The sequence below is a fragment of the Xiphophorus couchianus genome, chromosome 13 (genome assembly GCF_001444195.1).
Source record: "Xiphophorus couchianus chromosome 13, X_couchianus-1.0, whole genome shotgun sequence".
Taxonomy (NCBI): domain Eukaryota; kingdom Metazoa; phylum Chordata; class Actinopteri; order Cyprinodontiformes; family Poeciliidae; genus Xiphophorus; species Xiphophorus couchianus.
Window position 1 is genome coordinate 15,729,511 of NC_040240.1, and position 285,269 is coordinate 16,014,779.

The following is a 285,269-nucleotide window of genomic DNA, read 5'->3' on the forward strand; positions in this document are numbered from 1 at the left end:
TGCTAGTTAGCACTGGCAGAAGGCAAAGGAGCTCAGATTATCTATTTATCTCATACCAAACTGTCACAAGATAATGACAGTTTCAACAAATATGTAAGAATATATTTTATTAAAGTTACATACTGCAGCTTTAAGCTGCTATTGCAAAGTTGCTTTGTCACAAACTGTGCTGCTGTCAGTATTTGCCTAAAAACTACTTGCATGTAGCTAAGTAAAAAAATGTTATCTTTCTCAGTGGAAACACTAATGTATACACTTTAAAAAGGCAAATTGTTTTAGTCAATGCCAGGAGGGATGATTTATGGCCTTTTTGACAGACTGTGAGTGTGGGAGCAGTTGTATTTTTCCAGGGTTTTTCCTCTGCTATTTTTATAGCCCATCAATGTAAAGCCAGACTAAGGTGAGGTTTCTGTACAACTGATAAGACTCCACTACGATAAGGGACACAGTTGAAAATGAAACCTGCCAAGTACAGTACCTCTAGTATGTTAGCTCCACGGCTACATGCAAATGTGTGCTCATGCTAAAGATTTGAAAGTGCCAAATAACAAGAAAGTTCTCTGCATTTAGAGACATCATGTTAGGTAAAAGAAATACAGTGCAGAACCTTTGTTCAACTTTTAGTTTAAATAATAGGGTGTTCTAGTGGTTTTGCTCTTTTGAGTTTCTCTACTTTCTCAGATTAGTGTGGTACATGATATGGTTTGGTACTCTGTTTTATGGTCCGCATATTCCGAGTGTTGAAGGTGGCCTTGGAATGGTACGGTTTTTTAGTGTGTGTATGAGCCACTTCCACAAAGGAAACAGACAAAATAGCATACTGAACTGCACTGCCCCATACCACACCGCTCATTAGAAATGAGGCATAAGTGACTTTAAATGTGGCATGGATGTTGGTGCCAAACAGACTGGTCTGAATAGCACAAAATCTTTTGATCTACTGGGTTTGCTAGCGCAAACATCTCTAAGTTTCCAGAGAATGGTCAGAAAAAGAGAAAATACCCAGTGAGCAGTGCTTGTTTGATTTGCTGGTGTCAGAGGAGATTGAACAAACTAGTTCCAGATGAGAGAAAGGTGATTGTAGCTCAAATAATTACTCGATATCTACATATACGAAGGTATAAAACACAAAACATCAAAGCAAATGGGTAACAGCTGTGGAAGACCATAGTGTCTGCCAACCATCTTAACTAAGAACAGGAAAATTAGTTTATTATTAGTCTATTAAAATGGCTTAACAAACTAGACAATCTAGTCTGATGAGTTACAATTATAAACAGCATCAAAGCAAGGATCCATTCTCTTTTATCACCATAATTCACCCAACCTCTGACGGCTGCTACTTACAAAACAAAACGCCATGTTAATAAAGTTTAAATAATCTCAAACTGGGTTCTTGAACATGAGAATGAGCTCACTGCAGTCCAGTGACCTCAAGTCAATTTACCAATAGGGTAACACTTTATTTGACAGGGTGTGGATAAGACTGACATGACACTGTCATAAAGTCTATTAAAAGTGCCAACTTTGCATTATCTTGCAAATAATGACACTTTAATGCAAAGTTGGCACTTTTACTGGACTTTCAATGCAACTTTTAAAGCAACTTTGCATTAAAAGTGTCATTATTTACCGAATGACACTTCATGACAACAATTATGGACATTCATAAAGACTCCTTCATGTTCATGACAGGTGTTATGTCATCCTTATACACACCCCATCAAATAAAGATAAAGTGTTACCACCACTAGCAATGTGCACCTAATAAAGTGACCAGTGTGTCTGCATTATGTTTCTTCTTAGTGTTTGAATTTTGAAGTTTTTGCTGCACTGTTTTTCATACTAGCAGGCTTTTTTCTACCCTCAGCTGGAGGCTTTTCAGACTGTCCTTGAAAACATCAGCAAAAGCATCTCCTCGTTAGACTGACATTTGTTTTATCATCACTTCCCGGCAACATGTTGCCCATCCTGCATCCCTCCCGCACCATACAGAAACCACATTTCTTCAACCACTCCACTCCCACTTAAACCTTTCAGACACTTCTTTCTGCACATACATTCTTCTCCAGTATGAATATAAATTGGTCAGTGATCCCATCACAGACCTAATTCTAGAGGAACCTACTCTAACAGACTCAGCATCGCACCGCAACATCGCACAACCATGACTTCAACTGGAGGCCCCATTTGCTTTTTGATGATTGCCCTGACAGCTCTTCTGTGTTCTGATCAGGGAGGTAACATATTTCAGACTTCTCAATTATTTGAACTTATCGCAATCTTACATCTTCACTGCTTTTAGTCTTTTTGTTGCTTGGTCTTCTGTTTCTCAGAGACAAAGACAATTACCCTATCAAACATCCAGTCCCACCTGCTGCTCCTACTTCTCTGAATCTCGGTGCCATCATCCAGAAAGGTCATTGCCGTCCCAGATACCTTCCAAGCTAATTTCCTCGGTCCAGTGCCAGCCATTTTGTCCGCCGTGGAAAGTCCATCAATCGCCTAGAGTCATGGAACAGTTTGTGCTGTTGAAAGCCAGAAGAAGAAAAACTGTGCCAGGGTTCACCTTCAACCAGAATGCATGTTAAATATGATAGATAATATAATCATTCCCATCAATAGAGAACAAAGGAAACCCAATAAAGCAAATTACTATCTTTACTGCTTATCCATATCGTCTGTCTCGCCTAGGCAGTCAGAATAAGAGTGTAGATGGGTTTCTGACTGAGTTACTTTTTTTCTATTCTGATATATTAAACTTTTCAAGAAATAATGAACACCACATTTCAAAATGTGTAGTATAGTTTGCATGCTTATAGTTACCACTTTTACTGTTTTTTTTAAATTAATTTCACACTCCTATATTTATTAAACGCACTCTGAAAATTATGAAATGGATTTTGTTTCAACTGGAGCTTCTGTAAAGCCAACGTCAGACTGCAGGCTGGACTTTGAGTGTTAAAAGCAAATGTAATACAGCTACAAGAAAATGTAAAGGTCTGTCTGACCCTATGCAGAAATATGCTACACACATAACAAATAAACAATTTTTCTTTTTACTTTGACTGTTTTCAATTTATTATGCATAGAAGAGAACCAGAGCAACTCAAACCACTTTAACCAATGTATAGGAAGCAACTCCACTTCCCGTTTCATGTATTTTCAATATAAAAGCATAAACAAGCTGCTACTTGTGAAACTTGTCGAGTCAACATATTTCTCTAATTACTACTACTTATAGTACTTTACTTTACCGTTGCTTTTCAACATATCTTATATGTAAAATAATGTTCAATTCGATTCAAAATACTTCATTAATTCCAGAGGGAAATTAAATGTTGTAACTCATACTGTCCAGGTATGTTGTTGTAGCTGCTGACAGCTGTGGTCAGGAAGGATCTCCTGTAACAGTCTGTGTTACGGTGGTTCTGAAAAAGCCTCTTACGGAAGAAGAGCTCTGCTCATGAAGAGGATGCTCAGAAATGTCCTCATTGTTCTTAATTTATAAAGAATCCTTTACACAATAATGTCCGGAGATTCCAGAACACAACCTGTGTCCTTTATCAAATTGTTAAGACTTTGTATAGTTAGAATTTTATTATCTTTAAAAGTAAAAGCATCTTTTACTTTCTTAGTGGTTCAAAGTAACAGCAGAAGTTTATTAAAACACTATAATTGGGGCGTGCCGTGGTGGCGTAGGGGTTGGCGCGACCCATATTTGGAGGCCTTCAGTCCTCGGCGCGGCCGTCGCGGGTTCGACTCCTGGACCTGACGACATTTGCCGCATGTCTTCCCTCCTCTCCTCCCCCATTTCCTGTCAGCCTACTATCATATAAGGGACACTAGAGCCCACAAAAGAACCCCTGGAGGGGTACAAAAAAAACCCACTATAATTGGGCTAGTTCTTAGGCACAATCTGCATTAAAATACTAGTGTGTGGTGAGTGGTCGAGAACATAGAGAATGAATAACAATGAGATCAATTTTTCTGGTTCCAAACTCATATTATTAGAAGGACAAAGACTACTGATCCCAACATTTTCTTCCATTTTTTGGTTGAAAGAGCTAAAAAACAATGAGATTGTTTAGAACTTTGACAGTGATCATGAGTTCACCAATGATGCTACAAAAAAGAGATTGATTTTTCATCCAGTTCGACCAGTTCAGCTAAAATATGAATTTATTTATGCTTCTAAATGTAAAATTCAAACAGGACAATAGAGTCCAAGCAAAGTTGGTGATCATTGTCAATAGCCCATAATTGCTTCAGCTTCACTTTCTCACATTGTTTCCATGATGCCAAGTCTAGTGCAAACGTGTAAGGTGGAGCCTATTTCAAGTGCAGTGCAAACTGAAGACATAAATGTCGACATCAAAATCTCTTGAAACTTGCTTGCCTGACGTCATGTTTGCTAATGCCAGCTGATTAGCTCATATCTTCTTATGATGTAATTTGCCCAGAATAAGTGTTTGTTTTTTTCCATTAATGTGCTTTTAAAATAACAAATGTTCTTTATAGATAAATAATTTTGTGAAATCCGGCATTTGCAAATTCATGTTTTTATTTTACTTTTTAATGTACATAATGCCAAAATACATCACACTGTATTTAACATTCAATAACTATATTTCACAATCAAACAACTGTTTTTGTTCATCGGCAATGAGAAAAAAAACATAAAATTAAAAAAAATACTTTCAGCTAATTTAACATCTAGTTACTGAAGAACTTGGCAAGACTGTACAGGATGAATGGGTATTTTATTGTGAAAGTACCAGGAATCACCGGAAGCGCGGTGTGCGCTCGATTTGAGCCACTCACAGAAACTGCCGCATCCGCATTGTTTCCTTGTTTACGTGTTTGTGGGAATCCTAACTTTTAGAGGACGTTTTATTCTTTTTGTGGAAAGTCGTAGAACGCCATCACCAGATTCTCGGGTAAGTTGACCATTAAGACTTTACTTCCTTTTGTTATTCATAGGTTTGGCGCTGTTGGTTAAAGTGGTGTTAGCGGTTAGCCTCGTCTGTAGACGTCGCCACCCAGTGATCCAGTTAGCAGTCACAGTAACCTACAATATGTTCTGCTTTTATCGTTCACGCTCTTTTGTTGTTTGCATTTGTAGGCAAATTTTAAACGAAAATTCAGTGTTATTGTAGTTACAGAAAGTTTTGCCCATCCTATGCTAAGATTCCACATAACCAGAGTTGGTCAACGTGGCTGGTTTTAGTCCAGTTTCAACAGGAGTATCTGTTATTGACGAGGTTCTGCTTGTCTGCCCAGATCCAGACCCGAGTTTCATCTGAACCCAGTCTGGTTTCCTGTCTGAATGGCCACAGCATCTGAGGAGCCTCCAGGTCTTCAGGGCCACTCTTCCAGTAAGTTCAGGGCTGATTTTCTTTTTTTTATTTATATTATTAAGCCAAAAGTTACAAATCCACGTTTTGATTGTACGTAACTCTGCTTAAAGTTTGTCTAGGGTAAATATTTTCATCATCTGAAAAGTCAGTGCACCCTCCCCCTTATCTTACTCCCTTTGGCTGAAATAACTTCAGAGAGATGCTTCTTTTAGCCATCAACATATCTCTGACCTCAATCTGAATCTTAGGAAGGCTTGTCCCACTCCTTTCTTTCAGATATTCCAGGGGTTTCTTGCATATACAACCTATTTCAAGTTTCTCAGATTATCTCAAAAACATAAAGATTTGGTCTCTGATTCTGCCTAGGTCTCCTCATTTTTTGATTTTTCTGCAGCAAAGCATTTCTACATTCTGACTCGTCCAGCTCTGTGCCTCAAAGCTGGGGTAAAGTTCTTTTCCTGGAATGCTGCATTGTGTTTACACCAAACATCCTCCGTTCTGGTGTAGACATACCTAGTTTTACACTCATCTGTTCAAAGAGTAACCCTGGCCTATGTTAAAATTACCTCTGTCAAATCTTTGGTCTTTGCTTTTTTAATATTTGAGGTTTGATCTTTTATTGTGTGCTGTTAGTAAAAAAAACTGCCTTTCCATCCTAAAAAGACTGCATTGAGTTTTAGATACTTGTCATCATCACTTCTACCGTTTTCAAATTACATAAAACAAAATATCAGGATAAACTTTTAGGTCCTTATTGTGCAGCCGGTACAACGTCCCTTTGGACACAAAAATACATGCCACGAAAGTATTAATTGCACATTTTCTAATTTATTTCATTTTTTTTCTCATAAGTTGTCAGTTTGCATATCAAATATTCATGTTCTTCTATTCTTTAATTCTGTAAGTGAAAATGAAGTTATTTATGTTTATTAAAAATACATTTTCCAGTCTGATATATGTATAGTGGAACTTTAGAGGGAAAAATCCATTGTTTTTAAATAAAGTACTAAAATAACAAAAATGCCCTAGAGTTTGTTTTTAATTTATTTTTGATTGAAAATATTAAACTTTTTTCTGAATTTTTAATCTCTTAACTGCCAGTAACACAACACAAACACAAAGGGTTGATACTTTCCCCCCCCAAACCAAATTGCAGATTGGAATTTTGTAGGGATAGTACTACCCAAGCCGAGAACTGTGGAAAAATTACCAACAGCACTTATTTTGATCGTCTATTTTTATGTCAAGTGGTTTTGAAACTTGCCAAAAAGTAAATTTTTGGTAAATGGAGAGTTTCATTGTTTCCTGCAAGGGAAACAATGCAACAGGATATTTAACATAAAACATAAAACAATGAAAACAACTTAAAAACAGAAATCAAACTGAAATGTTATTATGTAAAACAAATTATTCTGAATTGGAGTCAATGATATAAAAATGTTGAAAGGAAACACATGAATCTAATGTATGGAAATTAAACACTGGAGGAAAAACAAGAAGAAAATTCCCTTGTAAATCATAACTAGTCAAACAGCCTTTCCAATGTATCTACTGACCAATACTGAGTAAGTAAAACTTTATTTATATAGCACCTTTCAAGGTTTCAAAAGTAACAAAGGCAGATTTAAAAAGAGTCGCTGAGCCAGAAACTTGTCAGATCCAATCTAAATGGGTCACACCTAATCACTTGGAAAACTTGTTGCTTCCAACTTCAGAGCTCAAAAAGCACAAAACACAACAAATGATTTTTAAAATTGCAGATTTCAGAACTAATAATAATATAAGTGTTATTTACATTAAAAAAACATTTGAAAAGAGAACTACATGTGCTGGAGACACCTGTATGTGTTTCACTTTCTAGAAAATGTTTCTTTGTTCCTTATCAGCACAGTTTGAATTGATTTTTTTTTTTAAAATACTGGTTTAATTCCTTCCACTGCACTCAAAGACCTGCCGGGTCAGTTTTGGAGGGCACTGTCTTCTCTCAAAGGTAACAAATGAGGTTGGTCTGCATGTTTGTGTTGGAGCCCAGCTGTAATGTCTGCTTTTTATTGTAAGGAATGACAGTTGAAGCTGTGTTGCACAAAATAATTACGTCCAGTGAAGAAACTGCCTTTGCTTGGTTACCTAATTGTTGTTTTTTTTTTTTACGATTTTTACGTAACGCGTGTTTCTTCCCTCTTCTGCCTGCAGACTCGACTGGGAACCGAAAAAATGTTGCTTCAGAGGTGAGCCACAACACATTTGCTGGAAACTCAGTTGGGACACATAGACACAAATCACCTCGACAGTATGGAGTTTAGCAACATTTTGCTGACGTCCTATCTTCTCCTTCCTGTTTGAAACATAAAAATGGTGCTTATTGCTTCAGACTCAAGATTTCTTTTCCCTGCCTGACTTTCTGCTGTCTTGTGTTTGGACTGACAGAGTCCGAGCATCGGCACGTCTCAGGCCCTGAAAAAAACCATCGGCCATCGGGGAGTTGATCCCACGGGGGAGACGGTCTACAAAAAGGTGCCATCATAGATAGTAGCTCTTTATGAGCCAGCAGAACTTCATAGTGTCTGGATTTCTGCTAGTGTTTGTGACATATAATCATATAATCCTTTGCAAAAGCATCCACACGTTCAGACCAAAAATAAAGCAGTACATAATTGTGAAGTGGAGGGATTCAAAAAGGTTTTACTAATGAAAATGTAAAAAAGGTAAAGTTTTTCTTGCCACTCTTTCATTTAGGTCAGGTTTGTGAGGAGGATAGCAGTTTGTAGATCCATCCACATGAACGGGGGATCCAGTTCCTCCAATCTTATCTTAGCATGCTTATTTCTAAATCATGTCCTATCTGACAGTTTAACAAGCAGAATTGATGTCTGAGTGCCAAAAAGAGGCCAAACACTTTTACTTTCACAAATGGAGCAATGCGACTTTTGCTCTAATGCTTTGCTTGATATACATTTAGAAAAAACTCTCACTTTCTTTAGAACTTGCTTTCTGATTGTTTCAATTGCAACGAACAAGAAAAACAAAAGAAAATAGAACATGTGGTGGAGAAAGTTAACCGGGAGACAGAGAGCTAAAAATGGAAGCGAGGAAGAAGGATGTAGAGAATACAAGAAAACACATTTGGAATCTGTTTCTACGCCGGAGGAAAGAGAGAAAAAAAAAGAGAGCCTACATAACACAACAATGACATATACATATCTAACAACAGCAATGCCACTGAAGACTGCATGGTGCTAATTAATGGAAGCTGTATTTAGCCCAGCATAGTGTATCTGTAAACACCTGAGTTTGTACCTCAGGTGTGTTGCTGCTTCTAATTAATGCTCTTAACGCCAGCCTCGTCAGTTCAGGTGCGTTGCCTTTGGCAGTATTGTGGTTTTGCTGCACTCTTTAAATTTTTGGTTGTGGTTTAAACAGTATTTCTTGAGAATTACGATGCCTTAGATATTGTTTTATAACCAGTTCTGCTTTACACTACTTCCTGGTCTGTCTGCTGTGTTCACTTATGTTCTTTAACAAACCTATGAGGCCTTCATAAATAAGATTAATAACTATTTACCAATATGGTGACTTCTGCAGCCACTTGGCTGCTGTGGACTTTACTGTAGGGGTATCTGAGTAAAGGAGGCTGAGTATAAATGCCTGTTATGCTTTTTAAAAATCTAACTTGGTGATATTTTGAAAACCATCCTCCCACTTCACATTTATGCACTACTTGTATAAATGTATAGCTTATGTTCATAAACCATCAGTAACATCTAGTCTTTAATCCTACATTTAAACATGCAAGTATTCCCTTCTATCCAGACAACATCTTCCACTCTTAAAGCGGCCATACAGTTGGGCATCACACACACTGTGGGCAGCTTGAACCAGAAACCTGAGAGAGATGTGCTGCTGCAAGACTTTGAAGTCGTGGAAAGCATCTTCTTTCCCTGGTGAGTTCGGAGAATTATTTAGCAAGGAGATTTCTTTTTATTTGTCTCGTCTGTGTTCAGAAAATAAATGTCTCAGTTTGTCATTTTTCTGGCAGCGAAGGCAGTAACCTGACACCGGGTCATCACTACGGAGACTTCAGGTTCAAAACATACGCTCCAATCGCCTTTCGTTACTTCAGAGAGATGTTTGGCATCCGGCCTGATGACTACATGGTACTTCTGTACACACTATTCAGAACAACTGAATAATGAAAAGAATGAGGAGAATGGGTAACCAGAGAGCAATGGAGTTTTGGCACAAGAGAGGCGGGGCTTTTTCCACCTATTAGTTGTTACTAATTTTAGAGTTGGTGTTACTATTTTTAGAGTTGGTGCTCTTTTTCAGTTCTTATCTCATGTCTTCATACTTTACTATGATTTATTTGCAGTATTCTCTGTGTAACGAGCCTCTGATTGAGCTGTCGAGTTCCGGGGCCAGCGGATCTCTGTTCTACCTCTCGAGTGACGATGAATTCATTGTTAAGACAGTGCAGCACAAAGAGGCAGAGTTTCTCCAAAAACTGCTTCCAGGATACTTTATGGTAAGATCTGATTCAATGCACACTTTTCTCAAGCTGGGCCTCAGGGCAAACGGTCTTGCATGTGTTGAATTTTTCCCAGCTCATAAACACCTAATTTGCATCAGAAGGTAATTACCAGGATTCTGCCGAATTGAGGCTGAAGTACTTCATTCCTTTGAATCGGCTAAGTCATGAATACAGAGGATAGCATTGAGAAATACCGTAGTTTAAGACACGAGATGTGTTGCAGTATACTTCTCTTTGTAGTGATCATTTCCTCCTGACATGTTAACTATAATAGGAAACATGACATGATTAAAAAATACAGTTGATTTTCCTTTCAGTTATCTGATAAGAGCAAAGTCTATGCTTATATGGTTGGCTTCAAGGAATAGAACCACAATACGTTCCCATAAGTTGAATGCAAATAATGTGTCATTGCAATATTTAGCGATAACACTGACTGACCATTTATCATTTAATACTAGCTTCACATGAGTTTTCTAATAATAAATACCTCATCAGACCAAATCAACACCTCTGTCTGTTGTAAACATTCCCATATTCTACAATTATTTTAATCTAAAGATATTGACAAGAGGAAGAGCTTTGTGTAGAAAAACTAAGTACACCCTTCTTGGTTTCATATAGTTTGAGAGAGCAATAATTAGCTTATTTGATGATCTTCATCTGTGTCTGCTTCTATGGAGGCAGGATTTTGGTCAGTTTGCTATTCCGGAGCAATTAGGTGTTTAACACAATGCCAAGATGGAAAGACTACAGCAATGATCTTAGAGAAGTCACCAAGAGATTCTATACAGGTGGAAAAATTTTATATCTATACATTGTTATCAGAAGGATGTTTCAACATATTTCTGATTTTCTACAATCAAGGATGATTTAAAATAATCTAATAATCCGGTAATCCGGATTGTGTCCTGACACACAAAACAAAGGAGAGTATTTTTCTTTATGAAGGGTGTCTTTAGGTTGTATAATTGTTCAGATGGCCATGAAGAGAACTCAGACTAACTTACAATTAGGGCTGAAACAATTAATCGGGTTATTTGTGATTAATCGATTATTGAAATAATTGTCAACTAATTTAGTAACTGAAAAATTGTTAACTGGGGTGTGCATTTGCAGTTAAGAATTTATCTTTGTCTGTGAATATGTTCTATGCAAAACTCCTTAATCTAAAGATTGTGGCATAGGGTTAGCTTTTTTCTGTACAAACAAACAAAAACAAACACCTTTTGCTATCCAATTATTAATCTGTAATCCAAAAAATATAGATCAGCCATACATTATTGATGCTAAGTCAAGGACAAGAGGTTGTCACAAGTATTCTTATCTGCAGATTCATCCTTTGCTATAAATGATCAGGCGTTTACCAAAGGAATGCCTATGTTGTTGCCTCTTAGCAATAAAATGTATATTTTCCCATGTTAAAAAATTATTTGAATTATTTTCATTTTTTAAATGTATTTCTAATATTGTATAAAAATTAATTGCCTTCTTCTGTGATTTCTTTTCTTCTGTAGAACTTGAACCAGAACAAGAGAACCTTATTACCAAAGTTTTATGGACTGTACTGCGTTCAAGCAGCCGGTAAAAACATCCGCATTGTAGTTATGAACAATCTGCTGCCCAGTTCGGTACGGATGCACCTCAAATTCGATCTGAAAGGCTCCACTCACAAACGACGAGCCAATCCCAAAGAGAGGGAAAAGGCTGTTCCCACGTTCAAGGACCTGGATTTCATTCAGGACATGAATGACGGTTTATTTCTGGAGGCAGACACGTACAATGCTGTATGTAAAACTATTCAGAGAGACTGTCTGGTAAGAATTAAGTTAAAACTTAAATGCATAGTTTACTATTAATTTAATGTGGGGTTTTTTCATGACTTGGTTTGTTCAACTTGGTTTCAGCTGTTGCAAAGTTTCAAGATAATGGACTACAGTCTACTAGTGGGAATTCATAATTTAGATCAGGCCTGTCGAGAGCAAAATACAGAAGCAGCAGCAGAAGGAGCCGTGAGGCCGCAAGTCCAGAAGTCCCTCTACAGCACAGCTATCGAGGCCATCCAGGCTGAAACAGGACGAGTGGAGCCAGTGGACCAGTGAGTGAAAATGAGAAGGTCTTGAATTCTGGTCAGAAGGTTATATAAACGTATGGACATAAATGTGGTATTAATTTGGGGCTTTAAATGCTTTATTTCAACTTTTACCAGGTTTCAATTATTATAAACCACACAATTTAATATTAAAAACAATAACTTCAAGGAAATATATACATTTAATATAGATTTCATCTAATCCATATCACAAATTACATATTACACGCTCTGCTAAATTCATACATCCTTATTGGTAGTTACAAAATACTTAAGTTAATTTAAATGGTATAGTTTCTCAGCATGAATCTGGCTATTAAATCTATAAGAGTGGGAGATATGGACCTGCAACTTTATGACAATATTTTGTGGTACTAGTGTACTATTTTAAACTGTTTACTTATTTTTAGGTCACCGTAAAGCTATGGCATAGCAATAATAGGCTCATAAACTCATTCATTAGAATTTATCGTGGCAATGATAAATTAAAATTCTTATGTGAAGAAAGATTTTACAATAACTGATACAATAAATGCCCACCCCTTTTCCAAAAGTTCACTGTAACCTTGCTTTAATCATTCCAAGATTATTTTTGATATGTGTTTAGGTTCATCGTCCTGTTAGAATACCTAACTATGTCTTAGATTTCAACCATCTCACCCTATAATGAAATAAAACTGGTCTATGGTGTTCAGGAGACCTTGGAACCACCAAGGAGCAAATTGGAAACTTCTGGAACACCAGTGTCACCGTTTCCTGTTAAGCTAGTTTCACGTCTCCATAAACTAACAGAAGGTCCTGCTCCAAAACTGACGCCTTTTAGGTTTGACTTAAATTTTCAGCTGCACACATACACAAGCCAAATGGCATCAAGGAAAAAGCTTTATGACAAAGATTGACCTATGTGACCTTAATAATAAGAAGTGTATGGAGGTCAGCGTTTCAAACCTGAGAACACTATTGTAGCAGCATTATATGTGGCTGCGTTGTTGCCAGTGGCACTGGTATGTTGCATAAGATCTAATAATAAAGAAAAATTACTTACTTAAAATAAAATCAGCAGTTACATTCTTCAGACTGAGACATAATTAGGTATTATAAAAGGATAATATTGTTGTGGTAGGAATAAAGTCAGTCTAACATGTTTTTGGAAACCTTCCATAGACCTCCTCTCTATAGAAAATGTATTAACTATATACATAAGAGTGCCAGGAATCCTATAGAGCAAAATTAAATTTACCATTGTTTCCAAGTAGAATAATCACATGTCCCGACAGAGACAGAAAGTCTGTCTCTGTCTCTTGCAGACTGACAGAGACAGAAAGTCTGTCTCTGTCAGTCTGCAAGTCTATCTGGCTGCTAACCAAACAGCCAGATAGAAATCTACCGCACTAAGTGTGTTTAATTTTTCAGGACCGGAGGGATCCCTGCACGAAACTCAAAGGGCGAGAGGCTGCTGGTGTACATTGGTATTATTGACATTCTGCAGTCCTATAGGTGAGTACATGTTTGTGCCTTTGTTTATTAAATAAAAACCAAAACCCAGCCCTCATGGAAAAAAGCAATACATACACAGATCCGTTCAACAAAACGCTCGTAGATCATTTGTTTTTTTAGCAGCAAGACTCAAAACTCACACACACTAATATTATAAGTTTACAGAAACTTAAAACAAACAAAAAACTTTTGTGCAGTCTTTGTGAACAGCTTAAGTGAAACAGAAACCTGTGTGTTGTGTTAAACTGGGTTCACTTAGCATGAATGAAGCTGTGCATAAAAGCTTTCAGACATTCCTGAGCTTCATTTAGTAAATAAAATGTTTTGTTTGGTTCTGTTCATTTCACCCCGTCGCCATTTATTTTCACAATTTTGACTGTTCTCTTGTCATTTTCAATTTTTTTTAGTACAAAAGAGAGCCAATACTTAAGAGCATTAACATGAAATGGTTTAGGTATATGTGCAACGTTTATGGTGAGCTGGGTGAAAGGGCAGTGTGTTGGTATGAAATTGAAAATCTATGAAACTGATCTGATTGATTTTTGCTGTATATTTTGTGTGAATTGTTTTGGCTGAATCTACACGATTCTAGAATTGTGCTGCTCGTGGTGGCAGCATGTTGGTGTAGCTCTGATTTGTTATTTTTGTAAACTTGGTTTGTAATTTTTTGGTTGAGGCTTTGGATGTTTGGGCATTTGTTCCCTCTGGTTCTGGACGCTGTGCAGCTGGAATTACTTTTTTACTCTCGGACTGCTGCTATGATGCGTAACTATTGCCACGGTTTTACAACTGGGAGCACCCGATAAGCATCTGAAAAGCTCTGATAATACCTGAACTATGATGCCAAGGCAAGGCAGAGGAGTTCAAAAGGAGAATTCATGGATGACCATAATAGACAAGGATCATATCCTCAAATCCTGTGTCTCTGCCAGGCTTCCTAACCAAACGGCCAGAGAGCGATCAAATAGGCAAAAGCAAATGATGTGGATTAGCAGTGGTTGCCTACTGGTGGTGTCAATGTGGAACATTTTCTCTGCTGCCCAGATTTGAACTGTTTGCATTGTAATGACTATCATGAGACTGTCATAGATGACCAGTCTCTTCAGTCAGAGGCCTCTTCATATTAATTGCAAGACTGACTGCTATTGGAGGTGATTCCTGTCCATGGCATCACTGTCTACAATGACTGAAAATACATGGATGATATGAGTTATCACATTTAATTCCACTTTGGGGTAAAGTGTTTTTAAATTGAATTGAATGTTGAATTTAATTAAATGTGTTTTGTCTGGTAGCTTATGTAACATACCTTGGATCTGTGTTTGTTTTGTTTATTGCAGATTAGTAAAGAAACTAGAACATTCCTGGAAATCCTTGGTTCATGATGGGGTGAGTAGTTTCTAGTTTGTCGGTTTGTTGTGAATGAAAGCAGAGGTTTGAACATAAACCTTTTTTCCCCACTCAGGACACTGTGTCGGTACACAGACCAAGTTTTTATGCGGACAGATTTCAAAGGTTCATGAGCAGTGCGGTTTTCAAGAAGGTGCCAGGTAAGGTTTATGTTAAATCGCTGCTAAAAAAGAAAAAAAAAAAGAAACATCCCAATTTTACAACTTGAACCCCTAATTTGCTCTTTACTATCTTGCATGTAGTGAAAGCCTCTCCAGTTAAGAAGCGTCGTGCTAACGGTCCTGTGAAGAAACTTGCTGGCTCTGGGCTCTATCTATTGACTCAAACCAGCTACCAGCAACCTTCACTCCAACAACAAGTCAGCACTGACACTAAGGAGGACACAGAGGGAGTCATTGGTAATAGAAATAAGAGCGCAGCTGCTTCAGTTGTAGTGTGGGAAACAAAGTTTTACTGATAGCTGAAAACATGTATTGGCATGTGCAGTGACGCTTTCATAATCCAGTAATACAAGTTTATCCTCTTCTCCCACCCAGGCATTCAGTCTGGTCGACCTGACCTCCTCCTGCAGAGCTTACCACACAGCGGCAGTGCTGTCAACACTCCTACAACTCCAACTTTTCTATCTCTCACTCCCACAATACTCACTCTGTCTCACTCTCAGGAAACCTCAATGAGTGAAGGAGAAGGTGGAAGTGAAACACCCAGCAGACACCAGGACAGCAGCAGCCCCCAGAGGTTAGATGGAGCATTTCAACTCGGTTTAATTATAAGGAGCAAGTAATTCTCAACAAATGTCACGTCAGTGGACTTCACAAACTGGTCCAATTCAAATCCAGTTACACTAGCTCTCACGTGTACAAGCGCCCTGTAAAAATGCCAGGTATTTCTGATGTAATAAAATATACTTTAATTATTTTAAAAGTTTTTTCATCTATAGTGTGATATGTATAGTGTGATATATGTTCTACACAATTCAAGAGAGACATAATTTAGAAATCTAAAAAATAAAAAGCTACATTACCTTGGTTGCGTACATATAAATAAATAGCCTTTGGTTCTTAAGTCTTGAGTCCACAACATCCATCAATAATAGAGAATCTGATTAGTGTCCAGAGAATGATCCTTTCTCCAGCTTGATTCTTGATGTATGAGGTTGAAGAGTCAATGAGCTGAATTCATAAATTCCATTTATTAATACCAAAATACAGCTGGTCCAGCCATCCAGGTCCTCATAGTAAGGTTTTTTGTTAATAAAATTCCTAAATACCACACCTGTGATTGATGCCAATTGAATCAACAACTAGTCTTTAATTGTTTTGAGGGGTCAAAAAAGAAGGTCAGAATTTTTGTTGTTATGGCTGAGTGTATAACTGGAGACTCTATCATCGGTTTCCAGGGTGTTCATAAGCAGTGGAATACCAGATTCAGGAAATTACCAATCAGAGCCTGGAGAAGGGTTTTAGCGCTGTCAATCAGGCTCATGTACACGCTACTCAATGTGCTAATGGTGGAGAAAGAACTTACAGTTATAGGAAAACTGTTTATTAAGATCCAACAGTGCAAAATGTAAATTATTTCCATTTGTCAACTGGTCTTAAATTTTTGATTAGGAGTGTATAATTTCTTTATCCCCTACAGTACACGTCTGCTTTGAGACCTTCAATTAACTCTTGATCTTTCCTTCTACTTTGTGCTTGTTTCCAGTGGTGTCAGGCAGGTCACGATTCAGTGAGGAATGGATATTCTAAAGTTTTTCAAGAAAGTGTTAAGCATCACTGCTGGTAATAAGAAAAGTTAGCTTCAACCCACAGCTATCAACATAAAGTCATTACATAAATATAATTAATGAACCAACCAACTGCTCCTTGTTTGACAAATAAAACCCTGGCTACACACTTCATATGAGAGAAAGTTACATTCCAGCCATAAAAGAATGCTGCTACTTAGCCAACTACTTAGTCAGAAATGCACCATGAAGGTCCTGTTGTTTATAGAGTGAAGCGTGCATTCTTTTACCATATATTATCTTTGGATGGACTTTTTTATGGAGCATCTGATATTTTCCCCCACTTCACAAATGGATGCTTGCACACAGTGGAACAGGAGTGAGCTCATTCAAGTGTGATTGTCATGAGTGGATAATAATAATAATAATTAATAATAATAATTCACTCATAAGAATAACTTCACCAACCCTATATACCTGTAGGAGTCAGGACAGAGGAGCACAGAGGGTGAGAGAGGAGGGATCTTTTCAGGAAAGGTGAGTCTAGTAAGTAAGGTTGGCCACCATCCAGCAGAGGTCGCCACTGGTCATCTTTAAGGGAGCCAGTTGATACAGGAATAAAGATGGCGGGCCATTTCTGAATATGAATGGTCCATACAGAGTCTGATGTGGAATGAAAAATGCACTTTATGCAGTTCTGTTTTGAAATAAAAAACATTTGAAAAGCTTAAGGTTCAACTTAAAGTGACCATTCAGCCTAGCTGCATGATGAAGCATCAACTGCTCCGTCAAGCATCAGTAATTCAAAAATTACTATTGTACTATGAAGGCGAAGATGTGATACCAGAAGAGTAGAGGGTATTATGCAAAAAAAATTGTAACATGATGGAAAAATCCATGACGCCAATATGCACGGTTGATTTTTGAGGGTTGTTGATTTAATGAACTTAATGGAGCAAAGTTTTAACATTCATTCTATAGCAACCACAGACTTTACTCTTGTATGAGAACTTCATACAGGAGTATTGGGTATTGAGTTTCACATATCTTATTCTTTTCATTTTTTACTTTTCTATTCTGCAACTTCAGATGTTCCTGTTTTGTTAGATTTTATAAATATGTCTAAGTTTAATTATGTAAGAAAACAATAATTGTCTGTATGTCTTACTAAAAGGCATGCAGTTCTAAATCTGACAAACGTCTTGAGTGAATCACACTTGCAAAAACATTACTGAAAACAAAGGAGGTACTGGTGGCCAGAAACTTTTTTGCTTATAAAACAGAGACTGGTAATAAGTATTTGCAAAATACAGCAATGTAATTTTGTGGGGGGTTTAATTGTCAGTGCTGTAAATATACATCTTGTGTTCTATATTTAAAATCCAATGGCTTCCTAAAACTTCTACACACCAAGCTACCTCTGTTAAATCTGTCACAAAAAAAAAAGGAAATTAACTTCTCAGTTCTTACTAGCTGCTTGATAAATTTTGTACTCACCTACTATGTTTGCCTACATTCTATGGATATCCTAAGGATTTAGACCCCTTGTCCTTAAAACCTAGTGATGCAGGAACAAATCTGGGCTGAACTGCTCCCCTTCGTCTTCTTCCTCAGACCTGCAGAGCAGTTTTTCTTTTCATTCTATTAGTCTGGACAGAAAGGCTTGAGCAGACTCCTTTGGGTTTGGGAGATGTCCATTGGTATGTACTGCAGGTCCGATGAGTCAACTTTGTAGTGACGAGCAGATCTCTGAGATGAAGGACAGGGCTGACAGCTTTGATGACGGTTTCAATTATTTCATTCTCTGAATGTCCCATCTCGAGTCCTGACTCAATCTGGTTATTGAGACTGGTGATAGAAAGCTTGTCTTTAAATTCTCCATTAAAATTATAATCTTGCTCTATACTTTTAAGTCCTTCTTTAGGTACTCTGTAGGTTCCAGGGAGATTTGCCTTTGTCGTCAATTACTGCCATTGTCCTCATCTTTACCCCCGAAGCTCCAATTTTCTTTTCCAGGATGCAACGTTCTTCTTGCACCTGCTAAAGTTGCTTGTGTTCTTGCTTGGGTTTTTCTATGGGAGCATTTTTGAGATTCAGGTTCAACTGTTTCATGCCCCTTGAACCAGCCACCTTGAACCCGTTTCACTGCGTTTTAGATAAATGGCACACTTTGACGAGTTCTGGCTTCTCAAAAGTTCATAGTGTTGTGATGATTTCATCCAGTACTTGCTCCATGTAGACTTGCCTGTCACGTCTAGGTTCGGCTCTCAGGTAGGATGTTTATTTTATCTCCTGGCAAGATTATGTTACACACGTGATGGCAGACGCACTGATTAGTGTGCAATAAAGTGTCTTCATTCTGTGAAAACAGAAATCAGCTTCTTGAGTAATGGCTTCGCTGTGATGCTGACTTAACTGTTCAGCTTATGCTTACACTGAGTTTCCAATGCGTTTATGCTATGCAGACTAAGGCTAGTTCACACAGCAGATGTCGATACTCAAATCCGATTTTTCTTGTTTTGTTTTGCGTGGTTGTTCATACTACTGATTAAATATAATTGCGATGAGACTTAATGGGGGAAGTCAGACTTATTTCATAATTATAATTTTCAGCTATTGTTTATGTCAGCTTCTTCTGGTGCTGAATTGTGATGTCTCACCTTAATAACATAATAGTCCGGATAAAACGCGACTACAGAGGCTTTGAAAACAATCGGACATGTATCAGCATTTAAATGTGGCACATATCGGATATTTTGGGGGGAAAGAAAAGATCGGAATTGGGCCTTTCAGACTGCCGGGAATCGGAATATAGGTCTAACATAGAATTTGGACTTCATATGCCTGCTGTGTCAACGTAGCCTACTATTTTAGTAATTACACAGTTTGTACATTTTCTGTTACGTATTACGCACAAAATAAAACATGTGAAATGTTTACATTTCGTGGTGCTTTCGTTCGTGCACAGCAATAACAAAATGAATTCTGATTCGCGAGCTCCATATACAATCATGAACTTAGCTTAGTAGTTTTTACTCACTACGGACCAGTGCTCGAATAAATCTATGATATTGTATACCTTGTAACTCCGCTATCACCTGTAATCAAGGGGGAAGCAATCGTAAACCTGCCTACCTTTTTCAAGGAAGCTAACTGTTGATAATATTTAGTGCAACGGCAATTAACGGTCACACCAACGACAGTTAGCATTTCGGCTAGCAGTCAACTGTAGTACACAGAAATATCTCAAAATAGAATCAATGGCAATAAAACACTGTCCTGAATTTACAGACACTTCTAATATTGGTACTTATCTATTACTTCTGCACTCAACCCACCTGTGAAAACAGAAATTGAGATATCATCTTCTTGAGTCAAGGCTTCGCTGTGATACTGACTGGTTTGTACAGTTTACGCTTGCACTGAACTACTTCTGCATAATTCTGGATAGTCAGTCTCGTCGTTGTGCGCCATCTTCTGGTGGTAATTGGTACCGCATCAGAAATCACTTTGTCTTTGTTTCCAGATTTCAGTCTTCTGATCAAGAACATATTACTACAGAGGATCCAATCCCACTCAATGACGTGGCTTCCACTGAAAGAAAAGGCTCTGTAAGTAAAATTAAAGTTTTCTCTGTCAGCTTTAGCTTACCTTATGTAACCTAACTTTCCCTCCCTCCCCCACAGGCGTTAGATGTGGAACAGAAACCAGGATTCAACGAAAATAAAGTTGGAAGTGTTCATGAGCAACACTGAATTATTTACAAGCCCTCCATTCCCACCTCTCTCTTTGTCTTCTTTGAGGTACCAGGACTAACAAATCCTTGTAGTGAATCACTGGGACCAAGCCGGACCTTTGTTTATTTTTGTTTACTTACCTGTTCGTTTGCACATTGATTTCTGAACAGATGTGTTCTGACACTAGTAAATGTGGGAACATTAATGTGATGGTTAGTGAACACTATCTTTCTCTCCCAGGAGTACCTGTATTTACATCTAGTCATAATATTTCATTGTTATCCTAATTTAAACCAGCATTCAGAGTGACTTCAGGATTTTTTTCTATTATTCATTTATTTGTCTTCTTGGATGCCATTCCTTATTTTACATTTGTCAAATCACTCTTGCAAGTCCTAATACAAGCGCTGGTATCTATCCTGTTGTATATTGTACAGAAAATATGGATGTATCCAAAGTGACATCATGGATTGTTGCAATTTTCATATATTTAGATGTGACCATATTTTGAAAATAACTGAAGAATATTATGTATTTAAGAGCTAGCATATGAAATTATCATCAAACATCAAAAGTGTGAATTGAACTAAAGATGTCAATGACTTAAGTTTATTTTTAATAGGTTTTTTGTTGTTTTTTTGGAATCTGGGACGTTTTACGCCTCCTAATGGCCAAGAAGTGGTATTGCAAGTAACATCATTGTCTATTGGCTTTACTTTCAATACTCAATAACTGGACACATTTTCTACAAACAGTTTATAGACCTCAGCCTTAAGTGGCTGAAGTTGAATTATTATGATTTTTTTTTTTAAATAATTGATTTAGTTGCTTCAAAGCAAATCCATACAATGTATATGTGGAACACTTTTTTGAAGCAGATATTTATGTTGAAAGGAATTACTGTATTCATTTGTAATAAGATGCTGTTTTTTTCCTTTTTAATCCTTGCTTTAAATGTACATAATGCTGGGGAAAGTCAGGACTCTCAGCTTTTTATTTAACCAAATTTCCTAATGGATCTATATGACTTCAAAGACTGTGAATCCTAACAACTTCTAATGCTAAGGTCAAAACGATATTTTAAAAGAAGGTGATTGTTGTTGTTTTTTATACTTTGAGTAGATGTGATCAAATGTAAGTGATGGATGGTGAAGAAGCACTTCAACAAACGCTGATCTGGGGTCTGTCTCATAAAAGACCTCTGATCGGAATCTTGTACTTTATCTGTCTTGAGTTTGTGCAAACGAAAGCCACCCATCAAAAAGCAGTTTCTCTTGAATCATGTGACTGGAACCAAAAAGTAGGAAATTACATCATTCTAAGCTGGTACAATCATTTTGCTTTCTCGTGGATGTGGTTGGTACAGTGTGTACAACATTACTCTGACAGCTGTCAAGTGATGTGCATGAAAATAAAAATATTTTTTACAGAGGTGCAGATGCCAATGTTTGAGATTTTTGGATGTTCACCTGACCTTGGTGCAGGGTTGTCCATCCCTGTGAGACACATGCACAGACACTCTTTCTTCATAATATTGTTGTAGCTGTAAATGTTTGCAGTCTAATCAGAAACTTACACTGTCCTTGTATAATGTCAATTTTAATAAAAAAGAAAATACTGCCACAGGACTATTTTCTCTTATTTTTCAAGTGTATTTCTGTTTATGAAATATAACTCGATGAGCTTAAATACTAAATTCATTCATCCACAATTTTCCACTTATCTGGGTTCAGGTTGTTGGGCAGCAGCTTAAGCAGTGAGGCCCTGAATTGTCTCTTTCCAGTCACTTGTGTCCTACCTAAATCATTTAGCACAGATATTGGTGACACTGCAGTGTCTCTACTGTTAATTTAGGAAGTGGGTGAAATATGTCACTAAGAATAGGGACACTTTTTCAAGAAACATTACTACATGGTATTTTCAGATTGGATATAAAGTCAAATTTTGCCAAAGCATCATCTGGATAACCTATTACAATTCTTATTTATCAAGATAAATGAACAGATGACCTCATAATCACCCCAAGTGATTTCTGGGGTAAGTGTTTTCCTTTGGGGGCTGCACAGTGGCGCAGTTGGTAGCACTGTTGCCTTGCAGCAAGAAGGTCCTGGGTTCGATTCCCGGCCGGGGTCTTTCTGCATGGAGTTTGCATGTTCTCCCTGTGCATGTGTGGGTTCTCTCCGGGTACTCCGGCTTCCTCCCATAGTCCAAAAACATGACTGTCAGGTCAATTGGTTTCTCTAAATTCTCCCTAGGTGTGAGTGTGTGTGTGCATGGTTGTTTGTCCTGTGTTGCCCTGCGACAGACTGGCGACCTGCCCAGGGTGAACCCCGCCTCTCGCCCGGAACGTAGCTGGAGACAGGCACCAGCAACCCTCCCGACCCCATTAGGGACAAGGGTGAACAGAAAATGGATGGATGGATGGATGGTGTTTTCCTTTGGCTTACCAGAGACTCCGCCTACTCGGCGTCGTTCGGCTTTCCGGGTGACAAAGCTTGAAAGTCGAACGTAACATTACGTGACCAATCCAATGGGTTGTTACTCAGTTTTTGTCCAATAGGATTGGGTTTTTTTTAGACTCTTCCAGAAAGCAACAAGAAGTTTCCAAAATGGTGCTCGAAAGTACTATGGTTTGGTAAGAACTCTAGAAACGAATTTTAAGTAGTTTGTAAACTATTTCTTGTTTATAATAAAAAATGATAGGGTAGTACTCGACAATTGAAATTGTTAAACTGAACACAGGACGAATGTCGCGGCTTTCTGACCTGATAAATAACGGTTAAGAGCTAGGCGGCTAAAACAGAGTTGAGTGGCTGAGTCATTGTAGCTAAAATTAGCCAATAATTCCCGTCCTAGTAAAGGATTTATTTAGCTAAAATATGTGGGTATAATTCTAGCACTTACGAGTGAAAGCTTTTTGCTCTGTTATGGTTAAAGCGAACCCTTTATTGTTAAGACCAGTCGCAACAGTGGTGTTATCCATAGCCAGTTGCGTTAGTTGTTTTTTAAATATGTAAAGTCCTTCTTTGTAACATTACTGCTTCATAAATCTTGTTTTTGGATGCTTGATATATGGAACTGACTTAAGATGTGATACTAATTCAACCAGTCTGTTAGACTTAACATTACATTTAGGTTAAAGTTATGAACCAGTTGTCTGACTTACGAGGTCAGCCTCATTTTAACGTCTTTACCTTTAGTGTGGACAACAGCGAATATATGAGAAATGGGGACTTTCTACCCACAAGACTACAGGCTCAGCAGGATGCTGTCAACATCGTTTGCCACTCCAAAACACGCAGCAACCCGGAGAACAACGTTGGACTCATCACCATGGCAAAGTAAGCTTTTTTCCCTACGTCACATTAATTCATAATTTACATATCAAGAGACTATCTGCTGATGGAGATACGCAGTTAATTGCAGTTGCCACTACAGTATCAACATCTCACAAGACTGAGATGTTGATGCAATATGTGATAACTATATTGCAATAAGAAAAATAGTTCTTATTTTGCAACAAGTGCAGTACTGTACATAAACAGATTAATAATTCTTATTTGTAGAGGTCTTTCCATCGTGACTGCTTCACACAGCTCTTTCCTGTTGGCTGCTCTTGGTGGTAATTATTTAAGGGACATCAATGCTACAATACAATTGGTTTGGATGAGTTTGGGGAAAATCAATCAAGACTACTTCCTAGCCCAGTACAAAAATCACACACACGCACTCCCTGTAAAAATGTTTGTCAGACATTCAAAGAAATATTTGTTTGGTAGTCGATGTGTATAGATCAGTGATGCCCAAAGTCGGTCCTTGAGGGCCGGCATCCTGCATGTTTAAGTTCTCTCCCTGGTTTAACACAGCTGGACCCAATGATGGTCTCAGAAGAACATTGACATACTGAAAAGGTTATTGCTATCACGAGGGAGAGAACTAAAACATGCAGTATGCCGGCCTTTGAGTACCGACTTTGAGCACCACTGGCATAGAACAACATGTTGTTTTTTTAATTCCATGGCTAAATATATAACATTTCAGGCAGATCATCTTCAATCTAGTAGATGAAGATGAATCTGAAGATGAAGATCCATTAGAATTATTAACTCAGTTAATTGTTTTGAGTGAGGGACCAGACTCAAACGAGGACGAAAAAAGTGTTCAAAGTAGAAAAAGTTTCAATTTAATTCTTCCAAAAATAGTTAACAAAGCATAAAGATTTAATGCAAGAATAAGTAACAAATTTGGGTCCAATTTAACTGAGGTCTACTGAACTCTAACTGAACACAAACAAAACTGACCTGCAAACAAAGAACAAAAGGCTGCTTAAATAGGGGTGGAGTAATCTAAATTTACCACATGAGGGAGGCACAACATAACAAAAGAACAAACAAATACAGAATTAACTAAAGCATCCTATGAAACAAATAAAGCAAAACCAACTTTAACTTAGCACAAACAATAATAAGTGAATATTTAAGTGACAAAATTAACTAATTAAAATCAACTTGAAACAACAAAGTCTCCCCCCTTCAGTCTTTCAGAAAAACAAATGGTTTGTTCCAGGTTCCCTCCTCCAGCTGGTATGTAATTGCAGCATCTCAAACAAAAGAACAAGTGTGAGTAAACCATTCAGACAATTTGTTCAGATTCACGTTCTGCATTATTAAGTTTAAAATATAATCAATCAGATAGTAGGATGGACATTTTATTAGAAATATTTAATACTTTATTCAGAATACAAAATATGGGTTTGATGGTTATATTTGTGTGGGTTCCAGCACATATTGAAGTAGAAGGAAATGAGAGGGCAGATAAAATGGCAAAGAGGGCAATTTAAAATCCTATTAGTTTTACAGTTAAAACAAGTAAATCTGAGGGAAAGAGTATTGTTAAAGCAAAACTGATGGAAAAATGGCAAAAAAAGGTGGGATGAAGAAAAAACAGAAAGATGGTTTTATAAAATTCAGAAGATAGTAGGAGAAAGAAGAAATGGAAGAGGAAATAGAAAGGAGGAAAGAGTGATAACAAGGTTAAGATTTGGACATACAGGACTTAATTATACACTTTTTAACATACAAAAGCATACTACTGGCAAATGTGATTACTGTGGAAAATATGAAACAATAGAACATGTTATATTAGAATGTCATAAATATGAAAGAGAGAGAAGACGTATGAGGAGAGAGTTTGAATGTATTAAGGAAAAGGTTAATTTATTAGATATTCTGAGGAAGAATTTGGGGAGTAAACATACAAATAGTTATTCAATTTTTAAAGAATATAAAATTATTTCATAGAATTTGATTATAGTAGGTGTGTTTGTGAATGTATGCATGATATATGTAAATGGGTAGAATACAAAGTTATGTATAAGTACGTATATTTGTGTGTATGTGTGTGTGTATTTATATGTATAGGTAGGATTTATTTATTTGATTTGATTTTTTTGTAGAATTTATTTATAGCTATATATACAGTATATATATGGCTTATATATAACTATAAGCTATAGCTAATATAAAAACAAAATAAATACTAACACGATGTGGTAGGAGCATCCACCACATTTTGAAAAAGCTGTATTTTCTCCATTTTACCTTTGGCTAATTGTCCAATGAGATTGCATGGGGTTCTATGCCACTCTCTGAATACCAAGTATGGCTAACAGTGTGTTTGTGTTTCTTCTGTGATGTAGTAACTGCGAGGTCCTTACCACACTGACATCAGATTCTGGCCGCATCCTGTCCAAACTACATGCAGTCCAACCCATAGGAAGAATCTCTTTCTGTACAGGCATCAGAGTGGCTCATGTAAGCAGTTCACAGATTCAAACTTTGATTTAACAAATTTGTGAGTATAGAAAAGATCTGTTCTTGAAAGTATTTTCTGCTCCTGTGTGTACCCTTGTAAGTTTTTCTTTGTACTATTTAAACCAAATCATAGAGATGTTACATTTCAATCACACAATAAGCAAAAACATCACAGCAAATTCTCTAAACATACCTAAAAATTGCTGCTTTAATAAATGGTCTTTGCAAGTAAGGTGTTTATAATTCAGAAATTAAAGCACATAATAATCTAGTTCATCCAGTAGAGTGATTTCTCTACCTGCTACAGAACTCAAAGTTTTCAGATTTTTACCATTCAAACACTGAAAACTGTAAAACAAAAATCTAGATCAGACACAACACAACTGAACCAAAGCAGCATGAAAAATAAATAAATTTAGAAAAAATAAATTGAACAGACTCACAAGTTACAGCCAAACTGGCTGTAGTGTAATGGAAAAATTAACAAAATCAAAAAATGGAGGCCTACAAATCAAAATATTTTACCTAGTTATAAAAAAATAACAAATTGAGACTTCTAACATCACAAAATACGAAATATCTAAACTAATAAGCCAGACAAATCTTAGTACGTATAAATCCACGGGAGTTTTAAATCCTTTTCTTTTTATGTCATCTGAAAAATCCTGAACGAAGGGTATGGGAAGTGTCGCAGATGTATACTAAATCTATTATTCTTCGCACAAATATTAAGTATTTTTACATGTGCATTTTAAAGCAGAGCAGCACTTTTTAAGCAGCCATGTTTATATCTGTCTTTTTCAGCTGGCTCTAAAACACAGACAAGGCAAAAACCACAAAATGAGGATCATTGCCTTTGTTGGGAGTCCTGTGGAGGACAGTGAAAAAGATGTGAGTTTAAGTGTTTCATGACATTTTGCTGTAAATCTTTTCTGAGGAATGTCTTTGCACTACTCTTTCCACTTCAACCTGTTTTCTTACTGCCTCAAACCTCCCTGTCTCTGTCCCACCATGCTGGTCTGGCAGCTTGTTAAGATGGCTAAGCGCTTGAAAAAGGAGAAGGTGAACGTGGATATCATCAACTTTGGAGAAGAGGTGAAGACTTGATTTTCACGATCACTAATGCAATCTGACAGCTAAATGTAGTTTTTGGTTTCCTATAGACTTGAAAATTGCAAAATTTCCTTTTTAACATATTTCATTTACTCGGTTGGTATGAGGAAAAAATAAAGTATTGGTTTACCAATATTCTAAAGCTCAAAAATGAAACAAGACTCAATAAAAGTTGTGGATTTTATATTGATTTATGTTTAAATTACATGCTTCCTGCTGACTTGCAGTCTCCAAAATCAAAAAGGGCCTTTTCATATCTTTTCTGGACTTTAGCCTTTAGAATTAGGTTTACCTGGATTGTGGTTATTAAAATTGGTCTGATTTTAGATATTTGTTTTGTTTCTTACCTAAATAAAGGTGTCAGTGTTCCCAAATGGCGCTTTAAACAGGCTGCATTGGGGGGAGGGCGATACTTCAGTACTTTTATCAAAGTTCAAAAGTCATAGATTTGGGAGAAGAGATGATTTAGTCCAAATACAAAAAAAACTGTGAAATGGCTCTATTCCACTCTCCAGGAACCGAAAGCCAGATCCAGCACTGTTTTGTTTCATGATTTTGTCAAACAATATTTTGTACTCAAAAGTTCAGGATGCTACAAAAATACCAGAAAACAATGTAGACAGTTAAAGTACAAAAGTTTGAAATTAAAGGTGTTTTCTGTTGCTTGTCCAGGAGGTGAACACAGAAAAGCTGACAGCATTTATTAACACTCTAAATGGAAAGGAGGGAACAGGCTCCCACTTGGTCACGGTTCCTCCTGGACCCAGCCTGGCAGATGCACTGCTGTCCTCTCCCATCCTGGCCGGCGAGGGAGGCTCTATGATGGGGCTGGGCGCCAGCGACTTTGAGTTTGGTGTTGACCCCAGCGCTGATCCAGAGCTGGCCTTGGTAAGCAGTAAAAACATCCGCCCTGGACGCTAGTTAGCTTAGCATTTAATAACAACTTTTAAATTAGCCCAAAGGAACACAGGATCAAAATGCCACAACTTCATAGCAACGTCTTAATATCTGCAACTGTTTATATTCTTGAAAAAGAACAAAAATGCACAGCCTGTTTATTAATCTGAACTGAGATAAAGACTTAATTCAAGGTGTCCCATTTTGAAAAATGTTGATAAGTTGTCAAATAACTAGAGAATGGATTTGAAATTTGTGTGAAAAGCTTTCAAATGAATTGATCTATTATTGCAGTTTCAAAATGGAAAGTAAAGAAAGATCCAAAGACTTTTAGTGGAAAAAATTACTGTGGAAAGAAATAAAAAAAAATTATTTTTTTTTAACCAAAATTAGTTGTGGAATAAATTTTGGCCCCTTGTTATTAATATCTAGTCTTCTCCTATTACATTTCATTGGGTTGGAGCAACTGGTACTTTTTGCCATTCCTCTTTACACAGTCTTGCGTAATTGATTAGTCTGATTCTCTCTGGCTCATCCTTCAGTTATTTATTTTTTTTTGCATTCCAAAATAGTTGAAAGTAAATAAGGGGTATTTTTTTACCATAGTGACCATAGTTGAAAGCAAACAAGGGGTATTTTTGTCTCTATTCATCCATTAACATCAAATGTGCCTCAAATGTTCCCAGAAAACGCAACTTTAGTTGTACCAAGACACACAGTTCCAGGTAAATCCCTAATAGAGTTTAAATACTCCATGTTTATGTTTATGATGGTAGGACAGAAAGGGCTTTTTTTTCCTCCTGCCATCCCTTCAAGTAACCAGTTGTCATGTAAAGGGCATCTATTTATTGTGATTTTTACTTATCTTAGCATAACAGCAAATGTACTCAAATTAAAAGTAGGAATTTTGGAAAAAATGGTTCAAGAATATGCTCTAAACCACAGGTGTCAAACTCCTGGAGTACCACTGCCCTGTAACTTTTATATGTGCCTCTGATGCACCACACCTGAATAGAATAATTAGATCATTAGCAAGGCTCTGGAGAACTTATCTACACAAGGAGGAGGTAATTAAGCCGTTTCATTCCAGTGTTTTGTACCTGTACCAAACACAGAAAAGCTGACAGCATCTAAACTAAAAACTGTAGGACAGTGGCTCTTGAGGACTGGAGTTTGACACCCCTGCTCTAAACCAGTGGTCCCCAACCCGGGTCCTCAGGGCCTACTGACCTGTATATTTTAGGTGTTTCCCTGCTGCTGCACACCTGGGTTAAATGAACAGGTGATTAAGCAGCTTCTGCAGCAATTGCAGAAATGCAAAAGAGGTAATGCCATCATATGAATCAGCTGTGCTGGAGTCCAGACTCCTCAAAACATGCAAGACAGCGGTCCCTGAGGACCAAGGTTCGGGACCACTGCTCTAAACAATGGAATAAACTTGTATAGGGGCTAAATTCTTTTGACACCTGTAATGTATTTTCTTAATTTCTTTTTCAACCTTGACATTTTTTTTAAGGACTGCACCTACATTGCTCTAGTTGTGTTTCCTGTTTGTCAGGAAACAGGATTTGTGATATTAATCGCAAATAATAATTTGTGATTATTCCTCATTGTGCCATTTCTGTGATTGGCTTTAGGCCCTGCGTGTTTCAATGGAGGAGCAGCGACAGCGGCAGGAGGAAGAGGCCCGCAGAGTTGCTGCTGCTTCTGCTGCCGAGGCTGGCGTCTCCACACCCACTGCAGATGGTAGCTTCAAGATTTGTTGAATGTTTGCTAGAATTGACCCGATTGTAATAAAACTGCAGAAAATGATAGATTTTCTTTGTCATTGTTTTGACAGAGTCGGAGGATGCCTTGTTAAAGATGTCAGTTTCTCAGCCTGAGAGTGGAACTGCAGTGCTTCCTGATTTCAGCAGCATGACAGAAGAAGAACAGATAGCCTACGCCATGCAGATGTCTCTAGCTGGAGGAGGTGGGTTTCATTCCTTATCCCAGTTTATACTTCATTCAATTATGTTGGATAATTGTTTTCTTGTGAACAGAGTATGATGAGATGGAAACGGGAGCGCCAATGGACGCTGCAGAATCAGCCAAGGTCAGTCTTTCTCAGACTCTGTGCAGTTTGTTTTAGTAAAAGAGAAGTTGGAATATGAAAACAACTTAAGGCTCCAGCTAAATGTGTTTTCAGACAACAGCTTTATTAACAGAGCAATGCATTTTCGACTTGTGGCCTTCAGGGAATGACTCTGATGGAGGCCACAAGCTGAAAGTCCTTGGAACTGGGTAAAGCTGTGCCAATGACTTCATAATTATGCCATGGAAGCCACCATCTTGGAAAAAGACAGTTAGCTGCTGAGTATTCCTGTTTCTGCATCTGATATCTTTGGTTGCCTAGCAACAACTTCTCATGTATCGTGCACAGTAGCAGTTTCACGTTTTGCCACAAAGTCTTGTAACTGCTTGTAAATAAAAAGAACGGCGTGGAGTAAAGAGAGAAACGGCTTAAGAGGTAGTATTTCAGATATTTAAACCAAAAAAATTTATCAATTATTATGAATATTGACTGATATGAAACACTGATATCATGGTATGTTTTTCAGCCATGCCATCTTCTGCTGGAAGATTTAGTTTGAGTATTTTTCAGGTCTAAATAATTATGAACAAATAATTGTATTTCCAGAATGTATTCCCCATCCTATTATCTAAATTTGTACCTATTCATGTATTGTTCATCATAGATTCATCTCTGTTAACCCATTCATCAAGCCATCCTCTTGCTTTCTTCCTCTTTGTGGCTTTTTGAAAGTCCATATTTAAAACTAAACCCCTCTAATAATGCCTGCTATAATTTTAGAGTAACCCATTAAATTCATCCTTGTAAAATTATTTCCCTTCATGGTCAAAGTATTTTTGAATTGAAAAGAGACAACACTGTATACATGTGGAATTTGAACCATCACAAATTAATTTTAAAATGTATTCTGTTAATAAGAAATTATTTTTCCAATATGACCCAAGAGGTAAATAAGGTTGTGATAATTGGAGGTAATATTTTAAATTCAGTTTAAAAAAAAAAAAACAACCCACAGCTAAACTTTCTGTTTATTTATTTTTTTAAAGGAGGAGGATGACTATGATGTAATGCAAGATCCAGAGTTCCTTCAGAGCGTCTTGGAGAACCTGCCTGGAGTCGATCCCAACAACGAGGCCATCCGCAACGCAATGGGCTCCCTGGCCTCCCAGACTGGAAACAAGCAAGACGGCAAAAAAGATGAAGAGAAGAAGAAATGAGACGACCAAACAAAAAGAAAAATGAACAGCTGCAGGATTTCTTTACATATGTGACTGCTGATGCACTCTGTCATTTAAAACTCTCCTTCAAAACACCAAATAATAAAAGATCTGTATTAATTTGACAGCATAAATTTCCTTGAAATACAATTTGATGAAGTTACAAAATACTAGGATCACTTGTTACTTTGAACACTTTACTTTTTCCTTGTGATTAATAACCAATTCATTATTAATCATAGCTGCAGGCTATACAGTTATTCTCCTGGCCTGTCTGTGTGTTTTTTGCAATAAAAGCAGGTTTAAATGCCTCATGTTCATGCCTTCTAGGACTCGTTTCTGGCATCAGTGACAAACTAGAGACAAAAATAGATTAAATCACAGCAAATTATCAGTAGTTCTAAGAATGGGGCCTCGTAATTTAACAGTGTGTTTTAATAATCTGTAAAATAAACGTGTCGTTTGCGGCAGCATCCTCGCAATCTTCCCAACGCTGGCTTGATGGGATGCGTGTGGTCACGTGATGGGAAGCGCACGGTGGCGGAAATTGCAGCGCTTTTCCTTGATTCGAATCTTTTGGCTCCACGTTGGCGGGCATCCGGTTCGGATTTTGAACTGCTCTTCATTACAATATCAAGGGAAAATTATGAACGTCACTACATTTTCAAAGTAAGTTTAACTAATATTGTGTATTACAAAACTGCAATTTAAAATGAGTAGTAATAGTGGAAAACTTAGAATTCTTAAATTGTTCGTGTATTGTCTAAATCTGTTTATAGATCCCTGCAAAAAAATATATTTTATCCCTTTAGTCAAAAGATAAACATTACCACTATAATTTGAGAAACGGTTAGAACACATTGCCCCCTTATAGCTGATCTTAGCCTTTCTAATCAAAATAAACTCATGATTCTCATTTAGCCATAATAGTCCCTGGTACTACTCAGTGGAAAGTTTTCCCTTCTCTTGTCAACTTTGAGATGTGTGAGGAGTTTCTTGCATGTGCTTCATGTTTGAAGTCACCCCACTGCATCTTCATTTTCCATTCCCACAACTTTCCATTTCATAACTCATAACCAGTAATTGATGGACATACAGGCATGTTTTGGCTCACTTTCATACTGCTGAGTCCAGTTCTGAATGGGGCTTAACTCAGTTGCGCATTATTTAATGTTTTACTCAATCAGAGACCTGACAGAGATGCAAACAAAGATCCTCCACCAATTCTGTACTTTAGAGTATATGGTTCTTTTTTTTCAATGGAATTAAATGCAAAAAGAGAAATCAACCAAATGTATATTTATCTTACTTTTGAGTCGTGGTTTGATATCTTACAACAAAATAGGAGACAAATAACTAAAAATTCTGTCTTGTATGAAGCGAGCATCTAATTTAAGCTTGAATTAAATAAGTGAGAACAGTATAGCATTTACTCTGACGGCTCCTATCGTCCATCAAAAAGTCTCGGCAAACAGAGACGGCTCCGTCACCAACAGCACACCGTCAGAAGCGCAGCATATTCTGCTGAAAACGAGCTAGGATAGTCGGGAATCGCACATCCAGGTAAACAATCCATAATACATCAAATATTAAAGAAAAATCCCCATCCCTGCCATAATTTTCTCCGTCATCGTCGACCCTTCTAACAGCGGATTCTGGTCGCTGTCAGACCTGCCGCCAGCAGACCGCTCCTGTTGCTTTTAACGGCGCTGGCTAGCTCGTTAGCTCGATGACCCCTCTCCGTCTTGGCTGGAGCTCAGCGGCCAGCAGCCACAGACGGAAGGCAACATCGTTAGCTTAAAATAACGGAGCCCGCTGCTACAGAAACGCTGTTTCAAAACGAACCGCCGCAAATATGGTCACTGCTTGTAAACCCTAGCGTGGTAGTGAAAGCGTGACTAAATCGGCGTTACCCCATTCATGGTTTAAAAGAGCCGAGCCTGTCACCGGAGGAAGGTTTGGTTGCACAAACGCCGCCGCTAGCACTCGCCTAGCCGGCTAGTCAGTGCTAGTGCAGGACACTGAAACACCCATCCAACCTGCTCCAGCTTCCTGGAGCTCGGCAGGTCATGTTTAACAAATATGCATGTGTGACATATCTAGCAAATAACCGACACGTTTAAATGTATTATTATGTCTAAATATCACAGTACACATGTATTAAGCCGTTTGCAGCCAGACAGCTCAGGTTCATTGTCAATATCCCAGCTTTTGCTCCCAGATCTGTTTACTATTATATTTAGTTTATGCGGACGGGAGGATGAATATTTATTTAAATGTTGGTCATAATGGTGAATCTTTCGGCAGGAACACACAAAAAATGTAATTATATTGAACAGAGGGGATCAGATTTATACCCCAATCACCTTTCAGATAGAAAACAAATAAAATGCATTGAAGTTTGTGCTTGTAAGGGGACAGAAAATGTTAAAGGGGTGTGAATACTTTTGCGAGGCAACAAAAATTAAGCAATTACCACAATATTATGGCAGGTTCTTTTGTTTCACAGTTGAATAGATTTGTATGACGTTTATTTGCAAGTATGAAAGTATTAAACAGTAGCTAAGCAGTTTTTTTAAAATTCTGTATTGGGGCCTCACAATATATCATCATTATATCTCACGAAGAACTGTTTGAAATGCAATATTTGTGTGTTATATTCCAAGCTTTGCATGCAGATGATATTTTGAGCATGTTTGATTTAGACTCAATGCAACAGTTGCCTGTATCTGACACAGATAAATGTGCCCAAGATGCTGAAAGACACAAACTGAATCAGAAACGTTGAACTGACCGATGTGTTTATCACTATTGATAACCTCACTGTGATATTTAACAATAATATAGTAACTTTTAACATCGAGCAGGCCTGTTCTTTATTTACTAAATGTTGCTGCTAGCCTGCTGGTGAACACAATTTTGCAAAATATTCTGCTACAAAGACGCAGGTTTAAGCTTTTATTTAATACTTCTAAAGCATGATTATTAGCGCCATTCACTTAAATACAGAAGCATCTCTTTTATCTATTTTAATTAAATAGATAAAAACTGAAATGTTGCCTGTTTTTCTGTCAGCTCATAGAGACCCAGCATGTTTTTTTTGCTGCACTTTGATTTGAGGTTAGTAAAAACCAGTTAGAGGAGACAGGCTTATGCTTTGATGCACAGATGGAGAGATTTTTGTACTTCCTAATTTTCAGTTGAATTCAGAGCTATCAAACGTGCTGCTAATGATCAAATTAGATCAAAGTTTACAGGAATTTGCTTTTATATATTGTAGGGCTGAAGCTATCGATTACGTTAGTGATGGAATATTCTGACGATTAGTTAAGTAAAGGACAAAAAAATCTTCACATCCTGCAGAGTTTTATTTTAATTAAGATAATTTTGTACAATATTAAAAATGCAACAATGAATAATTCAAGCATTTTATTAATCAAAATGCAATAATAGTATTCATTAGTGCATGATTAATCATTTGTGGTAAAAGATGCATCTGCAGCTAAAAAAAATACTTCTAACATTGACATGTGAAAAACTCAGGCCTTTCTGCTTGACTTAACGTTAATAAAGTGTTGAGCTAATGTGTTTATTAATCTGTTTATTATTATTGTATAGGAGATTTAATTATTTTTTTTTGCTGAATTTGAACCAGGTGAAGCTAAATTTGCCACTTGGGGAGTTCTGGGTATAACATACTTACGGAAAAAAAGTTATTTTTTTTATCTTAAATGCAAAAAAATTTGTTCACCTTTGGCTAAATTACTGCCCTGAGTAAATTTGTTGTTTAAGAAAATGGCCTTTGGTTTTGAATCTGTATATTCTAATGATTATTTGATTACTAAATTAGTTGATGATTATTTCAGTAAGTAGTTAATCACAATTAATTGTTTCAGTCCTACCATATTGTATTCCTTTTGAAAAAGATGTAATGAAGAAGGAAACTAAGCAGAAAATTAAAATCGGCCAGTAAAAGCCTGATCACTGAATTTTCAGTTTTTCCAGATGAATACTTATGTTTCTGTATTTTCTAATATTCCAGGAGTGGATCCCGGTATGGGGGACATGAAGACCCCAGATTTTGATGACCTATTGGCAGCGTTTGATATCCCTGACATAGATGCCAAAGAGGCCATACAGTCTGCGCCGGATGAGGCCGAGGGCCCCCACGGACCGGCCGGTGCGCCCCTGGGAAAGCAGGAAGGCGTGGTGGGCGTTGGGTCCTCCCTGAGGCCGCCCAGTCCCTCGGACTCCCAGGTGGACACCTCCATCGTGAGCGTGATCGTGAAGAACAAAGTCCGGCATGAAGCCGTAGACGGCGGGGACGGAGATGCGGAGCAGCATCCCATCGATATGATCGCGGGGGCGGATGCCGGTCCCCGACTCGGCGCCTGTGGCGAATCCGAAGCGCTCAATCACAACGGTTTTGGAGCTTCCAGTGGTCCCATGCCTCTTTCCCTCGGCCAGAACCAGTCCAACGGAGGGCCGTGGTCAGTGAACACTCCCAAAGCGTCCGCAGAAGCGGCCAGCGCCAGTACAGCCAAGCATCACAAGCAGGGCGGGAACATTTTCAACAGACTCAAACCTCTGGTGGCGCAGGGGTCTGGAGATCCGGTGGGTCGGGCCAGGAAGATGCAGCTCCTCCAGCAGCAGCACCAGCAGCAGCAGGACACGGGCCAAGAGAGGGCGGATGCCGTCAAAGCCTCGCTTCCTTCATCTTCCTCCGTGTCGGCCGGGTCGTCCTCTCCCGCCGGACTCACCTTGCCGTTCTTTCCACCGTCCAAGCCTCTGCTTTCAGCTCCTCCTTCTGCACCTTCATCGCAGCCACTGCTCTCGTCTCAGCCTTTCAACGGCTCCCCAAAAGGAGGAGCTGGCGGATTCCAGCACCAGGAGGAGGAGGATTCCGACCCAGATCTGGGGAGTCCTCTGGTGATCCAGGAGAACCCCGACTCGCCGACTAGTGCGCAGATGAGCAGGCGATACAAGTCTGATTCTGTTTTGTCGCAGCCCGTGTCCTCCGCTGCGTCCCAACCAAAACCTGGGGACACTCCTTCTGCGTCCACTCCACAGTCTGGCTCAGTGGAGACTCAACAGGTGGAGGAGAGACATCCAGAACATGTAATAGAGGAGAGAGATTCACCTGAGAGCCCCGAGCCGGAGACGCCAAATTCAGCTGCTCAGGTCCCGGCAAAAAGGTGCTCCAGCCCCGCCGTGGCGTCCACTCCGCCTCCCCCTGAGCTGCGGGTGCCTAAAGAGGAGGAGGAAGAGATGGAGGTGGGAAACGGCATCGATAGGGTCGCAGATGGCAAAGTGGACAAGGGAGAAAATATGGAGGCGGAGGATGGAAAGGCTAAACCATCTTCCACTGATGGAGGAGAAACAGGAAGTGCTGCTCCTGCTCCCCCCGGAGCTCCATCCCGGCCCCTCAAAGTCAGGATAAAAACCATTAAAACCTCCACAGGCGGGATTACCAGGACTGTGACCAGGGTGGCGTCCAAAGGCGGTGGAAAAGGCTTGGATCCTAAAGGTCAAACTGGGGAACACAGGCTTTTATCAAACAAAACGCAAAAGACTGATGTTTCCCCTGGCCTCATGACAACATCTTCCCAAAAAGTAAGCGCTCTGAACGTTCTGCCTGTTTCTACACTCGCAGCCAGCAGCGTCATGCTCGCCGCCGCCACAAAGGTTCAAAACAAGATGGCTTCTTCGGACAAGGCGAAGGTTTCGGCCACGGCTGTCAGCATCACCAAGTCCGCCGCCCTGCCGGCGACGCCTGCGGTGGCTTCCTCCCCCAAGTTCTCTGTCGCTGCCAGTGGGATAAGCGTTCGCACGGCCGCCAACAAAACAGCCAATGGAGGCAGTGGCACCATCTTGGGCAACGCCGTCCAGCCAAACAAGCCCGCCTCAATAGTCAACAGCACTGGTGCTGTCATCTCTCGCAGCCAGTCGAGTCTGGTGGAGGCTTTCAACAAAATCCTGAACAGCAAAAACCTCCTGCCAAGCTACAAGCCCGACCTCTCGGCCCCTCCGCCGCCCGAGTGGGGGCTCCCCGTGCCCGCCACAGGTTACCGCTGCCTAGAGTGCGGAGACGCATTCGCTCTGGAGCGCAGCCTAGCACGGCACTACGACCGGCGGTCGCTCCGCATAGAGGTCACCTGCAACCACTGTGCCAAGAGGCTGGCCTTCTTCAACAAATGCAGCCTGCTGCTGCATGCCAGGGAGCACAAGGAGCGTGGCCTGGTGATGCAATGCTCGCATCTGGTCATGAGGCCCGTCACCGTGGAGCAGATGATTGGCCAGCAGGATATAACACCGATTGGTGGTAAGTTGAGGTGAAGAAGGACTCACACTGCATTACAGCTACAAATGTTGATACAACCTCCATTAAATGCATTTAATTTTTTCCATTTAATGGAGGTTAAATGCAAGAGTTTTTACTTTTAATGTAAAAGGTGTACAATTAGTTGACTTACGATCAATTGTCAATTAATGGTATCAGATTAAAATAAGAGCTGGGTAGAGTTCCCCAAAATTTTACTTAAGAGTATCACTACTTCAACTTATTTTTACTCAAGTAAAAGGGAAAATTAGGCTCCAAAGAAATTACACAAGACTTAAAAAGCATTTAGTAAAAAGTCTAGTCAAGTACTGAGAAGACATCGATCATTTCTTATTTAAAACTTACAACATTACATGGACTGCTTTTTTTGCTGAAGTACAAGTAAAAAAGGATATGGTAAAAAGTCTACTGAAGTATTGAGTAACTGATCAAATTATCAATCATTTAATATTTAAAAATTACATAATCAGACTCACCAAAATATAAAGTAAAGTGAAATATTTTGGTATTTCAAGGACCAAAATGACAATTATTAGTAAAAGTAACAAAAAATAACAAATCTGTCAAGAAGAATATTCCAAATCAATTTCTTTCACTAAAAACTTATAAAACTTTAACAAAAATTGCATTTGTTTGTCTTTTTCTGGTGAATATTTGGTTAAAACGTGTTAGTTTTTCATTCAGTGGGTTGAGAATCACATTTTACTCAAATAAGAATAGCGATACTTCATAATAAAGTTACTCAAATACAAGTAAAAAGTACTGCATAGTAAAAAATACTCCTAAGAATAAATTGTTTCCGAAAAGTTACTCAAGTAAATGTAACTGAGTAAATGTAGCTAGTTACAACACAACTCTGATTAAAATAACTTCCACTGATTAGCTAATAACGTCCGCTAGCTAGATCGGTTTTTTATTGTTGTAGTTTGGCCGCCATTCAGCAGAGGGCGCTGTTGGTCATCCTTAAGCGGAGCCGTTGATACAGAATCAAAGGCAGCGGCCATACTAGAACAGGAAAGATATACGGTCCAAACAGAGCCCGGAGTGGGAAGCAAAATGCTCTTCATGTGGTTCTTTTGTCAAATTTAAACACTCGACAAATTCCTTAAGTTCACGCGGCGAAGCGTCAACTTTTCAACCAAAAATTACTACGATGTGCTACGAAGGTGACGACATATGTAACAAGCTGAAAAACGGTTGATGGAGCGAAGTTTTAACATTCCTTCAAGAGCAGACAGTACTTCTGTATTGATATCTATGTTTATAGGGAATTAAGTGTTTAGCATATTTTATTCATTTTGTCTTTTATTCTTCTATTCAGCAACAAAATGTTCCTGTTTTGCTATATTTTAGAGATATGTCTAGGTTTCATAATGTGAGAAAACCACAATTTTCTGTTTATCCAATCAGAATTTAATACAGAATACTAATTTTAAGAAAATGGCCGTTTATCAGTCAGTCAGCTCAGTTAGTTGATGGATAAAATCAATCAACTTTAGATTGATTAATTTGCATCCAGGCTTGGAACTTGACACAGCTTGTAACGGTTGTGAATCACAACTATGCATGCATCTCTTTTCTTTTTATCCATCTTTGCTGACCTCCACCTGTTTGTCCTGCTCGGTGTCCGCCGTCTGGCCATCCAGGCCTGCTCACTACTTTGTCCTCTCCTCCAGTCTCCTCTCCCTCTGCCACATCAGGGGGTGCTGCTGTCCCCGCCGGCTCCAGTCCCATGAAGGACGCCTCGTCTCCAGCGGCAGCAGGTCCGACTCGACCCGTCCGCCGTGCTCCTCAGGGGCCGCAGGCATTGATGCCGCTCCCCTGCAAGAAGGCCGAGGGCCTGCAGTACAACAACTTCAAGTGTCCAGAGTGCCAAACGCAATTCTCCAGCAAGGCGGAGCTGGTCACTCACTTCCAGCAGATCAGAGGTGCTCCCAGCTCGGTGAGGGTCAAATCCGTATTCTGCTGAGTTTGTTCATATAAAACCTCAACGGACGCTGAATGTTTTCCCAAATGTTTGTTTTTGCAGACCTGCAGCCAGTGCTCGCCTCCCATGATGCTCCCCAACTCATGTGCCGTGTCTGCCCACCAAAGGATCCACAAACACAAAGCGCCACACGTTTGTCCCGAGTGTGGTGGGACGGCGCGGCAGGCCAGCTTCCAGACCCACCTGGAGGAGGCGTGTCTGCACTTCGCCAGGCGCATCGGCTACAGGTGGGCAGACATCTGTGTGAAGATGAAACCTCAGCTTTACTACTATAGCGATTAATTGATTACAGAAATAATTCTCAACTAATTTAGTAATCAATTAATCGCTATTGAGTATACAAACTCTAAAGTTTGTATACTTGACCAATACTTAACCAAATATTGATACTTGACTTGATACTTGTTTGTATACTTGACCAAAAATTGACCAAAAGGTCAATTTCTAAATGGATGACACACTTAATATAAGCACTTTAGGCTTATATTAAGCCTAAACTTTGTATATATTTATTTGCATAAAAAAATTATAAGATTAACATTAAGATGCAAAACTTTTTTCCGTCTGTACTTATATTTTACCTAAAACTCCTCAAGTGGCATAATTTTAACTTCACTTGGTTCAAATTCTGTAAAAAAAATCTACTAAGCAGCCTTTGCATCCAATTATTAATCAATTAATCCAAAAAAGTATTCTGATGTCAATCAGTTATTTGAATAGCAAATTGGCACAGTTTGCAGATTTCTTATTTAACTAGTTAACACTTTATACAATATTTGAAATACATGAATAGATACAAATAAATAAATGATTCAGTTCTGTGTTTAAATAGGGTAAGGGTAATTGTAATGTAATGACGTCAACACCGGAGATGTAGTCCCGCCAAACAGGGTTTATTAGAAATAGGTAGAAGCTGCTATTCCTGAGGCTGCAGCTCACGCCTCTAACAAACGGGCACAATCAACCATTAGCTTCATTGCTAACTCCCCTCTGAACTCTCTCCCACTTCCGGTCCTGGTACTCCCGCTCCACCGATCCCCCGCCCACATGACAGGCCTATCACATGTGAGTGGGAGCCAGCAGAGTCAGACAGGGGAAGCCCATAACTCTCTAACAGAAAGGATCACAATGCAACTTATAACAAATACAAATAACCATATGAACCCCAGCAGAACTAAAACACAGAATCGTTACACTACCCCCCCCCACTACAGAGTTCCTCGCCCACGAGGGAACAAACAAAGTCATCAAACCGTCTTGGGGCCCTCCTCGTCCGCTGTGGGCGAGCTCCCTGCGGCGCTTCAGACGGCACCGCTGGGACATCATTCGGCAACAGCGGTATGGCTTCTGGAGAAGCTGGTAGCGATACCGGCGACCCCGACTGATGGCCTTCTGGGGCCTGTGGGGGCCCTACCTTGGTAGGGGGCCAACCTGTCCCTGTGCAGTGCTAGTTTTCTCCTGTTCTGGAGCATCTGCACTCTGTAAACAACCTCCCCCATGCGCTCCAACACTCTGCAGGGGCCCACCCACTGACTGTCCAGCTTCGGGCAACAAATTTAAGGTTTTGGTTACTCACATTTGGTGTGTACCTTAGTATTTAATTTGTATTTTGTATTCTTTTGCACTTTTGCTTACTGTGTGTTATCTTTGTTTTTTGCCTGGGAGCTGCTGGTAACTTCAATTTCCTGAGGGAGTCTTCCCAAAGGATCAATAAAGTACAAGTCTAAGTCTAAATACAAAAATTAATGTTTTATTGCCTAAAATGCAGCATTCCTGTAGTGAAAGTTTGATCATTTATAGCAAAAGGATGCATCCGAAACTAAAATAATACTCTTCATATCAACATGTGAAAAGCTCAGGCATTTCTTCTTGACTTAACATCAATACAGTGTAGAGCTGATCTGTTGGATATTGTTTTTATTGATAACTGAATAGCAAACGTTGGTTAAGAGATTTACTTTACAGGATTTGAACCAGATGAAGCTAAAACTATGCCATTTGAAGAGTTCTGGGTAGAATATACAGTGTTTACACACAAAAATGGTTTTTCATCTTAAATGTAAATGTATGTATATTTTGTACATTTTTGGCTTAATTTTTGCTTTCAGGGTGATGTTTTCTCAGTTTTAAATTTGTAAACTCCAGTTAATGATTATTTGATTCCTAAATTAGTTAACGATTATTTCAACAATCGCTAAATCGTGATTAATTGTTGCTAATTGTGATTAATTGCGATTAATTGTGATTAATTGCTACTAATTGTGATTAATGCTGTCAGTAGATTCACCCAATACAGCAGGGGTAGTCAAGATGGTGTCTTTCTGCTCTTCCAGGTGCTCAAGCTGCCAGGTTGTGTTTGGAGGTCTGAACTCCATCAAGTCCCACATTCAGACAGCTCACTGCGAGGTCTTCCACAAGTGCCCCAGCTGCCCCATGGCCTTCAAGTCCTCCCCCAGTGCCCAGAACCACATCAGCACCCAGCACCCAACACTAACTGGAGGACAGGCCAAGTACGTCCCCCTCCTCTACCCATCCAAAGGTCTTCTTTATTTGAATTTTAAGAGGACCAAATGGTTTTCCTCTCTTTACATCTTTACAGGATGATCTACAAGTGTGTGATGTGTGATACGGTTTTTACCCAGAAGCCCCTGCTGTACATGCACTTTGACACTCATTTAGCCAAGCAGAAAGTGCATGTGTTCAAGTGTCCCGACTGCACCAAGCTCTACGCCCAGAAGGGGTCCATGATGGAGCACATCAAGGTGTGTATTTGGGCCAGAACGTTTGCTGTCGTCGCCTTCATGTGTTGCCCATCCATTGCTCTCTACAATGAATGTGGTGTCAGAGAAGGCGAACATTAAACCTTGGGTCGGCCTTAGCAGGGTTCCTTCATGGTGACCCTGTCCTAAGTTCTACCCCAAGAACATCACTGCAGTGTTTGTTCAGCTTCAGTTCATTACCAGGGTTCTGCAGAACCCGATGACTGGCTGAGGAGTCCATTCAGTCGTTTGGTTCAGGCTGCTGGAGCAGGGCTGCAACTAGAATTTAAAGTGTGTCTGTGTGTAAAGAGTTAGATTAGAGCGCTGCTATAGATGTCTCTATTAGTTCAAATCTGTCCATTAGTCTGTCCATCCATCTAGACATCCGTCCATTCATCCATCCATTAGTTTGCCCATCTATCCAACATTCATTCATCCATCAATCTGTCCATTTATCTATCCATCCATCCATCCTTCCTTCCTCCTTTTCTCCCTTCCTTCCTTCTTTTGTCCTTCCTTCCTTCCATCCATTCGTCTGTCCATCATCTGTCTGTCTATCCATCATTCATTCTTCCATCCATCCACCCATCCATCCATCTTTTTGTCCATCTGTTCTTCCATCCATCCATCCTTTCTTTCTTTCCTTTTTTCCAGGTTCTGTATTGTGAATCCTGTCTGCTGTAGAAGTATCCACCATTACAGAGTCAACTCTTCTCTAATGACGCATTAAAGTTCTGTGAACTTCTGGTCTGTAAAGTTTTCCTGTCGTTCTGCTCAGACGGCTCACAGAGGCCCATCAGCCAAACCCGAGTCTCAGCCTGACGCCTCCAACTCCTCCTCAGCTCCCACCAACTCCTCCAGTCCTTCCGGCCTCAAGTCGAAATCCTCTGCGAAGCCCGACACCTCGGACGGCGAGGACTGGGGGCGGGAACAGGAGGAGGAAGATGAGGAGGAGGATGACGACGACGATGAAGGGGATGAGGACTACGAAGCCCCGGGAGGCCAGTCTTCCGGCAGCGCGGGGGTCGGCGCTCATTCCAGCGCCGTGAGCGAGTGGACCTGCCCTCAGTGTCAGACCACCTTCACCGACAACGAAGACTACCTGAGTCATGTGAAGATGGAGCACGGCAAGGTGACGTTCCAGACGCTCAAACAAACGGGACCATCTGAAGAACAACGTTGTTTATTTTATTTCTTTGTTTCTGCTCCACAGTTTCCCTGCCGTATCTGCGGCGGGACGTTCAGCACTTCTTCCAGCCTGCGGCGTCACGAACGAGTCATTCATGAGGGCAACAAAAGGATCTTCCATTGCCAGTGAGTCACTTTCATCAATGACGAAAAACATTTCAGAGTAACCCAGTAAAACATAAATTAGCAATTAATGCATCTCAATGAATTATATTAACTTTAAAAGTTTATTTAATACATCATTTTAATTCAAAAAGTGAAACTCTGAGTTATAATTTAAGCTTTAGATTTTATTTAGATCAACTTTAGATTACCTTGCAAATTATTAAATAGACTTTGCTTTGTAATTGTGTGCCTTTTTCTACCAGTTCACCCTTCCACTGAACTTTTATTCAGCGCTCTTTAATAGATGGCTTGACATGTATTAATCAAGGTGTAATAAATCTATTTGATCACTTTTTGAGTTGAATTATCTTTCTAAGAATCTTCTGATTTACCAGTAGATTGTCTTTTTGTAGACACACAGTTCTCGTCTTAAATTATCACCCTCAATTTGTAATTAATTGTTTAAACTCTAAATTAGAGTTCAGTTGTTTGATATTCAGATGACATATTCTGGCCCCCAGAGGGCACTAAGAGCGCTTTCTACCTGTGTGTGACATTTTAATAAAATTTTACATCTGTTCTTATGTGTTTATCCAGGTTTTGCACAGAGGGCAAAAGAACATTTGGCAGCCGGTTCTTGTTGGACAAACATATCCGACTCCATCACAGAACAACAGATGGACAAGTGAGTAAAAAATGTAATTTAAGGTTCAGGTCAGAGTTCTGCAGCATTGGCTGTGTCTGGGTTTTCTTTTGCATATTATATTAATTCAAAATGCTTCTTCAGCTCCATAGGTGACTTGTGGCTAGAAATCAATTAATTTAAATGAACTGAATTTCTGATAAAAGTGGTCTCTGTAGAATGTGCTTGTCAATATATATATATTTTAATTTAAAATAAACATTAAGATAAAAAGTATCCCATTGTCTGTAAATATGTTCTACACAGAGCTCCTCGAGTGGTCTAGTTTTAGCTTCACCTGGTTCAAGTTCTGTAATAAAATAAAATGATCAAGCATCCAATTATTAATCAGTTAATCCAAAATATTATTTTGATGCTAAAAATATATTGGCGCAGATTTTTTATTTAACCACGTAAGCCTTTGTTGTAGAATATTTGTTATAAACTAGTGGAAGCAAATTAAAAATGATTCAGTTCTTAAGAAAATAAGCATCATGCAGAAAAACAGAAACATAAGGAGTTGAATTGGTGAAAAAAATCTTTGAAAAACAAAATTTAGATTAAATTGACTTGCTTCCCATCCGTGGGGATAAATGTGTCTATCTGAGCCCTCATGTTGTTGTTTTGAGCACCAAGTTCTTGCTTTGTTTGCGCTCAGGGTCCTCCTCTGACCAGGAAGCGAGCTGCCACAGGAGGCGACGGACCGGGCAGCTCCTCGGAGCTCGACGGCGAAGTCGGACCTCCTGCAGGCCGGCCAGCAGACGAGGAGGAGAGCGCCACAGAGGACGGCGGCGGCGTTGGCCCTGCAAAGAGAACCAGGGCCTCGGTGGCGTCCACGTCATCAGCGCCTGGCGAGCTGGAGGACGAGGACAGCGTCTTTCGCTGCGTCCCCTGCGGCTTCTCCACGGAGGACGGCGCCGAGTTCCAGCGCCACATCCCGCAGCACCGCGGCGACACCGCCGCCTTCCAGTGCCTGCAGTGCGGTGTCTGCTTCGCGTCGGCCGGCTCCCTCAGCAGGCACCGCTTCATCACCCACCGGGTGCGAGACACGCAGAGCGACACGGAACGCGGTGCCCCGCGCGCCCCCAGCTCGCCCAGCGCCTCCCCCGGCGGCGCCTCCCCACTGGCACACCTGGAGGACGGCGACGGAAACCTGGGCTGCAAGGTGTGCGGGCGGCGCTTCGACAAGGCGAAGGACCTCAACACGCACTTCAGGACCCACGGCATGGCCTTCCTCACCGCACACAAGACAGACAAGCCCCAGTAGGGGGCGCAGTGCGGAGACGGAGGCGGCTGCAGAACATGAATGTTGATGAAACACTTTTTTTTAGCTCACCCAGAAACATTTTACTCTCTACGGCGCCTCCTCTGTGCGACTGTAGCTGCATGTTTGATCTTGTTACACCTGTGCTAGTCTCGTGAGAAGCTCTTCCTGGGTCAAAAGCCTTTGTATTGGGGCCCGAGTGAAGCTGGAACTCCACCTTCATAAAGTTGAATGAAATTGGTGTCAAAAGTTTGTGCTGCTAAGATTTTTAAGATGACGTTTCCAGAGGTCATCAAGGGTCAACCTGCCCCCCCATATTTACAAAATATGGTATCAATCAACATATTTGTGTAGCAAAGAATTTCATTTGTGCTATTATAATAAAAAAAAAAATGTTTAAGTTTCCGGAGATCAAAGGTCAATCAGCTCCCCCAACATTTACAAAACCAAACAAAATGTGGTGTTAAACTCTACTCCTGTGCAGCATAAAATATTGATTGTGCCGCCATTTCCAGATGTTATCAGAGGTCACCTAATTCCCCCACATTTTGTTTTTGCCGTTATAATTTTTAAGGTTCAAAACAAAAAGTGGCCAGAGGTCAAAAAGGTCAACCAGCCCTGACCCCAATAGTTACAAAAAATAAATAAATCTGGCATCAATCAATTGTGCTGTTTGTGCAGCAAAAAATTCAGTTTGAGCTGTCATCATTTCAAATATATTGTTTCCAGAGGTCAAAGGTCAACCAGCTCCCCCAACATTTACAAAATCAAACAAAATATGGCATCAAATTTTGCTGCGGTTGTGCAGCAACAATTTTTGAAATAAAATAATTAAAAAAAAAAGTAGTTTCCAGAGGTCAAAGGTCAACCTGATTCCTCTCGCCCACATTAAGGAAAAACAGGTAAAAACAGTTGATTGACAATTTGCTTGATTAGATTTAAATGTGGAGTAGCTGGTTGACCTTTGATAACCTTTGGAACAAGTTAATGTCTCTGAAATAATAGCAGCACAAGCGAAAACATTTTTGCTGCACAAACCAAAATTTCGTTTAGTTTGACGAATGTGGGAGGCCAACTTCACTCAGGTTTTGTTTTTAATCAGCCATTTTTACCTGTTCTCCCATTTCTTCCACTCTTCACCGAATACATCCACGCATTTCGTCTGCACGCCATGCAGCCTGCCTCAAACTCCTCTCTCGTTTTTCCTCCCGTGGCGCACGAGAGATATCCGAAGCATGAAGAGGAGCGTCCGGAGAAACTGACACTGTTTTTTTTAATGTTTTTTTTTTATGTTGCAATATTTATTTATACTAAATACGTCACTGCTGTTTGTATCTTAGAGAGTCATGAGATGAAGAGGTTGCAGGAAGTCTGTGACCCGGTCGCTGTGAATAATTTGTGATGTTGTTGATCGTCAAAGCTAGAAAAAGAAAGATCAGACTTCCTGTCAGTAGTATCGGTGTACAAGTTTTTGCCATGTAAATACATACAAGTACACTAAGAAAGCTTTCTGGTTTTAGTAACTTACTATGATAATGTGAATATGTGTAGTATTTGTACTTGTACTGTTCCACTCCCCCTCCTCAAACTGAAAAACCCTCCCAGAGTTAGTTACATTTTGAGAGAAGGTGTGTCGTCTTAACGTGTATGAAAACAAAAGGTTTCGATTTCAGGCGGTTCTTTTGTAACTACAGGATCAGTGCTTGCTGTACCCACTTTTCTTTTCTATGTTCAAGCCCTCAGTGACATGATGGAGGTCTATGAGTGGACTTTGTATCTTTTTTATATGTCATATCATATTTATATAGCTCTATAGTGGCAATTTCATGTCATTTTATTTCCCATGCTTGTGGTCTGCTTGCTGAAATGCCATACACTTCTGTGCTGTTTGGAAATAAATGTGGAAACTATCTAAAATGTGCAAAAGTTTCATTGAGGTCTTATTTAAAGTGGGTTTTAAGCACAGGAATATTTTCTGCGCTCATTTTGTGCCAGCAAATACACATTTTTGGTTGCATGGAAATTAAGAAACTAAATATACAGTTCTGCATTTTCTTTGGAAATCAGATCTGTGAATTACTTCACATCCAAGTTTAAAGAGCTCTTGTTCCAAGGTAGAAAACTGATAACTACATTTTTATGGTCCACAAGAATATATCTCGATTAGTTCACATCTTTCTTGGCTGACCAGAGCTACGCTGCGTCAGTCAGTAATAAATCTGAACGAACAAAAATCATGTGGGGTTCCTCAAGGCTCAATTCTTGGCCCACTTTCTCCATTATCTCAATGCTCAAATTAGAAAGTAATATCAGACTGAACTACTTCAGATATGCTCAACACTGTCTGTGTTCAAATCCCACTGGTTTCCCAGACCCCATCTAGAATGTGACATAGATCTCATATCCTTGTTCTGATTCAGTTTTTGGATTTCATTAAAGTTCAGAACTAAACTGTTTCAGACTCTTAGGCTACTCAGAAATGACAAATTAGGTTTATGATCATCATTAAATAGCTGTAAAGGTTCTTCCAAGGTATTCTAGCGTGTTTGCCTGATAACAGACTTCCTCAGTCAGATCCTTCAGTAGATCAGCTTTAGTCTTTGGTGAAGCACAATTTGACAGCTATGCAGACTTTCCGTCGCTTGGTCCCACTCCCTCCAGCTCCAGAGACTTTCCCTCGGTGGTTTCTTGACATGAAGGCTGATCCTCCGGAGAGAGGGATGCATGATGGACTTCAACCAGCAGCTCATAGATCAAAGTTCCTACCAAACCGCCGATGCAGGGAGCGACTAACGGGACCCACCACCAACCACGTCCAGCCCTGTAACACAAATATTAGGTAAGGATGAGGGTTAACATGTGGGAGGACGTTTTGGAAATAATGGGGGGGAGAAAAACTAACTTGAAAACGTCATCCCCCCAGCCAGCAATGTAAGTGAAGAAGCGAGGTCCAAAATCTCTGGCCGGGTTCAGGGCGTATCCGCTGTTTGAGCCCATGGAGACGCCGATAACCAGGACCGAGGCTCCAGCCAGGAGGGGCTGAAGATAATCGGGTATGGATGTGTTCCTCTGGTCCCCTGTAGCCAGGACACACAACAGCAGAGCCGCGGTGCCGATCACCTGCGAAGCATCCAGGGGGTTAAACTTAAATAATGCTTCCATGCGTTTGCCCGGGTCTGTTCAAGGCTGTTTGTCCATTAATTCTTTATTAGATTACAACTAGTTCCGATCAACAGACTTATAATAATAACGTCTGCTTAAACCTTCTTTAGGTGTTGTAATTCGCCCGCCATCCAACAGTGGTGGTCATACTTTAAGCGGAGCCGTTGCTACAGAAACAAACATGGCGGCTTCTCCAGAAAAGAAACGGAGTCTGGTATTGAATATAAAATGTTCTTCATGCCTCTCTTTTGAAGTATTAATACCTGATACGGTCGTTAAGTTATGACTTTAATAATGCTCATTTAACCTAGCTATGTGAAAAATAGCGTTAACTTAACCAAAAATTACTGATGTGGTCCAAAGATGAGGACATGATGACAGAAAAGCGGAGGGCAGCCATTATTTGCATAGAATTTTCACAAGGAAAGACTCTTAATAAGCCAGCAATATGCTTTTACATCTGATTTTATCATTAGTTTGGAATCTATGTGATTGCTTTTATTTTACATCATTTTCCATCCTACAAAAAAGACAAAAAATATCCTTCCTTTTATTGCAATATTTTATGTTTATCTTTACTTTGAATTCAAAAAACAGTAATAAAATGGTGGTTCTTTAAAAATTACAACAAATTTCTTAAGAGTAAATATGACATTTGAGGCTGTAAATTAGTTTTTTTATTTGTATTTTTTATAGTGCTAAATAGCTCTTTAGGTTATAATGCTTATTCTATTTGTTGGAGGTGTGGACTTTATTGAAGTTTAAATTTTACTTAGTGTTATCTAAAAGGTTGCAGATCTCTAACCTAATCTTATTTCAGGCCCATTTCCTACCCTGTGCCACCCTGGTTGGATTTTATCTGTTCACCTAATCTGTTCCTTCCTAAGTTGTGAAATACAAAATCCTTTAACTACAGGGTGGGCCATAAGTTTCAATACATATAAAAAATAAACATTTGATATTGGACAACCATTTTTATTTATATAATGTTATGTCTTCATCGGTGGTCTTACGTCGTGGACCGCTTTGCGGTTGGTCTGCAACATTTCCAGTTTTCTGAAACTTGCAAGTACGTTTTGCCACAGTGTCGTGTGTGAGGCTCGTTCCATGTTTTCTGTTAAAGTTTCGTGCAACCATGCAACTGGTTTCCAATCCAGCCATCAGTATAATTTCAATTCTTTGCTCTTTTGTCAAATGCATCTTCTTGGGTATCTGGAATATTTTAAAAAATATACATTTTACATTCTCCTATGTATGGAAACTTATGGCCCACCCTGTATTTTAGCTTAAGTTAGGGAACGTTACAGGTCATTGCGTTGGCAGTTCTTGGCTGTGTTGCTGCAGTTAAATATGAATTTCTTATGTCTTCCTGATAAAACAGTAACTATATCTGACCTGGTCCAAGAAGCCTCCCCCCAAACTGAGGTATTCAGCTGGATAAGTGCTGAATATTCCTGCTGTAGCTGTTTGACCCGTCACCGTCAGTTGACCCCCGCTGTAACTCTGGATGGCGTCTGCGAACATTTTATTCAGACTCAGTCTTTATACATAGTCGTGAGCAACATGGACTTGAAATTTGTAAGGTTTTTATGGCATCAGTAGGGTTGGGCGAAAAAACGTCAACTTTATATTTTATATATCAAATTCAATCTCCAATTTTAATAACATTTTCTCACTTTTTTAAAGAAATTAGAAGTGACAGAAAATATTTTCAAAAACTGGCTTTTATTTCAATCATCTCTAATGTGAATTTACCTGAAATTAAATTTCAAAAATAATTAGAAGCTGTAAAACACACTTGTCAAACAAGATGGTAATTCTTGGGCGCGCTGACATCACATATGGGAACCAAAGAAGTCAATTGTTGGAAAAAAAAAAAACGAAAAAAGAAAATCCAGATTTTTGTAAAAGTAAATGTTCAAAAGCAAAACAACTTATTAATTGATTTAGCACCAGCCTTAAACAACACTGGGCTTTATTTGAAGTATTCAGCCAGTAAATAAATGGAAGAAATGTTTTCACATCTTAATGATGTGAAGATTTATTTAAAATGATTTCCATGAATGAATGTAGAAATTCAGAGCAGCAGGATCTGCTTTAAATAATAACTAAAAGTTTATGAATTACTTTCATAAAGTCTGAAATAGTATGGAGGACTAATAGTGCTTGTACATGGTGCGCCCAACCCAGCGATTTAATGTTTTGCATGTGGACTCACCGTAGTACTGCAGACTAACTGTGGCTGCACCCAGAAAGGCTCCAAGCACTTGGAAGAAGGTATATAAAGGAAGTTTCACCCATGGATGTCTGCCCAAAACGCACAAACTCAGCGTAACTGCAGGATTCAGGTGAGCCCCTTTGAAAATAAAGAAATAATCTGATTTACTAAAGCACATTCTGCATCTGTCAGACCAAACAGGTTTCAGCTAATTAAATGTCAGAGTGTTTCAAAGTTAAAATAAATGGTGTTTTAATGTATATTCTTTATTATATAAATCCTGTAGGCAGGAAAACTTGAGTATTCATATTGTATTTTGATTTATAAGCAGTAACTAGTTACGTTTACTCAGTTACATTTACTTGAGTAACTTTTTGACAAAAATGTAAGAGTACTCTTTACTCTTAAATTAAAGTATCGCTACTCTTACTTATATTTCTGGATGCTCTACTCACTGTGAGTAACTTCACTGAATGATGAACAAAAATGTTTTACAAACTCCTGCAGCTTTTGGTAAAGTTTTATATTGAAAGAAATGGATTTGGAAAAATATTTCTATTTAGTAATTATGTTATATGTATAAATTAGTTACAGTTTGACCTATAAAATACCTAAATTTCCACATAGCTTCATGTTTTGTTCTGTTTGATGACAATTAAATTACTGATGTTCTGATCTGTTACTCAGTGCTAGAGTAAACTTTATACCAAATACTTTTTTATGACTAGTTTTCACTCTTACTTGAGTAAATGTTTTGGGTACTCTGCCCTCATCTGCATCTTCTGTTATTTGCGCATTCTTCCAGTCAAATAAATTAAATGAAAGTAAACTATTATCTCAAAGAATCTTACCTGAGACTCCACGGGACACGAAGACCCCGAATGTTACCCCCAAAGCAAAGCCAAGGTTGATCGAAAGATACTGGCCATTTTTTTCTTGAGACGTCGTCACCTGTGCAACGGTGCCACAACCAAACAACTGCAAACACACAGAGACTTTTCTCAGCACTGCAGTAGAGTTTCTACTCTACTGTGCAGAGTAGAAACGAGTTTCTATTTTAAGCAGATGGGTAGAAATATTAAGATCGAACACAAGCTCTCGGTTTTTATGGACTTCACTTCTGATAAACCTGCTTTATGGTCTGTGCTGTAAATGTTTATTGCTCTGGAAGGAGAGACACTAATTAGGGGTAAAACAACACTAACATTGACACATCTCGTCTCTCAAACTGTCCCTGCTTTTGTTTGTTTCTAAAAAAAAAAAAAAAAGGGGGCAAAGTTAAACTTTTCTGCAACACGAAGCAGTTTAGCGTTTCATTCATGAGTTTTACTCACAATCAGGACGTAAACTCCGAGGCATTCGGCCAGGCTTTCCCTGACCAGAGGGTTTCTGATCTGGCACCTCCTCAGCAGCCTCTCCATCCTGCAGACGCCCTCTGACCCCAGGTGAGCTCTCTGAGACGCTGCGGGCAGGTGTGTGTGATCTGCACAGCTCTGCTCCTTCTGCCTCACTGAGCACAGTTTGCCCTCTGATGCTGGACTTCAGGGCTTACGTCACAGGGTTTATTGCAAGGCTGAGGTGGGGCTTTTTTCAGCAGAAGATTATTTTATATGACATTCTGAGAGCAGAATCAAAGCAGCAGGGAGGATTTACTGGATCTCTGAGCTAAAGCTGATAGAAATTAGTTGATTTCAGCTCCTTTCTGATTGGTTATTTCCACACTGATTCAATTTCTTCCCTTTTTTAAATAAAAAAACCCCCATTAAACTGTTGGTATTACTGTTAAAATATTTTATAACGTGTTGGACAGTAACTTTGAAATACTGTAATTCCACCTAAATACATTGCGGTCAAAAATATTTATTCATTTAGCTTTGCGATTTTTAACCTTCCCGTATACAGAAAACAAAAACGTAACGCTGAAAAAAAAAGAAAAAAAAAGTAGTTTTTAGACATAGCTAATACAGAAATAGATGTAATTCCACCTAAATACATAAATTTAAAAATATTCATTCATTTGTGGTTGGTCATTTTTAACCATAAAATGACTGTATCTTTTATATATATCTTTTATAGACATCATATACATGTACAGTATATATATAAGATATTTAGGTATCTAAAATATTTATCTAAGGAATTCCAGATGTAGACAAACTCGTAAAAAAATAAACAATCATAATCAAACATTTTTTTAATTTAAAGACTGAAAAATTGTTTTAACTCAAATAGTTATTCCACATTTGAATCTAACTGAAGTGCAATTATTTTTAATCTTCATCCTGACCTTTAGTTTTTTAAATAAATGATTCTCTCTTGATTTAATTGTTTTAATTTCAAACCACTTTTGTATTTAAGGAAGGTTTGAAGGAGTTTATTATAAGGTTTGTACATAATTCATTTTTTCACATTATTTCCATGGTATACATTTATTTAAAATGTTTTATTTTATTAAAATGTCAACTGCTTAGAATGAGTCACATATACCCAACTTCACTTTTTGGCTTATTCTACAAAAAAGAGCATTTTTTTTGTCCCACTTTCCCAGATTTGAAAGTTTAAGAACAAAGAATAAAGTTCAACACAGTAAATAATATCCGTTATTGGAAAACCCGTCTCCGAACTTCCAAATGCTTAAATATCAAACGATTAAAATACAAACTGAAGTTTAAATTCTTCCTTAAGATTTTGTATTTCAAATGTCTTTTATCCCAGACTGCATCATTTTATGAAAGAAGAGGAAGAGTTTAATGCTGGTGAAATAAAAGCACAAATAATATCAAAGTCGTGTAAATATATTAAGTCTTTATTTGATTCTTTTTCACATTTCTTCCATTCACTCTGCCTTTTTTTTTTTTTTTTACAAAAATAAAACATTTAACTGGACTGTTTGTTCTTGATGCGACTAGTTTTAATTTCCTATTTAAACCAAAGACTTTGTGTCAAACACATGTTCTCCCTTTAAAAACCAAAAACCAAACAGAGGACGATACTTTAGTTTATTTCTTATTTAAATCCTCTGAAGAACCGAGAGAATAACGAGTCGTCATCCCGCAGATCTGAGAAACGATTCGAATCTCCTGGAAAAAACAAAACAGAGATGCTGTTTATTCATTCATTTAGTCCAATGAACCCAGCCTGGAGCACAGCTGACCTGGGAGTACCGGTCCGGTCTGGCGGTCCGGTCCATCCAGCCTGTCCGGACCTCCTGAACGGGTCACGGTGGTCTTCTGGTTGCCGTGTCCGTCTCTGACCGTTCGCCGCTCCTCTACAGTCTGACACACAGCGAGAGGAAAGCAGGAGAACATTTACACCCATCCTCTGGTTTTATTCCATTTTTAAAACTATATTTTATATTTTATGAAATATAAAACAGAGAAGTATTTTCTTTCCAACCGTCGTGTTGGAAATAAAATGTTACTTGAACATAAAACATAAAGTCCACTTTTAAACAAGTATAAGAATTAATTTTAACAGTCTAGTGTCGTTTCACTCCATATGAAAACAATTAAGCTTATTGTTATTTATTACAGCTGTAAAATTTAATTTCACGTAAATTTTTAAATGGCTTTGTAACTTCTTTTTTTTTTAGCTGATTTGTTGCTTTTTGAAGTTTTTCAGCTGTCAGAGGATTTATTTAAATTATTTATTATTTCTGCAGGTCAGGTAGCCATCAGGTCTGTGGGATTGAGTTCAGCTTTCTAAAAACAAACGGCGTAAACCCAGTTAATTCATGATTTAACAGATGCTTTGTCATAGAGCCAGGTCGGTTTGGATGGATTTTTTTTCTCTAATGAATGAATTCATCATTTTAAAAAGCTGCTTTTTGTATTTACCTTGTTAATCTTTGTCTAATATCAAAATGTGTTTGATGTTCTGAAACATTTACGACTCATAGAAAAAACAAAAATAGATAAAGTCCGCGGAAAGCAGAAATGCTTTGTTGCAACATAGATAATCCCAAATCCCATTCTTCTCTCCAAACTCAAAGTAGCACAGTGGACTTTTAGGTGATTTTTAAGCAGAAATATAAAAGTTTACAATGAATTTCATGCAATTCTTCAAATTTGTGGAGCTTTAAAGATGCAAGTTGCGAAAAACTTTGGAAAAAAACAATTGAAAACGCAAAAATAAATAAAGTCTATAGAAACATTTTTCCATATATATTCTCACCTGGACAATGTTCAATTTAATTTATTCGTTTCTAAAATTATGTTAGAATCATTAGAAAAGAACATTATTACAATTAAATAACTGAACAAATAAGTGCAAAAAAATTTATATTAATAGAAAATGTGAATAAGTACACACCTTTTTTTTTTTTTTTAAAGTATGTATATTTTGATGGAAGAACGTTTAGAAAGAGCTCACCCCGTCGGGTTTCACCACCTTGGTGACGACGACGGACTGGAAGAAAGACCGGCTCTGGGGTTCGCTCGGGTTCTGACTGACAGGCGGAGTCAGGATCTGATCCAAGCCGCCTGACGACACGGCAGAGTCCAGATCTGGACGAAAAAATTAGCAAAAAGATAAAAATAAAACAAATAAAAAACAACACAATCCAAGTCAAAGACATCCCCTACCTCTGTCTTCTTTAGCCTCTTGACCTGGAGTTCTCTGTGACGCCTCACCGCAGAAATCATTGAACTATTTGGAGACAATAAGAAAATCTCAGAGACTTGGTTGAATGTGAGCTAAAAAAGCAGTGAAGTCTGTCATGTACCTTAGAAAAAGGGCTCCTGCCACCAAAAGGCGGCGACTCAAACGAAGGTCGGTGCTCCGGGTGCGGCCGGCGGACGTCGCCGTCGGGTGATTTGAGCATAAAGTCTCTGAGAGGATTCCCGCTGCTCTCTGATCTGCCCTGAGGTGGAGACGGAGGCAGGATTCTGGGAACGCCTGAAATATAAAACAGAGAAGAAGAAAAAAGTTTATTTGTATTTCTTAAAGGTTGTAAAAGGTAATATGGTGAACAAGATGGACCTGCAGAGGACAGTGAGATGAGAAATAAATGGAATAAATAATAAATAAATAAAATAAATAATGGAAATAAAACGCAGGATTTACCCTGTAAAACTAGCTAAGCCTGGCGGCAGGGCAGTCATCCAGTGGCTTTCCGTGTTTTCAGGTTAAAAATGTTTAAAGTTGAGAGGAAATATGAAAATATCACTAGGTAATTATGTGCTATTGGAAGACATTATCAACAATACCTAAACACCAACTATAAAGTCTTAAACCCCCCTAAAATAAATAAAACAAGCAAAGCTAAGCCTGGTGGAGGTCCTAGTAAAACCTGGTGGCCCGCCAGGTTTATAATACACTGAGGGGAAAACCCTGAAAACGTCTTAAAGCGTCACTGACTCGATAAAACCACTTAGATGATTTTAAAAAGATTAACTATTCTGCTTTTATTCTGTGTACACAAAACATTTATTAATAAATATTCCTCTGGGTTCAAGCGCCGGCACCTTCCTGTGATGTAATCAGGGTAACTCAAACCGTAAACAACTAAGACTCAATACACAGAAGTGGAGAAGTTGTGAGAGATTTCAGCAAAGATTTGAGTGATTTATCTTAAGTTTTGGAGGAAGAAACCAGATGGAGTGATGAAGAGGGAGCTGGATCTACTGAAGGACTGCAACTCTTATTTATGGACCTTACCAGAGGGGCCGCTTTTCATTGGCTGATGCCCATTCTACGTGGTCACGTGCGTGGCCGTCTCACAAACACACTTAGCTTCCCGTTAGCTAAGTACAGCATAATGGCAGAACTGATACAACTTCTACACCTTGAAGCCTGTCTGCTACACAGTCTGACGTTAGCTAAACAGATCAATGTGTCTGTATCTGACATACACTAAAGATTTTATTTTAGCAGAAAAGGCTTTGGACTAAACTGTTACTGGTGTTAGCCATTCTAGCACCAAGTACAGTGCATCAGGCCTAGGAACACTCAAACATTTGCCAACAAACCACAGGAATCACCCACTGATTTCAAAAGTGACCTACAAAACGATGAATGCCCGACTTACCCAGCCTTGCAAGAACAATATTCATCAGTGATCTTGTCCACAGCTATATTTATGTAGAGGGTTAGTGGATCTGCCGTTTTCCTCATCGAGCGAAAGCGTTTTGCTGTGACGTGCACAATGTTGGAGGCATCGCGTGGCTCAAACACCTTGATCTCACCCAAAAAAGATGACATGAACTTCTTAGTTCCTCTGTCCATTATAGTAGCTGATATATTGTGAAAATCCGGCAGAAATGATGCACTAATCGAGTCAGAAATACACTGCAGAGAATCAGTCGAAGTGGAAGACGCCATGTTTACATAGAAACAACGCGCCGCGAGGCTTTGTTTGTGAGACTTGCGACCACGTGGGATTTTCTAGGTCGGTTGTGGACGGAGCTTGGTAAGGTCCATTGAGCCGTGATGTTCAGGAAGCAACGATGACTCCAACATTTCTGTGATTTGGACATCTGTCGCCTCCAAATCACAGATCTATGAATATCATAGTTATTTCTAGTTTAATTAAAATAAGCCAGTTAGTTTAAAGTGACATGGTCCAAGTTCTGCATATGAATTTTCTAATCATCCTGTTCCTCCTATTTCCACATCTTCAGTTTGATTTTTCTACTTCTGATAACTGCACAGTATTTCATGTTATATTATTGTTTAGAGGGATTATCAGTCAATGGCACCAAATTTTGCTTGATTTTGTAAGTTTGGGGGAAACGCTGGTTGACCTTTGATTACCTCTGCCAACAGTTTTTAATATCTTTAAAATGATAACAGCGACACAAATTAAAATTTTTGCTGTACAAACTTTTCTGCAGGGAAAGAAGAACGAGGATACAGTCTGAAATACAGCTGTGGAAAAAATTAAGAGACCACTGCAAAATGATCAGTTTCTCTGATTTTACTCTTTATATTAATATGTTTGAGTGAAATGAACATTTTCCTTTTATTCTCTGAACTACTGACATGTCTCTGAAATTTCAAGAACATTTTTTTTATTTATTTGCAGAAAATGAGAAATGGTCAAAATAACAAAAAAGATGCAGAGCTTTCAGACCTCAAATAATGCAAAGAAAACAAGTTTATATTCATTTAGAAACAAAAATACAAATGTTTTAACTCAGGAAGAGTTCAGAAATCAATATTTCTGATTTCTGATTTGGTGGAATAACCAGGAGGTTTTCAATGGGGTTCAGTGCAGTGGGCTCTTCATTGTTTCCAGAGCTGTATGTTTCAGACATTTCTCATTGGGAGACTCTGAGACAGAGCAGGAATCCGTCGTCTGAAGACGTTTCCCAGAAAGACCTCACAACCCAGAGCCCAGGTAACAGACATGTTGGCTCTGTTTCCGTACCAAAGTGTCCCGACTCCGGATGTCCCTCCCAGCGGCCCAGCTGGGAGAAGATCTCCTCCATCTCCCTGAGGACGTGGCCGAACACGGCCGGCTCCTGGAACCTCATCCCGTCTGGACCTAAGCTGAATCCAAACCTCCAGGCTCTGTCCAACGGGTCCTGCTGGTCCCTTCTGAATCCATCATAGTAAAATCCTTCTTCCTCATCGTCCTCGTCGTCATCATCATGAGTCATTGCATCAAAGAAGGGGTCCCTAAAAAAAAACAAAGATTAATGTTCCTGCAGCTGCTACTGAGCAACAAGTTCATGCTATTTGTTAGGGTGGAGATCAAGCACTTTTTAATTTGAACTGAATACCCATAAATAAATAGTAACCTAAAGTTAACTTACAAATATACCACTACAACATTTTACAAGAGCAAAAAGTCCATAAAACAGACATGTTTGTTTATTGTGACTTGACCTTCTCAGCTTATATCATTTATTTTGTTTCTATTAGTGGTTTTTACATCGCAACTGTCCTGCAGAATGACTCTTGCTATTAAAAGAAAGCAATTAGAAAACTACTTAAGTGTTGATCTTTGCATGATTTTTCTTTTGAATGGATTTGGCCTCTCCAAGCAGTAGTCACTTGTGCATCAGTTTTTTCTTCCCCTAAATTTTCCAGCATTATCTTGGCATATAGGCAAGGCTCTTTTTTTTCTGTTAAGAGCCCGCACAGAGCTTTTGTGTCTCACCCTGCCTATCATTAGTACAGTAACGGAACTAATTAATTAATATAATAAAATCAATTTATTAAAATTTTATTTTGTTTTGTACTGATTCAAGAAATTTTCTGAAAGTATATAGATTTATTGAAATATACTGCAGAATACAGACAATTACTTTTTTTTTTCTGGCTCAGATGAGGCTTACATTTCTGATTTAAAATATTTAAGTCCTTTTCCGATCAGAAACCACTGCCAGCTGCTCACTGGGGGCTGTGAACCTCTAAAGCTCAGGACCTAGAACCGCCCCTGGCACCGGCCGATTAGGAGTGACCTCAACAGATCATGAATCTTGAGCTAAAATGAGCAGCAGCCCAGTTAGATGAGGGACCCCTGTTGTTTTCCTGGCAGAAATAAAACCACTAATCTTGTCCTGGACGGAGCTGGCTCGTTACCTAACAGCGGCTAACTTCTACTTTCTGATTTAGTTTTTAAAAAACAAAAAAAACAAACTGACCTTCTTCCTCGGAAGTGTCCTCCCGGGACCCCGAAGAATCCGCGGAATAAATCAAAAACACTCATTTGCTCACAGCTCAAGCAGGAAGTTGTTAAATCATAACTAGAAATGTGAACTACGACCGAAAAGAAGCGCTTAGTGCTTCTACAAATGTCAACAGAGACGTAAAGCGCTCTGGAATGTTCCGCACGCATGACGCAATATGTCGCAAAGAGAGCGTTACCGTAAAGACGGTAAAACACGTGCACTTTACTACAAAGAGTCCACATAATTTAATAATCAGGATAATTACTCCAGCAGTAACCATGTGACTGAAATGTATACTGACTTAGCCACTAATTGTTCCAATACAACACTCTTTAGTTATGAGTTGGAATTTGTAGATAAAAATGCATTCAGATTAATTTACGGCGTCAATATTTCCCTGAAAAGAAATGTACTAAAATAGCTAACATATTTATAAAGTATTTGTATATTTCCAGGCTGACATCGAAACAATAAATCTTTTCGTTGTGAAAGAAGCCCCTTTAGGAAAATATTTTCCAGAACCGTATTTCCCACAGCAAAACTCTTCCAAAAAACCCCAAGACGTTTATCAAAAGGGAAACAAAAATAATTATTCAGATTTTTTGACCAAACCATTCTCAAATACATGCAGATAACTTACAATTTGAAAAGCACTCAGTTTACATGATTATGAAGAAGCTTTCGTCCAGTAGGAAAGACATTAGAAAATATGAACATTTTGAAAATGATAAATATTGTACATTTTTTGGTAGTAAAGCAAAAAATACTTTAAAATCAGCTTTAAAGAAACTTACTTCTGCATAGGCTGGTCCAATTAGCAATAAATTGTATGATAATATAGAATTAAAGGGCTATTTTGTTGACCGATGTCAAATAATCCATTTTATTTAAGGTTTTGGTTGTGTGTGTTTTTTATTTCCACATTATTTATTGTTCAGTGGTCGTTTTTTAAAAATATTTTCCAGTTCCAGTGTCAAATGTTGGTTGCAAAATTAAAGTTTATTAGATAACTTACAATTATTCCTACTTTTGGCGTCTTTGGTTAAAGTTTCAAAAGCGTAGCTGTCAATACAAGAGCCAATTAATGTTTACCTGTTGCATTTACTGCTCGTTAGTTTTATCAAATGCTATTTCCTGCTTAACTGCGTATAAATCATAAATATTCTTATGCGTCATTTGATTAAGAAATTTAAATAAAATGTCTTTAAATCCAGCAGTATTGAAAAAAAAAAAACACATTAAACCTTGACTATTGGAAGTGATCGATTTCCTTGTCACATCAAAATAAGTTTATCAAATTAGAAAAGAGGAAAAACTTCAGTTCGAAAGCTGTTTTTAGCAGATCTTGTCATCTTCATACCAAGATGTGAATTTGGTCAAATTCTCCATGGTTGACAGATGCTGTCTACGCTGACGTCACTGGGTCACGTGATCGCGCATGTCAGCGCCGCAAGTAAACAAGGCTGACCGAGCGTGGTAGTTACTCCTGCAATAACATGTATTCTTTCAAAGGTGAAAAACGTAAACAGACAAAGTAAATGAACAGATTAATTATTTTCTAAAGACTAATTGAATGTTTCCAGTCCTTTTAGGTAGGCATAGAGGAAACAGATTGATCAGTTTTGGTCAATTAGACCAATCAATAAAGTCTGAAAATACAGATGTTCGACCATTTTAGCTAGATTTGAAAAGTACTTAAATGTTGTACTTCTCCAGAGTGAGAAAGATCCGTGACTTTCTAAATTCAATGACACCGACTTGGATCAAAGCTTTAAAAGGTCCAGCTGCTAGAAGAAAAGTTAACATTCACACACCACAAAAAATCTGTTTATTAAAAGACATTAACATCCAAAATGATGAAAATGTCTTTGTTTATTTACTTAATATTTATATATTTTTACAAAATAAAAAAATGGAACAAAAGAAGCTAACAAGTCCGCGAGAATTTGAGAAAAACAAAAAAGAAAGCCATCGACAAACAAGGACTACAGTACTTGTGTTTTTTCTTTATATATGTACAAGACAATTTTATCCATTTAAATCTTTTGTTTTAAAACGCACAGTACAAAAAGAAGAAGAAAAAAAAATAAAATAAACCACTGACAAAAAGAAAAGCCATAGCACAACTCTGTCCATCAGTACTCAATGGTGCAGGTTTCCTTACAACGTCAGGAGGGGGCAGGTGGTGAAGCGGAGAGGAGGCTGTGGAGGGCGGGGGCCTCGGGAAAACTAAATAAAACACTTAAAAAAACAAAAACAAAGCGGCTCTGGTGCGATTCTTGGGAAAAATCCTTAAAACATTTTTCAGAAGAAGAGGGACCTCACGCAGCGTCGTTTTAAACTCATGGGAACGGTAACTGTACAAGCGTCGGATAATGAAAAACTCCTGTGCTAGGCGAAAAAACGAAGCACAGTACACAAACGCAGCCCCCCCCCCCGTGTGTACAAACATGCACGCAGTCACATGACAAACACACCTTCCTCACAGTCCAAGCCAGTGAGCTCACTTATATGTCTTTATATATAATAATATATCTATATTTGGTAAAAAATAAACTTCACAACTCTACCAATTAAGAGAATTGTTTCTTCAAACTTAAAAAGAAAAAAGGAGGAAAAAACAAAAACATTCAACAGCAATTTTTTTTTTCCCTTTTTTTTTTTTTTTTTTAGATATTTTGTGTTGGAAGATTAAAATAGGAGGTGAGTTGAGGGTGAGAAATAGAAAACCAGCCTGCCTCCCCCTCCCAACCGCCTTCAGATTTTACTTCGTTCAGCTAAGAAAAGAGGTGGGGGAAAAAAAAGTTAAATACAGGAAAAGTTCATTCTTTTAGAAAACAGTTCTATGTTACATGTAAGTTAAAGAAAAAGGGGTGGAGAGCAGAAAGGGGGGAGGGGGTTATCATGATACAAATTCCCAACACTCAACGTTTCACCTAATTTTTATAACCATTTTCAGCTCCAACTTTTAGGCCCCTCCTGGCACAGCGCCTCCTCTGGCTGCAGTCGGGACTGCAGGGAGCGGCTGGGCCAAGAGATGGGAGGGAAACCTCTGCAGGAGGAAGAGGGAGCTTCACATGTGGACACGGTTTCGCATGAGTGATGAGCCGTAACCCCGCCTTAGGAGGAGGCGGAGGAGGAGGTCCCGTCGGCAGATGTTAGTTCCCACCCCAGTTGTAGCTGTTGTACACCGACTTGTTTATCTGAGATTTCTGCTGAATGGAGGCGTTCTGGCTGCGCTGTCCGGTGCCGCTCTGCCAAGAGAAAACTGATCGTCAACAGGGTTCAGATAGGCAACAAGGATTCAAATGGTTCTCATTTTATTGGGATTTTGTAACTGATGCACTGTTGCCAGATTGGGCTGCTTTTGAACACGTTTAGTTGAAAAACCAGAACAGCTTTAGTGCGTTTTTAGAAAGAGGAAAATCTTTGAAAAGAGTTTTATTTGTATTTCAATTAAATGCAGTGTTATTGCACTTATCTTTTTAGTTAATTTATTTCAAAATCTCTAGAATCTGTCGAATGATCAGTCATTGGATAAGTGTCACGATACAGAAGTTTATTGTAAAACAGAAATCCCATGGAAAAAACTCAAGTCTGTTTGTGTTCAAATAGTCAAGTCCTAATGGGTTCTGGTTCTGGCTGTCAGAATACAATAAACAACAACCAAAAATGTTGTCTGAATACAGTGGAGGACGTATGGGACACAAAATATTTTAATTTTTTTTCATTAGAGGTTGAGATTTCAGCTGGATTTTTGGAGTTTCATGAGTTTTACGCTGGAATCAGTCAAACCTGGCAACCCTTTAAGGGATACAGCGTCTTAATGCTTTTTCCACAGTAAAATTCAAGCACTTTCAAGGGAAGTTTTCAAACTTTTCCAGCACCAAACTTTGGAGTTAAAAACAATACAACTGAACTAAAGAAGAAGTGATATAATTTATTACCATGATTAGTGTATTTTACATTCTACAGCAGGGGGAAGTTAAACTAAAATATGACAAAAATTTTGTGTTTTGAAAAGTCTGTTATAGACACCTGACTGGTCTGAGAAAGTTACAAAAAAATCTCACATTTTCTTGCTAAGTTTTTTGCAACTTAAATAATTTTGGTGATTCTAACTGACCCAAAAACAAGAAAAGTTTGGTCTGATTTAACTTCAGATATTGAGGAAAAAATGTGTTTGTGCCTTTTCATTAGCTGATTCAATTAAAAACCAGGCTTTAAAAAATTTAGGCTTTTAATCAAATGTTAGATTGCACTTTATTCAAACTGTGCAGCTTGAATATCCAGCATTTTCCAAACCTTTAAAACACCAAAATGAAAAGTAAGAATTTCAAGCCCCAGTATGAACTCTAAGCGTTTTCCAAATTGTTTTGAACTACAGTATTAGAGTATAAATCCTAATGGACACAAAACAGCAAAAATATGGTCTAATAGTGCATCTTTTAAACCGTGTATGTAAACATCTGATTTTTTCTGCCTGGTCATCTTTAACGCTGCTGTGTCCTTGAATATGTTGAGTGTCTACCTGGCCGTCTTGCTGCAGGTGGTGGTGCAGAATCTGAGAGTGGGGCTGTTGGTGCGGGGTCAGGATGTGCATGTAGGGGGCTGGAGCGTAGCCAGCGGCCGCCGGGGGGTTGATGGGCCCGCCGGTCCCTAGCGCCGAGGGGAGGCTGAAAGAAGCTGCTGGCGTCCCGGCGTGGAAACCCTGCTTCTCAAACGACTGCGGGAAGAAACCAAAAATCAGGAAAAAATAATATTAGGCATTGCTGCTCGACTGCAAAGATATTGGTCATAACCTGCAGCTACCTGTGTCTTCGTGTAAACAGATCCTGAAATATCCGGCACTCCTGTGTTGCTTGATGTCACAGAAACTCCTGCAGAAAAAAAGAGAGACATTACAAACTTTATCCAGAACTGAGTGAGATCGTCTCCCATCAAAATAAACAATATGGTCCTTTACACATTTCAACAACAAGAAGGCAGTGACGGGGAATTAAAACAAAAATCATCTTAAGTGGTGACAAATCCTCAGCATCTACATCTATGTTCTTGTTCATAGATGATTTCAGCAGATTTGCCTTTTCTGAGACAAAATGAGGAACAGAAGTAAAGAAATTATGTTATAGTGAATAATCCTGTTATGTTTTTGCAGCCATGTTTGGTCCAACTACACATTAAAAAAACGCTCACGGGGCGCGCCGTGGTGGCGTAGCGGTTTGCGCGACCCGTATTTGGAGGCCTTGAGTCCTCGACGCGGCCGTCGCGGGTTCGACTCCCGGACCCGACGACATTTGCCTCATGTCTTCCCCCCTCTCCTTCCCCGTTTCCTGTCAGCCTACTGTCATATAAGGGACACTAGAGCCCACAAAAGACCCCCTGGAGGGGTAAAAAAAAAAAACAAACAAAAATGACCCACTCACATCAACACTAAACGGTGTCAAAAAAACAAAAAAAAAAAACACACGAAAAGGAGTGAACCATCTTCAGGCCAGGAGCTCATTGACGTTAAAACATTTCTGCCTTCAGTTCCACATGTTAGATAAAGAATATATGAAAAAAAAAAACAACTTAGTTGTTCCTGTGAATGCAACCTCTGGAGATCAATAAGTGTCTAAAAACGGCAACTAAAGGCTTTAATTTTATTTGAAAATTCCAGTTCAAGACAAAAAAAAAAAAATTTTGGTGAAAAAGGGATAGTTGTTATTTTATTTATTGTGTAAGGCTTAGTTATCAGAGAGTAGTTCTCAGCAGTCACCATCTTACCTGCAGTAGATTTGAAAAGCACTCAGTTTACATGATTATGAAGAAGCTTTTGTCCAGTAGGAAAGACATTATTAGAAAATATGAACATTTTGAAAATGATAAATATTGTACATTTTTTGGTAGTAAAGCAAAAAATACTTTAAAATCAGCTTTAAAGAAACTTACTTCTGCATAGGCTGGTCCAATTAGCAATAAATTGTATGATAATCTAGAATTAAAGGGCTATTTTGTTGACCGATGTCAAATAATCCATTTTATTTAAGGTTTTGGTTGTGTGTGTTTTTTATTTCCACATTATTTATTGTTTAGTGATCGTTTTTTAAAATATCTTCCAGTTCCAGTGTCAAATGTTGGTTGCAAAATTAAAGTTTATTAGTTTTTGAGAAGAAGAACTTGAATTATTAAGCCATTATCAATATACCACTTAAATGATTTCAAAACAATAATATTAACATTTATCAAAATCATTTCTGGGACATTTTACCATCCAGCAAAGTTTGGCTTTAATGCAATTTTGCATGACAATTGTTGAGAGTTTTAAAATGCAACGATTGCACATTTACAAACATCCAGTGACTTTTTAGTAATAAAAAAAACTTGCACGTCTCAGTGCTCAATTTAAATTTTTGTTTGCGTGGTTGTTCATATTACTGATTAATTGCGACTGGAGTCAGATTTCTGTGTGAGCAGTTTACAGACGAATGTTTACGTCAGTCGATTACAAAAGTTGCAACACATTGAGCCGTTTATGGATCGATTTTAAAGTTTATTCAGCAACTGGAGCCGACAGCATCGACGTAAGATCATAACAAGGAGGAGGAGAATTGACTTTTGTGGAGCATCGACTGAAACGTTAGTAGGGAAACCTGCTTAGATGTGAAGTCAGAGACAGAAGTGGTGGGATTGTGATGAGCTTCAATGACAAAGACTTCTTTAAAAAAAGTACATAATTATAATTTTCAGACATTGTTTACATCCAGATTCACTGCATCTGGATTTTACTGGTGCAGAATTATGCTGCATGTCTCAGCATAATGACTTAAATGTTGGGTCAAATGCAAATTGACCGTTCCGACTGCAGACGCTTTCAAAACAATCGGATGTGTATCCAAATTAGAACTGTATGTAAAGTTGGCACAGATCAGAATTGGGCGACATTTTCCTGTTGATTCACTGATCCTGACTAAACAGAACACAGATGTTTGAGTAAAGTTTTTTATTGTTGTTGCCGGTAATAGAATAAATTTAGAAACCAACAACATAGTAAACATTTGACCCACAAAGTTAAAAAACTGTACACATTTCTTTAAGGGCAAATGTTTGAGCCTGTTTTCTACAATTTATCAACATTATTTTAGCATTTTTTTAAGTTGAAAAAAAAACAAAAAACTACTTTCAACTTTGCCTGCAGTGGAAAACGTTTGGACACAACTGGATTAGACTGTAATAATAAAGGCAAACAACGAGTCGTAGCAGTTCAAGTTCAGTTCGATCACACCAGGCTTTCTGCATGCACAGTAGATGTTCAGGAAAAAAACAATAGCAATGAGAAAAACCTCCTTAAAACGCTGCGATTGGTCAAAATGGCTACAAAGACGAAACATTCTCACATCCATCAGACTCGGCCCAACAAATCCAAGAACCAGCGAGTTTTAAATCCAACCAGCAGAAGCCCAAGAGCTCAGACATAAAGTCACTCTTCATCATTGACAGGAACAGGAAGCATCGAGTTGTTCTGATGCCCTTTGAGCAGCGATGATGAGGATGAAGAGCAAGCGAGACGGCAAACAGGACGGCAACAAGCAGAGAAACTCATAATCAGCTGGGATTGTTTCAGCTCGTCATATTTTAACTTCCTACGATGGGGCTGATGATGAGTTTCCCTGTGCAGAATTCAAGAAACGGGAAAAAAAAAGAAGGTAAAAGAGGCACAACTGAAGGCAAATGTGGTGTGATGTTTGTCCGACGGGCAAAGCTCTCCAGCAATGAGGCAAAAAATGAACAAGAGCGAAAGAAAACAGACGAGGGGGGAGAGGGATGGCTGGTGACACGAGGAGGAAGACTGAAGGAACAGTTTTTGTTTTGTTGTTCTTTGCTTTAATTCGGCGTATGGCGTCACTCACCGACTCCAGGCCCGGTGACAGAGCTGGCTGGCTTGTTTTGTGCAGAAGCGGCAGCGGCCACGACAGTGCCGTATCCGCCCTTACAGAAATCCCCACTCCCTGAAGCCTGGCCCACATCCTCATAGCCTGCAACAGTCAGACACACAGCCGCAGCCCACAGCGTTAGACACACCAGGCAGGGGGACGGGGCGGACCTGCTTCACACAGCATTTGCAAATAATTTCCTGGTCTGGAATCGTAACAAGATGACAGGCTTCGCCAAAACGTTGTAATGTAGACGGTGCTCTAAAGAGTCTGGAGACCAACTCCAAAAACAACGCTTTACCAAGTATTTTTACTTTAGTTTCTTAAAAACAAGCTCCCATATTGTGCTGAAAAGTTTCTTATAAGTTAATTTTGACTTATTTCAAGTGTACTAAGAGATTTGCACTAAAAACTAGACAAAAATACTTGGTAAGATTTTGTGTTTTTGCACCGGAGAGCCTGTCTAAACGGTCCAAATCAACGTCAACATCATTTGCAAATACTGTTTGACTCAAGTCTTGGGGAAGGAGGTGAGGGAAGTGAGGGGCAGGCAGGGTGTGTGTGGGAAGGGGGTTGAGAGTGAGTTTGAGTGGGGTGATGGCAGAAAGCAGCAGATGGTCCAGCTTAGAACGAATGGGTGATGTGCATGTTGTGGATGCAGAGTGTGGAAGAAGATAAAACTACAAAATACGTCAGTGCTGGGGAGGAGAATGGATACAAATGTGTAACAAACTTCTGAAAACCACGAGGAAAACAAACAGGAGAGAAACAAAAGAGCTAAAAAGGAAATATGGAAAAAAAAATGGTAGTTTCAATCGTAATTGTGTGCAAGAGATGTGATCAATGGCAAAGCCCGAAGAAAGACTTCGTAAAATGAGCAGAGCAAGCCACGGAAACAGCAGGAAACCAATAACCTAACCCCTCTATCTGCTGCTGGTGCATTCACTTCCACTTCCAACATGGTGGAAATTAGACCTTCATATCATAACAGAAGTTTAAATCCTCAAGCAAACATGAGTGGCTCAATTTTTTAAAAAAAACTTTTAAAAAAAAGAAAAGAACGTCTCCAGCAACGACGACCATCTTCACAAACATAAAGAAATAAAACTCCTGCACACACACAGAATGTTCACACTTGCAGATGCAGCCGAGTTCGGATGAAATGTGGATCCCACACCAACGGGGAAAACGATAAAAATCAATGAGCGGACTGTGAGAACCGTCGTGGAGGTTTACAGAGCGGGATCCTCACCAGTGCTGTATCCATGGGAACTGTAGCCACTCGCTTGCTGGAAGGGCGTGGCAGAAGCATTAACGCCAACATTCACACCGTGTTGCTTCGAAGAGGTAGGAGCCACCTGAGCAAAAACCGAAGCAAGTTAGGATGAAATATATAAAATAACCCGACAGAGCTGGGATTTTAGTCTTCATTTAGACTAAATATCAAGAAATTATTTGGATAAATATGAAAACTTTTCATGTTTGCAAGAACCATTTTGCTCTTAGTCCAGCTAAATAAAACTTTAGGACTGCAAATATCACATAATCTTCAGAAATTTTTTTTTTTATGCAAATCTACTACAGATAGATTTTCTCATGCTTAAAGAACAATTATTTTATTTTTAGAATTGCAACTGGATGAATACAATTTCTTCTATGTTAACATTTCTGGAAAATGTTATAAAAAAATAAAAAAAATTGCTTAAAGTTTATGTATTTGTACCAAATGTCTGTATGCTGTGAACACTTGAAATCAAAGTCAAAATCCTTGTTTGGAAACGGAGTTTTAGCTCATACAGCTAATTCTGAAAAAAGCTAAGATTTTCCAACCTAATGACAAAAAAAAAAGACTGCAATTATTTCATCAAAAAAATCTGAAAAATTGCTCAACCTGCATGTCATCATGTCTTTATTTAAATACATAACATTAGACCCTTATTACTTTTTGCCAAAGTGAATGTAAACGCACATCATAACTGGATTAATTAATTTTGTGCCCATATACAAACAATACCGTCGGATTATTTAATCCAACTACTGTACATTTCAATCCAATCAAGGAATTTTGCATGTTTTAACATAGCCAGTCAGAAAAAAGCAATAACATCAAAAACCTAAAAACGCAGGATTGCAATTTGTAAATGCACACAGGTACACAGATCTTCACTTCTGGAAACATGATCTGTGAACCGCTGTAAGAAACACTTGTAAGTCTGGGAACAAAATCCCAAATATCAAGAATGGGGGTGGCAGCATCGTGCTGCAGGAGGAACTGGTGCTCTTCATAAAAAAGAAGTTATCACGAGGAAAGAGAACATCAAGTAGGAATATTGAAGCAACGTCAGTCAGGAAGTAAAAGCTTGGGCGCAGGTTGGTCTTACAAACAAACTGTAGCTGCGTTTCAATTACAAATGTGAGCAAAACTTTATCAATATTCCGCTAACATAAAAAAAAAAAAGCATAATTTCGCATTAAAAATAAGAAATGCCGTTTGAAACAAAACAAAACAAAAACCACACATGAATAAGTTTTGTTTACATGACAAAAAACATGATCTTCCTACCACTTCCTGTTGTCTTTGTCATTTTAGCCAGTAGCAACATTCGGTTGTTGAATTTATGACTAGTGTGATGCAAAAAAAGTGTTTCCATTGCAATTTTGTGAAATACGCTAATTTCAATACAGCCCCAAAAAATAAAATAAAATATCACACATGCGCAAAAACTAGTTTTTTTCTAAATTTATGCGTTTCCATTAAATAAGTTTAATTTCTTAATTCCAATTTGTACAATTTAATGGCCAATGGAAACGTAGCTAATGGCTCCAAGCTTACAGCCAAAGTGGTTACGAAGCGGCTTAAGGACAACAAAGTCAAAGTTTTGCAGAATTTGAAAAGGCTTACAACATTTTCTAATTACAAAGAACCAAAATATCTTGTTTTATCCAGAAGTTTCTCTTTCAGCCTTATTCTAAAAGATCAAAAACGGTCATATTTGGACTTTCTCCTGCATCACATCCTCAGCTGTCCTCGTTATGAATGTCTGTCAGTTTCTCATTTCTGCGATCTGATAGGCCGGCCAGCAGCCCTGTGATGATGTGAAGTTTCTCACCGGAAACATAGCAGGTCCGTATTGGAAGGTGTTGGGCAGGCCCGGCATGCCAGTGTAATACGGGAGGCTTGTGTAGCTGTAGCCAGGCGGCAGCGCCGGGTTGAGGAAGGGCTGCTGCGTGGTGTGGTGCGTCTGGGTCTGATTCTGTTGCGTCTGAGCTAATGTGGTGGCCGGAGCCGGGGACGATGCATCACCTCGACCGAACTTCGACAAGTCGCCTGAAAACAGGACAAGAAAAAAAAAATGAGCGCTGCGGAAAACAATCGATATCCAGGATTAGATAAAGATGGGGGGGAAAAAAAGCTCCTTCTGCAAATTATTATCCCAAAAATAAAACTGAAAAAACATTACAGATGTTCAAACTGTTTATCATTAATCATGATGAATTTCTTATAATTCGAATTTGTCATGACAACAATAATTCAAAGCTAATGATGCTTAAAACCATCAGGATTTTTATTTTTTACTATTTTCTCCACTGTTTGTTCAATGAAAGCATAAATAAATGTCAAAATATGATTAAAACTAGTTACTATGTGCAGCTTAATAATATAAATCAGATTTCTCTATGTGACTTGGGTCTTAAAGAAGCATCTTACGAACAAAAATGTTTCAAGAGCAGTATTTGTGTTTCTGGGGATATAATTGCTGCCATACAGAAGCAGCCATAAAGTTGCCTTAAAAATAAGTGATAAATATTTTTTATCGCCACCTTTGTCATTATCACAATATTACAACAAAATATAGTGATCAAATTTCAAGTAAATATCACCTACCCCCAGTTCAGACTCGTTTCTCAGGCACAGCAGAGTAAATCAGGAACTTAATTTGTCTGAAGATAAAAACATCTCCACCAGCTCAGTTTCTTTTTTTAAAAACTATTCTTAATGTGAAGAAGGTGATGGTTTTATTAATGGCTACAAAATAAAAGTACTTGTGCAACAGTCAAACACAGTTTGGAGGCAGATTATATGAATTGAAGTGCAAAAAAAAAAAAAAAAAGGAACATGATGAGAATAAAATGTTGGTTTAGCATCAGAATATCAGAAGCTAGAAGTGGAGCCTCCTGCACAATGAACAAGAGGTTTCTGAAGGGCAAATCAACAAAACATTTGTGTTTTCCAGCAGCCGTTGTACATTGAGGTAAAACCGGCTGAGTAAACGTTCTGGCGTTCTGCTGGGGTTGCTAGGCAACAGCAGGGTGCCCGTTGATCCCGATTTAATCTGGAGGTTTTTGATACAGCTCATTTTCCAGACACCAAAAAACATTATCTTATTGTCAAAAAATGGCTGGATAATTTTTTTTTAGCACACGGGTGGGTTTTTTTCTTCTTAGAAACAATATAAACCCAAATAAAGTACAAAAACATGCAAAAATGTGAATTTTGCATCATAACTTCTCGACTCGGTTCTTCAAAGTGGACTCACCAGAGTACGGGTTGCTTGTCAGACTGCCCTCTCTGCCTGTCAGCGCCGTTGTTGGAGTGGCAAATGGAATGCTATAATAATCCTAGAAAAAAAAAAAGAAAAAGAAATGTTAACAACCCAAAAGATAAGCCATCAGTATGGCAGTGTGTGGGTTTGAGTTGATTTTTCAGAATTAAGTGCTGCTCTGGAGAGGAAACTCACCAATGGTATTCTTGTTTGCAGCATTTGTAGGTCATCGTAGCCATACACCTGAGGCTGAGATGAAGTGGGAAAATGTCAGAAAACCTTTGCAGGAATGTGAAGAGCAAACATAAAAGTTCAGATAAAATTATTTTGAGGCTTACAGGGTAGGCATGCAGTAGTCCTGGAGCCATAATGTATGGGTTGGGCAGTAGAGGGGGCACACCAGGTGGCAGGTTTGGAGGTGCTTTCCCTGTACGCACAAACAATTTAAATAAGGAAGTAAATAAAACTGAACTAACACCGTTATTAAAAAGAAAAACAATTTCCAGATTGCCTCAAAGTTTACACTGTATGGCTGCAACTAATGATCACATTAGTAAATCTTTTTTTTTTTTTAAATGGTACATTTTGCATATTTTTCATGTAACCATTTTAGATTTTTCACACATTAGAAATTCATTAAAAAAATGCAAATATACCATCTAATTCCTTTTTTAAAATGACAAAATATTTAACTGCCTAAAATTGGAGTAGTATTAGTATTCTTTTACTGAAAATGGCTGCAAACAGATGCAAAATTATACAGCTACACATCTCTGAAAAGCAGAAGTGGGGCCTCATGCACAACCAACAAAAAACAGCAAGTGGTTTCTGAATGGTAAGTCAACAACGAAACACTATTTTCCAGCAGCCATTGTTCAGCGCATGCAATGTAAAACCAGCTGACTAAATGTGCTGGAACTCCGCTTTTGGTTGCTACGTAACGGCGCAGTGACTTATCAGCAGGTTTTTGAAACAGCTAATTTTCCATACACTAAAAAAAAATCTGATCTTATTGGGTATCATCTTTTGTATTTACCACTTGGGTTGTTTTTAGAAGCGGTCAAAACCCAAATGGACATAGAAAAACGTGCAAAATGTGAATTTTGCATAATCAGTTGAAAGAGTTGGATGATAAATACAGTGTGTATTTCTGACTTGCCGCCCAACCTGAGGAAGCTGCAGAGTTGCGTGTGGAAGAAGTGGCAGAAGAGGGAACTGTCGAGGATGTCGTAGAGACTATGATGGAGGCGGGGGCCACCGTCTGTGCACCCATGGAGGCAGCGCTGACGCCCATGGCCAGACTGCTGACAGGACCTTGGCCCGAGGGAGTCGAGACGGTGGCAGGGCCCAACGAGGAGCCCTGAGGGGCTCCGAGTGACGCCTGCACTGCAGCCATGGAGGAGGAGGAGGGGAGGACCGATGAAGACGGCACAGCTGAGACAGAGGAGGAGAAGGACGAGTGCAGGCTCAAGTCGCCGTCTACGTTGGGGTGCTGCTGAGACAGAAGGAGGATGTACTTAAGACTGATGGGATTATATGTCCATTAGCGCAAATCTGCATCTAGTCCATCCATCTGCAGCCACAGGAAGCACTGAAAAAGCTGTTAGCAACTTTGAACTGCAGCACAAAATGGAGCAAGAAATGCAAATCGACATTGATTTTCCTGCTCTTACTGCAGGAAAATCAAGCCGAGTCGAGCGTTTAAAGAGCTCACCAGTAAGCTTGAGTTTGACGTTCGGACTGAAGACGGAGCCAGACTGTTCTGTTGCAATGGATGAGAGCTGTGAAAATAAAACCGGCTGGTTCAGACAATCCGTCAGCTCTCACAACGGCCTGGATGCACATTTTAACTTCAGCTCACTTGTTGTGCTGAGGAGGGGGAATGGAGCTTGGAGGGAGTTCTTCGTTGTGCCCGAGAGCGCCGAGGTTCGACTGAATGGCGGGGCCGCTGTCTGCCAGAGCGGCCATGTTGGAGACGGATGAAGGCGTGACTGAATCAGAACCCGGCTTTACTGATACCGCAGAGCCTGGAGTAGGACAGAAATGAAACGATTTGCTGTAAGATGCTCACACTGCGAAGATAATTTTACTTGATCAGGGTTTCATCTTATAACCATGAAGTGATTCTAAAAACTAACTTAATATATGACTTATTTAGAATCTAAGAAAAATATAACTTTCCACTAATGTGTTTTTTTTCTCTGACCTATGTGAACTGAGTTAACTACTGAAATTCCTGATTTGAAGCCAAACCTAAACATAAACATTTTTGATTGAAAAACAACAAACTAAACAAATGAACATATTCGACTTGATTTCCCTAAAGAACGTATAATAAGCTTGTAAAAGTAAATTGAATAAGCAACTAATCAACAAATGTACATATTTAAGACGTAGAATAGAAACCAATCAGAAATCCTGCTGTTACTGTTCAGACTAAGACAGAAAAACAGACACTTACCTTCAACAGACTGACTAGTTTGTATTGAACTGAAGCCATTCTGAAATAATAAAAATTATGAAAATGAGAATTGGTTTGATCAGAAATTATGCATTAATAAAATTTGAAAAGATATTCTAATCTAAAATGTTACGTTTTAATGAGCTGCAAGTAGAAAATCATCATAATTTACTGCAATGTTTGAAAATATCAGTCTGTGCAGGTAATCTAAGCTTCACTAACTGAATTTATTTAATAAAATAAGCATATTTTTATACAATATTCTAATCTTATCAATACTAAAAATGAAAATGTAAGCATTTTTACAAAACAGTACTAATTTAAAATAAAAGTTGCACACAATCAATAGAAATAAAAATAAGTAAAATGAGAACGAAATCAAACTGGATAAAAATATTGAAAATTTAAGGTAACAATTAAGAGGCAGCTGCAGCAGCTTTACCTTGGGCTGCAAGTCCTTTTGAGGAGAGGATGAGACCGAGGGGGGATAGCGGCGCGTTTGAGGCGCTCTCTGATCGTACATTTCCATCTGGCCGGAGTTCGACAGAGCGGGAGTTGATTCGCTGCAAATCAGAATGAAATTATCCACAAATAAAAAAAATTAAAAAAAATCACAATATTACTTTTTTTGGTTTGATGTTGATTAGATCAATTAAAGTTGGACTAGAGCATTTGCAGAAAAAATAAACATATGTTTGGTGATGCCTTAATAGAAGTTCAATAGAAAGACTCAATAAAAATACTTTTTCCAACTCAGTCCTAAAAAACACATTTTAAGACATTTTTATTCCTATGTTGTGCACACAAGACGGCATCAGATACCATAAATATAAAAAGCAGAACTTAAGATTTTTTTTCCAGCATCAACCTGTCGATGTGTTGAGACAGGAAACCTTTTCCAGCATTGGGCTTCAGAGGTTACCGACCTGCTGGGACTCGTGTAGAGGCTGTTCTGAACTTGGCTGCCTGGCGTCGTGGTGGCAGGGGTGGACTCGTACTCTTGTAGAACTGGTTCTGATCCAAACTGCAGCGCTCCGAATTGAAGATTGAGGCCTGAAATGTCTGTGGAGCCGGGCATTTCAACAGCCATTGCTGGAATCTGAGAGAGAGCAGAGGAAGAGGAACATCAGGGAGGAACTGGAATAAAACAAGCTTAACGATGCTCAACATGACACTTAAAAGTGAGAAGAAAACAAAAATTGGTATGATGCAATTGTTGCATCAAACCAATGCCATGTGTGAAACTCACCATATCTTTTTATGTGGCCCTTTAAGTTCTGGACTACATACTAAATGTGCTTAAATATTATTTTATCAATCATTTTAATGCAGTTTTTCTAAATTATATCAATCAGTCCCTCCAGTTTCTTTCAAATTATCATGAAAATTCATGCAAAAATCAACAAATCCCCACACTTTTATGTATTAATACATAATTGGGAGTTTATTGCGGATTTTTCTCAAAAATAAAAAAAACTTTCTTACTGTACTAAACAGCTGCCTCAGCTTTAATTGATGTCAGATTATAGGTCATGATCTATACAGCGAGTAATAAAAAGTTGCCTTTATTGTCATAAATAAGCGTAAATATTGCAAATATTTCCAAATTAGTACCACAAACACTTATTTTAATTGCAATAAACAATCAAAACAATTGTGAAATCCCAGAAAGACTGAGATGATGTTAAATATTGTTAAATTTTAAGAATTCATTCATATTTTAAACAGTCTGTGAAGGGGTTTTTATCAATTTATTCTGGCACAATCGGCCCTTTAAGAGCATTCATGATCTAGATTTAATTGAACTGCCAGGGAACATACGATTTTTACACAGTAAAATTCAAGAGCTTCAAATATTTTCAAGGTAAATTTCCAAACTTTTCCAGCACCACACTTTTGAGATAAAAACAACACAAATGAACAAAAAAAAAGTTTGAATTCACTACTATAGGACTTCATTTATTAGTGTTGGCATTTAAATAATAATAAAATATATATTACCTTTGTGGAAATAGAAGTTCTCTTCTTCTGCTGTTTGAGTTTGTGTTGATGTAAAGGCAGTGGACTGGAGCCCTGGGCATCTGAAGAACTCTGGGAGACCTGCTGACCCAGAGAGGGGACGGCGGCCATTTTGGGAAGAGAGGACGCAGGTGGCGGCACCGCATGCGATGAAGATGTGGTTCGTTGAGGTAAGGAGGAAGAGGAGGAGACAGAGGAAGGAGGAGGCAGCCCTTTGTCCTGCAGGAAAACATCCAACATGGACGAGGTTGAAGTGGCAGTTTGGTAGGGCTGCCGCTTCGTAAAGGGTGAGTGGATCCCAGATTCTGACTGAGTTTTCATCTCTGCACAACAACGAGGGTGAAAAATGAAAAAGTTAAAATCAGAAAATACCTTAAATGTGAACTTTTAAAAAAATTAAGCAATAGTAAAGTTTAGCTTAATTCTCACCATATTGCCCCAGAGTGGAGGCATTGTTGTCCCAGGATGGAGGTGCCGTGTTGGGAGGTCCAGCCTGGGAATGCTGTGCTGCCAGCTGGGCCAGCGCCTGGGCGGTCTTGTACTGCTCCAGGAACTGGGAACCAGTAGTTCCTGTGCTGCCTCCTTTGGGGTCTCCCACCTCCCCAAATCCCTTACTCAGCATGCTGGTCTGCAATGCATAAAGGTAATTAAATCAAGTTGTTACATTACTGTTAACATGTTACACCTAGTGATGCAACAACAAAGCATAGACCAGGGGAGTCCAAAGTGTGGCCCGGGGGCCATTTGTGGCCCTTGATATGATTTTGAACGGTCCTCCAACCACAAGTCAAGAATTGTGAAAATTTGGCCGACCATTTCGAAAACAACTGATGACATCAAGAAAAATTGTTTTTCTGTTAATAAGTTAACAGCCTGAAGCCTTTTTTATGTTTTAGATCTTTAAGGATTTACAGTTTTTATAAAACTTTTTGCAACAAACTCATTTTTGCATTTTTAGTTTAATGAATGTTGTGGCGCCTGGGTAGTTTAAATTTGGTCCCAGGGACAAAAAGGTTGGACTCCACTGATTTAGACACAATGCAAGCATCCTCATTGTTTTTGTATGTGGCAAGGAAATAATTAAGATATAAACATTAACCAGCAGTCTAATGCTGCATAATTCACACCAGCCCTGCTTAGTCCTCTTCTTTAATCAAACTCAGATGTGGACCAAAGAAAAGCTTTTTATTCATTTGTTAAGAAAAAAAAAAAGAAACTTTGGTCTGCCTAAGAACCAAGTTTCAAATTATTTTGTGGTTTAAGTGCATTTGTGGATGCACCGGAGACTGATCCAAATGCAGGCCGTGGATTATAATGCAGGGCATTCTGGGTGAAAACAATCAAATGAATGTGCCATTCTAACGTTAGCAGGAGAAAAATCTTGTGGTCTTTTTCTAAAGACAAAAGAGAAATCCTACAACTGCTAAAATCTCACACCACTCCATTTTTGTTTACATTTTCTGTCTTAGAAAGTTGCAATCAAGTCTTCAGACTTGATTGTGTCATTTCCATCAGTGATTTTTCCCAATTAGTTTCTATGGTTTGACAGCGTAGTGTGAAAGCGAGCCACACCTGCTGAAAATTTAATAAATATTGTAATTTTCTTCTCCAATCAAGCCGAGACTACCGGACTATCAGGTGTGAAAACAGCCTGAGACAGCGGGGGTCCTACGGTCGCCTAATGTTGATCACTGCAGGGTTTTCTTCAGCGCCTCACCATGCTGTGCTGGGAGTACGGGGCGCTGGAGGATGTCTGGGAAAGTGGCCCCCCTTGCTTGGAGTTGCTAAAAACCAGAGACTGGGGCAGAGAGGAGGGCTGGGCGGCCTGCATGGGGGTGTTTTCTGTCTCTGAGGATGAAGATGGGGGAGTCTTCCCCAGCAGCACCGCAAGGTCAATCCTGCAGCAGGTGAAAAACACATTTAAAACTTGAATGTTGATATTCGTCAGATTTACGTTATGCAGAGAACCTCTCACTTAAAGAGCGGAATGATGGGTTAATGTGTTAGTTGATGCAGAAAATAAAGGATAAAACTACTATTTACACATCTGAAAAAATTTAAAATAAAATGTAATCATCCAAAATCAACTAAAATAAAACCCAACCTCTGTCCTTTGGTGATTGTGACATTCTCTTGAGGCGCAGGAACCGATGCAACGTTGGAAGCTGTAAAAATCTTGGTCTCTGACAGCTGAGGAAGAGAAGAGGAGGAGGATTGGACAGTTTGCATTTGGAAGTAAACAAAAAAATTACATTTTTTCAGATCCAACTTTCCAGAGTTATCAGGGGGTTTGTGTTCATTTTGAAATAAATAAAATGTGAAGTCTAAAAAACTGAAACTGGAAGGAAGAAGAGAGGAAAAAAGGGGAAGGTGAGGCAAAAGTACAAGATAAGAAATGAGGACAAGGATGGAAAAGACAAGAAAAAAAAAGGATGCAAGGAGCAAAGACAGAAAGGAAGAGACAAAGAAAGAACCACAAGGAGAGAAGGACAAGGAAAAGAATGAAGGGATGATGCAGCAAAAGACAGAAGGAAAGAAAAAAAAAGAAATTTGGAAGAATAAAAAGAGAAGGGCAACAAAGGTGAAAGGAGGGACAAAAACAGAGGTAGGATATAAAGGTAAGGCAGAAGAAAGCATCAAAAGGCGAGGAGGAAAAGAAGAGTACAGGGAAGACAGAAAGCACTACAGGGAGAAAGGCCTTAAAAAGAGAAAAAAGAACATGAAGAAGAACAAAAAAAAGGAAAGGAAAGGATAATACATTTTTAGAGAGTGGGAATCAACTCTAGAAAACATTTTCACACACTCTTTTTTTTCTAGAACCTGACAACACTGAAATTAACTTTCCCTGATTGTATAGAAACCATCAGTGGATCTCAATATTTTCCACGCCCTTGTTAAAATATCAGGTTTTCATGAGGTTCAAACCATAAAACCAAGGCATTTCTTTGTAAAACTGTAAAATGTGAACAGCTATGTCCTGAAACACTCACATCCTCATTCCAGTCCTCGGTTCCCCATTCCTCTGTGGCAGGTCTCCATGGAGCTGTCAGCCAAAGACAATTTAACCAATGCCTCTAAAACAATAAAAGCACATTTAAAAAAAGAGAACAGACGGCCTTACCGGGTGCAGATTCAAACATAGGTGGGTAATTTGTTCCCTCTCCTGCAGAATATTCCAAAGATTTTAAAAAAAGTCAAAAAGAGAATATTTTTCATTTGTAGCCTTTCTTACTGAATGTACTTACTTGCTCCCTCCTCTAACTCCACGCTTCCTGTGTTGTTCCAGGTACTGCCTCCTCCATAGTTTTCCTCTGTCTGGGCTGACTCAGCATAGTCTGCAGGGTTGAAAGTTCTGGGAAATGCGGAGAAAAGTTGAGAACCGAGAACATGTGCAGACAAAAAACTGCAGAGGCTGCACAAAAAGGAAACAGCTCGGTCTTCAAAGGTGACCTATGCTTCTTTGAACAGGTTAGGATAGGTCTATGGACGATACAAAACATGTCCTTCTCAGTTTTTTTATTTGCACAAAATCCATTCTTAGAAAATGAGATTTTAGTCTTGTCAAGTCTACCTATTTTTAACTCCTTTCAAATGAGATATTTTAGGGACTCCTGTCACTTTAAATCCAGATAATCTGCTTATAATTCAACGTTTACACTCGCACGTGAAAATGGCTGCAAACAGATGCGCAATTATATAATTGTTCATCTTTGAAAAGCATTAATAGAACCCCTTGCACAACCAACAAGAATGCAGCAAATGGTTTCTGAAAGGTAAATCAACAGCAAAACACTAGACTTTTCCAGCAGCCATTGAACAGCGAATGCAGCGGTAAAACCAGCTGACCAAACGCACTGGAGTTCCACTGAGGTTGCTAGGTAACAGTAGCAACTCTGCTGGGGTTGCTAAGTAACAGGCGGAACCTCGCTGGGGTTGCTAGGTGACGGGCAGTGCCTGTTAACTAGTAGCGTTACATTTGGAAGGTTTTTGAAACGGCCCACTTTCCAGATAACAAAAAATAACTTATTGCTAAAACACATCTGTGTGGTTCTTTTCAGCACTTGGGTTGTTTTTAGAAGCAGTAGAAACTCAAATGTAAGTAAAAAACATACAAGATTTGAATTTTGCACAACAGGTCACCTTTACAGCTCATTAAAATAATATCAATTTGTGATTTTACACCTAGGTAAAATTACAGACACAATGAAGTTGAAGCAGAAAATCAGACGTTTTTTTCTGACTGTGCATAAATAAAAAGTCAGAAGTAAATATCAAAAACATCAGCTATGTTGTGTTCTTGTAGCTTCTACTGATTGATGCAAGTCTTATTTGTGCAAAGTGAGAAAAATCCCACCATGGGCAAACTGGAGTTATGACCAACAGCAACAAGTCAAACCAGTCAAAACACTTTCATTATCTGCATAAGATCCTTCCAAACAAAGACACAGTCTCGTCTTAAGGAAACAAACCCACGGTCGAACTTCAAGTGTTTTCTACATAAAGAAACAGAGAAAATAATTTCTGATTCTGGCATTCAGGTTTCTCTTATTAAACAGGACAGCAGTTAAGGATGTCATATTTCTTTTCCACTGGAGATCAGATTATTTTTCATCATGATGCGTTTAAAGCTACTGGGGAACAGATGCAGTCATCCAAAGCAACTGAAAGTTAAACTAAATACAGAAGCACAGTGGAGGTTTGGTGATGAACCAGCTGTACAGCTTTTACTTCAGTCACTAGAGCAGTGTAGCGCCCAAACGTTTTGAGACCAAGATCTACTTTTTCTCTCAGCCTCACCTCATGACACGACATAAAAATTGTAAATTAAACCCTATTGACTTATTTTATATACGAATATACATCAGTTATCGCAGAAATAATGAAGTGATAGAAAACCTAATGCAGTATCTTTCTTCCTCCGTGAGATTCTGAGACTGGGAGGAGGTTACTGGTTTCTCAGTCAGAAGCTGGTTGCAAACCTGAAGCCAGCAGGTGTCAGTCAGTTATGGTAGATCTGAAATTTGGTTTGATGACGTCAATATGAGAAGCTACAGACTGATAGGAGGAACCAAAGAGCTCTGGAAAGGTAAAGGCAAATCTTCTGAAGTTGGGATATAATTCATTTAATTTCACATAATTACCACGGTAGAAGCCATTTGTTTGGTAAAACTTAATTGAATATATTTGTCCTATTTAATGTTTGTTGTGAGTGACTTATGCTTACAAACAAACAAGGTAATTAATTAGTCCAAATTTGTCGTTTATTGAACGTTCAGAAACTACAGCCGCTGTAATGCGCCACAGCACAGGTAAACAAAGGTGAAATAACCCGAACAGGTGATCAATTCAAAACCACTCCTACATTCTTGCTCTCCTCTCTGTCGTTTTAGCACACCGATTGCCGTGGCAACCGCCTGCGCCCCGCAAGCCGAGCAGAGATTACATTTAAAAACATAACATTCAGTCCGTTACAATATCAGGTTTCCAGGCTTGATATTTATTTCTCGATTATTAATAAGCCTCTCATGAACACAGCGACGGTTGATTAGCTAATTTAAACTCCTGCTCTGCTAGTCAGTCGGTCTTTGAGTCCCTTTTTTTTTTGTTAATGGAACTGAAATGCACTGAATTCCGCAACACCTTGTTGAAACAATAATTACTGAGATTATTAATTTTAACACATTTTATTGATTTTTTAAAAAATTATTATTCTTTAATGAAACGTTTAGGATCTTAGTGAATATTCTGATAAGTCTGTCAGAAGAGAAAGTGCTGGTTTTAGCTTCCTGGCGGTTCAGTTTGTCACCTACTGCCGAGATCGACTCAAAACCTTCCCGCGATCGACAAGTCGATCGACGTATTATGCACCCCTGCACTAGAGTCATTTTGCAATAAGAAAAAAAAAAGATTTCTGTGCAATTTTGAAAGTAGTTTTAGTTAAGGTTCATTTGAAGCTCGTTTTTCCACTCCTGATGGAACGTAGGAAGGTTTTACATAAAGACGGATCGTTTGAGGTCAGGTCACCCTAATTAAAAAATAAAATCAGAGCCAGAATGTTGGTTTCCAGGCTCCTTGTGTGAAACCTCAAGTAGAAAAAGTAAATTTGATAACCAAAAGTGATAGTTAATTAGGGGAAACTACTTTTTTCTTTTATAATTACAACCAAAACTTTCCCCAGAAAACCTGTGTTTTCATACCCAAAAATTTTAAAAGTTGACAAGACATTTGAAAATATGACTCTACCGGAAAACAATATTGATGACACTTAAACACCGACAACAGAGTATTTAAAAAGAGAAACAAAACAATTAAAATACATATACATTTTTGCACTTTGTTTAAATCCTAATTACGTAATCAGTTGATGGATCTGAAAACAAGCTATGTAACACTGGGAACATTTAAAGGTAAAGTAACTTAGAAGAAATATTACCTAAAATGCACAATAATGAATAAGTATATCTGAATGCATAATTAAATATTTTTAGGGTAGAAACTGAAAGTATTTATTGTATGAAGTTTTCATGTTTTTTCCTACATAAAAATGTTTGCTTAGTAATATCTGCTGGTTGATGCAGTATTTTGATTTGCTGGTTGTGATTGGTTAATTATTCATGAGGTTTTCTAATTAAATAGAGCGTGCACATAGATACATGCAGTGCAGATCTACTCAACTAAACCCACACTGATTATGTGTTGAAATGAGACTTTCAGCTGCTTCCATTCATTGCTATGTTTTACAAAAACACTGCTCAACTCATTAACGCAAGTATTCCGACATGGTTGTTGCACTGATGCAATCCGCAGCTGATCAGATATCAGATTATCTACCTGAATGTAGCCAGAATTTAAGTATTTTTCAATTACGTCGTTTGCCACAATTAAGTAAATGAAGAAGACTTAAAATTTCCCAGTAGGGTGCCAGTTTGTTAGGTATCCAAGCCTCTCTCTGACAACATTTCTCCTCGATTTTATGAACTGGCGTAAAAACATTTGCTTTGTGAAATTACTACTTTACTACTTGGTACCAGATGTATTTTTTCCCACATTTTATGGAGTTTAATTTTGCTATCATGAGTTACAAGCCCAAATACAAATCGAAAACTTAAAAAAATTATGATTTATATACACTCATACTGAATACAAAAGTGAAATATGCCTAAAACTGTTGAGCATTTTCCAAATGTCTTGGAATACAGACTCCGAAGATCTAGTGAAACATTATGTAATTGTTTGTTGTACCACTTAAACCTCTTACAGCAAATCCCTAAATTACTGAAAAGCTTTCGGTTACGTTATTCTGGTTTCTCTCTGGCAGCACACCGTACATGAACATACACTCGTTGTAATGCTACCCAGGCTTTCATGTCCTAATTCAATGCTTGGTTTCAGTGAGAGAGAAAATTTGATTTAGGCTTCTGAGGAGGAAACCGCACAGCTCCTGACCTCAATCACGAAAGCCACAGTCTAGATTTGAGGCAGACTCTGAAAGGATTTACAACATAAGATCTGTAAGTGTGTAAAAAAAAAAAAAAAAAAAAAGAAGAAACATTGCCATCCACTTTATTCATACCTGTTTAATCCAAATTCAGTGCAACATTACCCATTAGGAATCCCATCACAAATACTTTTGTCAATCCTGTGACACAGATCAGCCAGTTGCTGAAACTAAAACGCTAAGATGCCGATAAATGCAGATTTTTTTTCTGAATGAGATTTTTAGACGCTACGCTCTCCGTAGAAATGCTCATCCCACGCTGCTCTCTCTCATTGGATAAAGTTTTTCTCCCACCTTCCGATTAAGGCCCAACAATAGACTGGGGTCATGCTTTCTGGTGACTATGGCAACAGGTAAAAGTGAAACAAAAGGCAGTTGTCCCTTACCCCATGGCTTGTGCCGAAAATCTGCCTCCTCTCCGTCCGGATACCGCTGGAGAAAACAAAACAAGTGCATATTTAACTTTTGTTATTAGAAAGAAAAGCATCAGAGGCGTCATTTGAACAAAAATGACTTTTTCTAGAAAATTGCTTACCAACAGTTGCCCTTCCTCTGCCCCTGCCTCTTCTGCCTCGTTCTGCTCCTCGTCCAGCCACTCCAGCTTTGCCTCCATCCAAGCCATTCTCCTGGCCACGGACTGCAATTATACAGAGAAAGGCCGGTATTGGATTACAACACCGCAGTGCACACATTCCCCAGGAAAGGTAACTTCAAAATGAGTCACATATTACTGGGACGCTAGCAGAAAGAGGAGATTTTATGATTTATAGAAATCAGAAAATCAAATCAAAATGAAAAACAAGTTTGTAGTTCAGGGATTATGCGTCGATTTCGCCAACTTTAGTCTCTCATATAATATCAGGAACATCCAAACAAGAGGGGCAAATATTTAACTACACACCTTACTGATTTAAAGACTAAAAAATATGGAAATATGAATAAAAGATTGGACAGAAACGTGTCAGATGGTCAATAGAAAGCTCAGAGGGAAATATTTTTGCTTCTAACAACTACTGGAAGGAAAAACTCATTTATATCTTTATTTTTAATGTTAACACAAATTGAACAGAGCCTTGCAAAAGCACTCAATAGACCTTGAACATTTAGCAAGTTTCGTCTCAAAGCTACAAATCTTTGTATTATTGGGACCTTGTGAGGTAGACCAACACAAAGCAAAATGTGGGGGGGAAAATGATGCAAGGTTTCCAAAATGTTGCCATTTTCGCCAGCTGATTTCACCATGTTGAAGCAGGTTTGCAGTTGTGTCATACACATATACACCACACAGGTGGGATATTTACCAATTAGTAAACAATTAGGTGAACCATGATTTTATTTTGGTGTGTCATAGAAAATGGGTCTCAATAAAAACGTGTGCCATGGCTTAACATTTTTACTTGCAATAAATTTTTTAAACCCATATATTCTCCTTCTTCATGTCATCAAAATGTGGAAATGTTCAGTGTGACTGTCTGCTACCTGCCCTAACCTTCATGTTTGATTGTACGTACTTGTATGGTTAAAAACGAATAAAAATAAAGTCTAAAATAAAATGTGAAAATGTTAAGTAAAGTAAGAATATTTTTACAAGGAACTACAACTTTGATAATTCCTTGTGCATGAACTTTCAGCTGGAATTATTTAATACCTGGTTTCACAAATTTAAGAATCTAAAGGTGTTCAGTTTATGTTTAGATTTGTGAAAATCATAAATGCATAAAAAACAGTTTATTATAACTATCACAAAGCAAACCAGAAGCATGGGAATAAAATGTGATTAAACATAAAGAGGAGAGGTTTAAATTTGCAAAGTATAAACATACACTCTCGTCCTCTGCTCAATCCGCGGCCTTTCCGTGGAGCGCCACCTCGACGACGTGCAGCATCTTTCTCTCCACCTTTCTCTCTGTTCTCTTTTCCTTCCTCACCGGTTTCCGGCTGGCTGATTTCCTTCTGCCCAGACATTCCTTTCTTCTTCCCTACCATTTCCCAGGAGTCCTGGAGAAATGAAAACAGGGTTAAAATGTTTCTCCTTCCAGCCATTGTTGGGGGTCGTGAAGTTATCTGTGGTTTATCTGTGCTTGGCATTTACTGCAGGACAACTGGTCGGATGGTCACACAGCTGGTGGATAAATGTTGATTTTAGTAGAAGAATAAATCTAAATGAAAGATGCAGGGCTGAATAACACTTCTGTTTCTGTTGCCAATGGCAGATCTTCAATTATGTGGGCCAACACTGGCTGCAGATCCTTTCACTTAAGCAAGACGAAATTGCTCCTTAATGACTCTGCAATTAAACTGAGATTATTCTGATGCATTTCCACTACTTTACGGTTTCAGTTTCTGTTAATATTCAGCTACAATTGTCTGTGCAGTTATTTGGGATCATCTTTATATCGCATTTCAAGCCCAATTTCAACGTTTTGAGATTCCAGAGCGCTTACGCTTTCAAAAACAGAAATAAAAAACTGGAAAAATTGATGAATGGAAAATGGAAAAGCTGGAAAAGGGATAAAATAATGGAAAAGGATGAATAGATGGATATTGATCAACAGACTGAAAGAAACAAGCACAGATGAAAAAAATGGACAGACAGAAAGATCAAACCAAATAAGATGGATAGCAGGCAAACAGATGGACAGCAAGATGGAAAAATTGACAAAAACTGATGAAAAAGTGAGTGGGTGGATGGATACAATTGCTAGAACAAGAGTGGCCAAGACCAGAACTCAAGAGCTATGACATTTTTTTCTAAAGTTTGTAATTTTCTTAGCAGACAAAACATTTTTTTAGAAACTGGTTCTAGATGTTCTTGCAAATTTGTGAAATATGTTTAGAACTGTAGAATGAAACTCTAATCTGACTGACGACACCAATCGCGTCATAGGTGACAAAAACAATGGTTGATTTCATGTAAATGTTCTGCAAAAACTTCTACAAAATGTGGAGTCTTTATGTGCATATCCCATACGTCATGTTATGGGCCCTTCAGGCCTTCACCTACAGGCCTGAAGGAGTGAAAACATCATTTTTGGTTGTTCTTTTTGTCTCTATGTGGATGAAAACATTTCTGGAAACAGTCTTATTTGGACGCAGGTGATACAGACGATCCCTTTTAGGAAACAACTTTCCATTTTGGACTAATCCAGTCGAAACTGCATGAAGCAGCAGATATTCAGCTGTGCAGAAACCTGTTAGCAATGATTTAAGTGTTTTGGAGATCAGATGCAGGACAATAGCTCTCGAGTGAATTGGACTTGGCCACCCATTTTTTAGATAACTGGAAAGGAATTAAGTCAAAGGCTGAAACAATCAGATTAATTTTGATGAATCGATTATTGAAATAATCGTTAACTGGACTATAAAAGCCAATTGCGGGGAAAAAAAACTACACAGAGCAGTAATTGAGTCAAAACTGTACAAAATATATACATTTTGCATATAAGGGAAATAAAAAACTAAATAGGTTCTACCCCAAAAATTCACTAAAGGAATGCTGTTATTGCATTTTAGGCAATTATATATTTAAGGGGGTTTATATGCATTTTTTATATTATTTCTAATACTCTATAAAAAGGCTAATGTGGTTAAATGAAAAACTTTTATCCGATTGATGGTCTGAATAATCGATTGTTAGTTGCTGCCCTAGTGGAAGTACAATTATTTCACACAATTTTCTTTTTCAGATATTATCTGGAAAACATTTACTGTCTATTAACTCTGGCATTCAGCTCTTTATTATACTAAATTATACCAAAAGATATGAAAACTTAAAAAAAAAAATCAACAACAAACTAGAAAGAGAAAAAAAATGTCTTTAGATAACTTTTCTATGCATCCTTTTCTATCAACAATTCTTCATAAAAAGTGGAATATCGCCCTAACAAATGCCAAGCTGCGCTGCAAAAGAGAAATGATAAGTAAATTTTCCGCACCAAGTGCGATTTAAGCCTGGGTGGCACTGATTTCTCCAGAGGCTGCGTCTTAAACAGAGAGAGTACTCACAGTGTCCGGGCTGCCCTCCAGCAACACGTTAATAGCTCTGTTGACGTCCCCGTTGCTGTCGTGCAGCGCGATCATGGATTCATCCTGGTCCTTGCCTGTGATGTCAACCAGCTGAGAGAGAAGCGGTGCAACAATGAGAACAGAGATGAACCCACGCCTAGATTTATGTGGTTCTTGTTATGATTATGCCAAAAAAATTGTAGGTACTTGTACAAGTACAGCAATGAAAGTTTAACAGAGAATATGCTACTGCTGATTTAAAGTTGAATATCAGGTGTTGGTGAGGATATCTCCTCTCACGAAGATCCATTTGTAGCTCCATTAATAGATACCATCAGGCTAAATATCTCCAGGCAATGTTAACTTTTCCTAAAAACCGTGTGATGCAGCCAGTCTAAAATCTATATTTAATAAAGTCAACTGCACAGTTAGGATTTGTTCTTGAGGTTTCTGTTTTGGAGCAAAACTGCTCTGGCAGCTTCTCCATGTGGAATGCATAAAATGCTGAGAAAAGACACGTGACCAAAAGAAATAAAAGCTGAAAGAAACACAGCTGCTGCTGCCTGCAGCCCCAACAGTAAATATGGATTTATAGTCAGCAGTGCAGCTCAGATAAATAATATGGTTTAAAATCACCTTTATAAAAAAAATGGTCAAATTAAGATATGAAATTTTCAAGAAAAGCAAAAATAGCAATAAAGTGCCTCCTCACACTGTGATCCTCTAAAAAGGAAAACATTTTTTGGGAACTGAGCTGTATTTTTACTTCTCATAGAACCAATTTCTAGAAGCTGTCTTATGGTGCGTTCACACCAAACAGGTCAGGCGCGTCTGATTTAGACTCAAAGTCTATGTGGAAGCGCATAAAGGGAGCTTCAAGGGCACGTCAGGGGCGCGTCAAGGGTTGCGTTACTTGAAAACTTTTGGGCCTTTCACTGGAGTTGAAAAATCTGATCTTTCACCACTCTACACAACGTGCCAACCAACACATGATGCATTTTCCGACAGGACTTCAGAAAAAAAAAACCCAAAAACTGGAAGATTGTTGCTGTTTGCTCTTGTCCTATAATCTGCGACTAATCAAGTTATGACTGCAGAGACAGGAATAGAAAGGACCTTGCTTGGAAAACAATCAGCGAGGAAGTTGGAATGTCGAGTAAGTTATAACTTTTACTATTTGAAAATATCTCCCTGCACTTGAGCTATCCAAATGCATCCAGCAAAAACATTATTTAACATTTATTTAAATAAACGTTAAATAAACGTATTTATTTAGACGAAATATGCAGGAGATGGTGGAAAGGTTTGTGGGACACATGTCATGTCTTGACGCATTAGCTGCTAGTCTAGAGCAACATGTTAAGCGTCTGACCTCAAAGCTCACACGAGTCAAACTTGACGCATCAGGTGCTTTTTTTGAATCGCGAAACGAAAATTGATTTGGTGGAAGAAAAAAAACTACTTCTGACTTTTAAAAAAATTTCAGACCTCTTTTTTAAATGATTCTAACAATGACACTAATAGACTAAAGTTTTGGATTTTGTAAAATGGGAAAGGGAAAAAATAAATGCTTATATTGCTACTAGGAACAACAAAGTAAAAACAGAGCAGATCACTGGATTGTCAACACTTAACGTATCAATAAGACGCAAACTGCAAATATAGTGCAAGTCAATAAAACAAGGCAGAAAAAAAAAACAATGCAACTATAAAAAGGGATTACCTGTTTAACCTTCTCCTCAAAGTCTGCGTCGTTGTGGTCTGAAATCATCTGCGCGAGTCGGATCTGCTCTGCGGTGGCCTGTAATAAAAAACAAAGAAAGGTGTCCACCATTTGCATCCAACCGGCATAGGAGATTTGCATTCTCGTTGAAACAGAACGTAATTTATATACAATTGCTTATAAAGCCTCCAGGTACAAATACAAACAGATGAAGCTAAAAGTTACTTAAATTTTGTTGTAATCTGCTGCAGTTTGTCTTTAAGGGCCAAACAAAAGACACTAACAGGAAAAATCTATTTTAACCTCATCAAGTTAAAAACTGGAAAGTTCTCAAAAAGTACTGTCTCTTATTTAACTAATTAGTATCACAGCTTGCATGTTCCTTTCACATAATCATCAATAAGTTAATTTTAAATGCAGAGAATAATCTCAGCACTTAGACCTCTGAGAAGATATTTACCTAAATAACAAAATTTACGAGAAAAACTCTCAGATTTTCTAATTATGTCCCTGTGAACACCATAAAACGTAAGGTAAAACTCCTTAGTAGACTTTAATTGACTTTTTTCCTTCCACTCAACTTTCAAATAAAAGTTTATTGATTTATTGAAACAAATAAAAAGCAGTGATTATCTTTGCATATTGGTAACTAGTTCTACCTCCAACTTAACGTTTTGTTTTCAATAATCAGGTTTAACTCATCAAGCAGATTCTTTTAACAAAGCTTGATATCTAAATAATCCCAGTCCAATAGTTTGTCGGTGTGTGTATAAACTCTGCAGGTCTCTGAATGCGTACCTGAGGCCTCTGCTTGTGCTGTGTCTGGCTCTGTGTTTGGCCCTGTGTCGGCTCCCAGCTGCCCCGGGCTCGGTTCCCGCCCATGGACGTCATCATTTACAGTATATACAAATAACAGTATTTACAAAAGAATAACACCTGAGGAGATAAGGAAAGGAAAAAGGTGTTACAGAACTTTACGAAGCTTATATATACACACAAGAAGTGCTTCCTCCACTGGTGTCATCATTTAGAGTTGGGAAGCAAAGCAGTGATTCAGCGATGTTCCAGTAAACGTCTTTAAATTAAGAGTATTTTTGTTTCCTTTAAGCAGAAAAATAAATAAACCTTAACCTTGTCAGTGAGTTGACCTGAACGAGAAGTTGCACTAGTTGCAGCGCCACACAGAGCCTTCTACATATAAACGTTCAGATCTGCAACCTTCTGTAATCAAAAATAAAACAACAAAACATTTGTCTTTTCTTTCTTACACTGACTACAATCACTGTGAACTACCATCATTGTTTTATTAAACAATGATGGTTTCATGTGCTGGGACTGGAAACCAAAGTCTTACGACGTAAATGAAAAATTTGCCTTTTTGCTCAGATGCACTTATCAGATTTTTTGTGGTCAATACATATTTAAAACCGTTTGAGGTCTGAGTTGCTTGTTCAGATTTTGAATGACTCAGACTCCTTTTCAAAGGACTACAACACATGAAAGAAAATGTGCTTACGTTTTTTTTTGTAGATAGAGATTGTAGTTTAGACTCAAACAGAAAAAGAAGAATATCTATTTTACGCATCCACCATGTACAGTACAGACCAAAGGTTTGGACACACCTTTTAATTCAATGAGTTTCCTTTATTTTCATGACTATTGACATTGTAGATTCACACTGAAAGCATCAAAACTATGAATAACACATGTGGAAATATGCACTAAACAAAAAAGTGTAAAACAACTGAAAATACCCCTTATATTCTAGTTTCTTCAAAGTAGCAACCTTTTGCTGTGATTACTGCTTTGCACACACTCTGCATTTTCTTGATGAGCTTCAAGAGGTCGTCACCTGAAATGGTTTTCACTTCATAGGTGTTGCCCTGTCAGGTTAATAAGTGGGATTTCTTGCCTTATAAATAGTCATGAAAATAAAGAAAACCCATTGAATTAGAAGGTGTGTCCAAACTTTTGGTCTGTACTGTATATTCAAGTTTTTATTCAACTCAAACAGAGCAACAAAGTAGAAGCTGCTAGATATGCATTTGTAGACTGAAGTGGGATATCTGAATTTTTAATTTATTGAGCAGAAACATAAAGAGTATTTTCAGTATCTGATCTACCAACCACAGATCAGATGTGAAATTAGCCAATTCTAGTCACTGATTCGTTACATTCACTTTTTCATGTAATCCTTACAAGTATTTCAAAGATCTATGCAGGCGTATGTCAGCTTTTGAATTTTGCTGGGTGATAAATTGTCCCAGAAATTATAGCGACAAAAACAATAATATCATTTTGAGGCCATTGTTAATAGAATTAAAACATGTCATAATAATGCCAGTACACACTCTGAAAGATAAGTAAACACTGGAACTTAAAGACGTTTAAATGTCCAAAAAACAAACCAAAAACAAATTAAATGGATTATGAAGTCTCTCTAAACAAAATATATTAAACACTAGACATTTTAAAGCAGGGATAAATTTAAAAGTGCTTTATGTGCCAAAATATAAAGCAGCACTGGAAAAACATCAAACTAAATTTATTAAAATAATGAAGTCACTTTTTCTTGATTCAGAGGTCAAATCACAAAGCAATATTGTTTAGAAATCGAGGTTCTTGTCGTCCTCCAGGAACACTGCGCTGCTCGTTTTACGTTTCTTCCTGAACACACCTGATTCAGGTGACGGCACTTCAACAAAAGCTTGTTAATCAGCCATCAATTGAATAAATTTTGCTGAAGCGGAGACAGATCTGAAGCACAACATGCAGGGTAACGTGCTTTGAGGATGGGGGGGGGGGAAGACATGCGGCAAATGTCGTCGGGTCCGGGAGTCGAACCCGCGACGGCCGCGTCGAGGACTCAAGGCCTCCAAATACGGGTCGCGCTAACCGCTACGCCACCACGGCGCGCCCATCACTGCATTTTTTTTGTTGCTTTTCTGTATTAAATAAAATCATTTAGCTCTTCTTGGATCCATGTCGTAATTGGGCAACTTTTTATTACTCACACAAATATCTTTCCTCATCAAAAACTTCTCAGAAGAGGAGCGCAGTGAAGAAAACTGTAAAAAGAAATCCTGGTGGCTTCATATAACATGATCAGTTTAACTAACTTTGAAACTTTGATCTGGGAATGACATCATGTCAAGTTTAAAATCCTTTTAATTTTCTAATTTAAATACTTAGTGTCCAGACCAACCAGCAAATTTCAACTTCTGAGTGAAAGTTGAACATTTAAGTCAGTTATCTCCTTCAACCATGCTACATTGCAATGTTTTATTTTCTCTTTATTTTTATGACAAAGTTATAAAGTCCTGATATATTACTGTTGTAAAAGGTTTGTCAATATGGTAATACTAGAAAAAACTTACTGGAATATTTACCCTGGAGAGACTTTTGTGTAAAAACACTTGGAAATTTAAGAAATTCATTTAAAATCAACATCATCATAACTAAGCCCATGGTAGTCAGAGATATTTGAAAAATGCCAAATATTGGCACAAGTTGTTGGTCAATAAGTATATTGCCTGACCTTTAAAATAATTAAAGGTAAAAATACATTTTTTAAAAGCCTGATAAGTCCATGTCTAGAACATATAGAAAAAAAGTTTGATATTTTTGCTGCTTTTCAGACAAACTCATGCTAATAGAAGAATATGCAACAATTTTCTTTTTCTCTTTGTTGAGAATAATAACAAAATAAAGTCTAATAATTATTAAAGATTTCAAGCAAACCATAAATGTGCATTGGCCCAGAAACACCTGTGCATCTCCAATAATAACTTAATCTAATGTGTTCTTTCAAAGGGTCAGGGTTAAGCTTCAACACCCAGTGGGGAGTCTGCAGGATCACTGACTGGGAGAATTGGGAAAAAAGCCAACAAATAAAGGCACTGTTTCCAAATCTGGCTCTGAAAAATCTTGTGAAAAATATCAACCTCGATTTGGTTTTTGGAGGACAATAAGATACATCAAACAGGATGGAGATGTTAGTTTTATACTAGAGGAATGATTGAAACATGACAATATTTCTCGTTGAGGTGACTGGTATCTCATGAGCACCTGCTAGTTGCAGTCATCATGGCAGAGCTGCAATAGAAGATGCTCCAAATACTCTTAAGTCTGTTGTTTGGCAGTATTTTGGGAGTTTCCAGTAGAAAAGATAAATGGCAGAGTAACAAGAAACGAGCAATTGAGTTGTTCAGTTGCTGGAGGAGACAAAGAGTTGCTGGAAGTCACAATCACAGCAAACCAAAAGCAACTGGGAAAAGTACTGCAGAACATGCACAGTTTAAGCCAGGGGTGGGCAATCCTGGTCCTCGAGGGCCGGTGTCCTGCAAATCTTAGATGTCTCCCTGGTCCAACACACTTGAATCCAATAACTGAATCACCTCCTAAGTGCAGTCAAGTTCTCCAGAGTCCTGCTAATGACCTCATTATTTGACTCAGGTGTGTTGAAGTAGAGATGCATCTAAAAGTTGCAGGAGACCGGCCCTCGAGGCCTGGAGTTGCCCACCCCTGGTTTAAGCACTAACCTAAGGCCTAAAGAGATAAAATGAAATCAGAAAAAGACGTCGTTTGTTGAGTTTGTGGCAAAAATCAATGAAGAGGCAGAACAAAGGCCTTTTTGCAGCATAAATTTGATCTTTGAAGTTTCTCTTAAAGTAATATTAAAATCTGATCCCGTCTCGTTCTCGTGAACTCAATGTCGTGTCTCGTCTTGAGCGTTTTATGTGTCGTTTCAATCCTCTCCCAGGTTTTGCTTATAAGCATCCAGGGAGGGGAAGCAATCCCAAGAGCAATATGATCTTTTAAAAGTCCTTTGAATATAGATCTAGGCTTAATTAGTCATGCAGCAAAAGAAAAAAAAATGATGCAAACACCAACTAAAACACAGCCAAGCAAATATTCGTCATAAGGAAATGGTTATCCAAGCTATGTTAGGTTAGGTGACTACTTAATCTTGCTCAGATTACGTAAAAGCCGTGTTTTGACAAGCCCATAATAGCAAACCACTAGCCAGGGCCCGTCGCATATACAATTATATGTCACTTCAATAAGCCAGCCACATGGTCAACTAGTTAGCCCAGCAGCTAATCGTTGTAAGAAAACATCTAGCTGAAGTCTCGGTGGGCTTCCACTTCTCACGGCTTCACCTCATGGCGACAACAAGGCTAACTTTACCAGCTAACGAGCTAACACAGCTTCAAAAAGCTACCAGGAGAAAGCAGCATTACCGGGTATGGCTTTACTTCACTGCATAGCCAACAAGTTAATTAGCTCACCACCTGTTTTAACGAGCAGCGAAGCTTTCACAGTTGAAGAAAGAAACAAACAAAAAAAAAACGCCCTGTTGCTATAAGAGTATTGCTAATAACTTGAAGCTATGCTAAGTAACGTCGTTCGTTTCGGCTAACTGTAACTTTAGCTAGGTTAGCAGTTTGTGCACTACAACGTTTACAACCAGTGTCCCTCCAGGGTATCCTCAAACCCGGACTGTCTACTAGGAAAACACCGGGGCTGAAGGCAGGCCTGCAGGCCTCTAAGGTGGAAATAAATAACAGGCGATACTGACCAGAAACCCGGCTCAATATATTACACACAGCTACAGCCGACAAGATGTCTCGCTGTCGAACTACTGTTCGGATTCAGGGCTGTGTGTAATTCTTGATCTTTAGTAGAACAAATTAAAGGATATATATATATATATATATATATATATACACAAAAACCCGAGCCAACAAGCCCACAGACAATAAACGAGAGGGTGAATTTACCTGTTTCTTTTCCACTCTGACACTACGGAGAACTGCGTCACGTGGTTTTTCACAGAGCCGCTTCGAGGAAACAGGCGCCACACCACGTGATCACTTTCGGATATGTTTAGTTAAATATCATCAACCGATTTGTGACACGCTGAAGATGTTGATGCGCAACACAGGAGGCGACAGGGTGGAAGAAGCAAACTGCAGCTGGTATGTGTCCTCCTCACTGAGGAAATCAAAAACAATTCCCAGATTACTGCTCCACAGATGAAAAACAATTAAAGAAACAATTAAAAAAGAAACTAACTCATCTTTTTGGAGAATACTTATGTCTCATTGTTATTATGTATTGGTAAAGTATGCAGTATATGTTTAAAAATGGAGGACTTATTAGATAGATACAAACTGTATTTCAAACTCAAGGTCCAAGTTAAACAAAAGCAACAAAATAACAACCAAACAGATGCACAAATCTACGATCAGTTATTATAATAGCTATTATTGACTAAATGAAAGTTGCCCCAAATAATAACAGGGTACATCTAATCTGGAAAAGTACAACGGTCAGGAATTGTAAGCATTGCCAGGTGTGAATAAGTAGGAGAAAAGGAAAATCCTGCAATGTGGGGTTCCCAATATGCCTAACATATTTGTACATTTATAATTTAAATATTTTTATTTCCAAACTTGTTATTGTCAAGGTGTTGTATCAATTCATCCTTCAATGTTTTTATAATAATTATTATTATTAGCCGTGGCATTATTATGTAACAGTTTACATGATGCAGCAGTTGCAGTGTTACCGTTGTAAATTGTTACATATATAATACCACCACTATTATTATTATTATTGTTAATAATAATAATGACAACTCAATATGCATTTTAAAAAATGCTTTAAGTGTATGCTAAAGTAAAATTTGATTACTATAATATCTCTATTGTTTTTTGAGAAACCTTTGAAGGTCTACATGGAAGATTGTCAAATAAATAGATAATAATACCAGAGGTTTTGGAAAATCTGAAAGTCTGATGTGAAGAATTTATTTGAACTTTGTCCAAAGCTTTGTACTCAGAGATGAATCAAATAGTTTCCTTGATGTTTTATTTGTGTGCTGCCTTCACCTCCACTCCTCACCAGGAGGGGGCAGCACTGCACCATCCTGTGTTGCGCACTAGTTGTCATCCTGTCAGTTCAAAGCCAGCTCAAGGTAAAACTGGTACTGGAGGTAAATAATATAAAAAGAGGCGATTATGTTATTGCGGTGTAATAATTTTTTTTATAGAAGAATTATTCAAGTACAGACATGTAATAAAGCGGTTTATACTGCGTTGGTCGGCTTAGGCTTTTTATTGAACGTACCTTTAGCTACCGAGCTAATGTAGCCGCAATCGTTGAATTTATTGAAGTTTACAGACAGAATGGCAGATTCGTCGCCTCTGTCCGGGGTCAATGTTGTTTTGGTCATGGCTTATGGCAGCTTGGTGAGTCGCCTACCGTATCTAGGGAACATTATAATAAACGGTTGTGTAATATTGTTCAACTTTAAAGCTTTGTCTGGCTTTGTGCGCAGGTGTTCGTGCTGCTGTTTATCTTCGTGAAAAGGCAAATCATGCGGTTTGCGATGAGATCCCGCCGTGGACCGCACGCACCTATTGGCCACAATGCACCGAAGGTAGCTGTACTTTTCTCACCTTTAGGATCTGGTACCTCTGACTTTATCACTTACACACGAATCTATTGACAGGGTTTGAGGGAAAACATCGACTCCAAGCTTTCTAAGGTCCAGGAGATCTGCTTCGAACCTCGGCTCCTATCAGAGGGGGATGACCGACTCAGGAGGGGATCGCAGATGAGTCAGTCATATTTTTTTGCTTCCTTTATCACTCTGCAAAATTGTTATTTTCCAGTTTTAATGTAACAAACACACTCTCTCCCTCCAAGGTTGCTACAACTATATGTACCGAATGAAAGCCCTAGATGCTATTCGCGACTCAGGTGAGTTTTAACATTTAGTTTCTGCTGGTGGTTAAGATTAAAGCAATATTATCATCATTCTCTCTACAACCAGTGTCAGAAATCCCCTTAAATTATTTATTCCTGGGGCAAGGCAGCAGTACAAACTTATTTTCACATGAAAACCTGCAAAAAAACCCCTAGAACATTCTGTTACATATCAAGTCATCAATGTCAGAACTAAAATACCAGTATTTTAGATCTATATCTTAACATCTTCACTCCTATTTTAAATAATTTTTCAACTATTCAACTCACCCTTATAGTTAAAGATGGCAGGTGGATAACTGAGCAAATTAATCTTTGGAGGCATGTCTTTTAGAAGCACATCTGACACTACAGTCTCTTTGCCAATCAAAGTGCTGCATGCAGACATCAAAGAATGGTCAGCTGAAATAATCTCCAGATCCACATAGGTGTAAGAAATTGCTATTTCAGCTTACTAGTGGATAAAAGTCTCAGGCCCAAAGAAGTTAGCAGGATTCTGATCTTAGGTCAAGTAAAATATGATAAATGCAAAAAGAAAACATATTACCCAAACCCAGGTCCCTCCAGACTTATTCCTTAAAGTAAAATCTTTATTAATTGCAGTAGTATAGTGTCACACAACCTTTACCTTGAGTACATTTATTCTGGAGAGGAGGTAGAAACTATACTTGGAAATATTTCTGTTTTCAGCAAAATCATGTGCTAAAATTATTTGTATCCCTGCTGTTAATATTTGAACTACCCCATTTTTGCCAGTGTGGCAGCACATCTTATATAAAGAGTTAACCTACTGAAGGACCAAATGACTATCCAGTTTCAGTTCTACAAATAAATTAATGTCTTTATATTTCAAAGCAGATTAGCAAAACAAATTGATTATTATGTGTGAATTTTAGGAAACACTAAGCTCCTGCTTTCATGTAAATAAAAAGGACATAATTATGATTATTCACACAAACATGGCACAATCAGATAAAGAGTTAACATCAACAGAAATGATAAAAGTGGTGACATAATGAATGAAGAGCATTGGGGTTCATCATACCTTTTGAAGAGAAACAAGTTCATAGCATCTCAGATCCTCCACGGTTCTCAACGGTGTGCATGAGGTGCTGCTATATACTTTACAAACCGCAGAAACAAAATACATTTATTTTCAAACCTCAGAGACAGAAGTTTAGAATGTGACTTTAGTTAAGATCAATAAACATGATCAGTCTCATCCCTGTTCAGACTGTGTGTGCTTAGTCTGAGAGGAAAAATCACTACCACATTGTACGTCACACTTTAAAGCACGACCCTAACAGAGCGCTCTTTGTTTTGTTTTGTTGTGCTGCTCATAACTTTGCACTTTTTTTTTTTAAAGTACAGCATTGATTTAGTCAAACTGACAGAGCAGTCGTTAATTTTTTAACAGGTTCATTTCTTCAATCTTTTGGTTTCCCTGTTTAGGGATTCCTGTTCAGGAGATAAGTGGCACTCCAAGCGCATTTACTGGCCGCAGCTTCAGGAACTGGCTGGTGGAGTTACGCAATTCCCACTCTTTGATCAAGAGCAGCCGCAGCGCGCTCATCGATCGCTTGCTTGAAGGCTATGACAGCGCTCGTCACGGAACTGGGGTAGGCGAAGGAGCAGTTATATTAACCACCTATAGCTAAAAGTGGAGGGAAGCTTGCTAACTTTCCTCTTGCTGTGTGTGTCAGGTGTTTGGCGAGGGAGAGTTTCTGGAGTACCGACAAGCTCTCGATGAACTGGTTGACGTGTAAGTGCTGCCGTGCCGGTCCAGACTTGAAAACTATTAAGTTTAGTAACAATGTTGAAACAAGTACTTTAGATCACATTATTCATGCTGACAGGGAGAGAACTGAACAGCTTCCCAACAGTGTTTAGGGCAAGTTCTGATCTCTTCACCTCACCAGATATCTGGTGAAGTTACACCTCCATATGTGGAACTAATTTGGATACATATCCGATTGTTTTCAAAACGTCTTTAGTCTGAACGGTCATGTTGCATTTTGTGCAGCTTTTATATCATTAATGTGACACTTGCCTCATAATTCTGCTCCAGAAAAAGACGGACATGGTAAATCTGATGAATTTGAAGTGCATCACATCACAATCCCATCACTCCTGGCTCTGACTACACATCCAAACAGACTTCTCTAAAGAAGTTGCAGTGAATGCTCCACAAAAAGCCGTCGCTATTAGTTTAGCTTTTTTTCTTTTCTTTTTAAAACAACAATCTGTAAGCAAAGTGCTGCTGTGACCTCAACATTTTTCTTCTGTGCATGTGGGTCATTTTGGGAATGTAAACACTTTACCAGAAGTCTTGTTGCAGTCGGGTTTAATTAGTACTATGAATGAAAACGCAACAAAACAAAAACAAGATAAAGATGTGCAAACATAGCCTAAAAACTGCTAGAAAATCGTCTTTTTTTTGTTTTTGCATCTATTTAAGTTTAATATCACTGCATAAGGACAGTTTTACCGACAGTCGTCCCTCTCTCCTCTCCTCCAGAGTGAAGGCCTACTCCAGCAGCACCAGTTTGGACCAGCAGCACCAGTCTGCAGCTAAAGACCTAACGGGCTCCCCAGTTCGCGGCACTCCCTCCACCATCCAGGTCACCTACCTGCCCTCCACGGGTCAGCGCAGCAAGAGGCCCAAACACTTTCTGGAGCTCAAAAGCTTCAAAGATAACTACAACACACTGGAGAGCACGCTGTGAAACTAAGACGCTCAAAAGGAAAACCTGTGATTGCGCGTTTCTAGGTTGCATTTTAAAGTTCTCAACGAAAACTGGGACTATACCAGGTATCGCCTTTATGTGCACACACTTCAGAAATGTTTGCAAACTTTGGACCTAATGGGTATTTAGGCCCAACCGGCTATAGATTTCATTTTAAATTATTTGACATTTCTTTTCAAAAGCCCAAATGTGAATTTAAATATTAGTTTTTTAAAAAAATTTGTTTGTACAGATGTGAAATATTTAATTTATAACTTATTGATGCTGCTTGGTTTGTACTTATCTGAGATGTGTTTCTATGTGATTTAAAGATGGAAAGGAATAAAAGCAACCATACAGCTAATTCAGTTCCTGTTCTTCATAGAACCACTAGGTGGCAGTATAACACAATTAAACCCGTAAGAAACAAAGCACCAACAGTATTCAGTATCCTGTTTTTTTTATTATTTAGGTTTAAATAAAAGTGGAGAAAAACTGCAACAAAATGTCTAACTTTGTGATAGCTATCTACAGCTTTTACAGAAATACGACAAAAATATTGACAGAAGTTGAAGAAAAATACAAAACAATGTTAAATACTCATTATTAAATATGACTAGCAGAAGTTAAGCCTGGACACAGAGCATGTTCAAGCAATACTTTGCAGATTGGAAAGTAATATAGCTTAGAGAATATTTGGAGTATAAATCCAGAGTTTTATTACATTAAATGCATTTTTTTCTTCACAAATGACCCACTTAATGTAAAAGAAACATATTCTGACACAGTAACAAAGTCTGTACAAAGCACTGAGGAATTTTACTGTGACCTTTAAGGAAGCTGGTCACTCATAAAAATTTGCTAAAACCATCAGAATATTGACTATTTTCTCATTTAACCCAAATTAGTTTCCTATGAGTTTAGCTTCTAACTTGACCTATAAAGCTGCTTATTATTTTACATGAGATGCAGCTTGAAGTTCTTTGAACATTTTCCACTATATCCTGAAGGCTCCCCTGTCAAAGTACAAACTACACAGACTTGTGCCCGTGTGCAACATCCAAGAAATCATTTAACAGCTTTTGAGGAGTTTATCATGTTGCCCAATTTGTTTTTGACATGCAACAAATATCCTGCATGTGAAAAAGCCACAAAAATGAGGTCTGTTAAATACCCATCACTGCAGATCTACATATAAATATCTGTGTACATATATATTAACAGAGGATAAGTAAAACGTATTTACACATTTGTTCTAGATCATTTCCGTGGATGCTGCTCAGGATTTGATCTCTATGACTTTGATGAAAGGCAGTACTTTGTTGGTCGGGGATGTTGGAATGAAAGGTTTGCTGCAAAAGAACAAAACAGTGAGATGATGTAGGTCAGAAAAGCCTTGATGATGAGTAGCAAAGGAAATTGGGTGGCGTCTCCTCACCTGTAAACAATTTCCGGCTTGTTTTCTGTGGACAGAGCAGGAGGGTCCCGTCCTGCCAGGAAGTGCTCCATGTGGTCGTGCAGTTCCTTGTTCTGCAAGCAGAAACAAGTGAAAAGCATTTACTTTCATTCTTGTATTATGTGCTGTTTTTTTTAACACCACTACCTTTTACAGAAATTATGATTATCAGCTTTTTGCAAAAACCTGTAGTTTCATAAACTACAGGTTTATGAAACTATTCATGTGTGACTTTAATTGCCTTTCTTATTTAATGGAAACACCGCAATTGCAAAATTGTTTTTTTGTGGGTTTTTTTACATTAGCAGCATATTGACAAAGTTTTGTGCACTTTTGTAATAGAAATGCAGATCACAACATGTAGAAAGCCTGACATACTTAGTTAGCCTGACCCCGCATTAAACTTCTCCACAACATCTGCTGGTTTTTATGACAATACATATTTGTTGTTTTAACAAAGTAACAATGGACTAATGACTGATTAGTGAGTTAAATTGGGGGTATCGGTGTAAAGGGGCAAAATGAGATTTGTGGTTCTAACGTCACAAATTGTGAAGCAGTCAAAGGTATAGAAAGGCTGTTTGTAAAGAAACTTCAGTCATAGTAATGGCTACTTTAAAAGGTGAACAAGCCCTTTGGAGTGTCAGTGGTTTTCCTTTTGACCTTTGACCTACTCACCTCAGCTTCCAGGAAAGCGACCTTCTCCTCCAGATCCATGATGACCCGATCCTTCTCTTGGAGTATTGTCCGTGAGTTCTGCAGCTGTGATACGGGCCAAAACACACAAAAACTGTAATATTCAGAAAAACGCACAAATCCCTCCTGCATCAACTCTGTCTCAGTTCCTCATTGCTGGCGTCTTCTTTGTCTCTGTGCGCACAATCAGCAGAGGTGGGAAGAGGAACCAAAAATTATACTCAAGAGCAGCACTATCTCAGCATATTATTATCGGTACTCAAATAAAAGTAAAAAGTAGTTGTCAAAGAAATCACTCAAGTAAGAGTGAAAAAGTAAAAAGGCAACTCAAGTGTTGAGTTACTGATCAAATCATCAATCATTTAATATTTAAAAATTACCTCATCAGATGAAAAAAAAAAAGGTAAAGCTATGTGGAAATGTTGGTATTTTAAGGTCAAAATGAAAATAATTGATATAGATATAACTATAAAATAAAAAAACATTCACACAATCAATTTCTTTCAATATAAAACTTGTGAAACTTTAAGAAAACAGCAGGTTTGTGTGAAGTATTGCTTAAAACAAGTTTGTTCTGCGTTCAGTAAAGTTACTCACAGTGGGTAGAATATCTAGAAATTTTACTCAAGTAAAAGTGGTGATACTTAATAATGAAGTTAATAAAGTAAAAGTAAAAAGTACAGCGTTGTAAAAATACTCCTATAAGTAATTTTTTCCCCAAAAAGTGACTTAAGTAAATGTAACTGAGTAAATATAACTAACTATCCAACTCTGACTATCAGGCAACCTTGATGCATGCGTAAATACCTGCTCAATCATGAGGCGGAGCTTCCTCTGATGACTCTTTATCATGTCGTCAAGGTGATGAATCTTCTCCTTTAGCAAAGCCACTTGTTTCTTGAGCTCTGTGCACCTGCAGACGACATGATAAAAACTGATTGGAAACAACAAAACAACCATCTGCAAGTTTTCTCTGTCGAATCGCTACCCGAGTTTCCAACGAAAGTTACAACCTGATGATAAAAAGTAAATTCCTACCTTTCCTCGTTCTCTGCTCCTTCCTTACTGTCCTCTTTAACTTGCAGCAGCTCCGCCTCCCTCGCCTCCATCTTGTCTTTGAGGAGGCCGCTCTCGATCCTCATGCTCTCCAGCAGCCTCTGCAGCTCCTCCACCAGTTGACCCTTTTCCTCCGACTGCAGCTCCACCGCCTGCAGACGGTCTGACTGCTCAGCCAGCTGGATGCGATACTCGTTCGACTCGGCCTGCAAGATGATGAACAGATAGGCATTTTAACAAGGTCAGAATTTTTTATGACTGCATATATAAATAATTTTGTATTTTCATCCATCTGGCATTAAAGGTGGAGTAGGCAACTTTAATAAAAATACACACAGTACAGACCAAAAGTTTGGACACACCTTCTAATTCAATGGGTTTTCTTTATTTTCATGACTATTTATAAGGCAAGAAATCCCACTTATTAACCTGACAGGGCAGGTTGACCTATGAAGTGAAAACCATTTCAGGTGACGACCTCTTGAAGCTCATCAAGAAAATGCAGAGTGTGTGCAAAGCAGTAATCACAGCAAAAGGTTGCTACTTTGAAGAAACTAGAATATAAGGGGTATTTTCAGTTGTTTTACACTTTTTTGTTTAGTGCATATTTCCACATGTGTTATTCATAGTTTTGATGCTTTCAGTGTGAATCTACAATGTCAATAGTCATGAAAATAAAGGAAACTCATTGAATTAAAAGGTGTGTCCAAACTTTTGGTCTGTACTGTACATATATATTTTTTACATATTTGTTAAAATATGTAAAAAACTCATACCATTCTACCACCATTCGTGGTAGAATGGTATGAGAAATAATCTGTGAAAAAAAAAGAGCTTCTCTCTGACTTCTTCCAATGCTAACTAGAAACAACCAATCAGAGCCAGGAGTTGTGTCTTAGAACTGTCAATCACCATCTATGTGGCGCTGCTCACCCCTCTCCAGAAGAGATAGCAGAAGGCTATGCTCTTCTTCATTAATGCTCAGGGTAGTTAGCATAGCCACCAATGATGGCTATGTAACTGTAGCGTTAAGTCTTTTCTCTGCCATTAGCACATTGAGCAGTGAGTACATGAGGTTGATTGACAGCGCTAAGATCCTACCCCTGGCTGTGATTGGTCGTTTTTGGTCGGGAGAGGAACATTTTCGTAGGAAATCAATCTTTTCACAGATTATCTGTCTCACTGTCACAACATAGGGACAGTTTTACATTTGTTATGACTTACATACTGCAGCTTTAACATCCTATATATACTTGAGTAGAATGATCTGACAAAGATGCCGATATTTAAGGGGTTAAACCTGACCTTAAGAAGCCATTCAGAGTCAGGTCTAGCAATTCAGATCACACTAAACATCCAAAACAAAACTAAAATCTCCCTTGTTTTGATTTAATATCCAGTCAAATGAAGGTGGATATAATTCAATAAAAAAAAAAATCAATGAGAATGAATCATGGAGAACAAATTGATGATCTGTCTTTCCACACATGAGCCTGAGTCATCTCCTAATCGATCTAATCTGAGATCCACTAAAAGCTAATGGCCTGTCTTCACATCAGCTTCTCAGGAGGGATCTGATGGATCTGTTCACTTCCTGCTGATAGAGATGTTACTTTAATGTATTGCCGTCTGAAAACAACGTATAACAGATTTAAATCTGATGGCAACCATTACTTGTGGTTTCCAAGCTTCCCATAAAGTCCACAGTCGCATTTCTAAACATGGCTGCGGCTTAAGTGCAGACTCCCGGCCAGCATTATCTCACACTGAAGGTTTGAGAAAAAACGAAACTTTAATGTATTTGTTTGAGAAACAATCAGAAATTATGAACACCCCTAAAAATAAGTTTAACTCTGAAACTGCTACTACTGCGCCAGTTACTCAACAGGTTGTTGCTAGGCAACCAAAGAGTGAGTGAGTTGCTAGGTAACCGAAAACTGAGGGTGTTAGTTGGTTCCACCAACTTTGCTAATCAGTGTTTTTGAAATACACTATTGTCAAAAGGTTAGTGTTTGGTTTCTCTTATTTCCTTTTCCAGGGTCTGGGGTTGGGATGACCACGGAGGGAGGTGATTTGGTGTTTGTTTCAGCAGGATAATTAACTGAAACATTTGGACAAATTGACTCAGAAATTATTCACCAGTCAACACTTCACTGGCAGAGTTCACCAGATCTCTGTTTAGAGGGGACCTATTATGCAAAATTCACACTTTACAAGTTTTCATGCTTCCATTTGGATTTCAACTGGATCTAGAATCAGCCCACGAGTTTATTAAAACAACCATTTGGTTTTTTGGCAATAGGTTGATGTTTTTTGGGGTTTGGAAGATGAGCAGTTTCAAGAACTGAAAGTTATATTTACATGTTATATTTACACCCAGAGAAACAAAGTCACATGTCGCCAATCAGATGTTATAGAAACATGTTAAGATGGGATTTAAGGGGTATGAGTTGTGCAAAAAATATTTGAGTAAAATTTTTTACTTGAATTGGAATGTTTCTTTCTAATGATTAAACATATTAAATTAAAAAAAAATAAAAAATTTAGTATGAGATCATGTTGCTGCAATAAAATATCAGTGTATTTTAAAACTTTTTACAGATTTCCCATCTGAATTCAGATATCAGATTCTATTAGGTCCCTGATATGAAACATTTATCATATACATTTATTAAAAGCTGCATATTTGATGCATATTAAACCTTTTCTAAAGTATTAATTTTTCCAATCTAACTTTAGTTCAGAGCACTATTAATTAGCTAAATATTAAGGTGTTAAAAAGAACGAATCACTAATATGAAGACAATTTTAAATAGATTTTGTGTTTATGGAGATAAACAATCTCTTAAGCAAAACTACATGAAAAAATAATGTATTTAATTATTTAATGTAGATTTTTTTTGGCTTTCCAAGTTCTCCAGTTTTTTAGATTGCAGACACAAGTAGTAAATTAGATGAGTCAGTCTTTAGAGAAAACTGTCTCATATTAAACATGCTGCAGCTAACAAAACAATGAGTGTGATGTAAAAAAAGACTATAATGCTGATAAGTCCATTACAAAATTGTTAGTCAAGTCTGGACAGATCTTTTACAAAAACCAATAAAGGGTGGCGCGTCGGAGTATGAGTAATGGACTCCGGAGGTAATATTAATGGATAACAGTTAAAGCAGTGTGAAAGTAGCAGAGCAGTGAGTCACAGTAGGCGAGTCGAGTTACTCATTTCCTGACCTCCAGCCTGTCCCGCTCCTCCTGGTGCTGCTTCTCCATCTCCTTCAGCTGCGCGTAGAGACGCCGCGTCGCCTCTCTGAGCTTGGCGCTGTCCTCCTGATTGTCCTCGAGCTGAGAGAGTGGACGGGCAAAGAGAGACGCGTTCAATCGGGTCCGATCTAACAGGAAACCGCTCTCCACATTCTTTACTGTTCCCTAGTCTTATCTCAAATGAGTTATTGTGCAACAACTACAAAACTTCACTATTGTCGTTAGAGAGGCAGTATTATGTAAAAATGGGCTTTTTTTATAATGTTATTCCCTCATCAAAAACACACCTGGAGTGTTGCCTTGATTCTTTCTTGCATGTTTGAGAAATCCTTTAATCTCCTCTTTAGAGCCGCAGTTTGCAAGCTAGCAAGCAACAGAGGCCCAATTTCAAGGCAAAGCCTAATTTATTTCAAGTCATATTTGATATATATATATATATATATATATATATATATATATATATAGTGTTTCTGCAACATCTTAAGGTAACATAGTTACTTGGTTATGCTATAAAATGGCACTATGTGCCTAGAAAACTCGTAATAATGCCCCTTTAATCATGCAAAAACGAGTTAAGAATAATCAATGAAGTTGGTTATTTGAATCATACAAACTGTTCAAATTTGCTGACACAGTGGAATTACAAACAGCCATTATTAGGTTTAAAGCTAAAAATAAATTATTACCAGAAGACATTCAACAGTTTTTCTTCTAAAAAGGAATGACTCTTTAATTTAAGGAGAAAATGTGAATTTAAGACTGAGGTTGAAACAATTAATTGGGTTAATCATGATTAATTAGTTACTGAAATAGTTATCAACTAATTTTGTAACTGATTAATCAATAACTGGAGTACACAAACTCAAAAAAAGCATTTGCTGAAAAACAGTCAGAGCAGTAACTAAGCCAAAACTGTACAAAATATATGCATTTAAAATGAAAAACGTTTTTCTGTAAACTTGTTTTACCCAGAAATTTCCTGTTAAGTATCATTTGCTATCCAATTGTTCACCCAAGAGGTAAACAGATTAATAGATAGTAGTTTTTAGTTCCAGATGGATCCTTTGCTACAAACAATCAAAGATACACTGAAGAAATTTTATGTTATTGAATTTTAGGTGATAAAATGTGGCTTTTCTTATTTAGAAAAGGAACTGGATTATTTGTTTATGTGCATCTTTTAATGTATTTCAAAGATTGTGTGAAGAAAACAGTGTTTAAATTAGGCAATTTCTTTCATCCGATTAATCAATAAATTGTCAGAATAATTGATAGGATAATCAGTTACTAACATAATTGTTAGTGGCAGTCTTATTACTAATACTAAAAGAAAGACCAAATTCAAATTGGTCTTTCAAACCAAATTAACATAAATAGTAATTTATTGGTTGATAGTACTAAAAGTTTACTGTTCTACCTCTTCATTGAATGTACAAATACTCTCTGCTGTTCTTCTTCTGCTTGGTTTTGTTTTAAATGCATTTCTTTGTATACAATTTGTTTATTCTTTTATTACAATGTATAAAAGAATAAACAATGCACAATATATTCAGTAAAGTCAAACCCAAGCCTGAATGGGTGAGATGAAGCAGGTCTAGACTTAGGAAATAGCAGCTTTTAAACAATCTAAATATAATCTTTTATCTTTAAACGTTCGCTTTAGTGAGCAGAATAATTACACTTTCCACTTTGCTCCCTGCACAGTTATATAATCAGACTACTTAGAGAAGGAGGGCAGTGCAAACTGACACGGGTTTACCTGCCATCAACCCACACGCCCACAGTCCTGGAGATAATGGTGTGGGTTTACAGCAGCTCTTATAAAGTGCTGAATCCAGCACAATGCAAGGGAAAGGCAGCAGTGGGAGCCGTTCAGAGGAGCTAAAACTTTTCTTTACACATGATGCATTTTAATCTTCTGCAACTGAAAGGGATTCGTGCCACATTTACTTATTTATTGTATATATTAGTATATAAAAAGCAACAAAGTTGATAGATGCATTAAAGCATTGAAGTAAGGTGAGCTAACCTGAATGTCAAGTGAGACGTAGTTGTTGTTGTTGGTGACCGGTAGATGATTGTTGGGCTTGATGACTCTGAAGTCATTTTCTGGAACCTAAAACAGAAACAGAGTGACCAGATTGAAAAGGTTGTTGTCTATTTCTTATTTATTTATTTATGTCAAAAGAAAATTGAAGTTTTGGGTTTTGCTTTATTATGCAGCCAGTGAAAGCTCCATAGACGCCGGCACAGTAAAGTGAAAAAAACAACTAAACATAATTTTACAAGTTATATTTAGGCATGCTGCTACAGCAAGATTTGGAATAAGTCCCAACGAGAAAAAAAAAAAAAGTGAAACAACTTTGCAGTCAGTTTAGCCTCTGGAACTAAAATTAAGAAACAATAGAAACTTGCAGCAGTGAGTATTGTCAGTGGCCGTTGCTGCGGCTAATGCTAATTATAAAGGCCAAAACACACAGCTTAGATTGGCAAATAAAAGTGAAGTTTTCACAAGTTATGGAGTTTCAAATGCCATGCAAAAGATAAAAGTGTCTTAACTGGTTATTCAATAAGCTGTTGCATGTAAAATGAGTTGCTGAGTTTCAACATAAATGCATCAAATAAATAATGTGTTTTCATTAAACAGATTAACAAAGATGAAGGGTGTAATCATACACAATTAAACCCAAAGTAACAAATACACCTGTCAAAATCAGATTTAAAATGGTTTTCAGACGATCAAGAAGATCAATGTAAAAAGTATCAATTTTGAAAATAGAGGGCAGGTAAAAATGATTATAAATAATCAAACATTTCTACCAGTCATTGACCAGTTTTCTGCATATTTTCACGGGTATGTTTGATATTTACTGTATATTTGGCAAGGAGCTCAAAGTCTGAGGTTGGAAAGTCTTGTTACCATCACCCTAATCTGTAGCTCCCTCCACAGATTCTCTGTCAGTAACAGTATTAGTATTACTTCCAGTCAGAAGATGCACCTTAGTCTAATTAAAGTATTACTTTAAAACCAAATCTGTTAAGGGGAAGAGTAATTTTGGGCTTAATTGAATCTTTTTCTTCTTTCCAGCAAGAAAGAAAAGAAAGAATGCTCCTCCATTTTACAACATAACCAGGCGCCCGTGGCCTTGTCTGCAATTAGTTACGGCCCTGTTAAACTGTCAGTGGTTTTAGTTAATCTAATAAGTCTGACATAAACTCATGCAAGAGAAAGAATGTGAAAATACTGGGATTTCTAACTACAGCAGATGATATCACGAAAGAATTCCAGGAACCTGGGAAATTTTTGGATGAACAAAGATGAGGCTGAAAATCAAAACTTAATGGTTGAAGTCTGCAGGCCCACAGGCAGCAGTGAGCTGTAAACAGACATAATTCTCTAGTGAACAACATAGACTGGGGACATTTCTGTGGGAAATGCAAAAAAAATTCTCCCACACAAAGAAAAACAAAACATAAACCAGATGCAGCTCCTGAATGTTTGCTGCTACTTTCTGCTCTGGACTAATCATGCAAGACGGACGGATTAGAAATCACTTTGTGTGTCTCTGCATTACAGAAGGAAAAAGGAAATTTCCACAGGTATAACAGGGAACAACATGTTCATAGCACAGATATGTGGAGCCTCTGTAAAGTCTTACAAAACCAAACCACTCTGCACATATAACAGCAGCAGAAAATGAGTCCAGATGCTTTGCTGCTCCGCCTGCAGCTCATCTGGAAGGATTTTTAACACGTTGTGCAATGAGGACAAACAAATAACTACGCTGGAAAGAGCTGTGCAAAGTTAATATTAAATTAAGTTAAAAACAGAAACATTTAGAGCTACGAAAGTTGATCATGTTTACACAATGTGCAGAGTTTAATAGCACAAAGGTTACCATACCAGCTTATACAACTAAACTAAAAAAAATATATATTTGTTTTCCTCCAAGAAAAAAATTAATTTGAAAATAATTGCATTTGTTTTTTTTATTTATTGACAGCTCATATCAGAAACTTTAAAGAGTTCAAGTCTTTTTTTAAAAATAAATTTTAAAGATCTTTTTCTAAATGCACTCTCTGGATTTGCTCTTTGCAACCATCTTTCCTTGCATGATTTGACTTTTGTTTCTCAGATTTCTTGTTCTTTCCCCCCCACTATTTTCAATGTAATGAAGTTATATAATAAATCCAAAACTATCAGGACTCAAGTCTTAAACTTGCTAAAGAAAATCACTTTAAAAACTTGAATCTTTATTCAGAGTTCTAACCTTGTGGTTTATTTTAACATTTTCCTTTCATATTTTAGACTCTCCAACATCAAAGAACATCCACGTTTTAATGATAGACAAAAATAATTCTTTTGGAATATTTTCTTTACATTTCATCACTTTCCACTGTTGATTTGGTCGCAAATTCTTGTTCATTTTTTAATTAATTCCTCATGCATTTCTTGCCATTACATGTCCACATCTCTTTATACATTTTTTCAGTTTCCCCCCAAATTAAGCATCGAATTCACTTGCCAGACACACAGATGCAAAGATCTAAAACAGTTGATCCTTCAGTAAGAAAAACAATACAAGACACTGAGTAAAACATGAACTGTTGGCTGATTCAGTACGCAATTTTTTAAGAATTAAAAGTAGTAATCTACCTTGTTGAAGTTGCCATTTTGTCTGGCAGCCATCTGCTGTCTCAAAGTCTTCAGGCAGTACCGCACCTACAAACAAAAACAAATAATGCTCTAAAAATATGTTCACTATGCACAGAAACCATAAAGGCTTTCATTTGAGCTCTGCACAAGTAATTAAATGTTTTAAGCCCCAGCAGCTGAGCTCTGACCTCCTGAATCTGAGATACTTCGTCCGTCAGCATCCTGACACTCTGCACCGCCTCTGACCGAGCTCCGAGGTAAACCTTAAAACACAAAACACAACTATGAAACACACACAGGAAAAGCTCAACACCACTTTAGTTCCACTGAACCAGAACACATACTTTAATGACTTCTACCTTTTCTTCTGTGGGAGTGATGAGTGCAGCTCTTTGTTTCTGCTCGCTGGGTTTCTGAGGCAGCACAACGGCTACGCTGCTCTCCTACACTCCATGGTGGGAAAAAGAAGAAGAAAAAAAGAGGTAAATTATCCCTCTGATCTCCGCCTCCGTCGTCTCAGTAAAAGATCCTGTGTTTTCCGCTCTGAGTTTGTACCTTGCTGGTGTGCCGCTCTGAGATGTATCGTACTTGATCCCGATCCTGTAAGGGAAGTCTGAGCGTCCTGCGGAGATCCTGGAATGAAAGATGAGACGATAAGAGGAGGTGGATGACTAAGTGGAGAGTTGGGGGGTGGAGGGCAAAAGATTGATGAAGGGAAAGAAGAGGAGCTCAAAATGAAAGTGGAAGGCAGAGCAGAGAGAGAGAAGGGGCGGTTTTTAAGTCATAAAACTTCCCCATCACTGAAGTTCCTCTGTGCAAGTCCTACAATCACACTCGAAATCTTAGCAACCCACAGTGAGGAGACTTTTCCACTCAGGGTTTGTGGTCAGCTAGCTGGAGAAAATCTAACCAGTCCAGTGAAGTCGGGGCTAAAAATACAAAATGCTCTAAAACCCCAGCTTAGTCACTCTCCACTCGGCTTTGTCTCCTAGGCAACAACAACAAATAACAATAAAAATGTTTGTCATGCAACGCTTCATTTGAAGTGTTTGTGAAAATACTAGTAGCAGCATTTTCAGTGAACAGACAAGAAATTCTTGATCAGTCTGTATGTTGAGGCCTGTGAATATGGACTGTGAGTCGATTTTATTCATATAGCAAAGCTCAGAGGTTAACAAAAAATATTTTAAACTGAATTCTTGAACGTTTTAAATCATCGTTAATGTAACAGTTTGTTTCTTTTTACCAAAGGCGGAATGACAAAAAACAAACAAATAAAAAAGTGTCCTTTTGGTTTCAAGGTAATTTGACTCTTCCCTCTCCTGCTGGGAAAAAAACCCCTCATCTCCACAGCATGATGCTGCCACCACTATGCCATGTGACAATTTCTGCCAACTACTCGTCGATTCTTACTCAAACTTTCATGCCCCTTTTTTCAAACTGCAAATTTAGTTTAGATTAAAAATACTTATCCTTGTTTTAATCATAGTTTAGAGCAGGAAAAGCAAAGTTTAGTCCATGAGAGTTAATATCCTGCAACCTTTAGATGAATCCCATCTCCAACACACTTGAATCAAATAAATGGCTTATTAGCAGAGCTGCCTACTGTTTAAGGAATTGGACTATTTGTTTGATTCAAGTGTGTTGAAAGTTGGAGGATAGCTCTAGAGGTTTGGACTTGGATTAAAGTAAAAAATGTGGCTAAGTGACTCCACAACCAAAATGAACCTACATTGAAATCCCATTACGACTTTTATTTGCTCTAATTATTTATAACTAGCAAGAGGTAGTGTGGAGTGATTTTGGTTTGATTAGAGGTCTAAATCAGTGTTCATTTCTAGGATCAGTGAAGAAGTGGAGAACAACAAAAATAAGTGGAAACAGGGTGCAAAGTTTTGAATATTTGTCTGCAAGAACAATCTGCATAAAGACAGGCAGCACACACTGCATATTGAGTTTAAAAGAAAGGAAAGTAGAAGACCAAAAAGTGTTGATCCGACTGTGTTTTATTTGTTATTTGCACGTTTGAGTAATATATCAAGGTAAATTCCCTGAAATAAAAACAGTCACAGTCAGATACAGGACTGAAAAATACTTTTGCACCGACTGTAAATATTTTATAATATTGCAAAAATATGTTTTTCCAAACAGTTCTATTTATGTTTTTTTTTAATTAATAAAAAGTTTTATTCTTATTTCTATCATTTTTAAATTGTAATCCACATCTTTGCCATTTTTATACATCTAGTCTCTTTCTCTAAATCCTTTAGCTATAAACTGTAATTAGTTGAGGACAGATTTGTTTTTTTAGTTTCGACCACTGAGTTTACACGAGAAGAAATATTTGCCGTTTCCTCATTCATTTCAGTGGAAGTATTTTTTGTTGTTGTTCCTTTATGCAGAAATTTTCCTTCATCTTTTATAGGCGATACTGTGGAGATATCATTCCACAATCAAAGCCACTTTGTCATATTTTTCTTTCTGAGCATCGTAAAGGAATTTGCTGCTTGTTTCATTTTACAAAGGAAAGGTGTAGTAAAGTGAAGTAATGAGAGAACATTTAAATGTGCACGTAAGCGCTTCATTCATTGAGGCTGTTACAGATACGTTATTAAGATAATCAGCTTTTTGTTGCATGAAGTGAATAGATTAAAGAACTCATCTTAGCTAAAGAAATAATGCTGTCAGTTAAAATCCTTAAAACACACCTGACCCTTCAGTCCCCTCTGAAAGCAAACAAATGTTTCTTTCATTGCATAATCTCTAAGAGGATAATCCATTGAAGTAAGGAAAGTATGACATCAGAGGCTTCATTTGATTTTTATTCAACTTTGGAGGTAAATCAAATCATTTGTTCTTTGTAATAGTGAGTAATAAGAAGTTTTAAGCATTTGCATGAAAGAGTAATCTCCATGATTCATGAAAATACTAAACTAATGAAGAAAACAGATGGGCAACGGTGGTACACAATGAAAACAGAAAGAGACAGAATGGCATTACATAAGTTTGAATCAGACAAAGGGGCCAAATTAACTAAAAAAATGGGTTTGCTAATGTATCAGTCAAACTGCATTTTATTTGGTATATTCCAGGAATTCAACCAAATAAATAAGAGCATATTGTATCTGCGGTCAAGTTTGTAACCTATTTTTCACTAACTTGTCTATTATTCTAGAGACGTGCTTTATTTTGATAGTGTTGGAACTATTAAATGCCTGAAAGGGCAATGTGTCCATATGCAGTACATTAAAGTATGTCAAGATAAAGCACGAAAAAGACTTTTGCACTAAACTGATTGTGCATATTTTAAATTATGGTGAAATATCAAACAGTCCTATTTATGTTTATTTAAATTAATGAAAAGTTTTATTCTTATTTGTTCTATTTTTTTTAATTTGCAATCCACATCTTCACCATTTCATACACTTGTTTTGTCTCATTCTTTAGCTACAAACTGTAAGTCACTTGACAGATTTGTTTTCCAGTTGTGAGTTTGTGTGCGAGAAGGAATATATTTGCCGTTTCCTCATTCATTTCATTGGAAGTACTTTTTTGTTGTTCCTTTGTGTAGGCTTAAAATGTACAAATTCTTGCTTTTATTTTGTCAGAATTTTATTTTTTCGATTCTGACTGTTGCATGTTCTGAGATTCAACATGTTGCATAAATCAACAGACCATCATGCATCTGCTGTTGGTTATGCAAACAGATGACACGAATCCTCATCAGCATGTTTTTCACAGTCACTCTTATGGTATTTACTGTCTCGCAGCGTAAAATGCTTCCAGGTCTAATGCAGAAATAATTTGTCACACACTGTCGCAGAAGTAAACTAAACAAGGTCGCACAGTGAATTACTCTGCAACAAGATCTTACAAAAGTATCACAGCTTTGCTTTGATATTAATAACAAACGGCATCTATATGGAGCATTGAGAGCCGTAAAACAGCAAAAATGACTTAAAACGGACTGTTACAAATGTTTTTTTTAAAACTAGTAACACCACATGTCACAAATATTTAGCCACTCCTTTCCTGGGAATAACCGCAAACTGTATCGTGCTTCCTACTTACAAAGACGTGCCATCAGGAAACTTGTTTGTGTTCTTTCATCACGCCATAATAAATCCAAAACAGAAAATACCAAGTAAAAAATGATTTGGATCTTCCTGTTAAACGCTTTAATACGTTTAGCTTTTCAGCAGAACAGCCTACTGCTTCAGATTGTTAGGATAAAGTTCACTACATTTACTGGCTCATCTTAAAAAAGCCATCACTGGATGAAACACAGGCATGTTTGTCCAAGTCATTCTTCAAAACAGGAAAGAGAAGAGAACACACAGTTAATCTAAGGCAGATGTATACAGAGTAGGGGTGGGCATAAATAATATCATTTATTGTGACAAATTTCTTGTGGTAATTTAGATTTATTGTTGTTCTAATAAATTCCAATGAATGCTGTTTAAAACCTCCCAAAATGATGTGGATTGTTAGTTTTGATTTAGTGACATAAATCATATGACTGGTGTCGTAAGAGAAGAAGCATTTTCTAAGAATAGTATTTGCATTGTCATGCGTACTAGTTGGTAAGGGAATGTGTGAAACATTTGTTCTTAAGTATGGTGGAGGATCCGTGATGCTGTGGGCTGGTTTCTCTTTTAAATACCCTGAAAACTGTGTTTGAGTGGATGACGTCAGAAATACTAAAATACCAGAAGATTTTAAATAAAAATCCGGCGGATTATCAGGAAAACAATTCAAAATATGCAATTAAATCAAGACAGAATGGTTATTAAAAACCTTTTAATGTCTATATCAGCTCAAAACTTGAAACTTAATAAACACAAGGAGGAGAGCTAAGAAGAAAACTCACATTTCTGCCGCCATAATGACAAAAGTATAAAACAGCAGTTGTAATTTCTTCACATAGGATTGTTTTCCTCTACTTTATACATGCAGTTTATTTTTCCAGTTTGAGATTAAACGACTGCAATAAAAGATGGCTGCACTCTAAGGATTTTCTCACAGCTTTACCAGGAGCGCCACCAAATGCTCTAAATCACACAAGCAGAGCTGCGCGGCTTAAAAGAACAAAGAGCAAAACATGAGAACATCTTGTTTTCTACGTCAGCAGCCTGTTCTCTGATTTGCATTGTAATCGCAAACTAAACGACTTGGCTTGAACGGCAGGTATTTGTGTATAATTACGCTCCTGAAAACCATCAGCTCCGAGGCGCTGACAGGCGGGGCGAGATTCATTCCTGAACTAAAGAAGCAACAGCTAAGAAGCCTTGAGAGCTTCTCAGTCCTAAAGACACAAATGATCCATGGACAGACACACCCTGAGAGGTGATTAGAGTGCAAAGAAATAAGTAATCTACTCCAAACTGCACATTAACCTTCTGTGGTGTGCAGTGAAAGGTGTTTGTCACAAGCGCTAAACATGTTAACTAAACATGCTCACTGGTAATTACCCATGTAGTCACAATTTTAATGTAGAAATTAATAAATTACTGGTATGTTTTAATGTTACCATGCGTCTACTTTAAGGTGCAGATGGATAATGGCTGAAAACTGAAAGACAAAGTCCAAACCACAACAAAAGAGCCACAGATGGAAGAATGAAGAGCATCAACATTGTACCATCAGCGAGAATGAAGACACTGAATTTCAAAACAAACCTTAATTAGTTTCTCCAGGATTACTGTCCGAAATATTTACAGACATCCACCCATGTGCAGAGAACATCGTCTAACGTTACACAACAAATGTCTCAAACTTTAAATTCACACGTAGAGCTGTACAAGGCGGCTCAATTTCAATTTCAACAATGGCAGGACCTTGCAGGAGTATTCATACCTCTTTGAACCTTTTCATAATTGGTCACGTTACAACCACACACTGTATTTTATTAAAATTTTATGCAACAAACACAAATCAGAAACAATAAATATGGAAAATTTACATGCAAAATAATCTGTGCTGCAGAAAACTAAAATTAACCTGAACATAGCATCCCCATAATGACATATGGTGGTGGCAGCATCATGTCGTGGTGACATACTCTGCATACTTCAAATAATAAAAAAAAGACAACTTTTTTCTTACCATCATACTCTGAACCGTGTTAAAACATAATTAAAAGCTTTTAACAACAAAATTCTCCAGTTAAGGTAAAAATAGAAATATAAGCTTCTATTTTGGATATTATGCATTTGTAGAGAGGTCAGTGCCTCACCGCAGGTCTCTGCATTTATTTACTGTATGTTGGTCAATCGCATAAAAATAAAATAAATGTGAGTTTGCTGTTGTAACATGACAAAAGCTCAAAGGGTATTAATACGTTTGCGAAACACCACATCTAATGATCTGCAGCTCTGTTTGTATAGCATAACATAGCAGAATACGCTAAGAAAATGTTCCTTACATTTAGCTACAGCTAAATACTTCCTTTGATTTTTACACGCGTCTTCTCTCTGCTTCAAGGGCAAGTGCAGACTCAGATCTCTTAAATAAACATAATATGTTCCAAGGTTTTAAGCGTCTGTTCTGGGCATAAATATGTAAATGCACATCTGCTTTGACCGGCTTGCCCAGGCAGCTCAGGGAACATTTGATTTCCATTTCTGCGGTTCTCTCAGCTTGTAAAAAGGCAAAACAAAGCTCAGATCCACTCATGCCACCTCCTACATGTCGGTGCATGTTTGCACAAAATCATTTCTCAGGGCGAGAATGAACCTTCAGGTTAATTAAACTTAAAGACAGCTTTGCTGATAACATCAAACCCATTGGTTCAAGTATTTTTCACAACAATGATTGATTTTCCCTTTAAGCTTCAGAACAAAATGATTTAATGAATGTGTATCAAAACCATTGCAACAGTTTATGCAGCAATTCTAAAAGTATCTTGCAATCTGTTTCCAAATAGAATTCCATTCAACTTATGAAATATTTGTTATTTTTGGAATATTATATAAAGCCAGTTTCTTAAGGACTAAAAAGTAGGCTATAAAAAATACACAGCAAAAACACAAAATCTTGCCAATTTTGGTCTAGGTTTTAGAACAAATATCTTGGTAGGCTTGAAATAAGATAAAACTAAATAACATATGATGTTTCAGCAAGATATGGGAGGTTGTTTTAACACAGCAATTCCTTACAATTACAGAAAAAGTACTTGTTTTATTGGCAGATTATTTCACTTATAACAAGACATTTTTCCTACGTTACATGTGAAATAATCTGCCAATGGAACAAGTACTTTTTCTGTGATTTTAATGAATTATTGACTTAAAACAAGCTCTTACATCTTGCTAAAAAGCTACTTATGAGTTAGTGTCTTATTTTAAGTGTAGTAAGATACCAAAGTATTTTGGTAAGACCTAAATTTCTTGGCAAAATTTTGTGTTTTTGCAGTGTATAAATGGTAATATATCGACCGTTTGCAACTACGGAGCGCCATGATGGGCGTCGGAAGTGAGAATTGAACAGAGCAACTGTTCAATACTCCAACAACTGGCGAGTTGTTTCTGCCAGTTAATTCACGGTTTCTACTTGTTCGAGTCAAGCTAATGTGTCCGTGAACGTAACACACCGGGTTGGGGCTCATTTTCGGCGATATTCACAATAGTTGGAAATGGAACCGACTCGTACTTCCTCCCTCTTGACGTGTTGCTCAAATGACCGACTTTGCCTGAATTCACACCGCATAATTTATGTCACTTTGTCATAAACAGCGGTTCCCCTTAAACCGGAGAAGCCTTAAACACGTAAAAAAGACGATATGCTAACCAGTTTTTTTTTTCAGGACATGCTACGCTACATGACGATGGGGCATTGTTTCCATGGTTACGGATGGCTATACGCATCTTCGCTATAGTGCGAATATTTGATGCCTTTCTAATAAAATATGAACGTTAATCTTCGCAGCATCCTGTGACCATTTTTAATGCGAAATCAACTAAATAAGAGCGATATTAGGCTACCAGATGTGCGGTTTTTGACGGGCTTTACAGGAGCGCATATCGGTCGGTCGTCGGTCATGGCAGAGCGGGCCGAGCTTCGATGAGAGTGACGTCACGTGAAAAGGGTCAATAGAAAGGATTACATCTTCAATCAGAATATTCTTCTGTTTACTTTTGTAATTTATGAAATATATTTCCATGGAATAAATTGTGTTTTTGTGTAGATATGGTACCCAATGCAACATTTTTGTGTAAAATTTCCTTCAGTGATATATTTAAAACATAACTTAGAAAGCAACAAAGAATAAAATAGTCTGGGTTGCCCTTTCAGCTGAGTGGCAATGAGCCCTGAGGGGCAGTCTGTTCTCATTCACTGCTGTCCTGCTTTCAGGCATTTCAGACAAAAGAGCAGGAGGATGGATCAGTGCTTCAGCTGCTTTACAGATTCCAACTTGTTTTTCCACTTCCACTTATGGATTTTTGCAATTAGGAATACCTCTCAGAATTGGGAACACTTGGTGTAAATGTAAACAAGACTTGTTTTCTTCATCAGCTCATCTGCATTCACAAGAACAACCCCCCCTCTAGGAACAAATGAAAGTGTCTTTCTTCAACCAAGACTCTCACTGCAATCTGTAAATATGTCCAATAAAATCTATAATTGCCAGAGGAAAACCATTTTGACAAAATTTCATGTAAAACTGAGGAAAAAAAGAGATAATTTCCCGTTTTAAAATTTGCATCTAATTGTAAAGGATTCCGTTATGGGAGAAACAGAACTGCCAGGCAGCTGGCTGAAAGAAGGCGACTACATGTTTCCCTTGAGTCACAAGAAAGACAAATTCTGAAGTCTATAAATATTTCTGATCATGAAAAATGGAGAATGAAAGCCTTTCCTGTCCAAAAAAATTTGGACAGGAAAGGCGCCGACTGCAGTTGAAAAGTGGACAGACATCCAGATGAATTTGTCTACTGATGTTAGAAAGATGGTGGGGGTTAGTCAAGCTCAGCTTTTAAAGTCTTTGTTTGTCTGTTTGGACAGACCAAGAGATAAAAAGTCAAGTTTTCTACATATTTTATATAAGTATAAATAACAATCAGCATTTTCCAAACTCAAATAGTCAAAGGAAATCTAGGATGTTGAACCTCAAGAAGCACCACATAAAACTCTAATTAAGCTAACATTTAAATGGCAGATTGTCTGTTGAGCAGCTGTCTGCAGGATCCACTGCAGCAGAAAGCCTAACTAAACTAGCTAATATTAACTTGATACACTTGGTCCTCACAAGAGGACACAAGAACAAAATAGCAAAACATATACAATTCTGCAACCAGCGCTTGAAAACCACCAGCAAATTCAGTAACTATATGAAAGTAATATATATTTTTTTACCAACTCATGCTACCTGTCTGTGTTACAAAGTTCAAACTTTGTAACAAACTTGTTTAAACTAAGAAATATTTGCATCTTTTATTCCTAATTACCATTTTTTCTATTAAGGCAATGACAAACAATCAATATTTCATAATAGCTAATATTGTTTGAGACTAGGAATCAGCCCATCCCGAGTTTTATAGATTTATAACAAACATCCCTGATTTCTTAATGCCTGTATCATTACGTAATACAGACATCTGCTCCCTTTACAACATCCAGTCCCATGTCATTAAACTACTGTTCTCCATTACAGCTGCTCATCATTTAGGAGATGATCTCACTTTAAAGATCGACACTCTATACAAGGAGTCATCCACACAAAGCATCAATCAATGCACAGGACCAATAATTTGCAGCGACAGACGGTAGCATCACCAGTAGAGTTCAGACGTCTGTATGGTTCATTTATCTCCAGCTACATCTGGTGTTATGATGGAGCAACATGACTACACGTTACAAATGGGTGGAGAACTCAGACAGTACTTGAAACAACTTTATATCAAATATTTTTTGCCCAACATGTAAAACAGCTCATGTGACAAGAAATGTAATAAAAATTATTTGTACTTTAAAAAAAAAAAAAAACACCTCAGCCTGGATAGGTTCATAAAATTCAAGATAAATCTATTTTTTAAAAAACCCAAAACATTGAAATTTTAAAAAGCAAAAATAAATAATCTCTCATCTCCCTCCACAGATAAAAAATCCCCCACCATAAAATACTTTATCTCAAAGAGCCACTATCATATCTACCTGAGCAGACGAAGCAATCTGAGACTCTTCCCAGGCAAATGTGATCCGGACCGACTGTGTCTGTGTTGTGACTAAGCTTGTGGGAAGTCACGGTTGTCTTGCCTTACAAGGCTGGGTGAGGCACTGCCAGGCCCAACCCTGTTCCTGCGCACTGCTCCTCCAGGCGGGGAGCTACAGTGCCAGTCAACGATAGCCTCCCCTGTAGGACTCTTATGACACATGCACAACGGAAAAAACGGGGAGAGACGTTCCCACTGCCTTGATCATAAGCAGCCAAGAACAGTTTATATTAAACCGGGGAACATTTTAATAGTCCTGTGTAGCTTAAAGGTGATCTATTATGCAACCTTGAAGAAGTTTGGATACGTCTATTTGCTGTAGAAAGTATGCTCATAAAATTGTTTTGCTCATAATTGTTCTTACAGTTCTGCCTATTTGAGATGTTTTAGGGTCTCTTATTAAAATCAAACAAACTGCTGATCACACCATTCAACATTTACACTCACACGTAAAAATAACTGCAAACGGACTCACAATTATATAATCATATATCTTTGAAAAGCATTAGTAGCGCCTCCTGCACAACCAACAAGATTACGGCAAGTGGTTTCTGGATGGCAAGTCAACAACACTTGTTGCCATTGTACAGCACATACAGTGGTAAAACCAGCTGACCAATGCTACATTCACACTGGAGCGTGAAGTGACCCAATTCCGAATTTTTGTCAAATCATATTTTTTCACACTTACAAATATAAGCGACTTGTACGTGATCTCCAGTGTGAACTACAAACGACCTGAAAGTGTCCCGCATGCGCAGCAAAGCAATTTTGAAGTTGTTGTCTGATCAGAGCAGCATATTAACAACTTAATCCTCATTATTGTCTGCCATGGTTGTTGTCGTTTTTCTTCCCGCTTGTGCTTATCAGGATGCAGAGTAGTGGCGTTTATAGAGTATCTGTGACGTTCAGGGTCTGGCCGTTCAGATTCAAGTCACATTTGAAAAGATTGTATATGTATCGGATATCCAAGTGGCCTGGGTCGCATTTGAAAAAAATCCGACCTGTGTTGTTCAGACTGTCATAAAAAGATCAGATACAGGTCGCATTATGTCCAAAAAAAAAAAAATCTGAATAGGGTCAGTTCACGCTGCAGTGTGAACACAGACCAAATGTTCTATCACAGCTGTCCCCAACCTTTTTAGCCGCTGTTGCTGCGGAGGGGGGGGGGTGCGCGTCGTAAGTATTGAGTCCAATGCTGTTGTTTTCGGGGGGTGCGCCGCAGTACTCCAATGTTGTTTTGTTACTCATTCTGCTGCAAGTTGGCTCAATTTTGACTCGTAAGACGTAACCGGTAAAATCCGGTTCATTATTTCTTGCGCGGCCCGGTACCAATTGGTCCGCGGACCGGTACCGGTTTGCGGCCCGGTGGTTGGGGACCACTGGTCTATCAGATCTTCGTACGCTGTCAGAATAGCATACATGCAGTGAGTACGCATGCCTGCGCATGCACATTAAGAACCTTCAGAGGAGCCGTCAGTTCAGCATATGAGACAAGTTACGACAAAAATAAGTCAATAAATTGTTTTCAATTGTTTTCAAATGATAACTACATAGATATACATGTAGTCTTTGTTTGTCTGTTTGTCTTTGTTTGTTTGCATTGTCGTTGTTTCTAAGTGTATTTAAAGCAGGGACTAGCTAAAGCTGCAGTGAACTACAACACACTCCTGTGTAAAACTCGCCTCCCTGTTGCTTGATGATGGTCTGACTAGTTAACCGCTAAGTCAGGATGTCATACAGCTGTTAATAAAGTGTATGACGTCATGATTCTATGTTGCTGATTAAATAAAATCATATGGTAATAACAGCGTATACGTGTATGGCAGATATAGCCATCAGTCCGTGCTAAGCGTATGACGATCTGACAGCGTATGCTGATCTGACAGAACACCGGAGGTTTTTGAAAAGGCTTATTTTCCAGACACCTAAAAACATGAACTTGTTGCCAAATGCTGGCAATAAGTTCAGCTGGGTGTTTTAAGAGCTTGGGCTTTTTTTTAAGAAGCAGCAGAGACCCAAATGGAAGTACAAAAATAGGCAAAATTTGAATTTTACATAAAACATCTCTTTCAACATTCAAACTAAAGCAGAGTTTTATTATTTCAGCGATTCAGTCCATGTCAGTGAAAGTACTACGCATGCAAACCTGTGAATCCTGAGTTACTGAGGTGATAAAAACGGCAAAAGGACAAGGCCGTCGTTTGTCTGCCAGACGGTGACATTGGTAGGTAGCAGCACTCTGAGGAATGTGTCATGCTGGTTACATAAAGCTGATTAATGAAAAGTCTTTATATAACAGTTTCTGGTTTGGTTACAGTGTGCAAAATAAACAAAACTGTGCAAATAAAACTGACTGAACACACCAAATATGTTCATGTTTGTCTGCGCTGGCTGTCCTTACACACATTTAAGCTAACAACACAAAGTGTTTGGTGTCCTTTATATCCCTAATCGGGGGGCGTAATGGATAAAGTTTTGTCATATATAAAGTTTTATCATATATAAATAAAATTTGTCATAAAAGATGCACTATATTTATAAATTATATACAGTATTTTCAGCAAAAAGATATTTTATGATATCTTTTAGCTGAATTAAAAATGTTCATTTAAACCATAAGTTTGTTTTTGAAAGGAAATTCAGCTTTTCACAGCAAAAAACCAAAATCTTACCAAGTATTTTTGGTCTAGTTCAGGGGTGGGCAATCCTGGTCCTTGAGGGTCGGTGTCCTGCAACTCTTAGATGTCTCCCTGGTCCAACACACTTTAATCCAACAGCTGAATCACCTCCTAGGTGCAGTCAAGTTCTCCAGAGTCTTGCTAATAACCTGATTATTTGACTCAGGTGTGTTGAAGTAGAGATGCATCTAAAAGTTGCAGGAGACCGGCCCTCCAGCCCTGGAGTTGCCCACCCCTGGTCTAGTTTCTAGTGCAAATATCTTAGTACCCGTGAAGTTAGACAAAGCTGCGCACAAGTAACATTTCCATAACATATCTGGGCTTGTTTTAAGTAAATAATTCCTTAATATTGATGAAAAAGTTCCAGTCCCACCACCAGATTATTTCACTTATGGGAAAAATGTCTTGTTATAAATTAAATAATCTGCTGGTGGAACAAGAACTTATTTAAAATCAGGAATGCAGACATGAAATGTTTGTTCCAGTTTTTGCTGATAATGGATACGAGTTGATGTGTTGATTTAATAAATCATAAGTGTTTATTTACTTAAAACAAGCTCAGATATCTTGCCAAAAAGCTACTTGTAAGTTAGTTTTATCTTATTTTATGTATACTTGCATTTTCACTAGAAACTAGTCAAAAATACTTGGTAAGATTTTGTGTATTTGCAATGTTTAAGTGTGAACAACTCACAAGTGAGAAGTATCAGGTGGGAAACAAAACCATTCAAAGACTAAAGGACAACTGACACCAATAAATAACTCAATCAAGTCAGGGATTGTGGCCTCAAAAACAACAACAACTAAAGCTCTAAAAGAATGTCCACTTGCCCAGAAGGAACACTTTTAAGCCAAAACAAAGTATGCACAGCCTGGAGAGAGAGGATGAATACTTTAGGCATTTTCTTTAGATGACTAGATCTAAAAGCTTGAGACACTGTGTCTGTTTGGAAGAAGAGAGGTGAATAACCCAGAGAACCAGAGCAAATCATGGTCACTTCATTGGCTCCGGGCCTGGGAATCTTGTGAAGTTGAAAGAAATCCAGAAGGAATGAAGATTTTGAACCAAACGTCTAAAGCAGTCAGCACCAAAACCGTTCTTTTTCGTTTTCCAACATGACAAAAAAATAAATGATGTCATTTATTTGACAATGACCTCAAATAAATGTTTGTTGTTAAATAGGTGCAGAAAGAAGACCTCAAGAATGTGAGCATTATTTAAGAAAATTAATTCACCTGAAAGTCAAGGATGAAGAGAAGATCAGGGTCCTTGCAAAAAGGTAATGAAATTTGGTAACACTTTATTTAAAGGGGTGTGCATAAGACTGTCACAAGACATGAAGTGTAAATAATGACCCTTGATGCAAAGTTTACACTTTTAATGCAACTTTTAGTGCAACTTTGCATTAAAAGTGTCATTATTTACTGAATGACACTTCATAACAGCAGTTATAAACATTCATATAGACTCGTTCATGTTCATGACAGGTGTTAGGTCATGTTTATGGCAGTGTTACGTCAGTCTTATGCACACCCCTTCAAATAAAGTGTTACCTGAAATCCAAAGGAGCTTCAAAGAACAGTGAGCTGGGGTTCCTCAAGAAACTTGTTTAAAAAAACTACAACAAAGGCAGGCAGCTTAATGTTTAAGGAACATTAAAAAAAAAAAAGAAAATAATTATGTGGAATATATTAATATCCAGAAATATAAAGCAAGTATTCAAAGGATGTTTCATAAAAACTATGCTAAAAACTATTTAATCTGTTTAGGAAATCTTGGTAAAAATGGTAAAATCGTGAACCATTGTTCTTTAATTTTTACTTAATTTTGTCTAATACTTTAACAATTAACCATGAAGATCTGAATAAGATTAACTGTGACCCCAGTATTATTATACTGAAAACCTACCAAATGTCCAACAGCTGTCTGTTCATGCCGTTCTTTTAATAAAAGTGTACATTAAACGTTTGTTTTTTATTATTCCTGAGTGACTCACACATATTTGTAGTTATAACTGTTATTTCTTGACTTGCCAGCAGTGGAAACATGCCATTTAAATGTTTGTTTCACACATAAAAAAAGACCTTCAGCTTGATCTCTTTATGATGGCCATGTAAATACACGGCAGAGTTGACAGTAAACAGATCAGAATCCAGCTAAGCTATTTTAATAACATCCTAGCATGGAAAATGATAGGTCTCCTCTGCTTGCTCTCACGCTATGAGAGAAGATGCTTCAGGACTGCGGCTCTGCAGCAGAATGTGGTGAAAAGTTTCTCATTCAAGATTATGAAATGCTCCGAGTTAAACTGTAAGAATTATCCACTTCATTACATCATGAACAAACAGAGTTAACCTGACAAACACTGCGTGTGTGTTCACTAAGGCCTGCACTTCCTGCATTACGTCTATATAAACATATTTTGTTCAGCCATGTCTCCGATACTCTTGGCATGCAGCATCATGATGGGAAATAATGCAGTCAGTTTCTCTTCTGTCTTTACAACACGTTGCAAAATGTTTAATCTTTATCTGGCAAAATCTCTTTGGTCTGTTTGATGACGTGCCATTTGATTGTCACATAAATGGTTAAGCATGTTCCAAAAAATCAAAACAAAAAAAAAACAACGTTTGATTGCCAATCCGATGATGGCATTTCTTTTTAACTACAGGCCCAACAGGTCTTGGCACATTCTTACTGAGTAAGCAACTCGGTAAAGTCAAGTCAATTGTTTTTCACAAAAGATTGACTTAATTAAGTTCTGGAGGGCTTGAAACAATAAAAAGTGTTTTTAAACAACAAATAACACCCAAAGGGTGTTCTTTGTCCTTTCGGCTTGTTTCAACACATCGACTCATATCCATTATCAGCAAAAAGTGGGACAAACATTTAATCTCTGAGTCCTGCTAAAGTTTGCCAAACCATCCAAAAGTAACTCAGGATGTTAAATATGTGAAAGGAATATTTGTTTTGCACAATTAAAATGCGCAAACATTTATCAATCTATAATTCAAACGTCTTTAATTTGGAATATTATTTATGGTTGGTTAATTACATTCAGTATCTACATTCAAATAGATACCTTTTTCCTCACTGTTTTATGTTAATTAAAATTGCAGAAACGCGTGTTTTAAATGCTACAATAATGAGAGAGAGAATCTGTCAGATTTTTCTATGGTTATATCTGATTATTTATGTCTTTGAAATCTGACATTTACATCCATTTTCTGAGTTTTCTGCTTTTGAACTGCATGATTTGGGTCAAACCTTTTGGGTTTTCTTCCTTAAGCCTCTTACAATAGTTTTCTGGAGTTCTGGCTCATTTGTACTCACAGAGCTGGTGCAGCTGATTCAGGTTTGTAGGCCACCTCACTCTCACACACCTTTTCAGATCTGCCCACAAATTCTCTACCGGATTAAGATCAGGGCTTTGTGATGGCCACACCATATCATTTACGTTGTTGTCATTAAGCCACTTTGTCTGAATGCTTATCTTCCATTTGGAAGATCAATCTGCGCCCAGCCTTTAACTTCAACATCATTTTCCACATAATTTTATTTTCTCCCATTGCTTTTATGAAGAGCACCAGTTCCTCCTGCAGTAAAATATCCCCACAACGTGATGCTGCCACCACCATGCTTCACAGTTAGGATAGTACAACCATCCCCGTTCTTCCTCCAAGTGTAACAATAACCAAACAGATCCACTTTAGTTTCATCAGACTACAGGACATGTCTTCAAAAAGTCTTCAGGCTGAATGGGTGGATTGAAATAAAATAGATAGATGGATAAATGGATGAGTGGACAGACAGCAATATCTTTCTACAATCTAGATTGGATTTCCACTCAAACCTGGAAAAAAATTACATTTCAGACTTTTCTAGACTGTTGGAACCCTCTGAATAAAACTAAACCATTTATACACAAACAATACAATCAAATATTCTAGATTTTAAATGTTCTGACATCAGTAGTTTCACCTAAAACTAGCTGATAATATAAATAAACAAATTTGCAGTACCGTAATTCCACCACACTTTGCGCTATCTGAAAAAATCCAATGGTTTCTGAAAGGGGAGACATTGCGCTTTCCAGCCAATATCGGGTTATTACAGTAATTTCACCCCCAGCGTAGCAGGAAGTGAAATTAATCTGAGGGACACTCTTAATAGTAAATTACAAAAATTATTGCTAGACATTGAAAGTTCCAGCTGTTATGGATAAATGGGCAAATATATTTACTCACAAGACATTTAAAGAACATCGTACAATTAAAGTAAGCAAAAATATCCAGGCGAAGATTTGAAACTTAAATAGTTAAATGAAACACCTAAAGACTTTCACATAAAAAGCAGAATAAACTATGCAGATAATTAAATTGTTGCAAACGGTTAAACAAGCAACAACAAGCAAGCCAGATTTGTTTCTTAAACACGTAACTTAGCACAGATTACCATTGATGTCATTTATTTAATATATACATTTGCAATCCGTACTGACTCGGCTTTGTTGCATGTAGGTGATGTAATTGGATATCTTGTTTTAACAAGTCTCTCCCACCTTTTTATGCACAGGCGCCTCCCTGAAAAGTGCCAGATAATTTCTTTATCTGTTTCTAAATGGTCAGAACATCTGGCCTGAAACGGCAGCATGACATTTAGAAATAAGAGCCTGTACTCATTTCAAATGATTTATTTGTTTGGATTTGATATGGAAAAATAAACTTTTGTTAGAATAAATTTTCAACCTTCAGCCAGAACTGTACCAGTAAAATGATGCTGTTTTTTCCTTGGAGTGAGGAGTAACGTTCACAAGTTAAATACACAAAGACATGAAAATAAGGAAACCCAGGTGAAGATTTATAAACTGATTACCAAACAAAAACTTTAGTGGGAAAGACCGAAGAAACAAGCTCAACTTCCAAATTGAGCTTTATTTTAAATCTTACAGTGCTGTGAGAAAGTATTTACCTCTTTACAGATTTCTTAATTTTGCTTGTTCAGATGAAACTGATTTTAATATCGGATAAATATAATAGTAAGAAGCTTATTTCTTTTCTTTTGCTTAAGGTAAGAAAAAGAAGCCAACAAAACCTGGCTTATATCCAGTTAACCTAGTTAACCTAATACCTGGATGCGTCACCCTCGGCAACAACAGCAGGCATCGGTGTTTGCATGAACTTCTTCCTAGTGAGTTTTTAAATCACCGTGGACCCACACAGGAGGATTTTTAAAAAAGGCCTGTTTCCTGAAACATATCACAATATCTAAATCAGATTTAAGTCTGGACTTTGACTAGGTCACTAAAAAAACTTAATTTTGATTGAGTCATTCAACTCTGGATTTTTGTCCTTTTTAATATCACAATAATTCTTTAAATTGGGCGTGTTATATTGCTTTCTAAGATTTTAAAACCTTTTTTAAGATTTTAAAAAAGTCCTACTTCCTGTTGTTAGATTATATTGAAGAGATTTTTAAAATCTAAACATGTAATCAAGTTGTGCGAGGGTGAAATTGAACCACTAAGTTATGATTAGTAGCGACTTTGGCAGGTTGTTTTGGATAGTTTTAAACCTTTAAATGAAAAAACAACATCTTTGGGATCCTGGGTGGCTCAGTTTGTGAGTAAAATCACCATCTAGGCAAAGGTGATTACCTCATGTTTCCTTTCTCTGTAAAATTACTGTTCCATAAAGACCACTAGTACAAAAGAACATCTTAAAAAGAAGTCCATCATTTGTATTTGCTAATGTTTTGTTTGATGATCTGGAAGATTTAAGAGTGACAAAACCAATGTTTTCTGTAAGCAAGCACTTTAAAAAACATTGTGGTTTCAGGGGATCGTTAGAAGATCCCACAATTGACAATTTATATGCCAAAGCTTTTCTAAATAAACTGCTAAGGGGCACCTGAAGGGTCATACCAACTCTAAGACAATGTTATTGTTCACTATAGTCATAAACAACTAACAGATAGCTGTACTATCACAAAGATAATATATCTTCTTTTTGCGATATAAATATATGTATTTTTAACATACATTGGCTGGTTTGCATTTAAATATGCGTCTATATCACATGTGTCAAACTCAAGGCCCGGGGGCCAAATCTGGCCCACCGTCGCTTTTTATGTGGCCCTCTGGACTCCAAATTACATCAATACGTCCTTCCAGTTCTTCACAAATCTGCAAAATTGACATAAAATCAACAAATCTTTACATTTTTTCTGATTTCACTGCAAATTATTTCTCAAAATTGGTCAAAAACATTGAGTTGAAGTTTCAATGTAAAGCTGCCTCAGCTTGACTTGATGTCAAGTTATAGTAGGTGATTGATGGAGCGATAAATAAAAAGTCACGTTTAACATCATACATTAGTGCAAATATCGTACAAAATCCTTGCAAATATTTCTAAATTAATGCCACAAAGTCTGTGATTTTGATTGCAAAAAGAAAAAAACCACAAAAAACAATCACAAAATTCTTAAGAGACTGATCAGTGTGAAAAGATGTTCAATATTATTTAATTTTAATTGAATGCTGAAACAAACAGCTGTGTATTGATACTTTAACAATAGTTTCATCGATACATTCTGGCACAACTGGCCCTTTAAGAGCATTCAGATTTTTAACACGGCCCAAAATGAAAATGAGTTTGACATGGATGGTCTATCTGGATGGTTGATTCATTTTTGCGTATGCTATGGCGAATTGACTTTTGAAAAGAGGTAGACGATGTAAGATTTATTTTTCTTCCAACTTCTCCTTTTCATTCCTTTGAGTCAATATGCGACACGTTCATTTTAAACTGCGAGTAAATTCAATAAATGAAAATGAAATAAATTGTATTTCCTGTTGTGAGCAACCACCAGGATACTCTTCTGTGTTTTTTAAATGATAAAATCTGTTTACCGAGTGCATCAAACATCACACGCACATCAAAAACAGGTGCACTGCTACGCATCTATTCCTACATGTTTATGAATATATAATGTGTGAAAACGTCTCCAGTGGGTATTACTGCTGTCAAACCTTAAACTCCTTTTAATGGTGAAACTTTAAACACTTTTTAAAGGTTCTTTAGGAATTTGAACCGGAGCCAAAAGGGAGGAAAAACAAGCTGGGCTGTCCGGTTAGTTAACTCCACAGCTGTTGGAAATCAGACAGGCCTGGACTGTAAAATAATCTAATGTAGTGTGACTAATGTTCGCTATTCAAATAATAGTTTTAAAACATCACTCACGCTGCTTTTCTGGTCTTCGTCTCCACTGTCCGCCCTCCATCTCCCTCTCAGTCCGCTCATCTTGTCGCCGGAAGGTGACGAAAACACAAACAGAGATAAATAAGTGGAGTAGAAACTCTCCCCACTGTATTTTGTTTAAAAATATCCTTGGACACGACAGAGAGCGGGACTAGAGGCGACCAGACACCTGATGTAGTTTGTTGTGCCGCTCCGTCCGTCTTTGATAGTGATGCCTTCACGGTCTGCCCAGGTGTGGTAAATATGAGAGACCAGCAGGTCTGCGCCTCACTTACATAAATCCCGGACTCATGTATTACATATAAACATGTTGAATATACAAACAATAAATAAGTATGGATATACCAGTCTACTTTAAGTTTAATTTTAAATGTTTTTCTTCTCTTTTTGGCTTTTCGCCATCACACATGAATCTTCCTGTGAAACAGATGACTGATGCCGACTGTGAACAATAACATGTTAAATCTATGTTCATTTTTTTATTTAATTTGAAAATAAAACATCACCACCTAACTACTGGCTAAAAAATGACTGAAATAGTGACTGGAACCCAGATTTACGACAGGAACAACCAGGTTGTTGAAGCAGAAGTACTTTATTTAGATGAACTTAACTGTGACAGGGGAGGAGAAAAACTGAAAACAAACCACAGAACAAACACAGGATGTAAAAAAAATTCCCATCTCAGACAAGACTAAATCTAACCAGTTCTGACAAAAGACCCAGAAATCTATACAAACAGCAAATATACTCTAATAACGCCACAAACCTTTGGGTTACCAATAGATATTTGTTGTATAGTCAGGGGCTCAGACTCCCTGTATTTGCATTGTTTTCATGTGGACTTCGATATGTTAATAAACTGCATTTATTACCTGTCAAAGGTTTTCAGTTAAATTTTATTTCAAACTTTTAAATTAAAAGGTGATTATTCCTCAACGTGAAATCTCTGCGGTTTTGCTGAAATTAGTTTTCACACCCACAGCTGAACCTCATCAGTCTAATCAAGGCGGTGTTCACCTCACCAAGGTGGTGCATTTGCTGCTTCAGGAATTTCGAGTGCCGGACATTAGAGAGATATAATACACATTAGCTGTGTTTGCATTAAGACAAATTTGAAAAGATTTATGAGCAAAAACATAAATTTTACGACGGCGTTCTAAGGCTATTATTGTAGAGTAAAAATAAATTCCATCAGAAAACTGAGAAATTTTTAGATTGATCTCAGAAATTTCTTTAAAATATAAAATAATAATTAAAAAAAAAGAATGTTCTGAATTTGAAAAGTCCAAGAATTGCTAGAAAAAAAATTCAGAAGAATTTGAGAGTTTTTCTGAATTTTCTTCTAGCAACTTTGGAACTTTTAAAGTGTTTTTTTTTTTTCTGGAAAATTAATCTAAAAAGTTCTGAGCTTTTTTCTGGCGAGTTTTTCACTTGAAACTCAAACATTTTGACATTGATCTCGGAAATTTTCTGGAAAAAATAAAACTAAACAAAGGATGCTAGAAAGAAACTCATACATTTTGAGATGAACCTCAGAAGTTTTTGAGAAAATTTTGGAAATTCTCGACTTTTAAAGTAAAATAAATCCAGAGGGTTTTTTTTCTGGCAAATATGCAAGTTTTGAAACTCAGAAATTAAAAAAAAATATTTTCCTCATAATTTGTCAAATTAATCTAAAATTTCTGAATTTTTCTAGAAAATGTTCAACTTCCTACTCAACCTGTTTTTTCTAGAATATTTCTGAAACGATGTTTGGTGGAAATTTACTTTTTTCTATCTACAATAGGAGCAACACTGTCATAGATCTGTAATGCTGTTTAAAAATTCCTTAGCATTTTTATTTCAGGTTTAGCTTTTCTCACATAATGTTTTCAGGTTTTATTTTATTTTATTTTTTGGAAAATATGATCAAATCGGTTACTTTAACATTTTGTTGCAGTGAAGCTATAGAGCATAAAAGCAGCAGCAGCAGCAGCAGCAGCGTGATGCAGGGAAAGGACTCATTACTCTTCAGTCTAATGGATAATTTCTGAGACTAAACTGCGTCTGACCTCTGGGGGGTCGATGGCGCCTCCGTCCAGCAGACCTTTGGCAGTGGTGTAGCTGAACCAAAGCATTTTGCTCTCATTTTGCTCCCCCGATCTTCTTCCACAAGGATCCCATCAGACGATTCTCTTCATTTGTCTCGTCTTGGAAAAACTCGGCTCATCCTCCATTTATGTTTTAAAGTGATACACTTTACAGGATCCTGCAGGTCTCCTGCTTCCTCTGCACTGCAGCTAATTCTGCGCCAGACCTGCAAATAGGATAAGAGAGCTGTTTGATAACGACACGTCAGGTGGCTCACCTGTCACCTCCCGCTTCTCCTTTGGATAAACTCCCTTACCTTCAATGCTACAGAGGAGGAGATTGTCACAATTTCAGACTTAAAAGGCATAAATGGAAGTGAACATGCCATTTCCCTTGTATACGTTAATGATTAAGCAGTTGAAGTTGTGGAGAAATAAAAATATCTGAATACCATAATCGATAACAAACTCTCTTTAGACGAACATGTGGACTCTATGCAAGAAAGTTCACCAACATATATGCACTTTTATTGCATTTTAAGGAATTTTAGCATGAACAGTAGTTTTATAAGAATGTTTTAAATTGTAATTTTTTTTTTTATTTGTTAATTATTGTAAGAAAAACAAAAAAACCCGCATCCATTACATTGTCAATAAAACATCTCCACTCTCCATAAAAACAGATTTTTCAAGAGCATAAATAAAAACCCTGTTCATAGTTTTATGATCAGGACCAAGAGATTTAAGATTTTATTTTTACCTGCTGTTACTGCGCTTTTAATACTTCTTGTTGAGATTTGTGTGTCTGTTTGTACTTATGGTTTTATGTCTATTCAATTCTGTACTTTTTATTGTTTGTAAATACTTATTCTCTTGGCTATAATACAGATTACCCCCTCTGGAAATAAAAGATACCTTGAAAATGTTCCAATAAAACACACTTTCCATCCAGCAGGTGTGCTTGAACATCAACTCTACAACAATCACACAACAACAATCCTTCTTTCTTTTTCTTCCTCTCTAATCTTCGTCTGTGGGAGACCGCATGACATCCTGCTTTATGTCTTTATTATAGCCTCCGGTTTTTATTATTCAAGGACATATTTGTACGGTGACATCCACATAAAAGGCTGCACTCTTTCTCCATCACTGCAACACAATAACGTATGAATAAAGCGCCACCGCTTTGCGTGAAGAGCGTCTGGAAATGAATAGACGTCTGATTAAAGACACACACTGCTAAAGCATATTTTGGAAGCCCAGCCCATAGAAAACATGCAAAGGATTACTTTAACTTTTGTTTGGCTATTTTTGTGCACTTTTACAGCTATTGTTTGGGTCATAATAGTTCTTCTTATTCCATAATTAAATGTAATTTCTTTTCTAGCTTTATTTTTTTACAAAGTGACTGCCTGCTTTCTCACTGCAAAAACCACTAATGGCGTAATAACAGATGATCACTTTTTCCTATTTAAACCAAAGCTTCTCTGCTGACTGGATAAGTAATGTTGTAAAATAAAAGTCAAGAGAAGCTGTAAGAAGGGAAATCCACGGGGAAGTCAGGCTGGAAGAGATGGAGTCATTCCAACAGCTTGATGTCTTCAGTAATTACAGTAAACCATGTGAGGATTAGAGACGACGTGGAAAACCACGGCTAAAAGAAACCCTCTGCTGGCTTGTTTTAAGAAGCTCTACCACACTGCTGCCTTAATTAAAATAAAGGATATCAAAGGTTTTTAATTTGTGATATTAGATATGTGATTTTAAATGGATTTGAGTCACGTTTGCAGTGATTTTTAGGTCAATATTTATCAACTTGGAGCAGTTTTACCGGTTTTGTGCTTTATTTATGCCCATGTTCGTATTTTACACAGACTGCCAAAATCCAGCCACCAACTCTAACGTATACCATCGGGATTTTGAAATACTGAAACAATTATTACATCCATGTAGCATAAATGCTGCCTCATACCTTCTGATTTCAGCTGCCAATAAATTCAGTGGTTCAAAAATTGTATCGTTTAATATATTATGACTTTACTAATTTGATGTTCAATATGTTACCAGATAAACACATTTCCACCACAATCCCCTCTTTTGATGAGAAAATATGTAATATTTTTACTCTAATCTTATCAAATTAAGTTTAATCTCCACAGTTTAGATTTTTTTTTGCAGTTGTGTTCCTTTCTGCCTGTTTTTTTAATCAGAAACTTTTCCATTTCTAGCTTGAGGAGCAAAGCAACTTCATAAATTTGACTGGCAACCAGTCAGAAAGACGAGCATGTTATGCATTAGCATGAAGAATTGAGAGTATCTTTTGATTTTGCATAAATTTCCATGAATCGGGAAAAAACTGGAGGAACTGATTGATGTAATTTGGTGTCTGGAGGCCGGACAAAAAGCTACGGCCAGATTTGGCCAAGGGGACTTGAGTTTGACACATGTGATTTCTTAACACTCTATATTTAAATATAGATTAATGAAGAGTGCGACTGATGATTATCCTGAAAACAGATTCTCAAACCTGAACTGTGGATCTCTTGTTTATTACTTGTTGGTTGCTGAAATTAAAGCGCTTTTATCACATGAAATCATAACAAAACACATCGACAAAAGACATGAAAGGGAGGCTGTAAATTATATGACAAGCAGCACTAATGTACAAATGTCAGAAAATGAATACCTTTCATCGTGTTCCTGTTGACAGACATTTCAGTAAAATACCTTTTGGCCTTCCTGACATGTGAAAAGATGGCTGTGAAACCTGTTCTTGTGCCTTGATCTTTTATTCACCTTGGGTGAGAACCTGCCTCAAGTTGGGTATTTTTCCCTCTTCATCCAGTGCAGGATAAGTTCGCTGTTGGACTAAGAAGTTTGACTGGAGAGCTTTGTTTTAACACATGCAGATACGTTCTCTTCACATCTGTTTAAAAAACCACAACAACAAAAACCTTTAGCAGCCACATCTAAATTTAATGTTTGTTCAGTTGTTGACTGGATGGTATTTTTCTTCATAATTTTGCGTTTTTATTATGTAAAGAACCTTATGGTAAGGTAATTTTATTTATGTAGCACATTTTCAGCAACAAGGCTTTACAAAGTGTCTTACATGAATTAGAGGAAATGCAAACAAAACAACAAAAACCAAAAGAAAGACAAAATGGTAAAAGTGTAAGACTACATATCGGTTCCCCAATGTTTAATAAGAATAAGAATAATTAGTCTACAATTTATAAACTAGTAGAAGTTTCTCTGGATTCTTGTTCTGATAAAACTAAATGTTGGTTCTCCATGTTTGTTAAGATTACTGAGGTATAAAACTAATTAAAGCTGCAAGCAGCCTCGGGCGGCCCTCGCAGCAAGCGCCGCTCCGGCCTATTGGCCACCGCGGGGGTTCCGGCCACCGCAGAAGCTCTCGCGCGATTTCCAGAGCCGCAGCCAGCTCCCCACCGCGGAAGCTCTGCCGTAGTTTCCAGCACCGCCGCCCGCTGGCCGCCGCAGAAGCTGTCGCGCATTTTCCACTCCCGTCCACCGGGCGACACGCGTGAATGCGTTCCGGGCGCTCCCCGACGACTGTCGAAAAATCTGGTGCAGATTGGTCGATGCGTCGAGGAGACACGGCCGATGTATTAACTTAGGGGGCGCAGTGGAGCCAAATTACATTTCAAACTCGTTGGGCTCTTTAGAGGTGAACAAAGGTCATACATATCCAGTTTGGCATCAATCGGATGATCCATGTGTGATTTAGAGCCAAACGTATGTATATGGCGAGGGACTGATATTCGCCATTTGGCCACGCCCACACTGTTCAGCCAGCAGCGAGCATTGACAGAGTTTATCATCCGAATCATCTTGATTAGGTCAAGAGAGCCATAAACAGAGCTTTCCAAGGAAAAAAATGGCACTTCCTGTTCCGAGGGGGCGGGGCTTAGATGACGTCATAATATGATGACGTAGGATCGTCAGGAATCCCACCAGAATCACTCATGCCAAGTTTGGTGCAGCTCGGTCAAAACATGTGGAATCTAGAGGCAAACGTATGCCAACGGCGTTGCCGCCATTGAAAACTCTTGGCACTTTAAAACAAGTGAGACCAACTTCCTATCTGTCATCCAACACAGAATCACCTTGATTAGGTCAAGAGAGCCATAAATGGAACTTTACAAGTTAAAAAAATAGCACTTCCTTTTCTGAGGGGGCGGGGCTTAGATGACATCATAATATGATGACATATGATCGACTGGCATCCCACCAGGATGCCAGTTTTTGTGTTAGAATTACAAATTTTTAATTTTTTCCTCTTCCTCACAAAATTGAACTCTATCATTCCGTAGGGCAATGCTGCCCTCTGGTGTCGAATTACTGAAATTACTGAAATAGTTTCATTATTTCAGTAATTCGACACCAGAGGGCAGCATTGCCCTACACAGGACAAAGGATCCCCTTTGTATTACACAGTCGATCACAGGGGAACTTTGAGCCCTGCTAACCCTGCTTCAACATGGTCAAGACTCACCATATTGATAACTTTGAATCAGACATGCCTTATGATCAGACTGACCGAGTTTGAAGCCGATCAATCGAAATCCCTAGGAGGAGTTCGATCAAATGCAAAGGCTGTAAACGGCCACAACAGGGCCCAAAATGGACCTTCAATACAAAATGGCCGACTTCCTGTTGGGTTTAGAGCATGGCTCCAAGAGACTTTTTTGTACGTCCTGACAAGATACACATGTGTACCAAGTTTCGTAATTCTAAGTTAAAGCATGGCTTGGGGCTGATTTTTTAAAATATTCTAGGGGGCAGTATAGAGAAATTAGGCCACGCCCACCAAATATCGCTATGGATTCCTGTTGGCGGGTGGATAAGGATCCATCCTAGTGAGTTTGGAGCAGCTCACCCTGAAACTGTGGAATTCAGAGCCAAACGAAATTCGACGGCGTTCGCAACGCCGCCACGCCCACTTGCTTCATCGCAGCCGGTCGGGGTTGGAATCCACAACACACCAACATGTCTTCTGTCTCTGTTTCATGTTGATTAGGTCAAAGGGCTAAGATAGCGACCGTTCACAGTAAAACATGACACTTCCTGTTCTCAGGGGGCGTGGCCTAAGCGATGTCATAATTTCACCACAGGGTATTTTAGGACACCTATTGATGATCAATCACTGATCGTTTGGTGTCTCTGTGAGTTTCTGTGCAGGATATATAAGAGTTTCGTGTTTCATGGCGAGTAGGTGAACTTTGACCCCTGGTAACCCCCCTTCAGCAAGCTCATACAGTCACCAATTTGATAACTTTAAATCAGACATGCCTTATGATCAGACTGACCGAGTTTGAAGCCGATCAATCGAAATCCCTAGGAGGAGTTCGATCAAATGCAAAGGCTGTAAACGTCAAAATCGAGGTCCAAAATGGACCTTCAATACAAAATGGCCGACTTCCTGTTGGGTTTCGACCATGGCTCTAATAGACTTTTTTGTACGTCCTGACAAGATACACATATGTACCAAGTTTCGTAATTCTAGGATAAAGCATGGCCTGGGGCTGTTCATCTAAAATACTCTAGGGGTTGAAATAGAGAAATTAGGCCACGCCCACCAAATTTTGTTATGAATTCCTGTCGGTGGGTGGATAAGGATCCATCCTAGTGAGTTTGGAGCAGCTGGGCCCGAAATTGTGGAATTCAGAGCCAAACGAAATTCGACGGCGTTCGCAACGCCGCCACGCCCACCTGCTTCATCGCAGCCGGTCGGGGTTGGAATCCACAACACACCAACATGTCTTCTGTCTCTGGACACAGTTTCATGTTGATTAGGTCAAAGGGCTAAGATAGCGACCGTTCACAGTAAAACATGACACTTCCTGTTCTCAGGGGGCGTGGCCTACTTAAAAAAATAATTTCACCACAGGGTATTTTAGGACACCCGATGACGATCAATCAATAAAAGTTTGGTCCCTCTCTGTGTTTTTGTATAGGAAATATAAGAGTTTCGTGTTTCATGGCGAGTAGGTGAACTTTGACCCCTGCTAACCCCCCTTCAACATGCTCCAAAACTCAGCAATTTGATAACTTTAAATCAAACATGCCTTATGATCAGACTGACCAAGTTTGAAGCCGATCAATCGAAATCCCTAGGAGGAGTTCGATCAAATACGAAGGCTGTAAACGTCAAAATCGAGGTAAAAAATGGACTTTCAAGACAAAATGGCCGACTTCCTGTGATAGTTGGCTAATAACATTAAATTTAACTTCTGAGTCTTTTGGGGAGCTCTACAAGTCTACCAAATTTCATGTCTCTACGATGAAGTACGTTCATACCATTGTGTCAACAGAAAATTGCTAGTTGCCAGCGTTGAGCAATTTTCTTTGCGATTTTTGCGACAACCTTAAAATTCAAAATTTTGAATTTTTCTAGTCGCGACCGCCAAGTTTGGTGAGTTTTTGAATATGATAAAGCCCCCAAAAAGGCGCCTCTTTGGGGTGGCAGAATAATAATAATAATAATAATAATAATAATAATAATAATAATAATAATAATAAACACTACAGATACAATAGGCCTTCGCAGCGCTTTGCTGCTCGGGCCTAATAAACAGTACAGATACAATAGGCCTTCGCAGCGCTTTGCTGCTCGGGCCTAATAAACAGTACAGATACAATAGGCCTTCGCAGCGCTTTGCTGCTCGGGCCTAATAAACAGTACAGATACAATAGGCCTTCGCAGCGCTTTGCTGCTCGGGCCTAATAATAATAATAATAAACACTACAGATACAATAGGCCTTCGCAGCGCTTTGCTGCTCGGGCCTAAATATTGGTTCCAGTTGTTCTGGGTTGAGTTTTAGATTTGTGCAACATAAATATGTCTGCTGGTTCTCCATGTTTGATTAAACCACCTTGCTGCTGAAATGTGCTTGACTTGACCTACAGCGGCCCAGTCAAAGTCCAGATGTCAAATAAATTAAAATGCTGTAGTTGGACCTTGAGAAAGCTGCGCAGACACTATTCTATGCAAACCTAAAAACACTGAAGCAATAGTTTAAAAGGAGGCCTACACAAATATTGTTTTTTAACTTAACTTTAAAGTGACACACAGGCAGCTAAGTGATTTTTTAAAATGTTTTGTGGCCTAGTGGGGTTTTATGAAGACGGACACAGAGAGAAGGGGTGACTGTAGTTCCCATATATGGTGCGCCTTCTCTACCTCTGAGCCACTTGGTGCCACAAGCTATTAAATTATTTCATACTTACATAATTGCACATATTCGCTGTATTTGAAGCAGATAAAACCCAAAGAGATCCTACTGAAAACATTTTCTTTATTTTACACAAGGTCCAAACTTTGGTTAAAGTTCCTTTAAGAAAAATCAAAAGCTTACCAACTCATGAAAAACACATTTTTAATTTAACAGTATCCTTACATGTAATCCTAACATACAATAATACCATCATTAAAAAATTATAAACATCCATAACTACTGAAACAATGTTCTCACAAAAGAAACGTAATAGGTCCTGCCACAGAAATGCACAGAAGAAGATGCAGGAAAGGCAAGCATGTGAAACACAATGCTGCAGCGACGACACAGGAAGTTAAACCATGAAGCTTAATGTAAGGCGTCTTAGTGGACATATGTAGATAAATCAAGTTTCTACAGTTCTGAACAGAACATTACACACAGTTACCATAAATATTAATGTCGTCATTAATTTGTGGCTTTTGACTGATGCATTTGAAACATTTTGTTTTCCAGTTAGTTATAAAATAAGAATTAGGGGCAGGATTTTTTAATTTATTGTGGATTTTTCACAAGCCAACACATCATACATGCTCAAATATATACACACACAGCACCAGTATACTACATAATATACACTAGAGTAAATTTAAATTTTAATTAATTGGTTTCCTGATACAGACTCTGTTTTTATTGACCACTTTTAATTAGATTGAGGTTTGGGTGTTAGGAAGGTCTTTCTAGAAGCTGTTAGCATGTTTATCCATTAAAAACCACTTCTGATGTGTGTTTTGGATCAACACCCCATTATTCCCAACTTCAAATCATTTGACTAAAACTCTCCGCCTCAGATGAAAGAAAATGTGTCCAGAATTATGAGTTATTAAAATGCGGTTTTTAAACTTTACAGTCATGTCTAACAGATGGAGATTAATTTTTAATGTTTGCACTCAAACTATTTTTTTAAGAAATGAAAAAGTTACTGCAGCTGGGATTTTCTTCTAAAAGATCCTGAGAGTTTATAATTTCATAAACACCATGCAGCTTTATCCTTATTTATCAATGATGGAGTCGATTCTTCACAATTTTAACTCGCAGAATTTCCACAAAAAAGAAAAATCTAAATCACATTTTTTCCAAGAACAAAATGGCTGCTCACAGTTCTGTTAAGAACTGTAGTGGTGGAAATAATTTCAATATTTCATAGATCATTACTGCAGCACAATATTAAATGTGTCATTAAGATTTAATTTTTCCAAAATGAACAGAAAAGCTTCAGTGCTCTGTCAGACGTCCTTGAACACATCTCCATCTGGACCTAGAATGTCTGCAAAGTGTTATCCACGTTGAAACAATTAATAGAGATTTGAAATAGGAGGGATTTCCTCTGAATGAGGCTGTCCAGGTCTGTTTATTGTTATATGGCAAGTTAATTTAACCATTTCATTGAAACTCCACTCTCTACTTTATAATTTGTGCCTTTCTGCACAGTGGTGGCAGCCTCATGCTCAGGGTCTGTTTTTGCTGATAAGTTCTCGTGCATCATATAATGAGGGTGGAGTAACAATCCCAAAAAGTAAGCAGCTTCAATGATTTCGAACCAGTTAGAGTGATCATAAATCCAGCCAGAATAATACCAGCAACTTTTTCTAACGGCTACAAAAGGAAAAATGTTTATATATGTGGATAATTTTGACGCTGTGTATTTACAGTCAAAGTTATTTATTCTATTTCTGTTTTTAAATTTCAAAAAATGACAACATTCATGGCAAAGATGAGTGTGTGTTAAGTTTTTAAATATTTAATTTTGTGGTTGAAAGTTATAAAAACTGATACATGCAGACATTTATTTGCTACTGATTGTCTTTAGGAACAGGTAACACAGTGTAAAAATACAGGCTCAGAATATTGGCCCCAAGCTGTCACAGTTAAAACCGTAAAAAATAAAATAAAATAAAAAAGAAGTTCATTTTAAACACAAAGACATGCAGGAAGCATGTTATCATGCAAGGAAACATTCATACATAAAACATACGGGTATTTTTTGGTTGAGAAGTAAAACTGACCCGAATACATTGTAGATGTTGCAGTAATGTGCTGCCACTGTAATTATAACAAACACACAGGACAGTCAAACGTTTTTAAAACATGGTGTTACTCTTTTAAAACCAAGACAGATAAAAGACGACATTTCTGAAGGAATCATAATCACAGCAGAGTGTTAAAATAATGAAAATCAGATAAATGAGAGTTTTTCACAGGTGAGATTTCTTTAATCTCTCGTCCTTTTCTTAAATTTTTTTATTTGTGGTCGTCTCAAGATGGAGGGCCGTCCTCCTCATCAGAGCTCAACGCGGATGATGTCAGAGCCGTGCGATGAGTCTGCTGCGACTTTCGCCTTAGAGAAGAAAAGCAACAGAAAAGTCAATCAGCACTCGGCAGATGTGTTTAAAAGCTTTGCAATGCGACTAAGACTTACTTCAGATCGTTGTCCAGCGCTGCGACTTTGGCCTGGAGAGCCTCCTGGAGCTCCTGCTGCTCCTCCAGGTCTCTGAGGACTTTACGGCGGACTCCCTCCAAGCGCTCCACCTCTCCCTCGCTCTCATCCAGCTGACGCTTCAGGGCCTTAACACGGAGGGTCAGCTGGGAGGGGACAGAGGAAGAGGAAGGGGGTTAGAGGGGAACAGAGGAGGTGAAAGGTGAAGACGTGGGCGGTTGGGAAGACATGAATGACAGGTAGGCTGCAGATGATGTGGCAGCAGAAATATGGAAGAACACCACAGGTCAGGGGTCATTCTAGTGACTGAGGGAGGTTGGGGTTGGGTTAGGAGGAGAGCACATACAATTAGTCTTTAAAAAGTAAAGAAACTATGGTTTATTATACTTTGTTTAAACTCTATTAATAAGAGTTGATGCTTCTTGGAGTCTTAGGAATATTTTGGGACTCTGGATCCTTCATCCTCACCATTCTGGGATCTTGCCCCCCCAAAATCCCTAAACCTAATAAGAACAATGAAAGTGTTCTTATGAAACATGAAAGTATATATTTAAATATATAAAAAAGATCTGCAGCAGATGAATAATATTTGACATTCATGTTTTAAACAATAAATTGTCGAATAATGGTTTAGTAGGTTAAAATGTGTTCCATTCGATTAACTTCTGATCTTTTGTCAATGTTGTAGTTTGGGCGCCATCCGACAGAGGGCGCTGCAGGCCATCCTTAACCGGATAGCCAGTTGATACCGGAGTAAAGATGGCGGAGGGAACGAAGAACGGGAAAGAACAACGGTCCAGAGTCCAGATAAAGGATGCAAAATTCTCAACCAAAATAATTAAAAAAGAATAATAATAAGAATACTGATTTGCTACGAAGGCGACGTTGTGATGACTAAAAGGCGGCGGGAACAACGCAGAAAAATTGTAACACGATGGAAAAAGAGATGATGCCAAAAAGCAAGGACAAATGTGACAGGTGAATTTTATATAATCACTTTTAAAACACAATTTTAGATATATCAGCATTCAAGGTAACATAGCAAACTCAATATTGAAATGAAATAGTTAGACTCAATGAAATTTGCATTCAAATCAGAGTATTTACCTGATCCCTCTGCTCAATATGCTGGCTTCTCTCCTGGTCCAATGTGGCGTTCAGCTCCTTCAGTTTTCTCTCTGCTCGTCTCTGGGATGCCTGGATGCTCGTCTTCTCCCTATAAGTAGGGAATTGATTGGAAAATTGGAAATGGACCATAGATATGACTGCTTAAGGGATTTGTTTAGTAATTTATTGGTGCATTACATTGATGTCAGACAGCAGGTGTGGGAATTCATAAGGAGCCCATGAGCTAAAAGAAACCCAAAACTATTTAAGATATTTGAATTTATAACATTTTGTTTGGGGGGGGGGATTTTATGATGGGGTATTCTTTATTAAAGATCAAACTTTTTTGATTAGAATATTTCTTTTGAGAGCTGTTTGTAGTTCCTCTGTTAGTAGCACTACTGAAAATGACTTAATTTTAACATAACTTAAAAATAAATATTTCTCTGCTTCAATACTTCAGATCATAAAACGAATGTTGAGATAACCTGAGTGAATACAAACGGCCATTTTCAATTTGGAGGACATAATGTTATCAAAAACTAGTGAAAATGTCATTTTCAGCTGCATTTCTAAATCCATGCATCAGAAAATTATAGAGAGACAGGAAAACCCTTAACTTTTTAAAATCCCTGTTTTTGGTGCATTGGTGAAGACTTGGTAATCAAAAAATTTTAAAAACAATGATGTAGGAGCCTAGAAATTACAACAGTGGAGAGATTACCTGATCCCTCTGCTCAATATGCTGGCTTCTCTCCTGGTCCACACATTTGTCTTCAAAGACAAATTTTTAAACTACTTTGATCTTTAAACTTCAAACATAAGCTCAAGAAACTATGACTGACAGAAAATGCTGAAAAAAAATCCTCTAATGTTTTTACTTTAAACTTTATCACCCTCTACTGGACAGCATTATCCTTACAGACCATTAAATATTTATCTAATTCAGACATGCATGCATATAAAATGATGATTACAACCTAAATGCAGAAATGAAGAATGAATTTAGATGTTAAAATCCCATTTTTATTATAACTTATTTCCTGCACTCTTCATACATTCAACCATTAAACTGCTTATTCATCCAGTCACATGTTAATTTTCACTTTTGTCTTTAAAATATGTCTATTCCATTAGTTTCCCTCAATTGTATGTTGGATTTTTTTTCTACCAGCTTACTCTACTTAAGTGTGACGTCTAAGTTTCAGCAAATGCTGGTCTTAAGGATCAAGTGAAGAAATGAAAAAGAATAACTTAATAAATGTTATGTATCAAATTATTATCTTTTGTTCATGATGATTTTGTTGGATAACAGTTCAAGGCTGTGTCCAGTAGGGCTGTTGTAAACGAATATTTTAGTAATCGAGTAATCTACCGATTATTCTTACGATCAATTGAGTAATCGGATAAAAAAAATTATAAAATAAAATATTAGTAAATCTACCATAACACCGGTGTTACTATCAGATATTAATATCAATCCAATTTTTCATTTTTGAGCTTCCCTAACAGTTACTTTTTTGCAGTTTGGAAATTAACATGTAACAATAATAGCTCACTTTCTAAGTTAGCCTAAAGAAAAGTTATACAAAGATCTGAAATTATATTCAATTTAATAATAAAGAGGCAGGCTCACAAATACGCTTATAAAAAATGTCTATACTCCAGCTTTTAGTTTATGTATTCATCTTCAGTCAGTTTAATAGATGAATTCTCACCATACCTGTCAAACTGGGTATGAGAATCCTGGAAATGTCGCCTGGAGTTGGGAGCTTGGAGTGGTGGGGGGCAGGAGAACGAACGAACGTAAGATGGGGGTGGAGACGAGGAAATAGACCAGGGGACAGACGAACGTAAGAATGGGGGGGGAGCAATACGGGATATTTACGCCACCTTCGTTCGTCACACTCAGAAACTCATCTACCAGCCATGTACCGCCACGATGATTTCCGCCACCCATTTGTTGAGACGGGGATGATATAAAATTTGTTGTACCGTTTGTCCGTAAAGCTACACTTGCACTGTAACCATCAACTACTCAGCTCCCCGCTGTGTTCAGTATAAATACTCCTGCATTGCTCTTCCCACCGTTCGCTCTGAACCAGCAGCTCCCGAGGAGAAAGGCTGCCGTACTCCAGGCATCGCACCAGTCATTTTAAGGATGTCTATTGGTCCCCCAAAAACGATGAAAATCCGGGCATTAAAAATCAATAAATCAATAAAAACCCCACAGGCCGAACTTGAAAATTGGACGTTACACCGCTAACACTTAGCTTTCGTCAACAACTCAGAGGCAAAAGTCAGAGTTACGCGCAACACAAATAATGTTCCGGCCGGAAAACGGTGCGCTAAATAATAAAACATAAATTAACAAAGCATCAAGGCAGGTCAATTTTCCTCGAGGAATTTTAATAATCGAGGTACTCAAATCATTCGAGGAATCGTTTCAGCCCTAGTGTCCAGTTTTTCTAGTTTGCTTGGAGCTTTTACTTTATTACAAACACAGTTAACAGACTTCCAATCAGAATTATATAATCCAATCTGATTGTGTTTCAGCACACAACCAACAATTTCCAAGAGTTGATATAAAGTCGTGCAGACTGAATGAAGTCAGCTAATGTTGTTTTATTTTGTCATGTACCGTTCTTCACTGCGGAGTCTCTCCTCCAGCTCCTGGATCTTGTTCTCCAGCAGCGTGATTCCAGCTGTGGGTCGGCTCTGTCCCTCCATGTCAGCCAGGCGGGACTTGAGCTCCTTTACCTGTGAGAAAGAGAAGAAGAAGAAGATCAATAAGCAGACCTCCTTGAAGAAACTGCTGAGGGAACCTGGGCGTACCTGTCTTTCCAGGGCGCTCTTGTTCATCTCCAGGTCATGTCTCTCTGAGCGCTCCTGCATCAGCTCCGAGCGAAGCTGGTCCACCTTAGTGGAAGAAAATGGAGACGACCAGCAGCTGGTGTTAGTGGACGGTTCAGGCCTTGACGCCTCCTGGTTATTTGTGTATTCAAATGTCATGCTGCACCTGATCTCTGCTCCTGGCTATGCGATCGTTCAGCAGCTCCACACCACTCTTCTCCTCATCCAGCTCGATTTCCAGCGTCTTGATTTTATCCTGTGAAGAACTTCACACTTCAGGGACAGACTATGCTTCATCTCACACCAGAGGTGGGGACTCGAGACACATGACTTGGACTGGAGTCATTAATATTAAGACTGTAGGCCTAACTTTCACTTTTACACCAATAACTTGGGACTTGAATTGGATTTGAATCTGTTTACTTGAAAATACTTAATATTTTACCCAAAATCTAAAGCTTAAAAACACATATTATTCATGAAGTGGGCCCCATTAATTCATTTCACTCATTCTGTATTAACAGACGGAGACTGTATCTGTTTTTCCACACTTATAAGCTGCAGCACAACCAATCAAATTAACAAGATAAAAAAAATACAAATGAGAGAAAAAAAACCCAGATATGCTCCCGTGAGTAATTCCTTTTGGGCGCATGAATTATGAAGTATCCACCTAAAAACCGAGTGCAACATGCAAAACCTGCAAGAAGAGGATCTCAGATGGAGATGCAACAGCTTCCAACTTTGTTCCACATTTTAAGTCGCACAAAAAATGGAAAGCTGTACTTTCCTTTTGATAGCTGACTTTAGCTAACTTCGTGTTATTATTAGCAAGTGTACTTTGGGCTACGTTGATGCTGCCGCTTATTATTTACATTTAACATATAATTGCAACATTGCTAAAAGAAAGTGGAAAGGACTTGAAATTCCAAGTTTCAGACTTGGGATTTGACTCGACTTTTGCCTTTCTTGACTTGAGACTTGACTCAGAACTTGAGGACAAGGACTTGAGTCTTGCAAAACCCTGACTTGGTCCCACCTCTGTCTCACACACCCTATTATTTTAGAGGTGAACAACAGTTGTCCCACAATCCTGATTTACTCCTATCTAACTTTAGACACCACCTGTCACGACCTTTGACCACAGCGGTCTCACCTCCAGGCCCCGGATCTCCCGGCCTCGGTCCGAGTGGGAGCTCCTCTCGGATTCCAGCTCATTCTCCAAGTGTTTCAGTCGGTTGTTCAGGAGATCCCTCTCCAGCTGAGCACTGTCTCTCTCCTCGCTGCAGGTCAGCAGCTCCTTCTTAAGACGAGAAACCTGGAAAAGCAAAACAAGATCTTGTCATTTGTGAAATCTTGCAGGATTCTTATATTCTACGATCTAAGAAAAACTCTGTCTTCCTTTTATTTGGATTCCTATTAGTTGCAGTTCCCTGCATATACTCTTCCTGGGGTCCACACATTCAACATAAATATAGGCAACTCACATAAATTCAAAGTAAAAATAACTACAAAATAGAGGTGAAAGACATTCTGCAAAAGTACATTCACTTCAGTATATGACGAATATATGCACAGTGTTTTTTGTGTGTGTAATTTCTACAGAAACATGCTCCTGACCTCTTCCTGCTGGGCCTTCAGGTTATTCTGAGCCCTTTGAAGCTCAGCCAGCCGGTCTTTGCTGTTTCGCTGCGCCTCCAGCAGGTCTTTCCTCGATCGCTCCCTGAATTCATCCAGCTGCATCTGCAGAGTGGCCACTGACTGACGAGAATCTCCCATCATCAACTCCATCTGAGAGCAGGAGGAGAAATTAAGGCACTCATGGCTAAAAACACTTAGACCTCAATTTAAAGGTGACTTATTATGCTTCTTTGAACAGGTTAGAATATGCGTTCATTACTTTTTTTTTTTTTTTTTGCATAAAATCGTTCTTAGATGATGAGATTTTAGTCTCATCAGTTCTGCGTATTTAGATCTCCTTTCAGAATGAGATGTTTTGGGGCCTCTTGTCACTTCAAAATCCAAATAACGCCTCCCTACTCAATGTTAACACTCACACATGAAAATGGCTGCAAACAGATGCGCAATTATACAACTGTACATCTTTGAAAAGCAGAAGTGGAACCTCCTGCACAACCAACAAGAATGCCGCAAGTGGTTTCTGAATGTAAAACAACAACAAAACACTTGTCTTTGCCAGCAGCCATTGTACAGCGCATACTGAGGTAAAACTAGATGAGCAAACATGCTGGAGCTCCACTTGGGTTCCCATGGTAATGGCACAGTGGCCGTCGATTGTGACTTAACAATGGGGAGGTTTTTGAAATGATTCATTTTCCAGACACCAAAACAAACTTTTAACTTATTGCCAAAAAATAGCTGGGTGTTTTTTTTTTTTTTTAAGCGCTTGGGGTTTTTAGAAGAAGTAGAAACCCAAATGCAAGAATAAAAATGAGCAAAATGTGCATTTTTCAGTCCCCTTTAACCAACACACGCTAACCTCCTTGTTAATCTTCTCAAGAGATCGGTCCAGCAGCCGTTTCTGCTCCTCCAGGTCGCTTTTGCCCCGTCGTAGCGCCTCCCTCTCCAGATCTCGTTCCTCCAGCCGCCGGGTGAGGTCGTCCCGCTCTTTGCTCAGCCGGGTGGCGACTCTCTTGGCCTCCTCCAGCTGAGACTTCAGGGAGCGGTTCTCGTCTTCCAGGGCTTCCAGCTCCTCCTCAGCATCCGAGCTGCGCGGCACACTGGACTGAAGCCTTGATTGCTAGACAAGAAAACAAAACACTTGAGACAGATGGATTTACAGATGGTGTTTTAGGAACTAAAACAAGTATTTATTATTTTTTTTAAAAATATGCATGGTCTAAAGTTACATCTAAATCAATAGCTGCATTTGTAATCATGGCAATTTAAAAAAAAAAAACTCTTATTTTTCAATAAAAAGTGGCAATTCTTGGAAAGGTCTGTTTCAAAATGGCCTCCAACCAGTCTGACTGAACTTGAGCTATTTTGCAAAGAGAAATGAGTAAAAAAAACAAACAAAAAAAAAAAACCTTTGGTCTCTTGATGTGCTAAATTGTGGCAGCCATGAATCATTTTACTTCCACTTTACAAATACAAGCTGCTTTGTGTTGGTCTATCACGTAAAATCACAATGAAATAAACCAAACGTTTTGGTTGTAATATTGAAAAATATCAAGGGGACTGAACAGTTCTGCAAGGCTCCATATATTCTAAATAGTTTCTCACTTTAAAATGAGAAATTTGGAGAATTTGCTCAGCAAAAATAACAGGATTAAGGCATGCTGAACAAATGCAACATGATGCTTTTGCAATAAACACGGACAATAACACACATCTTATGCAAATTCCTCTCAGAAGGATTATTTTCTCAGCTCAGTTTTCTCTGGATAGGATCTACTTCATTTTTCTGGGATGAAAATAGAGCCCATGTAGGAGGACGTCTTTTTGTTTCCTGAAGTATTTGTGTTGACATAATTCTGCACGCGCGTCTTTTTGTTTCTTAGTTGTAAAGTACCATGCGGGCCAGCCTGTCTTTGAGGCGAGTGTTTTCCTGCTGCAGCTCCTGACTGGTGCCGCCGTCCACCACAGACTTTCCTGCTGATGCAATAGATGACTGCAGGAAAGAGCGAGAAACAAGTGGTAAAGAAAATAAGTCGAATTGCTTCTTATGCATGTTTTCTGTATTTTTTGGCACTTCTTTCTTTTCTGTTTTGCACGGTAGTCAAATAAATCCTCCTTTTTGCATCCTTAAAATGGTATCATCAAGCACATTTGTTCAGATGATGTTTCACCTCCTTCCCCGTCTCGAGGGCCTTTTCCAGCTCGGCCTTGTCTTCCAGAAATTGCTCCTTCAGCTTGCTAATCTCCGACAGAAGCTCGGCCTCCGTCTCTCCGCTCGCCTTCTTCAGGGCTTCGAGTGCCCTGGCTTTCTCCTCCGTCTCGCCCTTTTGTCTCTCCAGATCGGTGCGGGTACGCTTCAGGTCGTCATGGCAACGCTGGAGCTCCTTGGGATAAGTAATCAGAGACAGATAATGTGTTTGAGTCAAGAGGAAGACGCCAAGGCGCATAGCAATGAGTTTTACGTGAGAGATTTGAAGAGAAAAGCTAAAATTATTGTTGAGCTGATGGGGATTTGAAAAAGTTTACTTTAAAAACAACAAAAGTTCACCCACACAATCATCATTTAGCTTCATGATTGTGGTCTAAATTACCTCTTTTAAAGCGTTTGCATCGTCAGACGGAGGCTTTTTGTTCTGAAGATCCTTCAGGGAGCCCTCAACCTTTTCCTTTTCCAAACGAGACTTTTTTAGTCTGTAGACAAAAAGCAACGTGGTTTTTTACAACCTGCATCCCATAATGCTATTTAAACAAACAGAATTAACTTCTTTTAATCAGCCAAAACATTAAACCACTGGAATATGAACCGAGCCTGGCAGCAGGAAACGATACGATTCAACTTCAAATATGAAAATGTGCCAAATTTAGAATTTTTTAAATGTCTCATGATGATGTGGCTGAAAAACTTTTCACAATATAAGCTCTTCATGTCAGTTGATATCAAGAATTATTGATTAGCTTTTTTGTTTTAAATATCTTAAATACTACAAAACTAAAAAACCCCCAGTTTTTTACACAGTTTTCACTCAATTTTGTTTAAAAAAACCAACATTTTTAAGCAGTTATGAGGCCCAGTGGTGAAATCTCAAACTGCTGTCATGTCAGTAACTCAACGGGTTGTTGCTAGGCAACCACAGTTGGTGGGGAACTTGAAACTGCTGCTAGGTAACCAAAGAGTGAGCGAGTCAGTTGATTCCACCAACCTCGCTAAGCTAGCCATGAAAGGTTGAGCGGCCAAAGTCTTTCCTCTGCCCTCATCTCCCAGAATGCCATGCGGTTCTGGATCATTTCAGTGAATATTCCATACATTTATTGTTATTGATTTAGTGACCATCTTTGGTCCCATTCTGGTATCCACCTCCCGCTCAAACATTGTGGTGGCTCGTCACCGTTCAGAGAAAAACTTTAACATTTTACCCTGAACATAAATCTATTCAGGCACAGGATGCATTTTTAAAGGAGAATCAGCTGTAAACATATTTGTTTCCACCAATAAAAGAAACGCAGAGAACAAACCAACATTACTGTTACATGTGGGACTCCCCAGAAGCTAAAGAGAAACAGATGAATGTCTCAATGCTGTGGCTGATTGAAATAAAAAGCCTCAAACCAACGTCAGAAGAACCACATCCAAAGTTTATCCTTTCTTAAAGCACAAATCCTCACATTATTTTATCATAAACTAAGATGCATCACATATTTACTTTAAACCAATGCTATATCAGAAAGGATGGATTCAAATAAAATATGACTGATCATGTGTAAGAATAATTTGCAGAACTTGTGATTGAAAGCAGAATTCTTTCTAAAACACAATGATTGGGTTTTCTGCTGTTAGTAACGGTTCACTGATCTAATAATCAATATGGACACAGCGCTCTTCACACTTACTGTCAACCCTGGTAAAGATGCTTAAAAAGCCCCAAAATAAGTTTCCCACAGTAAAAGTTTTAGATAAAGTCCAAACTTTATCTAAAATTAAGTGGAGGAAGAAATGTAAAAGAAAAAAAAAATTGTGCAATATTAATTTATTTTGACTAAAACATTTTTTAAATTTGTCGTTTACTTTCTTAAAGTGGGTCAGTGTCAACAAAAAATTAAATATGGGCTGTAAATATGCTGTGACACAGAGGCCCATTTCTTTTAGCCAGTCTTCAACAGGGGAAAGACAAGCGAGCATTTCAGGAATGACATGAACTGATCGTAATGAACTCAAGCAGTTCCTGTGGGTCAGATTGAACTTGTCAGCATCATTCGCTCCAGGTGTATTTGGTTTGAAACAAGAGGAAAAGCACCTAAAATCCACTCTTGAGTACAGCAAAGTATCCGTGATGATATGGGCCAGTTTCTCCACAAAAGGCATCTTTTTTGAGTGGAAGCTATGTTCAAACTATTTGACGTACCAGAGCAGTTCAGACAGAAATGAGAAATGGGTCATGGCTGAATCTTTCAGGGAAATAATGACCCACAAATCACGGTCAAAGCAACACACAAATGGGTACGGGGACACAAATACAACCTTCCTCCATGGCCACATCAGTTTCTAGATCCAATTCCAATAGAAAACACTCGGGGCAGTAATGAAAAGACGACTTCAGTTCTGGTTTTTATGCAAAAGAGGCTCTGATTCATGCAGAACCAGTGAGTTTGTTATAAAAACAAAGAAGCATTTATTGGGGTTTTTCTCTTACTGAACAAACAAATGGTTGTGAAAGCTAGTATTTTATTTTATTTTTTCCAGTGTGGGATAATACCACCACTTTAAGGCTTTTTACACATTTTTACCCAGGTGCACCAAGTGTGGAGGGTGATTATAATCCGATGGGATTTTCAGGGGGTAAATCACAGGTTCTGATCAAAAATGAGCTAAATCTACTCAAACCAAAACAGCAGGACAGATTTTCTCTCTCACGTTCGGCTGCAGGGCTGTTCTCGGTTCCTGCCAAATTAAAAATTAAATCAGAGAGCTCAAACATGGCAACAAAACTAATGATAATTATGATTTTAAAAGGTTTGAACGACTTAAAAAAGAAAACATGTTTTGTCTAATGTTTGATGCCACACGGAATCTGAATTTAAAATTTGGTGGCTGCTTTAATCATTTTGTATAAATATTCCAAGACCATAAGTGAATATTTCAGTCGGATTTCTGTTGGAACATCTTTACAAAACGTCCCCCAAACAAAGTCAGAATCGGCCTCTTGTATTCAAATATTAAGTATCTGTTTTAGATCAGGATTGAATTTCGCTTTGGAGACACTGACTCCTCTCTGGTGCTTTGCAGTTTCTGCGTGGCGGCCTCCAGCTCCGTCCTCCACTGCTCCCCCTGCTCCCTGCTGCTCTCCAGCTCCTCCTCCAGTGTCAACAGGGAGGCATTCACCTTCTCCCGCTCCTCCTCGATCTGCTCCTGCGACTGATCGCATGAAAACAAACGGCAAGAAAAATCATGTCAGGCTAATTGGAGGCAGTTTTTATTGGGATGTGTCGAGTTCAAGCTTTATTAGTGTGCTCTGCAAGAGGAATAACAAATAATAAATGAAATAAAATGTGTTGTGGTGTCATCATAAACAGGAATCCGACTACTTTTATTCTGCTACTGCCAAATAAATCAGCTCATCAAAAAAAAAAAAACTCTTGCAGTCAGGCTGCAGTTTTTTTTCATCCTGCTCTCTCATTGCTTTTTTTTTTTGACATGTTACTTTTTTCAAAGAATCTCAATTTTAATCTATTCCTGCACATTTTCTCCAAGTTCCCTCCATCCCCCAAACTGCAGTTCTCCAAAAATACCTCACCGACGGAAACAGAAACAGTTTTAAAAGAGAAAGTTTTCTATCGCAATCAGAACTTTCTTCCCCCTCTCTCTCGCTCTCTCACTGCGCTCTGACCTCAAGAGACCCACATATTCGCGGTTTGAATGCTGAGAGCGAACTGATGCATTAAACAGAATGACAAGGAAAAAGCCTGGATGCAGATGCAGCATCAAAGCCAGAGCTAATGTTCCCTTAATAAGTCATGAAACGCCTGACAGGTAAAACCTGACGGTTGTCCCTCAACTGCTGCACCTGTGCATAAAGAGGATCTGAAACTGCTTTACACCGACACGCGTTGCTGCGATGATAACAGATCAAAAATCTGTGAATTATTCATTGCCATAGTGGCGCTGAAGCTTTTCAGACACAATTTACTATTTTTAAGCACAAAATAAGAGCCGAAATCTTCCCACCATGCGCTAATGAATGCTAGATGCTTTTTATAGTTTTGTGTTTCACTCACAGCCTAAAACCCCCCCAAAAGATCAGACACTTACCCAGAAATGCTAAAGAATTACAGTGAAGAACACAATCAATGAAAATTTTAATAAATACAGTTAGAATGTAATTTAGGTTGACGTAGCGCATTAATCATCTTAATACTTACACTCCTCTACTTGTACTAAATTGAAATCCAACATCTTCTTTCTAAAGTTAAATTTTATTTGTAAAGCACATTTCAGCAACAAGACAGTTCAAAGTGCTTTAGATAATAAAAAACACAAAAATACAAAGTCATAGAACACACAGCCAACAATTGAAGTACTGTATTACATTTTGCCATTGTTACACATCAGAATGTTGATTAATAAAACAGCTGATGCATAGAAGCTGAATGCTGCTTCTCCGTATTTGGTTCTGGTTCTACACATCTACCACTACTGCACACCTTGGCCAAGCGGTCACAGATTTTCTTTAGGCTTGTGCAAGGCAATGCAAAGATGCCATGTACACAGATTAGGAGTTTCAGATCAAATCCTCGAGTGTTACTGTTCCCTACTCCAATAAACTTGGATCAAATGAGTGATTAGAGACTTACAGACATGCCAAAAAATCAGTCTTTGGATTCAGGTGTGTCCAAAAGTCACAGAACTGTGGCACTCAAGGACTGGGGTTACAGACTCCTGCATTATAATGTTGCCACTCGTCTGATCGGTTATGTTATCCAAAGTCCCTACATTGGCTCCCTGTAGCTTTAAAATACTGTTGTTAGCTTATAAATCACTGAACGGCTTAACACCACAATACATTAAAGATGTGCTGGTGTTGTATCAACCTTCCAGAGCCTCTCAGGTCTTCTGGTTCTGGTTCAAAGAACCAAACCTGGAGAAGCACCATTCAGCTCCTATGTACCACAAATCTGGAACAAACTTCCAGAAAACTGCAAAGCAGCCGAAACACTGTGTGCCTTTAGGTCTAGAATAGAAGCCCATCTAATTAGAGTTTCCTTTGAAACATAATCAATAAAACATTTAATGATGGAACTTGACTGAACGCTTCAATTGTTTACTTTTTATTTTTGTGTTTATGATGTAAAGAACTTTGAAATGCCTTGTTGCCGAAATGATTAATTGATTGATGCACTTCAGTGAATACCTGCAGCACAGCATCTTTTAGGATTTTCTACATCTTGTCTCTTATGAGTAAAACATCAACGGTTGTCCGACAGTCACCTGTGTGAAGTCCTCCATGTTTTTTCGGAGGTTCTTCACGTCCTGGCTGAACTGCTCCCTCAGAGCCTCCATCTCTTTGTCATGGCACTCCACCTCCTCCTTCAGCGCCCCCTTCAGCGCCGTCAGTTCTCGCTCTCGCTGGTGGAGCACCTCCTCCTGCCGCTGGTACAACATGGTGGCTTCGGCCAACTGGGCCTGCAGGTTCGTCACATCCTGCAGAGAGAACGGCTGCAGATCAATCTGTTGGACAGAAGCGGTGCTTTGCGTTAGCTGGTGTTGTTGCAGAGCGTGCGTACCGACTGGAATGAGTCCGACTCGGGCAGATTCTCCGAAACCCGCCTCAGCTCTTCCTGAAGATGAGCCAGCTGATCTTCCTGAAGGCGCAGACGAGACTCTGTCACCTCTCTGGCCATTCGCTCTGCAGCAAGTCTAAACACAAACAGCCTTTTAGTTTGACTCAGGATATAACCGCTTTGTGAAAGAAAATAATCTAAAAGTGACACAGCAGCAAATGCTAATCATTTGTTTGCACTGTTCTTATGCAGTTTTATGTATTTTATTGGGATTTCAGACAGAATAACAAAAGCAGAATGACAGATTATCGACTTTCTACGGTGTTTTGGAAAGTATTCATAATTCAATCTGTTCAAATGTTGTCACGTTATAACCCCAAACTTCAAAAGTATTTTTTCTGAAGCGTTTATGCAACAAACCGAGACTAAATTCAATAGCCCATAACTGCAAAGTGAAACTCTGAACGGTACGATCAGTTTTTTACGGAAACCCCTATGGGACATGGGGTAAAAAAATTATTTGCCTCCCCTTACAATGAGGGGATGCAAATGAGCAAATGCACCCTGGTCTATTTTGTATATAGTCACAAACATCAATTTGAAATTTCAAAAACGTACACATTTAAAGAGCCTCTGTGAAAACGTGTTTATATGTTTTTAACTCTGGTGCAAAAAAACTGAGTGAAAATCGATTTATTTACTGCATGTTTGTGTCTGTTTGTGTAAGACTGAGATGGAACGGCACATGAAAACTGTTACATGATTTTATTAGTTGACAACTTCATGAATGCAAGACAATTTGTTGACGGTAATCTTCTGCCACACATTAATGTTCCCTTGTGCAAGGCACTTAATCTCAAATTACCAATTAATATGCATATGAAAGTATGATTATCTGAGCGTTTTTGACTGTAGCTCCAATGTGAAACATTTTGAGTGGTTGTGCGAGTTTGTTTGCGGTTATCGTCCGTTTACTCTGCTGCTGCTGCAAAGAAATTTCCCCATTATGGGTCAATAAAGGATATTTCTATTCTATTTTCTAAAACTCGCTGTATAAATTCAATCCATTTACTACTTCTACTTCACTTTAACTTTATGAGTTAAAATGAAGTGGGAATTATACACTACTTTGTGTTGGTCCAGCAGAGCGAATCCCAATAAAATATGTTAACATTTGGAACCATGACATGAGATTTAACAAGTGTGAAAATCCTAGGCAGTGCATGAATGATCGAAATTTAAAGTCTTCAAATTCTGCTGAAAACTGTTATAAATGAATGTTTTTTTTTTTTAAACTTCTTTTTGTACTGAACTGTGGCTAAAATTATGTAGGCAGAAAAGAGAATAGAATGGTTTTCTTATTTCCTGAAATGCTTGATTAATACACGGCAACAGTAAACCCGTGCCATGATGCTGCCATCACCATGTTTTCACTGCGTGTGCAAACCATCAGCCGTTGTTCAGCCATTGGAGGATTTTCTTGAAAATGGTGGCCTTACTCATCTTGCGCCTGCTCCAGTTCCTTCTTGTAACGTTCGAGTTGCTTGTGAAGATCCTCGAGTTTCTCCTTTCTGATGCTTCCGTCGGCTCCTTCCTTCTGCACGAAAATATTCACAGAAACCCAGAGTGAGACAGAGAAGGAGCTCCAGGACAGAGAGGCAGAGAGAACACGTTCCAACACACGGCTACCGCCGACCTCGCAAATATGCTGTACATTCTGTATTATTTTTAACTTTTACAAATAATAAAACAAATAAATAAATAAAGCCTTGCTTGGATTCTTTGCCCTACTTTTTGACAGTCAAAAAAAAAAACAACAAAAAAAAGTCTTTGGGTGAGAAAGCCTTGCTAGTGTTCTGAGAACCTTAAATAAAAAAGAAAAATGTTCGACTGCGCTGACAGCAGAGCGAGAGAAGAGGCTTGTTCGCCGCCCACCTCACATGCTGCTCAGAGAGAAGCAACCATAAGCTCAGCCTGCCCGTAAAACCTCCGTCTTTATCCTCCTACACAGTCATTACAACGAAGCGCACACAGAGGGAGACAAGAAAAATGAAGCCAGGCTCACAGATGTTTCCCTTCTTTTGATTATTTAGCTCTTTTTTTTTTGGTTCATCAGTGGCAGAATACAAAGATTCACTTTCTTCTCATCCCCTAAAGGACAGTTTCTGGGACGCTTCAGCTTCTTGCTGAGGAGAGAGATAATTAACAGAAGATAACATAAGAGGGACGCTCGTTTGAGCAGTTTGTGTAGATTGCATCAGCTGGATTCTCATGTGAATCACACAAATAATAGAAATAAAGACTCCTGCTGGGCTAAACACAGCCGTATATTAAAGGATGATTTTACATCACTTAAGCAGTTGTTAATTAAAAACTAAAAGCAGAAAACTTTACCTCACACTGAAAACATTTGGTTTGTTCTTCATAGTGTGAGGTTGATTTGAAATGCATTTAAAATCATTTTTATTATGTTACAGATGGCAAAGTTGGGCTTTCCTGGGCTGGCATATTTCAATCCATTTTTACTGTATGTTAGCCAGCATTCTCCAAGCCTCTAGAACTAGTGCCAAACTCAAGGCCCGCGGGCCAAATCCGGACCGCCATGAAGTTTTTGTGGCATGTAAATACAGCCTTGAAAATGCCTCGTGTATCCTTAAGTGACATTTTATCTATCGAGTAAAAGGAGTTTTGAACAAAGGAGGATTAGGACCACAAAAAAAAAAAAATAAAAAAATTTAATTCTTAGGACTTAGATTTTTGTCTTAAAATGATATTTTTCCCTCTGAATTTAGTCTTCTAAGATCAAAAGTCAAAATTCTGATAAAAAAAAGTCCAAATTCTTACCCTTTCTTAAAATTGTAACTTTTGATCACAGGAGACTAAAGCCAGAGTTTTTTTTTTCAGTAATCTTCCGTGGTTTTCAGTATTTGTATCCTGCTAAATTACATCAATGTGAAATGATGGTAAGGACTCATATTATTTACGGATTCATTGAATGCAGAGGCAGCCATTTACTAACATTTTATTAGCTAGTTATTGGGTTTTATCAATACAGTCTATAACAACATTACGGCCCAAAATAAAATGAGTTTGACTTCCCTGCTCTACAAGAATCAACGCCACATGACTCAATAAAACACTTTTTTTTCTTTTAATCTCAAATTGAGTGTATACATTATTCATCTGAAAGGTTAGCAGACAAAGTCGTGTTTCTCAAACTTTTCACTGACAGAACCTCAAAGTAACAGAGTTACATTTCCAACATTTCCCTAAACATGGCAAATAATCCAAAGTGAAGCACCGTTATGCTGTTTTGACCATTTAAAACCATGATTTGTATTTATTAGAGAAAACAGCTCTGCTATGAAGCATTGTAAATGTTATATTAATGTCTTAAAGTCGTTTATTTTCTTCATAATCAATGAGTACATCCATCCGGTATGTAAAAGTCTCAAAGTTAATTTCTTAAATTACAAAATAACAAAAACATCTGCTGGTTTAAGAGCAAATGTTTTGTTGACTTAGACGTTGATTCTGCAGGTTCAGAGTTTGTAGTTTGAGCTCCCTAAAGAGAAAGTCGAAAAAATGCTTTTCTGTGTATTTTTACAGTCAAGTTTATTTTGTTTGATTAAATTATTCAGCAGAAGAGAAAATATTGCAACATCTTAATTACTCATGAAATATCTAAAAATGCATCTTGTTTTAGCAGGGTAAATATTGTTGCTTACTTTGACTTTTTATTCAGTATTTTTAAGCTTGTTGTTTAATATTTTTGCAGATTTTAGTGTAATCCATCACATTTATCTATTCGCACAAAAGTACAAATCATACAGTTTACATCTGCAGCGCCTTTGAATTTAAAATGTTTATGTCTAGAATTGATCAAAGTAAATTATATGCACAATTATAACATGCTGTGGAATGTTTCACTTCTTTAAAATCTGTTACTACAGCTTTATTAGCAGTGAAGTAAAAACAAGTCAGACACTATCTGTACCATTTTCTACAGTGAGAAACATTTTTTGTTCTAGTTTTTAGTATATATATATATATATATATAAATAAACCACTTTGCAGCTATTTTTTTTAATCTCTAAATGAATTTGATCATTTCTTGCTAATGTTTTTATTCCTTAAACACAACTGAAATAAAGTGACTGATTATTTAGTTTTGAAGTCTGCTTCTAATCTCGTGGATCAAACTCTACTTAGCTGAATATTTGCTTTCAGAAGATGCCTAAAAATACTTTTAAAAAATTTGCAAGCTCATTTAAATAGCATTATTCGCTTGGCTTAACAGGCAGGTCCTTTGTTTGCGCTCTTTGCAAACAAACACTGATCAGCGAACTTGGCTGTGGATTACTCAACACACCAGTATCTGATTCAGGGTGAAACTGGGACACAAACAGGGTGAGACGGCAGCCACTCTCAGTTTGACATGATTTAGCTTTTAACGCTACAGTTAATCAGGCAAAACATCAGAGCAGAGGAGTCATATTTAAAGAACTACTGCCTCGTTTTGTATTTTAAATTTACTGCTTAAAATGAGAGAAATAGTTCTGGTTGAGCACTGATCTTAAAACAAAAACAATCCACCTTGAAAAACATCAGGTGATCTTTGCACCGGCTCGGGTTTCAAGTTGTTTTAATACAAACAAAAGAACTGTTCATGCATAGGGGCTGAGCAGCACAGAAAACAACCTCTATCCTGTTTTTAATTTCACGCGATACCGGATTTGAAAACCCCGACCTGCTACAGTTGGTTTTACAGTGGACAGTGTGGTTTATGTTACGATAAACAAGGAGGTTTTTGTACAGCAGGATCCGTCCAGTCTCGCTCGTCAACCCCCAGCTGGTGCCGGGTTCAACTCCATCTCAATTATTGATGGCCCTCGTTGCACTGAGCCGTCCGCTGCAGGTGCAACGTTGCCAAGAGACGAGACGGGCAAAATAATTCGCCAGGAATCATACATAATCAAGAGCATGCAATTTCAGTTGCTGAGGACAGAAATGAATCATTTTTGCATGTAAATTTATGCAAGTGGATGTTAATTTAAAGGAGGAAGGGCAAGAGTTCTTATAGTTGTGGCACAATCGATCTCAAAGAAGCCCAGCAGAGGAGCAGTCAGCATGCGTCTTAAATTTCTCATTTTTTGGCCGGCTGAAGGAGAACCCTTGGAGACAAAGTGAGTGAAACTGAAACTGTTTCATGTGCTGTTAAACCAGGACCGGCTGCCAACCGTCTGCTGCTTTGATGAGAGTCATCCTAACACAACTGAGACCACCATCGTCAAGCAAAGACACCAACAAAAGTAGTTTACATCGGCGCCGTTTCTAATTGTGCAATTTCATATTTTGAAATTAAATCCGCTTTATGGAAACTCTGCAATTTCAAAGAAACTCATTTTTACAATAAAAAAGCTGTGGCGCCTGGATTAGGTAGTATTTTTTGACCCAATCGAAATTGACTTATTTTGCAAAACTCCACCGGAAACGCTTTTTTTTTTTTTTTTTTTTTGCATTGCACGTGATCAGCAACCACAAATCGACGCAAACCAAGAAGAAGAAGACAACAGGAAGTAGTTGGAGGATCATCGCATGCCCTGTTTTTTAAAGGACTTATCACATGAACAAACTTAGGTAACACTTTACTTAAAGTGTGCATGAGACTGACATGACACCGTCACAAACATCACGTAACACCTGGTGTGAACATAAAGGAGTCGTTATGAATGTTGTCATGAATTGTTATTCGGTAAATAATGACACTTTTAATGCAAAGTTGCTTTAAAAGTTGCATTGAAAGTCTATTAAACCAATTAAACATAACCAAAACAAAAACAAGATTGAGCTGTATAATATCCTAATCTTCTTTGCTCAAAAGAATATTCTGTTGCAATGGATTTCCAATAAGTCTCCTTCTATATTTGGGTGGAAGAAGCTTGTTTTGAATATATTCCTCTTGACTTTCTAACATGCCTCGTCCGCTCTAATACTGACAGCTTACATGTCCACCATCCTGTCTCGAGCATTTATAAACTCTTAGACTTGGACTATAAAATCATGAAAATAAGTATGCCCCCTATCTTTCCTTTTGCTTTTTCTCTCCTTTTGACTGCACCATCGTGTCGTGTTGTAGTTGTTAAACAAAAATTAATAAATATATCTATAAAGAAAGTCCATTACAAGTGCCAACTTTGCACTAAAGTGTCTGTATTTACCACTTTTAATGCAACTTTGCATTAGGTGTCATTATTTACCAAATGATGCTTCATGACAACAATCATAGACATTCATAAAGACTCGTTCGTGTTCATAACATGTGATACGTCATGTTTATGACAGTCTTATGCACATTAATTTAAATAAAGTGTAACCCAAACTTATTCAAGAGTGATTTTAATTGCGTTTCTTATTTAGTGGAAACACTGCAATTGCAAAAAAGCCGAGAAGTTTAATCTTTTTCAGCACGGACTTCTATTCCACTGGAGATAAGAACAAGTCATCCATGGAAGGAGATATGAACTTCAAATTTCATCAAAATATTTTGTGATAATGATAAAAGTGATGCTAAAGAACTACGTCTTCTTTTTGCTACTAATAAACTAACCTAGAAAGAAGAGCACTGGAATCTAAATATGACAATAATTAATTTCAAACTCCTTTGAAAAACTGTGGTGTACAAAAAAAAAAAAAGATTTCTTGTGTAGTATTCAGAAATTCAAAAAGCAGGACAACCATTTGTTCTACGTAAAATAAAAATCCTAAAGTATATCAGTTTGGAGAAACTTAAAAAGCCTCAATTTGGTTCACGTTTTACTTTTAACATCATGATGAGGGAGACAGTCACATTTCTTTTTTTCCCCAAAATGCAAACGACGTGGTTTGTATGTAGCTATTTTTGTTCTTATCACCAACAAAACGTATGTTGCATACGTACATAGAAAGACATGTAATATTTGCAGAATGTTTTCTGGAACAACAAACCTCGACTTTACCTGCAATCTGTCTGGAGTCTCGAAGACGAGGCTGGATTTCCTTTTAAACGAAGCTTCGGTCTCACTGGAGCTGCTGAGGAAGCACAATGAGGATCGTCCTGAAAACTGAGAATCAAAAATGTTTTTGCTTTGCTTTTTGTATTTTCACCAACCCGTCTTTGAAGATGTTGTAAATAGACTGTTTGACTTGAGCCTCTTCTCTTCTAGCAACCTCTGTGTTTTGACTCAGACTTCTTGAAAGCGTCTCCTTCAAAAACAGAGAGAGAACAAAATAAAATATATATATATTTACCACATGATTATCTATTTGCCTACCGAAGAGGATTAGGGCCACTGAAAAAAAACAGAACTGACTTTTTTCCTGAGTTATGAGTTTCAATCTCAGAAGATTAAAGTCAGAATTCTGAGAAAAATGTCAGAATTGTTACTTTAATCTGAGAATTAGGAATATTTTCCCTTGGAATTATGACTTTCATCTCAGAATTATTAATTTAATCTCATAATTTTGACTTCAATCTCAAAATGATTACGTTTCTCCCTCAGAATTATGACTTTTTTCCTGCAGAATTATGAGTTTTGATCTCAGGAGACATGCCCCAATTCTGAGATTAACGTTATAACTCTGAGATTAACATTATAATTCTGAGATTAAAGTTATAACTCTGAGATTAAAGTCATAAATCCCTTTTTATTTTTAGTGGCCCTAGTCCTGTCCCGTAGTTTCCTCTTCCTGGTACTCACAGGTTTTTTTGCAATAGTTGGAGGACTATCTTTAGCAGCAAACTTCTCTGGTGGCTTGAAGCTCGCCTTGGGGGCGCTGGGCGCCGTCGCCTTGACAGCGGTTGCTGGAGCAGATGACATCACTGGACTAGAAGCGGCAGATATTGGTGCAGCATGAGGGTTCAGAGCGGGAGATGAAGGAGAGGCAGGGATGGCCTCTGGCTGTGCATCTTTCCGGGCGTCGAGACTTCTGGACCTCTTGCGCTCGTCGAACTGGAGCCGCTGCCTGGCTCCGGTGCGGCCCCTCGCCTGCAGGGTGCCGCCCGGCGTGCTGCTGTTGAACTTGTTGATGAGTTTGTTGATGGGCGCCAGGGAGTTGGTGTCGATGGCTGCGGCGGGCTCGCTCTCAGTCGGCGGTGGAGGCTCTGGGGTTGGCTTTGGGGGTGAATCTGAGCCGGGTTTTCTCCCCACAGAACCGGTAAATCCAGCAGCAGTTCGGTTGAACCCTTTGGGTCCCGCAGATTTTAGCTTAACAGGCTTCAGTCCTGCTTCGTTGTACTCCTCGTTATCAGTCCCGTTAATTTTCTTCTCCGTTTCGCTGGGTGTAGCTTTGAGTTGGGGTTCAGATTTTGGCCTCTCCATCCGACGCTCCCTGCCAGCTCTTCCCTCCTCCTCCCCTTGAGTCCCAGCCTGGCCGTCCCCTGGAGGTCTCCTCAGGGGGCTCCCAAATATCTCCCCATCCTCATCCTCTGCCGGTGACACCGGGGAGCGGGAAGAGTTTACAACAGGACTGGAGGAGTTGGGGAAATCTGCCGGTTCTTTGCTATGGTTTGGGATGCTGTTGTACGGAGATGTTGGCCCGGAAGTGGGATTGGGATTAGACAGCTGGACTCCATAAGAGTCACCTTTCTCCCCATCTTTCAGAACGACATACGGCTGCCCAGAGATCCCCTGGACCCTCACAGCCACTCCGTATTTGTTGGAAGGAGGCGTGGCGTTGCTGTTTGCTCTGGATTTTTCGAGTGGGACCCCGCCTGTGTCATGGAGGTCTTTGATGAAGCGGATCTGAACGCCGTAATCCAACTGCGCCTTCCGGTCAGTGGAAGGAGTTCCCATTGTCGCTTCCTATTTCTGAGCAACACATGGAGGAAGGCAAAAAATGTAAATTAAAAATGCAAATTCGGTGATCCAATGGGACAAACACAGAAGCTGCCATGCAACTGTTACATAAGACTCATTTCACAGGAAGTGCTAAAATCTTCCAATATAATGACTTTAATAACATCTGACATGGAAACAAGAGGCAGGTAGAGCAGCCAAAGTATGAACTACAGTAAAAGTACAACTAGTTAAGAAATTACTCGATTAAAAAAAAAAGAAAAAATTATTTGGTAAAAAGTACTGAGTGACTGATTAAAAGGTTCCATTATCAGACAGACCAAAATATAAATTTACATGGAAAATTTGGTATTTTAAATATCAAAGTGAAAATAATTCATAACATAATTACAAAATGACAAAATCAGGCAAAATGACAAATCAATTTATTTTAATATAAAACTCATGAAACTTTAACATAAGAGTCGGTGTGTCTTTGTCTGGTGAACTTTTAGTTAAAACATGTTTGCTCTTCATTCAGTGAAGTTACTCACAGTGGGTAGAGAATACATTTCACTAAAGTAAAATTATAAAGTGTAGGAAATATACTCATTAAAGTACTTTATTCCAAAATGTTACTCATGTAAATTTAACTGGTTACTAACCAATTCTGCATTTAAAAATCATGAATTCAGTTTAATCTATGAATGCCACTTTAACAAAGATTAAATTGTCTATTTATTGTTCTTTAATGTTACCCATCATGGAAACAATATGTTTTTTCTTCAGTTGAACAAAAATATTCTGCTACTTGAATTGATTAAATACATTTATTCTAACTGCAAAAAATACTTATTCCTTTTAAAAAAGTTTAAAAAAACATATTGAGCGTAGCTTTCCTATATACAATGTGAATAAAATAATTTAAAAGATTAATATATACATGTATATATTCTTTAAAAACAAACTAAAAAAACACTAAATAGATAGTAACATCAATGACAAACTAGATAAAAATATGGAAATGTACCTAATTTTAAAAAACACTTAATTATTTTATGCTAAAAGTTTACAACTGCTATAATTATAGTACCACTGACTTAAAAACCTTTTAAAAACTGCTTTGTTGAACAAAAATCACAGAATTTCCTCACTTCTTCCACTAACAAACGTGACTCAGTGCATTTTTGTTTTTTCAAAATAAAAACATTTTCTATGAAAAGCTTTGCTTTTGTTACAGTTTAACTGTAACATTTTAGGTATAAGTGAAAATAAGATTTGACGTTTAAAATATTGTTTTTAAACAAAAACAGCTCGATTTTAACATTGGATGAAAGTGAACAATTTTAATTTGAACAAATGTTATACAAATATGTTTTATTTTTATATCAAAGCCTATATTTCTGGAAAATAAAAAATAAATGAGTCTGTTTATTCATTTATTTAAATATATTTTCAAATATTTGTCCACCTTTTCAGAGAACGTGCAGCCTTTTCCTCATATTTTCAGTTTCCTGTTTCTCGTTCCTTTGCAGAGTCATTTTGACTCGGCTAAAATGTCCAGCTAATGGTAAATCCTGATAAACTCGTCATCTTGTCTCGCTGCTCCTCAGGTTAAATTCCTTCTCAACTAGAATGTTTTCTATTCATAACATGCCAAATATGCCAATAAGAAGCTCTTTGTGCAGGAAGACTTTACCTGAGGGGTGTGGACGGACATACGGGAAGACAAGACAGGACAGACTTCAAATGAAAACTAAAATATGGCGCGTTTTATTTCAGTTCACAATAGGGAACTTTTTTTTTTAGATGTTTTGAATTCAAACAGCAGAAAATTAAGTAGCTAATAGTGTTTTTGTTGGGTTTTTTTTTGTTTTTTTTACCTCTGGGAAACAAAACAACAAGTTACATCAGCAAATAAAGCCTCAGCTCTAAATGTTGGGTGTTTTCCACGAAACTTATCAACTTTCAATGCAGCGAGAAAGGAATATTCTCCCAGTCAGTTTATGAGGTCGTGAAGAGTGCTTTCAGCTTGTGAGAGGAAATGTGTGACGTCTCAGGAGAGGCTTTTATGAAGTCTGAGCGAAGAAAATGAAAACATCTAGTGTTAAATCAGTTTGTGATTGAATATTAAAAATTTATAGGAGACACTCTGGATTACAAAATGGGGACATGTGGTTTCAAAGGCAGAAAAAATTGCTTTGCTTTATGGGACATGCTATATGGACGATTAAATGGCAATTAAAAGGCAAAAAACTAGGAATTCACGAGGAGTTTCTCTTAGGTAAACCATTTTTGAATGTTGTTTTGTACATCAGGGATAGAGAAATATACCTACCATCTCTATTTTCTAGGAAACTTTATATTTTCCCGCTTGTAATTTCACAAAGGAAGAAAGGCATTGGATGGGTTGCATTTTTAAAAAAAGAAATAAAACCATTTTCTGTGAAAGGTAATACCAATTATATATTTTGGAGTGAAATATTACAGCTCTGATTTTATTATTCCTTAAATGTTAAATACGTTTCCAGACAGCAGAAAGAAACTGGAGCCTCTAATTAATACCCCAAACTTCAGCATCTTGTTGCTGTTTGTGAGCCTCTCAAACCATTTTTTTTTTTTTTTTTTTTGCATCAAACTTGAATCAGATTTTAAAACAGATACAGTACAGACCAAAAGTTTGGACACACCTTCTAATTCAATGGGTTTTCTTTATTTTCATGACTATTTATAAGGCAAGAAATCCCACTTATTAACCTGACAGGGCAGGTTGACCTATGAAGTGAAAACCATTTCAGGTGACGACCTCTTGAAGCTCATCAAGAAAATGCAGAGTGTGTGCAAAGCAGTAATCACAGCAAAAGGTTGCTACTTTGAAGAAACTAGAATATAAGGGGTATTTTCAGTTGTTTTACACTTTTTTGTTTAGTGCATATTTCCACATGTGTTATTCATAGTTTTGATGCCTTCAGTGTGAATCTACAATGTCAATAGTCATGAAAATAAAGGAAACTCATTGAATTAAAAGGTGTGTCCAAACTTTTGGTCTGTACTGTACATCCAGTTTTTCTTTTTGTGCACCAATCCTGATCAATCTACTCCCAGCCAAGCATCTAAAATGACCCAAAAACGTATCTCTAACAAACAACTTTTCATTATTCTTCCTCTGTTTTCAGGTAACCCCTTAGCCAGCTCTGTCAGCGGTTATATTTGCCTCATACTCTGCACATGTCCACCTAATATTTTGAGAGATGAAAATGAGTCGACTAGTCCTCCTGTGATTGTTCTGGCTCTGTGGAGCATTAAACGCTACGGGGTTATGTCAGGAATGGGCCTCCCCTTCCCAAACTTCAGAGCGGAGCCAATCAGCCGTAGACTGTTTACTCTGAGCCGGACTCACACTAGCACAGACACTGCATGGTTGTGCACATAGACATACAAGATGTTTTTATTAATATAGTTAAAGCTTGGAAAGGTATTCACACCTCTTCAACATTTTTAGCTGAAATTCAAACTGCAAACCTACAAAGGCACGGCTGTCCAGAGCATTGAACATAGAAGCAGCCGAGAAAACTTTGACTCTGGCTAAAATCTGGTTTTTTGGGGGGGTTTTTTTGCTCATATGCGACATATATCCTGCTTTTTCTTGGCAGTCTGAACGGCCTACTTCCGATCATTTCACCCCCTAAAAATTCTGACCTGCACTACTTCCGTATGTGGAACTAAATCGGATACATATCGGATTGTTTTCAAAGTGTCTGCAGTCTGAATACTGCATCTTTTATGTAACTGATGTGAGACACTCGTCATAATTCTGCACCCGGAGAAGCCATACACGGTAAATCTGGACGTAAACAATGACTTTAAAATTGTAATTATCAGAGGTCTGCGTCACTGAAACGCATCACATCACAATCCCACCACTTCTGGCTCTGACTACACATCTAAACACACTTCTCCAAACAGAAGCTGCAGATCAATGCTCCACAACAGGCCATTGCTAATAATTTTCTTCTTGCTGTTTTGATTTTGTGACAATACAGTCAGCTCTAATGGCTACATGAACTTTAAAATCAATACATAAACAGCTCCATCCATTACTACTTCAGTAAAGTGTGGCATCAACATTATTCTTCTGTGCATACCGGTCACTTTGGGGATGTAATCCTCAACGTTTTACACTCACTGCTGAAAATGGCTGCAAACAGATCTGCAATTGTATAACTGTATATCTATGAGAAGCAGAAGTGGAGCCTCCTGCACAACCAACCAGAATGCTCCAAGTGATTTCTGAATGACAAGTTAACAACAAAATATTTGTCTTTTCCAGCAGCCATTGCATACAGTGGTAAAACCAACTAAGCTTGTGTTGCTAGGTTTCACTGGGGTTGCTAGGTAACGGTGTAGTGTGACTCGACAATCTGGAGGTTTTAGAAACGGGTCATTTTCCAGACACCAAAAACATTAACTTATTGCCAAAAGACGACTGCGTGGTTTTTCTAACTGCTTGGACCGTTTTTAGAAACAGTAGAAATGAAAATGGAAGAATAAACACAAGCAAAATAAAAATTTTGAATAATAGATCTTCTTTAACAAGGCCCTCTATGATCAAATTACTATTAGCAAAGTCATATTTCCTCATAAAAGGGCACATTTCTCTGGCATGCATAGATCTTGCTCATGTTCCACCGTTCTCCAAGTGTCCTTCGTTTTCTACAAACTCTTTCAGGAATTAAACTGTAACTCTGGTTATAGAATAACACACAGAACCTCCCATTGGCAATCAGGTTAGGTCTACCTGATCAAAGTCAGACTTTGTCTTTACCAAAAACATTCTTAGGATTCCAGACGTTCTCCCCTTCAGCAGTGCGCGTGGTTTGCATTTGAGTAATAGGGAGAGATTAAGAGTGGAACTGGAAAAGTGGGCCAGAAGCAGCAACTGTAAGCAGCAACTTTAAGGTCCACGCATGAGGAGAACTGTGAACGCCAAGAGAGGAAACCACAAACGAACAAAAGGGAAATCATTTAAATGTCTGTGACGGCTCCAGCGGCTGCTCTCAGGGAAACTCCAGAGAAGTTAATATGTTCCTTAAGTAAATAAACATTTGAACAAAGGCTGGGCTGTTATTCAGCCAGCGGTAGCTGTGCACCTCTGGGTGACAACGGCGTTGCGTTTCTCCGACTCGTCACGAGGACGAGCCGAGTAAACAGAGACAGGAATGTCACCAAACTGGCCAATCAGCCGACACTCGTCCTCACCGTCCAACCGGATCGTCTCATTTTAATGCTCACTCCTCATTAGTTTTTACACTTTCACTACCAACTTTTAGCTTGGATGTGCTGTTAATTTATTTATTTACATTTTTATGATGTTGTCTTTCATTTTTGTGTTGCTTTACCTAAACAAGAGTGCCTCAAATTTCATTGGACTGTGAATAGAAACAAAAAAAGTTGTTTCTATTTTAAACAAAATTCTTGTTCTATATGACTTTATATGTTAGTGACATCATATGTGAAGAAAATAATATTTTAACAAACATAAGAAGAAATTCAAACATTTTTATATTATGTAGGAAAACATCAGTTTTATTGGTTATTTATTTGAAAAATATTATGAATAGCAGAAAAAAACTATATTTGTAATTAAAATATAGGTTTGTTTAAATATAAATTGACTAGTGTAAAGTTCAGCTCATAGCTTTTATTAACTAAATTAAAAAGGTAAACAATTTGTGGCATTTTTGATGATTCTAGCTTGCAAGAAATTTTCAGAAAATTAAAGTATTACATGAAAGCACTTAAATTTTTTTTCCTGATACACATATGTTGCTTCAGGGCCATGTTGGCTCTGTAATACCACAGAAAAGACATGAAACATGAACTACTACTGTCATGTTCTTTATGTTTGAGGTTTCAAAAGCAGCTTTATTTGACATGTTATTTGAGGAGTCTTGGCATCAACTTGTTTTATAAAGTATAAATTCAGCAAAGCCATCTACAATGATATTTTAGTGAATTTCATGCTTCCTTCCATTGACCAGCTTTATGAAAATGCCAACTTCCTTTTCCAGCAGGAAATGACATCTGCTCGCGCTGCCAAAGGTACTAAACTCACCTGATATAGAATTTATGCCATTTTCCTCTTGGTGTTGCCAAGAGGAAGAAGAAACACCAGATTCAGCAATGCCACCATCAATGCCACTGACTGCTAATCGCCTCCATGCTACGCTGCATGGATCCATAAATTCACGCAAAAGGAGCCATGACCGAGTATCGAGTGCACCAACTGTACGCTACTGTTCTTAAAAATCACTGATGCTTGTCCACTTTGTCATCACATCTTTTCCTTCCACTCAACACTCCTGTATTATGCTTCGATTCGTTACTCTTAACAAAAAGCTTCTTCATCCGTAACCTGTAGCGGTTTACCATCCTTCTGGGAAGTGTCAGTAACTATCGACTAGACTATGAAATAGGAAGCCTTTGTTGTTTGTTGTGTAGTTCATAACAAGCTCACAACATTTCTGTATTAAATAAACAGAGAAACTGAATTTTAGAGCTTCGTTATCTATAAGTTACAAGAAATATAATATTTGAAGTACTGTATGTCCTTTTGTATGTAATCAATGTCTATAAAATGTGAGCTTAATTTATATAAATGAATTAGAGAAACTTATATTCTGATTTATTGTAAGTATAAAACATTAACATAAGAAATAAAAAAGTAATTTAATTAGAATATTACAGTGTGGCTACATTGATTAATACTTTTTAGTTTTAAAAAGGAAGTCCTGACAGGGTGTACTAATTAGCTGGTTGCTGTCCTGATCATTAGCATTTAAACATGAATAAATAATTTACACATAATACTAAAAATATCTCAGTTTTTGTACAATTAACACTGACGTATTGCTCATAAAAAAAGAAATAAACCCTTGTAAATCGGACTTGTGAGAACCTCTGTTGGCTCTGTGCAGCCGCTTGTTTCGCTTATGCTCCCGTCTGCCTTACAAGAAGATGACACTAAAAGTCCTGCATGTGTTTACCAAATGAAAGAGCTTAAAGTGTCCCTTCAGGGACACACTTACAGCCATTTCTGGAGCCAACTCTGACAAAAAAATAATTACTTACTACAAAACAAAACCCTGTCAAATCGGATTCACGCATCAATTATTCCAAAACGGCCTATATTGTAATTTAAACACGGATGCCGCAGACTGCAACAGCACCTGTGTGCTTCTGTGTTAATTGCGTCACACCCACCCATCGGGTCAGTCAGTATCGGTGCGCGTCGAAACCTCCCGGCTGTTTACATCTGAACTCAGTTGTTGTTGCTCGGAGTTGTAAAATCGGGCGAAATGAACAGCAGCCCCACCAATGAGACGCCGCCGCATCCTACTTGAGGCGTTCACCTGCTGTAGCAGCCCCGCATATCCTCTTTACGCGGCGCAGACAGATCCGATTAAAACAAGAGTGGATAGTGAGCGCAACAAACCAACAAACCCCCCACGAAGGCGGACGACAAAAGCTGGTCCCCCCGCCTCCCCTCCCCTCCTGCGATCATTTCCATGAGCAGAAAAGCCACAGGTGGATCCCCCTTTTGATCCAAATGCTGGGAAATGCCCGCTCTGCCCAACAGACCGCATTACTCACACTTTATTTCCAACTCAAAGTAAATAAGAAGCTGCTGAGTAAGTGTTACTGCACCTGCAGTGATGGTTCAGTTCTCGGGCTCTTCCTCTGCCAATTCCTCGGCATGTATAAAATCAACAGCAAGTCCACGCAGCGCTAAGATGGGGAGATGTTATTCCACCGGCCGAGGGCATTGGGAAAAATTACCCCCACTACCAGAAGAACCTGTTGCCAGCACGTCCGACGGACCGTCCTCCCGCCCCGGCGGCGATTCCATTGGTGGGGAGCAGCTGAAAGGGGCGGGGCTTCATTGCGCACTGACTTTCATCTCTCCTGCTGCACTTTACAACACAATGCAGCCACTGTGTGACCCACTTCAGCTGTGTAATCAATGAGAAACGCTTTGCATGGCGGTATTATCTATAACAGCAGAACCAGTGGGGAAAAGAACCATAATTTGCTGCTACTTAAGATTACACTGGACTCTAACTTTAGTGATTAGGGAAAGTATTCACTCCCCGTGAGCTGTTTCATGCTTCTTCAGACCACAACCACAAACCGTAAGACATTTTATTAGGATTTTATGAAATAAACTAAAAAATAGTAGTGAATAAGTTTAAAAGTGGCAATAAAGTCATACATGATGTTCAAAATGTTCTGAATAGTGTGGTGTGCTTTTTGCTCTGGACTCCTTAATAAAATCCAACTGACTTTAAGAAGTCACCTAACATTATGGTAATGTTAGTGAACAAACATGATCATAAAACCAAGAAAAACAGAAGACAAGTCTGTAAGAAAACTGTGGAGAAACTTAAGTTAGGTGGAAGCTATAAAACGACATTCCAAGACGATTTAAAAATTTCTAACATACAGTACAGACCAAAAGTTTGGACGCACCTTCTCATTGAATTCAATGGGAAAGTGTGTCCAAACTTTTGGTCTGTATTGACTACAGACCACTACAGTCTGTACTGTATCTCCAAATGAATTAGTGATATCTTGAACATTATTTAATCGATCTGGATTTTGTGTTTCAGATATTCCAAACTAAAATTTCAATGAAAAAAAAGAAACTTTATTTTGTTGAAAATATAACATCTTCAGCTTGTGCTGACAGTTGGCACTTCTAGCTTTTCAAAGCAGTTTTTAAGTCCAATTTGTGTGCTGGCAGAGAATAAATAAGAAATTCTTTGCCCACTTCTGCAGTCTTCAATTTGACGAAGTTTGCGTTCTCCGCATATTCCATGCTGCTGAGCATTTTCTGACATTATGCAGGAAATCCAGACATCTGAAAATGTAATTTTGACTCATCATAATTGAGATATTGTATTGAATTGTAATTACAGATTTGACACTTAAAATAACAAATCTGCTGATGTCATTTGAGAAATCTTGGAGAAATTTTGACTCGTCAAAATGTAAGAGATCTTGAATTTGTGTTCACAATGTATGCAGACATTTTAAGGGTAGTCAAAATGTAGTAAGGTCTAGTCAAAGATCCAGTTTCAGATATCTGAAATGTAAATATAGTCAAATGAAAGCGATTTTATGTTAAAATGGCCTGCCATACAGCCTTTAAAGGAACACGGTTTTGGTGAAAATGGTCGACCAGTTAAAACTAACTCCGTTCCATCTCAAAGGAGGAAATTGAAAAGAATGTGCTATTTGATGCACTCAGTGACCAGGCCAAGTAAAACAATGTATTTGTTGTTATTTTTAATTCATGCTTTCATTTTCACATTTTCCAAGGGGTGTTTTATGGTACCGTGTTACATAATGTGGTCAAAAGTTAAATGCAGTCATGTTGCATTTTGACTTCCATGTGCCTGTTAAATCACAAGGTATCCAGTTTTACTGCAATTTCAAAAAAATCTCAATATGATGTTTCTTTTCATAGTGGTAGGACTTGATATAAAAAACTGAGTTACTGCTCTTACTGTTCAATATTGGTGCATTTACTATAAAAGCTGGACCAACGTCACGTATAAACAGGCATGGAAAATAAATGTAAAAAAATAAAAAATACCCTGAAATTGCAGCCAAATGTTGTATTTGTTTTAGACTGCTCTTAAGTTAAATAATTAAAAATTAAATCTGATTAATCGATATAATTTAAAAGCAATTTGGCGACTGCTAATACTGAAGCACAAACAAACTGGCCAACTTTCCCTTAATTAGCTGACTGTAAGAAAGCAAGTAATTTTTTTATTACTAAATCAACCAAAACTTAAGTTTCCACTTTGTTAAATGCTTTGTCTTTTATAGGAGAGTAATCTTGTAATTTCCTTATTTTCAGCCTTCTTCCACAACACTACAGCAGATTTATTTCTGCTTTCATGTTTAATGTTTGTGACTAAACAAAAGCTTACAAAAAAATAAATTTGCTATAAAGTTAAATCGTCTGCATAACCTTCAAAATCAATGTCTAGGATAAAACAATATTTTATGTGGCTGTGTATATAAAAAACAGACAAATAATTCAAATAAAAGTGATAAACCAGACTTGGACAACATAACAAAAAACTGTCTTTACTTCAGAGTTTAGTACCTCTCCTTTCCTCACCGCCTGTAGTACTCGCAGGTTCCACCAGGAGGCACCAGAGCAGAGCAAGAGTACAGCACAAATAGTACAAAACAAAAAGGGAACGACTGAGAGCATGAAAATAAAGGCAACTTGGACATGTAATAAAGAAAAATGACAAGAATTAGAGATAAACACCTTATACCGCAAGAAAAATGTAAAGATGGGTATTTCTCTTTAGTTATTTGGTCTACTTCAAGGTTTCCTGCAGTGAAGAATCCTGAAAATAAACGACAAGTTACTGCATTGGATCGCATGCATCTCCCTCCAATAGTTTCTGTTGAGGACTATGCACATTGTGATATGAGACATGATGTCACTACTTGCTATGCCAACACCATCCAAAAGCACTGGATTCACAATGTCATGAGTACTGCAGATAGAAAAAGAGAGAAAAAACCCCAAACAAACAAAAAAAAAACGGCCGTATAAAAACCAAAACACCATGTATACAACCAAGACACGAAAACTCAACTCATCTTTTTTTTGTTCACTGGTTTGACTCTGCGACTTGTTCACAAGTGATGGGAGCTCTAGACAAATATTTCTGTCAGTATATTTACAAGTTTGTATTTGTTTTTTGTTTATTTTCTTGGTGGTGAATCGTGGATCAGATCCCGACCTCATGCTCCTTTGGATTAACCAGCAGTGGGTACAGAATGATGCAGTAAGTAGGGTTAAAGCATGTAAGGTTTAGCTTCCACAATACACTTAATACTGACATGTTTATACTGCCACACACTGACGTATTGTTTTCAGTTTTTCCCCTTGCTTGCAGTAAAAGGCCAACAATGTGAAAGGGCAGTGCTGAACTGAAGCGTTTCAGTAGAAAACTAAGCTGCGAATTCATGGGACCTTTTCACAGGGTTCCTACACATTTATCTGGTAAAAGGTTTCCAAAGTTCCCAGTCCTTTAAGTTCACTTTCAGATACAAACACACAAAAAAATCACTTAATTTATGGCAGATTTTTTTTTCTTTTACCAGGTATCAGATAAGGAAGTTTCAAAAACCACACACTAACAGGAAGGACAGAAAAAAGGGAGAACGAAAGGAAAGATGGAACTAAAGACACAAGGAAGAAAGAATAAAAGAAAAAAAGAGCTGAGCGATCTTAAGATTAAAATCTCAGATTTTTATCATGCCAGACTAAATTATTTTATTTTAATTAATCCCCCCCAACCCCAGTTTTCTTTTCTGAAAAGAAATGACAAAAGAAATATCTTCAAAAAGTGGCTTTTATTTCATCGCTTCTGTAAACTGAACAACAGAGTACTAGGGCCAGGCTACGAGAATTTTTGTTTAATTATTAGAATAAAGTCATAATATTAAGAGAAACAAAGACTCAATTCTACCAGAAAAAACATCTTAATATTACAAGAAAAAAGTTGTTTTAATGAGAAAACAGTTCAGTTATCAGGATCTGATGTGAATTCATGTGCTTCTTTATTTAAATATACACACGGTTTCAAAGTCCAGCTATTGATAATTTGATGGCGATATGTTAAAATTGTAAGTTTTTCTATTAAGTATTATTTCTAAACCCTAAACCAAAGTATAATGTTAAAAGATGTTCAACATTCCTCGTTTTAATTCAACTTTGTGTTGGAATTCTCAAGAAATAATACTTTAATCTCCTAATATTACAGCTTCTGGTAAATGTATTTATTTTTATCATAAAAATAAACAATCTTACAAAATAATCAAAATAAATAATAATTTAGATTTTTAAAAACAATCTTAGCCTTGCCCTAATATTTTGTTGTAATATTCTTTTGAATAAATTTTTAAAAAAATAATTTAGTTTGAAATTCAAATTTTAAAATAAGTCTAAATTCAAATTTCGTTTGAATCTGTCAAACAAAGAAGCAACTTTGGGTTTCCTGAATCATGATTTTCCAAAAATGTAATCTTCAAAAATAAAAATTTGATTAATCAATAAAACCGATTTATCACCCAGTCCTACAAGAAAAGCAAAAAGCAGCACAGAATAGTGGAAAAAAGGAAGTGTATGTAGGAGTCAAGTCACACAGAAAAGGACATAATGAAAGGAAGAAGTAAAGAAGAAAGGGAATAAAGGAAGGACATTGAAAAAAAGTGGGATGAAAAGACAAAGAAGAATAAAGTAGGAAAAGGAAGAAGAGAAAGAAAAAGGAAGGACAGATGGAAGATAGAAGGTAGAAACAAGGAAATACTGGAAGAATAAAACGATGAATAAAAGGAAAGAAATACAAATAAAATTTTCCCTACTCATTTTCTTTTTTCCACACTTAACCAAATAGTTTAACCGCATTCCAGACTGGAGGATCCTTGATTACTTCTGGTAGCCGTTCCAGGGCGTCTTCTAATTAAAACCAGTAATCTGCTGAACTCATACCAGTACAAAGCGAGTATTTAAACATCATGTCCCACCGCCTGATTTAATTTTCTGAGTGCGTGAGCTGGAAATATCGCCACGCACACACATGGTTCAGTGAGTCAGTCAGTGCGGGAGTTTCTGTGCCAGTCAGTTACAAGCGATTTGAGGTAGTGTGTTGGTGTCAGTGCTTTGCTGATTGGCAGGCGGATTTCTCAACGTGGGTAACATTCATCATGATTTCAAACTCTAATTGCCGGGGAGGGGAAGGAAAATGTATTTGTCTAGAGTCACTCAAAGTGCTACGTTTAAGCATCAGAGTCGATGAGTGTGTCGCTTTTGTGTAGTGAACGAGTAAAGGGCTGGCCAAGCCGCAGCTGACATGGCACACAGGTCATTCATTTAGATCAGAGTCCGTTTGTCCAATCGATGCTGCTCAGCTCTCGTTAGCCGCCACCAGCTGGCCTAAACCCTGGCGAACGTACACGGCCTGTATGTCCTTGGTCTTGATGCAGAAGTCACAAGCCCAAACGGCGGCGCTTTCTGTGGTCAGCAGCCCGTACGCCGGTTCTGTAAGGCCCGTACAGTCACGGTGGAACCAGCGCTGGCACGTAGCCTCGCAAAGGATGGCGTCCTGGTCGTCGTGTACTTCCGCCAAACACATGCCACAAGGGAAGACCATACCGGGTCCGCCGAGTTTTCCAGGCCCTGAGCTGGGCCCAGTTGTCGGGGCCGTGGGTCCAGGAGGCAGGGGAGACTGGGTGTTAGGGGTCGAGGTGGAGTTTGAGGGGGGGTTGGGGTTGCTGCCAGGAGTGTTGCCTCCATTGTTGTTAGCTATGTTGTTCTGATTTGAGTTGGGGGCAGCGTTGGACAGCGGTCCGCCGGAACCGGGAGTGTTGTTCTGCTGGTTGTAAGAGGAAGACCCTGCAGAGTTTGGCGGAGTTGATTGTTGCTGCTGCTGATTGGAGTTGTTGGAGTTTGGGGTGTTGGTGTTGTTGGGGGGCTGCAGCTGACCCGACTGCGGGTGCTGGGGTTGACCTGATCCGTTCAGCGGACCGGTAGGAGAAGAGTTGGGTTGCGGTGGAGCTGACGGAGGTTGGCCAGGTGTGTTTGCACTTTGTGGTGGGACATCGGGGTGGCCGGGAAAGCCTCCACCTGGTTGTGAAGGTCCAGAGTTAGAAGGAGGGCCGGGTGTAGTGTTGTTATTTGGGGGGCCGTTGGGATTCATGTTAAGCTGCTGCTGTTGTTGTTGCTGCTGCGGCGGAGGACCAGGCGGTCCCCCTCCTCCACCGAAGTTCTTCCCATCCTCGCTGCCGGGCCCTGGCGGACTGGGGCCAGGGTAGGGGCCTTCCTGTGAGGGAGGAAACTGTCCTTGAGGAGGCATACCTGGCAACCCTCCCCCTACCATGTTGCCACCAGGGCCACCACCCATTCCACCCATCATGTTCATCCCAGGACCCATGCCTCCTCCCATGGGAGGCAAGGGCCCTCGTGGACCTCCACCTCCAGGCAACGGTGGGCTGTTGAACGGGTGTCCGCCCTGTCCGTGCTGCTGCTGGGGGGGCATGCTGAAACGAGGATGGGGTGGCCCACCGGCTCCAGGACCCCCTATTCCTCCTGGAGACAACATGGAGTTAAATCCTGGCCCAGGATGCATGGGGGGACTGAAGTTTGGTTGCATATTGAACTGAGAGGGGCCACCAGGAGGAAATCCACCTCCCCCGCCTCCTCCACCACCACCGCCTCCACCTCCTCCGCCTCCAAAGCCGGGCATTCCTCCAAAGCCTAACTGCTGGTGCGGTCCAGCGTTGCTCGGAGGGCCGAAGGGCGGTCTGCGTCCAGGCGGACCATTTCCACTCGGGCCTCCCATGAAGTTCATGCCTGGACCCATTCTGCCTCCACCTCCATACCCACCTCCTCCACCGGCACCTGGACTGGGGAGAAACGGAGCCCCACCTGGTCCGGCTGCCCCACTCGGTCTGGACGGAGATCCAAAGTCATCGTCAAATGGGTTGGAGGCGACCAGATGGTCCACCATGGGCGTAGGAGGAGGCGCAAACTCAGTGAGGTGGGAGAACCCTGCCGCCTGAAACAGAAGAAGTTTACCTTTTAAAATTTGAATGAAAATATTATCAGCTTTCTGCAGATTTTAACACTCAAATTTAAGACTTTTTAAATTCCATTATGAATGGAATTTAAGACCAATATAACCACAGAAATGTATGAACTTTTTCCAGCAAACTGGTCATAAACTTGCACTTACCTATGATGGATGCAAAAAAGCTAGCTAGCTAGCAAGCAAGGGTATGTTAGCAGTGAGTTAGCGGTAGCCTCAACTGTCTCGAATCACAGAACGCAATGAAGATGTCTGACGCAAACTTTGGCCTGACAGTGAAGTCCCACAAATCCCCCAAAAAACAGAATATACACGATTAAATAGTCCTGTCAAGAAAAAAATTTAAGAACAAAATGCCAACTTACTTCTGAATAGGCCTGTCACGATAGCAAATTTTGCTGAGCGATTAATTGTCTCAAAAAATTATTGCGATAAACGATAATATTGTCTGAAGACCTTTTTACACTGATGTAATGGAAATGACGTAATAATGCACGTGATTTCCTGCCAAAGATAGATGCACTTTATTTTCAAAAGAATATTTAACACTGGAGCTGATAAACAAAATAAACAAAACAACCAAAAACAAAATGGATTCTCAGTCTCCATTAACAAAAAATGTACTTGATAAAAACTAAACAACATAAAGCCAAAGTGGAAATAAATACTGCATTCAACCAAAAGAGTGCAGATTATGAAGTCTGTATACTATGTTGCCCTTCAGTAATAATTAGATTTAAATAGAGAAAATGGGCACATCGACTACCTGATGCAATAGTTCACACTACATGATTTTTGCTCCTATTTTTCCCTTTACAACAATCTTACACTGTTGGTCTTTCTAAGATTGTGTGGTGTGTTACGGTAGATCGTCGTTGCCGCTCCGATCTAAATCAGGGATTTTTCCCCACTGGGAGCTTAATGCAGCCTGTTGAATGTGACAGGCAGCCAATCAGAAAGCGTGGATTCTCCTCCGTTTTCTGAGGGGAAATTACATCGGGGAATCCCAAACAGCTGACACGCGCAACCCGAAGTCCAGCGGACATTGGAGATGATATGTGGAAACAACATTAATGTTTATTCAACATGCAAAGAATATAGAAATGACAAGAGGAGGAGTTGGAGCGAAATTGCTACCGCAGTTGATAAACCCGGTAACTTTTCAGCTGTTCTTCATTAACGTGACGTAAATAGGTTATAATGATTTTCATTCAGTCAGGACTTTACGCTGACACTAGCTACATGCATTGCAGGTAGATTGTAGTAAAGCATTGATTAATGCCTGGTTTTAAAATTAGTTCACTGAACTTGCAGCCATTATTTTGTGCCCATTGTTGGACACCTCACGGCAGGAACGAATCCGATCGAACCGTTATACCTGTGTGCTGGGCTTTACACTAAGGAAATGAGGAAGGGAAGAGTCAGTGGAGAGCACTGGGGTTGAGCTTTTTTTCATTCGGTGTCATCAACAGAAAGAGAAAAAGGCCGGAAGAGACGATAATGCCGATAATTGAAATGACGTCGATAGTTTTAATTTATCGTACGATTAATCGATTTATAGTTTATCGCGACAGGCCTACTTCTGAAAAATGAATTTAACGCTTTTAACAAGTTTTTATGGCTAGGCATACACCCTGTTTATAAGGGAGGCAAAGCAAATGTGTGCAAAATAACTTCTTGAGAAACACCCACCCAAAACCTCTTATTCAATTCACTTTCCCATTAAAGTAAAAAAAAAAAAGAATAGACAATAGAATTGACTGAAAAGTGGATAAACTGCAAACAACAAATAGTAAATAGTAGAAACCTAAGTAGCTGTAAAAAATAAATAACTGGATGTTAGGTAGTACATATCAACTCTTCTGTGATTTTTGTGCCTCTCAGATTTTAGCAGCCAAGTAATAAAAACTAAAAGTAGGGAGTACCAACTCAGGCTTCTTTTTGGGTTTCTGTATTTGTATCAAAGATACTTCAGATTGGATGTTAACAGTCCATTAATAAAAACAAATGTCAGGGAGTGTCAGTCCACCCTTTTTACGCTTTCCCCACAAAGTAGACTAAGTAATAATAGCATAAACTGTGAAGAAACATGGAAATTTGAAATAAAAAGCAAGATAGACAGATAGTGCCGATAGCATTGCGGGGGTTTTGGAGTCCTTTTTTTTGCTCTAAGTTTCTTAAAATTGAATACAGTGTCTATAAAAAAAAAAGTATTCACCGCCTTTTATGTTGCTCTTATTAATCAACAAAATTTTCCTTTTTTTTTGCTTTTATAAAAAACTTATAAAACACTAGCTACAAAATAATAACAAATTAAAAATATGTAACATAAAGTAAATACTTGCATAAATATTCACCCCCCTTTAAAATGACTGACCTAATTCAACAGAGCTCCATACAATTTGTGCTAATAGTCTCAAAACGACTCACCTGAGTGCACTTTTCAAACTGAATATGAAAAAATAGATTTGAATTTGAATGTTTTTCTTGCTTTCTTTTCTAAAAAAAAGAAATGAACAAAAAACATTTTCAAAAAGTGGCTTATATCTCAATCATCTCTTCTGTGAGTTGTACAACAGAGTATTAGAGAATTTGTTTTAATTACCAGAAATTAGTCATAATATTATCAAAGTTGAGATGCAATTTTACTAGAAAAATGTCTTGAAATTATGACAAAGGAGCGTTCTGCTGAGAAAAAAAAACCTTGAGTGATACATTTGTTATTTTCCGGGTTGGAGTTTTCATAAATGCACTATTTTATTCTCCGAATATTCTCACCATGTTCTCGTAATTAAAAAAAGAAAAAAAGTCTTATATATCATCATAGACTTAACCTGAATTCAAAGTCCAAATAAACAGAAGCTGCAAAACACGCTTGTCAAACAAGATGGCCGGCCTCTGGCAGTGATGACATAACTCTGAACTATGAGTGCACTGGAGAGAAAAAAATATGTGCAATAGCTATGCACATATTTGTACTTGTCATTTTGTATAAGTCAAGTTTTTCGTATTTTCTTTAAAATTAAAAAAGCCAATTTTGTGCATCCTGATTGACTTGATGCACAGCGGCGGATATTTTTTTTAAGAGCTACCGTACGTTGTCAAGGAAAACCTCGATGCACCCTCCTCACCTGAGTGGAAGATTTCCTGGCCTTCTTCTTCTCCGGGCTCTTCATCTGTGAAGCTGAAGTAGGAAAAAACAGGAGGAGAAACTTGAGTAACTAAAAAAAAAACAACATTCTCTTAATGCCTCACATTATTGATCTACCACCAATCAGGTGCAGCATCACATTTGGATTGGCCAATACCCCTTAGTGACAGAGTGGAGCAGCTTTAGACCTAGGGCCTCTTTTTCAAGTCCAACAGTTGAGATGGATTCAATGATGGGACATAGACTGGCATGGGGACAAAATGCTGAACATCCAGGCGTTATCATCACCAACGTTATGAAGCCTTGAATCGCAAATGACCCAGGCAGACCAACAGGGAGAGAGGCCGCAAACAGAGGCAGAAGAGGTAAGGTCAATGAGGGAGACAGGAAAAGACTTCAGACATGAGAACGAGGAAACGGTACTGAAGATACATTTATAGCAAGATAGACGTAATAACCTGTTCACAGACTCACTCTGTGAGAAACAGCCACCACCGAAGACAGTCGTGAAGTTTACATATGAGGGAGGCGAAAAGTGATTTGCTAACAGCACCAGTGCAGCCCATTGCAGCGCAGTAATGGATGATTCCGATCTGATCGGAAGATGGGTGAAGGTAATTCCTACCTTTTCGTTTTCCTTGTCCCGCCTGTAGTCTCCCCGATTCGGAAGCCATTAGCTAATATGACTGTTGGTGAAGTGGCAAATCACCGTTCATATGCAAGGGAAAAAAAAAGTTACAAAAATGACGACGTCTTGAAGGCTACATGCCAACAGGTTGAGTCTGCCACAGAGGCCCAGCGGTCCAAAACACGACAATACGTTGCTTTTTTTCTTCAATGGTGCAACATACTCTTTAATTGAAGAGTTTTGTCTGGTGTTGTTGTGATTTGGATCTCAGGTTCAACCTCCCTGTCAGTACTGTAACTACAGCATTGGCTAACACTTAAAAGTGAACTGGATTAGCTGGTACAATAACGCCGGCCCAGGTCTGCAAATATTTTAGCCACGGTGTCTGTCACGCCAGGATTTGGTCACCAAATCAACGTCAGACAAAAGTGACAACACTAATGTTATGTAGCAGAAATTTACGGAGCTCATAAAGTGCCACAAGTTGAAATTAAATGGAAAATTAACCGATTCGGGTTAGTCAACAGTATGCACAGATTTGCTGTCATATTTGTGTCAATGTGCAGCAGGAATTGTACTGAGCTGTGTTTTCAGTAAAGAGATTGTTGTCAACAAAGTGACAACAACCTCACTAAGATCTGAAACACAGGCTTAACAATTTTATATTGTTTTTAATGCAGAAGGAAACAATGTACTGTGATAATAATTTCCTGTCCTGCTCTAATAACCATGAACTCCAATTTAGGTTGTTCATAACTCTCAAAAACTTGGCAGATTTTTGGATTAATTTATGCTTAAACAAAAACTTCTTTGTCAGTCATTTTAAACATCAAACCATGTTACACTTTTTTGTTTAAATATTTGGGTTATTTCCATGAAACCTTAATATTTTTAGCAAAATTTAGCATCACAACTATTAATAAATCCTATCAGTTGTTACTAAATGCAAAACGTCAGAGTAGGTTAGAATCAGTGCGAGGAAAACTTCCATCGATGATGACTAATATACAATTTAGCAACAGAACTGCAGGATTTTTTCATATTATGCTTCCCTGGTTTTCAGATTTGGGTCGGATGTCATTCCCAGACCCAAGCTCTGACATCTTATATCAAACATTTTGAGGTGCTGTATAGTTATGACTTGTTCTAGTTGATATTAGCAATTTAATACTACGCAAACTGAGACTGTTCATGTCCATGGGTTACAACATTGTTAATAATTGCCAATATATCTCTAGAATTGCACCATGTTGGGGTAGCTCTATTGTGATTTGTTCTTTTTGTGTGAAGGATAAAGTACTTTTGAATTTTATTTGATTATCTGTCCAAACTTTCACAAGTGGATTTATATGCTTCTCAACTCACTCTTCCCTTACCTATCACAGGTAACAAAACTATTACTGCTCATATCTTTACAGAATCTAATTTCAGAAATCCAAGCTATCCTTTTAAGAAGAATCAGAAGCACCATACAATGTTTATATATTGATGACCGCTGGGATAATCATTTGCTTTAAATAAGACAAAAACATGGAACATATATCATGTTCCTAAAGCTGGTCGATGAGCCACGAGTTTTCCATTGAAAGTGTCCAAATTGGTGCGTTATATGCTTACCACATTTTTGTGAGATCTAAATCACACAGATATCATTAGAAAGTTTGAAGATGCTGATCATGCCATTTTGCATATCTGTGCACACGTTTCCTAAACTTAGCAAACGTATGTTCCCAACTTCTATTTTTATTACTACATCTGGCACTTGCAGGGCTCCGTACCAATTTCGTGTAGACGCAACCCAGCTTCTTTCTGTTGGTTGATGCTGGTTTTCGTACTACCAGCTGTTAGTCAGTAGGTATACGGTACAGAGCTCCCCGTCCTCCTCTAATCACTTGCAGATGTTTGGTTAGCAACTTGCAGGACGCTACGTTTGTTAACCAGTTAGCCACGTTACCCAATGTGGCTAACCAGCAGTGTTGAGATTTTCACTCAAAACTCGTAAAAAATCATAAACCAAACTCTACCATATGTGTCTCTACAGTCATGTATGAGCAGGTGCAAATAATTTTAACACATATCACATAATGTATAGCACAAAGAAATCGATTAGGTTGTGTGAACTTGCTGTTTGCTATGCTAACATTAGCGAGCTAGCTGCAGATTGCTAGCCATCTGGCAGACTATGGTGGAAGCAAACTGTACCCTTTCTCCGATGCTTGCTCTGCTGTGCTGTCCTTTAAAATGAAACTCGCTGGTGTGTCATTGCCAGCAAACCAGTCCTCACACGGTGTGTGCTTGTTGATCCACCATTCAACTGTAATTCATTCAAAAACGCAAATTTCGGTCATAATTATCACGGCCTTTCTGCCGCTACCGGACAAAGAGGGAGAAGCAGGGGCAGCGAGCAGCACGGACGGTTACATTTCGTCACACAAATAGGGGTGTTGGTAAGTGTTTACTACTTATTTCACCGCCATCTTTGGTAAATAAAATGCCCACTTTTCTTGAATTCGATAGTGCAAGTCCAAATAGAAAGGTGTATCTATACCGCCTTGCAGAAAAATAGCAAAAATGGTCTAAGATAAATTTATATTTAAAAAAAATCACACCCACACTTTTGGCTAGTCTAAAATATGCAGAGCTGGTCTAAACAGCCCATTTCCCAACCTGCATTTCAATAAAAAGCTGTCAATTATTTGGGTGAAATGGGATTAAAACTCATATGCCACATGTAAGTTGATTTGTTTTAAGTTATTACTGTCTTGAACAATAGTTGCATGAATTGCGGTGAAACAACATTATTGTAAGTGCATGCTGCTAAAATTTAAACCTTGTTATATTATATTATATTATATTATATTATATTATATTATATTATATTATAGAGAGGATCTTGTTTTCCTGAATGTTTTCGTACCGAATCAAAAAATCGTATTAAGTCATTATATTTCATCTGCTTTTATTGAATTTGTTTGAGATATTTGTATCTCAAATTTTGTGAATTTATAATAATTTTCTCATTGATTTTTGGTCCCTGGTAATATATTTGTGTGTTCTAATTTTGTATATTTTTTTGTTTGTTTGTATTTTGTTGTTTACATTTTATTCCGTGCTTTTGTTACCCCATAATAAATGATCGGGGTTTCTCACATTGTAGTACAAAAAAAAAGAAAAGAATAAAATAGCAAAACAAAACCAAAAAACAAACAACTTTTACAAAATATATTTAACAACATATATTCTGATAAATATATTTTGTAAAATCATAGGAATATTTATCATATGTAAAAAAACAACCACTGTAAATGTATGTAGAAAAACATTTATTAAAATGTGTGCATCGTTACTATTTTTTCAAAGATGTTTTATTATTTTACAGATTCAAATACTTTCATTCATTCATTTATTCATTATAACAAATTATTTAGAATTTTTGGAATTTATCTGTATATTCATGTATTTCTTTTTTTTTTTTTGACAAAATAGTGGACAATTTGTGTTTTCCTGAATATTTTTGCAAGAACCTTATTAATATTTAACAATATTTTATCCTTGGTTTCTGTAAAATAAAAGAAAGAAGGAAAAGAAACCTGAAACATTGTTGGTGTAGAAAAATGTTTATAAATAGAGATATTTTTCATTGATTACTGACCCGTGGGGAGTGCGAGGTGGCCAGGCTTGAAGGAGGGACCCGGGGCACCAGTGAAGATAGGACCGCCGCTGATTCTCCGCCCACCACGGACTGCCCCCCCGTTGTTAAAGCAGATACCCCACACACCGGCTCTTTTATTTGACTTTTTCCACTTTGGACGCTTGTAACTGACCCATTAGCCGCTCTGGGAATGGGACCAAAAATCACCATCAAGAAAAACTTTGCCTTTTTTCGGATGATCCCGCTCCGATGGCATCTTTTTATCCAAAGGGAATAAATTTTCTTTAAACTGAAAAAAAGGACCAAATGTAAGAAATTTTCAAATGGGATAAAACTTGAGTGTTTTTTTCTTCTACTAATCAGGCTTATGTTTCATTGGGGCCATTTTTTAAAATTGAGGTGTGAAAATGTTCTGTCTATTAGAATAAAGCAGCGGAAGTCTATTGTTAGAGAGGCAGTGATTTTCTGAAGGTGCGTCCCTGGGGCCCCTTTGCATGGCGCTGAAAGGTGCAGGACGAGGCAGGGAAGTTTATAGATTTCCATCTGAGGGAAAAAAAATGGCAAAGTGGTTCAAGGAGTTCCCCCTGGCCCTGAAGAACGGTACGGACAAGATCCGGTCAGTCTCTGAGTCCCGCTCCCATCCGAGAGCAAGTAAAGCCGGGCTGATGATCAGCACAGGGACCAAAACGGGCCACCGGAAGAACTCCTCTGCAGACGGCGCAGCAGGAGGTGGAGGTGTCGGTTCACTGCTGTCCAGAAAGAACCGAAAGAACTCCGGCGCAGAAGTTAGCAGGAACGGGGTTGGTTCCCAGAAAGATGGGAAGGTTTGGGACACTTTGCTGGCCGGGAAAAGCCGCAAGAACTCCAAAGCAGAGGCGGTGATGGAGGAGCAACACAGACCCCCGAAGACCTCCGCGCCTGCCTGCGCCTACATCAGCCGGATGATTAGAGTGGATAAACAGGACAAAAGCCCCAACTTTACAATCAGTGGTACCGCCGGCTCTGAAGCAGATAAACTTGCAGCCCAGTCCAAAACGGAAACTGTGAGTTTTATTCTAAGAGCTCATTTTGACTCTCCTAAAATATTTGTAACATAACAATATAAATATAACAAATCTAAGTTTTCTTTCTGACAGCACAAATAAAATGTTACAATCTAAAACTATAGTTTCACAGACATCTGAATGAAGCTCTGCAGTAATGCAAAAGTGAATAGGTTAATGGCGAACCCATTAATATCACATCTCTTGTTTGTGGAAAAAAACTTTAGTCTTTCCTGGTTGAAAGAAACCAGGAACTGAAACTTGATTTAAAGAACTGCAATTGTAATATGGACCACCTCTGGCCCCATAGATATTCCTTATGTGTTTTAGTTTTACAGCACAAGAATGACTGAATAAATTCTGAAATACCATTTATGCTTTTAAGATATACTGAGTTCAAATTTCATCTCAATATGCATTAATTCAATCACTTATACATTACTGAAGCATTTGTTTCTTTTTTATTTTGTATATTGACTTTTAGGTAGTTGGACCATTTGAATTAACTGTGTTGGTGTAGAGACACATCTGAAACTGGCAGGACTGGACAAGGACAACCTTGGCTTTAAGAAAATTTCTGCACTTTTGATCCTCCATATTGAGTTGTGATGGTTTCCATCAAATTCCCTGAAAATGTTGCATTTACTGAGTGAATAACCACAAAGTCACCTATTCATACTTGCTTATTTGGTCTTTGGCAGTAATGTCCTGTGAGCGGAAATGACCAAAGAGACGCAGGTAGTCTGGGTTTTAGAAAAATATCTCTGGTGTTATACCAGAGATATTCGTTTCCCTGTTCAGTTTGTATTCAATTTCACTTTTACAATTGGGTGGATTGTGGTCTACATGGACAGACAGACAAACACATTAGAGGGGCAGTTTTCTTTACTTAAATAGCTTATATAGAAAATTTAATTAGGATTCTATTAGATTTTGTTGTATTTTTTATTAGTAGGTCTAATATTAAAAATATAAATGTTTTAATTTGTGTACAAAATTTATTATTTTTCCTAAAATGACAGGTAAATACCAAAATATACTTGTCCTTCAAGCTTTTCTTCTGGTAAAAGTAAAAACACATGTTTTTAGTTTATGAATCTTTGCGTGATGCATGCTAATCTGACATGTTTCTCCTACCTTCTCTAAAAATACAGATGGGATACCAATAAACTGTCTGACTGCAGCTTCAGGAAAGGCATACAATTTGCTGACAGTGAAGAAGCCTGGATCCAGTCCAAACTCAGAAAAGACTTATTATTGTCTCATTTCCCCTCCTCCTCTCTTTGTCTGTGCCTCCCATTGTGCCCATTCCTCCCAGATTGTGTCTCCCTGCTTCTCTCCACTGTTTGATCTTCTACTTTCATCTTCCTCTGCCTCGATTACAAAACTGTTGGCAGACATATGAGGTTGTCACCTTCCTCTGGCTCAGTTTTGACCTACGCAGAAGGCCCTCCCTCATTCATAACGTTCTTCCCCTCTGGTGACCGCTACCATATTTTACCAAACTCCGTAAGATTCAAATCAGAGCCTGGCCAAAGCCTCCATCAGTTTATCCTAAAAAAAAAAGTGTGATGGGAAAAACCATCAATAACTGCACCAATTATAGTAGATATTAGAATTACCTAGGGCTGGACGATATGGCTGAAAAATTTATCAAGATTATTGATATCAGCCGATATCAATAACAGATATCGACAGAGAAATCATGAAATCATAAAATATTCCATTTTGTTGTAGGGCTGGACAATATGGCTGAAAAAACATATCACGATAAAAGTGTTACATATCAGTCGATATCGATAATTATTGTTTTAAATATCTGAAATTCTGCCAGTCTGATGGTGTGACCTTTCCTGTCTTATCCACAGTTTTCAATTCATTTAGCTGTTTTTAAAAAAAAAATTTTTTTTGGCAGTTATAAGGCACAGTGACAAAATCTTAAACTGCTGCTGTGCAAGTAAGTCAGCAGGTTGTTGCTAGGTAACCAAAGAGTGAGTGAGTTAGTAAATGCCATTCACTTTGCTTAGCTGACCGGGAAAAGTTGAGCAGGTGTGTACACTGTAAAAAATATATATATATATTTATGGTATTTATATGGTAAAATTCAGGCAACCACAGTGGCCAGTATTTTACCGTAAATTAGAGACTTTATTTTTTACAGTGTAGATTTGATATAAGAAATGTGTTAGTAACCCATTGCTGCATGAAAATTACACTAAATATTATAAAAAGCAATCTAACAACATTTTCCCAAGCAGAAATTCAAGCATTTATTCATTTTGAAATGAATTTTATTTGATTACAGTATAAATTTAACCTCAAACATGAGTTTCGTCTATGAGTTCACAGTTTAAAGGATCTACACCCCCTAAATTATCGTTTTTCCTGTATTTTCCTGATCTAGTTGATCATTGTGGAGGATTACGCAGACCCGTTTGATGCCCAGAAGACCAGAGAGCAGAGGGATGCAGAGAGAGTTGGGGAGAACGATGGCTACATGGAGCCATACGATGCACAACAAATGATAACCGGTGGGAACTCGTAAAACACACTTGACCTCACAACATTCCCATTTTCAGTCACTTCATCATCCTTCTGAGAATGTGAAGTCACTCTGCTCTCTGGCTTGGCTATGATGACTGCATTTCATTTGGACAATGGGTGTAGTTTCCTGTCCTCACTTCCTCTTTCCTGTTTCTGTTTCCTGGTGCTATTTTCTCAAAAGGAAGTCGGCCCCGACCGCCGGCTCCCAGAATCTAGGATGCAGCCCTATTTGGACCTCTCAGAGTCAGAGGAAATGCAGTGTCCAATCAGGGAATCGGATGCTGCCAGAACCTTTTCAGTTTGTTGTTTTTACCAGAAGAGTCACACAATGGCACTGCGTGAAGGTGGGCAGGCTTTATTGCTGCTCCTCCGTCTCTTAGATTGTTTCTCACTGAGACGGTGTGAAGTCAGCAGAGGATGTGATGATGTGAGTCGGTCAGTTTAAGAGGCTGAAATCACATGGAAGGAAGTCAGCAGGGTCATGAACGCGGCCCAGCATTATTTAGCAGCTGAGATCAGTTATTAAATCACAACTTCAAGCAGAATTTCTTTGGCTAATTTCTATTTTTCTGATTTTTATTCAAGCCAGTTTTGAAAGCTAGGCTTCTTTGAGTTTTTTACTGGGGAAAAATTTAAATAGGTGTGTGTACCTTTATGCTAATATTTTGTTAAAGCACTTTTTAAAGCAATTTTAGCATTTATTGTTTTTTTTGGAACACATATAACATCAATTAAAGTGCCACTAATGAACCTAAAATACAGTTCAGCTGTCTCGATTACTAAAATTACAAGGAAAACGTTGTGATGGTCTCATTTAAATATGTGATGGGGTGTGTAAACATTTGAGAGTGGTTTTCTCCCGATGATGTAAAAAAAAAGAAAAAAAAAAGGAAACTGGTTCAATTGAAATTCAGCTACATCCTGATCCAGAACTCTTTTGTGTCCAGCTTTCCCGTCTTTCTCCCACAATGTTCCCTGCAGCTGCTGCAGGCCTTGTGTCGCTCCAGCGGTGGAGACTTTTATCTCGCGGCAGAGATTTTAATCTTTAATCCCTTCTCTTCAACCTGCCAGAGATCAGACGTCGGGGATCTAAAGATCTGCTCAAGGCGTGTATGTCGGCGGATGGGAGCGAGGGACCTGCGGAAAAAGGTCAGCCAGCTGCCATCTATGACGACCCGTATGAGGGAAGCGGTGACGGTGAGCGGACGAAGCCGGAGCTGGACCAGCGTCCCGCAACTGAGTACGAGTTGCCATGGGAATGGAGGAAGCAGCACATCGTCAGGACTCTGTCGGGTATAATAAAGCATCTTTCACCACATTGTTATTATCCGAAGGTTCATCACTGAGTCTGAAGTTGGATTCTGGTTGAAGCTTTTCAAGAGTAGATGATTATGTTTGTCTTGCTTCGCCTGGTTCACCCTCACATGCATATTTTATGAACTACACAGACCAACAGCATACTGAACATCTTGTATAAAACATCAAAGTACTCTGCTGTGTTTTCAGACATCAACAGAAAGTTCAAACTCAAGAAGAAAGATTTATATATATATATATATATATTTTTACTTTGCTTGTGCTCATCTTTTCCCAGCACAATTTGACAACCCAGTCAAAGAAGAGACATGTTTTCATACACTCACCATGCAGACCCAGATGCAGCAGCAGCAACATTATCTGAGGCAGAAAAGCAGAAGCCAAAAGATCCTGAGATCCTCTCACCCGACTCTGCTGCCATCTACGCTTCCCTACAGCAGCCCTGATGGAGAGGCGTGCTGCTTGGATCCATTACTGCCCCTGGAAAAGCAGAGGTAACACCCTGCTCTCCTTTATAGACAAAAACACAAAATATTCAGTATATCCTGAAATTAATCACACCTTTATATATTTTTTTTACATACATGATTGGGCAGGTTGAAATTTGAAGGGAGCATCATCATGCGTCCACTTTATGCTCCAGTACATTTATTGTTCTTGTGAAATTTCTCTTTTGGGAAGTCTTGAAATAAATTAAGATGGAGAAGAACAATATTCTTCTCCAAAATGGCAAAAAAAACACCAACAAAAAAATGAAACAAAGAAAGAAAAGTTACAAAAATGTTTAAAGAGAAGCAGAAAGCTGAAGACAATGATTTCTGAATCAGAAGAAGAGGAAGCCTTTATTACAGTGCAGGAGCTGTAAATCGTGGGCACATCTGTACAGATTTCACAACTGTGACTCCAACTAAATGTCCGGTTATTGATGAAACGTTACTCAGTTACAGTGTTTACATGTTTTCTCAAGTTTCACAAATTATGTTTAGCTAAAATGAAAGGAGATTTTTTAACATGTAAAGTCAAAAAATAGGACTCTGCAAAGCATTCCATGACCCATGTGACCTACATGTTTTAAAGTGGTGTAGATGTTTTTGGAGTCATATCCAACTAATATATTTAGGGATTAAAGCATCACCTAAAGTCTCAACAAACATTTTGAATATCAAAGGGACTTGTGGATTCTGCTCTGCGTCTCTTCCAGTTGGTACCATGGCTGCGTGACCCGGCAGGAGGCGGAGTTCCAGCTGCAGTCCTGCAAAGAGGCCAGCTTCCTGGTCAGGAACAGCGAATCAGACAACAGCAAGTACTCCATCGCCCTCAAGTGAGTGTTTCCTGAAGATGCAGGCGCAGCTTCCGCTGGATAAAATGTCTCTAATTGGATGCACATTTCTTATTTGTGGCTTTGCTGTAGTCTGTGTTTGAAAGAATGCAGGACAAATTAGTGGGTGTGGATAAAGAGGCATTTAAACCAAAAACATATCTTAAGAGAAATTTTGAAAAAACAAAACAGAAAGTCAAGCTACACCCAGCAGAACATAAAATAAAATGTCCGTATGCGCATTTAGAGAGAAGGGTCAGCTTCTCCTGAGCTGAAGCTCAGCCGTCACTCTGGTCTGACAACCATCATCCTGTGTTGTTTCAACTAGCATAGGATTTCTCTAGAAACTCAAAGATACTACAACTTTTTGATAATATAATATAATATAATGCTTTTATTTAAGATAAAACCTAAATAAATGTCGCTATATGTAGGTAAATTAAAACTAATGAACGAAATAACTGAAGGGGGAAACCTTGCAAAACAAATACATTAGGCATTATAACAATTATGCCTAATAATAATAATAAAACTATCAGTATTTTATTATTATGATTATTATATAATATTATGTAATTACAATATTATGTTACAATATTATTACATAATAATAAAACATCTATTATGTTTTGTAATAATAATATTACGTAATAACATTATTATTAATAATTGTATAATAATAATAATAATATAAGAGCTATAAGTATTATACTACTACTAAGATTTATTTTAATAGCTCTAGTTTTTGTGTAATAATTATTAAACAATAATAATATCTGTTATTATTATTTTATGCATATTATGTACGTTTTATAACTAAATAAATGCACTAAGGAGGGAAGGAATAAATAAACCATCAATAAATGAAGAGGGGCCGCTTGTTTTTTTAAATGAATAAAGAAACATCTTTATTCATTCATTTTTGTTTTTGTTCCTTTTTGTTTTACGTTCATCACATCTCCATTGCATTTCCTTTGCTAATCAGAAGCTGAAAGTTTTGATGAAATGGTGAGTAGATGTTGGTGTTCATGAATCTCGTCTGTGTCCAGGACGAGTCAGGGCTGCGTTCACATCATCGTGGCCCAGACCAAAGAGAACGGCTTCACCCTGGACCAGAGCAGCTGCGTGTTCCCCAGCATCCCGGAGGTGGTGCACCATTACTGCACCAGCCGCCTGCCTTTCACCGGGGCAGAGCACATGACGCTGCTCCACCCCGTACCTCGCATCCACTGACTCTGACCTTAAAACCTCGTATGCATTTGAAGCAGAGATAAGAGGACATAATCTAAAAATGATGTTTCTTTTGTCTGTACAACTACAACCCTCTCAAATGTGTTATTTTTTTGTTGATTTGATGTTTAAAATGTGTTCAGCTGCCTGGCTTTTATTCACTTATTTTACTTTGATGTGCAGCTGATGCAAAACATCCAGGCTGCTATTTTGCATGTGAATAAGCCCAGCAGAAATGACAAAGCATTTCTTTTTTTTCTGATTTAAATGTGAACTGATTTCAGAATGTGTTATTAGCTGTGCCGCTTAGTAAAACTGCTGCTGCTGTTTTATTGTTGCTAAGTAAAATTTCCAGATATTGGAAACATTTGAGTTTATCTCTCCTGCCCTCTAGTGGACAAGGAGGATGAACTGCACCTTTACCAAGACAAGACTTGCTCCATGCATTAAAACACATCTAAAGATATGGAAAACTGATATTCTCAGAGCGGTTACATAAAATTATAATTTATGCATTTGGTTTTGGCATCAGCTGTCCCATGAGGATTTTCCCCCCCCGTTTTACTGTGAATGAGGGAGCAGTTTCCACTGCACTGTGAAGACTGGGTGATTCACCCCAAAACAATGTGCGAGACAGAGCTCCAGCTCAGCAGTAATTGAACTTTTTACTGACAAAGAACCGAGGATCAGGCTTAACATGTTTATTCATTTCATGGGGCATTACAGTGATTCCCAACCTATAGGGGAGGTAGAGAGCTAAGAGATGGGCGATCAGCGCTTGGGGGATGGGTTGAGACTTTTAATATGTTGTGCTCTACTTACTGGCACCCTTGATGCAAATTTGTGTCAAAGTAGTTGTTGCAAACAGAGAGACTTTTGACCATTCCTCTTTGCTTTCCCTCCAGATTGTCCTGACTTTGCTCTTCTCGCCTAAGTTTGGAGAAAAAAACAGTTGTTTTGGATTTGGATCTGCATCCTGAAGGCTGATTTTGTGTCTGGTGAACCGTTTCCGTGTTAATTTGGGTGTTTGTTTTGGTTCATTTTGTTACGGAAAGCTCCAGTGATGGCACAACTTCAGAACACCAACTCAGACCACCAGATTTCTATTAAAAATATTCTGGTATTTAAAAGACTGCGCAGTGCAGTGTACTCTAGCAAAAGCATTTCAATTTACTTGAGAAACCAGAAACCGCATCGCCCACATGTCGTATTTATTACAGGAACACTCAGTCTTAGTCTAATCTGACCACAGCACAAAGTTGTTATACTGAAAGCCAATGAGGATTTGAATTATAACAAAGGTTTCAGGATCTTTGGAGGAGAAACCGGCCCACAGCATCATGGAACCTCAGCTTCATCTCACATAAATCTTAAGTTATGGTCCATGTAAATGTTTACATTTGTGGCAGTAGGAAAGTTTTGTTTTTGTCTGGCATACAGATCTAATGGTTTTCCTGTAGACCTGGCGATGTTAAGGTACAACTCTTTGCTGCATTTGAGCTTGTTTGTGTCTGGTGCCAAGATAAATCTGATCCCCCATAGAGCCTTGTTTGTTGCTATTCTTGTTTTTTAAACTATTAGACAATCTGACCTTCTAGAGAGCACCGGCGAGCGGCTTTACAAATTGAAATGACATGTGGAGTATTTCCTATTTTGCAGAAATATAAAGAAAACAGAAAAAGGTCTCTGCGTCTGTACCAATTCCTTGGAACTATAACTTACAAAATATAAAATATTTTAATCAGTTGAGGCTTATTTTAAAGGGACTGGTATGGCTTTGAATTATTATTGTTATTATTGCAGCACAATTCCAGTTTATGTGGAATAAACTGGAGAACAATGTTGGAAGAAAAAAAAATCTAATTTGAGAAGCAACAAAGTAGATGTAGATGCTGTGTACTTACATGTTTATACACAGTGTTGCACTAACCCTTTAAAATGGAATAAAAAGCACATATATACAAACCCCGGCTGTGATGAACGGATATGTTCATCACTTATCTTTAAGTTGGATATGATCTGCTCTGACTGATCAAGACCAATTTTTGGTCCAGATGGAGCATAATGTTTTTGTGTTGTCGGTGCAAGAAGGGAGGCTGTCAGGAGAAAAGGTTATGGGAATGTGCTTATTGAATACAACATAAATAAAAACTTAAAAGCTTGAAAATAAAAACATCTTGGAAGAAGATTTTACCTCTTTAAAGCTAAGTGGCAGATTTATTTATCATTTTTTGGGGGAAAATTAGTCACACTGTGTTTAGCTCTAGTTTGTCATACATACAATAGCATGTTATGGTTAATTTTATCTTTGATTAAAATAAAATATTCCCTTGCAAAAACAACCTTAAAAGTGGCCCACTCACATAGTGACATCACACAAGGAATATGATAATTTTCAAAGTGAGTCTATTTGAAATTTTTGTTCTTTATTGCATGTTTTCAGGTAAATTCTTTCTTCAAATATTCTCTCTTTGCTCAGCTGATCTGTTTGTTTTTAAAACCTTTGGAAATTCTGTTTCGAAAAAAAAAAAAAATCACCACTGAAATGTTCTTTATTCTGATAGCTGATGCCTAAAAGACAGGCAGTTCTCCCTCCAGGTAAGACAGTTCTGCAGCTTCAAGGGGAAAGTCACGGATGGGGGATGTTTGAATGTTCCCTGAAAGTCTTTAAATTTTATTACCTATCAGCTCAAACATACCAAGCCTTGCGTTTTATTTTAGTGGCACGCTGGAGACCAGAATTCAGCCTGAAGCCGAGTTTCAGGCCAACATCACGGTCTCAAATACTTGAACGTTAACCATTTACGTGCCACTTCAAAGTGTTATTGTTTTAAGTCGATTTGTTTTGATGTAATTTAAATGGAAACCGGAATAAGTGGTCCTGAATGTGCTGAATCCCAATAAAACAAGCAATGGAAAATGGAAAACGTGAGTCTGTTGTGCTTTATGTGCTGTACAGGGGCAGGATCTTAAGCAACAAGGGTAGAATGAGTACGGGTTTTTCTTTTTGTGCTCGATCTGCATGTTGACTTTTAGTTGTTGTTCCAAAGATTGACAAGGTCAAGAGGTGAAGTCCTGGATGAGGGATTAGGTTTAAACCTGAGGATTATGCAGAGCACAAACAGTTTACCTCGTTGTACTCCAGACAGTATGGATTAAAGTAAAAGCAGCCCTAAAAGGAGTAAGAGTCGTATCATTACACTAATGTCAAGGATGCTTAAGGTGAAGAGGGTAAAAAAAAAAGCATTGGACACCATCCCTCTCGTCTTCCCTTCTTTTCTTACGGATCTCCTTTACCGTCTTCGCCGGTTCAGTGTCACCCGAGGCAGGTGACTGTCTGACTCGCAGAGGAGGACACGGCTGCTTCTTATGTATGTTTGATACCAGGAGTTTGTGCTTTAACCCATGAAGGGAACCGATCCAACGCGTTCGCTCTTATTACCTTAAAACCTCAGATGGCTTTCAGTCTTCTCACGAACGCTGCGACACCTCTGGGTCCGTGGACCGGTGTCTGGTGACCCGCAAGGCGCTTCTTCCTGAACCTTTTCAAAAAAGAAAGCATTAAAAATGTAAAATGAATTGATTGTACAGCTTTAGTTTTACAAACTTGGTTTTAATGCAAGGTGTCAGGCTGATTTTCATTTTGGGTGACATCAAGATCACGAATCTTTACAAAGAATGCAACAATGCAACAATAAACCACCATTAAAACATTATAGCTTTCTCTGGATTTGATTTGTACTTCTTAATATTACATTACATTTAACATTGATGTAACATTTGACTGATATCTTAAAGTTCTATTCCGGTGTCATTCTGAGAGAAAAACAGAACCGGTTTTGGCCGATAGACCTTGAGTTTAACATAGGATTTAATTAGTGGGAAAAAAACATTGCAAGAAATGAAGCAGTAACACTTTATTTGAAGTGACTGACGTGACACTGTCATAAACATGACATAACACGTGCTATGGACATGAAGGAGTTTTATGAATGTTTATGACTGCTGCCATGAAATTTCATTTGGTAAATAATGACAATTTAAATGCAAAGTTGATACTTTCAATTGACTTTTTATGCCAGTTTTAACAGAACTTGGCATTAAAAGAGTTATTATTGACCAAATAATGCACTTTTAATGGACTTCTAATGCAACTTTGCATTTAAAGTGTGATTATTTACCAAATGACACTTCATAAAGAGTCCTTCCTGTTCATGGCCATTGTTATGTTTTGTTTATGGCACTGTCATGTCAGTCTTATGCACACCCCTTCAGATAAAATGTTACCAATGAAACTAAATATGCCACAAAGCTCTCCTGCAGGACATTTGCCCTTTGAATGCAGGTTTTAATATGCCTTGGTTTAAATGTATGGCGGCTTTTGGAGAGGGAAACCAAACCAGTAATCATGCAAAAAGTAATCTAAACGAAGTTCTGATGTCTTCATTGGGTGCATGAAGGTAAAACAAAGCAAAGTTTTCAAGAACTTTAAAGACCAAAACAAGCAACTAATAAATCAAGCAAGGTTCACAATGAAACAGAAGATCCATGTTTTCAAAGTTTGAGCTCTTCAAGTTATCGCAGCAGTTTGGGATTTTCAACATTTCAATGAACTGTCACCACGTTTTTCAACATAGCTTCACTATCACCTTAGTATTGCAAACTGGGACACTTTTTGATGCTCAATGAGGCCAAACAGATTTAAATTAGTCATGGAGTGAATTCACCAGTAGATCAGCTCCTGCCAAAGTCCCGGCCTTGAGTTAAAATTTGGGTCAGGTGCAGGAAACCAACAAGATTAACTGAACGCCACCAGCGCAGCCAAGAGGAGCGGTCGAATATCCAACCACAACAATGCCAGAAGTTCATGTCCTCTTCAAGTATTTGATCAAGGTGCAACTTCTACCCACAAATATTAGCAGTGCAGCACAGGATGGTGTGCTTTAGCATTGCAGTTTGCATGCGTTTCAGAAGCAGGAAGCTACTGAAGATGTTTTCTGCTGCAGCAATCATGAAACATAAAAGAAAACAGTAAAACATTCTATTAAACTTTATTATTTTTCTAAAAGGCTTTAGTTAAATGAGGTGGAGCTTAAGCGCTTCCTGAAACAGACATCAGAACTTTGTCTTCTGACTCATCTCTGGCAGCCTCAGAGTCCCTGAGGACTTCTATCGAGATTAATTTCATGAACACGAGCAAAGCCGCCCTTCTCAAGTTCTCCAAAGACAGAGCCAACTACACCTGGAACGGGTTTAATCATCGGATGATATGGAGCTACAGCCTGTTCTGCTGTATACTTGAATGAATAACTCCACTTTGTTCCCATGTATAAGTCATCCTACCCCTCTGTCCAGCCGCTGCCCCCTCTTCGGCTTGCATGACAGCTTGACACGATCGCCGCCCCACTCCTCCTGATGGACGTTGTGCCTTGACATCTTGGTTTCACTTGACCTGGCCTCTTGGTAACCGAAGTGTTCCTGTCGGCCTTATCAGACGCATCAGGCTTGGTGCCAGTGACACAGCCCGACTCTCTGTTAGCTCATCTTCTTTTCTTCATGCATGCAGGCGGCAGCACCTGCCATGCCCGACCGCAGCCTGGCTGACGCGCTCGCCGTGCGGTTTGACCTCGGCAGGTGAGGTCGGCCGTGTTTTCAGTCACTGTTTGCACGGTGATCTTAAGTCATTGTTTGCAGACGAGAGGATGAAGAGCATGTGCGAGTTAGGGGCCTGCTTTGGAGCATAACTTGTAGGAGGTTTCTGTTTCAACTTGTTTTACAACCAGTCAGCTACGAGCTGACAACAAGATCGGAAACATGAAGTCTTAACGTTTTATGCGTTGTGATAATATCTCAGTGATAAATTAGAACCAGCATTATTTGCCAAGTTTGTGCACCAAAACAAAGAATTTGACTTCAGTTCAGCTTTGCTCTAAATTAAGATTTTTAAAACATAAATATGTGAAAAAAGGGAAAACAAAAAAATGTTGAATCTAGGAAATATGCATATACACAATATTTTTTACAATGTTAAATAAATAAACAAACAAATAAATAAGTGAGTACATTAAAAAAAGCACTTTTGCTTGAAGTAAAATGGTTGCATGTTGTGCCAGAATTAAGAAGATTTTTTTTTTTGTTTAACCGAAAGAAATCTTGCAGAATCCCTGAAGGGACTAAAAATAAAAGATATTTAGAAACCTACTTTTAATTTTCATTAATATTCAATATAAATGTTGCAATAGTTAAGGGTGATGCAGTGCAGCTATAGTACAACAATTGTTTTTCAGTTAGTTTAAAATGTACTTAAACTATCTTGGCCTTGTGCAAGAAGATAATTGCCATCCACCCTGAGAATCTAACAAATCAGTTAAATAGCACCTATCTAACAACATGAATAGGCTGAACATTTTCAACATGTAACACACCATGCACCAATATGAAGAAATGATAGAGCAGATGAGAATCAAACTTATTGGCAAATATTGGTCTGGAAAAGGTTTTCTCTCTAAAGGTCACCTGGCTTTGACCCAGCAGGACACTGAATACAACCCAGTTGACCTCCACTACACATCATCTTTTTTACATCGGCAGAGCTTAAAAGTATCACATATATGCCCCAAAACTTCTTGATTATCTCCAAGCTTATTGTAAAAAATATTCAACAGTGAAGCTTTTTAGAAGCGGTGCGTCAGATTATATCCATCAAAATCGAGTATTTTAGAAAAACAACATTATATTGGCAGTGAAATGCAGTGATGGTAGCATTGTCGTCTCGGCTACGTTGCTGCTTCAGGACATGGAGGACTTGGCAAAATTAAAAGAACCATGGATTTTGCTTCTGTCGAACTAATTTCCGGCCATCAGTTCAAATTCTGAAACTCAAGCAAATCAGTGAATAATAATCTCAAGCACACTAGCAAAACACTTTCCTATGGCTTTTCAGTGGCCTAGTCAAAGTTCAGACTTAAATCTAATGAAGAATCACTGACAAAACCTTAAATAGTGGTGCTGTAATGAAAAAAAAAAAAAAGGTGGCTAAAAATTCCTGTAAAAAAACAGTTATTGGGTCTGGGGATTAATTACTTTTTACGTTAACAAATTAAATGATGAATAAAAACTGCTTTAGTATTATCTTGGTGCAATATTAATATTTATTTTACAATCTGAAGCATTTTAAATGCAAAAATTGAATAAATCCGTAAGGGAGGAAATATGTTTCTACTGTACATGTTTATTTCATGTTGGTTTTCAATGCGGTATTTCAACTTCTCACACTTATCCTGCACATATCTGCCACATGTGGTGCAGATGCTGAGAAGACTGATTGTTTTTGGCATAAGGGACATATGGAGTTATGACTTTAGGATCATTCGTCCGCAGTTGGGAGACAGCTGGCATTTAAACACTGCCTGTTGTCTGAACATTTTTGCTCAGTGTGGAAACAATCTGTTGATCCTTTTGAAGGTGACAGCAGATTATTACAGAGGCTGTAAATGATTATAGCATGGAAAAATGCGGTTCTCTATTCGGTTCTCTTCAGAGTCACAGCAGGGTTAACATTTTTGGACACTGCTTCGGATCGGGAACCTGTCAGCGGGCTGCGCACACTAAAAACATTCAAACAAATCTATCAGAGGACACCTTTGGAGAACGCAGATGGCCGAGGAATGAGAGCGGATCGGGTAAGCCCCGCCCAGAGGACAACTGGCTGACCTGGAGTCAGTTTCTCAATGTTGCTGAAGGCAAAAAAAAGTTGTTTGAGATTAACAGTGTACACCCAGATATGAAGAAATCCCTCCGGCTGATAGGATCTGTTTCAGCTGTTTCACATTTGGCCCTTTGTCTTAGTTTCAGTCTGAGCAATAAAAGCCAAAGTGGTGAAGGAGGACGTGCAAATCTACTGATGTGCATCATGCATGAGGGACAGAGAGCTGCTTGTTATAACAGCAACTCCAGCATTCCTCTGTGATTTTATCCCCCCGCTTTCCAAGCTATGCACTTCAGTAATGCACTTCACAATCTGGATCCCCTCCCAGTCTTTGCTGTCCTTTATTCACACCATACTGACACAGGCATGCACACACATCCTCTCACATATCACGCCCGCTTTCTGTTTTCTCTTTTCTCTCAGCTCCCAAAGGAGTTTTCTATGCAGATTCAAGTCAAACATCTGGGTCAGCTTAGATCTAGCAGAACAAGACTTGCAGGATATTGTTGGCAGGATGTGATGTGTGAGCTGAAGCAGTTTACTCTGTGGGAATCCCCAACAAAAAGACACACACACACAGAGTGAAGAGCACGCTCACACACCAACACACACTCACTGCTGACATCCTAACTGCTCGATCTCATATCCAGGTGCCACAACTCATTCCAGACACTTTAATGCACACGTATGAGGCGTAGCTTTTCCAAGCACAACCCGTTTCTCAAATGTTGGGGTGCTGTTTAAATCTCTGTGTTGCATCACATCTTCTTGTTGAGTGTTTTCTCAAGGGAAAGGGGAAAAAAAAATATTCTCATGCAGCACTAAACAAAAGTCTTAAGCAATCTTTAGTTTCCTTGTATTTTGCTTCGAGCCATTTTCAGAGAAAAATGTTGTTTGAAAGACATAAAATAGAATTTTAGCAGCAAAAGAGTGATTTCCAAAACAATGTCCAATTATGTGCCATAAATGTTTATTATGTCCAATAAACTGCATAAACTATCATAGTAACAACTTTTCCGTTTAAGTTATGTTAAAGCTTTACAGCTCATAGCTGGTATATTTATTTTTCTTAATAATTTGAGTAATATGTGAAAAGAAACAAGTAGGGCACACATACCATGCAAGATGAAAAAAGTGCTAACAAAATAAAAGAATAAAGAATTTTATAAACTTTCCTTCTAGGAAATTATTTATAAGCACTAGCTGGGAGACCTACCAGACTAGCACCCTGTCTAGAAATTTAAAAGCTCTCTGTGACTTGCCGAATCTGCCTGTAAGTGACCACAATAATGCGTGGAAAGCTTCTTCAGTTCGTGTTAAAGAAAACTTTTGCATGAGAGGTGAAACGTCTTCAAGAAAAGTCCAGTTACCTTCTCACGTTGTTTCCTAATTGGCTGCGATTCCAGCGTCTTTCTGATGTAAAGATATAAACATCATCGACCCCATTTGTCCAAAAGGTGGGTCAGAAGCAAATATCTTATATTTTACATATTACACAGCTTCAGTGACTGGAAGCAGCTGAAAGTCTCACTTTATATGTAATCAATAATTAGGGTTACAGTAATCTAACATTAGAAATGTTACAGAGGAGAGAATTTTTAGATACAACAATTAGTTAAATTACATTTTGTTTGGTATAAAGAAATTTCTTCAAGATAATACATGTAAAGCTTGAAGGAAAGAAGGTACAGATACATGATCTGGGGTTTTTTTTGGCTTAGATGGGAAGAATAAACATTTTGTTGAGGCAACTAATTTTTATATATATAAACATGTTGGAGCAAAGTCTGGAGAGAGTGACTTAGATTAAATTAAAAGAAGTGATCTTTCCCCTTCAGTTACTTTCTGGGAAAGGACATAAAAAAACCAATTGTTTTTGCCTCAGAAACTTTATGCTCACAAATAACACCCACGGCCACCATAACAGTCACAATACTGACTCCACTCGTTATATTTGCCATAGCTGTGGTTTGATCTGTGTTGTGTAATCATTCCTTCAGCTTTAGGTTTTGAACTGAGTGATAATTCTGGAGCAATAAGTGTTACCAGCAGAAAGAGTTGTTTTTTTGGTGGTTGAGGAGAAATCTGGATACTTGTTCCCATAAAAAAGGTCTTTGTCACGCTCTGCGTTCCTTGGCAGCAAATCATTTTCCATCCAGGTTGATGGCTTTCAGTTTCACAGATGTGTTGCAGTGAAGGCTCTGCTGGTGTCAGAAAGGGGTTTATGGAATTAATTATCTGCTTTGAAAGCAATAAAAAGCAGATAATTATGATTCAGGGTTTTCTGTCTCTAAAATACAAAGACATTTGACCTTTAAGGACTTTTATCCCAAGCCATTAACCTGCTGTGGACAGCCTCTCAACCCACAGCCATGGTCAGGAACAAGAACATTAGGAAAAAATGACCAGGAGCTCTTGATCACTAAATATTACTTCTCTAATCTTATTTAAAAAAGAAGCGGTGGCGCTTTAGATCAGATACAATACATTTTTGAATTTCCAGTTTCATCATCTTAATGGGGCCAAAGCCCACCCTCAGCTCTTATTTTTTCACTTTTCTTAAGCTTTTAATACTATCCAGTCACATAATTTATCTGATAAGCTTCTTAACCAGTTGATTTTAGTCCTCATGGTGTGAAAGTCAGTGGATATTTTTCTTATTAGCTGAACGCTTCTACTGGTTCTCCTCAGTATTTGAAGAGGTGTTCTAAATAATAGCTTGCTGTTACAACAAAAAGCTCCTTTTTTATTAATTTTTAATGCTTCATCTGAAAGTATTGCTTTGTTTATTATTTCTTGGTATGCTAATCTGTCTGGTTGAAGTGTCTGGTAAGATTTTGAAGAGTACTTACGTCCAGTTCTACAACAGGCAGATGGTGAGGAACCTCTGTTGCATTATGATTAGACTATCCTCAATTTAACAAAAATATATATAAAGTTCCCACAGTAAAGACCGAAAAGTCCATATTTAGGAGCTGCGTCCTTCGAATGCTGCGTTTACAAGCCGCTTACGTCATAGCAATGCGACGAAGACTCCTTCTTCTTGAAATGTATTAGCGGTTGGAAGAAAAAACAACAACGAAGAATCCCCCAAGCGCGGCCCATGAATGTTGTTTTTCCCTCCAGATTTGATGAACAGGTCTGGTGTATGCTCCGTGGAACAGCATGTCCCAAGAAGCATTGCGGGCCAAACGTGAGATTTTGGTTTTTGTAATAATGGCGGATGAAGTAGGGGGGAAAAAACCCCAACAAAACAAAAAACAACAGCTTTAAATATAAGTATATTAAAATCTGGCTGTACAAAAATAAAAACGTTTATTATTTACATTTTTAAGTAATCAAAATGGATCAATTTAATAATGTAATCAATAAAAGGGATTAAATAAGAGTTTAAAAAAATATTCTGCCATATTTCGAACTGAGCTTTATGGTTGCTAAGCAACAGGGTAAACGTCGAGGTCAGGGCGGGAATAAATCTGAAGATAGGCCGTTCAATTTTACAACCTCTCACCAGGAAGAAGGTACGACGGGGTTTTCGAAGGATAAAGCCCCAAAATTTGAACACACAAGCCGACAGCGTTGCCAACATTGTGTTTTGTTGATGCTGTTTGATAAAACTGGGGCTATTTTGTGTTTTTTCTGACATAATGCATGTGTGGTTTGAAGAGCGGAGCTGCTGCAAATCAATTTTGTATTGCGCAAAATAAAAGTTACTAACCATTCCTGTATCAAAATAAATTTTTGTTGTTGATTTACCTTTTCTAAAATCAGAGAAAATAATAATACATTTAGAGAATCAGCATTTTTGGAAAAATCAGACACCACGTCATCCATGTTGGTTAAATGCAACGTTTAATATTTTGAAGCACTGGTTATTTCCATAAAAGATTAAAAAATAGGTGCAACATCACCTATCTTTCAACTCTGAGTACATACAATGATATAATGATCTGAAACGTTATATATTCATATATATGTTCACAGATACTCCATTGTGCAAGAAAGGATCAAACATTCATCTCCAGTCTGGTACCTTCTCATAACCTCCCCTACTGTAAAACTCGGATGAGTCTGAGCTGAAACGTGATGAAATAAACCCTGATGTGTACATTAAGTCTCTCGCTGCGCTGAGAGGAACTTGATCCGGATTAGTTGTGGTATGAATAACATTTGCATGGGGGAAAACAGCACTCCCACTGAATTCCTCATGTTCTGTGAACCCCATAAACTGAGCGCCGGACATCTCCTCTCATATGGGTTTGTAGTATTTAGAAATTGCGTAAGACAAAAAGTGGAAAAAAAAGCCATCAGTTTTACAGGCCTTTCCCCCTCCTTCTCCTTCTCCTTTCCTTTGTCGTTGTTGTCCTCCTCCTCCTGTTTTTACTCCGGCCTCTCTTGCACAGTTTCAATCTTTCTTCCCCGCCCCGTCTTTCCCCTTGTCTTCCGGTTTTGAATCCAGGAAGAAGTCGTTGCAGGCCACTGTGAGGGCGCCCATCAGGATGATGAACTCTGTGAAGTCCACCTCGCCGTCGTTGTTGGCGTCCAGGTCGTTCATCACCTTCTCCACGGCTTCGTTGTCTTTGGAGTTCTGTTAGAGACAGACAGAGTTTATAACATTAACTTAAAAAAATTTTTTTTATATGTGTGTGCAGGATTACAAAACTGCACAGACTTGTCAAAACTTGCACATGAGAGTGTCAATGTGCATACCTCTACTTGTGTCACACATGTTTGCAAATGCACTCTTATCTTTTTCTTCACAACCACATATTTATCCTGTGAGAAACTCCACACTTACCCCTAGGTAACTCCCCAGTTCCTCCGTCAGCAGCTCCTTCAGCTCACCCCTGCTCAGGGTGTACTTATCGCCCTCCTTCCCCGAATATTTGTGGAAGGTTTTTATGAGCATCTGCATGGCACTCTCCAGGTTGGAACTGGGCTCCTTGGACATGCTGGAAGGTGGGGGGTGAAGTAGAAATCATTAAACTCTTGGATTAAATGCCCGCTCCAGCCTCTGCTTACATGTGTGGCCACATGGCAATCAGAGGTGAAGCAACCTCAAAGATGAAATGACGGAGGGACAGGTAGACTGACGGATAGGAGGAGTGTGTGGTCACATTTTGGAATAAAGCTTCGGAGAAGCTTTACTTTTGCTGAACAATCTTACACACATTGTGTCCGGCATCTTGGAGCGTCTTGTGCTGGACTCGTGGGGAGACTGTGCACACACAGACACAGATAAGTCACTGTCAATAATGTAAAGCTGGGACGTTTGAATCCAAGCAACTGATGCATGCCATTAGTCTGGTTATCTCTCTTGTAGATTGCTCTGGTAATGCATCTAACGCTAAAGTAAAACACGTCTCCGATGTGATACCTAACACTTACATAGAGAAACTAAGGAGGCGAGTAACCCGAGGTGCCTGTGCAGAGTCTACCAAGCCATTCCCATAGATGCAATCATTAAGGTGACCTAAAAAATATGGTTAAATTAGCTCTACATGGCAACTAAACTCTTAGCATCCGTGTGCAGAATGTTTTGATACATATTCTCAAGTATTTATGTCTCATAATATTGTTAAAAAAATAGGCTATAACGTTACCAAAAGAGATAATTAAGCTCTTAAAATATTTGTGAATAATTTCAACCCTGCAACTTCAAGCATCTCATTATTTATACGAATGTTTCTCAAGCATTTGTGAGTAACGTAAAGTAACGTAATAAAGTTACCAAAAGAGACAATTAAGATCTTGACATTTTTGTGCAGAATTTTGTCTACTGTCAACTGCATCATTTCTGATGCAACTTAGTTGCAAATATTTACATCATATAACCAACTTAACAGTTGCACAAACATTCTTGTATGTAATCATAATTTCAGCATGATGCCAACAAATATGTCACTTTTAACGTTAATTTGGTCGAGTATGTGTATTCTGTTTTACACATCTTCCATAGAAATGCAGAAAATAGCTATTTAAAGGCCTACATGTACAGAAAGAGTAGTTTTCTATAGGCTGAAAGAACAAAATGACTGCCTTCTTTTCCTGCAGCCTTGGTTTGGGAGTTTTGATAATTTTTTATTGAAATATGTTGGCTGAAGTTTTTTTTGCGCAGTAGCTAAAAGGGACCTACGAGAAACACACAATAGTTCTTTAGCCAAGTTTTTGTGAAGTATGAAGTATCCAGGCTTTAACTCTATTCTTTGTACCTCGAGTATAGCAAAAGTATTTCTCCTATGGGGTACATAAACATATAATCTGTAAAATATATATTTTGTAATAAATACATGACAAAAGGCTAAAAAAAATAAGAGAAAATCAGCAGATTTTTTTTCAAAATATTCAAACTGTTATATGTTTTGAAATTAGGATTTTCTTATAATTATCTCTTGCATTAAGCTGCTGCCAGTTACTGGTTATTAGGTCTGATTAAGGTGCTGAGGGTTCAACACAAGGTTGGCTATGTGGAAAATCTATATGGTCAGCCGTCTCACTAGCTGACACCATACAATAGATGCAGATACTATCTGTAACGCAACACCGGACCTTCTGACAATGGACATACACTTAATGATGAAGAAGTTTAAGCTGAGGGATGCAACCAGGTTGGTAATTTGCCATGGAAATGTTTCGGAGGACATATTGAGGTATAAACTGGTATAACTTGTTTTATCTATCAGTTTGCTGTCATTCTCCTCTTGTCTGTTCTCTCACAAACCCCATCTGGACCTGTTCAGTTATCTACTTCAGCTGCATTGAATAGTTTGCAAGAAACCCTCTTATCAGCTGCAGAGGAGAAAGTCAAGAAAAGCAGAATGTCTCTGTGTCGGTCTTACCTGAGTGCTGATGGAGGGCCTCCTTTGTCTTTAAAGAGCAGCAGGGGACAGAGCCAAAGCAGAGATGGATGGGGAGAGAGTCTGCCAGTGGCTTAAATATCACCTGCTCCTCTCCTCCCTCCTCCTCCCGCTCCCCTAAACTTTATCTCCCCCTTTGGACCTGAAGGTGTCCTTCCTCCCTTCTCCCATTCCACTCGGTTAAAAAAGATGGCAGAATATCCCTTGAACAACCATTTATGTTATCTATTGGGATCTTCTGCGATTAAACATCACAAAGTATTGCATAATTGTGGAGTGGAAAGACAAGAAACAAAGGTCTTTCGAAATATTTTACATGTAAAATTCGGCAAAATATTGCATACATTTTTTATTCACCTCTGTTTTTCCTGATGCCCCTGATTCAAACTCAGGCAGAATTGGGAGAAAATCTCAACTGGACGGGTCATTCGGACCCTGCAGGGTTATAATAGTTTGGGATTTTTTTTTGTTAAATCCCAAAAAGTCACATTTTATTGTGACTTTTTGTTTGTCTAATTAAGTTAGTTTTGATTAGTTTTTAGAGCGTGTTAGCTATTTTCTATTAGTCATTATTAGTTAACTATTGTTTAGTTTTAGTTGCTTTTTTATTAGTTACATTAGAAGTTTTAGTTTTTCATACTTTGGTTAATTTTTAAAAGGTCAAAGTGTTGCATTGTGATGATTTGTACATCAATTGGGTAATAAAGACTCAACAAAATTTGTATTATTTGATAAAAGAAAATCATTCCTGCCCACAACTATCGCCATCTACAACAACTTTGAAGATATTTTTTTTTATTAATATGAGTTACAACAACATTTATTTTCCCTTTGGAAACTGTAAAGTATTTCTGAATTTGAATCTGAAGAAAAGGATTTCCATGTTTTACCCTGGGAATTAAATATTGAGATTGATTTGCAGTGTTAGTTTGCTACACAGTAAATATGGAAATACATCAATATTTTGTATTTTATTCAACAATTTTTGGGGGCATTTTTGGGAAAAAAAAAGGTAAACTTTGTAGATTAATAGCTCTTGCTTTGACAGATTCTCCCACCAGGAGGCCCTACGGCCCTCTTGGCTGAATCTATTATTCATTTTCTTCTTGCAAGACTTTCATTTTAGGTGTGTTTCTTGTTTTACAACCTAACCTTGCTTTAAACTTCAGCACAAAGTCATGTCTGACTTGTTAGTGTGATTCTTGGTCTTCATGTTCCTGTTTTTTCACCAATATTCCCAAACAAACCGCTGAGGCCTTCACAAAGCAGCTGGATTCATAATGAGATTAAATAACATGCAGGCAGAGTCTATTTACTAATTAGATGACTTCAGAATGCAGTTGGTTGCACTGCATTTCAGTAAACGATAGAGTAAACAGAGCTGAATGTAGAGTTTGAAAACCAGGGAACTTTTATGTTTAACTTCTTGGGTTAGCTTTACATTGTGTTTGTATATTAAATGAAATCTCACTAAAATATTGACGTTAGTGTTGGTAGCTGAAGTGTGAATGAACACGCCACACATTGAAAATATGTTACGGTCACAGTTTTATTCTATTTTAGCCAGTATGTAGATTATAAGAAACAAAAAAAAAACAAAAACTAAACGATACAGCGTTACGTATGAAATAAGAGAACAGTAAAGCTCACTGGACATGACAGTGGACTGATGTGAGTCCTTCTGCCAAACACACACACACACATACACACTCCTAGAAAATAAACAAGGTAAGGCCTGCACGGCATCCTGGGAAACATCCCACTATCCCAACCATTTTGACCCCAGTAGCCATAAAGTCACATTTGTATATTTATATACACTTGCTGATCCAGTTTGGGGATTAATAACTTTAATATTCATCTGCTATATCTGAGAATGAATGAGATTTATTATGTGGCAATGCAAACACTCCCGGCTGCGCTCCAGTTCCAGTATGTTTCTATAATCATTTAAAAGCTGAGTGGACTTTTGCTATGGGACACAAAAATAAAACTGCATTATAAATAGTTAAAAGGGTGATGGCTTCAAATGAAGAATATTGATTATAAATCATCTCCCAGAAGATGTTGAGTCTAAGTGTGCTCACATTAGGCTGGAGTCCAGTGGTTGTGCAATTTGGTAAACCACCTTATGTACCTTAACCGAGCTGTCACAGGCCCTTATGAGGTGGTGCAGGACACGGATCAGTCCCAAAAAGTACCAACATGCATTAAAGAAAGGAAGACATTTCAATAAAGATGTTATAATAAAACCACCAAAAAAGTCCAGGAAGTTTGTTAGAGGCAGCAGGAAGCAACTGTGAGTGTAAAAGTTGCACCGAGTTAGTGTAAATGAGAGTATTTACAATGGGAGTGCCTCAGTGAGGCAAGGTGATCACATGATCTGTGCTTATTTATCTTTCTCATTTTCACTTGGCACTTGAGTGAAGTGCTGCCTGCTCTGATAGGGAACAATGTATAATGTTTTAGTAGTGTGTGGAGGAGCAACAAGCTGCAGAAATACAACAATTTGACAGAATTTGGTACTTTGGCAAGTAATCGCTGCAGTGGTTAAATGATGAGTTAATAAATTTTAAAGTTAGATGTAAAGAAGAAAGAAAAACTTGAATAGCAGTGGAAATAATTGTGAAATGGCTTATAGGACAAAAGGTAATATGATACACTCAGTGTTGTTCCTTGATTTAAAGAGGCACAACCACCGGCAGGGATGATGCGCAACCCCTTATCCAGGATTACTTTCATGCAATTGTTTGCGTCTTTGGGCGTGTCACTCGTGAAATCCCTAATCCAGTAATTTCCCAAGGCCTAATGCCCTCAGGATCCAGTTGCAGGTCAAACAGGGTGTTCAAAAGGTACAAGGGTGTGACCGACAAAACATAAGAACAAACAGCTGGAGTTCGAACCAACAACACAGTTTAGAAAATAAAGGTCAGGCTGTAGCATTGCTAAGTGTTTGAAGAAGCAGGTCACTATAAACCTGCTGCGGCTTCATAACAAGATATCTAAGATTTCCAATAAGATGAGTTTTTAGGCTCCTTGGTGGTTTGTTGCAGTCGTTTTTCTTTCCACACATATCGGGGGGGATAAAGTTGCAGAAGCACCTTTTCTGACCTGGCCTGCTAATTCCCAGCCCACTCCCACAGGACTATTCTGGGCTCCCTTTTTGACCTTATTGGTCCTTTAGGTGTAGATTCCCTCTCAGTGACTTAATTATTTAACCGAAGGTCACACCCAACGCTCCAGTTCCCAGTTAATGTCGGAGTCTGAGTTAAGGGAACACACTGAAGGCAACAGACAAAGAAAAAGTGAGGAAGAAGAAATTTGGCAATGAGAAAACAATTAAGATAAGTATGCAGAACTTTAACAAATTAGTTTGTTTATTGTGTTGTTAAATTAGCCACATCACCAACTTAGAGAAAAAATACAAAAAAGTGATTTAAGTGCATCCAATAAAGGAATATTTGGACATGTTTACAGGGACAAATTGGACAAAAACAAAGTCAAAATTGAGATAACCAACTTAGCTGCAACGTAGTAAAAAAAATATGTGGAATTTGTGTACAATTCATATAATGGGATTTAAAGCACCAGAACATAAAACAGACTATTATCTAGCAAAGGAGATAATATATAATATTATAATATTGCAGATATGCTGGATTTTAAGCCAGGTTTGGTGAGAAGTACATGAATTTTCAGACAAAAATTCCAACATCAAGAGAAATTTTTCAATTCCTGCTTAAATTGAAACACCAAAATGCCTATTTCAAAGTACAAATGCTCCAACACACCCTGCTAACAGAGGACTGAAGCAATGGCTCTGCCTCAACATTCATATTAATCTAATAAGCTAACAATTAAAATTTAGGGTGTATGTTTGTTTGTGGTGAAGTGAAATTAACTAAATAGGGATATTCCTGTTGATATGTGATTTTATTAAAACTCAAAACTTTCACCTTCCAAGTAAAATTAAATGTGACATTAGCCCATGCGAGAAGTGGAAAGTAGCTATTTTGTATCCGTCTTTCTACTTCTGCTGCATGTATAAGCTAACTTTACAATCTTGTTTGTATCTTTCAATTTAGTGTCTGTCAAGCTGCTGAATATTTAAAAAGCATATTTAAGTGCACCAAATACAGAAATATTTTCAAATTGAACAACAATAATATACTATCAGGTTATAGAAGTAGCTAAACTAGCATGGAACAACAGCTATCCTTACTGTTAGCTTCAGAAGCTAACATAAAATTGTGTTTGTATGGAATAAAAACAAAAGTTCACAATGTAATCAGTAAGATTTACTGGTGCCTGTTAATTTTATTATCATTATTATTATTTTTAATGTTAAATTTGATCAGAATCAAGCATTTGGTAAGTTCATTTGACGCAAATTTTTGTTAGCAAGTTTCCAAAATGTCCCGTTATTCCTTTAAGTCACACGTGCCTGGCAAAGTGATTGCTGCCAAAGTTTTACAAAAGAACCGTTTTGCTCTACTGTTAGTGGAAAAGTGACAGAAAGTGAAAAATTCCCAGATAGACAATGCATGGCTGGATGAAAGGCCTTTTGATTGTAGTGGTAAGTTAAGATATTTCAGTCAAGTGTGCAGGAAAATCATAGTTTCCAGGGAATCTTTCACATGGATACTGCATGCACATTAAAGTAGACAACTGCATGCTGTCATAGTACACCATCATAATGAGGTAAATGTGCTATATAGTGGGATGCACATCCTGTACATATAAACATAGTGGTAAAAGTAGTACAAAGCTACTGTCATGTACATAATCATATATATAGAATAGTGTTTCTGTTGTGTTTAAACTGTTGTATTTTAATGTATATAAAAATAGTGGCTTTCCAAATTATTTTGGAATTAATGTTACGTTTCTCTGCAGGGTTGATTTCTGTAGTGTGATTTTGGTTGAAGGAGTGGATTGTCCCCTATGAAGACGCCTCTTCTGTCTTCTTCGCTACATCCTCCTCAGCAGCAGCAGGCGACTTCTCTGTTGGCTCCTCCGCTTTTGGTGTTTCCTTAGCTTTTTCTGGCTCCTTCTCTGTAGCTTTTACCTCAGCCTCTGCCGACGCTGCTGCTTCCACCGTAGCTGCCTCTGCCTTGGTTTCCCCCTCTGCCTTTGCTTCTACCTTTACCTCAGGGTTTGCGCCCGCTTTTGCTTCTACCTTTGCCTCAGCAGTTGGTTCTGCCTTTGTTTCGTCGTTTTCTTTTGGTTTTGGTTCCTCCTTTGGCTCTGCGTTCTCTTTTGGTTGCTCTTCTGTGCTGTCAGGGGCGCTTTGCACCACTGGTTGGGATGCATTGTTTTCTGCAGGTTCCTCTTTGCTGAGGACACGCTGCTCACTGAGCGAGCAGGCCAGGTAGCCTATTAGCTTCATGTATTCCTCAAAGCCAACCTTGCCGTCAGAGTCAGAGTCTAGTCCCTGGCTCATAGTGTTGATTGCTTCCTTGCTGTCTGCACCCTACAAGTTGGACATACACAACCACAAGTCAGTCAACAGTAATAGTGAGCAAAAGAAGCCAATACTCTTGACTAACGCTTAACAGTCATAATATAGGCTACCTTCACATAGTAGGTAAATGCAACCCAAGTTTGCTTTTGTGCCGCTTTTTCAACCTTTATCTGGCTTTTCCATAGCAGTCTGAACGACCCAATTCCGATCTTTTCAAATCCTTAAAAATCCAATTTGTGCCACTTCCATGTTTGGTGCTAATTTGGATACATATCTGACTCTTTTTAAAGCATTTGTCTGAACGGTCATGCCGCATTTTATCCAGGTTTTACGTCATTGATGTGAAACATGCGTCATTCAGCACCAGAACAAGCCAGACATGGTAAATCTGGACGTAAACGACGACTGAAAATTAGGATTATAAACTTATGAATGACGTTTGTGGCTCTGAAGCGCATCACATCACAATCCCACCACTTCACATGTAAACAAGCTTTCCTACAGAAGTTGCAGTCAATGCTCCACAAAAGGTTGTTCCATTGTTTTTACTTTCTTTTCATCATCCTGCTTCGTGTTGTTGATCTTGTGACGGTAATGTTGGCTCATTGCTGAATAAACTTTAAAATCGACCCATAAACGGCTCCTTCCATGCTGTGTGACGTCAACAGTCTTTGTCTGTGCATGCAGGCCACTTTGGGGTTGTAAACCGTTCACACAAAATCCTCATTGCAATCGGGTTTAATTAGCAGGATAAACAACCACGCCACAAAAAGAGAAAAAGAATCAAGCTTCAAGACCTCCTGTGTGAACGTAGCCTTAGTTATTTTTGGAACATTTTCTGAGACTCATCCACTACTTTCACACAACAATTTGACTAATATTCACAAAATACAACTTAGAAGTGGTGAGTCTCACAAAAACTATCGTTATGAATCGGTTTTATAACAAACTGTTCAAAGACGTTTGCTCTGACCGAAAGGATGTTGCCGAGCTGGGATGAGACGAGGGTTTGAAACTCTTTCTTTCCTAGACTCTCTTTTCCTTTGGATGACTTCAGGAAGGTTTTCACCACGGCCTGGATGGCACCCTCCATGACTCCGCTGTCTGGGATACAAGAAGACACATTCATTAGGGAAACAGATTAGATTAATGTCTATCCATCTTTCAGTCCGTTTGTGTATAACGTTTGATCTGAAACTTTTTAAACCTTTCAAAACTCCCAACAGGAACTAAAACGCAAACGGTAAAACCAGGCATAAGTTCTGGTGCAACTCATGTGGTGCTCTACCAATCAAAAACTGGATGTGCGATTGACCAAAACAAACAGCTACCAGTTAAAAGTTTGAAAACCAGTAGGATTGACCAGTGACCAGACTAACAAATACCAATAAGAGCTTATTTTTCTCTGCATTTTCAACTGAGCTGTGTGTGAAACATTTAATGAGACGATCATCCGAAGTTCAATAAACTGTTTATATGCGAGGCGGCCATGTTGTATTTTGAGGATACAGTTAAGAAAACCAAACAAGCAAACAAAAAGAAAACTTTTTCCCAGTCTTAGAATTTCGATTTTGGGCATTTTTTTTTTTTTACATTTTCCAATGTCTGCCTTGAATTTTTCAACTTTAAGTTATAATTTGAACACAAGCAGTGCAGTGCAAATGGATAAGAATTTTATTTTTCTCTTTTATTTTGTGACAAAAAACTTGCTGTACAACTTTCTGTTTTAAAATATCTGTTAAAATACCTTGAAGACCAAGAAGACACTTTTCTGAAATCATTTGGGAACCACGTATTTAGATAAATATTGAGTTTTAAGTCATATTTTTTTCAGACGCTACATGTTCTGAGAAAACTGAAACCAAGGATCCCTGCAAAGTTTTTCGTTTCAGTTGTCAGACTCCTGAGCTGCGGTTGGGGTCGAACAGTGACGCGAGATAGGTGGAAAAGGTGAGAGGGAGTCTGAGAGACGAGCTGTGATGGACAATGGCGGCTCTGATCTTTGATAGGCCATCTGATCTTTCTAAACTACCAGGTAAGCTTGGATTACCAGAGGGATTACCTAGTCCTTGTCTGCCCTTCTGTCTCTTTCCCTCTCTGTCTTCCTGTCCGATCCTCATCGTACTCCAACCCTGCCTCCGATGCACAGATAATCTTCGCGTGTTGCACAGACTGAAACTAGCCAGTAAAGGTGATTGCGGGAATTCCTCTCATTGCTCTCTGCGGAGATCACTTAGACAGGAATTTACGGGCCATACCTCCGAGCTCGCTTTGCCCCGGAGCACAGAGAAGACGTTCATTGGAGGCAAACACGCTTGGCAGTCAGTTTCGGTATTCAAATGCTGCAAAGCAAATAAACAGCGCGGGGAGAGACTGTTGACTCTTTGTTTTAAGCACGCATAGACAGCATATTGACATCTACGTTCCTGGTGTGCATGTCAGGCTGAAAGACAAGCAGTTTCCAAAGCGCACATTAAATATTACCAGTTAGTGACGTTACGCCGATAGAATGACAAGGACCTATGAGCTGTCCAATCTAACATTTCACTTCTCTCTTTTAGGTATTTTTAAAAAAATGTTTAACACCAGCTCACTAACCATCAGCCACCATTTAGAGTCTCCAGTGTGACCCATCAATTACACGGTTCACTAGTGAGCCAACACCAGTGCTTGCCTCTTTAATTTTTTTATTAATGTAATTTAATAAATTGCCATGTCAAGTTTACTCGTTTGGTCCGGCAAAAACATCTTATCCTTACAGAAAAATTGTTTATCTGCCATCACTGGTGGCCATGCTAACTAGCTTTAGCATGGCCACCAGTAGTATAGTAGCTGAAACAAGAGAGTGGAATGAGCAGCGCTACAGGGAGCGGTGATTGACAGCAATAAGACTCTCCTTCTGACTCTGGCTGGTTGCTTCTATTTAGCACTAGGAGGATTGGATTTTTTTTCACAGATTATCTGTCTTATACAAGATATAATAGCAGACAGTTTCGACAAATATGTAGAAAACATTTATACATTTTTTCTAAAAGTTACATACTGTTGCTTTAATAAGGTTTATAATATTATTTGCCAAAACAACAACAACAACAGCCCCCTCTCCCCCCAGAAACATATGATATACATAAACATAAATTAGAAACAACCATTTTGTGTTTTGTTACTGTGACTTTTCATCTTTGAGGCAGGGCTGCCACGTACTAACAAATTTTGAAGCTGTAATATCTGTAAAGTATTGAAATATTGGTTATGATTAACTCTCTTGTGCCAGTCTTTTCAATCATCAAGGTGCCTCCTACTCTCCTGGAGCTTATGAAACTTACTAAAATCTACGTGAGTTTTAGTATGGGGGCTGACAGAGGGAGAATATAGTCAATGAAATATGTCAAACATATCACTAAATATTGTATCCAAGCTGCCTTTTACAGTTACAAGCTTCTACAGCATCCAAGAAAGCTTACGCCTTAGGCCGACTTTGCAAATTGGACACAGAAAAAAAATGACCAAGGGCTCAAGAGTATATACATAAGAGCTGCGTGACCACTCCTAGTTGTCAAAGTAATCCAAACACTTAAAGTGATCCTGAGCTCAGCTGGGACTTTAGGGGACTTCTTCCTGTGCCTGACACGCCCTTCCAGCCCTGAGTACACAGGGCCCTTAACTGACGGCTCGTATCCACACACACCGTTGTTCCGACACTGCTGGGTACTTTCTATGAACAAGTATAGATAAACATATTCCCCACATAAAAAAAAGCATCCAATTCAGTTTATTCAATGTCATTCATCTTCTCCTTCAAGAAAACCCCCCCAGAGCCAAACACAACAGCACAAATAATTAAACACAAAGTCCTACAACCGAGAGTTTCGCCTTTCGCCGCAGAGACCCAAAGAGGGGATTGAGTGTTGCGTTTCAAAAAGAAGAAAAACAACGGGTGAACGTGATACGGTCCATGCGCAGAGTAATGACAATACTGCCGCTGGTGTGGCATGAAATATTAACAGAGGAACAAGTCGGGCTGTGGCTATAAACAGCGGGAAGAGTCGCTGTCTCCCACCTAAGTAAAATCCACGCATCCAGACCCGTGGGTGTGCGTAAGGACTCATGATTAACGAGACGGATTGGTTTAACAACTTAAAAAAAATAAGAGAGAAAACTGGATACAAGTTGTTGCTCTCGGCTTCCTGGTCAATAAAAGCAGGACGTAAAAGTTGCGCGTTTCATTCACGAACACCCGTGGGGTGTGTTAGGTTCACCTGGATTTTGCAGCTGATCACTCAGTTCAAATCTATATTAAAGTGTCTTCAAGTGAATCTGATACGGGTGTAAGCGCAGTGAGAAATAATAAAAAAAAAACACGGCAAATATAAATTAAATAGTTGGACTTTTCTTTCTAGAAAAGCGCAACTTGAGCCCCAAAACTTTGTAGGACAGCAGCCAGTGAAACAGCGGGTCCTGCAGCCGGACAGGAGCAGGGAGCCTCTTGCGGGAGTTTATCGAAACGTGGCAACAGGAGAGAGAGAGAAAAAAAGAAAAAGTAAAGAAAAAAAAAAACGCCGCTTCCACGCAGGAAACACTTACAATAAACCAAAAGGAAAACATCCAAACTCACCGTTTGCCGTCTGCGGGAGAAGATAACTGTGTAAAATGTGCGCCAAAAGTGACTTTCGGAGCTGTCCTCCGCCTTTTTTCTGCGCTGCTTTGAGCCCTGCGGACTTGCCAAACTAGTAGGACTGCAGAATCTCTTCCGTGATTTGGGCTCGTTTCCCCCCCCCTCCCCCCTGTCCTTAAAAGTTTTCCCCCCCTTCACAAGTCAAAGGGCGTGTACCTGGGAGAGTGGGAAGGGAGAGCAGAGGAGTGGAAGACAGCGACCCTGACAAGCAGGGAAGGAGATGAAAATACAAGCAAAACATAAAAAAATAAAAATACACTGAAAGTTGTTTTTTCTTATTTCATTATTTAGACGTTTCAGGTTATTGTTCAGCTGATAAGCCAGCTGTTCCGCGTCATGCGTGATTTCCTCATTTTGCGGCTTGCAGCAGCTTCATCTGCTGGGACGGAGAGGCCGGGCGGGTGTGATGACTTCATTTTCATTTCGCTTTTTAAATGAACTTTAAAACGCAAATTATTAAGCCACAACCCAAAACTTTAATTTGTTTTTAAGTTATGAGAATGCATTTCAAAACGCATGAAACGATTAACTGCGTTAAAGCAGAACTGAAATGCAGATTTTGATCTGAGGGCAGTTTTTTTTTCTTTCACATTTGTTGGTTTAAGAAATAAAACACATTTTTATCACATCAGATCAACAAACATTAATGTGATTTATTAGGATTTTCTGATAGACCAACAGAAAGAAGCGGCAGTGCCAAAGGAGAATGATAAGCAGCTTTAAATCCAACTTAGAAATAAAAATCTGCTTTAAACTTCAAACCCTTTTAACTCTGATGCCCCTAAATAAAATTCAACACACCCACATACCTTTGTGTAGGCCATCTAATTAAGAGATCCTACCTATTCGTAGTTTAATCTGAATATAAATCCAGCTGATCTTTCAGATATTTAAGTAACATTAGTGAACAAACAGCTTTATGAAGACAGCAGTTTTATGCAGGGTTAGGTTATAAAACAATACGCCAAACTCTGGCTAATAATATTTCTGGCTATATTATCACATATAAAGGTAACAAAATAGGTTTTTAATATATATTTGCAAAGAATGTACAAAGTAGGAAATTGCTCATGTTGGAACAAGGAATATTGTTTTTGCAGTCCAACTTCTGTTGTTTTCTGGCCTTAAATAATAACATATACTGTACATTAGATCAAAGCATATTCATGAGTTAGAATGGCCTAGTCAAAGTCTAGACCTAAATTTGAGAATCTATACGTTTTGCTGATGCAGTTGGAGCAAAACAAGGAAGTACTGGTTCAGGGGAGCTGAGTACAGCTGCAATATAATACTTTTATGAATAAAACCCCCAAGAACCATGCATGCTCTGACTTTCTCGACAGAATAACCCGTCGTTTTGTGTTGGTCCATCATACTCCCCCCTCCGAAAAACACCTTAAAGTTTATGATTGTAACGTGAAAAATTGTAGAAAAGTTCAAGGGTCATGAACACTTTAAAAGAACCACTAGATTTCAAACAGCTGCTGTGAAAACACAGTGGCCAACTTTTAGTCAGCTTAGATTTTGAATACAAGCGGATGGAACAAACTCGAATATATTTTGTGTGGCCTTGTTGCCAGATTCTTTTACAACCATGTAAAAGATTTACATCTTCAGATTTTATCTCGGTAAGTGAGGCATGGCTACCAGACGCTTATCTGCAGAAGCGAACCGCACTGCAAAAACACAAAAACCTACCAAGTAATTTGGTCTAGTTTCTAGTGAAAAATCTTAGTACGCAGTACGACAAAACTAACTTGCAAGTAACTTTTCAGCACTCAATAGGAGCTTGTTTTAAGCAAGTTATTCCTTAATATTGATGGAAAATGTGCTACTTATAAGTGAAATAATCAGCCAGTGGAACAAGACATTTTAAGTAATATGGGGAAAATGTCTTATTTTACTTTTTAGTCAGTATTAAGGAATTGTTTACTTAAAACAAGCTCCTATTTCTTGCAAAAAATGTACTTACAAATTAGTTTTGTCTTATTTCACGCGTACTAAGAGATTCACATTAGAAACAGGACCATAAGTACTTGTTAAGATGTTTTTGCAGTGCGCCTGCAAACTGACAGACAGACAGACGTTCCCATTTCAACCGTTTCTGTGACTCATCCGACCATCGTCCGTCCCTCCCACGCTCACATCTCAACACGACGAGGGGGCGTGGGGGTTGTAATTTGGATACAAAGGTCACATTTACCTATCGCGCTGAAAAAGGGCGCACTCTCACAGTCAGGCCAGTAGCCAATTAAAACAGGCCCATAGGCGATAAAACGGCGGGGGATCATTCCTGCACACATAACTCTGTCTAGACATTAGTTAATGCTGAAATGACCCGTTTAAGGAAAACACAATAGGATGCATTTGGGTCACTCGTCGCCGTCCTCGCTGCTGCACTGCAAAACCATAAAATATTACCAAGTATTTCTAGAGCAAATATCTTAGTACAGTTGAATTGAGACAAAAACTAACAAGTAACTTTTTAGGAGGATAGGAGATTGTTTTAAGGCAATAACTCTTTAATATTGGCAAATAATTTCACTTATAACATTGGAAAACGTCTTGTTATAAATGAAATAATCTGCCAGTGAAACTAGCCCTTTTTCGTCAATATTGAGGAATTATTTACTTAAAACAAGCTCCTGTATCTTTATGAAAATTTACTTGTAAGTTGTTTTGTCTTAATCCAAGTGTACTAAGATATTTGCACTAGAAACTAGACATAAATACTTGCTGTGTTTTTGCAGTGCGGATCATAATGCTATACAACAGGCAGCTCTATGGAGCATTGTAAGTGTAGGATGGCTGCAGACTTTTTAAGATTACAAGCTCTTAAATCACTACAGCTCCAATGTAGGTTTGCTGGAAATCATATAACGCGGTGAATGAATGACAGCAGAGTCGAAGCTGGTGGTTCAGGGTTTAAAACAACAGAGGCTTTAATTCAAAGTTCCTCCCATCAGACAAATGGTTAACTATGCAGTTATACATGTGGCTCTGGCACAGAGAGATAAAAGAAATCAGATGCCCTCTCCCTCCGTTTACAGCGGGAATTAACCGAGCCGACTGGGCCGGGTCTGCTAGCTGAAGCCTCCCTGTTTGCTCGCCAGTTTTCCAATCAGCTGCCAGAACTCGGAGAAGGTCAGCTCCCCGTCGTTGTTTTCGTCTATGGAGCTCATGAGCTGGTCGATGGAGGCGGGGTCACTGGCGTTCTGCGGGCAATCACAGATGAGACGCAGATCAATACGGAGCAGAAACCGAGAAACTAAAATTACTTTACGATACTCAGTTACACTTTAATGGGTGTCAGTGAGTTGTTAGTCTGCTTCAGTGCATTTTAAACTTGGATTTTCTTATGGTGATCGCACAAATTTAGAGGTTTAGTTGTAAAGCCTGGCTCAGAGAACAGACTTTGAAATAATTCTGTTAGTTTTTAGTAAAATTAGAACCAAAACATTTTAAAGATCTGCTGTTATGTCACTCAGGTCTTCTGGTTCTGCTCTGCAGCCCCAGAACCAAGAAGATTGCAATTAGTTTCAATAGTTTTCTCATAAATACTTTGTTCAACACGTTTAGTGGAGTGATTTTGGCCACTTTCTAGTTTGTAAAACATGAAAAAGGAGAAATCAATTATAGGGATTTAGTTTTATAACCTTGTAAATAAAATTAAACTGCTTGGAATTTCAGAGACATGTCAGTAGTTTGTAGAAAAAAAAGAACAATGTTCTTTTTACTGAAACAAACTTATAAAAAGTAAAATCAGAGAAACTGATCATTTTAAGTGATCTCTTCATTTTTCAGAGCTGTATTCAGAGCCTTCAAATGTGGATAATCAACCAATATCAGCAGAGAGACAATAAAAGCAAAAAAGAGACAAACCTTGATGAAGCTGGGAAGCTGAGAGGTCACCAGTTTGTGAAACTCATCTTTACTCAGCGTGGAGGAGGATCCCTCATTCCCAGCATACACCTTAAACTGGGAGACGATGGTGGTGATGGCAGCTTCCATGGTGGCTTATGCTGTGAATAAACCAGTAAAAATCAAGAATGCATTTTTAAAAAATAAAAACCGGAATCAGCAGCTGATGTTTTACCTGGATGAGTTTAGGGTGAGAAGCAGCAGAAGGTGCGAAGTTCCTTTCCTCTTCATCTCTGTCCATCTCCTCTCTAAATATATGGGCTTCATCTTCTTCGCTGGTGCACACATCAGCGGAAAACCCCTCGTCGTCACTCCCCTCCTGCCCTCATCTCTGTCGGATTTCCATGACATCAAACAAAAACGAAAAAAACAAAGGAAACAGCAAACTGCTACGCTGACCTACAAAAGGTCACAGCGGATCCTGACGACTGGACAAAACACCGCTTGAGTTCGTCTGCACAGATAGCATCAGGCGAGTCCAATCAGCTGACTGAATCGTGCATTATAAGCAATAATTAGTTTATACAAAACATGACTCAAATAATGGTACCGAGGTCCAACACACCCTCTGTTGTCTAAAACTGAACACAGTCAAAACAAAGACAGAAATTATGCTTATTACGTGTTTGCAAAACCAAGCGAGTAGCTAGCTTTTTTCCCCCTTTTCTTCACGTGTTAGTTATTGGGATGTAAGCTTTTTAAAATCAAAGCAAACGCCATTCCAGGGAGGGAGCGGTGAATCTGTGCCGAAGCCTCTAATCTGCCTGGTTGTGTTATTCAAAGAATGGCAGCCTCTGTCTGCGCTTTCGAAATGAACAACTTGTTCTCGTTCATCAGCATATCAGCTGGGTGATATCAGCGGAAGTCAACATGGAGAGCGTGCCTTTTGTTGAGGCACAGACCCGGGTCTGCGTGTAAACGCTTCAGCTGGGCACCACAGCTGAGATAATAGATGCCAGTCATACCATCAGCTCCTGTTTCCAGCACGTAGCGAATCAGAGGCGGTGTGTGTCACACTGGGCTGGGCGGCTCCAGAGTTCTTATTGCTGGGAATTGTAGCCAGTTAGTGTATAAACCAGTGCAGAAGTTTATGCACTCCGATCATGCAGAAGTAGTTCAGTTTCTTTCCAGCTTGGACCAGAGAAAGACTTAAGTGCTCCAGTTTTGGACTGCTTCTGTCCTACTTCTCTGCTCCAACACACATGAATGAAATGACAGAATTACCTCTTTGGCATGTCAGTAAGTTCTGCAAAAGCTGAGTAATTGACCTGTAATTTGATGCAGGTGTGTTGGAGCAGAGATGCATCCAAAAGCTGCAGGACAGTGGCACTTGAAGACCCCCGATCTTGTTCTTTCCACTTGATGGAAAGCTTTTTAAGCTCCCAGTAAATCTTGTGATTGCCTGGAGCAGAAAGTTAGAACAAAAATTTAACACTCATCGGATGGGACAATCCTCAGAACAATGGGAATGTCTCAGGAAGTCTCCAGGTTATGGGAAAAGATTTTCGGGTCCATTTATAAGTAATTACTAACTTTTTTAAGAAACATTTTTAGGATGTCTTAAAGCTTCGTCAAAGACCAAACCGTCAACCTCTACCAATAGGAAACTTGTTAGGATGTTCAGGAAGAAACAAGGAGTTACCAATGGACTGAGTGGACAACAAAAATGTCTTAAAAAAAGTTTGATATTTACACACTCTACCCTGGTATTAAACTTTGTCAAATGGACCAAAATAAGCCCATAAAACTTCTGAAAACAAAAAGAAACTTCAACCAAAATGGTGAAAAATTTATTGAACTCAACATTTATTTTGTCAAAACAGGAGACAACTGATGATGAAAGAAATTATATTTGCCCAGGGGTCAAATAAATTCACATCCGTTAGGCCCTATTGTCGCCCCGCGGACACAGAAACACTTTCAAATATCGATTAAGCTCTCACTTCGATCTGTGCTTTGAGGACTCCTTCAAACACCTTTGGTCAAGCAGATCTTCAGAAATAAACCAGCACAATACCTCACAAGTAAACTCCCCAACATTGACTCTCTGCCCTGCAAACAGCAGGACGAATTAAAAGTCACCGAAACTCCTTCCTCTTCTAGCAGAAGTCAGTGAAATCAGAGACCTCTGGTCCAATCGGAGTTATTCATATTGTGGTAAAGGCACGTAAGCAGCAGCTGGTACGCAACGTAAACGAAGGTTGCTTCAACATTCAGCGTGAACGGCCCGGGACAGAGTCCGTCGCTCCTCGGATTCATACCAACGACAGGAGAAGAAGTGACAGAATAAATAATCACGCCAGAGCTTCTCTGAACAATCCCGACCCGACGGCTCTAACTTCACATCAACACAAAGGGGAACCGGTGAAAGTAAAAGGAACATACTATGAACTTTTCAGTCTTGTCTTTTGTGCTGTTTTTCACTTTCACCAGATGTGTGAAAATTAAATGCTTTCATGTCTTTTAGAAACTGAACTCTGGAAACGACGCCTAAATCACCTGCATGCAAGTCAACTCAAACTTCTGAACAAAACAAGAGGAGGAAAATTACAGGTTTGGCTGCAGAACTAATTCTGCTGCATCAGCAGATGAGCTGAAGGAAGTTATCCATGTTTAATAACCCAGACTGGTCTGAGTGTTTTTATGTGTTACAGAAAGCAGTGGAGGAAATGTGTCCGACATGCTTGAGGAAAAGTGCGAAAGTGGTTAAGAAGTCTCGACTCTTTGCTATTGCTTTTTTCTCCAGGAGCAGAAATTGAGTCAACAGATCAGAGGTGAGTCAGATTCAACAAAAAATGCTGGAGGCTCATAACAGATCTCTCTCTTTCTCTGTGTGCGAGGTGAAAAAAAAAAAAGAATGCTGACAAAGAAACCGGTCGGACCTGATCTGATAATGATCGCCGAACGCAGCAGGATCTCCTCAGACTGGAGAACCAACTGGAAGAATGATTTACTGGGTAATACTGATCGACTTCATGTCGCTTCCTGTCTGATCTGGGTTTAAATTCACTTCACTGCAACATGCACAGATTAAAGCAAAGAAAAAAACAAAACAAAACGTCACACAGTTTACGGTTACTCTGAATCAGGAGCCATGACTGGGACAGAGGTAGGTAACAACTAAGCCCAAAATGACAAACACAGCCTAGCTTATAATTAGAGACTTTCAGGGACACAATTAGGAGTTCGTACCAAAAGCTACGACAACTACAGCTCAGAAGAGGAGGAGAAGGAAGGGAAATGTCCTACAAAACCACCACGAGAACTGTTCTTGGGTTTTAATGCTTTTGAATCCTTCTTGGCTTTTAAGCTGTGGCGGCAAACTTCCACAGCGCCTCCCGCTCGAACTCCTCCATCTCCTCCTCGAGGGAGTGGCTGCCCTCCATGACGTCCACCATGTCTTCCAGGACGTCCGCCACGTCCTCGGCAAAGTCCCCGAAGCGCACGCGGTCATGGATGAAGACGCCATCCTCGAAGAAGTCGGCGGTGACCTTGCGGAGCTTGTCCTTGCTCTCATTGGAGGAGCCCTCCAGCTTGCTCAGGTAGCCCTCCAGCAGCTCCTCGAACTCGGCCAGCTCCACCGGGTACAGACCCTCCCTGGAGGCGCAGTCCTCCAGGGAGGAGCAGCCCAGCTGGGGGCGGACGTTGCGGTGCAGCTTGAGCTCCTGGTCCCTCCAGAAGTCGTTGTGGTGGTGCTGATGGTGGTGCGGCTGCCGGGGCTGATGGGAGTTTTTCCCCGGCCGGCTGTGCCACGGCTTCTCCTTCCTCCTCTCGTCCCGGTCCATTCTGCGCTCGCTCTTCCTCCTCTGCCACTCATCCTGGTGTTTCCTCCAGGACTCTTTATGAGAGTTTTCCTTTTCCTTCTTCTCTTCCTTGCTGTGCTTCCACTCCTTGTCCTTCTCCTCTTTCTTCCAGTGGTCCCGCTCCTGTTTTTTCTCTTTCTTCCCTTTCCATTTTGGCCTATGTGGCTTTGCCTTCTCCCAACTCTCCACCTCTTTGGAAAGCTGCTTCTGGATCCCATCTAGGTTCTCCCAAACCTGCTTCCCATCCCCTTTGTCCTTTTGCATCCCTCCCAGTCTTTTCTTGATGTCGTCCAACAGATCCTTCTGACAGTGGAGCTCTTCCTCCAGCGTTTCGTCCTGCTTCCTCTCTGGTCCGGTTGCTGTCTGGGAGCTCTGAGCGTCTTCGGCATCAGACTCAGAAGATGAAGTGGGAGCAGACGACGCCATTCCTGCAGAGAGAAATGATATTAAAGATTCAGAGACGGTGCAAGTACTGAGGTATTGAAACTGTGAACAAAGGTTTAAAGCGCACCGAAAGTGCAAAATTCACTTTTTGCACTTTCATTTGGGTCTTAACTTCTTGTAAAAACAGTCCAAGTGCTTAAAAAAAACAACAACAACAAAAAACACCCAGCTGTTTTTTGGTGCCTGATAAATGAACCATTTAAAAAAACATTACAGCCATTACCTAGGCTACACCATTACCTAGCAGCCCCAGCTCGTTACCTAGCAACCCAAGTGGAGCTCCACCACTTGGGTTTACCGCTGTATTCCCTGTGCAATGGCTGCTGGACAAGTGTTTTGTTGTTTATTTACCATTCAGAAACCACTTGCTGCATTCTTGTTGGTTGTGCAGGAGCCCCTACATCTGCTTCTCCAAGATGTACGGTTGTATAATTGCGGCTCTGTTTGCAGCCATTTTTACGTGGGAGTGTAAACGTCGAGTTGGGGAGTGCGTAGCCAGCAGTGGCTTATTTGCATTTAAATTGACAAAACAGCTGAAAGGTGCTCAAAATAGTCAGAACTGACTTAAAATATCATTTTCTAAGAACAATTTTGTATTTAAACATATCCTAATCTGTTCAAGGAAGCATAATAGATCACCGTTAAAAGTAAAACAACACACGGGCCACCATGAAACATGGAGATTGCAGCATTATGCTGGGGGATTACTTTTCCTTTGGGGTGAAATTATAAGATGATGTTCCAAAATCTGTTCCGAAATCTTGAGGAGTCACAAGAAAGCTGAGGATGAGGAGGGTTTTATTTTTCAGCATCACTGCAAGTCAAACCACTCTCTGCAAAAACCCAAAGTCTTTTTTCTAGCGCACATATCTTGTCAATAATTCCTTAACATTGATGAAAAGTCCAAGTCCCACTGGGAGATTATTTCACTTCTAACATGGAAAAAATGTCTTCTTAGAACTGACATAATCTTCCAGTGGCTTAACTGCAGGATATGATGAATTCAATTGTACTCTTTTTTTTTGTTTACTGATAAAGAATTATTTACTTAAAACAAGTTCCTGTAACGAAGTTGTAAGTAAGTGTGCAATGGCTGCTGGATAAATAAACAAAGTAGTTGTAAGTAAATTTAGTCTTAGTTGAAGTGCACTAAGATATTTGCACTTGAAACTAGACCAAAATTACTTGGTAATATTTTGGGTTTTTGCAGTTTTCACCCTAATTAACAAAATGATGAGTTTATCTCAGCAAAGTTAAACTTTGTAACCAAATCTGTCCAAATATCAGGACAGTCATCACATTCTGAAAGATTAGGAGAACTTCTTCAAGTAAAGAAGGAAAGTCAGTCAAGTCTTGCTGATAAACTACAAATAAAGACTGAATTTTATAATTAAATTAAGGTTCTTCAATAAGTATTAGCTTACTTTGATTCCCCCTAAACCACGTTATTGTAGTGCTTTTTTCAAGGTTTTTCCCATCTAAAAAAGGCTTATTCTTCCTTCCTCACATCACAAAAGGCCAGCATTGTAACAGGAATGTGTTTATTTTTCACATAAACCAGATTTGTAACGTCGCAGTCGTACCTGCGAACTGGTTGTATTCATTCACTCGGGCCCGCAGACTCTCCAGCTCTGTGCTCAGCTTAGGCAGGGTCGCCAGCTCCTCCTTCAGCTTTAACTTCCTCTCGTCCAGACCAGCTTTGTCCTGGTCATTGTCGCTCTCAGCCAACGCCTGAATCTCCGAATCAAGTTGTTCTTTCCTAAGCTGAGGCAGAAGGCAAAAACGAGACAGGTTGCAAATGAAATCCCAAAGCTTCAGCAATAAATAAAGCGCGAGATATCTGCACTTTAAAGTGGCTTCACTGTAAGAAAGGATGAAGGTAAAGAACTGAAACCAATAGGATTGCATGCTGACCTGAATTTGAGTCTCCAGATGAGTGATTTGCTCTGTTATTTCATCCAGCAGCCCTTTCATATCCTGTGGATCTCTGCAAAGCCAGTCCTGAAGAGGAATTCATGGGTGTGTGAATGGAATGTATATTTTTAAAATAAGTTGTTTACTTTTTTTTATTGTTCATGTGAACAGCTTCAATGCTGATGATTATTGAACAAAAATGGCTCAGCTGTATACTGAACATTAAATTTTTTACTAAATATTTTTTTGGCCTAGCTTTTAGTGAAAACATCTTAGTACACTTGAAATAAGACTTACAAGTCACTTCCAAGCAAGATGTTTTTAGTCAATAACTCCTTAATATTGATTAAAAAAATTAATTTACTAGTTCCACTGGCAGATTATTTCACTCATAACATAGAAAACATTCTTCTTACAAGTTAAATAATCTGCCAGTCAAACTTTTGCATCAATATTAAGAAATTATTTACTTAAATCAAAGTCCTATATCTTGCTGAAAGTTACTTGTAAGTTAGTTTCATCTAATTTCAATCAAACTAAGATCTTTGCACTAAAAACTAGACCAAAAATATTTGGTAGGATTTTATGTTTTTGCAGTTTGTGAGAGTAAAAGGTAAAAGCTGACCTGCATTTGGTCTTTGACCTTGTCTTCACCAGTCAATTCAGGGCTGTCAATGTCCCCTGCAAGACAAGAAAACACAACTTTTACATAAATCTGGCAAAAAGATGTTTTTTATTAACAAATATTTTCAGCCTGCACACGTCAGCTGAAAAGGAATCATGTTTCTCACTCCATCGAACATAAACATTCCAACATTTCTGCGCCGATATCAAACCACGCCCTCATGATTCCCCCTAAACAGCAACAAACTGTCACTCTACACTTCAGAAAAAGTGTTATTTGCTTTTTTCCTGCTGTCGCTGCAGGAACCGTCAGAGCAGATAAATCCTCCGGCAATCTGCAGAGCGCTGGCCGGTGAGGGCTGAAGCTTACGCTGCGCTCTTATCTTTGATGCTCGACCTAGCATTATCCAGGTCAGAGAGGAAGCCTGTTGACGTAGCGCAGCTTAGTCGACAGGATTCAAAAACGGACACCCGAGTGTTGCTGATGACGGCAAAGAAACATGTTTACATGACTCAAATACAGTCGTTCTCTAAACAGAATAGATCATTCTGTATGACCGCAGGGTTCGTACAAACTCAAACTACTCGAGGTAAAAGTTTTCAAACTTTTCCAGTACTACACATTGGAGATAAAAACAACACAAGTGAAGTAAAAAAAAAAAAAAAAGAGTAGTGTCAATTATTAATGTCGTGATAGTATTTTATATTTCACAGCAGGAACTAGGTTACCTAAAATAAATTAAAAAAAATTTTGTTTAGAAATCTCTCACACACAGATCCTACACACCTGACTGGTCTGAGAACAAAACACTAGTTCAACATAAAAATCTAATAATTGAAGAACATTGTTTATAAAATAAAAAACAACCTTTCATATTAAATTACAGAGATTAGTAACTTATGGAGCCATTAGGAATAATAAACATTCATTACATTGAAAGAATCCAAACAAATCCTGGGTAAATGACCCTCCTGCTCAAATTAAAAAGAAAAGCTACAAAAAAAATCTCTGAGGAACATTCTCACTATGTTTTCAGGCATTTAGCAAATAGAAATAGTTTTGTTCATTCTAACTGACCAAAAACAAGACATTTTTTTATCTCATTCAACTTCAGACATTGAGAAACATTAATTTAGAAAACTGTAAATAACGCTTATTAAATATAGGCTTTTTATCAAATGTTAGATTGCACTTTAATACAAAACTGTGCAGTTTTAATATCAAGCACTTTCAAGAACCTTATACAGAAATCAAGCACTTTCCAAACCTTGAAAACACCTATTTGAAATTCAAGGATTTCAAGCACACACATAAACCCTGTAGCTGGTTAGAAATGTATCCTGTTTATCATGCAAATTGCCATCAGATGGTATTTGCTGTGAGTTGGTACCAGAGAGAAGGATGTGTGGCCGATTCAGAGGGCTTGGAAACATTAACGTTAAATGTAAAATTAAATTATTGTGATCTTTCATTCCTACTCTCAGGTAGGAATAAATTAAAAACAAAGATAATTAGGAGGCGAAGATTAAGTCACCTTGTCATTCTTTGACTCGAAATGTTTCTTGTAGTGTCAGTTTTACTTACGGGGTTGTTTTTAATTTTTGATTAGCTTTGCACGTCTGTAAACTGACAATTGTTTGCTGCAAAAAGCTTTAAAAAGCAGAACCACCTGCGATTAGCAGCGCAGAAGAGGAACTCACCTGACAGAAACAGGGAACCTAAGAAGAGCAGGACCAAAGCAGCCACAATGCATTTGCTCATGGAGAACCACGGCTTGTCCTCCTTTTTCTCCGCCATCTTGAACTCAACCTCCTCTTCGTCGTCCTCCTCATCGGAGGTTCTTGGTCTTGGCGCTTCAAAGGAGGGAACATTCCTCCTCCTTAGTCCATCATCAAAACCGTTCACTTCACCCATCTCCATGCTGTTGGACGGATCTGAAAAAATAAAGAAAAAAAGAAACACAGAAGATGAAAACAGAAGACGGCAACAGCAGAGTCTTTGTGCCAACGAGCCTGAAACTCAACCGCAAATACTCAGCTGTCCCGCCATACCACTTCAATTAATCATTTCTGCATCTTTGGAGGCTAAACTGTCAAGTGTTGAAGTCGTTTCCAAAACAAAAATTATCCACTGGCAGCCTGCCCTACATACAGAAAATGGCATGCAAAACAAAAGGAATTTTGCAAACACCATGTGAGAAATGCCGGTGACAAAAGCAGACTGTTGCTTGTGGAAATGGGTGACATTTCTTTTCCTCTAAATTACAACAGCGGTAATTTTATGCTTGAGGGTTTATGCATTTTCTCAACAGGGTGTGGGACTCGCTGTCAGACTAGTAAATCATATTCCAGATGCTAACACGACACAGATAAGAAACGTGGTCACAAATCATCTCAGAGTTCGCCTCTTCTTCTTCTTCTTCCTATTTGATTTACCTGCAAAGAATGAAGCTAGTTTTTAGCCTTCAGGTGTTTTTTGACTGTATTCATTTTTTCATGATAAAACAATTAATGAGAATGCATTTAGGAATAGTGATTGGAACCTCTTATACCTTCCTCTTCTTCTTCATCCACCTTCTGTGACTCGGATGGCATTTCTTCCTCTTTTTCAGCATCAGCCACGTCTTCTTCTGCTTCAGCAGAGCCGACCGTCTCTGGCTCAGGATTTCCTCCAGTCTTCAGCTGCTCTGGGACCGGACTGGGAGGCTCTGCAGCAAAGCTGACCTCACCCTCGACATGAGGCGGAGGCTCAGCGGCTGTAAGGGTCTCCGTGGGAACGTTAACCTTAGGTTGAAAGCTCCAGACGTCACTCCCGGCAACAGCACTCACAGGCGTCGGTTCAGAATCAGTGGGCGTGTGGGGCGTGTGGAGCGCAGCCTCGGCAGCGGCGGAGGCGTCCGTCACGTGAGGGGGAGCCTCGGTGGGGTCCGCTAGCAGAATATCAACAGCTGGGATTTCCAGCTGAGCGGCCAGATCGATGCTGCTGACCAAAGGCATGGCACCTTGAGGCTCGTTGTCGCTGGGAGAGGTGGTCACGATGTCGTGGATGACCGGGGGCTGACTCTCCGTGTCGATGTACGAGGTATCCAGAGGATTGGAGGGGAGAGGGCTCAGTCGGGACGGGCTGGAAGGGATCGGACCCTCGCCAGACTCTGGGGAAGTTTCCTGACACACCTGAATATAAGAGAAACTTATCATTCAGGGTTTCACTTTTTTAACTACTGAGCTCAACATATTTCATTATTGCTGCAACTGATGATTATTTTAGCAGCTGATTAGTCTATTTGATTATGTTGACGATTAATCAGATTTAAAAAACTGCACATTTTTCATCTACTTAAGCCTTATTTTTACACAATATTGATGTACATAAAATGTTGCAAATAAGTTAATTTTTCAGTTACGTTTATGCAATAACAGTTATTTAAATGAACGCTTGATTATTTGTAGCAAAGATGCATTTGCAGCTAAAAAAAATAATACTATCTTCTAATCGTTGATAATTTAAAGGTGATTAATAGGAGATTTTTTAGCAGAATTTTAACCAGGTGAAGCTAAAAATGCCACTTGAGGAGTTCTGCTTACAAACATAGAATGTTTTTCTATCTTAAATGCAAAAAATATATATATGTATATATATATTTTTTGGCATGTATATATATATTTATATATATATATTTTTTTTTTTTTTTGGCTTAATGCTCCACGTGTATTGTTCTTTCAGCAAATTGCTTTTTTTAAAAGCTTCTATAGTCCTGATAATTAATCAATCACTAAATCAGTTGACAATTATTTCAGTAATCGATTAATTCAATCGTTTCAGCCCTATAGTCCAGTATTTCATGATGAAGACTTGTGCTCTTTAAAGGTTTGCTTCCTAATAATTTATAAGGTCTGTAATTGCACGACTATCGGTACCAACCTGATGGCCTTCTTCAGACAAGACAGTTTCTACTGGAAGCTCAGCTGGTTTCTCTTCTGCTGCAGCTCCTGAAACAAAGTACACACCATGTCGGAACAGAAACAGCAGCTCATTTACACCCCAGGGTAGAGATAGACTGGTCAGTACCTGCCACCTCCTCAGAGAGACTGGGGGCATCGCCCAGACTCTCTGTGCCATCGTCTGCAGGCCCAACATTCTCAATGGCAGCCTCCTGTGGGGAGAGAAGAGCCAACAGGATCCAGGTTAAAACATCTCACAGGTGGCAATGACAGGAAAACATACCTGTCGACATAAACCACTAACAGACACATCCTTCATGGTGAAAACAACAAGTATATTTTAGAAAAAAAAAGAAGAAAAAAAAATCAAAAACAAAGGTGATGTTCTCGTTGTAGCCTGAAGTGACCCAATTCCTATTTTTTTGTCAAATCTGAATTTTTTTTTTCTGTGGTCGTTTACGCTTCCAAATATATGCGACTTGTATGTGATCACCAGTGTGACCTGAATTATTTTAAAAGAAAAAGCATAGACATTTCTGAAGTACATAAAATATCCTCAGAGATAAAAGTTAACATTTAGCTTTTTTTTTCTTTGTTTTTTTTTTATTATTTTAATGCCAATATTAGATTTATTTCATATTTGATCACATTCCAGACAATATCTAAAGCTTCAGGTTTTTTTCTGCAGACTGTATCAGAAGACAGCCAGGCAACAATCCCAGCATTTGGTTCCTTAAAGGAACGAAACCTTTGAGCCGTCTTCACACCTGAGGCAGACAAAACCAACAATGCAGTTACATTCCTCTGCAGTAAAAGATAGCAGAGGAAGGAGTGGCTTTCATTCATGCTGAGCCTTTTGTACGGCTGGTGACTCATTATTTGGTTTCCTGCAAACATCCGGCAGATTTGTAGGATTTTTAGGCTCGGGGTTACAAGTTTAGACAGGAAATGTTGTACTTAAACTTGCATTCACTAGCCAGGTTGATTCACATCCACTTTGAGGGATGTCTTGATAAGCATCTCTCCATAAACAAGAGTTTCATTTCCTACATCGTTGGCATGCAAATGTTTCCTACTGAAGTCAGGACACTTAAGACAGATATTCATAGGTCAATTCTTCCTCATCAAGATTAATATGTCATCTCTTTGTAATGTAATCCATCCAACTACAGATATAAAAATGCTTCATTAATTTTTGAACATGATGTAGAAAGTATGTACTTTACACATTAAGAGTGTACTCATATGAGAAAAGTGATGTAATTTACTGTCTGGCCAGTGACTGGAGAGTGAGATGAGGATGCCTGCAGCAGATGTCCAGTATAACTATTAAATATTAAAGCAAGTGGGATTAAAACTCACCCTAAAATAAACTAAATTAAAACACTTTCTTACATTTTCAATGAATATAATAAACTAGGGGGGATTCTTAATTAGATTTTTTTCTGGTTGAAGTCCTGGAGGTCAGAGCATTTTCTGTTATTGAAAACTCTCTGCATCACTCAAATTTAGTTTGGTTTTTTTTCCTGACCAGTAAACTGGATGACTATAACAAATGAGAGAGGAATTTGCATCTGAAACGCTCTAGAGCAGTTGGGTTCAGTTTTCAGAAGTCTTGGGTCTTTGGTTGCCAAAACATGAGTGTCCTCTATTTATACTCTGATGAATTGACACCTGCCACCTCAAAACCACAGAAGAACCGGATTATTTGTTTCCATGTGCTAATTGAGTATGGTGAAATGCAGGTAGGCAAAGACTGCATATGATTTTTTATCTTATAATGCAGTAATTATTAAATTAAAGTTGGTGGCCATAAATTCAGTGAGAAAGCTAAAGCCAAAAAAAGCTTAGTATGAATTCTTTTTTTCCCCCCAAATAATTCTTTGTACCTGTTTTTGTTTAAATGCATAGAAACAAACATCTTCTTTATTGTTTATATGTTCACCCATTTGTTGACTCAAGTGACTCAATAGGTTTTGATAAGAGATTATTAAGTTGTCTTTTATAAGCTACTTATCAGTAGTTGGTGTTCTTTATTTCATGCTTGTGCGTAAAACTACGATTGGATCTCCTTTTTTTTAAAAAGCGGTTGCTATGGAAGTGTTTTGGTTACAACTCAAATGCAGGTAATTCAAGGTAAAAGACAACATTTCCCTCTCTAACGTCGCCCCCTGCTGGTCGTTATGGTTTTGTCATTAAAGTTTTGTATGCATGTTGCCATACAAACATAATAAGGCATTTTATTAAAACAGCACCTTCTTTCCATGGAGAGAATTAAAAATTCAAAGCTTTCATCCATTTTGGTTGTGGCTGTTCATTAAGGACTGATAGTGGGCTTTAAAGTCAGACGAGTTAGAGCCAGTGGCTTGAAGCTTTCTTTTACTTGTCTTTCAACAATGAAAGTCAGTCTGACTAAAGCAAATATGTGAGCACTGTACTGGACAAACAAATAAATCCATTTATGAGTATGTTTAAGTTTGAAACCCTTCAAAAAAAAAAAAAAAAAAAGGTGAGGAGTTAAGCTTACAACATGAAGAAGTTGAAATAACCACAGGCCTCATTAAAAAGCTCCTTTCTGAAGTGAAACAAAACAACAACCACCCGGATACCGACAAACTTTATGGACAAACTTCGAAAGAGTCCCAACATTTCTCCATGAAATGAGGTTTGGTGAATATTATGCATGTGTACTCTTTCTGGTGTTATTCAAAATCTTTGCCTTTTCCTTTGCTTTAAACATATCACCTGAATCCTTGTAACCCAACTTTTACAAGCAATCAATTTTGCTTTATTTTTCCACCCTCCCCCTTTTCTACTACCACCATATCTACTTACTTACACCATATAAGAACATGCAACATTTTTTCCTCACTGTCTGAAATTAAACAATATTAAGTGGTGTACTTAATGGTGCCATTTTTATCTGTTCATTTATATTCAGATCAACGGTGAGCATAGTGGTTTCGGCCAGGTACCAGGAAGACACGGTCTGGATTGAAGTGAAATAAAGACAAAATGAAGAAATAAGCAAGAAAAGAAGCAGCATCTTGCTGAATCTCCATGATTTTGGAGACTATAAGGATGAGTGGAGTTTTTGAAAAATGAAAATATCGGTCAGCGACAAACCTGCACATTCACCTGTTGTCCTGTGCTCATTTAAAGTTTTGACTAAGACGTTTAACAACAGCGGAACACCACGCAGCTTACCAACATGCAACTCATTAATAATTGCTAAATTAGGTTTAGTTTTCTCTTCTTATGAAGCTAAGCCAAAGGATTTGGACTTCCTGTCACTGTGTGCCTGCCAAAGTTTGGTTCTTACCTCAGGAGAGAGGAGGGTCCAGCTGTTGGTGGAGGAGCCAGTGCTGCCTGTGCTGTTGCTGCTGTCAGACATCGCCCTCTAAAGGCTCAGGTTGGCACAGCACCACACAGATTCACCTTTATAATATCCTGCACATGACGAAACCAACAACGTGTCCTCAGTGGACATGTCGAAATGGCACCAATCTTTTCAAACAAATTATCCTAACTCAATAAACTGGCTGTGGTATTATTTTATAACAGTACTGTACTAGTATTGTGCATAGTTTTGAAGTAGAGAAAAAATACAAATAAAAAAGGCACATTCTCCCACAATGCATGCGGTGTTTGAGGTGATTATGCAAACTGTTGTTTAAAAGGACACAATTGTGCAACCTAAGAAAGGTTTAAGCAACAATACGGAGCTCAGGCGGGATAAAGAGCTGATTGTGCCTGATTCCAGTTATGTAATGGGATGGTGGCATCCATAATACACAGCTGCGCAGCAAAATTAAGAAGGGAAAAACAAGCAAAACACCTGACTTAACATCCACAGACAAACAATTCATCTACATCCATTTACCCAGACAGCGTGAGCGGCAGATAAATCACCAAAGATGGTGAAACCTCAGCTTGAAGCAGCTCATTGATCCAAAAACAGGCAAATAGAGACACATACTCACTAACCCGCAGGCTCAGGAGTGCAACGGTTCCGTTTAAATCAAATTAGAGACACACTTTAGGGGCTGCGGTTGTTGTAGCAACCAATTTGAAGGTACACTCATGAAGGTAAACAAAGGATGGTAGCCTGAACATTCCCACTCCCACTCTTCCGCGTTCCCACTCAGGCCCTGCAGCTAGCAGGAGCGTCCAGCACGTCAAACTACACCCGATAAAAGACGGCCTATTTACACAAACCTGTTTATACTCCAGTCGCTAGCTGATTTCTCCTCCAAAACCTCTCGCTTACTCCTAAAATCAACGCTCTTCTCCTGTGAACTTGGGAACTTTGGGAATTCCAAGCTGCGTCACGTCAACCAAAGAAACCTCTCAGCCAATGGGATTTCAGGATCTGCCAAGGAGCGCCCGCCCCCGGACGACAGCTGAACCACTCAGGCAGAAGCGTTGTCAGGAAAGGGACGTGATTGACGCACGCAGGTGAAAAAAGCGGCAGGTGATGGACGGGGCTTCTTCTCCTGGGTTTATAATAATACAGATTCATGTGTGACCCCGACCCCAAGGAAGCATGTGTGCACACATATTTATACACAGCAGGGAGAGGCTGCACGGACCAGCGGCTCACTGACACGTCTGCACAGCTATATTTGACTGTGGGACTTACCAGAGTGGACAAGCCACCGATCCGGTTGCTGCAGAGTGGACACTGGTTTCATCATCTGATTCCTTATCCTCTATAATTAGTGTGTTTAGTATTCAGACTGTGATAAGCACTTTTCTGCCTCCTACAACTCCGTAGATCTATATCAAAATATGGAAACAATATAGTAAAACTATATAGAGGTCAGAGGAAAAAAATAAAACAGCTCGAGTCTTTCATATTCAATTTAGTCCAGTCAGAAATATTTCTGAGCACATTTAAAACAGCAGGTTTTGATTAAAGAGCTGCTACAGAAGCAAAAGGCCATTTGTATTATGTTGGGGGCATGAGCCAACACGTGGAAAAATTAGATCTAGTCAGATAAAATCCAATTCTAGCTTTTTGCCTGATATGAAAAATACTATATGTGATGAAAAGCTAATAAAAAGACTTGTCTTCAATTTGTCACACCCACCATGACACATGGTGGTGGCAGAATCATTCAAATTCAAAATTCAATTCAAATTCTAAAATACGTTATTAATACCAAAGGGAATTAATAAATGTTAAATGTTGTTGTAACTCATTAACTTAGATTCTTCAAAGAGTTATTGAAGATTGTGATGGCTGTTGGCAGGAAAGGTCTTCTGCAGCGGCCTGTACTGCACTGAATCTGAAGAAGCCTCTGACTGAAGATGCTCTGCCTTCCCAAGATAGTCTCTTGAAGAGGATGGTCAGGGTTGTCCATAATTTTCTTGATCCTTCCTATGAATGCTTTATGAATGCTTCAAAGGGTTGGGAAAGCTGATGATGGAAAGATGGATCTTTCTGTACGGCTGGATTAATCTGAATATGTATTTATGTTGCTGCACAGAATCCTGGCCTATAGGCTCTTTCTGCATAGAGGTTGATCTATCTTGACTGCCGTCAGGTATGTGGTCGTATGTCCTGTGCCTCTTGTTACTTTAAGATAGGCCATTTGGTAAAGAAAAAAGACAAAATGGCAGATTTTACTTAAGATATCACAGTAAAGAAGGCTGAATGCAAGTGCATGGCATTTTTCACAATTCACTTTTAAAAATTTTTATGTAAAATGGTAGTCTTAAATTTTCTACTTTGTGCCGGTTTTTATCAATAAAATAAATTGCATGCATGAATTCTCCAAAGGTGTCCAAGCTTCCTCTCACTGTCCCAAAACAAAATGTAGGGTTACCATTGTAAGTGGTCAGTAGGTGTGAAAGTTGGTCTTTGCCCTTGCAAATAGTAAACTGGTACAGAAATATTCATGATACTTTGCATGCATGTTTGTGCTTATAACTACTGGTATCAGATTGAGAGCGTAGTCTCAAATGAGCCGGATTTGTTTTCTGGACAGAAAGAAACCATTAAACAAAACACTTACTTTGGATCCCCTTTATTTCTTGTAATTCACAAGAATCTTATTTTCTTACTAATAATTAAAAATAGTAGAAGTGTAACCGGGGTTTGATATCCCACCAACCAGTGTCAAAGATGGAACAATTAGATTACTTTTTTTTACTAGTAGAGGAAAATATCAAATAAAGGAAAAAAAGTTTTGTTAGTATTTACAGAAAGCTGTGATCTACGTTTTGTAGAAAATGTCTCCTGCTGTGACACTGATGATAATCGATATGAAAGCAAAAATTTAATCGTTTTAAATGTACATTTTAAAACATTTGTACTTTTACATAAAAAATACTAAACTAAATGCAAATAGAGCACACTTTAAACTTCATTACGTGGTAAGCTTAAATTTTTAGTTGTCAAACAATTTGCGACTCAAGTTGTTAAATAAATGAAGAAAACGGCAAGATTTGTTTTTTTTTTTATTTTCATTAAAGCCACCGACCAAATTGTGCTGGCCAATTGGAAAGTCAGATGGAAACTACGTTATTTCCTCTAACAAATGTATTAGCCAATGAAATCGACTTTCATCTTCAGAGCAGCCAATGAAAGGTAAGCTTGGTCTTCTGGTTGACCAATGACGGGAAGCCAGGTCTTTTTGAACGCAGTAAAGCGGGCTTGAAAACAGTCGAGAGGGAAACAAAGAGAGAGCGAACATCTCGCTGTTGTCGGATGTGAATAACTACATAAATTGATTATTTTTCGATCAAAGTAACTTTGCGCTTTCATACGGTAAGTTTAAAAGTTATTCCACTGTCGTTTACAACGGTTAAATAATGTTTTGTTGTTTACATGTCTCACCAGTTCATGCCTAACTTGAAGCCGTTAGCTTAGCTGCGCTTGCTTTACTAAAACTTGCTGCTAACACGCTACTTAGCCTAGTTTTACTTTGGACGCTAACTAACGGTTGAAACTTCTTTCCAGGCCTCCGCTATGTCTCACAAACAGATCTACTACTCTGACAAATATGACGATGACAAATACGAATACAGGTGGGCTTTATTCATAGTTTTTTTTTAACTTTCATGATTGACATTTGTTGGCCTCATGTTGCGTAACTGTTGCATGACAACCCAACACGAACTGAACAGGCGTCCAGTTTATTCTAACGTTGTACAATTTTGCAGACATGTAATGTTGCCCAAAGACATCGCAAAACGTGTACCCAAGACCCACTTGATGTCTGAGACCGAGTGGAGGAACCTGGGGGTCCAGCAGAGCCAGGGATGGGTGCATTACATGATCCATCAACCAGGTATGCTTGGTGTTAGCTAAACCATACATTTACCTTCACACGGCTGTATTTCTGATTTTACCCTTGTTTATTTCAGTTTCTTTTTCATACAAGTGACTGTTGATGACATGTGGAAGATCTAGCCTTGATGGAGACCATGTGTTTAGATCCACACTTTAAGATAATTACCAGGTTTTGAATACTAAAATGCAGTTATCCATTCTTCATGATTAACCTGTTAATAAAAAAATTAAGTGAAATGCACAGGTATGTTTCTCCAATGTTGTCTGGCTTATTAAACAATTACTTCACTATAAAACTATAAAGTGGTTGCTCTGTGAGTCTTTATTATATGTATATTTAAGCTTCTTAGATCAGGACTTAAGTTTTGAAATTAATAGAGATGAAACTTGAAGTCTAGCATACAGTTTTAATAATGGGTCATAAATTATCTGTATGCAGTTTCTACTTTGAGAAATTTTGGCACTTATGATTTGTAACTCTGAATAATGTGGTTGTTGTGGTGTGAAAAAAAACTAAACTTAAAAAAAAAAAACTAATGCAATTAAGTGATAAGTCTATCAAAAATGAATTTATCTTCAGACATTCAGTTTCCCCCCAAATACTCTAAGAGAAATTGTGCTTCTGAAACATGACTATTATAAGCGATTGGGAGGTAAAAACAGCAATACACGAAATGTGCACAGCAACAAAACGAAGCTGGGTTGGAGTGGAAGTGTTGACAACTGAGAGCAATGTGTCAAGAGCCAAGAAGAGGTTTAAGCTTTTTATTTTGGTTATGTATGCTTGTACTGGCAGTATTGATGTTAGATTATATACTTTTTTTGTAGATGCAATTTACAAAAAATGCATCTGCAAATTTTCTTATACTTGTAGATGCAAAACATTTTCATTTCTCAGTGAAATGCAATCTTGTTTCCTAAATGAACATGTATTCCTATTTACTAGCTGGAAGATGATCTTGTCAAGGCACTTAAATAGATTAAATTCTTAACTTCCCTCTATTTTTTTCATCCAAAAGTTTTTCTTTAGGAATGGGATGTAGTAAAATATTATTGCTTTAGTGATACAAAAAAAAAACTTATGTATAATGAAAATGTAATTTTCTTTGAACTGCCTGAAACTGACCCCTCTCTTAATGTTTTTTCTCCCTTCTAAATCACCTCACTGCATCAAGGTTTCTTGAGATTTGCTTGTTCTCTCTGCTACAAGTTGTCTATTATTCTGAAAGGAGATTCTTTGTTTTCAGGGTTTCGTCTTTATTTCAGAGTGTCTGACACAAGCCTGGGTGTGGTTCTGTTTTGAAATACGTTTCTATATTGAAACCCAACTTGTTGTGGAGCAGGTTAGGGTTCCAGTAGAGGCTCCCTCTGTTACTCCTGCATAATAAAGTCTCTCTCAATGTTTCACCCATGTATGATCTTGATGCTGGATCTGCCCAAGTCCAGTTCTTGACTTACCATCCTACAATTTTCAGATGCGTCCCTTCCCCAGCACACCTGGACCGACTGACTGGCTCATTAGCAGGCCTCTGTAGAGCTGAGTGTCTGATGGGATCCCGGTGTGTTTAGAGCAGGAATCTGTTTGAAAATCGGATGATATAGCTGTGGAGGACTGGACTTGACCATAGTATTGTCAGATCTGCAAAGGATGTTGAACCCTGACTTGTTTAAAGTTTTGACTTCAGCTGTTTTTAAATGTATTTTTGTATTTGACATGTTTTGTTCTGTGTTTTTCACCCTCTAGAACCTCACATCTTGCTGTTTCGCCGCCCTCTGCCTAACCCAAAATCTTAAAGGTATTTTTCGAGTCCTGCAAAGCTCAGCCTTTAAGTGCCTCCGATCAGAGTTCCCATCATGCTGTCAAACCAACCTCCCGTTGGATCGGATCTCTGTGCTGATGATTAGGGACCTGGAGATGGACTATCATTTATGAACAATGGATGTGGAGTGAACGTGTTGGAGAGGGGAAGAAAAAAAAAAAGGATTTGTCTTTATGTAAGAAAAGGAATCTGCAACAACACGTCTGACACATTCAAACCCTTTTTGACTTTTTAAAATGGCTTCAACGTCTGCTTGGATCTGCAGTTTATTAGAGCGATTACCATAGTGTGGTGAGCGAAGCTTTAACAGGAGTTATACAGTTATGAAACCACCTGATCGTTACTATAGATTAGTTTGACTCAAGCTGACATGTTGCTGCTTCGTTGTATGAGTCTGTAAATTGTCATTTAACACATGAGAATCTGCAACATTCCTGTTTTTGAACTAGATTTGATTTTGTTTTCATTCTGCTTTAGAGGATTTCACTTCACTTGGTCTGAATGTACCAACAAGCTGCTCAGTATTTATAAATTGTGTTGCCCTTTGATAAATAAATGTAAACTTAAAATTTTACTGATGGGTTAATTTTTTTATTTTTTCCCCCCCTGTTTAGCGTTTTGGGTTTGTCTAGAGTTGCAACATGAATGATTCAACAAGATAAACTTTCCAGGAAACAGTGAAGCTGATTGGTTAGAGTTGTCTGCACAATATAGGACTGCACAATATATCAACATAATATTCATATTTCAAAAGACTGGACTGCATTAATTGACTAATATATTCCAAGAGTGTTATAAAGTTGGAAATAGCCTTGCTCAAAATGCTAACTGGAGCACAGATTAGAGCGAATAGAATAATTTTCTAATATGGTGCAGCCCTTTAATTTAGAGATCTAAGATGAAGCTTGCTATAGAGTTTATAATTTGTTCCTGGGTGTTTAAACTGATTATATATGTTAAACTGAGAAATGTACAGTTTATAGACAAATTCAAAACTACTGTCTAGACCTGTCTTTTAAGGCGTATTCAGTAATCATGACTGATCTCTTTGAGGCAGTGACCTTAGAAAATGAAAGTTTTATCTGCAGTATAACCAAATGTTATCAGTTTAATTTACTCTTTACAGCAGCAGCCAGTTCGTATTTCTCTTCAAGACTGAATCTAATGACAAAAACTACTGGAATAAAATTTAACTTTGTGTGTATACATGTACTTTTTCCTTTTTCTTCTAAGATGTATATTTTCATTTCTCAATGCTTTCCAGATATTTTATTTTTGTCCTGTTTATTTCACTTGGCATTGGGGCAAATTGTTATGTTTTCCTAAGTTGGAGTGGTGTTTGTCACTGGCAGGATCTTGCTTCATGTTCCTTCACTTTTGTGTTTGCTTTGGATCTTGTTTACATTTCTGTTTGATTTAATTTTTTAAAATTTCCCCAGAATATGGAGTATATACCTTGAAGGACAATTTGAAGCTTAAAAAAAGGCATAGGAATGTTTCAGCTAGTTAAGCCACAAAATGACGATGATGCATGAATCTTCAACTTTGAACTAAAAACCAAAGGTCAATGCTTTCCAATAAAATGTTAAATTCAACTACAATTTTAATATTGTAAAAACTTTTTACCAATTTGCAGACTGTCACTGTACATAATCAAGGCGTTTGTGTTAAAGTTGGAACACTATACATCAGATAAATGAAAGCATGTTTTAATTTTACCAAAATAAATTTTACAGGATGTCCCAGTAGGGCTGCACAATATATCGTCTTTGTAATATCAGTCACATATTCATATAGCAAAGGGCTGTTTGGGTAGCAATAATTTTTATTTAACATATTTTGGGAGTTTTGAAGTTGTTTTTTTATGATAATGTGATATTTGGCCAGTAGGCCTCAGTCTCATACTTTCTTGATGCTCTGCAAATGTTGGCATAGTATTTTAACACTACAAACGTCATGCTATTATATATATAATACAAAACTTTTGATATTTTGCCTCTCAACATTGAAGTTAAATATCTGTTTTGCAAATATACATCCACACTGAAACACTGCTTCAACTTCAAAACATTTAGATTAAATAAAAATGACAGCTTGAGAAAGTTAACTGGAAAAAATAAGTTATGTTGAAACTGTTACTCATAAGGACAAATACTGTATATCCCCATTAAACAATCAATTTGCAGTAATACTGACAGATCTGAAATGTATTCATATAGAGTGTTAAGTTATTTGTAGTTTCCAAATGGTCATGTTGTTCTGTTCTGTTACATGCTTAGGTCACAGAGAGGTTTTGTGGTTCTAAATTTTTAAGCTTAAAAATTAGATCGCAATTTTCCACTTTTTAGAATTTCTCCCTTTTCTGCTGTCTTTTTCATTTGTACTGTAGAGGGCAGTGCAGCACAACAGAAATGCAGAGAATTTACATTGACTGGTCTGTCTTTTTGCATAAATTCTGCAATGAAATCGAACGTTAAACCTGTTTCCAGCTCTGAGAAACACATCAGAATCACAGCTTGGTTCTATTAGAGCACCTGACATTGTACCGCCATTCAATAACATAAAACTTCCAAAAGAACTCCAGACTGTTATTAAGTTTGGCCAGGAGTATGAATAATTTAAAGTAGAAAGGAAAGCAGTGAAAGAGAAGTGTGATGGATGACAAGGCAGTGTGAAGATGCGCTCAGTTAAGGAAGAGAGCGGAGAGCAGGAGGAAGAAGAAAGGAGGCGAGGCTCAAGGAGACAAAGCCAAGCTGGGCAGACGTTCCTCTTCAACGTGAAAAGGTACAGAAGTATGTGAATGAGAAAGTAATATAAGAGGGGTGAGGAAATGGAGACAATGAAGGAGAGAATGGAGAGTGGGTAGATAAGGAAATGAAACGTGCTTCTTGAAGATGGCATATTTATTGGTGTTGTCAGCGCAGTGGGACACCTCCTAAAAAGAAGCCAAGTTTGCTGCAAAGTGCAGGAGGGGGAGGATATTTAAAAGACGCCTGATGGAACTTTGAGCCATAAAATTGGCTCCATTAGACCGTCCAGAGGATAATATTCCAGAAATGAATTTCAGAACAGCTTAAATAATTCATAGCACCAATCTTTCACAGTACACAAGGAAAAAAAAAAGAGATTCATATTCTGCAAAACAACAAGCTGCCTGATAAATTAATCCTTCATTCACACATCTAGCGCAATATTTAATTTAGCTAACATTATGCAGCAATTTCCTCCATGTGAAAGGAAATCTAAATATTAAATGATTTCCACCCAAAAGATGCAGGAGCCTCGAGGCTACGAGGCGAACATGTTTAAATCAAACAGCCTGGTGGGATTAAAACTGATCCGAATGCAAGTTACTGAGAGAGGAAGGAAATCATGTTTGAGGTGGACATGTCGCACTTTGGGCTGATTTATGTTAATAATTATTGGCATTGGTCTGAACGCTTCAGCTCCACATTGAGACCCGGTGGTGGACGCGTGGTAATGTGGGGATGTTTTTCTTCAGGGGGATCAGGGAGGCTGGTGAGAAGAATGCGCAAAGATTTCAATCTGCAGATGTGCAAAACTCTTAGACATTCCCCAAAAGATGAACAGCTGCAACAGCAGTGAAATGTAGCTGTAAATTCGTCCGTCTTGTCAGGTTGGAAAATATACAAAAAAGTGAAAATCTGCTTACTTCAGAATTTCAACTTAGTGTTGGTTTATCACATAAAAAAAATAGGCTGAAGTGTGTGGTTGTAATTTGAAATAAAGCTAATTAAGGATCAGGGGATGTGAATATTTTCTACTTCAGCCGTTTGTGATGCTAGTTAAAAAGTTTTAGCAGCCAGTTTTTAGAGATAGGATACTAAAAAAAATGGTCCAGCCATATCTTCTAGTTATGTTAATAAATCCTTTGACCTTCGCTACCTCTTTTGCAAACCATTTAGGCATTTAAAAAGTTGAAAATACCTTTAAACAACTACACTGCATCTACAATAGTATGTGGCTAAGTGTGACTACATCTGTTATAAGGATTCAGTCATGCAAATCCTTTTAACTTCCAGATTAAATCAGCTATGGGGAAAACTTGAAGCAACAAGCCTGACATTTTTCCCTGTCTTTATTCTCATATTATTAAAATAAGGAAAGGAAGAAGTAGCAACTCATTGAGAAAAGTCAGTTATGCACTTTATAAAATGTTCAGGCTATTTTAGATTCTAATGTGGACCAGGATGCAATCCCTCTGAGACATAATTTACTTTAACATTTTCAGACGGCCCTGATTTTAACAAAAGCCTTTAAAATCTAATTAGTTGGTAATTAATTAAGGCTAGATGTCCTCCAGTGTGAAACTTGGCATTTAAACACCTCTTTGTATTGTATTTTAGCCCTAAATGTGCAAAACAACAGATATAAAGGAGGTGGTTTTTAATGCAAACAGCTAACATTCAGAGGTTAGGAAATAAACATGGCATATTTTCCAGTGAGAACTGCTTATATCAGGGTTTGTGGTGTTAAAACAAGACCGAGTGCAATATCTACAATAAGCTGCTGTTTGCAATGTACCAGACTAGCTCTATGGAAAAAACAGAAGGTGTGTGCAGTGCTTCCGGACTTGGTTTGTTACCCAGTATGAAGAGTTTCCACTTTTACTCTAAGTTTGGTGTAAATATGTCATGAAAATCACTTGTCTCCCATCAGACTGTGTCACCTTACCGCCATCTTGATTTGGTTGACGTGATGTCTAGTTTAACCTGCCACTGTGGTGTCTCTGATCCACTCAGGGTAGCCAAGTTGGCAAGTAGGAGTGAAGTGGGAAAAGCAGCACAGACAGAGGTCCAGTCTACCCAGTGGCTCTGCTGTCATAACCAGTTCAGTTCTGTGAAAAACGCAGAACCAGAGGTGAGGAGAGTAACCAAAAGTAGCACTACTTCAACATGGTTTTACCCAAGTAAAAGTAAAAAGCAACCATCCAAGAAATTACTCAAGTATGAGTAAACAGAGTATTTGATATTTAAAAATTACATAATCAGATAGACCGAAAAGTAAAGTTAAGGTAAGGTAATTTTATTTATTTAGCACATTTTCAGCAACAAAGCCATTCGAAGTGCCTTACATGAATTAGAAGGAAATACAAACAAAACAACAAAACCAAAATAAAGACAAAAGGTAAGGGAGTAATCCATAATTTATAAACTAATAGGGTTTTCTCTGGATCTTAAATTTATTCTGGACTAGGTAGGTATAAAACTAAATGCTGGTTCCAGTTCTGGGTTGCTAAGTAGATAGTATTTTCTAAGTTTGTTCTAGATTTGTAAAGTATAAATCTAAATGTTGGTCCTCCATGTTTAATTCTTGTTCTGGGTCACTAAGTAATCCACAGTCTGTAAACTAACAGGAGTTTCTCTTGGTCTTGATCCGATGTTAAAAGTATAAAGCTAAATGTTGGTCTAAAGTAATTTGTGCTCCACAATTTATAAAATTAATAAACTAAACAGACAGGGCAAAGAAATGACACATCAGGAAGGACAAGGCATATTCTGCAATATTCAGGCAAATGAAAATCTTGGTATTTTAAGGACAAAAATGACGATAATTCAAATAAGTAACAAAAAAAAAACAAAAGAAACTTTTTAACAATCAGTTTTCTTCCATATAAAACTTTAACAAAAAGTGCAGGTGTGTGTCTCTGTCTGGTGAATTGTTTGTTAAATCATGTTTGTTTTTCATTCAGTGGGTAGAAAACCCAGAAATTTAAGTAAGAGTAGCGATACTTCATAATAAAATTACTCAAGTAAAAGTAAAAAGTACAGATAAAACTATTTTTTTCCCCAAGAAACTACTCAAGTAAATGAAAGTGAAGAAATACAACTAGTTGCTACCCACTTTTGGGTAGTAACTAGATCTGGGTAGATCTGAGAAGACTAAAATCTCACAATATAAGAATAATTTTGTGGAAAAGACGTAGTGAGCATGTTTAGTTTGTGCCGTAGGCCTAACCTAACCTGTTCAAGGAAGCGTAATGGGTCACATTTAATCCTGTTGTTTCTTTTAATGAAGCTCCTGCTTGTTTAATGAGATCGCAAACGACTTTATTCACTTGTCTTACAACAAGATGTTAAAGGCCACGAGTGATCACCAACTCTTCCACATTAAACCAATCTCTGCCGCTCTTAAAAAGGTCCTTTAAAGGAGTCAGCTGGCCAGGCATTGATCCGGTCCCAGAAGCTCCTCTGGAGATGCTGATTTTAAGAACTGCGCTTTCAGGGCAGCGCTGCGTCTGGTTGCATTGATTGACCCTTGCAGATCGAGCTTATTGAACTTTATGACCTGTTTGTGTAAAAAGTTGTTCTATGAATTGCGGTATTGAAAAGTGTAATGAGGTTGGGAGCAGGAGGCTGTCGGCTGTTTGGCAGACTGGGTGCTGAAAGCTGGAAAATCGGTAACGTCTGTCGATACGGGCAGCAGAGGTCAAGCCTCCTGTCCTTACAAACGCTGCACTGTAAGGGCGCTACATAGCCCCTCAAGGCCTCTCACTTCTCTGTCCGTCACTCCACGGCGGTAAGGGTTCAAACATTTTGCTGGATCGTGTCTTCGTCTTTTTCAGACTCAAAATGAAATCAGCCGTAAACGCAGAGGCGCCGGCTCATGTATTTTCAAAAGCTCTTTGTGTGAGGTCGGTTATAAATCAATTGTAGAGTCAAGCGAGCACTTTATCTTGATTCTCAACCTTGGCAGATCATTTCGGGGGTCTTTTAAACATTAGTATATTTCTTGCACCGGTGCGAGCCGGCCGAGGCGTTTCACTGCTCTCTGTATGTAGAACAAGGCGACTCAATCTGGGGTGATTCACTGAGCCACTCACATAAATGAGGCACATTTAAGCGCACCTGAGGTTAAGAGCAAATGGAGTGTGTGTGCGTAAGTATGGCTTATCGATCCAGCTGGAGGAGACCTGAGGAGGTCTTCCACATGGCCTTGCTGTGTGAAATGCCGTCTAAACATCAAGACTGCTCTATTGATCAGCAAGTAGGGCCTAAAGTAGCCTCTCCATTCAGACCCTCTTGACAATAGCCCTCCAGAAATGACAGTAATCAATGGAAATGGTAAAATGACTCCCCTCAACCCAACTGTTATGAATAGCTTGGGCACAGCAGAGTTATTTTTGGTGGATTTTGGAGAACCGCATGACTTATTGGCCACTCGTACTCTCCCTCAGGAGAGCCACTGTGTCAAACTGGGCTTGTTGTTTATGAACTGTACCAAGAGCAAGTCAGTGAATGGATTCTTCCTTCCCCTGCTGTTGCAAAAGGCTCTTTGTGTATGATGGATGGGCAATATAAGAGCCATTTTCCCCTTTGCACTCCTCACTACTTGTAATCCAAACACATTTGAGTCTGATGGTTTTCAAATGGTACTGGGTAATCAGACAGACAGAAATGAATAATGCATGGAAGCATGTCTGGGTATCATTGTGCTGATTATTGTCAGAATGAGCCAAAGCACTCTTGTTGAAATAAAAAAGACACAGCTTGGCTCAATTCACTCGTCTGAAAGCAAAATATACATTTTAAGTCATTTTTAAAACATGCTGTCTACAGTTCTACTCAAATCTATTCTTACCTATTCAGTTTTATTCTAAAGCAACAAACCTCATTGTATTTATTTGGATTTCATTTTGTAGCTTACAATGAAGTAATGAATAATAAACATCCAAAAATGTGGTATGCATTTGCATTCACTTTATTTAGTCACCTTTTGCAGTTGTAAGTCTTTTGGAGTTACGTCTCCACCAGCATTTTATTTCTAGATATAAAATTTTTATCCTTTCTTCTTTTCAAAATAGTTCAAACGCAGTCAGGTTGGATGGACCAGTTTTAAAACCAATCTGGATTTAGATCTGAACTTTTGCTATTATAACATAAGCTGTGTTTCCATTGCTTATGTTATAAGAAATGGAAAGTTATAAGCAAACTTACGTTTCCATTGAGGATATAATTGCACAGTGAAAATCAATTTGCCTAATGAAAATAGTCGCACTTTTCAGTAAAAGGTTTTGGCCTTATGATGGAGGGTTTGCTTCAGCTGTATCAAAATTTGGTTACTTTGCAAAACTGCAATGGGACACTTTTTTGTGATCACACAAATCACATAATCAATAACCGGATGTTGCCACTGGCGCAAACCATGAAGAAGACGACAGGAATTAATTGGAGGATGATGGCACGGCATGTTTCCTTTTCTTAGTTATTAGAAGGCAATTAAATATTTCTTCGACATTAGTAGAATATTGACAAAGTTTTGCGCACATTTGTAATGGAGTTTGATCTGAGCTAGGTTTTGTATTTTTTGTCCTGCTGGAAGGTGACCCTATGTCCATCTACCCATCAACTCAGACCAGCTCCTCTGAGAAAAGCACACACAGCATAATGCTGCCACTTCCACTACTCCATTTTGCTCTACTTTATGTTGGTCTATCACATAAAATACCAATAACCCGCACTGATGTTTGCAGCTGTCTTGTGAGAAAATGCATAGAAATATTTGAGAACGTGTTTGAAATCAGTGTGTGTGAAGCAGTGTGACATTGAAATGTTACAAAAAATAAAGTAACCATCATTATTAGTCACTTTCCATCAAATACCAAAGTAAATGTTCCATCATTTTACTTTGCCCAAGCAGAATAGACTCATTGACAACAAAACAGAGAATTACTGTTGATGTTTTGTAGCTTTATATATAGGGCAGGACCTGTCTTATCTGGGGAAGTGACTGAGGAGCATTTATCTTTATTTAAATGTTTTATCAAAGTGATTTCAGGTCCATAAATAGCATTAAAGCCAATGGGTCAAAGGCTCAGTTGAATGTTCACAACATGCGTACAGAAACTAATCTTTCCTGGCAGGTAGCTTGAACATTCGGGTTCTGCTATCACGTTTTCCAGAGTGTTACATGATGACAAGGCCTCTCCACTTTTATATGAGCCTCCATGCTTTTCGCTCCTCTTCCTGAATTAGCTGTCAGGGCTCTGCTGTATCCTCCTCAATGCTTCTTCGGGAAGATCAAATGACTGAATTAGGCCTTACCTTTAAAGATAATTGCCTAATTGGGCTCTTTTCATATGCTGTCGGTGGCTGAGGACCTGAGAAAGCCTCTGATAACTCTGTAATTACGTGGATAAGGCAGATACAGTATATACGCATTAGCACCAGGGTGGTGAAGAATGAGATGACAGCCTACTGCTCTTGCTGCGACCACATTCCCTACTTGGGCTTTGGCGTGTGGATGAAATTGCCACTTTCGTTGCAATTAAATGAAAACGTTGCTGTCTGAATGAGTACATGTTGAGAATCTTGAATGCAGCTGGCCGAATATGTCTAAATCCAGCTATGAAGGAGGTAACGTGTTTGGTTCTGCTGTCACTGAGCCCTGCAAAACCACGCTTGTCATCCAGTGACGACAAACCTTCATGTGTTTTATTTGACCTTAATGTGACATTCAAATAATTTGAGCTAATTTTTTTCACAGATTGTATGTCACAATATGGTGACAGTTTCAACAAATATGTAAAAATGTTTTTTTTAATAAAAGTTACATGCTGCAGCTTTAAGAGGAATAAATGCAAATTACAACATATTTCTCAAATATGTTCTACTTTGTGAGTGGATCACATGATATCCCAGGAAATACACTGAACGTTGCACTGCAGTTCCCTGTTTAAAAGGCAGATGGATACCCAGCACACCTTCATCTCTTTGGTAGAGCTTCTGGTCCCAAAGTGTCAGATAAAGTTCTCTTCTGTAGGATATTTTGGGTTGTAACATCACTTACATGGCACCGGCTCTCACACGAGCCTTTCCCCCTCCGTTTTCTACAGACTTTCCTGTCAATAGGTCTTAGAGCAACGGAGATGTGCTCCGGAGGGGAGGGAGCAGCAAGAGAGGTAAATACAGTTATGGTTTGAGGTGAATAACAGTAGGATGTCAAAGGGAAGAAGGAAGACCTGCAGTGGGGAAGTGTAAGGGAGGGAAGCTAAGAGTACGTCGAGGAAAAGAGGAAGATTAGTCTTGGTCTGGTGGCGACAGATCATAAAAACGTAAAGGGGAGGAGAGGAGAGATGAAAAAGAGAGAAGGGTGGGAGGATTAGTGCCACTTCAGGAATGACAGAGCGTGGGGGGAGTGAGAGAAATAAGAGTCGGTCGGGAAATGGGAGGAATCCTGGGAGTTTAGTTAGGATTAGTTTTGCTTCAGGGACTGGGGATTGAATGAGGAAGAGGGGGGAAATTGGGTGATCTGGTTGGCGTCAGGAAAACAAAACCTCTTATCAATCAATTGTTGGCAGAGTGAGCTCCAGAGCAATCTCTCCTCCATGCCCTCCACTCCCTGTCCCTGGGTGGTGTAAATCTACTGGGCATCACAGGCAGGACAATTTCTATAACTGATTTTCTGGTACCAAAAATGTTCAAATTAGCTCCTACAGATTAAAAAACAAACCCCTACAATGAACGTTTCCTCCTCCAACTCAATAATGGGCTGACATTTATAGAACAGTCCTGACAGCAGTCTGTTTGTTTTAGACCTTCACGGTCCTCAGATGATGAATCCCAATGAGTTTATTGATTTTCCTGACCTTTGTTTATTGCACTGTCACAACTAAAGCCTTTTCCTTACAAAAACTGTCAGGAGTTTTGGATTTCTGTACTCTATTTGACGCTCTGATGTAATTACTGTTTTGCTTTGCTTGTTTATGTGTTTCTTTCTACTATTTTGATTGCTTTGTCTTATTATTCATGCAGCCTGTTAATGATTAGTCACCTTCTCAGTTTTAGTTGCATCCTGGCTACACTCCTCCAGGTATGTTTAAGCAGATATTTTCCTTCCGCATAGATGCACTGTAAAACATTTGAAGGTGGTTTAACTTGAAAATGAAAGTCCAGCTGCTGCCTTCAAGAAAATTGTTTTGGTTTTAACTCAGAAATGAAAGTTTATGAAGTTGATTCAACAACAGAAGACAACTTGTCTAAATATTGCTTTTTAAAGTTTATTAATCTTGAATTGTGAGTTTTAACTTGATGCTGCAATTTGAACCAAATAATTATTTCACAATATGCAGGAAAAATACTTACGGTATTTTACTTTAGAATAATTAAATTCTCGTTTCAAGTTGCATGAACAAAATGTCTGATCTGATAATGAATTTTATTAAACATCACAATGAATTCTGCTCTAAAACACAGGACATCATCCTCAAGCTTTGCAAACTGAGAAATGCATTAAAATAAACTTTTGCACACATGAGTCATATCAATGTAACACACAAAAACATGCCGCTAAGCATTCTGGGAAATAGTTCCCACTCTTGTCTTTTCTTTCAGTTTTTTTAAGTTCTAACCTAAAAACTCTAGTTTATTCAACTCTTGGAGGTTTGACAGAATTAATAAAAAGTTAAAACAACTCACTACTATACGTTTACCTTTCACAAACTCAGACACTTAGGTTCAAAATCTCAAACTTACTAAATTTTGTCTGACTTAGCGAGAAGAAGACTGCAGACACAACTAAATGCGGCTCAAATGTTTTGCAGTGCAGTGTCGATAGATGGCGATAAAAGCTGCGTTTCATTGACTAGATAATTGCTCAAATTGGAAATACAAAAATAAATTTGCTTAATGGAAACATGCCAGTTTTGAAAATGCTAATTTTTCAAGAAAAAGTTTTTGTTCTGACTTTTTGTCTGTATTAAAACGGGTCATGTGGTCAACAAGCGGATGTTACCACAGGCAGAAAAGATGAAGAAGAAGACAACAGGAATGGTAGGAGGATGCAGCATGTTTTTTTTTATTGACTTATCACATTAACAAACTTATTAATTTATTATTTCAATTGCATTTCTTTTTTAATGGATACAATTGGGAATTGTGTTCTTTCGATATTAGCGGATTATCAATAAAGTTTTGTGAATATTCATAATGGAAACTGAGCATTAGTTTACATTCAACATTATCATTAACATTCAAAAGAAAGTTGTCACATTCTCAAGTCTCAGTCCGGTTGGTTAAGGTCTGGTTTGGTTCTAAGCAGAGCAACGTCTTAGAGGTTTATTTGTAGCCACAACCTATTTATTATAATAGTTCAAACCAATAATTTAGACTCCCCTTAAAAGACAAAAAAATACCACTCTTTGATATTAAATCTGACATATTATGTCACTTTATGTCAGTTATTTTGAAAAATAAATCCAAAAGCTAAATTAGAGAAAACATAGATATTCTTTTTAGGGAATTACCTTAAGCTCGCTTAAAGAGTCAGAATTGACATAAATCTCCTCTGTATTTGGAATGTCTTGCTGCTGAAATGTGCTATACAAATAAAATTTGATTGATTGATTGATTTGGCAGAACTGGCATTTAAACAATATGATTTGGGTCAAACATTTTGGGTTTTATTACACAAGTTTCTCAAATGTCCTTTTATAAGACCTGTTTATCTTTAAACTTTAACTTCCTGGCTGATGTCTTGAAATGTTGCTTCTATATTTACACATTGTTTGTTCCCTTATGATGCCATCTCTATTGTTAAGAGCACTAATTTAGGTATTTGCACCACAAAATTAAATAAAGTGTTTTTTGTTGTTTCTAAAAGTGTTCTTCTAAACATGCCATTATTTCTCATGATTAATGTTATAAGTAATGTAAAAATCCCCATATTTGTTTACATTGTATATATTTCCACTGTTAACCTAATTGTGCATGGGTACAGTGACAAACAATAAATTGAATTGAATTGAATTCAGCCCTATTGAATCTCAACATCTCCATGATGAACGTCTTCCTTCACAGTCACTGGATTGAAATCAAATCTGGAAGAAGTGCAGAGAAAAACAAATCATTGCTGTTTGGTTCTGCACTCACAGATCAGAGCATTATGACAGGATGAACCTTTAAAATTAGGAAACATATGGTGTGAGGAAAAGGTATCTGTGAAAGTATCAGCAAACAGCATTTTCACCAAGAACTGTTGCGTTCAGATTCAGAACTATTTAGTCGAAACACGTGCACTTTGTGAGAAAGTACCTAAAGCACACGGTGTGATAAAAATAGATGTACTAATAGAGGCATCAAGACACAGAAGAACATCAGACTTGACAACCAATCATTAATTAACCAATTAAATTTAAAATTTATTGTGCATCTAATTAAAGGTGTTACTGACTGTGTTGCCTGAGCTCACATCTGCTCTGCACAGTTACATTATACATATTATCACCTTACTAATCTGCCAGGAAAGAGACTCGAGTAATCTTTTTAAAAAGTTGGTATTTTAGAATAGACAAAACCACAATCATACCCAAAAAGAAATCATGTACATACAGAAACAAAGGCTAAGTACATCCCGGGGATTAAAAACATTGGACAACAACCTTTAGTAGCAGTATATTAAAGTTGAATTTATTGTTCTCTCCAAATTATAATGGGGGATGTTAGTAAACACAGTCAGTTCATTTTGGTTTGCCATTGTTTGATTTTTAAAGAAATCTGGAGGAATTTGGTGTACAGCGACATGTTCTCCAATAAAACCTCCAGAAAGTTGGGCATTATTGATCTATTTTAAACATTGTCTGACGAAAAGTTTAACATTTTTACCGACTGGTTTCTGCTCTAAAAATTTCCTGCCATTTAAAAAAAATCGTTCTCCTGGTAACCCTTCAAAACAAGGTTCAAGTTTTTAGGATTAATGTCAGCAGCTTCTCTAAGGTTTGCGTTGATGCACACCCACATGCTCAAAATGACTAAATTGCCAAAACTCCTACATTTAATCAAGAACATTAAATTAGTCCTGGTTGATATTTTCCCTCTTAAATTCACATGGCTGCATTGACAGCCACAGAAATCATGTTTACCCCACAGATCTGTGCATGGAAATGTTACTAAGGTACAATATATCAAAGTAAAATGATATAATAGAGTAGACAAATGTGTCCTAAAATATTAATCCCACTTTCACTGTTTTCTTTGCACTCATTTATATTTTATTGAAGTTGTACATTCACATGAGCACATGCAGCTCATAGGAAACTGTTGTGAGATTTAAAGTCTTAAAATTGCTTGGCATTGTCCTGCACATTGTTAATAGAAAAACTCTAAACTACTAACACTACATGTGGGTGACACCTTAATATAAACACAGTTTGACCTCCTCCTCACCTGTACAGAACATTATGAAATTTTTTTTTTTTATGTTTAGAAAATGTTAGAAAGCAAATCCATGACAGTGTTTCACAGGTTCTACAACGTACATACACGTACACCCTCCAGCAACATTTAGATGCAATTTTAATAAGATTATTAATCATTCCCACGGTTATGCAAATCTATCTGGACGGCCTGACCCCCAGTTTGGCAGCCAATGTCATACATTAATTTTGTGTCTGCTTGTAGAACGGTGAGTAAACGGAGTGTAGCGCACTATCTGCAGATTACTCAAACTTCCCTTTTATTATTTAGTCCGTCGCTAAAAACTGTTAACGCCTAAAGTCCAATACAGGAATCGAGACTGCAGCGCATGGATTGTCACAAAAGTTTTTTCAACTAGCATAAATCTTTCCTTATTTTTTGTCTTTTATCTGCTGGTCTACAGGGTATATGTATCATAATTTATATAGCTTTAATGTTGAGAAATATGTTAAAATGCATAAATGAAAACAAGCAGAAAGCATAAGACTACATGTGAAACACTGATTTTAGGTGTTAATGTATAAAATAATGGTCACCTAAGAAGACAGCAGTGATTGTGAAGCTTCATCTCAAAGTTCATAAAGTCAGAATTAATATAGAGATTTCTCCGATAAGGACGAGGAAGTGTTGTCTGAGAAACTTAACAAATCGCCACCATTCCCAGGGATTTAAAAGCTTGTGCTTTGCTGCCGTGGAAAATTACCATTTGTGACTAAATTGTTGTAATTAATAAATTTTTTTATTTTTGTACATTTTTTGGCAGTATTCAGGTTGACATTGTAGTTTCTGCTCCAGTTCTGACCAGCATTGCTCCTCCTCGGCTCACTGGCATCAGTACTCTTCAAGTACTGGGTTCTGTGAATGGAAGCATCCAAAAGTCTAACTTTTCTATTATTAGGTATATAGAAGAGGTAGGTTTAATTTGGGACGATTTGAAGTACTCTATTATGAAGAATTATAAGTCTAGCTTCATTGAATGTTTTTGTTGTTTTTCTTTTGCAACACGTTGTTTTTAGCTTCACATGATGTTGTTGGAAGGGAACTTAGTTTGTTAATAATTGATCTGTAATTCATTTGGCTCAGACACTGAGAAAGAAAGAGAAAGAATCACTGCTGCAGCCTGTTGTTGTGGCAACAAGCATTGAGAAAGAAAATTTTTAAGAAAGTGATAACATTTTACAAAGCAATCAATGTATACTGCTCAAAAAAATAAAGGGAACACTTAAACAACACAATATAACTCCAAGTACATCAAACTGTACATCAGCAGATGTTTTGGACCAAAGAAAACACATTAAACTCAAACAAACAAACAAAATAAAATACTAAAATGAAATATTTTCTCATCTAACTGGGTACGGTGCTGATCCCTCAGCTTAGGATTTTCCTTCCCATACAGAAAAGATTTTATATTTTTCATAATACTGGAGCCAAAAGAGTTTCATATTTTACCTTCACAAAATCTCACTCAGTTTTTGTTTGCAGCAGGAAGTAAGAGCGCTCACTCCATCCGTTTTTATCTGTTGCCTGTAAGCATCCACATATCCATCTACTCTGTCTTTTTATAAAAGTTTTGTTTACAACAAAAGGCCTTATGGCTCCATATATATGGTAATAAGAACCAAACAAATCATTTTGAGTCTGTATTTTAAAGTTATTTATCTGATAAAACATAGGAAAAACTGATTATGATTTATTAATGTTCCATACTTTCAAGAGTTTTAGGTTTATATTTGCTTTTCAACGGTATTACTTAGTAAAAGAAATGCAGTACTGTTACCTGCCAAGACAGGGAGTAAGAACATTATGCAAAGACAAACATATCTGGTCTCTGGTGGTGCACCAGGATAAAAAACTGCCAAGTTTTCTTCCCTGAGTTATTATACGAGTCGTTTGCACAGAAGCCAAAAACAAATATCAGTGTTTAATGAGAATAAACACAATTGCTGGATCATATGTTTGCCTAATCAAGTTTCCTGGATAAAACCCATTATACAAAAATGGGGCAGCAACAGATGCCTTCTATTTTTCTGTGCCAACATTTACATGCAGTAAGAAAAAAAAAAACAAACAGTTTCCCAGGTGAATGTCTGCATGAAGCTGCAGATATTTACTCCTCGGTGGCCTGATGGGAAGTGATGAGTCTGAAAATAAAAGAAAGAGAGAGAGAGAGAAAAAACATGGCTACGGTTGGCCCAATAACAGGACCGACTGTCAGTGTCAGTGGGCTCAGCTGTGGACGGTTCTGGGGGAACATTGTTAAAAGGGAGCAGCACTGTCAGATCTGGATATTCTCCGAAAGTGAACACGAGGTCACGGGGTGCACGGTTAACACAAGCTAGAAGGGGGATAACAAGTCCTGTGCTTTGTACAGATTGACTCTGAAGATTGTCCCAATGTGAATATCAAACCTCTGTCGTGACAAATAGGCAAAGAGGGCGAAGAACAGAGTGCCGGGCGAGAGTCGCGAAGAGAGGGGGAAACATGAGCAGAGTGATGGAAAGAGGTTGCTGTGGGAGAGAGAATGTGAGGCAGACGGAGAGAGGTGACGGTGCAGAGAGGTAGAGGGGGGGAGGAAGAGACGGAGAGGAGAATGGTTTGTGTTTAATTAGCGGCCCTGGAGAGAGTCCTGGTTGAGCCAAGAAAGAACATGGGATGTTCTCTAATTGGCCCTGCTTTGTGGTGAGCGAGGAGAGCAAAAAGAAGAGGAGACGGGAGCCAGAAGAAGATGAAGAAGTGGGGGAGAAAACTGACTGGACTCCTGTCTGCTTGCTTCTGTCCATAGAGGCTTAAAACCTCTATGGACTGAGGTTTTGCCCATAGAGGCTTAAAACCTTAGTCTCAGCCTTCGTTAGAGCTAAACCACCAAAACGTTGAATTAATTAGCTGGGATAAATGTTTTGATTTTATAAGTAGTATTACATGTGATATTCTCTTTAACTAGGTTTATATTAGAGACTGGAAGCTTAGCTAAATTCAACAAATCAAGTATTTTTTGGTGATTCTCACTAGGGCTTAGTAGTGGGCTTGAATGGTTGTCTGCCTCTGGGTGGACTGGTTCATTTTGGACTTTTAACAATTGATTTGATTGGTTATTTCACACCTGATGACTTGACAGTGCAGTGGTTTGCACAGTTGCCTTGTAGCAGAAAGGTTGTTCAACTCTTGACCTTTTCTGCATGGAGTTCGCATGTTCTCCTCATGCATGCATGGGTTCTCTCTGGAGCCTCTGTTTTCCTCCAACAGTCCAAAAACATGACTGTCAGGTTAAGTAAGTAGTTACTTACAAATGCAGTTAAACAAAATCAAGGATATGCCAAACCTCTGTTCTTTGTGTCAAAACATGAGAAAGGAAAATATTAATAGCTGTGTTTCCATTACAGATGTGAGCAAAATTGTGTCAAAAGAAAAATAACAATTTCACAATTATAGTATTCCTATTAAAGAAATGCAATTAAAATCACATGTGAATAATTTGGTTCATGCGATAAGCCATTACAAATATTAAAAACGCCATTGTCCTCCAACTACTTCCTGTCGCCGTCTTCTTTATGGTTTACGTCAGTAGCAACTTTGGTGACCATGCGACACATTTGATGGAAGTTTTTGAAATAAACCAATTTTGATATGGCCAAAAAACCATGTCCTGCTTTTTTTTAAATCAAAAAGCAAGAGCTTTTCCCAAACTGCTGTGTTTTCATTAAGCAAATTTATTATCAAGATGTAAAATTGTGCAATTATATGCTCAATGGAAATGCAGGTAATACAACTTTGGTAATTAGGACCTCCTCAGAAATATTCCTGTTTGAAATTAGTGTACTTCACTGCATATGACAACTTATCAAGACGTCCAAGTGCAATAGCTGCAAATCTGGAACAAAATTATTCCAGAAAGATTCTAACTAGAGCTCAGTACTCGCCAAATAGGCTGCAGCAAATAGGTTTTCATAGTTTGGATAGGGCTCTGTGCACATTTTGGCAAGTGCAGTGAGAAGGAATCATGCACAAAACATTCAAAATCTGTTTTTCGCTGAACACTGTGAGCCGGTCACAGAGGGAAAGAACCAAGTTGTTTTTTTTAAAGAGATTTGTGGTGATTACCGCCATGTTTGGATCCAAATGGTAGAAGGGCAGAGGCAGACGCATCATGAAGAGAAGCCAGTGTGACAGAACAGGACAATTAACTAAGTTAATGAAACCAGAAAGATTAAACACTGTGGAGACGTGATTGTGGTGTTGATAAAGAGTGGATGAAGAAGTCTGATCATGGCATCATTTTTAATATTATTCAGCTTCTACACGAAGTCCTTTGTGATGTATCCTTTAACCAACGTCTTCTAGGCACCTTGTATTTGTTTTAAGGGTTTATATTTTCCGTGTAAAGCGTGTAAAACAAAAACCAAACTGAATACTTGACAGTGATGTTTTGTTTTATTGAGGGAAAACTATATATTTTCTGACAACAACAGGGACAAATCTTTAAAGAGAAATTTCAGGAGTGAAACAAGAGTGAAAACCATTACTGCCCATTGTTTATTCCGTTAGCAAAACTTGTTAAACACCAGCAGGCTCCAAAATGAACAGTTGCTATGTGGGACTGAGAAAGTTGATCTGGATTAAAACCTCTAACTTTTCAAATCAAAGTAAGCACTGCTGGGAGAGAGGAGCAATTTCTCCTGGCATGTTTCTAAATGATGGGATTTTAAATGGGAAGGTGACCCCTTTTTAAAGGAAACCAACTGAGACAACTCAAACTCGCAACAAATAGGATGCCAGTGTGTGGTAAACTAAATGCCCCTGAGCAATTCCCCTCGTAGTCAGAAGGGCAATGTGGGGAAATAACTGCCTCCAGCCAGGATGTCACCAAATTGCCTGGAACAAAGTGAAGCTACAGAAAAAAAAAAGTGGCGGCTTTTGTTCTTCCAGAGGCAAAAATGCAGTGCTCAAGGTCTGTGGAGGCAGATGCGAGTTCTTTCAAGTGGTTTGGATTACGATTTGACAAAGACATCATCAATGCTTTCTTTATTCTGCCTTTACAGTCGGTCCGACCCAGATTGCAGAGCCTCTGGTCTCCCAGGTGTGAGCCTGAGCCCTCACCCTTTGTTTAATAATTGTGTGCAACACCTGTGTAAACCTGCCATCTGGGTTGAAAGGTCATTTCTTAATTGCTCACAGTTTGTTCCAAATAATTTACTTCTTGATTTAAGATTATTATTGTGGCTAATGACATCTCAGAATACACCTCTAATTTATTATTAGACTTATTTATCAAGATGTGCAAATTAGACTTCTATGGAATAACAACTAAATTAGAAACATTTGAACTCTTTCTTAATTATGTTACAACAACTTCAGCCTACGACCACATATATACATATAACCTCTGCTAATAAAGACTGGAAAGGTTAGTTTTGTGGCAAGTTTCATTTATTAGCGACCAAATTAAAGTAGATCCACATTTCCACTTCTTTTCAAACTTTTTAAGCAGTCTTCAAAATTTTTCTTTATGCCTTTTGAAAAGTCCTTCAAAGGTTTAGATTTTAGTTTGAACCTTCATTTTTGCCTTTTTTTACATCCATATTTGTGCTGCGTATAGCAAATAAACAACGTACAAAATTCATGTCTTTTAGAAACAAGAAGAAAATCTTGCTTCCTTGAGTGAAAAAGGGCTTCAGCATGATTATACAATGCATTTGATATTTCTTCAGACCACCATTTATCCTTAAATATGAAATATCTAAATAACTGAGTCGATAATGTCACAGCAAAAGCTAAGTACATCATCCTGATGGATCAGAACAACGTAATTTCTATACCCTTGATAATAATACACTTGATGAATGTGAACAAATCAGAAGGGTTACCCTGCTTTAAAGGCGTAACTTGTCCTTCCACAAAAACTTTTTCATTCACTAGAATATTGAACATAATCTGATGTAACACTGTTTTCTTCCTTTGTCTAAAAACGCATGTTATGTTGTTCCAAACATAAATATAGTAAAATATTGAGAACTTTCCTAGAGGACAGTGTGAGTTTGTTTTTGTTAAGATCTCATCATGCAGATTAGAAAAATCTGCATGATGAGTCTGTGAGTATGAAACTTCAATGAAAGGCTTTCCTTGGTCAAGCAGCTGGATCCAAGCCTTCATTTATTTAAAGTATTGCTAAGTGTCAGATGCAGTGGTGCAAATCACTGTGACAGTGCTTCAATATATCACCATTCTCTGTCTGGAAATGGAGTCAACAACTTTTCTGCCAGAAAAACCACATTGATAATGACTAATAGGGTGAAGTGTGAAGTTTGTTGGTCTGAGAGAAGTTGACTTGCCTGCTCAGGAGCACATTTGGGGTTAAATTAGAGAAGAGATGGTAAGCCAGGTGCTCTCATCCAACATCAGTGTCTGACCTCAACAATGCACATCTAGACTCAGAAACACAGTGCAAACCTTGATGAAGGCTTTACCAGAAGAGTTAAAGCTGTTATAACTGCAAAGGCTAAACTAAAGTCATATTAAAGAGATTGATATGCTGGAAACACAAGAGAATATTTACATAATACCGCATTATTATTAGCTTTTCCCTTTGCTAACTGTATCTAGAATAACTGGATTGGTGGACAGACCAGATCGATGTGTCAGATTGGATTATTAAGTTTATCAAATAATGTCAGATTTTGTTGTTAGTACACAACATCAGATGACACCTTCTCACTAAAATAACTTCATTGAGGTGCTTGAAGAAAACCCCTCCTCACTGCATTAGTCTCCAAAATAAGGTAAGCAGTTCCAATCTCACATCAAGAACATTCAAAGAACAATATCAGGAGTAAAATATCACATTTTCCTTCATTTTGAATTATACTTAAGCTTTGTACAAAATGTTGAGCAAAGCTAGGAAAATTGAATGATTAAAGTTTTCAGTCTTATTGACATTTCACAGGAACATGTGCACGTGGTTTTTCAGCGAAGGGTCAAGGAGAAACTTGGTTGCCATGACACACAGCACAGAGGAAAGCTCAGAGGATATGAATAAGGGAGCAGGAAAGATGGATGAGGGGAGTGTGGAGAGGCAGGATGGAGACAGAGATGGATGGAGTGAAGAGTCTACTTGTACAGGGGCAACGCCAGGGAGGGAATTCACAGATGCACAGAGGAGATCCGGGAGAGACTTTGGAAAAATGACAAGTCAAGAAATTGAGGTAGGAGGGGATAATGAACATAGACAGGGAGGAGGAGAAACAGGGGGCCGAGAGGAAGAAGTGCGAGAGAGATGCACTTCTTCCTCTTTATCGGAGGAACTAAGAGACTGAAAAAAGGACTACAAAAATCAGAAATGAGACAGAACCTTCCAGAAGAAGAGGACTTCCAGAAGCAAATCAGGCCAACTCAGCATGTTCTTCTCCATCCACCCTACTTAGGGTGGTGGCATTATTCTAAGCATAGCACTAATCAATACTTCTGACGGTATATTGGTGATCAATCAAAGTGCCAGGACTGGCTTGATCATGCTCCATCAAATGTGACATAAACAAGGCCTCAGGATCAATATTATGTGAGTGTATTCAGTCCAAGACAAACACCGTGTATCTCAATTAAGTGCTCATTGCGCAAACATATACACTGACAAAGAAGTTCTTTAAGCAAACCTACGAAGCATCAGAGTGAAAGATGGCGTGTCAGAAAATTCACCGGCTCAAAAAGAATCACAGCTCCATGCGAAAGTATTTATACCGCTTGAACTTTTAAATATGTTGTCATGGTGCAGCTCCAAACTTCACACATATGGGATACTTACATGATTGAGCACTAAAAGTAGTGCTTGATTTCCAACATGAAAGAAATAATACATGGTTTTACTTTTTTTTTGTTCACAAAAAACAAAAAAAGTGTATTTTTTATACACTGTTTTATTTAGCCTCCCTGAATCAATACTTGAACCACAAACTACACCTTTTTGAAAAAGAATAATCAAAAGCTGCCAAGAAACCATCGTTTGCAGTTTAAAAAGTTTTACTGTAGTTATTCTAAAAAGGCAATCATTGCATTTTAGAACTGAACTTTGATATTGTTTTAAGACCTAAAACAATAAATAAATGGAGCTGCAGCAGCTTAAAATCGAGGTTGTTGCAGCTTATTTTGTTAATACGTTTTGCGAACCGCTGAGTTTTACTAAGATTAAATCACACACAGGTGGACTCTAATAATCAGGTGACTTAAGATTTTATTTGAGCGTATCAGAGCTGACTACAAATGCATGTCATATCTTTTACATCTTATATGTAACATTTTTTAAAATTACAGTCATTCTTTCTTCCACTTACTCTTTGCTGGTGACAAAAATGCCCATAAAATCCAAAGTCTCTTGTGGCCGTAATCTGAAAAGATGCAGAAAGGTTTCTGGGATATAAATACTTTTGCAAGGTGCTGTATGCCTGCATGAATTTTCTATCATTAAACTTATAGGCTTTGAATTTAAATAGACGCTATGCTGAAGAGGCAGTCAGCAGAAACGCAGGATCTGCCTTTTCTGGGTAAAAGTTAATAACATCACAGTGAAACAATCAGATAGTGCTGAGACACAAGAGGTTCCTTAATTAGAGGCAGGAGATAATTATGCTAACTTTAAGTTATGCTTACTGCTCAGATGTCACCGTTTAATGAGACAGAATGGACCAAGAGTCATAAAGCTGGAGTATCACACACCTCCATGCTGAGGTCAGTCCAGATACCGATCCAGACTTTAAAAAGTTTGTTGAAACGCTGATGATTCTGACGAACGTTAGATCTAAATGAAGCTTAGAGATCAATATGTTCAATACGTAGGAGGAAACGATTCCGTCTAATGGAGAACGAGTTGTGTGATTCACTTTTAAAATAACTCTCCTTCCCATTATGGATAACCCGTCCTGAACCCTTGTACCGGCTGTGTTGGCAATTAAACGATAATGCCTTCGGGAGATAATTCCAGAAAGAGACCCGGCGCTCAAAGCACAGATGCTTCTATCACTGCTAAATGATATTATGGCTGACCTCATGGGCTGCTTGCTACAGCGTTGGGAGCCCTTGGAGCTGTAAGACGCTATTATGATATTGAGCTGCTGATAGCCCCCCGCCTCTGTCCTCCCTGATTTGAACACAAACCAAATATACTCGTCCTTCCTCAAAGCCATTTGTTGCCGCACTTCGATTTCTAAGAATCAAATCCCCCAAGGGGCTTAGCACTATGGCTAAATTGGCCAAATTGCCAAAACTAAATGGTCCAATCATGATTAAGAAGCTAATTAAGCAGATAACAAAGGATGGGACAAACTGAAAGAAAAAAACCAACACTTTCAAGTCCTTAGAAAAACAACTTCTTCTGCACGCATCTAATACAAACACAAGCACTTAGCTTCGGTTAGCATTAGTACGCCATTTAAAATTAACTTGCAATTTGTGCTAAATTTTCTTACACTTTCCAATATGTGTTTTAAAATATTGAAATTTGGATGTAGTCTTGTTGCCCTCGCTATAAAGTTCAGGTGAGAAGTTGAGATCTACTTGTTGTCTTACATGAAAAATGTATTTTTATGAGGTAAGTTAGACTTAATTTATGTGGCGCCTTTCCAGTAATTTTGTCAATGTCAATGTCAATGTCAAATTTATTTATATAGCACCTTACAGCAGACAAGACTGCACCAAAGTGCTGTACAAAACAACAACACAAAAACAACAACACAAATGACAAAACAGAACACACATCATTTAAATGCCAGAGAGTAAAAGTGAGTTTTAAGAAGCGATTTAAAATGGTCCAGGCTGTGGGCAGATCTAATCTGGAAAGGTAAGTTATTCCATAAAACAGGAGCAGCAACAGAAAAAGCTCGATCTCCTTTCCTCTTAAGTCGAGTTCGAGGAACTGTAAGTAATAACTGATTATTTGATCGTAGCGTTCTGGACACAGACTGGAGATTTAAAAGGTCCCGAAGATAAGGGGGGGCTAACCCATTTAAAACTTTAAAAGTTAACAAAAGAATCTTAAAATCTATTCGATAAAAGACAGGCAGCCAGTGTAAAGATGCCAGAGTTGGCCTTATGTGGTCATGCTTCCTGGTTCCTGTGAGAAGCCGTGCTGCTGCGTTATGGATCATTTGAAGTCGCTGAATCTGTGATTTTTCCATCCCTCTATATAAAGAGTTGCAGTAATCCAGTCGAGTTGTTATGAAGGCATGGATAAGTCTTTCAAAGTCCTTAAAACCGAAATAAGATTTAACTTTTGCTAAAAGCCGAAGGTGGTAAAAACTCGATTTAACGACAGAACTAACTTGTTTATGTAGCTTTAGAGAGCTGTCAAAAGTGAAACCAAGATTCCTAGCAGAGGTCTGATAAGAGCGAGCTAAAGAACCAAGAATCTGATCTGGATTTGTAGTCTGAAGTTTCTGACCAAATAATAGAACTTGAGTTTTGCTTTCATTGAGGTGAAGAAAGTTTTTTTCCATCCATAATTTAACTTCAGCTAAACAGTTTAGCAACAGCTGAAGAGAATCAGTTGTACCATTTTGCAATTTAAGGGGCAAATAAATCTGGATATCATCTGCAAAACAATGAAAGGAAATATTAAATTTTTGGAAAATTTTACCAAGAGGCAGTAAATACAAGATAAACAAAATGGGCCCTAAAATTGACCCTTGGGGAACACCATACTTTAATGGTCTGGCCCCAGAACAGGATTGGTCAAGATGAACAGAAAAGGTTCTGTTTTCTAAATAAGACTTGAACCATTGGAATACTGAGCCTCGCAGGCCAACACAGTGTTTTAATCTATGTAAAAGAATTTGATGATCTACAGTATCAAATGCAGAGCTCAAATCTAGAAGTAATAAAACTGCAATGTTGCCTGAATCAACTGTTAATAGGAGATCATTATACACTCGGAGCAAGGCAGATTCAGTGCTATGAGCAACTTTAAACCCAGACTGGAACTTCTCAGTTATATTATTGTCTTTTAAAAACATTTCAAGCTGAATAAAAACTAATTTCTCAAGAATTTTAGATAAGAAAGGCAATTTAGAAATGGGCCTGAAGTTTGCTAGGTCACTGGGGTCTAGATTGGATTTTTTAAGAAGAGGTTTGACCACAGCATGTTTGAGAGTAGATGGTACACAACCTGACTGCAATGAGGTATTTATCACCTTAAGAATGTAGCTGCCAAAAATCAGAAAAATGTCTTTTATCAGACGAGTAGGAAGACAGTCCAGTGGATAATTTGAAGGCCGCAGATGGTTTATAACCAACTTCAGTTCATCCATGGAAACTGGCTGAAAGTGCTCTAGAGTTGCTGGGCATTGTGGCATTCCAAGGGAATCTAAGTCTACCAGCTTATTCAAGCCTCTAAGAGCTTCAATCTTTCCTATAAAGAACATAGAGAAAGCCTCACAACGTTCAACAGAGTCTAAAGGACTTGATATAATCGAGGGATTGACCATCCTATCCAGGACATTAAAAAGGACCTGCGGCCTATGCCTATTTGAAGCTACAAAAGTAATAAAATATTTCGATTTTGCTAATTTGACAGCATTCTGATAATTAATTAAACTGTCTCTCAAAATTTGAAAGGAAACCTGAAGCTTATCTTTTTTCCACCTCCTCTCAGCGCGCCTACATTCTCGTCTAAGCGCGCGTGTGGTTTCATTAAGCCACGGCTCCAAAACTTTCTTTCTTGTAGTTGATTTAATTTTCAAAGGAGCTACAGTATTTAGAGCATTAGAGCAGATGTTGTTAAAATTTGTAACAAGAGCTTCAATATCAAGGTTATCAGTAGGGAATGTAGTAGGAGCTAAGATTGCATTCAGTTGAAGAGCAGTATCAGAGTTAATGGTACGACAAAGTAGAGGTTTAACATTGCTTGTAACCACAGGAGGTGAAATCTTGATAGAGAATAATACAGGGAAATGATCTGAAATACAAGTCTGAAAGATTTCAATGGTATCCAAACAAAGCCCATGTGATAACACCAAATCCAGAGTATGGCCCTTTGAATGTGTTGGTCCAACCACAGATTGTATAAAATCAAATGAGTCAATCAAGTCCAAAAAGTCCTTCACCAGAGGTTTATCTGGGCAGCATATGTGTATATTAAAATCACCTATAATTAAAATACGATCGTGCTCTACGACAATCCCTGCCAAAAGTTCAGAGAATTCATGAATGAAGTCCTTGTTGAACTTTGGCGGACGATAGATCACCACACACAAAATTGGTTCAGTTAATTTTAGTTCAAAAGCTTGGAGTTCAAAACTGCAAAATGATTGTATGTGTGATTGTTGACAATAAAAACTGGATTTAAAAATTGTAGCCAGACCTCCGCCTTTTCCAGTCAGTCGGGGAGAGTTTATAAAAGTACAGTTCTGAGGTAGAAGTTCAGAGAACGGGGACAACTGACCTTCTTGTAGCCAAGTTTCTGTGATGAATAAAAAATCCAAATCCCGAGAAGTGAACAGATCGTGTAGCATGAAGGTCTTGTTAGCTAGTGACCTAGCATTAAGCAACGCCAAGGAGACGGTTGATGATCCAGCTTCACAAGTTGGGGTGGAGACATCGTTCAACCGCTTGAGATTAGCCCAGTCCACATTCCTCCATTTATCCCGCCGTCGTCTGTAATAGAAAATCCTCTCCACATCCATCTGAGAGGCGCACAGACCCGGAAAGACGTGACAAATCCAACGGCGTCTTACATCCAGGAAACGAGGACACCATCCAAGTCGAGGAGAGCCGCCTCGACAGCGAAGAGATGCTAAATAAGCTTTAATCCTCACCGCCAGTCCTCCACGTTTGCCACGTCTTCTGCGGGGACGCCTTTCCGGAATGAGATGTGGACAGCTCAGCAGCTCAGCGGGGATGTCTGAGAGGAACTCGAAGCCTCGGTTTCTCGGACCCAGACCACATCCAAATTGTAAATCTACCGATGTTTTAATGTCCAGAAGCGCCTGACGGTCATAATAAATCAAGGCACTGGAACCATAGAAGCATAAATGTACGAATAGAGCGAAAAGAACAAAAACAACAAAGCAAAGAGAGCGAGTCGGACGGCGTGCCGTACACACTGGCGCCATCTTTCCATCTTTTGACCACATTCAACCATAAGTAGGCAATTTGGGGTTAAAGGCCTTGCCCAGAGGCACAGTGACATGTTCAGGAGGAAGCTAGAATTGAACCTACGACCTTCTGATCACAAGAGGACTATTCAAACCACACAGCCACAGTAACCCCATATAAAGTTTTATTTGAATGATTTTTAAGTTGCAATGATGATACAAAAAACCTATAAATGTTATGAAAAGAAGATCTGAATTGACAAGACAGAATTTATTGTGTATTTTATCTCAGAGTTCAGATCTGAATTAAATTTGTAGTTTAGTTAATCAGAGTTCTAAACGGCTTCTATTTTAATTTCTGATGTTTAATGTGACGTTCAATAATTTAACATCAAGGCATTGAGCTCTTATTCAATTAGATATTTCCAGCCCAATAAAGATGACAGTAGAGGGAGGAGAGTGTTTCCTTTTGCTTCAGGTCTCTGTCGCTCCATTGCTCCTACATCCTACAAGTCACCACTCCATCACGGAGCGAGAGGGGGGAACGGACAGCCTTGCCAGGAGCTAACGGATCAACAGAGCGAGCAAGTGAGGAAGAGTCAGGTGTGAAAGAGGGAAAAACACAAAGATAAAGCCTGAGAGCATGAGAGAGACAGATGCTTCTCAGAAAAAGTTGTCCCTCTCTTTGGTTATCCTCCATCAGTCTGCCGGTGTTTTCTTCATCCCTGTGACTCACTTCATGGCCCTTTGGCTTGGTGACCTTGTTGTGTCGGCTGCCGTTTCGAAGCCCTGCCCTGTCACTCTCCTCACTGCTCACCTGCAGCCCACACTGGAGGGTCAAGTGTTGCCAGCAGACCTTGAACCCCGCACCATTGTTGTAGAATGGAGCAGATCCTGTCACGGACTGAATGTGACAGTTGGGCTGCCGACCTTTGGTCCAGAGACGGCAGACAGGAAACAGGATCCACAGCTGCTGCACCTTGGCACACTCAGGTGCTCCTCTGACACAGGAACACACCTAAAGAGCAGCAGAGAAAGAAGTTTGTCAGTTTGTGACGAGGAAAGGAAACGTTGCCTTACTGGGAGACAAAGACAAATGGACAAACTCAGCTTTTTCATAGTCGTTCTCTTGTTTCCAAGTTAGAAAGCACAAAAATCTCACATCTTTTTACCAGAATATTTAGCAATTGCAGCCTCTGTCACTTTTTGTACTTATAAACAATAACTCCTCTCCAATAAAAATACAGAATTGGAAATAGTTCCCAGTTCTTTGTAACTTATAATCATCCTAATCTGTATTTAGACAACACCATTTTACTATCACTGGATAATTTGGAATCCTAATAAATAGGAGAGAGCTAATCTACATTAAATGGAAATCCTATATTTATTATTTTTTTAGCTATGTTTAGATGTGACATTCCTGATTGGTTGCTGCTGGCTAGTCTGAAGGAGCTGAGTGGAGGATTCGTGGGGTATTGCTGATATTGCTGAGGAGGATCTGTACCTCAGAGGCGGAGCTAAGTCCAACCAGTCGTTTTGCACAGTTGGATGGTTGCCATGGTTGTCTTGCCGTGGGAGATGGGAGTTTGTGAATCAGTGGTTGAAAATTCTGCATAAAATTTAGAATTATTAAAATAGTGAATCATCTAATTTATTATTAGACTTATTTAAATTGTGAATCATCTGCAACATACACTATTGTTCAAAGATGGAGAAGGACATTCAGAGCAGATGCTAGCTCATTTTTGTCCAGAAAATGGCAAAAATTTTCTGTAATTTTTCCTCTTTTACGTCTCTAGTCCCAGAGTTTGTCTTGTAGTGTTTATTTAAGTTGTTTCATTGCTGCTGCACCCTGGTCTGATTTTCAAACTAACAACCTCCTTCTTTCTTTGTCTTTCATGGACAAGCTTTACTTTTCCACTAAGTTCATGTTCATTTCTCCAATATTGTTGTTTTTTCTTTGTCACTCTTTCTCTTTGTGTTCACTGCTTGTATGGACCTTCTCAGATTTACAGATTTCAGTCTCCGTTCTGTCATTAGAGCCTTTTGGACGTGAGAGGAGGCATAGACTGAAAACTGAGACACAAAGAATAAGGAAAGCCGGAGAAAAAAAAAAGAGTCTTGTACATTGTAACAAAAACACAAAGTTGTTAAGTAAAGCAAAGTGTTTTTAGATGGATGCTCTCATCTGTAAATGTAATAACCTACAGAGGGCAGAGAAGAAAAGAGCAGGTTCAAGATGTGAATGCCATTAGTTTTATCTTCTATGCTCATTTTAATATTAGCTCCCTCAGGGAGCTTGTAGAATTTATATTTTTAGCTTTAAAATGAAACTTTAAAGAAATTAAAATATTTCACATACCTGCTTGAAGCACCAATATCATTCTAATTGAAATAAATTTGCTTGGAAGCTACACTTATAACTCCTACAGGTGGAAAAATGTCCATTTGAACAATGTACTGTATACTTTAATGTAACAATTATCCATGTTTAGACCATTAAGATTATAAAGTGTAAATGATTTTAAGAAATCAGACTCAAATTGTGATTTTTGGACTGGATTCAACAAGTTTTGTGGGAATCAGCCAATCAGCAATGAATTCAAATTGTGCATGTACAGGTGCATCTCAACAAAAAGATCATCAGAGATAAAAAAAAAAAATGTAATCAGAAATTTTGTTAAAAAGGGGAAACTCATACTTTATATTTACTTTTATATAATTCAGGTTGTTATCCTTTCATCGGGTATGAAAAGCTCTAATTCCCCTTCTTCTTTGAAAATGTTAACGTCACATAAGACCAATAACAAAATATTTTTAAGTATATAAATTTTATGTCAAGGTGTAGATAATTTGACGTAGACTGCTGACTTGACAGTTGTCAGTACTCTGGCTCCCTAAACAAGAAAGGAAAGCAACAAAAGTTCGTTGCTGTATCCAAGCACAATATTGGAAAGTTTATTGGAAAAAAGCACAAACAGGAATATCTTCTACATTGAAATTATTGTGAAGTAAATCCAATTCTAGAGGCGGGTATACCAGGCATAGATGGCAGCTGGATCCAAAAAGGACAACAATATTTTGTTTTAGACTAAAAAGAGTTGAACAAATTACATGAAAATGTCACAATTTAGCACCCTAAACAAAGGACTAATTTAGTCAGTTTATCTGCAAATAAAGTTGATTTGGGGTTTAGTTACTCAAACTTAATGACTAGATTGACAAATTGTTTAGTAAATAATTGTTTATGAAGTACACTTTTATTGTAAGGTCAACTCTGTGGTCGGCTCACCAGAGAGCAGTTTAAACCTGCCACTAATGCACAAATATGCAGAGACTCAGAACGGTGCTCAATAGTTCTCCAGCAGAACTGAGGTAATTTTGTTTAACAACCGATTCCCAATGTCACTCTGATGTTTGATAGTACTCCAATCTCCACTTTATAGCTGTTCCTAATAAAGAGACTCTCTGAGAGGTATTCAGACATCACCTACTTTCACCACCCACCAATAGAAACACATTTATGCATTATCACACCTCCACTACCTTCATTTACTGACAGCTAAAACACTTTGTAGTTTTAGAGAAAGTGTTGTACTTTGCATGTCCCTTTCTTTCAGCAATGCCTTCTCTTCATCTGGCCAGTTACTCCATCAATGGCAGTAATAAATTGTGCTCTTTTCCTCAGGCCTTAGTGGGCCTGGCTCCTTTCCTCGGTTTTCCTCCTGGGACCAACTTGATGTTCTGTGAGCTGAGCTTTGTTGACTGCTTCATTTTATGTTACGTTACCTGCCTTGCTGGCTCTGTCGTTTTGTCTTTACTTTGGGTTAATGTGTATTTTTGACCCATTAGAACTGAAAACTAAAAAACAATGAAAGTTGAGAGTTAGGACTTGTATAAGAAGCAAGAACTATGAAACTTAAATGCAAAACATAAAAACTTAATTGTATGGTATTTACTGTATTTGTTTTAAGACAGACATTTTAAATCAGTAATAATCTAAGAAATGTTATGTAAAATATAAAAAGCCCCATAATGAACAATCAATAAATGGATCATAAACAATTGCATGACCTTCGTGGATGCATACCTCGGGAGTTCAGCACATGAAAGTTGCATTATGTAACTTTTCTAAGCAATATTATTTTTACATCGCCTTTCGATGGACTGGTGATCTGTCCAGAGCTTACCTCGCCTCTTGACCTTTGACCACTGGAGATAGGCACCAGATAATGGATGGATAAATGGATGGATGGATCCGTTTTTACGTGCTTTTTAAATCTGCCACCATGTTGTGATGCTCCTCTGCATCCTCCCAGTCCTACTTTTTATGTTTGAAGAAATGCGCTGCTCCTGAAACAACCAATCAGAGCCAAGAGAAAATTTTTAGGGCTGTCAATGTGTTAATGGTGGAGAAACAACTTACTTTTTACAGGAAAACTGTTTACTGACCTTAAAATCCCAGATAGAACATTTTAGTTGATTAGCTTTTGCTAATTGGTTAGCTATTACTTTCAGCAAGGCAATTGTAGCTAAAAGTAGCTAAGAGCAAGTTAGTAAGGTATAAGTATTGCTATTATTTTTATAAACATACCTAGCAAAGAAATTGCTAAAAGTAACCAAGCTAACTGTTACATTGATCAAACTATCAAGCTAATAATGTAACTGCTAAATGCTAATAAGCTATTTGAAAGTGGATAATTTTTCCTAGAAAAATTAATAATAAAAGTAATTGCTTTTACTAAGTAAAAGCAATTACTTTTTTTGTTAGATAAACGCTATTTCTTTTTTTTAAATCAAGCTACCAACAACAGAATAGCTAAAAATAAACAATGTAGCAGCCAGCGAGGTAAATGCAGCTATTAAAAGCAGAGAGATGTTTTAGTTTTCCTTGTTGTTTTTTTCTGTTACTTCTGTTCTCTGTTCATGTCAGTTAGTGAATACAGTTATTTTAAAAAACTGGACAGAAACACAAGTATTGTCTTATTGATGTCTGCTCTTTAACTAGGTGACAACAGTTTTCTCCCTCCTATTGTGAAATAACTATTTTGTTTCAATTTAAGGCATTAAATAAAACTCAGAATTCAAGACAAAAAAAATAAAATTCCTAGATAACTTGTCTCTTGTTGTTAAATCAACTTCATAAACGTAACTTCTGAGATAAAACCAAAACAATCTTGTGGACTTGAACTACATTTTCAAGGCAGCAGGTGGACTCTCATTTTCAAATTAAACCACCTTCAAATGTTTCACAGTGTACAAATGGCAACTCCTTTTCTTTAAAAAACAGATTTCCATCCATACCTTCCAGGTGTTGGGTCTGACTTCAATGCCTTGTCATAAAATATCTTCAACTGTTAAGACATCACTACTGAACAAAGAAGTAAAGCTTTCCTGAAAAAGATAAAACAGTATTACCACAACACAGAAAGATAATGTTTCAATAGATGATGACAAAACAAGCTTGGTAATTTACACTGGTCAACACATAATCTGAAAAAATCACATCAAAATTATAAAAATGCTTGCAAGTGCAACTAAAATTTGAATTATTGGTTACATTTCAGATTTAGAAAAGAAAGGCAGGAAATTATACGCTGACTTTATAAACATGAACAAAGGAAAAGATAGATGTTCGTCTAAATTGATGAAAGCTCCTGGTTGTTCCAGGTTCATTAAACACTTTAGTAAGCCACAAACATCGCCATTGTCGACCTGCACTAGACGTTACCATGGTTACAAATGTTAGTAATGCACCATTAATTGGGAGCCGACTATGTTTACCTGTTTGCACACATGCAGTGTTCATTTTATTCAGCCCTACAAAAAAAAAAAAAAAAATCTCTCATTAGCACTGCAATTTGTGACACTGACAGTATGAATGTAGCTTCAGAAGCACAGCAGGGAGGGCCTGGGAAGAAAAACAAAGCAGAAAACATGCATTGCAGAAGGGAGGATGCATTTCTTTGTGCTGTCAGAATGTTAGGCATGTCTGTTGTGACACAATCAGATGCCCCTGCCAACAGTTTGTAATCCTGCCTTACACCAGGGAAGATTGATGCTTTCATCCATTTGAGTTTTATCCAGGTGTCCTGTGGATATCTGCATTTTCACCGAAGGATAAATGTCTTCACAGAGGGGATGGCATCAAAAGCGTAACCCCAGAGTATTGTTTTCTTTTTATAGACGTGGCAAAAATCTACTATATGATCCACAAACCAAAACAATGGCTTAAAATTATATTGAAGCAATTAGAACCTATGCTAATCTTTATTAACAAACATTGTTGTTGCGCAACACCCCCCCCCCTCCTTTCTGTCTCTACTCTCTCACTCTCGTACTTCCTCTTCTGAGAGGGGAGATGTGCTACCAGCTCTCCGTCTAACGGGTACGTTGAGTTTCCTAAATCTGCTGGGATTTACCCTGTCCAGAACTGAAGTAAACTCTGTTTAAGCTGGTTTCGAGAAACGATTCGCCTGGTTATCTGACGGCCTACATCCAGGTGTCCCACCCTTCTTCCCCCTGTGAATTAGCCAGACTGAGCAGCCTACAGCCAACTAGTTTCACAGAGCACACCTGTTAACGGTCGCTCGTTCTCTATTTTGCAACTTGCATTTGTTATTGAACCAGGTAGGTTTTAGTGACTCGGGCGAGTCCCAAGGATGAGGTTTTAAATATGGGCTACCAGCAACCTAAAAACATTTTCCACTTTTTCCTCTCCAGAATCAAACATCATAGCTATTTTACAACCATCAAAGAACTTTAAGGTGACTCATTAACTGAATGTCCACAACATCTTTAGATTTTCTTTATGCTAAATATTTTATTAGTAAGGCATTTTTGCAAGGGTCAGTACAGCTTAATTCAGTAGCAGAAATAATCAAATAAGTAAAATCAATCATCTAGTCTATCTTTCCCTACTGCTGACACTGAGAACTAAAAAAGGAACCTTAGAGCGAGACGGACGGAGTTTGGCGCCTCGAACCCCAGACCTGGCACGACGACGAAGAAGGTGCGGCAGCAGGAGGAGGAAGTTGATCGACGAAGGCAGGGATCTCTGTAGGTCCGATGAACTTCTTCTCCGCATGGATGGTGAGGTCACACAGGACTTGGTGCTGGCAGGAAAAAAGGCACCAGTTCTTCTTCCTTGTCTTTGTCTTCATCTTTGTCTTTGGGGTCAGAACCCAGCCGATGAGAGAAGTGCGATTCGAAGCCACAGATTGTGGGCCAGACGGGTTGGTCTCCATGTGCAGGACAGTCTCCGGCTCCGTGGCCGTGCCTTACTCTTCTTCAGCTGCAGAGTTCTTTGTCCATCTCGATCTTGGCTCGAAGCTGCCCGGAGGATCCAACGAACGGTTCCTCTTTTGCACCCACCTTATATAGGGTTCATCTGTCTGCTTAGACAGATGATCTCATATCCGTCACTGTCTTAAGAGACATCATGTCATGATGTCTGTGCCAATGTCTCAGGGCTGCTCAACCTCCTGTTTCCATATAAGGTGCTGATCATCTCTGCTCTCCTGTTAGTTCCCCTTTTTCCCTTCCTGTCACCTTTCACCTACCATCTACCTCCAACATATCAGTGATGTTTAATTGCAGTTACACCTTTTTACACCATTTCAAGTTCAATGTCAAAATCACATTTATATCACATTTATTTTCTTTAGCTTCTCTGATTTAGCATTCATTTATAATTTTATAACCATAACTTATATCACATTTATTTTCTTCAGCTTCTCTGATCTATCATTCATTTATGATTTTATAACCATAACTTATTAGTTACTCTTATTATGATCTTAATGTGAGTTATTACAGATGTTTTTCTGAAAAGAAACCAAGAATAATACATGATTCTAATTATTTACTACTAAAGTTACAGTTACTTGTTTTTCTTGTAGGTGTTCTCACAAATATAAGTGTAAGTATTATTACAAGTAAACCAATATTAATATAAGTATTTTACTTTGAATCTTATCAAATTACTCAAAATGTTTAGATTTAATTTTTTAAAACTTTACCTTTAAACTAAGGAATAGTCTCAGCTATTTTTATAAATCTGCAGGCTGGAAACTTCCTCTTTTTCCAGGAAACCTGCTTTTCCTGTTTAATGAATCTCTCTGACTGACTATGATTTCTTATGATTAGATAGAAAAAAGTAGAATTAAAGCAAAGTTTGCATGAGACAAAAACAACACACACAACCAGATTTATTTTATTGACACTTAAGTCTACTGTTGGGCCCTGATGTCACTTGAGTGATTCATTTTAAAGATAACTTTATTTATTATTACTGTTAAACTAACTTTATTGACACTTAAGTCTACTGCTGGGCCTTGATGTCACTTGAGTGATTCATTTTAAAGATAACTTTATTTATTATTACTGTTAAACTAAAATCTCCAGCATGGGGAAGTGGGATGAGCTCGGATTTTCTTGACAACATAAATATTGTAATCTGTTTTATAATTTTGCAAAATTCTGTCGCAAGCATGAATTATTTATTATTAGGTTATGATCTTTCTCAGGTATTTATAGGAGTGAGGATATTATGTTTATTTACTTACCACTAACAGATTAATTACAAATAATCTGGGATTATATCTACTAATAATCACACTCCCTGAAGGGAAGATTTCTGTTTTTGTTGACATGTAACCATTATATTGAAATAAAAGCCACTTTTAGAGTAACTAATTAACCACTATTTTAAATTATCTACCTTTTAAAAGCTTATGAAACATTTGAAACGATCAAAATGAGATAAATAATATAAGAGATATTTTTTTTGACCCAGCACATCTGAGTATAGGATTTTATTTTGCTCAAGGTAAGATGATGTTGGGAATAATCTCTGAGTCCATAATGAGCATTTTGAAGGGTTTTGCTGAAAGTTTTTACGTGTGTGTGTGAAGCTTGGTGTGGTCATCTACACAAAAATGTTAGTTTGCCTGAAAACTAAGAGTTAAATCTAAACTGTGGACTCTCCATTATTACATGTATTTATTTCCTTTGTCTCAGTTGCTTTGTGTTTCACACTCTCCTCTTATTTTCTATGCCACTGTCTCTGTCTCCACCTCTGTGGACACCCTTTCTCTGTACCTGACCAGATTGTTTCAGTGACTCCTCCGAGTCTTAATTATTCCATCAATTACTAAAGGGAAAATGTGCAATTAAAGCAGACAGTTATTTTGTGCTGTGTGGCTCAGTATTTATTAGGCTTACGCCTGAATTCAGGAGCTTGGGGGGTTTGCAAGGTGCCGCGCCATCTTTCTGTCACCTCTAGGTGTGTTAGAAGGACATCCAGGGAATTAGCATATTTTTACCTCTTCCTCTGTCAGGATTCAGGCTAATGAATGAAAAAGTACCCAGAGCTTGTGGATGGCAAACTTTCAAATTAGATGCCCTCTTTCTGAGTTGCTGGTGTTGAATAGCTTAATTTGTTGTTGAAATGAAAGCCCCTTTCATTTTATACAGATTTTTGAATTTTTTTATCTTTTCTAAATGCATTGATCTGTTTTCCCAACATGCCAGTCCTAGTCTAATTCTGTGTTTTTATTTCTACATCTGCAGCAACCCCAAAGAGGGTATTTACATGGGATTTAACCAAACACCGGGGTCCTGCATTAATCCATCGGAAAACCGTCCCGGCCAAAACCTTCAGCTTTCCGACTCCCTCCGCTCTTCATTACAAGACCTTAATCCTGACAGGAAACTCCCCGCAAAGGGGCAGCAAGGAGACACACAAACAACTGGAGATCTACTTATTTATGAAAAGCTCAAAGAAAATGCTGGAAATGTTGTGTGTGTGGGCGTGACTGACAGCTAGGGGAGTGTGTGGAGCCTGAAGAAAGGGTAAAACAGTAGCAATAATTAGCATATGTGGCTAAAATAAGTTAGATAAAATATGCTCAGGTTGCAGCAAAACGGGGAATAATTTCAATATTTCATTGTTTTTAGGTTGCAACAGACAATTTCAATACTGAGTCACGTTATATTCTTGAATATCTTAAGCTAAAGTCCTTAGTCTTTCTAAATATTTTAAAAACTTCTAAGATAGAACGATCAGTAGTGTAAATTATGCTCTATGATTAGCCTAAGGCTTACAGAGGAAGTGTATATTTAGTGGAATATCTGAATGTTTTCAAAATTGTTTCACCATCATTTCAATCAGCAACATTTTGACAAGAACAAAACTGACTTAAAACACTGAAAATATCTGGTTTGGTTCCCTTATTAAATGCAATCTGCCATAGCATTTACTCAGTTATTTATATTGATTAGTTTAGTCTGAAATACTTACAGTAAACGTGATGAAAAACGCAAAAACAGAAGACATTTGTCAATGCAGAGTTCTTTAAAAGTAGGAGGAAAGCTCTATGCATAGTGAAAAAGACACCAAAATTAATTAGAAGTGTAAAATTAGACAGTTATGGCCACTGAAGAAGGAGAAACTGCGCTGTATTCATTTGGGTCTATCAATTTTAATGTTTTCCTGACATCTATTGGAGTGCAGAGACTGAAGAAAGGGTAAGATAGTAACAATAAGTAGCATAAGCTCTAAATATAATTTGACCTATGAAAAAGTATGAGAAGCAGCAACACGAATAAATTAGTTTCCACTGTAATGACAAACAGACATGGCCACGGTGTAAAATGGATGAGCAGAGGCTCCTTCACTGCTGAGGAAAAAGAGGAAAGCTATGTAAAAAGAAAGGGGCTCAGAAGAGGAGGGCGAAGAGACGAGCCAAATGAAACGAGAGAAGTGGGAGGAAGTGGAAGGAATAAGAGTGAAAGATTCATGGAGAGAAGATGGAACTGGAGGGTGATGGGATAAAGTGAAGACCCCGTGGTTTCACGCTAATTCATCCAAACCATTGAGGGCTGCGATGCTGAGAGGGCTTGTACACAACAGGCAGCTGCAAGCACGTCATCTTGAAGCCTCTTCTACAGTCCTCTTCTCTTTGTCGTCCATGTTGCTCAGGTTGCTCTCAAATTACGCATGATTTATTCTTTTCTTAGTTTGTGAATATGAGAACTGGCAGCAGATACAGAGGAAGATGGGTATATGACCACAAATGCTGGATATTATAATTACATAAATACAATTCATGGAGGGATGAATTGTTCCTATTAAATGCTGCTATTAAAGAAATGTCTGCAGTAAAAAACGCTGAAAACAGTTGAATATGGTGGGACAATAAATCAATAACAAATTTTCTCTTTGTGATAAAGTATTTTTGAATTCGAATTGAATTGAAAATATATCACAATAGACAAGTGATCAATATCAATAGATAATAAAATATTCAGTAATATGAATGGCGTTCTGGGTAATTTACACAGAAAGGTTACAGCTACTCAACGTCTCACCCAGCTTAGCAAGGTTGGTGGCTTCAACTAGCTGACTCACTCTATGGTTACCTAGCAACTCACTCATTCTTTGGTTACTTAGCAACCACCTGCAGCTAAAGCCAGCGCAGCATCCTACTGTGGTCAGAGGAGCAGCAGGAGGCTGCGCTGGCTTTAGCTGTAATCCGGAATCCATTCAATAAGCTTTTTTATTATGTTCCAAAAACACAATTGTGATCGGTGTAATAATTTGTGCAGCAATCAAAAATGAGCATAAACCCGATCATCCTTTCCTTGCTGTTGTTCGAGAAAAAAAAGTCAGACTCAACTTATCGGACCACCTCTCTGCTCCGCTGCTGATAAAGAAGTCTGAGATAATGTCTTGTTTTTTGTTCTTATAATTCTGCATAATTCACCATGTCAATATTTGAATATAACATATATAAAGCCTGTTGCTGTCAAGCATTTTCGCTTACGTGTCTATCACGTCCCCGTGACAACTTTATGTTGACTTTTATCATGTTGATGTCAACTTTGAAACAATATGAACTCATATTACCCTTTATTCTCAACCTTATCAGCCCGGTGTCACATGAAAACCGGTTCGATGTGAACACTTTTTTCCAACGGGTAGTTTACTGTGCGACACCGAGTACGCGGTCATAAAAATCTATCCTTGCGCGGACATGTCCGGCAAACGTCCTCGGAGGTTCCGCGCCCGAGTATTTTGGGGCCTTAGGTTGTAGAAGCAGTTGAAGGTTTTGCCACCGTAGCTCATAACTGCTTAAAATAAAAAACAACAGCGTGGAGTGAAAACAGTTTGGTAGTATTTCCGATTTTTAAAACTAAAAATAATAATGACTGATATTGACTGATATAAAACGCTTTTATCATGATGTATTTTTCAGCCATACAGTTGACACACAACAAAAGCATTAAGTTAATCTTAAACTGTCTACCTGATCTAGAGCTTGTTTTAGTTAACTAATTAATTGTTAGTTAACTAAGTGACATTTAAGAAGCTATAGGCTGTGCTAAAACCAGAGACGAGGAAACAGTAGGAGTTGAGGAAAGCGTCTACACATTGAGGAAATAAACACATTGAAATAAATGTACATTTATTTCAGTGGCTCAATTCATGAAGTGAAACACATACAGATTAATTACACACAGACGGATGTTTTCAAGCCTTTAATTCTGTTAATTACGATGATTTTCCTCTTATTGCTAATGAAAACACAACCTATAAGATTAGAGTAGTACATCAGACCCAATAAAAAACATGTTTCATACAACAATGTGAACTTAATGAAAAGCATGTTAACAATATGTGGAAATATTAACTTTTTCCTAATTAATTTTAATGACCATTAACCAACTGAGACGAAACAAAAGGGTTTATTTGCATCATGAGGCCACTGAACACATTTGCTCCAGGCATTTTCTTTTGTCTGTGTTGTTGAGTTCAGTCTCATCACAGTGATTGACAGATTGACGGGGGCTACATTTTGTCACTTCACTGGAAAGCCCAATGTTAGGTTCCTACCATCAATCCACTGGCATTCAGTAATGAAGTACAGCGGGAAAACGTATCAAAAAGTGATAATTTCCAGTTAATGGGAGGAAAGTGGAACAACAGGGGCTCTTATCAGCTGCATGATGTAATGTTTACTGGCTTTTTAATTAATTATGAAAATTAGCCCAAGCAGTAGGCAAACTGAGAAGTGAAATCAGATCTTTACGCTTATCTCAGGCTTGCAGCTCTCACAGTTCGTTATTTGAATGACAGACAGAACACACACTGTCCCACTCACGATGCCACACACAAATATACACAAGACGTGGAGACAGTTATAAAAGCATGAAGGGATGAACAAAAACCCACATAAGGAAGCTTTAAAGGTTAAATTTAAAAACGAGCGCACGCCATCTCCAGAAAAACAATCACATAATTGATTGGTTTTGTAAATTTAGTCTACTTTTATCCTGGAACGATGACAGAGTTCACCTCATTAAAATCATCTGATAAGATGGACGTCAAACGCAAGCTTGCCTGATCTATATTTGTAAGCATTGATCTGGAGAAAAAGGTGAACCAAATACTTACGGTGTAACACAAACAAGCAATTACTTCAGTGGCAGGCATGACATTTCTGCGCTGTTGGTTTATTAAAAAAAACATTATTTTCTTTGTGCCTTGTTTGTCATCAGCAGAAGCTTCAGTCCTCACTGTAATTTTTTGTGCAGAGAAGAAAAAAAAAAAACATCTTTCAGAGTTTGAGACTTACCTGTTAATCCAGATGCAAGACAGAGATGACAATATTAGAATGCATTTAATTGTTGTCAAACAAAGCCTTTTAGGTGATGAGGAACATTTATAGAGGTTTGTAAGACTACCAGGCAAGCTGGGAACATGGGCTAAAATTAGCTCAGATTGCAGCAAATATTCATGCATTTTTGTTCTATAAAGCAGAAAATAATTTCAAATTTAAAACTTGATACGTTGCCAAATTAATAAGTCTTGTCTTTTACAGTGAAAATGAGGCTGCAGGATTGTGCTGGTCTGTGCAGTCTCAAACAAAAAGGGTTACTGGTTGTTTTTTTTTTTCCCAAACTGGGATTTTTCCTTTACATGAGCGTTTATGTTCAGTTGTTTCCATTCTGTCCGGTTACATGCAACAGTACCTGCAAAATGAGCAATAGTCATACTCTTGGATATATTTAGCTAAAGCCCTTAATATTTATGCAACTTGTGCTATATAATCTGCTTCATAGCTGACAGGAAGTTTATTTTGGGTCTCTCTTGTCAATCAGCAACAATTTGGTGAGAACAAAAATGACTTAAAATATTGAA

At 38.3% G+C, this 285,269-nt stretch overlaps 16 protein-coding genes, 1 long non-coding RNA gene and 1 other non-coding gene across 38 annotated transcripts; 7 read left to right on the plus strand and 11 right to left on the minus strand.

The window, feature by feature from the left end:
* The first annotated feature begins 4,793 nt into the window (after nucleotides 1-4,793).
* On the plus strand, nucleotides 4,794-21,981 carry LOC114156619 (phosphatidylinositol 4-phosphate 5-kinase type-1 alpha-like). Of its 4 annotated transcripts, XM_028037154.1 has the most exons (17): nucleotides 4,794-4,940; nucleotides 5,284-5,378; nucleotides 7,309-7,350; nucleotides 7,554-7,588; nucleotides 7,788-7,874; nucleotides 9,171-9,301; nucleotides 9,397-9,514; nucleotides 9,730-9,882; nucleotides 11,406-11,705; nucleotides 11,796-11,986; nucleotides 13,394-13,477; nucleotides 14,818-14,866; nucleotides 14,943-15,027; nucleotides 15,130-15,285; nucleotides 15,424-15,625; nucleotides 20,143-20,227; nucleotides 20,303-21,981. In XM_028037154.1, the coding sequence occupies exons 2-17, from the start codon at nucleotides 5,330-5,332 to the stop codon at nucleotides 20,369-20,371; spliced, it is 1,836 nt and encodes a 611-aa protein (XP_027892955.1). In that variant the 5' UTR covers nucleotides 4,794-4,940; nucleotides 5,284-5,329; the 3' UTR covers nucleotides 20,372-21,981. The 4 variants fall into 4 exon arrangements, with proteins under 4 accessions (XP_027892955.1, XP_027892956.1, XP_027892954.1 ...); XM_028037155.1 differs by lacking the exon at nucleotides 7,309-7,350; XM_028037153.1 differs by lacking the exons at nucleotides 4,794-4,940; nucleotides 5,284-5,378 and having other exon boundaries at nucleotides 7,309-7,588.
* An 859-nt stretch (nucleotides 21,982-22,840) lies between these two features.
* On the plus strand, nucleotides 22,841-31,788 carry psmd4a (proteasome 26S subunit ubiquitin receptor, non-ATPase 4a). Its single transcript, XM_028037170.1, has 10 exons — nucleotides 22,841-22,988; nucleotides 23,554-23,694; nucleotides 26,052-26,166; nucleotides 26,971-27,057; nucleotides 27,193-27,261; nucleotides 27,952-28,167; nucleotides 29,814-29,922; nucleotides 30,017-30,148; nucleotides 30,219-30,271; nucleotides 31,297-31,788. The coding sequence occupies exons 1-10, from the start codon at nucleotides 22,963-22,965 to the stop codon at nucleotides 31,465-31,467; spliced, it is 1,119 nt and encodes a 372-aa protein (XP_027892971.1). The 5' UTR covers nucleotides 22,841-22,962; the 3' UTR covers nucleotides 31,468-31,788.
* A 1,053-nt stretch (nucleotides 31,789-32,841) lies between these two features.
* znf687b (zinc finger protein 687b) lies at nucleotides 32,842-46,625 on the plus strand. Of its 3 annotated transcripts, none has more exons than XM_028037150.1 (10): nucleotides 32,842-33,030; nucleotides 35,510-37,789; nucleotides 39,454-39,749; nucleotides 39,837-40,021; nucleotides 42,128-42,304; nucleotides 42,394-42,556; nucleotides 43,332-43,685; nucleotides 43,767-43,867; nucleotides 44,444-44,531; nucleotides 45,187-46,625. In XM_028037150.1, exons 2-10 carry the CDS (start codon nucleotides 35,524-35,526, stop codon nucleotides 45,793-45,795), a joined length of 4,239 nt encoding a protein of 1,412 aa, XP_027892951.1. In that variant the 5' UTR covers nucleotides 32,842-33,030; nucleotides 35,510-35,523; the 3' UTR covers nucleotides 45,796-46,625. The 3 variants fall into 3 exon arrangements, with proteins under 3 accessions (XP_027892951.1, XP_027892952.1, XP_027892953.1); XM_028037151.1 differs by having other exon boundaries at nucleotides 39,484-39,749; XM_028037152.1 differs by having other exon boundaries at nucleotides 32,843-33,030; nucleotides 39,508-39,749.
* On the plus strand, nucleotides 42,589-42,723 carry LOC114156691 (small nucleolar RNA SNORA13). Its single transcript, XR_003598002.1, has one exon. It is a non-coding gene; the product is annotated as a small nucleolar RNA SNORA13 (small nucleolar RNA).
* Nucleotides 46,603-52,738, minus strand: aqp10b (aquaporin 10b). The gene is made up of 6 exons (XM_028037173.1): nucleotides 52,507-52,738; nucleotides 52,024-52,150; nucleotides 51,173-51,310; nucleotides 50,350-50,468; nucleotides 48,695-48,912; nucleotides 46,603-48,613 (listed from the first exon to the last, which is right to left on the minus strand). Exons 1-6 carry the CDS (start codon nucleotides 52,591-52,593, stop codon nucleotides 48,415-48,417), a joined length of 888 nt encoding a protein of 295 aa, XP_027892974.1. The 5' UTR covers nucleotides 52,594-52,738; the 3' UTR covers nucleotides 46,603-48,414.
* A 1,219-nt stretch (nucleotides 52,739-53,957) lies between these two features.
* Nucleotides 53,958-59,948, minus strand: hax1 (HCLS1 associated protein X-1). Its single transcript, XM_028037181.1, has 7 exons — nucleotides 59,764-59,948; nucleotides 58,542-58,792; nucleotides 55,896-56,068; nucleotides 55,756-55,819; nucleotides 55,544-55,677; nucleotides 54,327-54,447; nucleotides 53,958-54,252 (listed from the first exon to the last, which is right to left on the minus strand). Exons 1-7 carry the CDS (start codon nucleotides 59,826-59,828, stop codon nucleotides 54,179-54,181), a joined length of 882 nt encoding a protein of 293 aa, XP_027892982.1. The 5' UTR covers nucleotides 59,829-59,948; the 3' UTR covers nucleotides 53,958-54,178.
* Nucleotides 59,949-61,776: 1,828 nt separating this feature from the next.
* Nucleotides 61,777-95,864, minus strand: ubap2l (ubiquitin associated protein 2-like). 7 transcript variants are annotated; one of them, XM_028035205.1, is made up of 29 exons: nucleotides 95,740-95,864; nucleotides 90,755-90,892; nucleotides 89,957-90,034; nucleotides 88,234-88,344; nucleotides 86,052-86,226; nucleotides 84,764-84,865; nucleotides 84,615-84,660; nucleotides 79,976-80,082; nucleotides 79,852-79,905; nucleotides 79,721-79,773; nucleotides 78,835-78,920; nucleotides 78,448-78,628; nucleotides 77,160-77,358; nucleotides 76,713-77,053; nucleotides 75,638-75,810; nucleotides 75,154-75,274; nucleotides 74,712-74,751; nucleotides 74,112-74,277; nucleotides 73,965-74,031; nucleotides 73,418-73,745; nucleotides 72,589-72,677; nucleotides 72,446-72,499; nucleotides 72,245-72,326; nucleotides 70,817-71,034; nucleotides 68,959-69,064; nucleotides 67,683-67,808; nucleotides 64,603-64,670; nucleotides 64,322-64,516; nucleotides 61,777-63,044 (listed from the first exon to the last, which is right to left on the minus strand). In XM_028035205.1, exons 2-29 carry the CDS (start codon nucleotides 90,848-90,850, stop codon nucleotides 62,949-62,951), a joined length of 3,558 nt encoding a protein of 1,185 aa, XP_027891006.1. In that variant the 5' UTR covers nucleotides 90,851-90,892; nucleotides 95,740-95,864; the 3' UTR covers nucleotides 61,777-62,948. The 7 variants fall into 7 exon arrangements, with proteins under 7 accessions (XP_027891006.1, XP_027891009.1, XP_027891008.1 ...); XM_028035208.1 differs by having other exon boundaries at nucleotides 79,852-79,893; nucleotides 95,740-95,863; XM_028035207.1 differs by having other exon boundaries at nucleotides 73,418-73,742; nucleotides 95,740-95,863.
* LOC114155362 (uncharacterized protein C1orf43 homolog) lies at nucleotides 94,719-100,822 on the plus strand. 2 transcript variants are annotated; one of them, XM_028035216.1, is made up of 7 exons: nucleotides 94,719-95,202; nucleotides 97,302-97,403; nucleotides 97,476-97,584; nucleotides 97,673-97,726; nucleotides 99,185-99,351; nucleotides 99,436-99,494; nucleotides 100,251-100,822. In XM_028035216.1, exons 1-7 carry the CDS (start codon nucleotides 95,122-95,124, stop codon nucleotides 100,456-100,458), a joined length of 780 nt encoding a protein of 259 aa, XP_027891017.1. In that variant the 5' UTR covers nucleotides 94,719-95,121; the 3' UTR covers nucleotides 100,459-100,822. The 2 variants fall into 2 exon arrangements, with proteins under 2 accessions (XP_027891017.1, XP_027891018.1); XM_028035217.1 differs by lacking the exon at nucleotides 94,719-95,202 and adding an exon at nucleotides 96,786-97,212.
* Nucleotides 100,823-100,908: 86 nt separating this feature from the next.
* Nucleotides 100,909-131,882, minus strand: tuft1b (tuftelin 1b). Of its 3 annotated transcripts, none has more exons than XM_028035212.1 (12): nucleotides 131,717-131,882; nucleotides 112,138-112,215; nucleotides 111,927-112,025; nucleotides 111,771-111,845; nucleotides 111,583-111,648; nucleotides 108,955-109,041; nucleotides 106,896-107,006; nucleotides 103,649-103,872; nucleotides 103,418-103,523; nucleotides 102,593-102,676; nucleotides 101,897-101,988; nucleotides 100,909-101,810 (listed from the first exon to the last, which is right to left on the minus strand). In XM_028035212.1, the coding sequence occupies exons 1-12, from the start codon at nucleotides 131,774-131,776 to the stop codon at nucleotides 101,738-101,740; spliced, it is 1,155 nt and encodes a 384-aa protein (XP_027891013.1). In that variant the 5' UTR covers nucleotides 131,777-131,882; the 3' UTR covers nucleotides 100,909-101,737. The 3 variants fall into 3 exon arrangements, with proteins under 3 accessions (XP_027891013.1, XP_027891014.1, XP_027891016.1); XM_028035213.1 differs by having other exon boundaries at nucleotides 111,942-112,025; nucleotides 131,717-131,880; XM_028035215.1 differs by lacking the exon at nucleotides 131,717-131,882 and adding an exon at nucleotides 121,735-121,853 and having other exon boundaries at nucleotides 111,942-112,025.
* A 10,941-nt stretch (nucleotides 131,883-142,823) lies between these two features.
* cgnb (cingulin b) lies at nucleotides 142,824-173,653 on the minus strand. Of its 3 annotated transcripts, none has more exons than XM_028036649.1 (20): nucleotides 173,443-173,653; nucleotides 164,659-165,768; nucleotides 164,070-164,164; nucleotides 163,918-163,987; nucleotides 158,419-158,516; nucleotides 156,923-157,055; nucleotides 156,627-156,839; nucleotides 154,408-154,556; nucleotides 151,738-151,837; nucleotides 151,318-151,530; nucleotides 151,041-151,139; nucleotides 150,006-150,266; nucleotides 149,126-149,296; nucleotides 148,662-148,823; nucleotides 147,672-147,761; nucleotides 147,488-147,571; nucleotides 147,294-147,412; nucleotides 144,653-144,761; nucleotides 143,528-143,691; nucleotides 142,824-143,446 (listed from the first exon to the last, which is right to left on the minus strand). In XM_028036649.1, exons 2-20 carry the CDS (start codon nucleotides 165,751-165,753, stop codon nucleotides 143,365-143,367), a joined length of 3,507 nt encoding a protein of 1,168 aa, XP_027892450.1. In that variant the 5' UTR covers nucleotides 165,754-165,768; nucleotides 173,443-173,653; the 3' UTR covers nucleotides 142,824-143,364. The 3 variants fall into 3 exon arrangements, with proteins under 3 accessions (XP_027892450.1, XP_027892448.1, XP_027892449.1); XM_028036647.1 differs by having other exon boundaries at nucleotides 163,918-163,990; nucleotides 173,443-173,652; XM_028036648.1 differs by lacking the exon at nucleotides 173,443-173,653 and adding an exon at nucleotides 172,999-173,175 and having other exon boundaries at nucleotides 163,918-163,990.
* A 2,222-nt stretch (nucleotides 173,654-175,875) lies between these two features.
* On the minus strand, nucleotides 175,876-186,564 carry pygo2 (pygopus homolog 2 (Drosophila)). Of its 2 annotated transcripts, XM_028036073.1 has the most exons (4): nucleotides 186,401-186,564; nucleotides 184,196-184,256; nucleotides 183,551-183,603; nucleotides 175,876-180,389 (listed from the first exon to the last, which is right to left on the minus strand). In XM_028036073.1, the coding sequence occupies exons 2-4, from the start codon at nucleotides 184,242-184,244 to the stop codon at nucleotides 178,740-178,742; spliced, it is 1,752 nt and encodes a 583-aa protein (XP_027891874.1). In that variant the 5' UTR covers nucleotides 184,245-184,256; nucleotides 186,401-186,564; the 3' UTR covers nucleotides 175,876-178,739. The 2 variants fall into 2 exon arrangements, with proteins under 2 accessions (XP_027891874.1, XP_027891875.1); XM_028036074.1 differs by lacking the exon at nucleotides 184,196-184,256.
* Nucleotides 186,565-187,978: 1,414 nt separating this feature from the next.
* On the plus strand, nucleotides 187,979-198,229 carry LOC114155932 (SH2 domain-containing adapter protein E). Its single transcript, XM_028036076.1, has 6 exons — nucleotides 187,979-188,893; nucleotides 191,298-191,424; nucleotides 192,509-192,730; nucleotides 193,032-193,248; nucleotides 193,956-194,075; nucleotides 195,122-198,229. The coding sequence occupies exons 1-6, from the start codon at nucleotides 188,345-188,347 to the stop codon at nucleotides 195,303-195,305; spliced, it is 1,419 nt and encodes a 472-aa protein (XP_027891877.1). The 5' UTR covers nucleotides 187,979-188,344; the 3' UTR covers nucleotides 195,306-198,229.
* Nucleotides 194,067-200,995, minus strand: LOC114155933 (uncharacterized). The gene is made up of 3 exons (XR_003597867.1): nucleotides 200,646-200,995; nucleotides 198,745-198,844; nucleotides 194,067-194,166 (listed from the first exon to the last, which is right to left on the minus strand). It is a non-coding gene; the product is annotated as an uncharacterized LOC114155933 (long non-coding RNA).
* A 5,848-nt stretch (nucleotides 200,996-206,843) lies between these two features.
* s100s (S100 calcium binding protein S) lies at nucleotides 206,844-210,307 on the minus strand. Of its 2 annotated transcripts, XM_028036036.1 has the most exons (4): nucleotides 209,850-210,307; nucleotides 208,182-208,228; nucleotides 207,809-207,962; nucleotides 206,844-207,598 (listed from the first exon to the last, which is right to left on the minus strand). In XM_028036036.1, the coding sequence occupies exons 2-4, from the start codon at nucleotides 208,193-208,195 to the stop codon at nucleotides 207,416-207,418; spliced, it is 351 nt and encodes a 116-aa protein (XP_027891837.1). In that variant the 5' UTR covers nucleotides 208,196-208,228; nucleotides 209,850-210,307; the 3' UTR covers nucleotides 206,844-207,415. The 2 variants fall into 2 exon arrangements, with proteins under 2 accessions (XP_027891837.1, XP_027891838.1); XM_028036037.1 differs by lacking the exon at nucleotides 208,182-208,228 and having other exon boundaries at nucleotides 209,850-210,305.
* A 1,091-nt stretch (nucleotides 210,308-211,398) lies between these two features.
* s100u (S100 calcium binding protein U) lies at nucleotides 211,399-220,103 on the minus strand. Its single transcript, XM_028036035.1, has 3 exons — nucleotides 219,947-220,103; nucleotides 216,305-216,435; nucleotides 211,399-215,340 (listed from the first exon to the last, which is right to left on the minus strand). The coding sequence occupies exons 2-3, from the start codon at nucleotides 216,422-216,424 to the stop codon at nucleotides 214,810-214,812; spliced, it is 651 nt and encodes a 216-aa protein (XP_027891836.1). The 5' UTR covers nucleotides 216,425-216,435; nucleotides 219,947-220,103; the 3' UTR covers nucleotides 211,399-214,809.
* A 2,814-nt stretch (nucleotides 220,104-222,917) lies between these two features.
* s100a11 (S100 calcium binding protein A11) lies at nucleotides 222,918-225,631 on the minus strand. Its single transcript, XM_028036059.1, has 3 exons — nucleotides 224,103-225,631; nucleotides 223,889-224,028; nucleotides 222,918-223,221 (listed from the first exon to the last, which is right to left on the minus strand). Exons 2-3 carry the CDS (start codon nucleotides 224,015-224,017, stop codon nucleotides 223,090-223,092), a joined length of 261 nt encoding a protein of 86 aa, XP_027891860.1. The 5' UTR covers nucleotides 224,018-224,028; nucleotides 224,103-225,631; the 3' UTR covers nucleotides 222,918-223,089.
* A 73-nt stretch (nucleotides 225,632-225,704) lies between these two features.
* pbxip1a (pre-B-cell leukemia homeobox interacting protein 1a) lies at nucleotides 225,705-239,029 on the minus strand. 3 transcript variants are annotated; one of them, XM_028036056.1, is made up of 10 exons: nucleotides 238,873-239,029; nucleotides 237,977-238,104; nucleotides 234,782-234,866; nucleotides 234,635-234,702; nucleotides 233,265-233,886; nucleotides 232,414-232,647; nucleotides 230,714-230,769; nucleotides 230,089-230,175; nucleotides 229,758-229,938; nucleotides 225,705-228,158 (listed from the first exon to the last, which is right to left on the minus strand). In XM_028036056.1, the coding sequence occupies exons 2-10, from the start codon at nucleotides 238,046-238,048 to the stop codon at nucleotides 227,233-227,235; spliced, it is 2,331 nt and encodes a 776-aa protein (XP_027891857.1). In that variant the 5' UTR covers nucleotides 238,049-238,104; nucleotides 238,873-239,029; the 3' UTR covers nucleotides 225,705-227,232. The 3 variants fall into 3 exon arrangements, with proteins under 3 accessions (XP_027891857.1, XP_027891858.1, XP_027891859.1); XM_028036057.1 differs by lacking the exon at nucleotides 238,873-239,029 and adding an exon at nucleotides 238,642-238,833; XM_028036058.1 differs by lacking the exon at nucleotides 238,873-239,029 and adding an exon at nucleotides 238,634-238,833.
* A 2,241-nt stretch (nucleotides 239,030-241,270) lies between these two features.
* cks1b (CDC28 protein kinase regulatory subunit 1B) lies at nucleotides 241,271-244,637 on the plus strand. The gene is made up of 4 exons (XM_028037206.1): nucleotides 241,271-241,429; nucleotides 241,622-241,689; nucleotides 241,825-241,952; nucleotides 243,699-244,637. Exons 2-4 carry the CDS (start codon nucleotides 241,631-241,633, stop codon nucleotides 243,746-243,748), a joined length of 237 nt encoding a protein of 78 aa, XP_027893007.1. The 5' UTR covers nucleotides 241,271-241,429; nucleotides 241,622-241,630; the 3' UTR covers nucleotides 243,749-244,637.
* Nucleotides 244,638-285,269: the final 40,632 nt, after the last annotated feature.

Bases quoted from the DNA above. Each gene is read 5' to 3' on its own strand.
- LOC114156619 (XM_028037153.1), top strand. From the start codon at position 7,421: ATGACAGTTGAAGCTGTGTTGCACAAAATAATTACGTCCAGTGAAGAA. The intron at 9,302-9,396 runs GTGAGTTCGGAG...TTTTTCTGGCAG, and splicing joins GAAAGCATCTTCTTTCCCTG to CGAAGGCAGTAACCTGACAC. The intron at 9,515-9,729 runs GTACTTCTGTAC...ATTTATTTGCAG, and splicing joins TCCGGCCTGATGACTACATG to TATTCTCTGTGTAACGAGCC.
- psmd4a (XM_028037170.1), top strand. From the start codon at position 22,963: ATGGTGCTCGAAAGTACTATGGTTTG. The intron at 23,695-26,051 runs GTAAGCTTTTTT...TCTGTGATGTAG, and splicing joins GGACTCATCACCATGGCAAA to TAACTGCGAGGTCCTTACCA. The intron at 27,262-27,951 runs GTGAAGACTTGA...TTGCTTGTCCAG, and splicing joins TCATCAACTTTGGAGAAGAG to GAGGTGAACACAGAAAAGCT.
- znf687b (XM_028037150.1), top strand. From the start codon at position 35,524: ATGGGGGACATGAAGACCCCAGATTTTGATGACCTATTGGCAGCGTTT. The intron at 39,750-39,836 runs GTGAGGGTCAAA...TTGTTTTTGCAG, and splicing joins TCAGAGGTGCTCCCAGCTCG to ACCTGCAGCCAGTGCTCGCC. The intron at 44,532-45,186 runs GTGAGTAAAAAA...GTTTGCGCTCAG, and splicing joins ACAGAACAACAGATGGACAA to GGTCCTCCTCTGACCAGGAA.
- aqp10b (XM_028037173.1), bottom strand. From the start codon at position 52,593: ATGGAGAGGCTGCTGAGGAGGTGCCAGATCAGAAACCCTCTGGTCAGG. The intron at 52,151-52,506 runs GTGAGTAAAACT...GTGTGTTTGCAG, and splicing joins TCGGAGTTTACGTCCTGATT to TTGTTTGGTTGTGGCACCGT. The intron at 48,614-48,694 runs GTTAGTTTTTCT...TTTGTGTTACAG, and splicing joins TGGGGGGATGACGTTTTCAA to GGCTGGACGTGGTTGGTGGT.
- hax1 (XM_028037181.1), bottom strand. From the start codon at position 59,828: ATGAGTGTTTTTGATTTATTCCGCGGATTCTTCGGGGTCCCGGGAGGA. The intron at 54,448-55,543 runs GTGAGCTCTTTC...GCTGTGTGTCAG, and splicing joins AGGTGGTGAAACCCGACGGG to ACTGTAGAGGAGCGGCGAAC. The intron at 54,253-54,326 runs GTCAGCTGTGCT...TGTTTTTTCCAG, and splicing joins GACCGGACCGGTACTCCCAG to GAGATTCGAATCGTTTCTCA.
- ubap2l (XM_028035205.1), bottom strand. From the start codon at position 90,850: ATGATGACGTCCATGGGCGGGAACCGAGCCCGGGGCAGCTGGGAGCCG. The intron at 77,054-77,159 runs GTGAGAATTAAG...GTTGTTGTGCAG, and splicing joins CTCCACTCTGGGGCAATATG to AGATGAAAACTCAGTCAGAA. The intron at 75,811-76,712 runs GTAATATATATT...GCTCTCTCTCAG, and splicing joins GAACTTCTATTTCCACAAAG to ATTCCAGCAATGGCTGTTGA.
- LOC114155362 (XM_028035216.1), top strand. From the start codon at position 95,122: ATGGCGACAACAAGGCTAACTTTACCAGCTAACGAGCTAACACAGCTT. The intron at 99,352-99,435 runs GTAGGCGAAGGA...TGTGTGTGTCAG, and splicing joins GCGCTCGTCACGGAACTGGG to GTGTTTGGCGAGGGAGAGTT. The intron at 99,495-100,250 runs GTAAGTGCTGCC...CCTCTCCTCCAG, and splicing joins CTCGATGAACTGGTTGACGT to AGTGAAGGCCTACTCCAGCA.
- tuft1b (XM_028035212.1), bottom strand. From the start codon at position 131,776: ATGAGCGGACTGAGAGGGAGATGGAGGGCGGACAGTGGAGACGAAGAC. The intron at 112,216-131,716 runs GTGAGTGATGTT...CTTTCATTCCAG, and splicing joins ACGAAGACCAGAAAAGCAGC to GATCTCCGCAGGACGCTCAG. The intron at 107,007-108,954 runs GTTAGCTCACCT...CCACTCTCTCAG, and splicing joins ACGTCTCACTTGACATTCAG to CTCGAGGACAATCAGGAGGA.
- cgnb (XM_028036647.1), bottom strand. From the start codon at position 165,753: ATGGGAACTCCTTCCACTGACCGGAAGGCGCAGTTGGATTACGGCGTT. The intron at 163,991-164,069 runs GTTGGTGAAAAT...GTGCTTCCTCAG, and splicing joins TACAACATCTTCAAAGACGG to CAGCTCCAGTGAGACCGAAG. The intron at 150,267-151,040 runs GTACTTTACAAC...TTTCTTGTCTAG, and splicing joins AAGACAGGCTGGCCCGCATG to CAATCAAGGCTTCAGTCCAG.
- pygo2 (XM_028036073.1), bottom strand. From the start codon at position 184,244: ATGGCTTCCGAATCGGGGAGACTACAGGCGGGACAAGGAAAACGAAAA. The intron at 183,604-184,195 runs GTAGGAATTACC...TTCCTACTTCAG, and splicing joins GGGACAAGGAAAACGAAAAG to CTTCACAGATGAAGAGCCCG. The intron at 180,390-183,550 runs GTGAGGAGGGTG...CTTCTGTTTCAG, and splicing joins CCAGGAAATCTTCCACTCAG to GCGGCAGGGTTCTCCCACCT.
- LOC114155932 (XM_028036076.1), top strand. From the start codon at position 188,345: ATGGCGCTGAAAGGTGCAGGACGAGGCAGGGAAGTTTATAGATTTCCA. The intron at 188,894-191,297 runs GTGAGTTTTATT...TTCCTGATCTAG, and splicing joins CCCAGTCCAAAACGGAAACT to TTGATCATTGTGGAGGATTA. The intron at 193,249-193,955 runs GTAACACCCTGC...CGTCTCTTCCAG, and splicing joins CTGCCCCTGGAAAAGCAGAG to TTGGTACCATGGCTGCGTGA.
- s100s (XM_028036036.1), bottom strand. The intron at 207,599-207,808 runs GTAAGTGTGGAG...TGTCTCTAACAG, and splicing joins AACTGGGGAGTTACCTAGGG to AACTCCAAAGACAACGAAGC.
- s100u (XM_028036035.1), bottom strand. From the start codon at position 216,424: ATGGAGGGTGCCATCCAGGCCGTGGTGAAAACCTTCCTGAAGTCATCC. The intron at 215,341-216,304 runs GTCAGAGCAAAC...TCCAACTTGTAG, and splicing joins AGCTCGGCAACATCCTTTCG to GGTGCAGACAGCAAGGAAGC.
- s100a11 (XM_028036059.1), bottom strand. From the start codon at position 224,017: ATGGAAGCTGCCATCACCACCATCGTCTCCCAGTTTAAGGTGTATGCT. The intron at 223,222-223,888 runs GTTTGTCTCTTT...GATTGCCCGCAG, and splicing joins AGCTTCCCAGCTTCATCAAG to AACGCCAGTGACCCCGCCTC.
- pbxip1a (XM_028036056.1), bottom strand. From the start codon at position 238,048: ATGTCTGACAGCAGCAACAGCACAGGCAGCACTGGCTCCTCCACCAAC. The intron at 233,887-234,634 runs GTTGGTACCGAT...TCTTATATTCAG, and splicing joins TGTCTGAAGAAGGCCATCAG to GTGTGTCAGGAAACTTCCCC. The intron at 230,770-232,413 runs GTGAGTTCCTCT...CTTGTCTTGCAG, and splicing joins AGGTTCCCTGTTTCTGTCAG to GGGACATTGACAGCCCTGAA.
- cks1b (XM_028037206.1), top strand. From the start codon at position 241,631: ATGTCTCACAAACAGATCTACTACTCTGACAAATATGACGATGACAAA. The intron at 241,690-241,824 runs GTGGGCTTTATT...ACAATTTTGCAG, and splicing joins GATGACAAATACGAATACAG to ACATGTAATGTTGCCCAAAG. The intron at 241,953-243,698 runs GTATGCTTGGTG...TTCACCCTCTAG, and splicing joins TTACATGATCCATCAACCAG to AACCTCACATCTTGCTGTTT.